This window comes from Chlorocebus sabaeus, chromosome 4, assembly GCF_047675955.1.
Source record: "Chlorocebus sabaeus isolate Y175 chromosome 4, mChlSab1.0.hap1, whole genome shotgun sequence".
Classification (NCBI taxonomy): Eukaryota; Metazoa; Chordata; class Mammalia; order Primates; family Cercopithecidae; genus Chlorocebus; species Chlorocebus sabaeus.
Window position 1 is genome coordinate 24,503,325 of NC_132907.1, and position 205,442 is coordinate 24,708,766.

At 40.0% G+C, this 205,442-nt stretch overlaps 2 protein-coding genes and 1 pseudogene across 5 annotated transcripts; 1 reads left to right on the forward strand and 2 right to left on the reverse strand.

The window, feature by feature from the left end:
- Positions 1-33,347: 33,347 nt before the first annotated feature.
- Positions 33,348-35,508, reverse strand: LOC140711614 (large ribosomal subunit protein uL1 pseudogene; annotated as a pseudogene).
- A 21,259-nt stretch (positions 35,509-56,767) lies between these two features.
- On the reverse strand, positions 56,768-93,905 carry PTCD2 (pentatricopeptide repeat domain 2). Of its 2 annotated transcripts, XM_007974897.3 has the most exons (11): positions 93,758-93,905; positions 92,016-92,108; positions 87,533-87,662; positions 82,886-83,003; positions 79,188-79,266; positions 78,691-78,782; positions 75,864-75,977; positions 71,972-72,046; positions 63,036-63,149; positions 57,334-57,601; positions 56,768-57,248 (listed from the first exon to the last, which is right to left on the reverse strand). In XM_007974897.3, the coding sequence occupies exons 1-10, from the start codon at positions 93,867-93,869 to the stop codon at positions 57,377-57,379; spliced, it is 1,152 nt and encodes a 383-aa protein (XP_007973088.2). In that variant the 5' UTR covers positions 93,870-93,905; the 3' UTR covers positions 56,768-57,248; positions 57,334-57,376. The 2 variants fall into 2 exon arrangements, with proteins under 2 accessions (XP_007973088.2, XP_072870798.1); XM_073014697.1 differs by having other exon boundaries at positions 56,768-57,601.
- A 97-nt stretch (positions 93,906-94,002) lies between these two features.
- On the forward strand, positions 94,003-193,655 carry MRPS27 (mitochondrial ribosomal protein S27). 3 transcript variants are annotated; one of them, XM_007974900.3, is made up of 11 exons: positions 94,003-94,127; positions 100,083-100,160; positions 115,801-115,871; positions 117,940-117,998; positions 174,953-175,067; positions 178,919-178,997; positions 180,573-180,688; positions 184,809-184,911; positions 186,976-187,118; positions 189,353-189,520; positions 192,033-193,655. In XM_007974900.3, exons 1-11 carry the CDS (start codon positions 94,055-94,057, stop codon positions 192,270-192,272), a joined length of 1,245 nt encoding a protein of 414 aa, XP_007973091.3. In that variant the 5' UTR covers positions 94,003-94,054; the 3' UTR covers positions 192,273-193,655. The 3 variants fall into 3 exon arrangements, with proteins under 3 accessions (XP_007973091.3, XP_007973092.1, XP_007973094.1); XM_007974901.3 differs by lacking the exon at positions 94,003-94,127 and adding an exon at positions 94,189-94,276; XM_007974903.3 differs by lacking the exons at positions 94,003-94,127; positions 100,083-100,160 and adding an exon at positions 106,148-106,251.
- Positions 193,656-205,442: the final 11,787 nt, after the last annotated feature.

Below are 205,442 nucleotides of genomic sequence, written 5' to 3' on the forward strand. Positions count from 1 at the left end.
TTAGATGAAGTCATACTGGATTAGAGTGGCCCTTAATCCAATGACTGGTCCTTATATAAAAGAAGAGAGAAATAGAGACACAGACACACAAGGAGAACAACACATGACAATGGAGGCAGAGATTGAAGTGATGCAGCTGCAAGACAAAGAATGTTCGGGCTGCTGGCAAACACTGGAAACTAGAAGGGACAAGGAAGGACTCTCATTACAGCCCTCAGAGGGAGCATGTGCCTACTAACACCTGGATTTCAGGCTTCCAGCCTCTAGAACTGTGAGAGAATAAATTTCTGTCCTTTCAAGCCACCTAGTTTATGTCAACTTGTTTAGGCAACACTGGGAAACTAATACAGTAAGTTAATAATAAATGTTTTAGGAGAACTGGAATTTACCCTAACATTGCTGTTAAATATATATGCACATATACACCCACATATGTACATAATCTATCTAAATAATAACACAAAACTTAATGAGAGAGCTTGTTTACAATGTTGCAATGCACTTTTCTGGGCCTCCATGTAGGTATTCTGATGCAATAAGCTTGATTTAGCAGCCAGTAATGTGTTCTGGAAATCTTAGCCATTATCACATGGTAGGCTTCTCAGCTACCCCTGGCTGGAGTTAGTCACAGACCTTAATCTTGTTTCCTGAGATATAATTTAAATGATTTAAAAAGGAGAGAGAGAGAAACCACTTTTCTTGGTTTCTACTCTCAGGTAGTCTCAAACTTAAATGGAGGCTTAATTTCCAGTGAATTGACCTGTCAATCTTACTTAGAAGAAATTAGTTTACTTCAATCAGCATTGGGAAGATGTCACTGAAGCCTGAAGAGACATTTTCCAGCTTTCTCACTGTCTTAGATAAGGTTCTTGCAGTTCCAAATTACAGAAACCAACCCTAGCTAACTTAAACGTAAGTAAATAAGTAGCTAAGTAAGTAAATAAATAAGAAAATCAAAGGAGAATCCAAACAGTCAGCCTGGGAGAGGACTGGGCCCAGGAAAGATCCAACCATCAGCATCAGCGTCAATTCCAGGCCATTAACCTCCCTCGACCACATGGACTCCTGAAACCAATCAATTCAAATCTCCAAATTCCTCAAAGACAAATCTAATTGGTTCCACTTAGGTCAGGGGTCCCCTGAACCACTGGTTATGGTTAAAAAAGAGTAGGTTCATGTGATTCAGATGCAGCAGTTTGGGGTCCATTTATGTGAGCAAGGGCCAGTTCTCAGGAAAGGGGAAATGAGAGAGCAGCAACATCTGCAAGAGGCCTCTACTCTCCCGACTCCCTTCCTTAACTCCTAACTATTAGTCCATGCCCTGAGAACAGATCTTAAACTTTCTCCTAGAATAAGCCATTCCTGTCTTCCCTTGCCAGTTCTCCACATTCCATTCCAACTCAAGGCATTTCTGAAATGCCTCCCAGGTCCCCTTTCCCTACAGGTCCCATCCATGTGGAATTTAGACACTTGTTCATCTTGCTTATTTATGCACTTTGGTGAAATCCCCTCTCTTAAAGGGAACTCCTTTAAGATCAATTTAGATGATACTGCTCTTTAGATAAATGACACAAGAAAGTCAGAGCCAGTAAGTTCTGGTTTGGGTTATTTTTTCTAGTGGCAGCGATGGGTTGTGTTGAGTCACCCATACTAGTTTCCCTTTTGACTACTATTGCATAATGAAGAGCAACCTGGGTGACTGGGGGTATAGTCTATGGCTAACCACAAAACATGGTTTTTCCCAGTGGAAAGGATGGCTGTCCGCTGTAGGAGAAGGAAAGTTTATTCAGGCATAACAGCATGACACCTTAAATTGAATGAGTTACCAGTTTTGAAAACAACTTATGTCTATATCAATGTCAAGTCAACTCTCCTGCCCCTACTCTGTCCTTCAAGGATGAGCTGACTACAATGTTAAAAAAAAAAAAAAAATCAAAGTTTCTTTGGGTACCCTCCTACTATATTCTGTCTCCACAGAAACTATCTTAGCTATCATATCATTGAACATCAGTAATTATGATGACACAGTTATCCCTTGAGACTCATGAAAAGGTGCCGTGAAACTGACATGTCCTCTGAACTGAACTAAGAAAAACACATATTGGAAGTGCTTAGCTCACACTAACTGTGTGTCACTGGGGCCAGTTACATAACCTCTCCAAGACTGTTTTCTCACTGGTGAGATGTCATAATAATAATCCCTCCCTCAGGGGATTGTTGGGAAAATTAAATAAGTATCAAAAAATTAGAGCAGTTCCTGTTTTGGGTCAACTGCTTAATAAATGTTAACTATTATAACCATCTCCTATCCCTTGGGTAATGTCTGATACACCTTCTCTCTATGAAACATCCTGCATTGTAAATATCAACCTACTTGTCTTTCTTCACTGCTAGACCAGGGCACTAGGTGGGAGCCTCTTCCTCCTGTATCTCTAGCACCCAGGTAGCCACAGTGATGCTGGCTGCATGTATGGATGGTGTCTCAAGAGCTGAATGTGTGTCATTAGGACTGGGATGTAATCAAGAGAACTGTGACCACCCCGAACAAGGCTTTTTAGCCTGTGTGAAGGCATTCATTGAAGGATTTTCCTGAAAATCATAAAGAGGGAGTGGAGAGGAGAGTTAGGAGTTTTGTGTGAACTTGGGAAAGCTGTTTCACCATTCTTAGCTCCAGTTTCTTCATCTGTAACATGTAGATAGGAAGACTTGCCTTACATCATTGTGTGAGAATTGAATGCAATAACAGGAGTATTTAGCCCATAGTCAGCATAAATAATAACTATACAAGTAAGAGGCTTCTTACCAAAAGATATAATGATAAATGCTGTTAACATCACCAACTATGCCTCTGGCTTTGACTCTACTTTTACCAGGTACCTTCTAGATAGTAGTTTTGTTTCCTCTACAGACTTAACTAGAGGAGAGAGGGGACTTATCAGCTAAGGGGAGTCCACTTTACTCTTAAACTGGGCAGGCATTTGTAAATTTTCTATGAGAGCCTCACTGAGTTGGAACAGCTCTCAGTGACAAAAAGGGGTGTTTCTGGATCTGCAAAGGTCAAGACCTGATACTTGTACAGAGCACCCCATCTTACTGGCCACTCAGCCAAAGTGTATTTACCAGAGGTACCAGCTCAACTCCTGCTTCTCTTTAACAACAAAAACCACTCTTAGATGACAGAATCAGATAGAACAAAGCTTAGAAAGTCAACATTACTTCACAGAGGAGCAAGTCATATGGGAATACTTTCATTCTGGGAATACTCTTTTGGAAAGCACACTGATGATTCTGGCCCATATTTTTGTGTAAAATATCTTATTTTTAATAGTTTGAAAGATATATTATTAGCTTTTTTTATTATACTTTAAGTTCTAGGGTACATGTGCACAACGAGCAGGTTTGTTACATATGTATACATGTGCCATGTTGGTGTGCTGCACCCATTAACTTGGCATTTACATTAGGTATATCTCCTAATGCTATCCCTCCCCCCACCCTCCCCACAATAGGACCCAGTGTGTGATGATCCCCTTCCTGTGTCCAAGTGATCTCATTGTTCAATTCCCACCTATAAGTGAGAACATGCGGTATTTGGTTTTCTGTTCTTGCGAGAGTTTGCTGAGAATGATGGTTTCTAGCTGCATCCATGACCCTACAAAGGACACAAACTCATCCTTTTTCATGGCTGCATAGTATTTAATGGTATATATATGCCACATTTTCTTAATCCAGTCTGTCACTGATGGATATTTGGGTTGATTCCAAGTCTTTGCTATTGTGAATAGTGCTGCAATAAACATACATGTGCATGTATCTTTATAGCAGCATGACTTATAATCCTTTGGGTATATACCCAGAAATGGGATGGCTGGGTCAAATGGTTTTCTAGTTCTAGATCCTTGAGGAATCGCCACACTGTTTTCCACAATGGTTGAACTAGTTTACAGTCCAACCAACAGTGTAGAAGTGTTCCTGTTTCTCCACATCCTCTCCAGCACCTGTTGTTTCCTGACTTTTTAATGATTGCCATTCTAACTGATGTGAGATGGTATCTCATTGTGGTTTTGATTTGCATTTCTCTGATGGCTAGTGATGATGAGCATTTTTCATGTGTCTGTTGGCAGTATGAATGTCTTCTTTTAAGAAGTGTCTGTTCATATCCTTTGCCCACTTTTTGATGGGGTTGTTTGCTTTTTTCTTGTAAATTTGATTGAGTTCTTTATAGGTTCTGGATATTAGCCCTTTGTCAGATGAGTAGATTGCAAAAATTTTCTCCCATTCTGTAGGTTGCCTGTTCACTCTGATGGTAGTTTCTTTTGCTGTGCAGAAGCTCTTTAGTTTAATTAGATCCCATTTGTCAATTTTGGCTTTTGTTGCCATTGCTTTTGGTGTTTTAGACATGAAGTCCTTGCCCATGCCTATGTCCTGAATGGTATTACCTAGGTTTTCTTCTAGGGTTTTTATGGTTTTAGGTCTAACATTTAAGTCTCTAATTCATCTTGAATTAGTTTTCACGTAAGGAGTAAGGAAAGGATCCATTTTCAACTTTCTACCTATGGCTAGCCAATTTTCCCAGCACCATTTATTAAATAGGGAATCCTTTCCCCATTTCTTGTTTTTGTCAGGTTTGTCAAAGATCAGATGGCTGTAGGTGTGTGGTATTATTTCTGAGGACTCTGTTCTGTTCCATTGGTCTATATCTCTGTTTTGGTACCAGTACCATGCTGTTTTGGTTACTGTAGCCTTGTAGTATAGTTTGAAGTCAGGTAGCGTGATGCCTCCAGCTTTGTTCTTTTGGCTTAGGATTGTCTTGGCAATGCGGGCTCTTTTTTGGTTCCATATGAACTTTAAAGCAGTTTTTTCCAATTCTGTGAAGAAAGTCATTGGTAGCTTAATGGGGACGGCATTGAATCTATAAATTACCTTGGGCAGTATGGCCATTTTCACGATATTGATTCTTCCTACCCATGAGCATGGTATGTTCTTCCATATGTTTGTGTCCTCTTTGATTTCACTGAGCAGTGGTTTGTAGTTCTCCTTGAAGAGGTCCTTTACATCCCTTGTAAGTTGGATTCCTAGGTATTTTATTCTCTTTGAAGCTATTGTGAATGGGAATTCATTCATGATTTGGATCTCTGTTTGTCTGTTACTGGTGTATAAGAATGCTTGTGATTTTTGCGCATTGATTTTGTATCCTGAGACTTTGCTGAAGTTGCTTATCAGCTTAAGGAGATTTTGGGCTGAGATGATGGGGTTTTCTAAATATACAATCATGTCATCTGCAAACAGGACAATTTGACTTCTTCTTTTCCTAAGTGAATACACTTGATTTCTTTCTCTTGCCTGATTGCCCTAGCCAGAACTTTCAACACTATGTTGAATAGGAGTGGTGAGAGAGGGCATCCCTGTCTTGTGCCAGTTTTCAAAGGGAATGCTTCCAGTTTTTGCCCATTCAGAATGATATTGGCTGTGGGTTTGTCATAAATAGCTCTTATTACTTTGAGATACGTTCCATCAATACCGAATTTATTGAGCGTTTTTAGCATGAAGGGCTGTTGAATTTTGTCAAAGGCCTTTTCTGCATCTATTGAGATAATCATGTGGTTTTTGTCTTTAGTTCTGTTTATATGCTGGATTACATTTATTGATTTGCATATGTTGAACCAGCCTTGCATCCCAGGGATGAAGCCCACTTGATCATGGTGGATAAGCTTTGTGATGTGCTGCTGGATTCGGTTTGCTGGTATTTTATTGAGGATTTTTGCATCGATGTTCATCAGGGATATTGGTCTAAAGTTCTCTTTTTTGTTGTTGTTGTATCTCTGTCAGGCTTTGGTATCAGGATGATGTTGGCCTTGTAAAATGAGTTAGGGAGGATTCCCTCTTTTTCTATTGATTGGAATAGTTTCAGAAGCAATGGCACCAACTCCTTCTTGTACCTCTGGTAGAATTCAGCTGTGAATCCATCTGGTCCTGGACTTTTTTTCGTTGGTAGGCTATTAATTATTGCCTCAATTTCAGAGCCTGGTATTGGTCTATTCAGAGATTCAACTTCTTCCTGGTTTAGTCTTGGGAGAGTGTAAGTGTCCAGGAAATTATCCATTTCTTCTAGATTTTCTAGTTTATTTGCATAGATGTGTTCGTAGTATTCTCTGATGGTAGTTTGTATTTCTGTGGGGTCGGTGGTGATATCCCCTTTATCATTTTTTATTGCATCTATTTGATTCTTCTCTCTTTTATTCTTTATTAGTCTTGCTAGCAGTCTATCAATTTTGTTGATCTTTTCAAAAAACCAGCTCCTGGATTCATTGATTTTTTGGAGGGTTTTTTGTGTCTCTATCTCCTTCAGTTCTGCTCTGATCTTAGTTATTTCTTGCCTTCTGCTAACTTTTGAATGTGTTTGTTCTTGCTTCTCCAGTTCTTTTAATTGTGGTGTTAGGGTGTCAATGTTAGATCTTTCCTGCTTTCTCTTGTGGGCATTTAGTGCTATAAATTTCCCTCTACACACTGCCTTAAATGTGTCCCAGAGATTCTGGTATGTTGTATCTTTATTCTCATTGATTTCAAAGAACATCTTTATTTCTGCCTTCATTTCGTTATGTACCCAGTAGTCATTCAGGAGCAGGTTGTTCAGTTTCCATGCAGTTGAGCAGTTTTGATTGAGTTTCTTAGTCCTGAGTTCCAGTTTGATTGCACTGTGGTCTGAGAGACAGTTTGTCATAATTTCTGTTCTTTTACATTTGCTGAGGAGTGCTTTACTTCCAACTATGTGGTCAATTTTGGAATAAGTGCGATGTGGTGCTAAGAAGAATGTATATTCTGTTGATTTGGGGTGGAGAGTTCTGCAGATGTCTATTAGGTCTGCTTGGTGCAGAGTTGAGTTCAATTCCTGGATATCCTTGTTAACTTTCTGTCTCATTGATTTGTCTAATGTTGACAGTGGGGTGTTAAAGTCTCCTGTTATTATTGTATGGGAGTCTAAGTCTCTTTGTAAGTCTCTAAGGACTTGCTTTATGAATCTGGGTGCTCCTGTATTGGGTGCATATATATTTAGGATAGTTAGCTCTTCCTGATGAATTGATCCCTTTACCATTATGTAATGGCCTTCTTTGTCTCTTTTGATCTTTGTTGGTTTAAAGTCTGTTTTATCAGAGACTACGATTGCAACCCATGCTTTTTTTTGTTTTCCATTTGCTTGGTAGATCTTCCTCCATCCCTTTATTTTGAGCCTGTGTGTGTCTATGCATGTGAGATGGGTCTCCTGAATACAGCAGACCGATGGGTCTTGACTCTTTATCCAATTTGCCAGTCTGTGTCTTTTAATTGGACCATTTAGTCCATTTACATTTAAAGTTAATATTGTTATGTGTGAACTTGATCCTGTCATTATGATATTAGCTGGTTATTTTGCTTGCTAGTTGATGCAGTTTCTTCCTAGTATCGATGGACTTTACATTTTGACATGTTTTTGCAATGGCTGGTACCTGTTTTTCCTTTCCATGTTTAGTGCTTCCTTCAGGATCTCTTGTAGGGCAGGCCTGGTGGTGACAAAATCTCTAAGCATTTGCTTGTCTGTAAAGGATTTTATTTCTCCTTCACTTATGAAAATTAGTTTGACTGGATATGAAATTGTGGGTTGAAAATTCTTTTCTTTAAGAATGTTGAATATTGGCCCCCACTCTCTCTTCTGGCTTGTAGAGTTTCTACCGAGAGATCTGCTGTTAGTCTGATGGGCTTCCCTTTGTGGTAACCTGACCTTTCTCTCTGGCTGCCCTTAACATTTTTTCCTTCATTTCAACTTTGGTGAATCTGACAATTATATGTCTTGGAGTTGCTCTTCTCGAGGAGTATCTTTGTGGCATTCTCTGTATTTCCTGAATTTGCATGTTGGCCTGCCTTGCTAGGTTGGGGAAGTTCTCCTGGATGATATCCTGAAGAGTGTTATCCAACTTGGTTCCATTCTCCCCATCACTTTCAGGCACACCAATCAGACTTAGATTTGGTCTTTTCACATGATCCCATATTTCTTGGAGGCTTTGTTCATTTCTTTTTTACTCTTTTTTCTCTACACTTCTCTTCTCGCTTCATTTCATTCATTTGATCTTCAATCGCTGATACTCTTTCTTCCAGTTGATCGAGTCAGTTACTGAAGCTTGTGCATTTGTCACGTAGTTCTCATGTTATGGTTTTCATCTCTATCAGTTCTTTTAAGGCCTTCTCTGCATTGATTGTTCTAGTTATCTATTCATCCATTCTTTTTTCAAGGTTTATAGTTTCTTTGCGCTGGTTACATAGTTCCTCCTTTAGCTCTGAGAAGTTTGATCAACTGAAGCCTTCTTCTCTCAACTCATCAAAGTCATTCTCCATCCAGCTTTGTTCCATTGCTGGTGATGAGCTGTGTTCCTTTGGAGGGGGAGATGCGCTCTGATTTTTTGAATTTCCAGCTTTTCTGCCCTGCTTTTTCCCCATCTTTGTGGTTTTATCTGCCTTTGGTCTTTGGTGATGGTGACATACTGATAGGGTTTTGGTGTGGGTGTCCTTTCTGTTTGTTAGTTTTCCTTCTAACAGTCAGGACCCTCAGCTGTAGGCCTGTTGGAATTTGCTTGAGGTCCACTCCAGACCCTGTTTGCCTGGGTATCAGCAGCAGAGGCTGCAGAAGATAGAATATTGCTGAACAGCCAGTGTTGCTGTCTGATTCTTGCTCTGGAAGCTTCGTCTTGGGGTGTACCCCACTGTGTGAGGTGTGAAGTGTCAGTCTGCACCAAGTGGGGGATGTCTCCCAGTTAGGCTACTCAGGGGTCAGGGACCCACATGAGCAGGCAGTCTGTCTGTTCTCAGATCTCAACCTCTGTGCTGGGAGAGCCAATGCTCTTTTCAAAGCTGTCAGACAGGGGCATTTACCTCTGCCGAGGTTTCTGCTGCTTTTTGTTTAGCTATGCCCTGTCCCCAGAGGAGGAGTCTACAGAGGCAGGCCGGCCTCCTTGAGCTGTGGTGGGCTCCACCCAATTCTAGCTTCTCGGAGGCTTTGTTTACCTACTTAAGCCTCAGCAATGGCAGATGCCCCTCCTCCAGCCTCACTGCCACCTTGCAGTTAGATCTCAGACTGCTGTGCTAGCAATGAGGGAGGCTTTGTGGGCATGGGACCCTCTGGGTCAGGTATGGGATATAATCTCCTGTTGTGCCATTTGCTAAGAACCCTGGTAAAGTGCAGTATTCGGGTGGGAGTTACTCCATTTTCCAGGTGTTGTGTGTCTCAATTTTCTTTGGCTAGGAAAAGGAATTCCCTTCCCCCTTGCACTTCCCAGGTGAGGCAATGCCTCACCCTTCTTCAGCTTTCGCTGGTCGGGCTGCACCTGCGGACCAGAGCCAACTGTCCGACACGCCCCAGTCAGATGAACCCGGTACCTCAGTTGAAAATGCAGAAATCACCCATCTTCTGTGTCACTCACACTGGGAGCTGGAGGCTGGAGCTGTTCCTATTCCTATTATTAGCTTTTTTAAAGTGAGGTGCAGAAGACTGTATAGTGTGCTGAAACTCATGTAAAAATGTTTAAATGTGTAGACCATGTCTAGAAAGATTTATGATAAACTGATAGTCTCAGTAGCCTTTGGGGAGGGAGCTGGGTGATTGAGGGTTAGGGAAAAGATGAAGACTTTCCATGTGTGCCTTTTTGAACCTTTGAAAATTTTGAACAATGTGAACACAACGGCTTGTCAAAAACTACAGTTTTTAAATGTTAAAAAATTAAATGAAATAATCCTTTTCTGTCACATTTAGGAATTTCCTAGTCTCTTGCCTATGCCTATATGCTTGTGGTTAATTACATTTACATTTAAGACCTAATTAGTTCAAAAATTGCAGTTTTGTCATTTCATTCTGAAGGATATTTACTTATGTTCGGGATGGGGTTTCACTATGCTGCCCAGGCTGGTCTCAAACTCTTGGGCTCAAAGAATGGATATTTATTTTTAAATACTCTTTCAAGCTTTTTGTCTTTGGTTATTGAGGTCCACATTCACATTTTTTTAAAATCTCAATAAACTTTTGAGGGGAGAATTCTTGAATTTGAAGGACTGCAAGATAGTTCCCATCATGGCTAGGTAGTATTTTCTGGGTAGGTGGCAGGGGATGAGAGGTAATGTGTCCAGAGTTGGCTCCTTCTGGTGGGTTCATGGTCTCACTGACTTCAAGAATGGAGCCACAGACCTTCGAGTGAATGTTACAGCTCTTAAAGATGGCACAGAGTGAAAGAGTGAGCAGCAGCAAGATTTATTGTGAAGAGTGAAAGAACAAAGCACCCACAGTGTGGAAGAGGACCCCAGTGGGTGGTTGCTGCTGGCTCAGGTGGCCAGCTTTTATTCCCTTATTTGTCCCCGCCCATGTCCTGTTTCTGTTCTATCAGAATGCCCTTTTCTCAATCCTCCCCCCAGTTGGTTACTTTTAGAATCTTGCTGATTGGTCCACTTTACAGAGCACTGATTGGTCCATTTTACAGAGTGCTGATTAGTCCATTTTACAGAGCACTGATTGGTCCATTCTATAAACCTTTTGCTAGCTACAGAGCATTGATTGGTATGTTTTTACAGAGCACTGATTGGTGCATTTTACAAACCTCTTGCTAGCTACAGAGTGCTGATTGGTGCATTTTATAATTCCCTTGTAAGACGAAAACTTCTCCAAGTCCCTACTTAACCCAGAAAGTCCAGCTGGCTTCACCTCTCAGTAAGGCAAAAATATAAAGAAAAGGGGAACTTTTTTAGTGAATATTTTCCTGTTTCCATTCACTATGAGATCGTTCTGATATTTGATTAAACTTTTCTTGTTGAGCTTCCCCTAAATATTCAGTCACTGAAATTAATGAATGACTAGTTCCAATGTTTAGCAGATTCTTCATGGTATAGAAGACTCTCTCCTGGGACCATGCCATTCCTTGGCATGGAGCCTGAGGGCCCCATTCTCCCTGGGGCCTCACAGTAAGACTGGACTGAGAACAACAGAGCAAGAGTGGGAGCGAAGGTGGGATGCTCTGAGGTTGCCATCCTCTGCCTTCAATCACCTTCCTCCTTCTCATGGTGCCTCCTGCCTCATGCTGCCTTGAGCCTCCACACTTCCCAGACTCCCCCACAACACACTCACACTTACACTCTGCCTCACATCTATGGCAGCAGTTGTCAGATGGGAGTGTGCATTGAGTCACCTGGAGAGCTTGTTAAAATCCAGATTCATGGGCCCTGCTTCCAGATTTTCTGATCTAGAAGGTCTGGAGCGGGGCCCAAGAATTTGCATTTCTAACAAGTTCCCAGGGAATGCTAAAGCTTCTGACCTGGGAATCGCACTTTGAGAACTTCTTACTCATCTTTCTCTTTCCTTTTCTAAAATGTGTGGGTTTTACTTTTGGTCACTTAGAAAGGATCTAATCAATGAATTAATTCTAGTATAATGGAAAGAGCTTGAAGTTGGAGGCAAGTAAAGCCAGATTCACAGACAGACCTCAACATTTGTTAGCCATGTGATGCTGAGCAAGAATCTTAACTTCTCTCAGCCTCAATTTCCTCATCTGTAAAATGGGAATACTAATACCTACCTCATATAATTAAATAATGTCTGTAATGGGTCTAGACCACATTAGATAGTCAATGAACATCAGCTTCTTTAACCCCAATCCCTTTCTTGATATACAATGGGCTGGTTACCACTCAAAGTGTTAGCCCATCCAGGAATTCCCAGGATGATATGAGCAATTATTTATATACATGCAACTCTTCACATTTACAAAATTAATTAATATACTTTATCTTCTGGAGGAAACTTGATAACATACATTTTTAACAAACATCCAAGATAATTTTCATATGCACCAAAGTTTGAAACCAACAGATATCTCATTTAATCCTCACAACAACCTAAAAGATGGCATTATTAATCAGATCTTATAGATGAGAAGCTGAGACTCAAAGAAGTTAAGTGATTCCCCACAACAACACAGCTAGATCCCAGACCTCTAGCTTGTGAATTCAGCTCTTCAATATGAAGATAAAAGTCTTTAATGGTGGTATTTTAGGCACCAGAGACAGGAAAATGGGAGTATTTTTGCCTAGATGATCACAGTTGGCGCCACCTGATGTCCAACGGGTGAGTTGCATGGGAATCTGGGAGGCCGATTGGTTAGTTCTGATGTAATAGGGTCTGATTCTGTGGCAGTTAACTTATGAAAGGATGCACCTGATCCAGGTGTCTTGCGGCCTTTCAACTCTGAATGGCTGACCAAATGCCAGTTGGCTTTCTGGAATGGAATATTTAGTGACCGGGCTGACAGACAACCTTCCACCTTTTCCATTCCTTCTTTTATAGCTCAAGCCTTAATAAGGGAAGGATGCAGTTGTTCCTAAATGTGGCTCTGGAAAAATCTTAACCCAGGAAAGAACAAATCTTGGCTTGGAGCTTTACAAGTGGGGATGGCCACCAGCCAACAAACTACCCGTTAGGTTATTTATACTGCAAAAGGAAATGATTTACTTGCAAGCTACTTCTTTTCAGCTCATTCCTAATCCAAAATATTGTTCCAGAAATCAAAACCTGGGGTTGAAATTAACAAAAAATATTTAGTGGACATCACATGGCTTCCTATTATAAATTCACAATTCCATGTAGTTACCTATGACAGATGCTCACCGTTTAAGTGGCCATTTTTAATCAAGACTTGATTCTCTCTCTGACCTTCCCATCCTAGAACCTTATTTGCTTCTTGGAAACTCCCTGTGAGCACATGTGTAAGGAATGCCCCTCAGGCTTCCATGGAGATTTTTTTGTACTTATTTATTTTAAGTAAAAGATATTTGAGAGGAACATAACTATGGACAAGGGCACTGAAACTAGCCAAGGGAGAAATTAATCCCCAACTTGGTACAGAGTTCAACAACTGGAAATGGGATTCTTATACTTAAGGACACTCAGACCAATGTGGGTGTGGTAGCAAAATCATGTAAGCCAAAAATTTCCCCATGAGCTCTGGGAGGGAAATTCCACTTTCTCATCAAAGAAATGAAGCTTACTCCCTCTACTTCCAACTGGAGACAGAGCATGATTTTTCTTGATGTTGGTATCCCAAGAATTCATAATAAGCCCCACTGGGAAAATGACACCAGAACTCAGAGTCAGATCTGGTGTTGCTGGCCAAGAGCTTGAATAGGTTTGCCTATACTAGACTGCAAAATACTTCAGGGCTCAAAACCACCTCTTCACTCTCCTTTTGCAGGTGAGTATGAGCCTGGATTGAAGTGGGTGGTAATGAACTCTTGAAGGAAGCAGTAACTGTGAAATAGATCATTTCCGCATTGTAGACATGGTGAATTTGTGGTGTTCACAGACCATGGTGAAATCAAATCAGAAACATTAGAATCAAGTTCTCAACTCTAGCTGAAGATGCAAAGCAAGAGTTTATAAGCCTGGTGAAAGAATGAACACATTTTGTTTACATTATAAATTTCTCCAGTGGAGGGTGAAAGTTTTTAGGAGGAATATCAAGTAGTTCAGTCACTTGACATCTACGTGGAGCTTGTCTCCTGCATATGAACAAAACCACTCATCTTGAGCTATTTCCCTAAAGGTGGGCTATTACTTAACCAGCTGAGATACATCAGCTACTGAAATTCTCAGTCAAGGAATCCAAGACAAGAAATGACTCAGGGTCCTTCTTTATTGGTGTCAGTCCAATTTTACTTAATGCTAGACCTGTACTAATTTGCACTATAGAATTCTTTTTAAAAAATAATTTTCATTTTTGAGACAGGGTCTTGCTGTGTCGCCAAGGCTGGGATGTGGTGACATGATCTGGGTTCATGGTAACCTCCAACTACCAGGCTCAAATGATTCTTCCACCTCAGCCTCCTGAGTAGCTGGGATTGCAGGTGTATGCCACCATGCCCGGCTAGTTTTTTATATTTTTTGTGGAGGTGGGGTCTTGCCATGTTGCCCAGGCTGGTCTTGAACTCTAGGACTCAAGCAATTTGCCTGCCTTGGCCTCCCAAAGTGCTGGGATTATAGGCATGAGTCACCATGCCTGCTCTGCCCTACAGAGTTCTGAAACTAAACTCTAGAATTAAGCAAATCTGATGCATACCATAATGATGAAGACAAATACAGAAGACTGGGTATTGTGACAATAAAAACAATTTCTGTGTAATTCAGAAATGTGAGTGATAGATTTGTTTATTCAGTCATTCATTCATTCAATAAATATCCAATGATTTTCTGGTCAGGGGACCACTGTACAACCCTAGGGCATACCATTCATCGATATCTCCATGCTGGGGAAACAAAGGACATTTCCTGTAACTGCCCAACAGGTTCCCCTTGCCTGCTGTCCAGATAAAGCCAATTTGTCAAGACAGGGGAATTGCAATAGAGAGAATTTAATTCACGCAGAGCTAGCTGAATGGGAGACAGGAGTTTTATTATTCAAATCAGTGTCTCCAAAAATTCAGAGGCTAGGGTTTTACAAGGATAATTTGGTGGGCAGGGGAATTGGTGCACTGATTGTTTAGGGATGCAATCATAAAAGTCTGAAAACCAGTCCTTGCACACTGAGTCCACTTCTGGATGGGGGCCATAGGACCAGTTGAGCCAAGAGTTGTGGGTCTGGGTGGGGACATTTGCAGAAATGCAAAAGCCTGAAAAGACAGCTCAAAAGGCCAATCTTAGATTCTATAACAGTGATGCTATCTGCAGAATAACTGGGGCAAGTTGCAAACCTTGTGACCTCCAGAATAATGGCTGGCGATCATTTATGCCTACATTTTAGCAGATTCCAGGCTCTTCTCATCCTCCTAACATGGTAGTCTTCCATTCGTTTTGCAAACGCAGTTTTTTTGGGGGAAGGGCAGTTCTCATTTAAACTATAAACTAAATTTCTTCCAAAGTTAGCTTGGGCCAAGCCCAGGAATGACCAAGGGCAGTTTGGAGGTTAAAGGCAAGATGGAGATTGATTAGATCAGATCTCTTCCACTGTCATACTTTTCTCACTGTTATAATTTTTGCAAGGCAGTTTCATCCCTGCCTTCAAGGGCCTCATGGTGCAGTGTGGGAAGGGACAAGCAGTCAGGCCATTCAATACAGAGTGGAAGGACCCAAGATAGCGTGGTTAGCAACTGTGATCCTGGGATCTCACAGGTGGGACACTTATCTCAGCCTTAGGGGGTCAACAGAAGTTACCTGGGAGAGGCTGTACCTGAGAAAACTCTGAGAGAACAGAAAGGACCAAGTCAGGCTAAGAAGAGGGAGAACAGTCCAGGGTGAGGATGCAGCCTATGTAAATTCAAGCAAAAGAGGGAGACAAAGTGGGAGAGCTACAGGAAGCCATTTTAGACCAGCTTAGTAGACAGAGGAAAAGAGATTTGCCAAGAAAGAAGAGGAGACAAAGGGAAGGGAGGGAGTAGGAAGGAAACAGGAGGGAAAGGAAGGAAAGAGCAAGAGGGCAGAGAAGAGGATTTAGCCAGAGCCCACGGCTGCCCTGGTTCTCACCCTCCACACAGCCTAGTGATCAGATTCCCCTGAGTTTTCAGCCTGTGAGTCCTTTTCCTGCATTAGCATGTGACCACACTGTTCCTTACATCAAAAGAATCGTAATCCTAACAGTGGCTCTTGATATTCAACAGACTGAAATGTAAGTAGGCCTTTTCATCTTTTAGCATGTAGAAAATAACCATGTGGTTTTGAACACAGTAATTCCAACTTTGCCATTTTGATAATCTGAGTACAAACCATTCCTAAGGACTGGAGGTACAAACAGCTTGTTTTGCCACATTATTTCCCATCACTTTACATTAAGCATCCCCTTTGCCACTTTGCCCTACGTCTGCCCACTTGAAAAAAATGCTTGCTCTGAATCCCTCCCTTCTAGGTCTTTGCTGCTTAACAGTTGAGCACCCAACCAGTATTTTATCTAGTCATCTCATAGTTGTTATCCCATAGATAACTATATAAAATACTGGTTGTGGATTTTTTCAACAGATTTTAACCAGATTTCAACTTAACAATGCAACATATTCTAGTGGGAAAAGTGCTACAAAAGAAGTTTTAAAATGACAAAGCAAGCCTTATATTTTCCCAAATATCATTTCCTTTATCTTCATAATTCCTATGCTTTAAAAATCAAAATATGAAAACCTAGTTTGGTGAATAATAACTGCCTAACAACAATAACAAAAATAGCTTAACCCTATTTTGAAGAATTAATTTTCTTCTCTCCATTTTAGCACTTCCTCGTCAATCATCGTCTATTAATTTTTTTTCACACCACACTCAGAAACCAATAACACAGTTAGTGAATGTAAACATCTGTAGTCTACCTCTTTTACAGTTTTGTTCCTCATTTTTCTTCTCACTTCCCCTTAAGGAGGATTTTTCTCTCTTTCCTAAACGGGCTCAAACTCCTAATTCATCCTTTAAAAGCTTTTACAGGATCTTATTTTCTCATGTACAATGCCTGTAGGGCTTTAATCCCAACACAAAGATCTTCAAAAATACAGTGGCTATTTTTGAAAGAAAAAAAGGAATTCTAAGAAGCCTGGTTGTAATTATTAGAAGGTTCTGCAAATAGTTACAACCATCAAGTAAACAGAATAAATTTCACAGATGGTACTACTTGGTAAACATCAATGGTTCTCATTTTCTTAGCCAAACCTTCTAAACATCATCATCATCTTCAATTATTTTAAAAAAGACAATGTACCATTGGGGTCATTCATGTCCCTTTTCTCACATCATGCCTTCTATTGTCTGCTTAATCTTGTCTTATTACCAGTGGGTTTCAGTCCCTCCATCCCACCACTCCTTTGCCTTTACACTAAATGGGTCATGCCTGAGGGCTTAAAATTCAGCACCCAGCAATCAAGGCCACCTCTCTTCATTCCCACTGTCAGCCATGGGTGACACTTGTCACCCTCTGGCTGAAGCCCTCCCTTCACATTCCCATGGTGTGTGAACCACATTCTGTCTCTACTTCTCCCTGGAAGTTTCAATTCTTAAAACTTGGTAATACTGAATCTTTTCTTAGTTTCCCCCCAAGTTGAATTCCTCTCTATGGGTACATTTTTCTCTCAGAATTAAAAAAAAAAAAAATCTTGTTTCATTCTTTTTGCTTCCCATTCTTTAAACATATTTCTAGCTTTGGATCCATTTTATGTAGGTATGATTCCTTTCTGCCAATTTAAAATAGGCAAGACAAAAGCTAACTCTTTTTCTCCAACCTTCTTTTTATATCTGTGAAAGGAATTAAAAAAAGAAGTCGGGACCCCAGTTCACCATGCCAAAGGCAACAAATTAAGCTGAAAGCTGAGTCATACAAGAAACTACCTTTCCTTCTCTTCCTAAGCAGATAGCTATAGATAACAGGTTCCATATCTCCACAGGTAGCTACTCTGTCTTCATCCTATCTTATGTAAGATGCCGATTTTCTGAGCACCAGAGGAATACGTAGTTGGCTGTTCCCCTACCTGCTCCTTCTCTCTTGCCTCATGTAGATTAGCATACCCTCCCTCTTTCCCCTCCAGCCTGCTTTTCCCCTTTAAATATCGAAGCCCTCAAATTCATCTTTGGAGAAAGGCACAGATAGCCGACCGTTTCTGTGATTGCGGGGTTTTTCTTCTTCTGGGCATGTCCTTAACCTTGGCAAAATAAACTTCTAAATTGATTGAGATCTGTCTCAGATACTTTTTGGTTTACATATCTTAAAAACAGCTGAAGAAAATTTGTCCTGTTTATTCAGTTTCTTATAAAAATATGCTAATCAGTGATTATTTCTGAGGTGTGAGAATTAGGTGGTTTTAGGTAAGAATTGACAGGAGAATGGCATGCTTTTGCACTTCATTTTATGTCTATTTTTCTATTTCTTGAAGTTTTTATAACAATAACATTATTTTTACAATGAAAAGTCTTTCTTTTCTGTATTTGTTTACTTGAAACAGGGTATCACTCTGTCTCCCAGGCTGAAGTGCAGTAGCGTGATCATGGCTCACTGGCAACCTCAACTTCTCCAGGCTCAGGTGGTCCTCCAACCTCAGCTTCCAGGGTACCTGGGACTACAGGCACATGCCACCGCACTCAACTTATAATAATATTATTATTATTATTGGTAGGGACGAGGGTCTCACCATGTTGTCCAGGCTGGTCTTGAACTCCTGAACTCAACAGATCCACCCATCTTGGCCTGCCAAAGTGCTAGGATTACAGGTGTGAGCCACCATGCCCAGCCCTTTCTTTTCCTTAAAAACACCTTTAATTTATTCAGAAGGGAAAAAAATGATACCTAATGCTTTTTAAAACTCCTCTAAGATTATGGTTATTAAGCTTTGTATCACTAAATAGTTACTCGTTGAAAAGAAGAGGGGAACAGACCTAGTGGGAGACTAAAGCTGGGGGAGTTTCAGTGAATTGTGCCAAGCCGGTGTCCCTTGACTCATCTTCAAGCTGTGAATGTATAACCACATTCTGTGAGCATCATGCTTTGAAGGCTGAGTATGGAGAAAGTTTAGGTTAGTTCGAAATAAAAAATATTTAAGTAACTTTGATGCCCCTTTAGGAACTTCTGATTCAAAACAAAAATCTGACTCAATTTCTTTCTCCATACAATTCGATATATTCAGGGTTTTCTTTTTTTTCCAAATCAGCACGTGTTGTTATAGTAATTAAACACACAAATATACACATACAAATAAATAAATGGAGAAGGAGAGAAAAGAGAAAGTCTCAAAGGACATACCGTAAAGTGTCAGCTTTGGCTAATGGAATTATAAGTAGTTTTTACTTTGTAGAAATACTGTATAACTTGCTATTGTGTGGGCTTTTTGCAGTTAGTATGGATTACAGAGATATACAATAAAACTCTTACTATTTCACACACACAGAAAGACCTGCAGGCAAAGAGCTCTGCATCCATAACACAAGGGGCTTTCTGATAGGGATGTCATTGCCTAGAATCAGGGTTCATTTATCTGCTTTCTCCTTCCTTCTTTCCCTTAAGTTTGGCCTGGAGGAGGCACAAATGTTATTTACAGAAATACATTTTCTTACAAAAACACACCACACACACTCACACACACACACACACACACACACACACCCCAAACAAAACTCCCATTCTGACTCTCCTGAGGTTGATAAATGTAATCAGCATTCTTTCCGAATGCCTAACACTAAGATGTGGTGGTGTTCATCAGGGTCCCACACGAAGCCAGAGAGCAAAAGCCCTGATTGATGCAAACCATACAGGACGAGCCTCCCAGGGCCAAGAGCAGTGCAGCCACCAGTGGAGAGGAAGAACAGAAAACACCCAGCATGAGTGTGAATGTTGAAGTTACTTTAGTAGTTTTTATACAACATCATATTCAACTATCGAAGCACATATTTTAGAACTCAGTCACAGCCATTTTATACGCCACAAATAAGTCGGCTTGGTGAGTCTAAGCTGGGAGCTAACAACCAGATTTGCAAGCCCAGAGAATGAGGGGGAAACTTCCAATCCCTGAAAATATTATTTTCCATGACAATCTATTTAATTGTAATATTTGTGGTTAACAGGATTTCTCCAAGCCTAGGTGTATAGGTCCAGATCTATTTGCAAATATCCAGGTCTTTCCAAATTTAATTATTATATCTAACATTGCGATCTGAAAGCTACCCGCTCCCAGTATCATATTCCAAATTATTGACTTTTTCTGGATTCCTATTTAAAGGAGAGTCTATCTGCAGAATTAAAACTTGTCCTCAGCATTTTTCACATGTGCATTTTTGTTTGTTTGTTTGTTTGTTTGTTTGAGATGGAGGTTTGCTCTTTGTTGCCCAGGCTGGAACCTCCGCCTCCTGGATTCAAGCGATTCTCCTGTCTCAGCCTCCTGAGCAGCTGGGATTACAGGCCTACCACCATGCCCAGCTAATTTTTGTATTTTTAGTAGAGACAGGGTTTCACCATGTGGGCCAGGCTGGTCTCAAACTCCCGACCTCAGGTGATCCATCCACCTTGGCCTCCCAAAGTGCGGGATTACAGGCGTGAGCCACCGTGCCCAGCCCACATGTGAATTTTTAAGTACCGGCATGCATCTTAAGGCAGGAATTCTTCATTTTTGCTTTCTTACTTCATTCAAAATACTTTCCCTCTTAAAGAAATTTTTTGGGCAACTCCATCTTACCAACCACCTTAAAATTTCTTCTGGAAACGCTCTTTCTGGCAAGTAAAGTCTTATTTCTATGAAGAGTTCTTCCTTGCTATGGAATCATAAACAAGAAATAGTCTCAGAGGTTATCTCAACCAATGTCTTCAATTGGCTGATAAGAAAAATTCTTCATGCTTTTTCCTTTTTTTAATGATAGTGCTTAGATTTCAGCTAAACTCTTTCGCTCTCATTTGTTCTCTGGTATCATTTATTTTCAATTATTGTTTAAGATCTCCCACACCTCTAATAACTTAAGATAAAAACAGAAATCTACGGAGTTTCTTTCTCTCAGAGAGTTTTTCCCATATTCCACTCCCCGTGTTAGATGACTGATGAGCCTGGGATTCTTCCTCTTAATGTCTGGTTAGGTTTCCAGAGGAAATGTTGACTTTTGCCATGAATGGTGGCAATCTCTAATCTTCTGGGACCACATGCTAGCACACTCTTGCCCCACCTAGAGGTGCTTTGGTCCAGAACTTTTCTGGATCTTTGTGGTAGAGACCTCTGGGTTCCTACAGTGCAGCGGGCACATTCACAAGCAACTCCCTCAACCTCACCCCCACCTGATTCTGCTATAAAGAGGAATTATTGTTTGCACATTAAAGGGGAAGAAACAATGACTCTGAGATCAAGTGTCCTGACGGAATTCTGCTAGTTGGGGCTATAGCTGGGATATAAGCCTGGGTTTTCTGACTCCAATTTATCTACATCGCTATTTTCTTTATCTATTGCTAGGCTTTTCCTCCTGTCTTTTACACTCTACTAACCAGCCCCATCCTGTGCCGCCAGAAAAGAGATGAGTGAATAACGGGGAAGAAAGCACTGCCAGTCCCTCCCCTTGGCCCATCTGGAGTTAAGAACCCCCCTCCTTAAACAGTTAAGGCCTCTGTTTTTTCACTTATTATCCCCAGAAAGAATCAATAATGTTACACTGTTTGTTTTTTGAGACAGGGTCCAACTATGTTGCCCAGGGTGGTCTTGAACTCCTGAGCTCAAGCAATAATAACGTTAAGTTTTAACCACTTCTTCCCTTCCTGTTCGTCTGGATTGTTAATAACTGTTAATATTAATTTAATGTTAGGTTTAATGCAACATCTCAGAATAACTTTCTTGCTGTGTTTTAGGGTTTTCTCTCCCCTTTATTCAAAGCAAGGTCATTTTTCTCCAATCTCAAAACAATGCTAGAGACTGTGCCTATCTGAAACTCCCTTATCACTATTTTTCCTCAGTAGGATACTTTTGAGCCACTTACGGATATAGCAAAACAGAAAAAGGAGGATATATGTTCCCACATACCCATTTATGGTAGAACCATTATTTTTAAAAAGTCATTCACAGCGAAAGCATAATCCCATAAAATACAAATATTGATAAATTGGACTTCATCACAATCAAAAACTTTTGCACTTCAAAAGACCCCACTAAGTCAGTAAAAAGACAAGTCACAGGCTAGAAGAAAATACTTGCAAATCATGTATCTAACAAAGGACCTGAATTTAGAACATATAAAGAACTCTTATAACTCAATATACAAGAAAACAAACAACACAATTTAAAAATTGACTAAATAAATAAATATTTCACCAAGAAGATATAGGAATGTTTAACAAGCATATGAAAAGATATTGGATGTCATTGCTCACTAGAGAAATGCAAAGTAAAACCACAATGAGTTACTATTCGATACACTAGAAGGGCTAAAATAGAAAAGATGGACAATAAAGAGTGTTGGAGAGAATATGAAGCAATTGGAAAATTGCTGATGGGGATGGAAAATGGTACAGCTACTTTGGAAAATGGTTTGGTAGTTTCTGAAAAAATTAAACATAAACTCTCCATACAAACCAATAATTCCACTCTGAAGTGTCTATCCAAGAGAAATAAAATCAAGTATCTATACAAAGACTTGTAGGCAAATGTTCATTACATGATTATTCATAAGAGCCAAACTTTATGCTAACTTAAAGAAGCCAGATGTGCACATGAATACATATTGTATCTCATTCATATGAAATATATAGAGACAGAAATTAGATTAGTGGTTGCCTGGGGCTGAGGGTGGAGTAGCGATTCACTGCAAATGAGCATGAGGCAATTTTTTGAGGCAATGAAAAAGTTGTAAAACTGGGTGGTGGTGAATGGTTGCACAATTCTGCAAAAATAATTGAATTGAAAACTTGAAACAGACAAATTGTATGGTGTGGAAATTAATCTCAGACAATTTCCTTACTTCAACTTTGCTAAGTGCTTATCTTTAGCTTTATTTTACTTATTTGAACCTTTGAGCCCACTCTAATTTGCTAGGCATTTACTCATTTCTGGGCAAACTAGCATCAGAGGAGAGGGTCAAAACACAGTACATTATCACCTGGTGCCGTTTACCCTTGCATGAAAACTGAGCAACTTATACTCCATATAGGCTTTTAAAAGTGTATGTTGATTTCCTTTAGTGGTGTACCAAATTTTGCCAATATTAGTCAACGTCTTCAAACTCTAATATCGAATAAACAAATACATTTGAAATGCTAACTCTTAAACTTTAAAGAATGGTGTCACTTTGTTCATTCAATTAAAAGATTTAAAGACAAGAAGTAAAAAGTGGCCTCCTATTTTGCCTTTATCAGAGTTAACATTTTTCATCAAATTCTGGATCCTCTTTTACTTACCAGACTGGTCTTCTTGCCACTAAGAGGGCATTAACCTACTCTAGTTTCCTGTTGATAGAAGGTCAAGAATGTTTGCCATCTGCCCTGACTCCATTCAAACATCATGTGGCCTGCCTTAGAGCTGTATTATTTTAGTAACGAGAATTATCCACCTGGGAAAGAGGCCAGAGTAGCTGAAGAAACCAAACCAGAAGTGGCTAACAGACAGAATCTCCTTGTTTGACTTTAAGTATTTGTAATGAAATTAAACTTTCTTGTCAGAGTATTTACACAAATGCCAGTTCCACGTAGGTTATAACTGGACTCTGTGCTGCACAGTTTAGGCAGTTTACTCATCACCTCCCAAATATGCTCTACCATCTTAAGGTAAGAAGTTATATAACCCTTTGCTTGGCAAACATTTTAAGCAACAACAAAATAGCCATGAGCAACAGAGGAAATTAGGCTGTGATTCATTAAACAACTCCAACTTAAATGTTATGGTTTGCATGGACTCGAGTCCTCACAAACATGAATTCCCCCTATGTCTTGAGAGGTCATTTGTGCATTTGGAAATGGAAAGAAATCTGATAATAGATGTCTCCAAAAGTGCACCCAGCCAACTGGCTCTTCCATTTTCCTTTGTTTTCATGATGGGCCAACCTGGTTCCAGTTGGCATGCTCTGCCAGATACAGTCATTTCTAAGGGGCCTGGAGTCACTCTATCTCCTTTAGGATATCTGAGTGTCTCTAGTATAAAGCATGATGTATTGATTTGGGAGGCTAATTTATAATCAATCTGCTGAACAAGAACAATTCTTAGGATGTAACCACCAAGCAATTGTATCTTCTGCCCCCAATGACTCTAAATTAACTCTTCAGAGTAGTTCTTCTCCAGCTCCTGGAAGAAGTCTCAAACAATCCCATGCTATTTCTAGTCACTCTCTGGGAATAAAATATAACAAGTTATAATCTCAATTCAGTAAGCAAAAATATTCAGCTTTTTATAATCATTGAAACTCTAAACTCAGTTTAAGGCTAAAACACTCTTCTCCCTCCCATTTGCAAGTTACCAGCAGACAGAGGAAGGGACTTGGCTTCTCACAGTCTGCTTGTGCTATCTTTATAGAATACCATAGACTGGTGGGCCTAAATAACAGAAATGTATTTCTCACAATTCTAGAGGCTGGGAAGTCCAAGATCAAGATGATGACCAATGTGGGTCCCGGTAAGGGCTCTCTTCCTAGCTTACAGACGGCCACCTTCTTTCTGTGTCCTCATATGGTAGAGAGAGAAAGCAAGCTCTCTGCTGTCTTTTCTTATAAGTACACTAATCCTATTAGATAAGGGCTTATGATTTCATTTCATCTTAATTATTTCCATAAAAGCCTTATCTCTAAATAAGTCCTCATTAGGAGTTGAGGCTTCAACATATAAATTTAGGGGGACACAATTAAGTCCATAACACTCATTTTCATCACCTTTCATCTCCTCCTTCATTCTCTCTTGTACCCACAGTATCTGACCTTTGAAGTATGGGGAGAGAGGAGATTAAAGGAGGCAGGACCATTGATACTGTCTGAAGCTGGTGTGAGCCTTCAGCACCCTCCCCAGGCCTGGCAGGCAATAAACCCAATTCCTTTTCTTAGGGGAAATGTTTGGAAATGCTTTGCTCTCCTCCTGTTCCGTGCCACACCTCTTTCCACACCTCTAAATAATTTCATGGCTGACCTCTAGCCTCTTCCTGGTGAAGCCCCTTCTCTTCAGACAACCCACATGGACAGACATGAATCAACCACATGGACAGACATGATTCAACTCCACATCAGCTCTCTTTGGAGTGTGGGCCATCATGTCCATCAGAAACCTTCATGCTTCCTTTTACTTTCTTCCTCTTGAATCTGAAGCTCTAGAAGAACAGGCCAATCACGATGCAGCACCAAATTTCTTTGCTCCTGCAGTCGGAGTGTCTCTCATTTTTACATTCCCCAGGCAGGAGTCAGAATATGTCCCACCCTAACTCCCAAACTGCAGAGGACACACTTCTAGCTTTCAGGGTAGTGTCCCTGAAGCCCTTCTTTTTTCACCTGAGAGAAGGAGAGACTCACTCCACTAAAATCATCCCCCTAGTTCTCTCTTCTGTAACAGTTGTGATGAATTGGTCCTCTGCACCAATTCCAACCTGTTTTCTTGGGTGCTTTCCTTTATTGCAAAATTGAAAACAATTACTTTCAGATTCTTTTGAAGTTAGGATTCTAGATGCAAATTACGTTCTGTCAATTGAAGGTACTTGAGGCCAGGCATGGTGGCTCACACCTGTAATCCCAGCACTTTGGGAGGCGAGTAGGTGGATCACCTAAGGTCAGGAGTTCAAGATCAGCCTGGCCAACATGATGAAACCTCATTCCTACAAAAAATTAGCCAGGCCTGGTGGCAGGCGCCTATAATCCTAGCTACTCGGTAGGCTGAGGCAGGAGAATTGCTTGAACCGGGGAGGTGAAGGTTGCAGTGAGCCAAGATAGTACCACTGCACTCCAGCCTGGGCAACAAGAGCGAAACTCCGTCTCGAGGAAAAAAAAAAAAAAAAATGGGTACTTGGACAAGATTTGGAGCTGGGAAAGGGGGCGGTCTTCCCACTGCATGCAACCCAGGGGAGAAGACAGTATTTTTCTGCATCTGTGATCCAGGGTCCAGCTTTTGTTCTACCCCAAAGTAGCAGCCCCGCTTCCTTCTAACTTCTCCCCACCTCAGACATCTCAATTACCTAAACAAAATGGATTTCCACTCCCGAATCCTAGTAAGCCACAGATTTCAGGGCCTTGAGAGAGAAAATACAGTTAAATGGAGGTCTTGAGTTTTCTTTTCCTTTACTGTGTTCAAACCAAATTATGCTGTTTTGTATAATTAATTCATTACCCAGAGACCAGGCCCAAATTATGCCTCATAGACTATAGCTTTGGTAGACTGATTTTACCGAGTTATTTATTTCAAATCTGTTATAGTTGCTGCCAAGGAATTTTGATGTCATATGAAGTATACTATGGAGAGGTTTTATAATTATGTCAGTAAGTGAAGCCATTTCTCAGTGACCCTTTTTATTAATGGAGTTTCTATGAATTTGTTCTGTCGACAGCTGGCTATGGTGATGCATAAGCTATTAAAGCAGCAAGTCACACTAGCATGCTCACATACACACATACACACACATCATCTTCATTCACTACATCCTCCCAAGGTAACCTGGGAGGGTTACCTATATCTTCCCAATATACCTTTAATACTAGACACCTCCCACACAGACCCAATACCCCAGCCAATTTTAAGACAGTTGTACATAGACAGACCTGTTGCCCGCATGGCAGCCTCTGCTAATCACGAAGAACAGGAGTTTGCTTGGCAGGAGAATCAGTCACCATCTCTGAGTTTATGGCTGGTATGGGTGTTCTCTTCTGCTCAGATGTGAGGATTCAATGAAAAGCACCTGTCAAATCTATGCATTATGTGGAAATGAGACATTGTTCTGTAATGTCAGTGTGTGTTTTGAGGACGACATTGCCTGTACGACACTCAATTCTCATTATTTTAAGAAAGCAGTGATCTAACTAGGAGATATTTTTAAGTATGTGTCTTTAGATTTACACCACCTTTCTTCCTGAGGCCCACGACCACCAGCCTTATAGAAGCCACCATTGTCTCTCACTGGACTACTGCTTTGTCTCCTAACTGGTCTCCCTGTTTCCATGTGGGCCTCACTACAGTGTTCTCCACATCAGATATAGAACAGTCACCTAAAAATGCAAATCAGTTCCAATCCTGACCTGGTTTATGAACCGCTCAGTGGCTTTCCACTGCACTTTAAATAAAATAGAACTTGGCACTGGGTGTTGTCCTCCCTGTACCCCAGCCAGCCCGGCTGAGCCAAGCTTCTGAGACTGTGCCAAGTTCATCCTGCGCAGCCTCTGCCTTGCTCTCCTCTGCTTGAGTCATCGTCCCTCCAGGTCCTCCCTGAACTGACTCCTTCTGTTTCTTCAGTTCAGTCTCCTCAGCGGGGCCTCCCCTGACCAACTACCAAAGCTAACTTCTCCTTATTCTCCTTACAGCTTCCTATTCGCTTTTCTTTTAATGCATATTATCTATCTATAATTATGTGTTTATTGTCTACCTCCCCTACTTGACTGAATATTACATATAGGTGTGGACCATTACCACTTGTATTCCAAACACCATCAGTGGATGTTTAAGCATCCACTGATACCCCGAGAGGTCTGGGGTCCAAGTTCCCAACTCCTACCATACCATCAGTGTGTCATCACCTGCAAAATTTGCTTTAACATTCTTGTTAACATCATCAACCTAATTTTACTGAACAATTTGCCAATACTCAAAATTTGTTAACTTTTCCAATGAAAATCTAATAAGGAAAGCTTTTAAGTTGACAACAAGGAAGCCAGGATGTAGAAAACAGCCAGCTTTGACACAAGAGTGTGGCTTAGGTGAGCTTTCCATCAGTTTGAAGGTGCTATAGCCGATTTTTGTGGTAAGCTAAAGATCAGAGTGCAGTTCCACGGGATAGGATGCAAAAGCATGACTCTGCTGTCCAACTCAGATGTTTTTACAATGACCTCATCATTTTATTTGAAACAATGGGAATTCCAGGATCATTGGAACATCCGTACTCAAAATTCATAAGGAAAATATGTTAACCTTTTCTTCAACTCTTCCTGTCAATGTCTCCTTCCATTCATATACATAACCGGTATGATTTCTTGTAACACATAAATAAAACTATTAAAATAGCCAGTTTAAATTTTCTTAGTTTTTAACAATAAAATTATTTATACATTAGTGAAGATTTAGTCAAAGTCACAGCTAAGAATTATTGTTATTTTATGGAGACTTATATTGAAATATAGAAAATCAGGCATGAAGCTATTACATGAAGCCATTTTACAATGGCTACATAGTTACACAGCTTTGGGGGAAAAAAACAGCTATGTTTATCACCACTGAAAAAACAGAAGGCTAGTTAAGACAAGAGCCTGTTATGAATCTCATTAACTAATCAGTTGAATTGGCACATGTTTATTGAGCTTCTACTATGACCTTAGGAAGTGTAAGACATGGTTCCAGCTCACAAGAAGCTTAAGCTGAGGGATGAAAGGTAGCACAGAGGCTATTATATTGTACATTTATTACATTAGTAAGTGTCTTCTTACATTTATGAGGTGCTTACCAGTTCCAAGTTCTCTGCTAAGATTTTTTGCATGCACTATTTCATTTTATTCTCACAACAACCATCATGTTCTTTAACTACACAGCAATATAACTTTTAAGACAACTAAGACTCAGAGCAATTCATTGGCTGTCTACTGACATACAGCTAGTGAGTGGCTAAGTTAGAATCCCACCCAGATCTGCCTGATTCAAAGGTTCAGAGCTACTTCTACCATCAAAAATGTGCTGTGGTCAGGCTTTCCCCAGGAAAGAATGCAAAAATAAGACCAGATAATAAAATGAAAATGTGAATTTCATAAGGGCTAGACCATGCTCATTTTGTTTCTCATTTTATTTCCCAAACCCAGGACAGTACCTGCACTGATTAGTATTTTTTGAATGAATGGCATCTGACAATTAAGCTTTGAAAGCAACAGATTTTAACTCAGAGCAGAGAGGCACTGGGGGGAGCTTAAAAAGACAACTCCCAGGTATATAAAATCTGGGAGAGCTGACTGAACATACTGTCATATTGGAATAAAGATTTAAATCAGTCTTCAGAGAGGCTGGTTAGCCTTGAAAACATAGAAAAGGAGAGTGAAACTATAGAGGTGAAAGCTGATCTTTGTTCAACCAGTTTAGTTTTTCCAAATTTACCAAGGAGAGAAGCTACTCCATCTTCCTGGGGGCTGAAAGAGAAGAATTGAGTGAAAGGGGGAGAGGAAGAAAGGCCAGGCCATTATAGCAACTGATCTTCACCCACGAAGAGGGAAACAGCAGGCAGGAAAGAAGCATCCCTGCGTAAACTAGACAATAAAGCCACATGAGTGTGACAGGACAACCTGAGAGTTGGGACACCCAGGAGATCAACCAAGGAGAATTCAAGGCGATGGGCTGGGATGTTATAGGACTTTAGTTGGAGAAAGATGCATGAACAGAATAGCACAGACTAGAACATAGAAAAATGAAACCGTGTGTGTGTGTGCGCACGCGTGTGTGTGTGTGTGTGTGTGTGAGAGAGAGAGAGAGAGAGAGAGATCTGTTAGGGTGACCTAAGCATTGACACTGTGGAGCCAATTTCCCTTGGTTTGTACCTCTAATAAATTGTCTCACCCTACCCTACCCCCACCACTGGCCACCCCCTCACCATAATGGTATATTTTTCATCATACAGGAAAAGAATCAGCATTCTGGTTTGTATCTATCAGTCTCTGTAGCCTCAGTTAACATACATAATCCCAAAGAGGAGAGACCTCATCTGTATATAGGACAGATAAAGTCCTATATCTGGATGGCTGACACAATACCTTAAACCCTTGTGAATTCCTACAGGATAAATGCCACTTGGAATGGCCTCCTGACAGCCAACCAGTGCTCTCCTGTGCTACTGTACACCCCTCATACTACACTGGGGCCAATATTTCCTTCTGAACTGACATTATCAAATAGTACATAACCGCAAGAAAGAACATTTTAGTTCCAGACTAAGAGGAGATCATCAACCACACAAACACAACACAAAGGTTATGGTACAGTGTATGATGGGGAGTGGGGAGGGAGGAAAGAGAGGAGAAGAGTTGACATGCATTCAGTTTCTAGCTTGTTTTGGGGAAGTCTTACATACTTACCTTACAAAGACAATAACCAGAGAACTAGAGGCTTGGTGAGGGTAAGTCAATTGACCAAAGTCACTCAGCTAGTAACTCTCAGGGATTTCAAACCCAACTAGTAACTCTCAGGGATTTTTAAACTCTTAGGTATTCAAAGGCAGGCCTGTCTAGTTCAAGGGCAATAATAAAAATGAGTACATAATTAGTATAAAAACAAATAGAAAAGACCCTTGTAATAAGACTTAGAAATTAGAATGCACGGTTACCTAAGAGACACTGCTGTCTTTCAAGTTCTTTTTAAAATATTCAATAGAAAACCAGGCGCGGTGGCTCACACCTGTAATCCCAGCACTTTGTGAGGCCGAGGCAGGTGGATCATCTGAGGTCAGGAGTTCAAGACCAAACTCACCAACATGGTGAAACCCTGTCTCTACTAAAAATACAAAAATTAGCCAGGCAAGGTAGCATGCCCCTGTAAACCCAGCTCCTTGGGAGGCTGGGGTAAGAGAATCACTTGAGCCCAGGAGGCGGAGCTTGCAGTGAGCCAAGATCGCACCACTGCACTCCAGCCTGGGCCACAGAGTGAGACTCCATCTCAAAAAAATAAATAAATAAATAAAAGAATACTCAATAGAAATATGCTGTTTGAACTCATTTTTCAGTTCTGTGTGAAGTCAAAGAAAAAATAAGTGAAATGAGAAACTATATCAAAGCAAGCTATAGTGTCTAATTCCTCCCCCTGCCCCTGTTCCATCCACAGTGTTTGTTTACACAACCGATATATAGGAATGTTTGGAGAAGTGATGGAAACTTTATAGGAATTTATATGAATTGGGTTTTTCCCTTGTGGATTTTATAAGCAGATTAAATTCCGCATTCAAATTGCTGTACTGCAACTTATTAAATATTCACTTTTTAAAATAAGTTGATGCATTATTTACAGCAGAGCAGATTCAATATTTAAATTGTTTTCTCAAAGAGTTCCTGACTAGAGCGTGTCACCAGCACCTTCCTCCTGGGCTAGGCGATGAGATGAAATGAGTCTTATTTGGTGCAAATCCTAAGAACAAAGGCTTAACCTGAACTAGAAAGTCAGCTCTGGTTAATGCCAAACTCCAGGGTGAATCCCTCTGGACCTCTGACTTGCATCCTTCTTGGCCTCACACAGCATCTTGTCCCTCATCAGCATTTCTCACACTAAAGGCATCTGGCTACTGGGGGTGGAATCATCTGGGATGAGTTTTCAAAATGCATTAGCATTAAAAACAATCATTTTTAAACCTCAGGGTTGAGAACCACTGCTCTAACCAAGGTAGTGCCTAAGCCTTTCTTAATAAGAAAGGCTTCTTAAGCCTTATCCTAGACTCAGAGTTCAGACTTCGTCTTGTGAGCTCTGGGAGACACCAAAAGGGTTAAAGCAGAGAAAGGACATGTTCACATTTTGCAGTTTAAGAGTAGTGTAGCTGCAGTGTGGAGAATGGAACACTCGGGCAAAGGAGGCCAGGTATGACACTGATCTAGGCGAGAGAGGATGTGGACCCAAGGTAGAACAGTGGCTGGATTTGAGAGACCAAACTCACCAACATGGTGAAACCCTGTCTCTACTAAAAATACAAAAATTATTTGAAAGATAATTTGAAATTATTTGAAAGATTATTTGAAAGATAATCAATGGAGCCCAGAGCCTCATTGGATGGAGGGTGGGGAGGTCAGCAGGTGACAGAGAGGAAGAAAATAAAGAACTTGCTGTGTTTAGGGTGGGATGTGCTAACGTGAACACTACTTGTTACTGCAAGACTCAGATTATAACCTCGATGTTCTGATATCTAAGGTTTTACAAATATACTCTGCTTTCCTAAAATCAATTAAGTGGTTGAGTTTTGATTTATTTTACAGTTAACAAAAGGACATTCTTTGAAGTTTGTTTTGGTATGGGGTCCTAAATAATACAGAGTAAATTAAAACTATGTATCTAGGATCCTAGTGAAGTTATTTCTCTTTAGCTTCTCTGAGAAGCTGGGCAATGAACCAAAGCCTAGGCTTTCATTCCATAGTACTGAAAATACTCAAGTCTCCTAACCTCAAATTTGGAAGCACTGTCTTTTTAAAACACTGGCAAGTCATCTCCTCCTTTTCCTCTCTGTCCCACTCCCTCTATCCTAGATTTCTCAGGCTTTATTTGGAGATTGTGAGTCCACAGATGGGTGCTGTCTAGCTGGAACTGGAGAAATTTATAGAGGACAGAATGTAGCAATAGTTGTAGGACAAGAGACAAAAATCTGATCTTTTGATCTCTTTATTTTTCAGTTGCAGTCTGTATAGTTGCAGTGTTCTTTTTTCCTAATCTTAAAATAATTACAATTTATTACCATTATTAGGAATTCAAACAATTCAGGAAAGTATGATACAGAAGGTGAAAATATCCTGACACCTCAGCCTCAGGAACATCCGTGTTAACAGTCTGGTGTATACCCTTCCAGATTCCTGCAGTAACATAGGATTAAGGTGAGGAATTAGGCAGGCACCAAGCAGGAGGTCAGGGCTCCAGGCAGATGGAGAGCACGTGTTCTTAAGAGAATGCATGACACATCAGGGAAGCCGGAGGTTCCCTATGGCACTGGAATCCGAAGTGTGAAGTGGGGGTGGCGAGATGCAAGGAATGGAGATTGGCAAGGACCCTTTAGAGTGTGTGTGTACATGTGTACACCTTTTAAGAAAATCAGATCATACTATGCATTATCTTCTAAAACTTGTTTTTCCACATGGAAATCTTCCCACATCAGTGCATTTAGATACAATTCATCCTTTAGAAAAGGGATATGTATAGTACTCTATTATTTGGATGGACAAAGTTTGTTTAACCAACCCACTACCAATGTGAGTAGCTTCCAGTTTTTGCTAGTAAGAGCAAATCAACATTATTAAGTAAATAACCACAGAAGAATATCTCAAGGCTGAACTTCTAGGATTGATATTGCTAGGTCAATGGCTATGCCTATTTAAAATTTTATATTACCTACTGTACATAGGATTGGCTAATTCCTTACACCATTACCGGCACTGGATGCCACTTATTTATTTGTTGTCACTCTTATGGGCAAAAAATGAAAAGTCATTTTAAATGTTATTTTAATGACCATTGCAGTTGAACACCTTTTCATATCTTTCTTTCCTACAGGTATTTATTCTGTGAATTACTGGTCCATGTCTTTTGTATCTATTTTATTGATTTATTTATTTTATTTATTTTGAAACAGAGTTTCATTCTGTCACCCAGGCTAGAGTGCAGTGGCACAATCTCGGCTCACTGCAACCTCCGCCTCCCAGATTCAAGTGATTCTCCTGCCTCAGCCTCCTGAGTAGCTGGGATTACAGGCACAGGCCGCCACACCTGGCTAATTTTTGTATTTTTGTAGAGATGGGGCTTCACCATGTTGGCCAGGCTGGTCTTGAACTCCTGACCTCAAGTGGTCTACCTGCCTCAGCCTCCCAAAGTGCTGGGATTACAAGCATGGGCCACCACACCCAGCCTGTATCTGATTATTTTAGATCAGCCACGCAGAGAGGTGGTTGATCTAAAGTAATCAGATATAATAAGCTACTGTAGAGTTGATTAGTTTTTGTTTTTGTTTTTGTTTTTTGGTGGCACTAGGACTTACAAGGCCATGTCTTAGTCTAGGTGCTGGGGCTTGCCCGTGGTGCTCTTGATGTATAAAGCCTGGACATTCTGCCAATTCACCTTGAGCAGTGACACCAGGAAGCTAACATCCAGAAGGATGTTGTACACAAGCTCATCGTCTGTCATCTTCACATGGCCAATGCTCAGGGCCAGACACAGCACCTCCATCTGGAACTTGATTGTGGACTTCATCTCATCAACTCTGGCCACCAAGTTTTTCATTGTGCATGAGCAGGGAAGGGAATTTGCTGGCTTTATTCCGGCTGGGGCTGAGGATGTGTTTGATCAGAGTCATCACACTTTATGGCCAACTTCTTGATGAGTTTCTTTTTCTGGTTGAGTTTCTTCAGCACCTCGAAGCTCACATGGTGATGGCCACAGCCTTGGCTTCGTCAAAGTGTTGTTGGTCCCCAGTGCACACACAGAGAGCTTGGAGCAGGGAGTGGACTAAAGCCTTCAGGGGAAGTGCCTGTTCTTCCGAGTTCATTGTTCTTCAAGGTGATCTTCAACTGTACCCAAAAATGTCCAGTGCTTGCACTGGTTCTTGTGCGAGACGCCTAGTATAGAGTATCTCAAGAGGCTTTGCTGCTCTTGGTGCCTCATGACGCAGAAACAAGAAAAGAGTGTTACTGTAGAATCTTGCACCTTCATTTAACTAACTGGTGAAACAATGAGTCACTGACCTTCAGTATCTTGGAGTCATGTGTGCCTTTAGGTTTTTACTGAAATTGCAGGACATTAAACTTCTTTTATAACTAGCCGTGTTTGTTCTTGGCTTTTTCTGTTGGCCTCTACCACCGTGTCTATGGACCTCAAAACTTCTGATTTCCACCAATAAATTTAATATTTTTGAGAAGCACATTTAAAATACTTCTCAGAATCACTTTGGGAATCGCACCTTCACTTTCCATTTATGGATTTATAGTTTTCTGGGAAGAGGACACATCTTTCCTTTGAATACGGCCTGGTCTGTCTTCCTATTTAGACTTTACATTCTCCATCAGCAACCAGCCCTGATCTTGTGCCATTAGGAATCCAAATGAGTCCACATGTCTGTTCCAACTAGTGCTGGAGTGAAATTCACACCAGATTTCCCCCCGACATTCTTTATACTGAGTCTGTAGCTGGACAAATTGAAAGAAATAAGTTCTCCTAGAAATTGTGGCACAGACTTCTTTCTACACAGTTAAGGGTGGGGAAAAAACACAGTAAAGAATTTTAAATACAGATGTCAAGAGCCATTGGAATCATAGGTTGAGGAATGTTTAGGTCTTAGAATCACAGAATTTGGAGTGAAAATGCCCTTTTGATGAGACACAAATCAACTTCCTCATTTTGTGAGTGAGAACAAGACAAGTCAGACAGCTGCTCAGCTTGCCCAGCCAGCAAGTGACAGGGCCGAAATGCAGCTTTCCTGACTCCTGGTCCACAGTCTTTCTTCTTCTAGGCTGCCCCCCTTCCTAATCTAGTGAAAGAAGACATTTACTTAGAAGATTCATATCCCAGAAGTCACTTTGCTGGTCACCTATCACAAAGGAGGAACTGAGTCTCAAGGAGATGAAGTGACTCGCTAAGGGTCACGGGGCTAGCAGGTGCATGCCCATCCCAGGGCACAGGTTGCGCTACTTCTCATTGCCAAGGAGGGCTCTATCAAGTCACTCTGGCATTTTCCCTCAGGGATGCTCAGAGTCCTCGGAGCAGGTGGAAACCTTCCTAAAGTCTCACACTCTAGTGGCTGCTCTCAGAAATCCTAAGAGGCCCCCTTCTTTCAATACTCTGAGGAAACAGTCTGTCCTTTAAGATAGTCTAACCCTGCACCTTGTGTCTTATTGAAAATAAATCCTCATGATTCTCCTGGGTTTGTGACTTGTGTAGTAGTGCATGTGTTCAGAGTAGTTGTATTTCATTTTCTGGCAGTAAAATATGTCACTGTTTTCCTCCTAAGTTGGGTTCTTTTGTTTTTAAGGAATACTGCTGTAAGTGAGCTTGAGACCAGGGGGTTTTACTGTAGGAATTGAGATAGCATTAGGGACTGAGGTCACCTGAGAGACTGGCCAGCTCTGGGGACCCGGTGCTGTCTCCATCGCTTTCTCACGGCTTCTTCTTCTTCCCCGTGCTTCTGCTCAGATCTCCTCTCTACCACCTGGCTCATCCTGCTTATTAGAGGTTTCTGAACCTCCCTAACTGTAACTTACTCATAGGTTTTGCTTGCTATGTCCCTGACTCTCCCTCAGGGCATCTCTAAGGATATAGGAAAAAAACAAACTCTGTTTCTCCCACTGTGCTCTCACAACATACAACGCTTCTGCGACCAAATGTGTGGGTGTATTGTCTCAACACCAAGCAAGCAGTAAGTTCTGCAGCAGACACCAGCTGGGTATCCTCTAACTCAATTCAGTTCTGACACTGCCCACCTGGAGATGACGTCAGGTCCCACAGGTCCAGGGCTCAGTCCCACCAGTCTGCCCTTCACTTCCAACGGCAATCACAAGTTCCAGGTTGTTTTACCTGTGCTCTGACCAGCCAACTATAAATGAGGGGTCCCATGGCCTCCTCCTTAGGTTTGATTAATCTGCTAGAGTGGCTCACAGAACTCAGGGAAACACTTAGGTTTACTGGTTTATCATGAAGGGTGTTACAAAAGATATAAATAAAAGCCAGATGAAAGAGGTGTAGGGTGAAGCATGTCGGAAGAGGCAAGGCACTTCCATGCCCTCCCTAGGCGAGCCAACCTCCAGGAACCTCCCCCTGTTCGGCTATCTGGAAGTTCCATGAACCCAGTACTTTTGGGTTTTAGGAAAACTTCATTTAGGCATGATTGACTAAATCACTGGCCATTGATGATCAACTTAACCTTCAGCCTCTCCTGAGGTTAGAGAATGGGGCTGAACGTTCCAACCCTATAATCCCCCCTTGGTCTTTCATGGGATCAGCCCCCATCCTGAAGCCACCTAGGGCTGCCAGCCACCAGTCATCTCATTTGCATACAAATGATACTCTTATCACTTTGGAGATTTCAAGGATTTTAGGAGCTGTATGACAGAAAATGAGACAAAGACCAAATGTATACTTTATAATATCACAGCATCCTTGCAGTTTCTGTTCTCATTGCTATGGGCTCATTCCTTCTGTGTTTCCTAGTTTTAGGAAAGACAGAGAACATGGTTGGCTCAGCTCACCTTTTTTGTACTAGGACATAGCTACTGTCCAGCCTATGGGAATGGCTGCCCTTTGGTCAGGTGCCTACCATTGTGCCAATCAGAAATGGCCAAAGAGGGCTTTCATCACATGGCAAATTAAGCATCTGTTGGTGGGGCAATTTTTTTAGAAGGGGAAGAGGAATTGTAAGCATGTCTAATGTATCTGCTTTAAAAAAAGAAAATAAATAAGCCTCAAGTGCCATGGAACTGAATCTGCTAATTGGCATCTTTTGTAAATTTCTTGGGAATTACAAAAAAAAAGTTATTCAGGAACTCCTTCAACTATCTAACAGTGAGTCATGGCAATGGTATAATTTCCCGTCTGTGAACTGCTTGGCTATTTTCCAAGTACTCCTATTGGGTTCCACTCCCCTGAGGCTGCAATTTCAGTGTGCCATTGGCAGAGAATGAACCCATATGCCTCGTTCTCTGAGCTTTATCCTGAGAAGGTCTTATGATCTCTATATTCCTAACCTGGCCCATTCCTTTATGACACCTTTAATGAATAGAGGTGAATCTGCAACACTGAACATAAAACTTATGCTCACATGCAAACCCTATGCTATGGCCCATATTATACAAATTAGTGGATTTAGGAGCTTGGGAGGATGCATGGGAGTTGGGTAGATATGCAGGAAAAAGGAGCTAACCTTTACTGAGCATCTACCATGAACATGGTGTGTATAGAGAACTTGGTGTACAGATGAGGAACCTGAGGTTCAGAGAAGGTGAGACACCTGCCCAGCAACACACAGCAAGCAGGTAGTAGAGCTAGAATTTAACCCAGATCTCTCTAATTCCGAATCACACTCTTTGCATCATACGTTGAAGGTGGTGGTTGAGAAGCGGTTAGCGGGAGATATTCCAGATGAAGAAAATGGAGACCATTACAGATAAAGATGTGACGGTGGGTAAATAGAAAGTGGTGTGGGCACTAGAGTGACAGATTTCTGTTGGAATAGAGGGAGATTAAATGTCAGAGGTAGCCAGATTCTTGCACAATATAAAGGCCAGGCCAGGGCGTAACTGATGTTTTTGGAGGCCTTGGGGAGTCACTGAAGGCAAGGCAAGGCATTACGTCTCCAAGGCAGCTGTTCAGATTAGAAGGATTAGCCTGGAGACAGGTGTCAGATGGATTGGAATAGGAAGAGACTCGAAGTGATTTAGGCACGCATAACTGTGGAGAGCCCCTGTAATCTCAGAGAATGTTTCACAGCTGGCTTCATCTTCTTACGCAAGGAGTCTTTTTAGTCCTTCTCCCTCCTCGTCTCTGTAATAGTCATGAGCTTAAAATTGCCTGTCCTCCACAGAAACTGTTTGCTATACAGCATCACCTTTGATGAAGAGAAATGCTGTCAATTTTTTTGTAATAATTTCTATCTGAAACCTCCAAATGCTGTGTTTTTGATTTTTAAAAACAGAACTACTCCAAAGGGTAGCGACTACTGGGAAGCCAAGGCTGTGGTCTAAATTTCCCCTGAAAGTCTTAACCACGGGTAAGATTTTGTATGTGTATCAATCATACCATTTCCATCCTCATTCTCTGTTCCTGTCACTCCAAGTGTGAGAAGAGACAGATGATTAAGATAAAGTCCAGTTCCTAGGACTTTACCTTCTATTTCTCCTTTTTCTTTTCCAAAGTAAAATCACCATGAAATTATAAGATGTTGCAGGCAATTTGGCTAAGGTAATTGCGGATTTGCTTTGGGAAGAGTAAAAATCAGCAAATGCTTTCTTCCCTGCATTTTGCTGCTATTGAGGGTACTTATATAATTTGGACCTGCCTAACATAAAGAGTATTGGTGCTGAAACATGTCTTTCTGTTACCAGAGATTAAGTATCAAGTTTGGGGATGAATTAGTTTGTCAGTTTTATTGATGAGAAAACTGAAGTGGAGTTTAACCCCTGGACTCTGTGGGTCTCGGTAATCAGGTAGGTGGAAATCCAGTGGATAAAAATGGCAGCAGGATCGTGGCACACCTGTAGTCCCACCTACTTGGGAGACTGAAAAGGAGGAATTGTTTGAGGCCAGGAGTTCAAGACCAGCCTGGGCAATGTAGCAAGACCCCATCACTACAAAAAATTTAAAAAAAAAAAAATCAGCTGGAATGGTGGCAGGTACCTATAGTCCCAGCTACACAGGCAGCTGAGGCAGGCAGATTGCTTGAGCCCAGGAGTTTGAGTACAGCCTGGGCAACAGAGTACCTGTCTCTAAGAAAAAAGAAAAATGGCAACAGGTTGATCTGCATTTTCCTTTTGCCCTAGGCTAAGTTTGGAGCCCCTCTTCCCTGACATACTTGAAGTAATAAAATTTACAGCTTTGACAAAACCACTGGAAGAGGTCCTTCAAGCAAAAGTTAAACTTGTGGTCCCCCCATCCAAGGAAACAGCAATACAACCAAATCAGAAACCTTAATTGGCTACCCTCAGTGTGGAAGGTATTGTGCTAAGAGAGAACTTAAATAACTTTTCCTTAAGAGTGTAGTGTCAGAGAAATGGTTCACTATAATAGCGACAATCTTCACTGAAGCAGAGGTGAGTTGTTCTATTTAATAATTCCAAGAACACACCCTTTACCCAGTGCTTTCTCTGCTGAGTGTGAAAAATCAACTCACTGTATTCTTTAGTGTTTAAAGCATAGGTCATTAGACTCACTACACCCAGGGACTCAATGAAATGGCTACATTTTCAGGGGACTCTGAAGATGTCAAGATGTGAAAGCAACCCCTCACGGGACTTTGCTGTCAGGCCTGGGTCAGGCCAGATGCTGGGTGATTCTCAAACCAACACCTTCGAATGGTCTGCTGGTTAGGATTATCATGTCCCCTCACGGTCCCATCACAGCTGGATTTGAGCGGACCTATGGGGTACTAGAGTTGTAGGTAGAAACGGTGAGAAATCGTTCAAACAGAATTGAATTGGTCAAGGCCAGATTTGTGCACAGTCCTATTTGGTATCTAGTTCAAATCCAAGGAGGTCATCATGGTGGGGTCTCATCTATATATTTGCACCTCTGGGAATTTGGGGGAGCAAAGGCAGACTGGCCATAATAGAACTAATGACTATTGGTGTTTAAAGTCCTTGGAAAAAATAGCGGGAACTTTGGGATTCTTGAACAAAGAAAGGAGGCTTGTCCTGTGTCAACCACTCAGAAGGAAGGAGTGCCCCAAGCAGGCAGAGAATTCACCTTCCGAGGTGAAGGAGGGACATAGTTCATATTCCCTATATTGAGACACTTTTTTTCATCGTCAAGGGATGCTTTTGAGTATGACAAAGAGCTGTCTTTCTGTCCAGGGCACTTGTAAATTCCTACATTGAGGTTGTCTCAAGTGGCCTTAAAAGTCTGTGGTCACTTAAGGGTCAGACAACTCAAGGTTACCTGAAGGAATTGTATTTGCTTGGGGTGGGGCTGGGGTCCATTCTCTTTAGTTTTGACAGGAATAGAGCAGATCAGGGACTGCAGGAGAACTGAGGACAGGAGGAAAGAATGACAGCAGTTGTTGAGAAATGAAATACCCCAGAAGCAGCAGCCAAACTCTAGGGAGATAGCAAAGATCGCTGGGGAATGCAGGGGACTGGGGGTTTGGAGTTATAGTAACATGACCATGTGAGAACTTAAAGCCAAATGTCTCTGTGCCCATCACCCAAGCTGTGAATATCGCCAAGGCCTGTGTAGCCTGAAAAACCAAGGGTCTCTCTCAATACTTTGTCAAATATTGGCTACTTTAAAAATGTGACTTACCATTTTCATCAGCTCTGTGATGTGAAAGGCTTGGGAAGGTGGACTCATGCTAGGGATTCATCTGGACAGTTTGCCAGCTGCTGGGGGTGGGGAAAAGAGAGGGGACCCCAAGATTAGCTCTTGGGGCAAGATTTGTCCCTCTATGTTAAGAGATGACCTACATACAGGACACAGTTAAGTAAGAGGAGATTATCTGACTTGGTGTCCTGTCGTATTCTCTGAAAGTTTGTCTGATGTGGCAGATAGCACCAAGGTGACAGGCTTTCTCACCTTCCTCAAGTCAGGTGAGGATCTGAAAATACTAACTTGCTGAGACTGTCCTCCTTAGTTACCTCTTCAGATTTGGGGAAGGAGAAGTCCTGATTTGGTTAAACCAGTCACCTTGCCCTGTAGCTCCTGTGAACAGAGATCAGTCAAGAACCAGAACTGACCATGTAGGAGGTATCTCCATTGATATTTGTACAGCCATTTACAATAAGCATGTATTATGTATTTCTCAGTAACAAGTTATCCCCAAATTTTGCAGCTTAAATCCACAACAAACATTTATCTCATATAGTTTCTATAAGTCAAGACTTCAGGAATGGCTTAACTGGCTCACTTGAAGTTGCAGTCAAGAAATCACCAGGACTACAGTCATCTGAAAGCTTGACTGGGGCCGGAGAATCAGTCTACAAGATGGCTCACTTGGATGATAACCTCATGCTGGCAAGAAGCCTAGCTCCTCACCATCTGGACTTCTCCATAGGGCTACTGAAGTGTCCTCACAACATGGTGTCTGGTGTCTGGCTCTCCCCAGATCAAGTGATCCAAAAGAAAGCAAGACAGAAGCCTCAGTAATTTTTGCAACCCAGTCCCAGAAGTCACACTCAGGCAATTCTCCAATATCTTATTGGTTACATAGATCAGTCCTATTCAGTGTAGGAGGGGACTATATACAAGGGCATGAATACCAGGAGGTCAGAGTCACTGGGCCCACCTCGGAGACTGGCCACCAAAAATAGCCTCTATCTATCAAGAGCTTACTGTGAGACAGGCACCTTGCTAATAACCTTACATACAGTAATCCTTCAGAGTTATTGTTTTCTTACTCTCCCCATTTCTGCAGATGAAGACACTAAAGCCTTGAGAGGGTACATGACTTCCAAAGTATTTTCCATGCTGAGCTTGCCTTTGGTTTGCACCTCTAAGGAATAAAGCTCAGGTCGTGTTTTCATTCAGCACACAGACACTGAGTGTCTACTATGAGACAAACACCGTGTTAGACTCAAGAATATGAGTAACAGCCAGACCCAAGCCCTGAGGTGTGTGAAAAAGTTACAGGCACAAAAATGGCCTTGTGTTTAAGGTATAATCTGGCTCTACAGAGGGTGTCATCAATTATTTGAGGATAGGAATAGGTCAGAAAAGCCTTATTGTAGGAGTGGTGCTTGAGGTAAGTCTTAAGGGGTCAGGAGCATTCTCAAGTGGGAATGTGCCAGATCTTCAGGCCTGGAGTGCGAGTGGGGAGTTCTGAGTGATTCCTGCAGAGCACGTGGGAATCTCCCATCTTCATCTTCTAGCTTTTGGTCTGTGTTTGGTGAAGCCAGATGATGCTTTGTCATACGACCAGCCTAATGGGGCTGGGGGTGGGTGTGGGTGGGGCTAGAACCGGGAGACTCAGGTTTTATGTGTTGTTTTCCCATCAACCCCCTGTGTGATCTCTGGCAAATTCTTAGCTTACTTATGCTTTAGCTTTGGTTTCTGTTAAATGAGAATAAAACAATCTTTCCTCACATTGTGAAGGGTGATGAGCGGGAGCATTGTTGTGAGGATGTCAAATGCTACTGAAACATTCAAAGCTCTCCTTTTTACATGTTCCAAAGTCAGAGCTACTTCCACTGCAACACTCTTCTTCTCTGCTACCCCACTCTACCTGCACCAAACAGACACAGATGGGCTATAACTTAAAATTTCATTTTTAGTTACTTTTAGCCAAGGGAAAAGAATCAACAGCTCCTGAGGATGTTCGACACACTAGGCTCCCTCTGAAAAAATGTGCAAGCGCTTCACTTGTCCATCTAAAATTGTTACTGAAAAAGTTGGGTGATTGGAGAAGAGAAAGAAGTCTACAATTTGCAACTGTGTCATTGTCATCTGTGCTTTGTGCAGCTCTTCCAGGACAGCTATCAGGTGGATGACACTATGATTCTTACAGTTGCCATGCATTTCATTCTCTGAGAAGTCAAGCACATTCTTTTTTTTTGTTGCAATAATGCTGTAATTTATTATTATTATTGCAGAAGCATCTGAGCAATATTTTTCCTGTGAATAGCACTCTCATGTATATGTAAACCACAGTCTGCAGTTCCTCAAAAAATAAAAAAAAAAAATAGAGAGGGATGTGGAATATTCTTACTCTCAACTGGATACATATAGGGTACAATTCAATGTAGAGGTCACCACTGCCTTCCCAGCCATACCCTGGGCCCCCATCCTCACCATCATCAGCATAGGTGAGCAACTAGATATTTTGGCCAAGTAAAAAAAATTTCCCGGAAGTACTGATCATTTCATATATGAGTGAATATGTTGATACTATTCATATGAATAACACACACAGAATATTGACCCCTCAAGTGTCATTTTCATTTCATTTTGCTCTTTTCCTTCTCTTGCCTGGAGCCTTGGAAAGCTAACCCCACACACTCCTTTAGTCTCTCCCTTATCACTTCCCTGAGCCCCTTTCATCTGCACAAGAGCATCAGACACAATATTGTGACCTGTTCACAACCTCAAAGTGTACTGGCACATTTGTTCCAGTATCTATCGATTTCTAATATCATTTCCTCTCTTCTGGTCAAGAAAACTCAAACAATTCTGGGGTGGAATTTGGTAATCCTGGATTGAGAAGTGAAGATCACCTTTTTCTATGGAAAGTGAAAGAGGAATTGAAGTAAGGAAGCTAAAGTTCTTCATGTAGTTCCAGAATATCGACTTTCTCCTCTCCTCTTGGGCTTTTCAATTGCCACGAATAGTCAAGGCCTTGTTGCCTGGTGCATTTTTTAAATTATGGCTTTCAATGCTTTATTGTGGTTAGAAGAAGAGGGGCAAGTATTAAAAGCCCATCATATTCTTCAAAGACTGCTTGTTTTGCTCTTTAACAAACAGTAAAATCATTTTTTTTTTTTTTTGGTGTACAGTTTTATGAGTTTTAAGGCATGTATGGATTCATGTAACCACCACAATCAGGGTACATAACGGTTTCATCATCCCCCAAAACTCTCATGCTGCCGCCTGTATTCACACTCTCCCCCCAGCAAACCTTGCAACCCCTGATCTGTTCTTACTATTGTTTTACCTTTTCCAGAAAGTCATGTAAATGACACTTGCCAGTTATGTACTGGCATCAGCCAGTATGCAGCTTCTGAGATGGTCTTATTTTCTTCAGCATCATACCTTTCAGATTCATCCATGTTGTTGTATTTATCAATAATTAGTTCTTTTTTATTGATGACTAGGATTCAAGTGTTCTCACGCATATTGAACTCAGCGATTTTCAGTATAATATAGACCCCACGGGGTCCTGGGAAGAAAGGCCGGCAACCAAGCGAGGAAGGAACTAAAGTTCATTCTTCAAATTCTATCGTTACTTGTCATAATCATGTCGGGTGATCATCTGGAGATGAAGAGGCACCGCGGTTTTTATTCAAGAGCAAAAGAAGCCAAGAGAAAGCCGAGGCCCAATCACCTCAGGCTTTCAATAGCCCCCTTCTTCCATGCGGCATCTGCGAGTTCTTTTTTTGTTCAGTTTTGTTTTGTTTTTGAGACAGAGTCTCGGACTGTCACCTGGCCTAGAGTGCAATGGTGCGGTCTCAGCTCACTGCAACCTCCACCTTCCAGGTTCAAGTGATTCCTCTGCCTCAGCCTCCTGAGTAGCTGGGATTACAGGCGCACGCCACCACATCCAGCTAATTTTTTGTATTTTTAGTAGAGATGGGGTGTCACTATGTTGGCCAGACTGGTCTTGAACTCCTGACCTCGTGATCCGTCCACCTTGGCCTCCCAAAGTGCTGGGATTACAGATGTGAGCCACCATACCCGGCCGCAAGTTCTTAACACACTTCACTTTCAAGCTGCCTAGCATCTTCCTGACTCTGGCTAATGTTGCAGTTCTCCACAGGAGGTAATATTGCCCCTCACAAAGCATTTGACAAAATTGGGAGACATTTTTGGTTGTCAGGCCCTGGGGACTGCTACTGGCATCCAGTGGATATTGAGTACCTACTAAGTGCCAGGCAATATTCTGTGCTGCAGATACAGGTGTGGACAAAAAAGGCAGAGTTCCTGCCCTCATGGGGCTTACAGTCTAGAGCAGGGGTTGGCAAACTTTTTCTGTAAAAGGCCAGATGATCAATGTTTTCAGCTTTGTGGACCATGTAGTCTCTATTATAGTGTGAAGGCCGACAAAGACAATGTGCAAACAGATGATAGTGGCTGTGCCCCAGTGCAATTTGACTTACGAAAGTAGGCAGCTTGTGCGATGTGGCCCTCAGGCTGTAATTTGCCAGCTCTTCTTCTAGTGAGAAGACAAATCATTGACAAACACATGTAAAATTCAAGTAGTAAGTGCTATGTATATTTTTAAAGGCAGGATAAGGGATAGAGAGGAGGAAAGGTGCAATTTAGATTAGGTGGTCAGGGAAGGCCTCTCTGAGGTGACATTTGATCAGGCACCTGAATGACATGCAGGACTGAGCCACAGGGAACTGCAAGTGCAAAGGTCCTGAAGCAGGAATATGCTGGTATCTTCAAGGAACAGAAAGAAGACCAGGGTGGCAGGAATACAACATGGAAGGTGTGGGGAAGCTGAGGTTGGAGAGGTCAGTGGGGCCAGGACATGTTAGCACGTGGACTTTGGAGTTGATGCTCAGGGTGCTGGGAAGCCTTGGGGGCTTTGGGAGAGGGATGCCATGTTCTACCTTCTCACCATCAAGCAGAAGAGGTCAGGTGACTTTTCACGGCCTCCATTCATCCACACGTGGGTTTGGGTGAATTAGTGAAAGGTGCCTCTCCCTATTGGCAGCAGCAGCCTTGGATCCTGGCCTCTACTCCCCACCTCTGCCACGTGCCCTTCGTTGGGGAACAACTTGCACAGATGTACATTCCAGTCCTTGGTCTTAAGTGCTGCTGAGGTTACTTAAACTTTAAGCAAATGGTATTCTTCAGACTTGCTAGGACTTTAATATATTTGGTATGCAAATTATTATTATTAGGCAGTGGTTTCTGGGGCTCCAGCTCAGTGTTCCAGGGCAGATTGGAGGACATCTAATCTGAGGGTGCCCTTCCTTTTCCCTTGAAAGGAATCTCGACCCATTACTGAGGCCTTTCACTGCTGGGACCAGCAGTCCCCCTTCTTCGCTTTGAGGTAATGCAAAATGGTATGAATGAGGGAAACAAAGAGTAAGTAGCAAAGGCATGTCTCTAAGTTATGGAAACTTGCATAAAAGGAACCTTGTGGCAACAGTGAGGCCTTTCATTTCCTATTCTTTATTAAATGACAGGTTGCCAGGAAAGCACTGTCACACATTTGCATGCAGGTTAAATTTCTCAAAATCTGAGCCCCTACAGTGAGTGACAGTGGGAAGTATGAAAGAAAGGTTTGAGATTCGCTGCTGTGCTGTTGTTATTGTCAATGGGTAAATTTCTTTAGTAACTTGTGGTTCTGTTGGAACTGACTGGAACAAATCCAGCCATGAGCTATTTGTTAGTTGGTTTTCTTTTCTATTTATCATTTTGAACGGACAGCATGATAACCAGGGATAAATAACGAAAGGCATTTTCGTTATCATCATTAAATACCAAACATAGGTGACTACAGAAATCCTAAAATAACTAGACGAGCTCATCATGAACCAAATCTTTCACTTTTCTAATGTGCGTTTGGAGGTTTTGACACCAGGAATGCAGCAGTGCTTTCCAAATAGTGTGGACTTTACCTAGAAGTATTATCGACTGAGTCATAATGAACATCATGGTTCATTCTTTTCCCATGGTTGTCTTAATTAGCCTCACAATTTTCCCTGATCTCACTTGAAACAATCTTTAAATTCTTACCCAGAGGTTTGATTGAGCATTTTCTATTCATTTGTCAATTCTAAGAACTAGTTACTGGGATTAACTTACAAATGAATATTCCTTCCCTAATTGCTGCAGACAAATGCAGTTTGGCTGCTTCAACTTAAAACAATAAAGACGAAAGTAATAGTATAACAGAATTAGTTCTGTGGTAGTAAGCATCTTCTAAGCTGTAGGTAGAGGATGAGACATGTAGTTCCAGAGTTGGGCTTTAAACCTACATCTAAAGTTCATCGTTATTAGGAGGTATCTGAATATTAGGCCTGGAAATATTGAATGGGCAAATATTTTTTCTGTTTTTAATCTTTCCTCTATGTTTTCCAGGGGAAAAAACTGATATTTGTTAATATTCTCTTTCAAACAAACTGGGAAAGTTAAAATGTACCTTGGGTTGCAGTAAAAGATAGTTGTACTAGGTTGATCTTCTCCATGCCTTACCTTGAGGGACTTTACTCATGTCAAAGGCTGCATAAGATGCTGGGCATGAGAGATACATTTGGGGAGCAAATGGGCAGTTCCAAGTGTCCCTGTCACCTTTCTATAGGATGTAGCCCAAGGGCAGCTGGTGAAGAAAATGATTTTTAGGCTTGTTGCTTGCTTTTCTCAACTTGGCCTATATGTCTTCTCCCTTGAAATAAGAGTTTTAGGCTTGGGAGAAAACAGGACTGGACTCAAAGCACACCTCTGGCTTCTCCTAAGTTCCAGGAAAGCAGCCTCTACTCTGAGTCAGTGAGTGAAAGAGTGAGAACACAGGAAGCCAAGCTCTGTCACAAAAGAACCCAAAAAAGGGACCTAAAATATTGTTTTTCAAAGGGAGAAGCATTAACAAAATGATGGGGAAGACACAAAATAGAAGAACAGAGAAAGAAGAAAGAGGAAGTAGAATTCAAGGAGAAAAAAAAGCATAACACGTTAGTTTATCTGAAATGTGAACAGACGGCAAAATTGCACACGGCCCATTCTAGTCCAGCTTGCTTGCCAACCCTTTTACTCAAAGACACGGGGACCTATTCCACCTATTTGGCTCACAACCTTTAAAATGGGGTCAGGAAATTTGCTACTTGGGCTTAGCAATGTGCTGGTTGTCTTTGTCCCCCACTCTGCATCTATCTAGGTGTTGTGCATATAAGAACATTTCAATAGCATTAAATCATCAACAACCTAAAAGTCATGTCTACACTTGCAACGTGAAATGTGGGATTGAGACAGTTTAGAGAAGAAAAAGGGATTTTTGAAAACAGACTCAAATAGTCCATATCAAAAAAAAGATTTATACTTTTGGGCCAGATCCATGGCCCACTGAATTCGATATTTTGACTCGAAGGGTGTATCACAGGCTGTGGAATGAAAGTAGTATAGGAGCCCAGAGCCACTCGATTGGCTCACTGGTTAACCGCCTAGCTCTCCACTTTGTCATGGTGGGTCCTGCAGGAGTCAGCTTCATGCTACTGATTATTTACTTGCAAAATGAGTGTTGTGCCTTGGTGATACCCCCCTCCCTATGCAGTGCAGTAGAACACAGCCTAACTGTGGTCCTCCCTCCACCTCTAACACATGAATGTGATAAAAGCCTGCTTAACACAGCATGTAAAGAAAGACTGAGTTCTGGCCACTCAACTCCAGACTCCTAGAGGTGTTTGACTGAATGGCCATCAACCAGGTGTTTTGGGTTTTTTTCATTTGATAAGTGAGGTAAATCATAGACATTATGTAAGGAATATGTACAATAGGATTTTCCCCAAGATTTTTTCTAGTACCTTTATCCCTGAGCTGGTGTGGCCAAACCATACCAACTCTGTGGGCCACATTGTTTAGAGTCATTAACAGTTTGTTTCTTTTACCCCATCAGTTGTTGTACAATGCACAGTTGCACTAGGGTCTCCTCCAGGTACTTTGCATGGTTTTCAAGAACGTATCTATCGATGCCCACGAAGAAGTCATCTTGAGCAAGGGCATCTGCCTTTTCTTCCTCCCAAGCTCTGGTCTCTGTCAGGGATATCTCTCATCAGAATCCCCATCTCAGCTCCAGTATAGTTAGTGCTCTGTGAAGTCTCAGTACATCTTAAAGGTTCATGATAATGGGAATTTCATCTTTGACCTATTCTTAGAGACGGGCAGTGATAAATACACCAGGAAGCCAACATTTCCCTCACTTAAATGGAGAACGCTCCAAGATTTAGTCATTCCTGATGATGGCAGGAACAGTCAGGTTGACCATCATTTGATGAATTCGGAAGTGTAGAGAGACAATCAAAATAACCAAGATCCTAATTCCTTTTTACTTCTTTCACACACAAATGTGATTTTAGTTAATAAAGGCAAACAGTTAATTGGGGGGATTTTCCTTCTCAATTTGGGAGGAAACCCTTTCTCAAGTGAGACAAATGACCATCCTTTTTCTTTCATAAGAAACTGAGTTGTATGTTTTCTCACAAAACATCTAATGTGTGTGTGTGCATGTGTGCTTGTGTGTACGGACACATTGCATGATACTTACATTGGTCTACTTTCTGCAGAGGATCAACTTTACTGCTTTCTGTCTTTTAGAAATATCCTTTCAACACTAAATATTTCTTAACCTGTGTGAAGGCAATATTCTATATATTCCCTAAAGTCTATCTACAACTACCTTTCCTGTCTAGCCTGCTATGTGGACCTCTGTTCTCTCTGAATTCCAGAAATGCTTTTGAAAACTAGCACCTTTTAAAAATAGTGACTCTGGACGCCCTCTGCCGTCTATTGTAAGTTCTTCAGCTCTGCTACTGACAGCAAAGCAAGAAGTTGGCCAGGGATTATTGAGAATATATGCACACAGCCACCATTTGGGCAGGCAATACAGAGATGGGGTTAAAAACATGGCCACCAGCATCAGACCTCCTGGGTTCAAAAACCGTCCTCTCCCGCTCTCTAGTGTTATATCCACAGGCAAGCAACCAAACGTCTCTGAGCTTCAGTTTCTTTATCTGTGAAATGGGATAATAGTACTTTATGGGGTTTCCTGGGGATTAAATGAGATAAAGTGCTTTGTACAGGACCTGGCAAATGGTAAGTCTTATTATTATTGAGACATAGTTTCGCTCTTGTCGCCCAGGCTAGAGTGCAATGGTGCAGTCTAGGCTCACTGTAGCCTCCGCCTCCTGGGTTCAAGCAATTCTCCCGTCTCAGCCTCCCGAGTAGCTGAAATTACAGACGCCCACCACCACGCCTGGCTAATTTTTTTGTATTTTTAGTAGAGAGGGGGTTTCACCATGCTGGCCAGGCTGGTCTAGAATTCCTGGCCTCAGGCGATCTGCCCGCTTTGGCCTCACAAAGTGCTGGGATTACAGGCTTGAGCTACCTCGTCCGGCTAGTAAGTCTTACATGTTACCTATTTTTGTCTATAATCTTTGTAATTTTATGAACCCTGGCTTTTTGTAAGCCCCGTTTTTGTTGAATTCTCTATCACCTTAGGACCAATGTGTTAAAAATCGATTATGCTCTTCTAAATTGGAAATGACATTTCCTCTGCTCTCTATAGCTTTTTATATAACGACAAGCTTTTTAGGCCAAAGCCTCATGATGCATGAAGCCATCTTGGCACCAGCTATAACCAGAACATACTCCTCACCCTACCTGACATCAACCCAGTAATTTCCAGCTATAAAACGGAACGTTAACTTAATCCTCTTCAATCTTCATGGCTACATGTGTCTACCTGGGATTCGGCAGAACACATCAGCAGGTTCTGTTACTATTAGTTACCAGGAATGAGACTTGCATTTGTGGATTCAAAATCAAATCGAGTTGTAGGGCAGTCCCTTTGCAGGGGTTATGCCTTCCTTCATGTTGTCAATTGTAACAGGTGATGTTGCAGGGGTAAGGGCTACTTGGGGGATTAAAAGACAGGGTGACGCTGTGCTCTTCAGGGTGAGCATCTTGGCCTGGCTTGGGTCAGGAAAAATGAATCAGGGAAGACAAGGGATTTACAAAGCATCACTCTAATCCGACAATACATTTCCAGGCAGGCCCACAGTTCAGACTGTGATGCCTTGCAGGACAACTCAGAGGCCCCTGGTTCTCTCTCTTCTCCACCTGATTAAATGAGGCCTTCCTCTCCTATCCCAGAGCAGCCAGCTCTGCAGTGTTTCAGTGGCAGGGCAGTGATTAGCAGGTAAGCATGTGGTTCCCTTTCCCTCTGGGCCTTCTCTCCCCCTCCCCATCTTTAATGGCTGTGGTAATGCTGCTTCTGAGGCCCTTGGAAGACAGCTGAGCAAGCAGGCCAAGTGGGGAGGTGAGCAGTTCAGCAGCATTTTGATCCTCTTTCATTAGCAACTTGAAAGTCACCTGGAACCGTTGTGCCCACCGCCTACTCCCCCAAACCCTCGCCAAATCACTTCGTTCTCAGATTAGCTGTGTGCTTGCAATGTCTGGGGAGAAACTCCCATGGATACATTACTGCAAGATATAGGGGCTCTGGTTCAGTACATGAATGCACTGGCCAACCCAGGACCCCCGCACAGGCCAAGTCATTCTACTTCTCTGTGTCTTGGCTCTGTCATATGTAAAACCGGGATAGAAATAGCAACCAGTTTATGAGAAAACGGTGAAGTACCTAAAGTATATTGTGGCAGACTGTACATATTAACTAAAATCTGCCATTAATTAATGAAATCACTCTTTCAAAAAATATTAAGACCCCACTAAATGTATAAATAACCTGCTACATAAGCACCCTGCGGTCATATAAAACAAACGTAGAATACTCTGTTCTTCAGGAGAGACCAGATATGGAGAAAAAGATTTGTAACAATACATGGCAGTGTACTTTAAGTGTTCAAATAAATGACACAGACAACTGGTTTTACAAAACACCAGCAAAAGGTCTTCCTTTATATACGTGTGTGTGTGTGCGCATATGCACATGCACACACACACACCACTTATACATGCCACAGGGTGATATGAATATTACCCTAGACTTAGCATTTATCCCAACTGCAATCATGTGGTCATTTGCCCAGTTATCTTTTTGATGCCTGTTGTTCTTGCAGAATGCAAGCTCCATGGGAACAGAGGACATTTAAAATATCTTGTTTTGACTCCATCTTATTGAATAGAACATCCAATCAGAATACACCAATTTCCATTAATTTTTGTTGAGAACACTTTTTTGAGCTAATGCCATTTAAGTCAATGTAATTCCTTGATTCATTTTCTATGCAATACAATTGAACCACTTCCTTTTAAAAGGTATCATTTCACTTTTATTTTTGTGCAATCACTTCCTTAGAATCAATTTTACCATGATGTGGTTCCTCGGTTTCTTATGCATATCAAATGTTACTGTTGATAGCTTTTGCCACTGTAATCTTTTTTATGGCTAGTTTATCTATGAAGTGTAATTTCTCTGAATCAAATTTACAGGTAGAAATGTCATGAAGGAAATTTGAATTTTAGTGGGTTATTTTAGTCAAGTCTTGTGTAGTTTTGCCACAATTGGCCTTAGTTTATATGGATTTCTTTATGCATATTTTAAAAAAAATGGATATATTTTTCATTGTCTTTAAATCCTAATGCCCTGGAACTCTTGATTCAATTAATTCACTGGTGGGCTTGGGGTCAGCATGAGAGAACAGCAAAGGAAGGGTACTTATTATGTGTAGGGCAGATGGCAGAGAATACAGACCTCTGCAGTGGGTGCTGGCATAACGCTCTAAAAGGCCTGTTGGTCCCAACACTGCCTCAGCACATTATTTACTCAGGAGTCCAGAGACAAGACCAGACTTCCCACTCTTCTCCCACCTCATAACTGAGACAGAGGACACTGAGGATGAATCTGAAGCCCACACCTACTGTCCAAATGGACACACAAGCTTTCTGTTATACCAACTACTCTTAAAGTGTGTTGCCCAGACTAGCAACAGCATCATCTGAGAATGCATTTGTAATGCAAATTCTTGGGTCCTGACTCATACATATGTATGGAATCAGATTCTGGGGGTGGGGCCCATCAATCTGTATTTTAACAAGCTCTCCAAGTGATTCTGATGCATGTTCAGGTTTGAGAGCCACAGCCTTATACTCAGCTATCATCCTGGCTATGAAAAGGTAGGAGGAAGATATGCAAAAAGATTAAACATTTACCTCAAAGAAATCAAAGACTTTAAGCAAGATCAAGTCTCCCATGACTCCTGTTTTCAGTATAACCAGAGTTCATAAGAAGTTTTAGTTCACTGCAAAGAAATAGAGAAGCCTACATTTTTGCCTACCCGAATTGTAGCAGGCAAATCCTTACCTCCTCATTATAATATCCCAACAATATTCATTATGAGTAGTTAAAAGTTTGTACTTACTTCCTGAATCACCCTCAACAAAAATATCAACAAATATTTCCCAGGATTGTTTTATTTCACAGTCAAGTCCATTCTTCAGTAGAAATTTGACCACACTGTAATGAGCACCTCCTACAGAAACAACAAGCAAATAAATGGGCCAAAAGGTCCCTGGGAGTCAATGTGGCAGGCTAAAATCTTCTGTGTTGGGACAGAGTTCTTGTCTTTTCCCTGTGGCATGTAAAAAGTCCTTCGTAGTGCCTTGAACTTTGTAGATGCTCAATATAGATATGGTGAATGGAGAATCCTTGAGGATTTAAACAACTTGCAAATGCCTCACTGAAAAAGTGACAGAAGTTAGACCTTGAATAATGGGCAGAACAGGATAAAAAGTGGGGACACTTTAGTTGGGAGGAGGAAGGGATACACAGTGGGCTGAGCAAAACTTGGGAGTCAGGTCTAAATGTGGAAGCTTGGGACTGGCTGTCTTAGTCTCTTCAGGCTGCTATAACAAAATACCAAAAACTGGGTGGCTTATAAATAACAGAAATATATTTTTCACAGTTCTGAAGGCTGGGAAATCCAACAACAAGACGCCAGCATTTGGTGTCTAGTGAGAGCCCACTTTCTGGTTCATAGACAGTACCTTTTTGCCATGTCCTCGCTTAAAGGAAGGGGCGACCAAATTTCTTTGGGCTTGTTTTATAATGGCACAAATCCCATTCATGAGGGCACCACCCTAATTCCCTCCCAAAGGCTACATCATCTAATACCAACACCTTGGGGATTTAGATTTCAACATATGAGTTTGGCGGGACATTCAAACCCTGCACTGAGTGTATGGTATTAGAGAGGAAAAGCTGTCCATGGGAGACCAATATGACCACCAACATTGTTATACAATATAGTTAAATCAGCTGGTGAGTTAAATAAGTACTAATCCTCTGTTACATTCCCTACAGTGCTAGGCACCCAGCAAACAGACAAGAAAGGACAGACATGGCACCTGAGTCTAGTGAAGAAAACAGACAGTGACAGGCATATGATAAACGCTTTGATAAGTGAGGTACATGAGGCACATGGGGAGTTCACCTAACCAGGTGAGCTAGACCAGAAAGCCTTCTCAGATGAAAAGATGTCTAAGCTGAGACCTGAAGGATGAGTAGGAATTAGCCATTCCACAAGCAGGGAAGAGGGGTGTAGAGTAGCAAGAGTTGGAGCTGGATGGACAAACGTGGGCCAGATTAGGAAGGACCTTCTAAACCACGTTGAAGAGCCTGAGCTTTATCCAGAAGCATGAGGTCCTCAGGAAGTTAAACAGGGGAGAAAACAGACTTATCTATGACAGTTTCACAGAATTTATTCTTTGAAATTCCTACCACTGAGATGGGATATATGCTCCCTCCATTTGAATCGGGGGGAGGGGAGGGGCGTTGGGACTTTAGTGGAAGTGATGTTATGTGACTTCTGAGAGTAGGTCATAAAAGGTAACTGCTTCTGCCTGGTCCTCTTGGGACAGTCACTCCTAGTACCTAGCCACCATGCTGTGGGGAAGCTACATGTAGATATGTTCCAGCCCCAGCACTAGCTGAGGTCCTAGCATCAACTGCCGGAAATACTAAGGAAGCCTTTGAGATGATTCCAGTCCCGGCCACAATATGATGATGACTATAACTGCATGAGAACCTGAATAAGAACTGTCTGGCTGAGCCCAGTCAGTTCTTAGGATAATGAGAAATAACTCAATGACTGGTGTTGTTTAAAGCCACTGAGTTTTCAAGTGTTTTCCACACAGCAATCAATAACTAGAACTATCCCTGATATCAACTAATTAAGAAGATATCTTTTTGTCTCCTCCTAGTAATTGTGCTGAACTCACCATACTGATTTTTGAGACTCTGGAGCAACAGATGTCTACAGTAAGTAAAAACAGTCTACAAAAGCACACAACAGAGTTAAGGAATAAGATGTTCCGTCCAATCAGATATTTTCATTAATGGGGTAAGTAGGCCAGGTGCAGTGGCTCATGCCTGTAATCCCAGCACTTTGGGAGGCCAAGGCAGGCAAATCACTTGAGGATAAGAGTTAGAGACTAGCCTAGCCAACATGGTGAAACCCCACCTCTACTAAAAAAAAAAAAAAAATACAAAAAATTAGCCAGTGTGGTGGTGGGCAACTGTAATCCTGGCTACTTGGGAGGCTACGGCATGAGAATTGCTTGAATCCAGGAGGCGGAGGTTGCAGTGAACTGAGATCACACCACTGCACTCCAGCCTGGGGGACAGAGCGAAACTATGTCTCAAAAAAAAAAAAAAAAAAAAAAAAAAAAAAAAGCAAAAAATAAAATAAAATAAAATAACCCCAAAGCAGAAAAAAACAGAATAAGTAAATGATGTAGGCAAACTACTGCTTACAAAGAAACACCATTTTTTCAAAGGAATTACTGAGTTTTAAAGAATGAAATGCCCATCATAACCTATACTGAACACTTTTTTATTGGTTTTTTTAGACTTTAGAATTATCTCTTACTTTGGGGTGAACATTATGCATATTAGTTACCTCTGCACTAAGGTTTCTGGGACAGGTGGAATGGACCAGTTTTTCCAGTCAGCTGAGCACTAGCCACCTGCTGCTCAGGGCAGCAGGGCCTGGGAAGCTTGTTGCTATTTACCGCTCACAAAATTTGGTTATTTTGCTAATGAATGGTTGTTAGCTAACAACCAGGGGCACACTCACCCACAGCACTGGAGCCATTTGAACTGTGAGAGTTGAAGATGAAGAGTAAGTTGCGGGGACAGGAAGCATGCCCTATTATTCCCTAAGACTGAAGGTGGAGAAATACAAGCACTTTTTTTTTTTTTTTTTTTTTTTTTGGCGTGTGTGCAAAACACCAGACACATACAGAAACAATTAGGATTCTATGAGGGCAGAGAATTTGTTTCTCTAAATGGAGCTGTCCAGTGTTTCACAGAGTACAAGGAAAAAAAATTCAGTATTTTTGAGAAGGAAGAACTCATTTGTTTTTATAATTCCTTAACTAGTTTCAAACATATTGCATGTACTATGTGCCAGCCACTATCTGCTTGCTTTATATTCCCTAGCTCATTTCATCCTCACACCAAGCCTAAGAGGTAGGTACTATTATCCCCATTTACCAAATGAGGAAACTGAGGATGCCCAGGGCCACACAGTCACGGGGGCCCTTAGTATTCTATTTCTTAAGAGCTGCTCCTTTTTCCCCTCTGCAGACATAATGTGGGTACAGTGGGAAGGTACTAGACTAGGAATCTGGATTCTAATCTCAGCTCTACCACAAATCAATTATGCCAATTTGTGACTCTCATATGTGGATCCTGTCCTCAGGTGGGATTGTGATCTCAGACCTGGATTCAGCAAACACCTGACGCTGTGATTCTCTCACTGGGACACAGTCTACAGGTGAGATTAGGGATCTCTGGCATGGATCATTTCCTTCACCTGAAAGATGAAGGAATTAATTAGGAGACTCCCCCTAGTCTACAATTTCTGACTCTATAATCCTTGCCTCAGAACCACCACCAAGTGAATAGTCTTAGTTTTGGAGGTAGCAATGAAGAGTCTGCAGCACTCTTGGCAGACAGCTCCTGAGGTCTGAGCAACCCTCTGGGCTTTCTGAAACAAAAGGAGCAAGTGAGGTGGGGTCACTGTGTATCTTCTGCTCACTGGTGAACAGATATGGTAAAATTCAACACATACTATATTTCAGACCATCATAAGTATGAAGCAGGTTTGAACTGCTCTCATGGCACATTTTTTTTTTTTTTTTAATATGAGGCATTCAAGACAGAAAAATCATTAACAAATAAGATAAACTATAGGACTAAATATTATCCACATAGAAACCTAAGCATTATGTGGTTTTTAGTGGCACTTATTTTGAAAAGCACATGGCTTACCCATGATCAAAGCAGTAATCATTTAAATTTGGCTTACTCAGCAGTCCTAAAGGCTAAATTCTGGTTTTGTTTGTGCTGCTGAGAGAACAAAACAACCACAATCCCATCAAGTTTGCTTATGAACCTTATTTATCTTATTTTTGAGAAAATCTGATCCTACTGAACATTGAATGAAGATTTCAAATCTATATGCAAATACACATAGGCATTATTGTTTTGCAGATGGAAAAATGAGGGCTCCAGTCATAGATATATATGATGGCAGAGCAATGAGAAAATCCTGGGCTGTTTTCTAACATGGTAGAGTAGGGTTTTAGACCTCCTGAATTCAGCAAGGATGTAATTTGCAAGTAACTACTCCCTTGAAAATCAGAGTTGTCCACAGTTGTAGTGAAATTCATTCCTGATGGTGCTTACTGGGTTCCACTCTGGTGCCAGAAGCTGAACTGGAGACTGACCATGTTCCTTCAAGGATCCTCAGCAGTGCAAAAGGGAAGCGCCTTTCTGAGGGAGCCAAGCTTGCATCTAGACCTTCACAGTGATGCAACATAACTTCTCACAGGTCGGCATGGTACCATTCAGTGAATCTGGGAATTTCAGGAGGAGACCAAGTGTCAGCGCAGTGTCTGCTGAAGTGCGACGCCTGACTTCTTAGGAAAGGCAATAACTCACTAGAAGCAGGCCCCTCAGATCCATAGGTGGACTGAAACCAGGGTTACTCAGCCAACAGGGACTGGTTGAGTGGCCGGAAGGTGCGACGGCTGACCATCCTCTTGTTTAACAGCAATGTGTGGGATTTCCTGTCCCTGGGTGTGTGGCAGAGCACAGCATCCAAAGAATAATTGGTGACCTGGCCACTGACGTGTAGTTTCCCATAGATCTCATCAAATTTGGCCACAAGGGCAGGCACATCCTTCACTTTTTCCCTCACTTTGGCCAGCTGGAAAAAAGCAAGAACAGAACATTACATCTCTGCAAGATTTCTTCCTTGTTCTTACTATAACTCTTAGAAAAAGAAATGGAAATGAACAAAAATGTATGGTAGGCCAGATGCGGTGGCTCATGCCTTAATCCCAGCAATTTTGGAGGCTGAGACAGGAGGATCACTTGAGCACAGGATTTCTAGGCCAGTCTAGGCAACACAGTGAGACTTTGTACAAAAAAATTTTTTAAACATTAGTTGATGTGGTAGGAGGAGCACTTAAGCCCAGGAGGCAGAGGCTGCAGTGAGCTGTGGTCATGCCACTGTACTCCAGCCTGGGTGACAGAGTGAGTCTTTAAAAAAAAAATTATGGTATGTATACACCTAAAATGGTGAAAACCAGGGTAGTGGGGCACACAGACAGAAGTATTACTATGAGGGACTCCAAAAGCTACACACAAAGTCCAAAATTAGTACTTGAAAATCATACCTAATATACAAGGGGGGTTCAAGTAACACATCATATATAATGAAACACACCAAGTAAAGGAGGTCATACAGCAGTGGAATCAACTGTTCCATGTAATGATTAGAGCAGGAGGAGGCAGGCCAAATTATATAGGGCTTTATATATATTTCACAGTAAGTTTTTTGAAATTTATTCTAAAAAAGCCATCAGAGCATCTAAAGTGGGATATGATCTCATTTATGTTTAAAAAGTTACATAGAGAATGAACTGGAGTGTACAGAAATGTGGAGACTATTCTGGAGGCCCACACCACAGCCCATATAAGAAAGGATGGTAGTTTAGATTGGGAAAGGTACAGAAAAGACGGAGAAGTACACATATGTGAGGTATATTTTGGAGTTTACACTGAAAGGACTAATTTTTGAATAGGTGAAGGAAAGGGAGGAGTCAAAGCTATCTTCTCAACTGGGGCTTCAATAGCTGGATGATGGGTGCTACCACTTCCTGATAGAGAAGACAGGGAGGACGAGATTTGGAAGGGAAAATCAAGAGCTCTGTTTGGACCTGATTGAGATGGCTGTGAAACGTCTAAATGGGTATGTCTAGAAGGCTGTTGGATATACAAGTCTGGGGCATGAAGGAGAGGTCTAGGCTAGAGGCATACGTAGTAGAGTCACAAGTATATGGTGGTATTTAACCTCAAAAATGGGTGAACTAGAATGGAGAATGTGAAGCTACTTTCTGAATAAAATCAATATTTTACTTAGTTCAATCCTTATCAAGGGTACAATCTCAACACATTTCTTGATGGAACTGAATTGGGATGAAGCTTCCTAACAAATCCTTTGGCCCTCTTCCAAATATATAACACTATTTGCACCTGCACATCTTCCTTTGTGACAAGGGCTCCCAGCCATACCTTCAGACAAGCAGCTTAAGCACTTCTTAATGTTCTTAAAAAAGAATAGCTTGTTTAGTCCTCATGTTCAAGGTGAAAATGACTTAACGTGCAGCATATGGCTTCTAAAAGCAGCAGAGCAAACATGCCAAGCTGGAGGTAATTTTGATCTAAAAACTGTAACAGTTCTGTTACATAACTACAGAAATAAATCAGCAATTCTTTTCAATAGTCCTGTGGTGGTATAATAGCACCTATGATACTTTATAGTCTTATCTCCCTACATGACACATTTTAAATAACTGTTGGCATAAACATTAAATCCACCATTTGTAAAATGCAGACTTTTACAACATAAGACTCCACTTGCAATCTCACACATATATATTTAGAACTAGCTCCAAAGCTACTGGAATTACATGAATCAATCCATTTCTCATCAAGCAGTTCCTTGAGTGGTCCCACAGTAACCAAAGGGAAGACACTGAACTGGAGGGTTCATTTTCTAAGTAAAAGAGTCTTATATGAGTATTTTTCAATATGAAGTTTGTTTGGGTGCTTTAGCCATACAAATGGGTGACAACGTATTGATGGATCAGGTCTAAGGAGTGATTGTTAACATCAATGCTGCTGAGAAAACGGAAGTTGCATTTGACATGTACGCATATATATAACTATGCACTTTAAAATCTGTTCATGCTTCTACTTTCCCTACTTTGCTAAACTTACTCCAAAAGGGTTGGGTGGGTCGCAGCCTACACAGAGCTAAGACCGCAAATAGAAAGAAGCTTTAAATCAACCATATCCAGTCAGTCATTTTCCTGACAAGCTCCCTTTTATCAGCAGGAAGAAGCCTTTGGGTGGAAGTGAGGAAATGGAACAGGGCTGGGAAGGCAACAGTGAGCAGGAGGAGGAAGCAGCCACTGCCCTCTAGTGCCAATCCTGCTGCAGCCTGGACCAAACTATAAAAGGGAGAGGCAGGAGAAATGAGGGAGGAAGGGAGGACCAACCAACAGGTCGCCTGGTTGGTCAAAATGACAATATCAGTATTATCACTAACAACATGATCACTGTCAATAATGTACAATTTCTTTACACTTCTTTCACCTTGTTACATTCTATGAGAGACATACAAATTACTATATTTCAAATGACCTACAAGAATTCCAATTTGTGTACTTAAGCCATCAATGTGACACATGGGTTCATCTGTTTCATTTCACTTTCCATTTTTAGGAATTGCTTTTTCACTTTGTTTTTATTTAACTCTGCTTTATAGTTCTGCAAACATTTAAATAGTTCCTAAGTTAAATATACAAACAAGGTACATTTGGAGAAGTCATGCTTCAATCCCTCACTTTCACTTTCAAAACTTTTATTTAATTTTTTTAAGTAAATTAAAAAAATAATTTGTCAATTATTTTCTCAAATAATAATTGTGTAAATTTATAAAGTTCAATGTGATGTTTCAATCTATGTGTACACCGTAGAAAGATTCAGTCAAGCTAATAAACCTATCCATCACCTACCAATGTGTCTTTTTCTGCAGTGAAACATTAAAAATCTACTCCTTTGGCATTTCTGAAATATGCATAATAATTAACTGGGGTTCCTAAAGTCTCACCCAAAAAAACCTTTAGAACTGATAAAGTCAGTAAAACTGCAGGTTACAAAATTTACATACAAAAATCAGCAGTATTTCTATAAAAAAAGATCTGAAAAAGAAATCAACGTAACCACTTAAGTTTTGCTTTTTCCATTCGTAGTGTTTTCCAAAAACGTAAATGTATAAAAATAACTATATGGTCCCACCTTCTTAAGGCATACCACTCATACCCATTTGCATCTTGTTTTTGTCACTTAAAAACATATTTAAGTGATCCATATAAATGGTGATCCGTAACAGTGTATGATGTAGCTGTTCCTCATTTCCTGTGAGTTACATGGCAGTCCTTGTACGAACAGACCCTAATTTGTACAACTAGTCCTTTACTGATGGAAATTTGGGCTTTTTTCCAGTCTGCTGTTCTTACAAATTGGCCTGCAACAAATAGCCTTGTACATACAACTTCTTTATATTTGCCAGTATATTTTTAGAATATACTCCAAGAAGTGGGTGGGAGGATTGAGTCAAAGGGTGAAATTATTTGTAGTGTACCAATCTGTATTCCCTCTAGCAGCATCAAATGAAAGTGCCCATTTCCTCAGAGCCTCACCAACCAAGTAGGCTGGCAAACTTGCAGATTTCTATTCAAGAGAACTATCATAGGGTAGTTTTATTTTGCATTTCTCTTGATATGGGCAAGAGAATCTTTTCTAATGTTTAAAGGCCATTCACGATTCATTTTTAGTAAATTCTGTCCATATCTCTTACCCATTTTTCTTTAGGGTTGTTGGTTCTTTTCTCAGAATTTTCAAAAAGAGCTCTTTTTTTTTTCCCCAGATGGAGTCTCATTCTGTCCCCAGACTGGAGTGCAGTGGCGCAATCTCGGGTCCCTAGTTCAAACGATTCTCCTGCCTCAGCCTCCTAAGTAGCTGGGACTACAGGTGTGCACCACCACGCCCAGCTAATTTTTATATTTTTAGTAGAGATGGGGTTACATTTTGGCCAGGATGGTCTCGATCTCCTGTCCTCATGATATGCCTGTGTCAGTCTCCCGAAGTGCGGGGATTACAGGAATGAGCCACCACACCTGGCCTCAAAAAGAGCTCTTGAAATATTAGGGCAAGTTAGCCTTTTGTCAGTATGATTAAAAACTGTACTTTCTTCCAATTTGTTACTTACCTCTTGACTTTGCTTGTGGACTTTTTGCCACACAAAAAAACAGGTTTTCACATTTTTTAGTCAAATTTATCACTTCTTTGACTGATTTGGATTTTGACTGAAAGCTGTTTTTCCACTCCCAGGACATTAAATAATCTACTAATGTTTATATCTACTACTTGTGTGTTTCAATTTAAAAATTTAAATTCTCATCCATTTGGAATGTATCCTGGTTTGTGGTATAAGAACATAACCAACTGTATCTTTTTCTATTGGCTCTCTACTTATCCTAGTACTACTTACTAGTCTATCCATTTAGATTGATTTGAGATACTTGCCTCTACGTTACACTAAATTTGTATCTGCAATTTGGTCTCTATCTGGACTTTCTATTCTGTCCCATTAGCTGCCTTATTCATGTTCTAAGCCACAGTTTGAATTGTAGAAACTTTCACATGTTTTGAGATCTGCTAGACCGAGCAACTCTTACTGCCCCTCTTTCACAGGGCTTTTCCAGCTAGTCTTGTTTGTTCAACTAACCTTTACAGAAAAAAAAAAAAGTGATATTTTTATTGCAGTCATACTACATTATCACAGTAACTTGAAAAAAACTGAGTTTTTATGAGGGTAGGTCTTCTTATCTAAACACATGGTCTGTCTTTTCATTTGTATAGAAGACTGTTTTTCTTTTTTAAGATGAGAGATAGTATATCCTACTATTTGCTGACAAGAAGGAGCCACAGGGAAGGGGATACTGATGATGCCCAAAAGAGTGAGTCAACTTCTGGACTGATGCTGCGGAGTGGGTCAGAGGGGATGGGATCCAGTGCACGACTGGAGAGGCTGGCGTGAGAGGCGTATCCAGTCGTCATGGGATCACGGGTATATAGGGTAAGGGGCCAGAGGTTGTCCATGTAGAAGTCATTGTCTTTGGATTACTTCTATTTTCTCCACGAAACAAGAAATAAGGTGATCAACTGAGAGTGAAAAGTGAGGAGAAGGTATTGGAGGCTTGAGGGAAAAGGAAAAAGGTGTAAAATTGTCCTCCAGAAGGAAAAGAGAGCCAAGGTCCATGAACACAAAGTGTGGAGAAAAGAATAAGGTAAAAGGAAAAAGTTTCCTAGAATTTCAGAGGATATATTCTGTTAGAAGAAAAAAAAAATCTTTGCACATATACATGGAAGTCTTAAAACAGGAACAACAGAGAAGCTGCCATATTTGACAATTTCTTTAAGGTAAGCTTTAGAATTGAGAAATTAGTGAACAATTTTAAGAGTGTCCTTTCACTTTCAAATGATTTCTGCAGCACTTGCATACTCACCACTTCCTCTGAGAACATACATCTTTTCACAAATTTTGATAAATTTCCTTCTGCAGCATTTTTTAGAGTCTCTATCAGGTTTTCCAATTTATTTAACTGGATATGGATTATAACCTGCATATTAAGAAGATACAAACAAAACCAAGACTTAGTCAGTGTCTCAATGCTGAGAAATGTACCTGGTTAGATAAGCCTTCATTTACAGGCACCTACCCTGCTTTGATCCTACTTCCTATTTGCTTGCACAAGTTCAAAAAAGTGCTTTAAATCTACGCTCACGAGCCAAAATGTGCTTTCCAATAGTTAGTCAAAATACTACAACTTTGCCGGTAATCCCAGCACTTTGGGAAGCCAAGGCGGGCAGATCACGAGGTCAAGAGATAGAGACCATTCTGGCCAACATGGTGAAACCCCATCTCTACTAAAAATGCAAAAATTATCTGGGCGTGGTGACACGCACCTGTAGTCCCAGCTACTTGGGAGGCTGAGGCAGGAGAATCATTTGAACCTGACAGGCAGAGGTTGCAGGGAGACGAGATTGTGGCACTGTAATCCAGCCTGGCAACAGAGTAAGACTCCATCTCAAAAACAAAAAACAAAAAACAAAAACAAAAACAAAAAACAAAAAACAAAAACAAAAACAAAAAAACAAAAAAAACCTACAACTTCAAAACCTGTTTAAGGGTAACACTGAGGCTGGACGCGGTGGCTCAAACCTGTAATCCCAGCACTTTGGGAGGCCGACACGGGCAGATCACGAGGTCAGGAGATCGAGACCATCCTGGCTAACACGGTGAAACCCCATCTATACTAAAAATACACAAAAAAAACTAGCTGGGCATGGTGGCGGGCGCCTGTAGTCCCAGCTACTCGGGAGGCTGAGGCAGGAGAATGGCGTGAACCCGGGAGGCGGAGCTTGCAGTGAGCTGAGATCCGGCCACTGCACTCCAGCCTGGGCCACAGAGCGAGACTCCGTCTCAACAAAAAAAAAAAAAAAAAAAAGGGTAACACTGGAGAGAGCAGAGATTTTGGTGCCTGGATACTTGGGCTGAAATCTAGACACTGGCAAGTACCAGCTAAGTGACTCTGGACTGGTACTTAATCTTTCAATTTAAATGCCCTCATTTGTAAAATGGGGAAAACAGATTTAGATCTCACATTTTGGGTTTTATGAACATTAAATAAAATACCAGTATACTCAGTGAACAAAAATATTGGTTTCCTCCTTTCTACATCCTCTAGATTCAGAGGATAAGACAATCAGACAGTCTCATAAGACTAGTGATATGGTTTGGCTTTGTGTCCCCACCCAAATTTCATCTTGAATGGTAACCCCCAGGTGTCAGGGGAGGGACCTGGTGGGAGGTGATTGGATCATGGGGATGGTTTCCCCCATGCTGTTCTCATGATAGTGAGTGTGTTCTCATGAGATCTCATGGTTTTATAAGTGGCAGTTGCCCTTGCTCTCGCCCTTTCCTGCTGCCTTGTGAAGAAGATAATTGCTTCTCCATCGCCTTCCCCCATGATCGTATTTCCTGAGGCCTCCCCAGCCATGTGATACTGTGAGCCAATTAAACCCCTTTCCTTTATAAATAACCCAATCTCTGGCATTTCTTTATAGCAATGTGAAAACGGACAACCAGAACTGGCTAGGGGCAAATGGTACCTGCAGCATTTTCTGTTGTTAGGAAGTTGCAGACACACAGGTTACTGCAGGCATAGAGTGGAAGCTGGCTGAAATGTTAATGAGGCACTCCTATTTACACTATCTATTAATGAACTTTCAAAACTGGGTGCTGTAGTGTGCTTTCAAAATGACACTATCACCTATCTTCCACCACATAGGTGCAACTAACACAAGAAAAAACACATTTCCTCCCTAATTACCAATATTCACTAGTATAATTCAAGAAAAAGTTTAAAGAAAGTGCAAATAACTGAGAATTCACCAACTGATGTTACAACCACTGTTTATAATTTGATGTATAAATCTTCCAAACCCAAAATGTGATTCTACTTTTGGTCAATTACTACATAATAGACATTTATTTCCTCATAGCATTAATATTACAAAAAAGAAACCTCACTTTTTAACACATACATAGCAATTCATCATGGAAATATACCATACTTTATTATACTGACCAATGTGTACATATGTACTTTGAAAAACTGGTAATGTCTTAGACTTGATTCCCAGAAGTGAAATTACTAAGTCAAAGCATAAAGACATTTTTAAGGCTCTTGATCCTTACAAAAGATAGTTTTCCTGGAAGAGATTTACCTTTCTTATATTAAACCAGCTGTTTTCTCACCAGTCTATTTGGTAACATTTTGTATTTGTTTAGTAACTTATCAGGATGAGGGGTTGTCTTTGGTTTTGAAGAACAGAATGAAATGATCCCAGGTAGACTAAATACAAAGAACATAATTTAAATTCAGTGTTCTAAAGTCTAGGAAAAACCATGAGCACACCCTTTTTGGGAGACAACTCTCTGTGGCTCGCTCAAATTTCTGCATGCCTTGAGAGCAAAAGCACTGACTGCTTTTATTCCAGACTATCTTTTCAAGGATGTTTGTGGACAACAGACACAGTGTCACATCCAAAGCAAAGGACAGGCATGCTTACTGGCCATTATAAGAGATTTGGGTTTTCTAAGCTCAGGGTTCCTCTCTTGAAAGCAACTTACTATGTGTGCAAGAGGCACATAGAGCTTTTCATGTCTCCCCGCAGGAACTGGGGCTCAGGTAACTGAAGCAAAGATGCTAATATTCTGGCCACTGCTACATAATAAATTGTCCTTTATTTCTCTTTGTCTTGTATACTCCACTAGCATCCATGAAACTGGGGCAGGCTAACTCATTAGCTTCCAAGTGGGAAAAAATCTCTGACTCTTCACAGTTCTTAATACCTTTGTTAGTAAAAACCAATCCCAATTTGGTTGATGGTGGTGTCCTCTCCAAGGCAAAGGCAAGTCTATCTTGTTCAATGCAATGCTATGTAGTACAAGGCACCCGGCCAACCCTCAATAACAATAAACAAGAAGAGGAGCTTGGCTCCCCCAGCAGTTCACAAAAATAAACCATCTAGAGCCCTCTGCTAGAAACGATGTGCTCCCTGGGAGATTTCAATATTTCTTCCTAAGTTTTCCCAACTTCTCTTCCTCCCTCCGGCAACTATCTCTGATTCAGTAGGGATTTCAAAAACAAGGCTCACTACCTTAAAATACATTGATGAAGGGCAATGCACATAAGGCAGTCACTGATAAAAGGCAAAGAGAAAGTTTAAAGCTAGGGGCTTATCTCAAACCAGTCTCAGGGTTCAGCTAAAGAAAACGAAAGTAGGGTACAGCACATTGCCTTAATCTTACAGATTTCAAACAAAAGACTGGGAAACTCAGTTAGTAAGGAACAGGGGAGATTTTGGTAAGAAAAACTATTTAAAGAACATGTGCTTCCTGCCTCTGATTTTCTGAGGCATCAGGAAATACGTTACTAGATACCTTTGAACAAAAAAGGGAACAGAAGCCCTGAGGATGCAGAAATTTACATTTCTTGTTTCTTTTATTTTTGTCTTAGGTTTGCTATATTCGAAGTAGAATATCACAGTGTGGTAGAGGCTGCCAGTTTTCTAACCAATATCCATTCTCTCCTCCTTTTTTGATAACAGAACACCCAAACCTTAATAGATGCTTTCATGTATGTATGAAACTCAAAGACTATTTCTCAGTATTCTTCGCAATTACGTGTGGTCATGGGATTAAGTTCTGGCCAATAACACCACCAGTACAAGTTGTTGGATGAGACATTTGAAAAAGCATCTTTAAAAGGGATGAACTTCTTTGTTCACTCCCATTTTTTCCTACTTCTTGCCGGACCAGGGATGCAATGAATGGAAGTCACGTGTTAAAGATGGTAGAGTAGAAACATAGAAAGAGGCTGGGTTCCTGATGACATCATGGAATGCCACACCAGGCGTGGACGGACCAGACTCATTTTCCACATGGAAGAAAAATAAAGGCTCTAATTTGTATAGGCTTTTATTTTTATTTTTGGAGACTACAATGCTCCCAAACAAATGCAATTCTTAACTCACACATATGAGTAAGATGCTGCCACGAAGGAATTTGTGAGAAATGAGTCCTGTCTCCTTTCCTCCCTGTGCACCCTAGACTTCCCAGCATAAGCTAGAACTTTAGGGTGACCTAAGTGGGTAGGAGAAAGGGGCATTAAGACATTCACCTGTATTAACAAATAAATAAAAGCAGCAAAACCACTTGTCAATTCCCTTGCAAGGTAAATTCGGTTCCAAAGTGGATCTCCAATTGGAGACAAGCCAGGTTTATAGACAAACGATTAGAATTCAAATACAATCAGTGGAAAGTTACCCTGCATGGGTCTCTGCTACTTTCAGACATATTTGGAAGTGGAAATTAATTATTTGACGTGAAGCAGCATTGCTAAAGAGGGTCTATGTTTGAGATAAATTCAGACTGAAAAGGCAGAGTCAACATACATGTGTTTTGATGAGAGCTGTTAAAACAACGCAGTATGTATTAAGAAATAGCAGGGAAAATAGGAAACTGGGCCCTTTGGGTCACACTGGTAACAGGAACAATTTAATAAAACAATTAAGTTAGGGAGAAAATTTGTAAGTTCAAATTTCAATTGACAGTAGCAAAAGATTTTAGCATAAGGCATTAATTTTTAAAGCACATCAGAAAAAAAGTTTCATTTATTTCTGTGAATACTGACTAAACAGACTCTACTCAGCCAATCTGTCAGTTTCCATCGCTCAATAATTAACAAGCTGCCTTTAAGGATTTCAAGTAGATGAGTCAGCCTTGGAGAATGTAAGGTCCACGCAGTCGTTTTTTAAACTGTGCTCTACTAACAGACACCTAGAATCTAAAAGATAACTAAACTTGAGAATGGCAACCATATCTTTTTCATCATCCCCGAGGAAGATGACATAGGCTTATATTGCAACATGAGAAATTTGGGTTGAACATTTGAAAGAATTTCCTGAGAATTTTTAAACACTGAAACTATCTTTAAGTTTCCCGACAGTGGGTAATTCTGTGACGCAGTTCAGAAAGGATGATTCATACTCAGTATCACTTCAAGGTTCCTTACGGAGTCCTTGCCTGAAACACGCCCATCCCACTGCATCCATAGGCTGACTTTCTTTTCCAGCCCTCAGAGGAAAGGAGCTGTTCCTGCTGCCTGGTGGCAAGCACACGCTTTTTTCACCATGCCCTGCATTGCTCCTCCTACTGGGAATGGACAATCTCATGCTCAGCAAGCTCATGTTTAACTCCACCAAAGCACCTTCTCATTTGGCAAAAAAAAAAAAAAAAGAAATCAAATCATTACTAGATTCTTTCGGTTGTTGTTGGAGACAGGGTCTCGCTCTGTTGCCCAGGCTGGAGTGCAATGGTGTGATCTCCACTCACAGCAGCCTCGGCCTCCCAGGTTCAAGCAATCCTCCTGCCTTAGCCTCCCAAGTAGGCCAGGATTACAGGCACGCACCACATTCAGCTAATTTTCGTATTTTTAGTAGAGATGGGGTTTCACCATGTTGGCCAGGCTGGTCTTGAACTCCTGACTTCAAATAATCCACCCACCTCAGCCTTCCAAAGTGCTGAGGTTACAGGCATGAGCCACTGCACCCAGCCCATTACTAGATTCTTATAACTGTGAGAGATAGGCCAGGATGGAAGGAGACGAGAAATCTAAATCCAGAGGTGGAATACATGCACTGGTGGGACTGTGTTTTTTGACATCCAGTCTTGTGTTCTTTTTATTACTCGAGGAGACACTAATCCTAGTCCTGGATAACAGAGACACACCTTTTTCATCTCTGTAGGTCTGGAGTGGTAGGGAAACCCTAGGCTTCGCAGGCAGAGTTGTTGGTGTTAAAACTCTGACTCTGCTATTTAATTAGTTGGGAGAACTAAGGTAATTTACTTACCCTTGAATCTTCATTTTCCACATCTATAATGTGGAGAAAAATTGTTTTGATAAAGTTGTATAACATACCTAAAGTACCAAGCATGATACCTTAGATAAATTAAATTAAAACCCTGCTTACCTCACAGTTTGATTTCTTATCACCAATGGGTACCAAAACCCTCAACCTTGCTTGAACTCTAGGAAAAGTGACCAATGATCCAAGTAAAACACTTTTCCCCCTGTTCTCCTTTCTTTCCTACCTGATGTTATAAGAGACTTGGATAGCTTTAGCTTTAGCGAAAGAGTATCTTGCTAATCCCAGCAGTTCTATTCTGTCCCATCATGATAGATGGGACATCTAAAGGACACAGTCTCAGAAGCAGTTATATACTGGAATACCAGAGCTGTCCATATCCAGCAGGAAGCAGAGAAGTCAAAGACATAGTGTGCCTGCTGGAAGACCAGGCTTCCCAGTCTGTTTAGCTTACTGGTATCACTTGCTCAAATGACCCGACCTTCTAGACTCTGGACCTTTGCCAACCTTGGCCTCCCAGACCTGCTTTAGCCTATGAGCTTTTCAGGCTGACCCACCTGCTCTGACCTGTAGTTTCTGTTTCAGCCCCCAAGATGAACAGCAGCTACCTGCATCAGGCTAAGACAATGAGGGCTCTCAGCCTCTTGAATTTCTACAAAGCTGTGAGTCCTTCCCTCTCTTTTCTGGTGCTTCCTCTGCCTCACCATTAATGCCTTATAAACTCATTTCTGAGCCCTCATACTTCCCTGCTTTCTTATGGCATTCATCAGTTCATATCAAATCCATTACCAGGTATATGTAGTTGAGTTCATGCCCTCCAGGTTTACGCCCTTTGAAACTAAAAAGTCTCTGTCGATATTTTTCTAGTATTTTGTTTCTTCCATTCCAAATTCATTCCATTCTTTCAGGTTCTCTGTTATCACTGTCTCCATTTTTCTGGTTCGTTGGGCTCACCTTTCTCTCATGTAAAAGCATTTTGCAAAGTAAAGTTGAAGTCCAATATGAGGTATTCTTATGGCATACTTCTTGCCTGACCTTGTTCTCCAAAATTTACCATAAATGCTCATCTAGTCATTCTCTGAAAAATCACCTGGGCACTGGTGTGGGATGACATTTGAAGATAACTACTATGGGAAGAACTGAAAAGCATTATTAAGTATGACTCTTTCTGAAGTTTAGAGTTATGCATAATTCCTGTTCACTAGGTTCTAGGATTCGGTACAAATGAATATTCCTTTTAATTTAACTCATGTCAAATAAATACTATTAGTATTAGCAAATACTCACTGAACACTGACTACCTGCCAGGCACTATGCTAACTATTTTATATGCATTATTTATTTTAATCCCCACAACAAAAAGATAGCTACTATTACTGTTTCAGATCAAAGGAAATTGGGGGGTTTCCAGGGGCAAATTAACCTAAGGACTCAGAGCTAGTAAGAGGTAGTTACAATTCATAGTCCTTTTTTTTTTTTTAGACAGAGTCTTGCTCTGTTGCCAGGCTGGAGTGCAAAGGTGCGTTTTTGACTCACTGCAACCTCTACCTTCCAGGTTCAAGCAATTCCCCTGCCTCAGCCTTCTGAGTAGCTGGAACTACAAGCAAATGCCACCACGCCCGGCTAATTTTTTGTATTTTAGTAGAGATGGGGTTTCACCATGTTGGCCAGGATGATCTTGATCTCCTGATCTCGTGACCCACCTGCCTTGGCCTCCTAAAGTGCTGGGATTACAGGTGTGAGCCACCGCGCCCAGCCACAGTTCATATTCTTTTAAATAGAAGCTCCACCAAAACCAATCTCCCAACAAATAACACTCTCCACCTCATTCCCTCCAACCCCACAGTCCTGTCTTCCTCCAGAGCACTGTTCAGCAGGTACCTGCCCTAAGGGCCCCTCACGTTGCTCCTGCCGGCCACCCCGACCCCCTTCATCTACTCATCTTGGAATACTCCATTGATTGTGACCTGTTATCCTAGTTGTGTCATGCTAATGCTTACACATTTCCATTTTTCTGAAAATGTTTTCTTCATCTCAATCCTTTGACTGTTTCAGAAGACTATAAGCTCCTGAAAGTGTTTTTCTTTTGCAATTCCCTACACACAAGCAGACACAGTATACAAGGAGTCTCAATATGGGCAGGCTGAATGGAGACTATGGTGTCCTTACAAGATAGTCTTTTATAATTGGTCCAGGAAGGTTTCATGACTCACTGCTCAAACTCTGGGAGTGGTAATATGCCTCAAACTTTATTATTAGAATGAATCTGGCGAATCTGAGATAATTTTTTTTCCTTTGCTTTTAGTTTTAGGGATTAAGGTTTTGTATGTCTTGGTGATACATATGCAGACACTTGCTGACCCAGACCACAAGGTCCCAAATAAGTGTCCCGGGTGGCCCAGGTAAGTTAATGGGGAAGAGGACCATGGCATACTGGCAACATAATAAAAATGACAATTGATAACATTTACTGAATATTTACCACATGTCAGGCACTATTTTGTGTACCATAAGTATATAAGCTCATTAACTGCCACAATGCCATGAGTTAGGTACCACCAATATGCAGTTAGCACATAGGTTTCTCTTAAGGCTTGGTAAAGAGCCTGGAGGATCTGTCTCCATCCCCTCCTCGTCCCTACATCTACAGCTTTCTTAGCCACGCCTCATGTCTTCAGCATCTAGCCATGTCTTATATATGAGCATATCCACCTCTCTCCTACCTGTTTACAAACTCCTGGAAGCAACAGCTGTGTTGACTCTTCTCACAAGGGTGATACTGTAATTTTTCACATAGAGGAACTCAATAAATGATTGTGGATTTGAATGAAAACCTTGGCAGATCAAGTCATTGTATACAGCCAAAAAATTTAAGCATAATTTTATTATAATACATTTATTATAATACATTTCAAGGCTTACCTTAAACCACAAATAAGTCACTTACATTTAAATTAGTGCAGGCTATACTTTCTGGATTCATGATTTGAGAAAAAATGGACACAGCTTTTGCCACCTCATTCTAGAAGGAAGAGAAACAAATCATATTCCGTATCATAGGAACTAATGTTATTGTAAAAGTTCACTTAGAGAAGGCAGTATATTCCTATTAAGGTGACCTCAGGGTTTTGAAGTCCACAAAGAAAAAAATGTTTTGGAAATCAAAACTGAACACTCCATAAAAAGCTCCATCCAGTCGCATATTGTTGAATGTTTTAACAGCCTGCCTGAGTCCAGTTCTTAAGACGCAGGCATAAAGTTGGCATTTCCCCTTCTCCTATTGGAATCAGCTTCTAAAAATAGGAATGAGGAACAAAGTGCAAAGCCTGTCTTTGACATACATAATTAGAACATAGAAACCTCAAACCACAGCAGAGCTGGAAACACTGCCAGAAACATTGGAAATGGAGGCTGGCAGGGTTCAGGAGAAGGCAGTCAGAGGTGGACAGTGCTCTGTATCTCACAAAGAACCTACAACAGTACAACTCTCAAAGGTAAGGGCACAACCTGAAGTACAAAACCTAAATTCCTATTTACAATGATGAGAACAGAGTGTAGGACTAGTAAAGAGAACTTCCATGGATCCTTGTGGTGGCAGAGAAGAGGCTAGTCAAGCGTTTCCGTAGACAAGCCATATTCATAGGAAGCAGTAGGTTCCTAAGACGGCAGCAGCAGAGAAGAGACTGCATACCAAAACCCACCTCAGTGCCTATTCCTGTTGACTTAAAAAAATGAAGCCTGTGTATACTTGTAGACAAAACTCTGGCTTATATGAAGAAAAATCCTGCTAGTCTAGAACAGTGCTCTGGTGTCCCGCTCTGTTGCTCTCTCTCTCTCTGACATGAATCTACAAATGACTGATCTAAAAGAAACTTAAGTTTTTCTTTTATTTTTGAATTTATTTATTTATTTGTTTATTGAGACGGAGTCTTGCTCTGTTGCCCAGGCTGGAGGGTAGTGGTGGAATCATGGAGCCTCAAACTCCTGGGCACAAGCTATTTTCCTGCCTCAGTCTCCTGAGCAGCAAGGACTACAGGCATGTACTATGTATTACTGCACCTGTTTTATTTATTTACCTATTTTTTGTAGAGACAGGGTCTCCCTATGTTGTCTTGGCTGGTCTCAAACTCCTGGCCTCAAGTGATCCTCCCCTCTCCCAAAGTGCTGGGATTACAGGCAGGAGCCATTGTGGTAGGCCTGAAACTTAACACTTTTCAACGATGAATAGTCAAAAAAGAATCACCACATGACACTCATAAAGAAGGTATTTTCAAAAGGAGGAAAGGAACACAGTAGAACAAAACTAAGAAAACAACTGGTACACAGGCTCACGCCTGTAATCCCAGCACTTTGGGAGGCTGTGGCAGCAGGTCACTTGAGGTCAGGAGTTCAAGACCAGCCTGGCCAACATGGTGAAACCCTGTCTCTACTAAAATACAAAAATTTAGCTGGGAACATGCCTACTAAAACACAAAAATTTGACGGGCACATGCCTGTAATCCCAGCTACTCAGGAAGCTGAGGCAGGAGAATCACTTAACCCCAGGAGGCAGAGCAGAGGTTGCAGTGAGCCAAAACTGCAACACTGCACTCCAGCCTGGGCGACAGAGTGAGACTCTAACAAAAAAAAATAAAGAAAAGAATATAACTGGCCACCAATGAAGAAACCCTAATTGAAAAATATTTCCATGGATATAGAAGATAGAAATGAGAAAAATGAACAAGATCACATTAATCAGAAGTGGAAAAAAATCAGGCAGGCCTTAGATTTCTCCACAGCAATATTCTATACCAGAAGACAGAAAAGCAATGTCTAAAAGTACCTCAAGAAAAGCAAATGTCACCCTGAAATTGTAAATCTGGCCAAACTGTAGTTCAGGTACAAAAACAACAGGCAAATAAAATAATTTAAAATACCAAGAACTCAAGGGATATTGTTCCTCCAAAGAATTTACTAAAATACTCACTTCAGCCAACAAAGAGAAAACTGGAAAAACAATTAGCACCAAACAACCTATTTAGCTATACACAGGACTCAAAAGTGGGGAGTATGGCTACAGAACAGAGCGTAAATGTTATATGCCTGGACAATGAAACAACGTTAACACTAACGAAAGTTAGAAAGAGAGGAAAAGAGATGAAAGGTAAAGAAGGCATTCCCATTTCCTTATCTTTATTATCAGCAGGCCAAAAAAATATCACTTAAAACTGACAAATCAAGTACATTTAAGAGTAAAGTGAACACTATCAAAGCAAAATACGAGCTAAAATTGGGTGTTGGAGGGGGAGGAAGAAAATAAGATGAAAAACAGAGGAAATACACTATTTTCACCATTACTTATATTAGGGAATTAACAGGTCTTGTCCAAAGAATTAAAGAATTAAGAAAATCAAAACTATGGTTTTAAAGTCACCACTAGAGCAAAAATACCAACTAGAGAAAATAACCACATGGCATAAGATAGTAGAAAAACTTATAGAAACAAAAAGCATCAAATGAGACCTAAGATCAAATATGTCATATTAATATAAATGGATATTAAAAGATTAGCATCATATTATAAAGCGACATAGAAATTTATGCAGTATATAAGACATAAAGTTCAAACAAAGCAATTCAGAAAGATTGCAAAAATAAAGGATAGGAAAAGCTGTATATTGGGCAAATGAAAACCTCATCAAAACAAAGAGAAATAAGCAAAAAGAGGGATGGAGTTATTAATATTAGATAAGGCTGAATTCAGGGCAAAAGCAGTAAACATTCCTAGATGGGCACTTTATAATGCTAAAGTGAGGGATTCACAGTGATGATGTAACAGTGATGATGTATCTGTGCACCAAACAGTATAACTTAGACTTAAATAAAGAAAAACTACAGGAGCTATACAAAGAAAGAAAAACACATGCTTTAGAAGAGACTTTAATTCACTTACTCACCTCATGACAGATTAAGAAGACAAAATAATTCCCCTGGACAGCAAGAGAAGCTTAGAAAGTTAAAAAAATGATCTTGGTCCAGCAGAAGCCTGGAAAGTGTATAATCTCTTAAGTCTTGTCCTTCAGTGACTCTTCCCAGCAGTATATGGAAATGGATCACCCTCATGTTTTGATTTCTAATAAAAGAGTTCTCCAGCTATATTTTACCAGCCAGGAAAACAACCTGGTTTGGTTACTATTTTTCTGCTATAAAATTTCCTTTTACCACATAGGAAACATATAAAGCATTTCATATTTTTTAAGCTCTGGAATAGGAAATCTCAGGAGAGACTCTTCCAGAGAGATGTGTGTTCCAGGGTTCCAGCTCTAACTCTGGCCATCACTGAGGCATGACCTCAGGGAGGTCCCCTCTTATCTCTGGGTCTCTGCTACCTCCACCTGTCCAGTCAGGGGAATGAGGCTAAATGATCACTAAAGTCACCCAAATAACAGCAGTAGTTGGGTATAACTATGAAGTATGTGATGGATCCCACTTCTACAATGGGCTGACACAGCAGTCTTCATTCATCTGAGGCTAATTCAACTTTGGAGAGCATTAAATAAAACTGTTCTCTGAGAACGTTACAACGTCATCCGATGACTTGCAATTTTCATTTTAATTACTTGAGAAATTTCTCTACCCTTCTATTTAGAAACGCATGTTAGGTCCCCAACTGTAAATAAAAACATTCTTTGCCCGTACAGGTATAGATATAGGTTGCCATGGCAACAAAGGCATTGGTCTCTTTATGGGGACTACTTCTTTATGATGCAGTCAGAAGGAAAAAAGTAAAAGCAAGGTCAAATAAAAGTAATGAAGTCCTGGCCACTCCCAGTTTACTTATGTACACCACAAAGCTTTACCTGATTCAGAGCTAATGCCACAGCGAAACAGGATGCTCTCCTGGAGAGAATTTCTCCTTTGAGTAGAGCTTCTTCTCTTAATGTAGTACAGATTTTGAAAGACTCAGGGCTATTCTGTGAGGAGACAGGATTGTTCGATTAATGTTATAAACCTTTAAATTCAATAAAATGATTAATAGTGCTCAATATTTAGAGTTCCTTTTGTAAGGATTTCCTAGAGCCTACCTTAAGCCACTTAAAAGATTAAGCCCCATATAAACACTGTTTGCAAATACACCAGGCTACTGATATGTTAGCAGGTCAAATCTAAATTAACTTTATTTTTAAAGCTCATTTTCAATTTTCTGAATCGGGGCAGTTTTTACCAGAAAATAAACACATCTCTTGGTATCTGGGCAGGCTAGTTTCTAGACACAGACCCCATAGTTTACAAGTATAAAGGTTCTGCCTGCTACTATATTAAATAGCTGATTAAGGCTCAACAACACCAGGAAACTTTTTCTGGGGAATTTCCAATCTGAAAATATTCATACGTCAAATATTTGAAAACATGAACACTAATTTGAACATAAATTATAAAAGAATCCTCTGAAAACAGAAATCTCAAAAAGAAAAATCCAAGAATGTCAGTGATATAAAAACAGCAGTGGTAAAACCAAATCCTCTTCCTTTGTGCATGCTGCGGGGGATTAGGTTTATGAGAGCAGCCTGGCTGTGCAACTATGTCATCTGTCATGACAGGAGTTGCAACTCCTGTCAAAATAGAGTTCAAATGGGATGAGAGAGGACAGTTCCCAGAATTGATGTGGAATTTTTACTGGCTGACCAGATCACTTTTTCAACTCATCTCCACTGGGTGAAACAAGTTATTCTTGGACACAACACAGGGGAGAAAATCCTCTGGCCTTTCCTAATTTATTTTTTTTATTTTTTGAGACAGAGTCTCATTCTGTTGCCCAGGTTGGAGTGTAAGGGCGTGATTTCGGCTCACTACAACCTCTGCCTCCCCAGTTCAAATGATTCTCCTGCCTCAGCCTCCAAAGTAGCTAGGATTACAGGTACGTGCCACCACTGGCTAATTTTTGTATTTTTAGTACAGACAAGGTTTCACCATGTTGGCCAGGCTGGTCTCGAACTCCTGACCTCAGGTGATCTGCCTGCCTTGGCCCCCCAAAGTGCTGGGGTTACAGGCATGAGCCACTGCGCATGGCCTCTAAGCAGAACTGAAATTCTCGTCATTGCAGCATACACTCAGGCAGGCATCCCTAAGTGGAAGACAAGAAGGCTGAGAATTACAATGCTGAATAAGTGATGATCTAGTGCTGTGTGGTTTTGGTTTTGCCTCCTAGAATTGTAGAATGGTATGAATGAAAGAATTATTGAATCCAGAGGTCAGCAAACTATGACCCTTGGGCTAAATGTAGCCTACAGCTAAGAACGACTTTAACATTTTTAAAGGCCTGTAAGAACAAAAACAAACAATATAGGGCAGAGTTCATATGAGGCAGAGACATACATGGCCCCCAAAACCTAAAATATTTACTATCTAGCCTTTTAAAAGAAAAGTTTGCTGACTCCCAAATCTATCTCATTTGTAAAATGAGATAGGTGATCAGTTCACAGCTATATAAGCCATATATATAAGCTATATAATACCAAAGTGGAGACTAGACTCCAAGTTTCTCAATTTCCAGTTGGTTTTCCTTCCACTATAACCCAGCTATCCCCTTGTTTTGGAAAACTGGCATTGCTACACTCTTCAGGAGGGTTTTTCAACAGCCCATGTTCTTCCACTTTGCTTAGTGTTCCTTTGTTTTCAGTACAAAGAGGTTTTGTGTGCCAGGTTTCCAAAGTTTAAATGATATGAATGACAACAGTAATACATTAAACATTGATCATTTCACTATTTCAATAATCATTCACTAAATATTGAAGAAACAGTTTCTGTGGGCAAGAAATAATCCTGGAACAGTAATAATAAAATAATTTTTTTTTTTTTTTGAGACAGAGTCTCACTCTGTTGCCCAGGCTGGAGTGCAGTGGTGCGACCTCAGCTCACTGCAACCTCTGCCTCCTGGGTTCAAGCAATTCTCCTGCCTCAGCCTCCTGAGTAGCTGGGATTACAAGGTGCATGCCACCACGCCCAGCTAATTTTTTGTATTGATAAAAGAACTTATAAGTCATGGTCTCTGTCCTCAGCGTTCACTTTCATGTCACATATGTTTATTAAAGAACTACTGGATACCAGGCACTGTGTTAGGTGGTAGGATACAAAGATGCCTCAAGGAGCTCACACTCAAGTGGAGAGAATGGAACGTGCATCTACTAAGTACACCATTAGGCTGTGTCAGAAGTACCAGGGAGGTGATACAAATAGAGCACAATTAAGGGATACCTGGAGGTGACAAACATCACTTCCAGTTTCGGTGACTATAAAAACCTTCAAATATGAAGACAAAGTAGTCCTTGAAAGCTCAATGAAGGAAGCTAAGATTTCCATAGACAAGGACAACAGGGAAGATGGATCTAGCAGAGTCCAGCATGCGAGATGACTTTAAGCAGAGCCCAAACCCAACACATTGCCTTTTGCTCTCACTATCTACACAATTACCAGAGAAGAGCGAAAGATGAAAAAATTACTTTTCCCATAAAACTGTCTGATATGGCTAACTTGAGTTTTCTAAAAATAAATACATTTAAAATTAAAACATTTGCACCAGATGGAAAACAGACTTCAGAGGAACTGAATTTTATTTATAGAGAGAAAAAAAATCCTCTCTCAAAGACTGCCCACAATGCTCTCAAAGTTTAGGGGAAGGAGTCTTACCAGTTTGTAGCAAATTGCAAAAGCAAGAACATAGGTATCTTTGGTGAACTTCACATCTTGGTTTTTCATCTCTATCAATACTTCCAAAGCACCTGCCAAAAGTGAGAGTGGATCGCAGTGTTAATCAGAGTTCCTCTACTGTTGGCCCCCAAAGCTCTCATCTGTTCAGCACCATCTACAGAAAAGTGTATTTCAACAAAATAAAAGCTATTTCTCAAAGTCATTTAGCAATTAGCTAAATGTTGAAATAAACTATGAGGTCAAACAGGAAGAGCTAATGTTTTAAAAGCTGCTTCACAATTTTAGCATAAGTAAAATCTGGGATATTTAGTTTAAGGGATGATATGCAATACGATGTTTTCAAACTTCATAAGGTCTCCAGAATTCAGCCAATTATCAGGGATATAAGAATCATTTTTGCATGACTCATTTTCTCCCCTAATTCCCAGGCCAGCAAACAGCAGAATTTTTCAGTAAATAGAAATTGCAGTACTTACTTTCATATTTGCCTTTGATAAATAACATGTCCATCAAAATATTGAATGATGTGGAGTCTGAGAAGAAACCTTGTAAATGCTAATGAAGAAGAACAATACAGTTCGGTTAAAAGTTAAAACTATTTATTGAGGAGGTACTTTTACTGTCTCTTATCTATCCAGGTCTCATTTTTCTGCATACTTTGCTCATTTGGCCACCTGAATTCTCTAATATATTTTATATACTCAGGTTTTATTTTTGAAAAAAGTTGGCTGGGCACGGTGGCTCACGCCTATAATCCCAGCACTTTGGGAGCCCAAGGCAGGTGGATCACGAGGTCAGAAGTTCAAGACCAGCCTGGCCAACAGGGTGAAACCCAGTCTCTACTAAAAATACAAAAATTAGCCAGGCATAGTGGCAGGCGCCTGCAATCCCAGCTACTCAGGAGGCTGAGACAGAGAATTGCTTGAACCCAGGAGGTGGAGGTTGCAGTAAGCTGAGATCGTGCAACTGCACTCCAGCCTGGGTGACAGAGTGAGACTCCGTCTCAAGAAAAAAAAAAAAAAAGAAAAAAAATGCTTTCCACTCTCTTGGCTGTCATGCTGAGAGGTACAGCAAGAGATCTCTGGGTTTCATAACTACCATGAAGGACGTCTTTAAGGAAACATCATCTGTCATGCTTAGGAGAAAAGAACTAGCTAATTAACCCTGGCAGAGTGGTCCTAGAAACTAGGTGCCAGCTATTAACATGAAATGGTAGCTATAAATATACTTGAGGACTAAGGCAGGAGGGTCTTACAACTATGGTCTTTTTTTGGCAACAGATAATACAGAATTGATTACTCGCCTTTTGAAATAATTCTCCAAAACAGTGGTTCTCAACATTTTTTTCCAATTTGTATGTATGTATTTATTTAATTGACAAATAAAAATACATTTGGTGGCTCACGCCTGTAATCCCAGTACTTTGGGAGGGAGACGCGGGATCGCTTGAGGCCAAGAGTTCAGGACTAGTCTGGGCAATACAGCAAGACCCCACCTCTTAAAAAAGTAACAAAAATTTAAAAAATTAACTGGGTGTGGTGGCACAAGGCTGGAGTACTAGCTACTTGGGAGGCCGAGGTGGGAGCATCACTTGAACCCAAGAGTTATGAGACTGCAATGAGCTATGATAATAGTGCCACTGCATTCTGGCTTAGGTGACAGAGCAAGACCTTGTATCCAAACAAAAACCCAAAAAACAGTACGTTGTTTTGAAATATATATATATTACAGAATGGTTAAGCCAAGCTAATTAACATATACATTACTTCATGTACTCATTTTGTGTGGTGAGAGTACATAAAACCTGTTCTTTACGCAATTTTGAAGAACACAATACATTATCATTAACTATAGTCACTATGTTGTACAGAGAAATCCCTTGAACTTATTCCATCTAACTGAAATTTTCTATCCTTTGACTAACATCTTGCTAACATCTCAACATTTTGTATGCCCTGATAATGGGACACATGGTATTCAAATGTATCATAAAATGCCTTGCTCAAGTCCACTCTTTTCTGAGCACCTACTACACAGACCTTGTTCTAGGTGCTGAGAATAAAGAAATGATAAACAGGACATACACCCTGCTCCAAACCCTACTAGGGTTTGTAATCTAGCAGAGCTTAAATTCTGGTGGAGAAGACAGTGAATAAGACAAGTGAAAAAAAATATTAACTCCAGCTATTAGTAAGGTCTATGAAGAGCAAGTAGAGAAGACAGATAGAAGGTAGTCAGGGAAGGCACTGTGAGAAGAGACCTCAGTGAGGTCAAGGAGGGAGCCTCACGGATGAGGATGCAGAACGTTCCAGTTAGAGGCTGTGTCACAGATGAGGATGCAGAACGTTCCAGTTAGAGGCTGTGAGCTCGCCATGGCTGAGGAAGAATACATAGGTCCAGAGTGAAGTCAGCAAGGGAGAATGGAGAGATGGCACAATGGGCCCCCTAGGTCAGAGTCAGGGGTCTGGGTTTTCTTCGAAGTGTGAAGGAAAGCCACCAGAGCAGCCCCAGCCAATGGAAAAGTATTTTGAGTCACCAAGTATATTTCAGAATCACAACGTATGTGACTCTAAATTTTCAATTAGCCTCACTTAAAAAAGTAAACAGAAATAGACTATTTAACCTACTATAATGTAATTTCAACATGTAATCAATATAAAAAATTATTAACATACATTGCATTCTTTTTATAACAAGTAATTAAAATGTAAATTTGAGTTAGCCACAGTTCAACGACTCCATGTGGCTACCATGTTGGCAACACTACAGGGTTTTAAGTAGGGGATAAGAGAAGTTCAGGTAGAAGCAGGATTAAGTCCTATGTCACTTACTTGAATTTGTTCATCCTACTCCAGAGAAGTTACTTATACGTGAATTTTTCATATATAAGCAGGCTAAAAACAACACTTTGCTTTCATCTTTTTTATTTTTGTTTTTATCACTATACTCGTGGCTATGATTTATTACAGTGGGAAGCTTTTGTTTTCCTTTAACTGAAACATTAACATATGTTTATTAAAAATAGTCAAATAATACAAAAATGTATAAAGTAAAAAGTGAGAATTTTTAATAATTCTAGCCCTAAAGATAAAGTGAGTTAGTGTATATCTTCCCAGTATATATGTATTTATATTTTGTTAAAATGTTAATGTTAGTATGTCTTTTTTTTATGGGAAAAAAACAGGATCGAACTATTTGTACTGTTCTAAAACAACCTTTTCTCTGCTTACTAATATATTATGGTCATCTTTCTAATACACAGGTGTCATTAAAGAGGGGCAAGCCTAGAGTTAACATGCCCACCATGTACAGAGAAAATTTTGTATAAAAAAAGAGTAAGAGGCAGAAAAACAACTCAGCTTGTTATGTAAGTTACTAAATACACAAAAATGTACCTGGTGGTCAGCCGTGGCCCCAAAATTTAGCAAATGTTTCTGATTATGGGAAACACAGCCTTATGAAAAGCAGTCTAAGCTTACACTCCCCCAAAGTGATATTTCTGTCCTCTACATGGTCTCTGGTAATCAAAATGACTTTATTATGAATGAATGAATTTATAACGTCTCTAGGTCACAGTTTCTTTATCTACAAAATGGAAATCTACCTTATCAAGGCTATTGTGAGAAACAAATAAAATGAAATATTTAAAGTACTTAAACACAATGCTGAAGACATAGTAAATATTCAATGAGTAGCTATAAAAATAATTATTTACTTTTGTTTTTAGGAACAGAAAGTCAGAATATGTGAGGGAAAGTATTTTGAAAATAGAAAAGCACCTCCCAAATGTAGTCTTCAATCAGAAAAATACAAATACAAAATCGAGAAGGAACACAGGCAAAGGACAGGAATGTCAGTCTTTAAATGGAGACTGTCTTAAGCTCTTCTCTATTGAAAGCCCCTAAAAGAGCAGGTGTACAACCCACGTTGATACACATCCAAGGTAGGATCATCTGTACCTATACCTCCTCCACACTTGTTCTATATCACTCCACCCCTCTTTCACACAGACTGACTGCAAGGAAACTTAAAAATGCAGAGAAGTGCTCATTTGGCCCAGCAGCCTTTCTCTGAAAATCGTTTAACCCAGGAATAATGTGCATGGAAGAGATGCCTTTTCCAATATCACCAAAAACACATACATTGGCAGAGAAAACAATTAGGAAACAATAACCTGGTCTTTCAAGAACTCCACTGCAGATTCCTCGAGATCCAACTCGTAACACAGCCTCACAAAAAGTGGTCCAAACTTATACTCCCCCAAAGTGACATTTTTGTTCTCTGCATGGTACCTGGTAATGAAAATGATTCAATGAGCCAAAAGGTAGGACACAGGAAAAAGGACAGACACAGACTGTGGCATGTACTATGCCAGGTGCTGGGACACAACAGAGAATAAAGTTCTCTCACAGTCTGGAGGAGGAGAAGTGGAGATTTCAGACAATCAGGAATCCTGGAGTGCAGAAGCATACCAACCATTTAAATAAACAGAGTTTATAGCAGACTGACATAAAATAAAAGAAACAGGAAAAACGTATGTTGTAATCATTCTCTAAATTTAGAAACAACCCCGAGACTGAGTGTGAGCACACCTTAGGAAATAGCAGGAGTCTAGTAGCATCTGTAAGTGCATCAGAATGGGCCCCACCCAGAGGAGAACAAGGGAAAGAAGCGGGGGTGATGCTCTGTGTTCCTGGAGGCTGGCTTCACCCTCATATAGGATGGCAGACAACCAACAGTCACATTTACAATTTACAGCAATCTCTCTGTTTTTCTAAGTTTGGGAAAGGTACACAGGAGTTACGATCACCTGGCTAAACAAATTAAATGTAGTTTCGAACGTTTACGTTTCAGGAAAAGGCTAATCTCAAAGACAATGATGTCTTCTATGTGGCTTGAGATTTCTACAGGCAGCCAGTCTGTCAGTCAGAACTGCATATCACTACTGTAAATTTACTTTCAATAACCAACTCTTTTTACTTTAGACACCAAGAGGACAATACGTGACAAATATCAACAACTCATGATTACACGTAAATCAGATTTTAGAAAGATTTATTTATTATGAATCTTCATATTCGTATTTCTTTTAGATTTAGATTCATATAATGAGTGAATCTAAAATACCTTGGGGAGAAGCACTGACGACAAAACAGGATACTTTTTACCTTCTGCTAAAAATCATCAAGGAGTTAGAGTAATTACGCTAGTCTATTCTAAATCCATATACTACAATGATACCATAATAGAATAATGAGGTGTACTTTGATACATTTCATTATCCACTTATAGAAGTTACAAATAGGCTGGGCGCGGTGGCTCACGCCTGTAATCCCAGCACTCTGCGAGACCAAAGCAGGCGGATCACAAGGTCAGGAGACCGAGACCATCCTGGCTAACACGGTGAAACCCCGTCTCTACTGAAAAAAAAAAAAAAAAAAAAAAAATTAGCTGGGTGTGGTAGCAGGCGCCTGTAGTCTGAGCTACTCAGGAGGCTAAGGCAGGAGAATGCCCTGAACCCAGGAGGCAGAGCTTGCAGTGAGCCGACATCGTGCTCCTGCACTCCAGCCTGGGCGACAGAGCGAGGCTCCATCTTAAAAAAAAAAAAAAAAAGTTACAAATAATATTCATTGCTTCATTACAACACTTATAAATTGAGTTGTTGGAAGGCAAAATAGGATAGTGGTTAAGGGTTTTTAGGCTCTGAATCCAAACTGATCATTCAAATCCTAGCTCTTCTACTTGTGTGATGATGAGCAAATTAACTAACTATTCTGCGCTTCCGTCTCCTCATCTGTAAAATGGAGGGAAGAAGAGAACTCAACTCAATTTTTTTTTGCGACGATTAAATGAGATGATGTGCCTGGCACATAAGTCTTCAACGTATGTTAGCCCTTATAAAATGTAAGGCATGCTAAGGAAAGCATCTTCAAACATCAACATATTTCAGTAAATATTCTCATGAGAAACTTGTGCCAGATTAAAAGCAAAAGAAAGCAAAAACAAGTTTTCTGATTTGACATTAACATGCTAAATGACATTCACATTAATAAAAGTGCTAGAAAGTCACTGAGATAATGAATTGCCTTCTGGACAAGAAATATTCAAGAGGATCTAAAATCCCTCAATAAACCAAACAGCATTTGGTCATCATAACGAGGGTATTAAGATGCTCCTCATTTTTGGCTCAATAAAAAGCTTATGTTTCAGCTCATGACTCTCCTTTCCCCGTCATGGGCTGCCTGACTCAGGGAGAAAGAGAACGTATTGGTTGCGCCTTGGATCTACCCATCTTTCCACTTGTCCAGCTGTCTACAACTAGACAAGGAAAGGTCAGCAACTAGGTAGAGATTTATTAGCATCAGTAAAGGAATTGAGCAATACTTTGAATATGTATGATAAAAATAAGAGTAGAAAGAGTGCTCAGAATATTTATCTGATTTTACTACTCTTACAAACATTGAATAGCTTTGTGTAGCAAAACGTGTGAGAGGAAAACATGCCAGAGGGAAATGCTTTAACTTTGTGAAACTGAAATACAGAATTAAGTGTGCAGATATAGTGTGACTTTAAATTAGCATAACACTTTTGGAAAATAATCTGACAGTTACATATTGATAAACTAAAAAGTTCATACCCCCGATCCCCAAAACGAAACAAAGAGTAAGTTTTAAGGAGCGAGTTTCTCATCATGACATTATTTATACTGGTGAAAAATTAGAAAAAACTTCAATGCCCAACAATATGGGCATAGTTAATGAAACTACCTAACGTACAATAAATACTGATTGTCATTAAACTATGATTCCTAAGGATATGATTAACAAGAAAATATTTATATTAATTTAGAAAATAATTATACAGCAATAACTATAACAATGTAAAATCTTTCAAAACAACGAAATCTTTGCATCTGTGAAAAAAAAAAAAAAACACAAAAATATTAACAGTGGTTTCTTAGATGGAAGCAACAGGCCCCAAAGATGGCTGCCATCAATTCCTTCCCTCTCTGTATGTGCATATGGCTCCATCCATCCAGAGGTAGAATCCTTTTCCCCTCCTCTTGACTTTGGTCTGGCCAGGCAACTTGCCTTGACCAAGAGAAGCTATGCCAATTCTGGGCAGCTCTATCATGCCTGGCAGCTCACATCTGGGCTGTGGGCCAGTGCAGCTCAAACCAACAAATGAATGATGAGGCACTCCAGAAAGAGGGGGGAAGGCCACATGGAGGAGCAATGAGGCATCACAAACTCAAGAGAGGCCTTCTTGGACTGTGCAGTACAGCCCAGCTACCACCTGACTGCAAATGAGTGAGTGGCTTCATCTGACACCAACAAAGAACTGCTCAGTAGAGATGAGCCTGAATTCCTGATCCCAGGATTATGAGAAATAATAAATAGTCACTGTGTTAAGCCATCAAGTTCTGGTGTGGTTTGTTATATAGCAACAGACAACTGAAACAGCAGAATTTGTGATATATTTCTTCTCTCTACTTTTTGGTGTTTTTCAATTTTTCAATGAATTTTTAAATTTTTTTTAACTTAAAAAGACATTTTTTCATGTTATAAAATTAATGTCCACTGTAAACAAGTTTGAGAAATCAGAAAAATATACATTTAGACAAACAAAAAAATACATAATCCATAATTCCCAGAGAACCAGTTAACTTTTGGTAGACAATCTTCCAGTATTCTTTATATGATTATCTTGTATTTCTCTCTATAAATGTACATATAAATGCAGGTTCATATGTAGAAACAGATCTTTTAAAAATGGAAAAGAGAGCTGGGCGTGGTGGCTTATGCCTGTAATCCCAGCCTTTGGGAGGCTCAGGTAGGCAGATCACTTGAGTCCAGGAGTTCGAGACTAGCCTGGCCAACATGGTGAAAACCCCTCTCTACTAAAAATACAAAAATTAGCCGAGCGTGGTGGCAGGCGCCTGTAACCCCAGCTAGTTGGGAGACTAAGGCAGAGAGAACTGCTTGAACCTGGAGGTGGAGGTTGCACTGAGCTGAAAGATTGCACCACTATACTCCAGCCTGGGTAACAAATCGAGACTTCATCTCAAAAAAAAAAAAAAAGAAAAGAGTTAAAAAAAAAAAAAGGAAAAGAGCAATGAATTTAATTTCAGAAATGAAGTCTGTTGATTTGACGTCATACTGCTCCCTGGTAAGTGAAGCCTTTGCTGGCTTTCCCAGTGGCAGGCTATGCTTACATGTGAGTTCTTTCTGACATGGGAAACTTTAATAATGGATCAGAAAGGCATAGTAGGACTGGAGAAGGGAGAAGAGTTAGGAGTCCACTGAAAGGATTCAGGTGAGAGACATTAAAGCCTGAACTAAGACACTGCCAATGGGGAGAGAGAGAGATGAGGGCTGGAGCTGAGGGAGATACCAAGGAAGCGGAACCAAGAGGATTTCTTACCCTATCAAGAAAGAGAGGCAAATGAGATGAGAGTAAAGAGGCTCCAAAATATCTGTCCTGAGTGACTAGCCCATGAGAAGGAAAACAGAGGAAGAGCAATGAATTTGCACATGTTGAATCTGAAGACCTAAGGGATATGTCAGTGGAGTTAGTGAGTAGGCTGGTAACTTCTTTAGACATAAAATATCTGCTTTTCTATCCTTAGCACCCAGCATGTAGTAGGAACCCAGTAAGTGTGTGCTCAATAAGTGAATGTAAGTGTCTGGAGTTCAAGGTAGGCATCTGAACAAGTCACTGGTGTAGAGGTGGCAACATCTTCGAAGTGGATGAACCTGTTCACAGAAAGGAACAGAGTAAGAAGGGATGAGGGTGGCAGCATTCCAAGGAAATGCCTCACCTGTAAATGACATCTTTAGCCAGCTCCACGTGGTCCCGGGACTCACACAGATGAAGTAAGGTTATCAACTCCTCCTTCAAGATGAGCTTGTTCTGGGTCAGTTTCTCTTTCAAGTTTCTAAAATAGGTTTCTGGAAGAAAGCACAGTATGGTGACCATCACTCAGGCTGACTGGGAGTATAAGGAATCTAACCTCAGGAAGATGGGGAAGCCCTACCCCGCCTCACTGCAGAGGGGCACTGAGAGGGGCTCAGGGATGCACAGCTGCCATCACTGGCCAATCTCCTCTAGAACAGTGTCAGCAGATGGCATCTGTCATAGGAGGCAGGGGCATGGGCACAGGGCCAGGCCCACTCGAGACTCTCTAAAATAAAATCTCTGGGGTAAGAGCTCAAGAATTTGCATTTTTGATTCCCTAGGTGATCCTCTGGTATACTAAAGTTTGAGAATTATTGTCCCAGAGGCTTGGCTCAAATAACTGAATCTACAGGTGACTCATGAGAAAAAGAAAGAAAATGTAGCCAGACACCCAAACTGTCAATTGGCAGAGAAACAAACAGGAAAACTAAAAAGAAAATGTGAGTTGAAGGTAGGTTTGTTCACAATGGTGGACCCACATGACTCATGTTTCTTTCATTTGATTCAACTTCACCTCTTTTTCATTCCTCTCAGTCTCTTTTTACTCAGCTGTTAGAAGGCATGCTAAAGTACTATGTAATGGGCAGGGGGGAAAACAGTCCTCAAACAGCAGCAAACAGTTTTTCAGTGACAGAATCGTTTCAATGTCATCACAGTCTATCATTCTTCCTTGTCTTTGTATCTGATCAACTGTGGGGAAAAAAACCAAAAGGAGGCACCTCTTCTTGGCATCAATAAGGGGCTTTATTCCCATCAAAATGTGGGGTGAAAAGCAAAACAGGCACCAACCAAGCATCTGCTTTCCAGAAGGCAGAACTGTTGTCAGTATCAGAAGCTGCCAGGAAATAGCTATAGGATTCGTTCCAAGGCCCAGAGCTTTGAAGGAATGCTGCTGAAAGGAGAGGCACAAATACATCTAAAACACAAGAACTAGAAGCAGAGGCACTGTTCTCGATTTAAAAGAAAAGACCTACTAGGTTTGAGATAATGTAGTGGATCCTCCAATTTCTATTTGCAGAACCATGTAACCGTTAAAGGCTCTAGAGATGGAAGGACCTGGGCTGAAATCTAAGGTCGGCCACTTGCATTCTGATGGAGACCCTTGTCTCTGAGACTTGATTCCTCATGTATAAAGTAAGGATCGTGGTACCTTCTTCACAGGGTTATCTGAGATGATACACGTAAAGCATTGCCATATGGTAACTGCCAGTAAATAGAAACATTATTGTTCTCATTTTCATTCCTTCTGTCACCTGTTAGATCTACGAGGATTTAGTCTATTAAATATCTCTAAGCAACTTCCAGTCTAAAAAGTCTCAAGTCATCAAAGAGATGATGTTACATCTTGTAACTCTTAATCTGCCTTAATAAACCTTAAGAGGCCGGGCACAGTGGCTCATGCCTGTAATCCCAGCACTTTGGGAGGCCGAGGTGGGCGTATTACTTGAGGTCAGTAGTTTGAAACCAGCCTTGCCACCATGGTGAAACCCCATCTCTACTAAAAATACAGTAAGTAGCCAGGTGTGGTGGCACATGCCTGTAATCCCAGCTACTGGGGAGGCTGAGGCACAAGAATTTCTTGAACCTGGGAGGCAGAGGTTGCAACGAGCCGCGATCATGCCACTGCACTCTAGCCTGGGTGACAGAGTGAGACTCTGTCTCAGAAAAAAAAAAAAAAAACCTTAAGAATCCAATATTTCAACAGATATAACTTGTGTTTTAAAACAAATCAATCAACATTTGTTTGTCATATAATCATACCCAGAAGTATCCTTCTTTGTGTGTGAGACACCAAGAAAGATAAGGAATAGTTCCTGCCCTCAAAGAACTTAAAGCATTTTGGGGAAGGCAAGCTAAATGTATACAAAGCTACCTGAAAACAATGATGGAGGAGGTGACACATGAATGACTATAAACACAACAGGACTCTTCTGTCCTGTTACAACACCTATTTCAACTCAGAGTGGACCGAAGAGTCCTGTTACAACCTTTGTTATTATGAGTCAGGACAGACCAGGTTGGTGAAAGTGGAGGGGTACCAGTGAGACAGGAAAGGGCTGAATCGGGTTGGAGAAATGGAGGAGGGGAGCATTCTTCATAAGGGAATCAGCATGAACAACAGAAGAGAACTGGGAATGGAAAGTGTGGAGGGAACAGCCGTGACTAGATCAACCAGAAACCGCCCTAGAAAGGGCAGAGTCCACCATGGGAGAGCCAGGTTGCCAGAGGGATAAGTATGTTAATGGTGTGGTATACAAGAGTACCACTGTGGGCTCAAAATGACGGAAGGTTGACAGGACTTTAAACATAGCAGTCTGACAACAGAGCAGATTGGCACTGACTATATTAATTGCCTTTCAGAACATGTACACGACTGCCACAGCCTTATGAAGACTATGACAACTGGAAATCACAACTGGATGACATGAAGCCCTAACTGCAAATTTCACATAGATCTAAAATACCTGGGGTAGAAAGAAAAGACTGAAGTGAAATCTAGATTGAGCCTACTCAACTGGGGATAAATATATTCCCCCCATTCAAAAGGTTTATTTTTTCTGCCCCATATATGGTATTATATGACAGTACAATTAGTGGAGCAGCAAGAGAACACTGATTTCTGGAGGACTGAACTGTGAGGGAATGGAGGCAGAAAGTATCAGGATGGGTACAGTGGCTCACACCTGTACTTTAGGAGGCTGAGGCGGGATACTAGCTTGAGCCCGGGAGTTTGAGACCAGCCTAGGCAACATAGTGAGACCCTGTCTTCACACACAAAAAATTAAAAATTAAAAATTAGGCGGCATAGTGGCACTGTAGTCCTAGTTACTCAGGAGGCTAAAGCAGGAGGATTGCTTGAATCCAAGAGTTTGAGGCTGCAGTGAGCTATGATGGTGCCAACTGCACTCCAGCCTAGGTGACAGAGCGAGACTGTCTCTTAAAAAACAAACCAAAACAAAGAGAATGTTAATGTGTTGATCAGGGTTTCACAAACATCTGGCAGTGAGAGGAAGGAGGGCTGGGTCTATAGCTTAAAAAGTCAGTAGGGACACCAAGAGTTATTTTAAAAAAAAGGAAAGTCTTGGATGTGTTCATAAAGAGGAATCAAGCGGGTCCATCCACAACCCCCAGGGACCACGGCCGCATCCACGCACAATAAACAGTATGAAATGCTGGGAAGAACTCTATGTGCAGGAGGGAGAGAATGAATGCAACAAGCTTCCTCAGGTGCTGAAAGGAAAGAAGACCTAGGGCGATCTTCTTGCTTTTAGCTTTTAATAACAAAAATTTTCAAACATACCCAAGAAATGAAAGAATAGTATAATAATCCCCCTCACTGAGTGCCATTACCCAGCCTCAATCATTATCAGTATTTTGCTAATTATGTTTCCTCTACTCTACAATCCCCAAACACACTGGATTTTTTTTGAAGCAAATCCCAGATTTATCTTTTTGTTGAGACAGGGTCTCACTCTGTCACCCAGGTTGGAGTGCAGTGGTGTGATCATGGCTGACTGCACCTTAGACCTCCCAGGCTCAAGCAATCCTCCCAACTCAGCCCCTAGAGTAGCTGTGACTACAGGCATGTACCCCCACGCCCAGCTAACTTTAAAAAAATTTGTAGAGATGAGGTCTATGTTGCTCAGGCTGATCTCAAACTCCCTGGCTCAAGCAATCCTCCTGCCTTGGTCTCCCAAAGTGCTGGAGTTACAGGCATGAGCCATCATGCCCAATCAAATCCTAGTTTTGGCAGTCAGGTTTCTCTTGTTTTTTAAGAAATTTTTTATCCTACTGACTTTTCTAGCACAGAGTGAAAAATGTCAAAACATACCATCACACATAGTACTATTTTGTTTCATTTGATTTCATTTATATATAGATATGTTTGCGTGTACTGAGATGCAGCATAAAATGCATTTTTCACCGAAGGTTACATCAAAAAGCTTGAAAGCCAATCATCTCAAGTTCTTAAACTTTATTGTGCACATGAATGATCTGGGGCCTTTCTATCTGCATTTCTATCAACCACCCAATAGACGCTGATGCTGCTGGTCCTCAAACCACACTTTCAGTGGCACAGATCTAGACGAACAATCGCAGCACTAGCTTTAATATCTCTCTGGGATTGTAAGAGAAGGAATAAGAGGAGAGCTGTAGACTTTCTAGCAACAAAGTGTGAGATGCAAAATGAATATAAGAGTTCACTATGAAACTAACAATAAATGGTCTCAACTTTTTCTAAGGCATAATAAACTCACTGAAGGAGACACTGAATAGGGAGGGATAAAGACAGAGAAACTTAAATGACAGATAAATTACAGAATTAACAAAATAGATTCCATTACCTTTAGTGCCAGGAAGACTGCATGCAACAGCCACTTTCTTTTGCTGAAATTCTTTTAATTTCACCACATTATCTGTAAGTAGGTATCTTTTAGCTAAAAATCAGAGAAAGAAAAAAGTCATTTTGACTGTTTTAAAAGTTAGCACAAGTAGAGCTTGACTGCCTCTAATTAACATCTATTATAAATAATCCATTAGACAGGTACAAATATGACTGAACAAATATAATTCCTGGGAAAAACCATTTATGAACTATCCGAGAATGCAAATCCTCAGCAAAACAGGTTTTACTTGTGTGTGTGAAAGAAGCTAGTGATTAACCATAGCTAGTGAGAAACCTTGTGTGGGGACTGGTTGACAGGAAGTTGGGATTTGAAGTACAAATGGGCATTCGCCATCTGTTAAAGGGTATCAAGGGCATTAAAAAAAAAACCAGTAACATTTAAATGCAAAACAGGCATATTTAGTTTTGGTTTATTCAGGGAGAAGCATAGAGTGGTGGAAAAAGCTGCAGCGTGATCACTGGAACTCCCAGTTTTGTCCTCTGTGAAATGAAGGGGTTAAGGCCTCTCAGATGTGGACTCAAGATACATCTGAGATACATGGAAATCACTGATCACAACTTAGTAGATTTGGGAAACATCATCCTTTCTTTAGATCCTTGGCTATGTGTGACATAAAACGGATGAAGCTTGGCCAAAGAATCACGAACTAACAGAGTTCTCTGAGCTGCAGTAACAAGGTAACAATAAAAATTGCTATTTATTTACAGAAAGGCAGTCCAGTGAAGTGGTTAGGAGTAGGTCTCTCTATTGTTGGTTGTGTTCAAATCCCGCCTCTAACAGTTCCCTCTGACCTTGGGCAAATTACTTAACCTTGCTCCTCCTCTGTAAATGGAGAAAAGAATGGTAATTCTCTTGCTGGGTGTTGTCTAGAGAAAAAGAATTATGTATATAAAATACATTAAAGTAATGCCTGACAAACATTTTTACAATCACTCACTAGCATCTTCAAATTTAACTCTTTTCATAGAGATGTTAAAGGATAGTTTTGAAAAATTAAGAAACGTGCCAGTCTTTTAGATTGTTAGCAGAACTGAGACTCCTTAAGACCTCTGCTCCCAAACTCTGCAGAAAAGAAAAACCACGGGCGCGGTGGCTCACGCATATAATCCCAGCACTTTGGGAGGCCGAGGCGGGTGGATTACGAGGTCAGGAGCTCGAAACCAGCCTGGCCAATATAGTGAACCCCGTCTCTACTAAAAATATAAAATATTAGTCGGGCGTGGTGGCGCACGCCTGTAGTTCCAACCACTCGGGAAGCTGAGGCAAGAGAATCGCTTGAACCCGGGAGGCGGAGGTTGCAGTGAGCCGAGATCGTGCCACCGCACTCCAGCTTGGACGACAGAGACTTTTTTTTTTGAGACTTCGTCTCAAAAAAAAAAGAAAAAAAAAATGTCACCCAACGCTGGAGGGGTGTTCCTGAAGACCAACGTCGCCCCATATGAGGGTGCACTACAGCCCCAAGGTCAAGACCCCAGCAGTCCTTCGATTTGCAGGCCCTGGGGGTATCCACGACCCCCAGGGGTCACCACTGCCCCCACGTGCAACTAGAAGGCGAGGGTGCGGTCCAGGCCAGTGAGTGACTTAGGAGCTGTGGCTGCTCCAAAGAGACGCTAGCTAGGGTCTAACACTCCCTTCTCTCCCATCCCTCCCCTCTTTCCCTAGGCTAAGGCCGCGGATACCTCCGAGAGGGCAGCGGCAGCTGACAGAGCCGGAGCCTCCCACCCCAGGATACACCGAAATCTGGGGTGCCTGCAGGAGAACTCGACTCGAGGGCCGAAGTGCAGCAGCCATACTGTCTCGGACTATACCAACTACTGGAACCGGGGCGAGGAGGCGGAGCGTCGGTCCTGACGCCGAGGGCGACAAACGGGATTCGTCCAATTCTGGGCGCCCCGAGAGGTCGAGCTGTAACCCCGCCCCTTCCGCCCCTTCCTCTGTCCGTCACCCGTTGGCCCTTCGTTTTGGTACGCTCCAAGATGGCTGCCTCCATAGTGCGGCGCGGGATGCTTTTGGCGCGGCAAGTGGTTCTGCCTCAGCACTTCCGTGCAGGTTGGCGGGACAGCTTCTTTAGGCCCCTGATTATTCTGTTCTTTGAGTGAAGGGAGCGGTGGGCTTTCAAGAGGAAAGGAAATGTTTCTGGAATCTGATTGCTAAGGACGCCGTTTGGTGTGTTTGGTAGTGCAGAAAAAGGAGACAAGGTCTCTGATCCGTTTCCTTCTCTAAAATAACAGTATGTGCCTGTCCAAAGGTATGAAGAGCGGTGGAAGGTTATATAGCCTGAGGGAATTTGCGTATGATTCGCCAGATTTATGTGTTGGGGTGGTCGTGCTTTTGCTGACCATGAAACCCAAATGTGCGCCGGGCGCGGTGGCCCACGCCTGTGGTCCCAGCACTTTGGGAGCGTGAGGCGGGCGGATCGCCAAGAGTTCGAGACCAGCCTGGCCAACATGGTGAAACCCCATTTCTACTAAAAAATACAAAAAAATTATCTGGGCGTGGTGGCGCGCGCCTGTAATCCCAGCTACTCGGTGGGCTGAGACGGGAGAATCGCTTGAACTCGGGAGGCGGAGGTTGCAGTGAGCAGAGATCGCGCCACTACACTCCAGCCTGGGCAACAGAGCGGGACCCTGTCTCAAAAAAAGAAAAAAAAAAGGAAAAGGAAAAACCCAAATGTGTCCATTCCTGGGGCTGGGACATTTTTCTCCCATCTGAGGTTTCTTTAGAGGGACGTCTGATAAACATTTTTACCACCACCACACTTAGCCGGACCCCTGGTCTTCGTGGAAGAATTTTTCAGTATTAATCTCATTTTATCTGATGACCTTGAGCACAACTTTTGATTGACCTTTCTTTGCTATAGTTTTCCACGTGTAGATAATAAATGCTAATAGTTACTTGTAAAGTACTTTGATATCTGAATTAAATGGCAGCCCACTCAAAGCCTGCATAGTGGATCTGATAATGAAAACATTGGAAAAAGTTTTAAAGTATTTACAGAAGCCAAATTTGCAGTGATTCTAACCGCAATCCAGACAGACATATTTGATAAAAATGCAGTAATCACAGTAGATTTTTCCAATGCCGCTTATCTTCCCTTTCCAACCTACCTCCCATCCTCTATATTTTAAAAAAGCACGCACTTCTTTAGGAACAGCAATTAAACATCAATGTGAAACTTCATAGTTGGCCACCAGTTTTCTGAAGATTAAGTGGCTGACCTGGTGAAAACGTTTAACATCACACATTAGGCAGTGTTATGCACAATGCTTGCCACTTTAGTAAGAATTAGCTGTTGCAGCTATTTTCTGTTCATGTGGTTTCCGTGAACAACTACACACAGAGGGCATTCTGGGAGTCCTTTCTCCACTATCACCTCCCCAGCCTTTTTTTTTTTTTTTTTTTTTTTTTTTTTTTTTTTTTTGAGATGGGTTTTGTTCTTGTTGCCCAGGCTGGAGTGCAATGGTGCGATCTCGGCTCACTGCAACCTCTGCCTCCTGGGTTCAAGTGATTCTCCTGCCTCACCCTCCTGAGTAGCTGCGATTACAGGCATGCACCACCATTCCTGGCTAATTTTGTATTTTAAGTAGAGAGAGGGTTTCTTTATGTTGGTCAGGCTAATCTTGAACTGCCGATCTCACGTGATCCACCTGCCTCCACTTCCCAAAGTGCTGGGATTACAGGTGTGAGCCACCGTGCCCAGCTGGCCCAGCTTTTTAATCTCCCAGTTCAGAACTCTTGAGCAGTGATCTAGATATTGTCCTTTCTGACTTCAGAATATAGAAGGGTGATTACTTATGCTAGAATGAAGCATATGCTAGAATGAAGGCATAGAGAATAAGAGATAATAAGTAGAGAGTAAGCAAGTCACTGGTATCTGGGAGTACAGTTGGCTTCCTTATCCGAGCATTCTGCATCTGCAGATTCAACCAACAGCGGATCAAAAATACTAAAAAACAAAACCCAAAAAAACTTAACAATAAAAAATAATACAACAGCAAAATAATACAAAGAAAAATACAATATGACAACCACTTATATTGCATTTATATTGTATTAGGTATTATAAGTAACTTAGAGATGACTTAAAGCAGCTTGTCCAACCCTCAGTTGAGGACAGTTTTGAATGTGGCCCAACACAAATTTGTAAACTTTCCTAAAATATTATGAGATTTTTAGCGTTTTTTTTTTTTTTTTTTGCCCATCAGTTATCATTAGTGTTAGTGTAGTATACGTATGTGTGGCCCAAGACAATTGTTCTTCTACCAGTGTGACCCAGGGAAGCCAAAAAATGGACACCCCAGACTTAAAGTAATGCAGGAGGCTGTTTGTGGGTTATTTGCAAATACTATGCAATTTTATGTAAGAGAACTTCTGCATTCTCAGATTTTGGTATTCAAGGGGGTATCCTAGAACCATCCCCCTGGGGCAGAAGAATTGCTTGAACCCTGGAGGCAGCACTCTACTACACTCCAGCCTGGGCAACACAGCGAGACTCCATCTCAAAAAAAAATAATAATAAATAAAATTAGGTTGGGTGTGGTGGCTCACACCCGTAATCCCAGCACTTTGGGAGGCTGAGGTGGGCGGATCACCTGAGTTCGGGAGTTTGAGACCAGCCTGGCCAACATGGGGAAACCCTGTCTCTACTAAAAATACAAAATTAGTCAGGTGTGGTGGCGCATGCCTGTAATCCCAGCTACTCAGGAGGCTGAGGCAGGAGAATTGCTTGAACCCAGAAGGTGGAGGCTGCAGTGAGCCCAGATCGCGCCGTTGCACTCCCGCCTGGGCAACAAGAGTGAAACTCCATTTCCAAAAAAAAAAAGAAATTAAATTAAATAATTACAGTCTTTTCTTAGTTCCCCTTTTGAAACCGTCTTTGGAAACCTTATTGTTGTCTCATTATTTAATCTGTAGAACTCAAATTTAGATATATTATTCTAGTAAAGATCTGTGCTCACAGTAAGAGAATGATTGAACTGTGTATAAATTCACACGAATGTGTTTGTATTTGTTTGAGTTGGAAAGTAGGTAGAGAATAACAACAGCATTCCAATATTGTGTTTCATCAGCCTTCATGCTATCTAGTTATGTTGGGCTTTTGGTCTGCTGTGACCTCAGCATAATTATCTGTCATTTTTTCTGTTTTTCTGTTTTGTTTTGTTTTGTTTTTGAGACAGAGTTTCGCTCTTGTTGCCCAGGCTGGAGTGCAATGGCGCGATCTCGGCTCACTGCAACCTCTGCCTCCTGGCTTCAAGTGATTCTCCTGCCTCAGCCTCCCAAGTAGCTGGGATTACAGGCATGCACCACCACGCCTGGCTAATTTTTAGTAGAGACAACGTTTCTCCATGTTGATCAGGCTGGTCTGCCCGCCTCAGCCTCCCAAAGTGCTGGGATTACAGGCATGAGCCACTGCACCTGGCTGTATTTCTATTTTTTTAAACAGGGTTATTGAGGTATAATTCACATGCCATAAAGTTCATCCATTTAAAATATACAATTCAGGCCAGGCGTGGTGGCTCACACCTCTAATCCCAGCACTTTGGGAGGCCAAGGCTGGTGGATCACCTAAGGTCAGGAGTTTGATAACAGCCTGGCTAACATGATGAAACCCCGTCTCTACTACAAAAAATTATCTGGGCATGGTGGCGGGTGCCTGTAATCCCAGCTACTTGGGAGGCTGAGGCAGGAGAATCACCTGAACCTGGGAGGTGGAAGTTGCAGTGAGCCAAGATCACACCATTGCACTCCAGCTTGGGCAGTGAGCGAAACTCTGTCTCAAAAACAAACAAAAAAAACAACAAATGAAGTATACAATTCAAAGGTTTTAGTATAAAGACAGAGTTCTGGAGCCATCATCACAAGCAATTTTAGGACATTTTCATTATCCCAAAAAGAAATTCCATGCCTATTTGCAATTGCTCCCAATTTCACCTCTAGCTTTCCTGATCCCCACCTTTAGCCCTTAGCAACCATGAATCTACTTTCTGTCTCTACAGACTTGCCTATTCTGGATCGTTCATATAATGGAATCATACAATATGTGGTCTTTTGTGACTGGCATCTTTTTTACTTAACATGTTTTCAGGGTTCATCCATGTAGCATGTATCAGTACTTCATTTTTTATTGCCAAATACTATTCCATTGTAAGGACAGACCACATTTTGTTTATCTGTTCATCAATTGATGGATATTTGGGTTGTTTCCACTTTTTGTCCATTATGAATAATACTACTGTGAACATTTGTGTACAAATTTTCTGTGGACACAAGTTTTCATTTTTCTTGGTTGTAAACTTAGGAATGGAATTGCTGGGTGATTGAGTAACTCCATGTTCACATTTTGAGGAGCTGCTAAATTCTTTGAAAAGCAGCTGTACTGTTTTATATTCTCGCCAGTAAGGTATGAGTTTCTGGTGTCTCTGCATCCTCCCCAGCAGCTGTCATTATGTGTTTTCTGATGGTGGTCATTGTAATGAGGATCATTCGTTTCTCCAGGTGATTTTGTTTTGCATTTCTCTAATGGCAAATTATGTTAAGCATCTGTCCTTATGATTATTGACTATTTGTGTGTGTATACATACATATTTTACTTTCTTTTCTTTCTTCCTTTTTTTTTTGGAAACAGAGTCTCACTCTGTTGCCCATGCTAGAATACAGTGGCATGATCTTGACTCACTGCAACCTCTGCCGCCTGGGCTCAATCGATTCTCCCACCTCAGCCTCCTGAGTAGTTGGGACTACAGGTGCACGCCACCATGCCTGGCTAATTTTTGTATTTCTTGTAGAAAGGGGGTTTCACCATGTTTTCCAGGCTGGTCTTGAACTCCTGAGCTTAAGTGATCCACCCACCTCAGTGTATATATGTTTTTAAAGGTATACCTGTTTAAATCCTTTACCCATCATTCATTCGGGTTGTCTTTTATTTTTGAGTTGTATTTATTGAAATATTTTGGATACAAGTCGTGCACTGCATAAATGTTTTGCAAATGTTTTCTTCCATTCTTTGGGTTGTACTTTCACTTTCCTGAGATTGTACTTCGAAGCACAAAAGTTTTAAATTTTGATGAACTTGTCATTCCTTCTTTCTCATTCACTCCTTGAGCTCATGTTTGTTAAACACTGCCAAAGGCTAGGCATTGTGCCAGGAGCTAGGAATGGTGGTATGCTATCTTGTATGTTACCTCAGCTTTGGCTTAGTGAGTTTCTTTAATTTACCACTAGGGTGCTGGCTCATTGGGTAAGATACTACTCTTTGCTTTATGTGAAATGAGTGAAACCTGTGGATCTAAGATGAAAATATTTTTAGGCATAATAATTATAAGGCATTTAATTAATGAGTTAAGCAACAGTTAGCAGGTGTTTTTGGTTCTAAGAAGGTGTTCTAGGGCTTGCCTGGGTTATAATTTACTAGTAACAAGTGGCTCCTAGTCTTAAAGTTATAGGAACAAAATTATCAGCAGTTTTATCCATAAAATTATAAGCATAGCACAGTGGTGTGTGTCTGTAATCCTAACTACTTGGGAGGCTGAGGCAGGAGGATCACCCAGGAGTTCTGGGCTGTAGTGCACGATACCGATCAAGTGTCCACACTAAGTTTGGCATTGAAATGATGATTGACTCCTGGAGCAGGGGACTACCAGGTTGCTTCAGGAAGGGTGAACCAGGTTGGAATCTGAGCATATCAAAATTCCTAGGCTGATCAGTAGTGGGATTGTGCCTGTGAATAGCTACTGCATTTCAGCCTGGGCTATAGCAAGACCCTGTTTATTTAAAAAATTATTGTGAAAATTATCAGTTTTTCTGCATCTTCCACTTGGTAGGGATTGAATGTATTTTGTTCTTCACTGAATTGTCAACTATGTAATATTGGTTGCTGTACTGTATTCGATTTTTTAAAATATATAATCTAGTAGTTGAAAGGATAGCAAAGATATATTTAATAAAACATATAAAATGAACCTGTTGTAAAACCATGTGTGTCGAAATAATTGTCTATTTTCTCAGGTAAAAGATGCCTGCTTTCTGCAGCCTATGTAGACAGCCACAAATGGGAAGCAAGAGAAAAAGAACATTACTGTCTTGGTATGTACCTATGGGACTATTATATGTGTCATTTTCGGTCACTCCATATGTCTTCCATCATTTATTCATATAATATATATATGAAATTATGCTTTTATGATTATTCAATTCAGATAAGTATGTTTTAAGTCTTAAACAGTTAGACTTTTATACATGGCAAAATCATTTTTATCCTGTTCATTTCTAATATTTCATTTTCACCTCCATGAGGAGGAATTTGAGGAGCTGCCTCAAAGGAAATGTAAACAGTTCCTTTCTTTTGTTTTTTGTCCATTTTTACCATATGGTTTCCATGCAGCCTGTCTGTTTTACAGAGTTTCGTATTTTATATTTCGTCCTGTCTTATTGTCAATCTCTTTATTTTCTTAGCTCCTCTTGTGGTCTTCAGAGCCCTTTTTGACTCTATTTCATTACCAGGTGACAGGTTTGAAGGCAGTTACAATCTCATGTAAGCTGTTTAGGCAAATAGTTGGTTAACATCTTCCCAGGCTTTGGGCTTGTAATTATACTTTCTTTTCTCCTGTTCCCTATGTCATATTACACAGACAACAGCCTGTCTTTTGTAAAATACCAAGCCCTAAAAGAAATCACTGACTCAATGAGCAGTTTTTAAAAATGTACATACTTTAGACTTTTGGTACTGCCTGCCCTTTGGTATATCATCGGAACATTAATAAAGTAAATAGATTGGTGATAGTTTTATGAGACTGATGTAATTTTTGGATCAATTCCTATGCTGATCTAATATATTCCCCCAGATTTCTTTTGCTGTTTTTTGGGCTTATGTCAGTTAAGAATAAAGTCCCCTGTGTTTATGGATTTTTCCCATAAGTGCAGGAGACATTGCTGTCTGTAATGGTACCTTATTGGGGTTTTCAAAGATCTCATCCTTTTCTTTACTGATGATGTGATTGCACAAGCAGAGTTGGTTGTGGCTCTGAAATGGGTGTATGTGCACAGGCCAGCGAAAGCAGAGCTGGAGAAGATCTGAAGATAAGTAATCGTAGCTTCTCCATAAGAAACTTACATTCTGATTCTCTCTATAAGAGGCCTGGGGTAGCATTCTTGTCTCTTCTTTTACTGTCTTGAAACTGAATTCATAGTTAATATAATCTATCTATACTTAATGTTTTAAAAATCAGTATATGACCATGACCGAGTGCAGTGGCTCACACCTATAACCCCAGCACTTTGGGAGGCTGAGGCGGGTGGATCACAAGGTCAGGAGGTCAAGACCAACCTGGCCAAAATGGTGAAACCCTGTCTCTACTAAAAAACACAAAAATTAGCTGGGCACAGTGGCAGGCGCCTGTAATCCCAGCCACTCCAGAGGCTGAGGCAGGAGAATTGCTTGAACCTGGGAGGCAGAGGTTGCAGTGAGCTAGATCGTGCCACTACACTCTAGCCTGGGCGACAGAGCAAGACTTGGTCTAAAAAAAAAAAAAAAATCAGTATGATTCCTTCGCCATGATACAGAGGAGAAACAAAAGGGGAGTAACTTAAACAATATGTATTTCAATTTGTAAACAAATGTCTAGGCAAAACTATACCAAGAAACAATGAAGCAAGTAAATATTGCATATAAATCTGGAATAATTGTAGACATAGAAGAAGAGTAGATGGGTACAGATGTGGTATACTGGTGAATTCAAATACCAGGAGTGGCAGTATCATAATGACATAATTTTATTTATAGAATGAACAACTCTCGGTAAAGTTCTGACTGATTCAGAGGTCTGTCTTCCTTCAATATAGAGTTGCATTTATGGAAAATTCACCTTATTTTCCATAAAAAAATACTTTGCTTATATGAAAAATGGAGTTAGTTCCATTAATTATAAACGGGTTGTTTTTGGTGGTGTAATTGGTGTAATTGTTATGTCACAAATGGCATGGCGAATTTTTTTTATCTTTTAATTTGGAAATAATTTTGTTGTTATTGTCGTTGTTGAGACAGAGTCTGCACTGTTGCCCAGGCTGGAGTACAGTGGCGTGATCTTGGCTCACTGCAACCTCCGCCTCCTGAGTTCAAGTGATTCTCCTGCCTCCACCTACTGAGTACCTGGGGTTACAGATGCAAGCCACCATGCCCAGCTAATTTTTGCATTTTTAATAGAGACAGGGTTTTGCCTATTGGCCAGGCTGGTCTTGAACTCCTGGCATCAGGTGATCCGCCCGCTTCAGCCTCCCAAAGTGCTGGGATTACAGACTTGAGCCACCGCGCCCAGTGGGAAGTAATTTATACAAATAATAACTTATAAAAACTGCAAAGAACTCCTCTATATCTGTCCTAGTTTGTTTTCTGTTGTTTATAACAGAATACCTGAAACTGGATCATTTATCAAGAAAAGGAATTTATTTCTTACAGTTAGAGAGGCTGAGAAGGCCAGCATTGAGGGGTGGCATCTGATGAGAGCCTTCCTACTGGTGAGGACTCTGTAGAGTCCTGAGGTAGCTCAGGGCATCACATGGAGAGGGGGCTGAGCATGGTAGCTCAGGTCTCTCTTCCTCTTACAAAGCCACCAGTCCACTTCCATGATAACCCATTAGTCCATGAATGGATTCATTCATTCATCGGGGCGAGCCCTCATGATCCACTGGCCTCTCAATACTATTACACTGGGGATTACATTTCAACATGAGTTTCAGAGGAGACAAATATTTAAACCACAGCACTACTTTTACTCATGTTCACCTGTTGTTACCATTTTGATTCATTTGTTTTTGCTTTCTCTCTCCTCCTTCCCCGTGTATATACACTTTCTTTAATCATTTGGCAGTTTGTTTCATATATTATAGCTCTTTATCCTGAATACTTCAATATACATTACCTGAGACAAGGATATTCTATTGTATAATCATAGCACAGTTACCAACTTAAGAAATTTTGACATTAATATCATACTTTACTATTCATATCCCAATTTTGGAAATTGACCCAATAATGTCTCTCATAGCATTTTTCCTCATCCAGTACAGGATGCGGTCTAGAATCATAGTCCCTTATCCGTTCTTTGTTTCTTATGACATTGTCCTATATATTTTTAAAGAATTCAATCTCTTTGTAATAGAATATTCCTCTTTTTTGGATTTTTCTGTTATTTTCTCATTGTTATGCTTCCCCAGCCAGAATACTCTCAGTAATGTTGTGCTCCTGCCAGGGTATCACATGTCGACATACCTGATACCTTATGCCTTCACTGGTGATGTCAACTTTGATCACCTAGTCAACTGTGTCTGATTTCTTCACTGTAGAGTTACTGTTTTTCTCCCTTCTGATTAATGGGCTATTCTTGAAGAGACACTTTAATACAATGCAGATTATCTGCTGCTTATCAAAAGTTTGCTCTTAGATTTAGCATCCATTCATGGCTTTAGCCTGAATCAATCTTTACTATAATGGTTGCAAAGTAATGGTTTTCCAACTCTGAAAATTTCTCCAGATTTACTAGCTAACACTCAGTATTCTACTATAAGGAAGAACTGCTCCTTTTCTCTCATTTCTTTCTCATTTATCTGTTTATTATCATGCATTATGTTTAAATCATCAATTTGTGAATTTTTTAAATGATTCATTACCCTCAATTATTTTGATGGTCTAATTATCGCAGACTTGGCTGATAGAAGCCCTTTCAAGCTGGCTTCCATTTTCCCCCAACCCCCTCTTTTTTGATAACTTACTTTCTCTCATATAACAAGGTGTTTCAGGCTCACTGTGCACCTTTCCTGGCCTACCCCTGGAATCAACCATTTCTCCAAGGAGCTCTGGTTACTTTTGGTGAGGAATGGCAGTAGAAACCAAGATCTAGGTGCTAGGTGTCCTTTTGCTACAGTGAAATTTTTGCTTCTTGGCCCATTCAGTAGACAGTTCTGGAAAAAAAAAATGAATGCACATACACATAAACACATACATGTACACATATGCATGTACATATACCATATATATTTTGCAAATATTGAGTTCACACCAATCCCAAGTTCATCCCCATGGGATTCTTCTTGCCTTGCTCCAGTCCATATTTGTATCTCCTGTCTTCCATACTGAGAGCTCTGGCTCCCACTAGAGACAGTGTTTTGATGTACGGGACAGTCTCAGCATTGCAGGTCATCTGAATTCCCTGTTTTCTGTCCATTAAGTGCCAGTAATGCCTTCCAGTCATTGTGACAATCAAGAACAACCTCCACATATCCTAAAATGCTCTATAAGGCCAATACTATACCTTTAGGGAACCACTGTTCTAGTGATCAGATCAGTATGGACTCATAGTTCTACAGCAAGGCGTGTTCTGATGTGCCATATATGAATTATAAGCAAAGTGCAGTGAAGCACAGATGAGGGAATGACGAATTCCAGGAAAGCTTATTAACACTTTCCTAGGTATGCAGGGATGATTAGGAAATGAGGCCACTAGGTTTGGTGTCTTAGTGTTGGGTATAGTCAGTCACACAAATCCAGGGAACATTGTCACGGATGTCTGAGTAAGCAGTAACTGTTTGCCAAAGAATGAGTATAATAATCTGTAACAGGGCTGCACGCAGTGGCGCACGCCTGTAATCCCAGCACTTTGGGAGGCTGAGGCAGGCCAGCCTGGCCAACATGGTGAAACCCCGTCTCTACTAAATTACAAAAATTAGTCGAGCGTGGTGACGCACACCTGTAATCCCAGCTGCTACGGAGGCTGAAGCAGGAGACTTGTTTGAACACGGGAGGCAGAGGTTGCAGTGAGCCAGAGATCACGCTGCTGCACTCCAGCCTGGGCGACAGAGCTGACCCTGTCTCAAAAAAAAAAAAAAAAAAAGTCTGCAGTGAGTAAATATAACATGGAGACATTTGTCCCCTTTTCTCAGTTAAGGCTAGTTTTCTTGGAAACGCAGTACTAGCCACCATTTACTGAATTCTTTCCTGCCACCGTGACAGCTGTCCCCTCTGCCTAGAATATCTTTCTACATCCTGAATCTCTTCAGTCAGAATCGATATTTCCTGCCCTATATTTCAGCACTGTGTGCCTTCCTTGTGTGTGATGTGCTGAAGTCTGCACTGGGGAGGCCGACTTCTGGGTGTCAGTCCCAGTTCTGCGGCTTTCAGCTGTCACACTCGGTTTCTGTGCCTATAAATTAGAGATGATGGTAATGCCTGCCTCACCGTCTGACATGCAGGTGCTTCAGAAATATGTGGACCGAGGAGTCTCTAGGCCCCTTGTTTTTAGCCCTATATAAAACGCGTGAGGTGAAATAAGGTTTTGGAACTCACACTGCTTGGAAGAAAGAGCTTTTGAGACTTTTTCCTACTGTGTACTGGAATGTAATTGTTGCCGCTTTTTTCCAAATGGACATTGTTTTCGGTGTTATTTAACATCACTACTTGCTTTCCCTCATTTTTATTTGAGCGTTTGGGTTGAGCTATTGGCACTGAGCAGGTAGGCCGCAAGGTAGGGAGAGCGCCCGTTGCTCCAGCTCTGGAGATGGGACAGTAGGTGGCAGTGTGGCCCCTGCGGGAATCCGCCGCCCCTAGGGTGGAACGTGGCGAGTGGGCGCGGGGCTGTCGGGTAATGTGCGCGCGCAAGGCAGCGCCCAGCATGTGGAGCGCTGTGATTGGGCGCTGCCATCCAGAGGGCCGTGAGGTGCTCGGAGCGGGCTCGCTGATTGGGGGAGGGAGGAGGGCCGATATGAGGCTTTCGTCGCTCCCATCCCCATTGGAGAGCGAGGCAGCAAGGGACACTGCGGCTTGTGGGTGTGGGCTTCATCTGCCGGAGCGCCGTCTCCCCTGAGCTGTGCCCTGCCGGGGAGGACGGCGAGAGAGACGTTCTGGCCTCAGAGTGGGCGTGCGGTTCCGGTGCCCCCCTCTTCGTCCTCGTGGCTGATTGTGCCAGAGAGCTCCTCGGGGAGAGCCCCAGCGAGAGGGCAGTTTCCCATCGCCAGGGACAATGCCGCGTCTAGGACCTGCGCCCGCGCTGCGCCCCGAGGGCCCCGGCGCGAACGTCAGAACGCCACCCCGTTCCGCGCTCTCAGTAGCCAGCCAGGGCCGCTACCCGTTCCACTGAAGAGAGGAGGAAACCGGGCGAGAGCCTCACTTTCCTTTCCGCCCAAAAAGGTTTCTCAGTGATTGCTGTAGTACCTGAGACTCTACCATAGGGTCTTCCGTCTACATTAAAGTAGTCAATTTCTTCTTTAAAATACTTCTATTAGAGTATAATATACATACTGAAAAGTGTGCAAGTCATAATATAGACATTGATAAATTATCACAAAACAAGTAAACCTGTGTAGGAAGCGAGCATTCCTACCACTCCAGAAGCCCTTATTGTGGGCCCCACTTAGTCTCTCCGAAGGTAACTGGTATCCTGACCTCTAACGCCGCAGATTTTTTTTTTTTAATGTTTTAACATTTGACACCTTGGTATAAGGAGCCCCCTTTACCCATCACCTGGCTTCAACAATTATCAGCTCTTAGTCTTTATTTTATCTTTATTACTGTTTTCCCATCCCGATGCTTTGGATAATTTTGAAGGAGATCCCAGGCAGTAAATCATTTCATCCGTAAATATTTTGATATAGATCTCCAAAAGATAAGGATACTTTTCAATACCATTGTCACACCTAAAATATTAATAGGGTTGTAAATATCACGAAATATCCAGTTAGTGTTCAGATATCCCTGATACTCTTTTTTTTTTTTTTAAGACAAAGTCTCCCTCTGTCGCCCAGGCTGGAGTGCAGTGGCCGCATCTCGGCTCACTGCAAGCTCCGCCTCCCGGGTTCACGCCATTCTCCTGCCTCAGCCTCCCAAGTAGCTGGGACAGCAGGCGCCCGCCACTACACCCGGCTAATTTTTTTTTGTAATTTTAGTAGAAACGGAGTTTCACCATGTTGGGCAGGATGGTCTCGATCTCCTGACCTTGTAATCTACCCGTTTCAGCCTCCCAAAGTGCTGGGATTACAGGCGTAAGCCACCAGGCCCTGTCCTTTTTTTTTTTTTTTTTTTTTTTTTTTTTTTTTGACACGGAGTATTGCTCTTGTCACCCAGGTTGGAGTGCAATGGCACGATCTCAGCTCACTGCAACCTCCACCTCCCGGGTTCAAGCGATTCTCCTGCCTCAGCCTCCCGAGTAACTGGGATTACAGGTGCCTGCCACCACGCCCGACTTTTTGTATTTTTAGTGGAGATGAGGTTTCGCCTTTTTCGTGCTGATCTGGAACTCCTGACCTCGTGATCCGCCCACCTCGGCCTCCCCAAGTGCTGGGATTACAGGCGTGAGCCACCGTGCCTGGCTCAGATATCCCTGATACTCTCATAATTTTTTTTTTTTTTATGATTTCGTTGAATCAGGATCCAAATAAAGGCTCGTGTATAATACAGTTGGTTGCTATGTGCCCCCCTTAACTCTTTCTGAATCTTTTTAATAGAAACATACAGAAGTAGAGTAGAATAAAACCCTGTGTACCGTCACCCAGCTCCAGCAGTTATCAATTCCCTACCAATGTTGTTTCATCCCTCCCCACCTGTTCACCAGATTACTTTTTAACAAACTTAATTATCGGGTTATTTTGTATGTATTTTGATAGGTACCTCTAAAAGATAAGGATTTTTTAAAACGCAGCTAATCATACTATTCTAAAAAACTAGTACTTCTGTAATATTAAATATTCCATTAATGTTCACATTATTGGGAAGCTCCCTGAGTTCCATGAGAGGAAGTTTTCTTGAGTCTCTCTGCCAAGGAGTGAGCACCCAGGTGACTTGAGCTGAATTGAATTCATGAGCCCTACTGAATTAAATATTTTATTTCTGATTTTTCAGATCACAAATCTTGGGACACGTTTTGGTTTGGGTTACTGTTTTGCTTGTGTTGGTTTCTGTTGGTTTGTTGGTTTGTTTTCTGTTGGTTTGTTTTTGGAGAACCTCCTTTTTGAATCCAAAGAGTATTTCATTGACACGTTTGCATTCAGGTCTGTCTCTTACAGACACTTCTTCCATTTTAGCTGAGATTTAGTTTTGCTGTGTCATTTTGGCTGTAGGCGCCTTTGGCTTTTTGCATGAATATTTCAGATCCTGCTCTTGAGGCCTGATGGAGATTTTCTGAAGTCTGCTTTCTTAACTTTTGTCAGTTCCATATTTGCATCTCTGTGGCATCTATTCATTTTCCAGTTTTCATATTTGCCAAGTTCTAGAGATGGGTCTGACTTGTGCATATCACCCTTCTTTAATCTCAATAGTATATATGTACACAAAGCTTGCTTTCATGTTTTTTCTTTATTGGATTTATTTATTAAAGCTTCTGGTGACAGACAAATAGAAGGAAGTCTAAAACTCTATGTCCAGATTGGTTGCTAGGCTAGTTTTCCATACTTCCTTCTGTGTATTCAGTGCATGATATATGTCATGTGTCCTCATTTTTCTTTTAAAATGTGGGAAACAAAAACAGTTTCAGCCTGTATTTTTCAAGATCACCTCTTCTAGGAAGGACAATAATAATCTGTATCTGTTTCTTTATTACGTAAATTAGGTAAGGTATGCAGATGACCATAAGCCCAGAAAGAGTTTAGTGTTGCCTGAAAGGGTAACAGTAATGTGCAGTTATGTAGAAAAGAAAAACTGAAACCATTTTTCACCCAAAGCAAGGATTCAATAAAGGATTCATCTTTTTCTTCAGTGACCTTCATTATCACAGCTTTGCCTCAGAGACCACACTCTTTTTTAAGAGGCTTGTTTTTCAACACATCTCTACAGATTTTGTGACAGAATTTTATGTACTGTGAAGCTGTGTTACTTTGGTGTGCACCAGGTTAAAATTATCTTGGCAAAATGAATTTTTGGTCATTATGCGGTGACCCACATAATCTATAAAACTGCTTTTTGCCTGTAATCTGTTGTGTCTGATATTAATGCAACCGTACCAGCTTTATTTTGGCTTCCTAGTGTGTTTTTAATACATTTTCAACTCTTCTGTGTTTATATGATTTATGTAGCTAGCTTTTATATTTTTAACCAATCTGACAATCATTATCTTTTAACTAGAAAGTTTCATCTATTTACATTGTCATTTCATGATTACCACTATAATTGGATTTATTTCTGTCACATTTTGTGATTGGTTTCATCTTTCTTTTTTTTCCTTTTTTATTTTTGGATTGATTTTTACTTTTGGATTATTTTTGTTTTGTACATTTTTTTCCCCTCCACTGGTCTGGAGATTATATCCTCTACTTTTTTCGGGATTGGTGCCCTTTAACTTCTAAAATGCATATTTAGCTTAAATTGTAATGCTCATCACACTCTACTATCCTTTAGAACACCTTAGGTCCACATACATGTCTAACCATATGCTTTTGTCTAATAATAAAGTTTTATCCTTTAAAACACACATAACATTGTTTTAAACAGTCAGTTCCCGCCCCCTCCCCACCCAATTTAACCAATTTTATTTACTTACTGTTCTTTCTAGCATCTCAAGTTTTTCTTAAAGGATGTTTTTCCTTCTTCCTAAAAGAAGTTTCTAAGTAACTTCTAAAAAGTTCCTTTAGTGAGTTCTAAAACGTACCTTTAGTGAGTATTAGTTGCTAATACATTATCTGTTTTTGTTTGTCCAAAAATGTCTTCATTTTGCCCTTATCCTTTATTTATTTATTTATTTATTTATTTATTTATTTATTTTTTATTTGAGACGAGGTCTTGCTGTGTTGCCCAGGCTGGCCTCCAACTCCTGGGCTTAAGTGATCCTCCCACCTCAGCCTCCTGAGTAGCTGGTACTACAAGCACATGCCAGCATACCTGTATTTTACCCTTATTTTTTAAAGATAGTTTTGCTACATATGCAATTTTAGGTTGATAGTCTATACTTGCAACATTTTGAACATTTTTTTCTATTTTCTGGAGTTTATCATTCCTATTGAGAAAACACCTGTTAGTATAGGTGTTTCTTTCTTTGTAGTTTCTCTTTTCTTTCTGGCCACTTTTGAGATCCTCTCATTCATCATTTTCAAAATAATAATTTTACTTTTTTGACTTGAGACTATGTACATATCCTGAATCTAGAAACCTATATTTTTTATCAGTTCTAAAAAATTCTCATCATTGTCTCTTCATACATTCTTATTCATTTTTCTATATCTTTGCTCTTATACAGTTCTCATTTTTATCTTTGTAGCATTCTGTGTAATTTTTTTATCTGCCTTTCAGTTCACTCTCACTTCACCTGTGTCTAACCTGCTTTTTAACTTATTCATTGTTTACTTTTTACAGCTTTGATGAGGTATTCTTCACATAAAATAAACTGTGCATATTTAAATGTACAATTTGATCAGTTTTGACCAATGTACAGGTGTATATGTCCGTAAAGTCATCACCAGGATCAAGATATTGAGCATATCTGTCACCTGCCAAAGTTTTCTCCTATTCTTTAATCCTTTTCTCCTTCCGCTTCCAGCCCTACACCCCAAATTCCCAGGCGACCGTGGATATGCTTTTTTGTCACTGTAGAATAGTTTACGTTTTTTAGAATTTTATATAGTAGAGTCAACTCTTTAAACAAAATTCTCAGCTTGAGAATTTTGAGAAGAGTGGGTTAAATCCCCCCAAAGAGGCATGAGGGCTGACTTTGTAATTTATAATCCTCAGGGGACAAGAATCCTGGTTGTTTACTTTTTAGGGTGCATTATTGTAGTGATAAGTTTTACCTTTTCACTTCAGGTGTAGTTCCCCTAGGTGGTCCTGTCTTTACCTGAGGATCTATGAACGAGTTTCTCATCTTACAAGTATTGGTTTTATCCTCCCTTCCCCGTAAGTCATTGAAACTAAAGCTCTCCATCACTGTAGATCATCATATGCTGTCAAAAGGACTGTTCCCGTCAAAGGGACTGCTCCCTTGAATACTCCAAGTTTATGTTCTCATCTTGCCTTTGGCCTCTGACAGTTACATCTACCTTCTTGAAAGCTCAGTCATATGTTTGGGGGAAAATGGATATTTTGTTTTATTTTTATAGTACGAAGAATTTTTTTAAAGATATTTAATTCATCTTACTCCAGCAATGGAATTCCTATTCAGTATCTTCTTTGAGCTTAGGAACAACATCTAGGACTTCTTCTGTGTTCCCTCCCATGGTTGTTTCCAAACATAACTGATGATGTTTCATTAACTACAGTCTTCTGGGGCTATTGTTTAAGTCTCTGGCGCTACCTCAAACCCAGAGAATTAGAGTCTCCCTCTGGGTGAAAAAAATCCTAGGAATCTGAAGTTTTAAAGCCCCTCAGGCACTCTGAATCCTCACCCAGGCCATTGTGGGCCATTGCACTCTTACTGGGAATAGTGCAGGGTTCTCAATAAAATCTTATATATTCTGAGATCGTTAATAATATTGGTTTCTTCAAAGGGGAAGGGCATTTTTAGTATACATTTTATTTTCTGGACATGCTTCCACATTGTCTGTCTAGCTCTAAATTTTGTTAAATGAAGAATTCAAATTTCAGATCCATTTTCCCATATAGTCTGTTGTCCACAGCCATCAGCCATAGTATGTATTCCTGAGGAGCTGAGTAGCAAGCAAAAAAGTATCTTCTTTGGCACCTCTTTTTGGACAAAACCTGGGCATCTGCTGGCCCCTCACTGAAACATGAGGTGGGATTTTGACTATGGAAGCCCACAGTCCAGAAGCCTGTGGCGCTGGCCCTCTGCACACCGCAGCTGCCCCAGCTTTCCTGGCCGTCCCTGCTCTGTGCAGTTTTCTGCCTCATTCATCATGGCAGCGCTATACTGTGAGGTGATTGGCCACATAATATATTTAGCAGCAAACCTTTCTCTGACTTGGAATATGCAAATGTTATTCATTAGATGCTGGCTCTGCAGCTGTTACCTTTTCTGAGGCTCCAGCCAATTTCACTTGACTAAAGATTCCTTGGTGGGAAGGATTCACATGCAATCTTGAGTTACCACACTACAGGGGTTATCAGTGAAGCCACCTCATTCCAGAGTTTGGTTATACATTGTGCACAATGTGAAACCCACAAAGAAATGATGGGTTTTTCATTTTAATTAGGCCATAGATCCTGATCTTGCTATTTTAAGTTAAATTGTAAATTTTGGGTAGAGGGAGGTAATTTCTCATATTGCCTGTCATCTAAACACAAGAGCCTTCATTATGAAATGATCATAAAGATTTGCTATTATGAGAGAGACGTTTAACATAAACGTCTACTGTAAGCAAGTAGATTTAGTGCTATTAAGTTGCCTTAGTGTGAAGGGGGTTTAAGGACTTTTTTGTTTTTATTTTGCTTTAATCACTTGGCTTCAATCCCTTTAAGACAGTCATAAGAAAAGCTAATTGCTTTTATATCATATGAAGTTCTAAAGTTGTTTTCCCCCAGTAGGTATTGAGTTATTGAGATCAATCCCTCGGGGAAAAAAGGGAGGAAAAAATGGTTAAATGGAGAATAGGTTTTCAACAAATACTTATTACTTGATCATTTCTGCTTGTGTCCTTATTACCCGATAAACCAATTTCTTCCACCAGGGAGTAAACAAACCTTGGAAACCCAATTACTTTTTTCTTTCTTCCTTTTCTTCCTTTGATTCGTTTCTTTAGGTATTTACTAGGTGCCTTTTATGGAACTCTTCTAGGGACTGAGAATGTGTATATTAGTAATTACATGGATTTTATTTTTAGTGTGAGAGACAAAAAAACAACACAAATTAGCATTTGTTGGTTTTTATCCTGATTGGCTGATTTATCTTTTAAAAGGCTCACTCAGACTGCTGGGTGGAGATTAGATAATAAGGGTGGGGACAATAGTTAAAACAAGGTCGAGAGATGAGAGATATTGGCGGCTTAGCAGTGGTGGTGATGAGAAATATATACTTATATTTCAAATCTAGAGCCTATAGGATTTACTGACAAATTGGTTATAGAGTGTGAAAAGAATGGGGTCAAGGATGATGCCTACATTTTTAGACTGAGTAAACCAGCCAATATAGTGGTCATTTACTGAGATGGGAAAAGCAGATGGAGAGTGGAAGTTTGAGGAAATAAGAGAACATGTGATGTTTATATACCTATCAGACACCCAAATGGAAATATCACCTATGTAATTGGATATGCAAGTCTGGAGTTAAAGGGAGAAGTGGGGGTAGGTATGTCCATGTGGAGCCAACCATCTGTAGGTGATGGTTAAAGCTGTGGCAGAGAATGAGATCACCTAGGGACCGAGCATAGATGGTGAAGGGAAGTCTGCAGTCTACTGCTGAGTCCTAGAGGCACTCCAACATTTAGAAGTCAAGAAGAAGAGGAGATCCTGCAAAGGAACACAATAAGGAGAGAAAAAAGAGAATATTTTGTGAAGGTTAGAATGGTCAGCTGTATCAAATGATAGTGAGAAGTCAAGTAAGATGAGGACTGAAAATTAACCACTGGATTTTAACAGTATCATAGTGGTTATTGGTGTCAGTGGAATGTGTTGAAGACTGGGAGCTCAGGAAGTAGTAACAGCTGTATCTGAGATGACTCTTTTGAGCAGTCTTACTGTTAAGAGGAGCAGAGAAAAGGAGACAAAACTGTAGGAAATATGAGGGCAAGGGAGGGCTTTTTTGTATAACACCGTTCAACCTTTGTAACAGAATAGAGGACAGAGAATATGGGCACAGATGCTAGTAACCTGGTAGACATGATGCTCAAAGGATAAAGTTCTCTTTGGATTGCTTCTGTTTTCTCAGTTAAATGAGACACAAAATCATAGGCTGAGAGTGAGGAGAAGGGGAAGGAGGAATTGTAAATTTGAAAAGCAACGACAAGATGTGAACTAAACATTTTGGAGAGTATGCTGCTTAGGATTTCAGACATTTTCAGACTCTGAGATAAAAGTGTGATCTCAGAAATAGCAAGTATTCCTATGGATGTTCTGCTAAAAGGAACCAAAATAGGAATCATTCAGGCCAAAAATCATTAAGGATAACCAGAGTGCTGCTGTCATTTGTTCAGGGTAGGTATAAAAGTCACTAGATACATTTCAATTTTTTAAATGTTTTGAATAGCTAATATACATCTATAACCTGATATATAGCTAATATATTTCAAAATACAAAAGGAATAAATGTGTAAGCGATGAAGAGTCTTCTTCCCTGGATCTCCCATCATCTCATTTCTTTCTTTCTTTTTTTTTTTTTTTTGGAACCTATCAGGAAATACACTTGCTTGTGTCTCCTTCCAGAAATATTTTATTGATCCTCTCCCTGTCCCAGGTCTTTTTTTTTTCTTTTATTTTTTTCTTTCATGAGCTAATTATATTGGACTTCTTTATTTCCACTTTTATTTTAGATTCAGGGAGTACATGTGCAGGTTTATTGCATGAGTATATTGCATGGCACTGAGGTTTGGGGTATAAGTGATCCCATCATCCAAGTACTAAGCATAGGTAGTTTGTCAGCCCGTGCCCCTTTCCCTCTCTCCTGCCTCTAGGAGTCCCCAGTGTCTACTGTTCCCTTTATGTCCTGTATACCTAGTGCTTACCACCCACTTGTAAGTGAGAACATGTGGTATTTGATTTTCTGTTCCTGCGTTAATTTACTTAGGATAATGGCCTCCAGCTGCATCCACATTGCTGCAAAGGACGTGGTTTCTTTCTTTTTTTTTTTTTTTTTTAATGGCTGTGTAGTATTTCATGGTGTATATGTACCATATTTTCTATATCCAATTCACCATCCTTAGGTTGATTCCATGTCTTTGCTATGGTGAGTAGTGCTGCAGTGAACACTGAGTGCATATGTCTTTTTGGTAGAATATTTTCTTTTCTTTTTGGTATATACCCAGCAATGGGATTGCTGGATCAAATGGTAGTTCTGCTTTAAGTTCTTTGAGAGATTTTCAAACTGCTTTCCACAGTGGCTGAATTAATTTACCTTCCTACCAACAGTGTATAAGCATTCCCTTATCTCTGCAGCCTTACCAGCATCTGTTATTTTTTGACTTTTTAATAACATCCATTCTGACTGGTATGAGATGGTATCTCATTGTGGTTTTTATTTGCATTTTTCTGATGATTAGTGATGTTGAGCATTTTTTCATATGTTGCTTGGCTGCTTGTATGTCTTTTGAGAAGTATCTGTTCTTGTCTTTTGCCCATTTTTTTAATGGGGTATTTGGTTTTCGCTTGTTGAATTATTTTAAGTTCCCTACAGATTTTGGGTGTTAGACCTTTGTTGGATGCGTAGTTTGTGAATATTTTCTCCCATTCTGTAGATTGTCAGTTTACCCTGTTGATGGTTTGCTTTGCTGTGCGGAAGCTCTTTAGTTTAATTCGGGTCCCACTTGTCAATTTTTTTTTGTTGCAATTGCTTTTGAGGACTTCTTCGTAAATTCTTTCTGAAGGCCGATGTCCAGGATAGCATTTCCTAGGTTTTCAAATTGATCCGTTTTTTAAAAGCTAAATACATGCTAAGAAGTTTTTTTTTTAAATAATTCTCAACCCAATTAAATCATTTTTTAAATATTTTAAAGAATAAATATTCTTTTTTCCTCTTTAATTTGTATAAAAATAATTTCTAAAAAGCAAGAAAGAACGTCTCTTTTAATACTTCATGTTGGCAGCCATCTGGCAAGAATTGTAAAAAAATAGGTATCTTTAACAAGGTTTTTTTTTCTTTTTTTGTCTTCACAGCTGATCTTGCATCTTTAATGGATAAAACATTTGAGAGAAAGTTGCCTGTTAGTTCTTTAACAATATCACGGGTAAGAAAATTTTAACATATATATTTTCCAAGAAGAAGGAAGAAAGCCAGAAAGGCCCTTCATGTAGATGAGGCTGTGTACATAAAAAATACTTTGCATAGGAAATATTTTTCAAGAGTATGGTATGTTTTTATAGTTACTAATAGATATTTTTATAGTGTAGTAGCAAATTTCTTTGGCTGAAATAAAAGGTAGTACATTTACCAGATTCTGATATCAGTACTCACTTTTGTGTATCTGATTTATTTTATTTTTTCCCGGATATGATATTCTGCTGTATGATACCATCAGTTTTTTTAAGTTGATATGTCCTTCAAAGTAATGATATTTACCCGTTAGTATTGGAAGTGTTTTTGATAGCCAAGAAAGTCTGTAAAAGAATGGATATTAATGTTAAAGTGAAACTGCAGTAGAGTAATGGTTGGAAGAATAATGTTAGGTTAGGAATCAGGAATAGTAACCATTACTGAGCACCTTCTATGCCAGTTTTGAATAGTTCCTTAACATACATTATTTTTTAAATTCTCACTGCTCCCTGTGCAATAAGCAGTCTATGTAAGACATCATTTAATAACTTTTCCAAGTTCACACAGCTTGTAAGCGTGGAAAAACTGAGATTCAAACCCAGATAGCTAGGTTCTCTTCTGTTGCCTGCTTCAAATATATCTGGGCTTGTCTTTATCACAAATTCACTTTATGACACTGGGCAATGAGACCCCTCTCAATTTTCTGATTTTCAGCATGGGTACTGTTGCGTCTTCCTCTCAGGGAATAATGGGATGCTAAGATGAGATTTTAGCTGTGAAAACTTTTTACAGAAATTAATGACACCATAAAATTTAAAATATTGTTAAATATGGAAGAGAGAAAGGAAATAAATTACCTTTCTTTTGAATCCTGGTCCTTTCTTTCTGCCGTTTAGTTGAGAAACAGTTTTACTGGTCATAAGTTACATTTAATAGACTCATAATTGGCATATTGGAGGAGAATGGAAAGGCCATTGGTTCATCCCTTACATGATGGGTAAAACTTCTGGATGCCATAATACCTGCTATTTATTTAGGTAGTACTTCAAGGTTTACAGCTTTTATGTACATTTTCTCATTGGTGCCTTATACTCTTCGGGGTCGGTGCCTTTATCCTATTTATGCAGATGGTGCAACCAAGTCCCAGAGGGGCTGTGCCATCTGTTTATGCCATACAGCAAACAATCAGAGCTGTTTCTCAAGCTCAGGTTCTGTGTTTGAACCACATTTTATATGCCCTTAATAGATTTCTAAGTCAAGTCCAGAAGTGCTAGGGATTTTTAGAAAGTCTCCCTCTTTTTACTCTCCTCTCTCTTCTATGAGGTTTTCATTATATTCACAACATGCATTGTCTTCTACGCTTTTTTTTTTCTTTTTTGCCTCTGAGTCTCTATTTTAGAATAGAATCTGTCTTTGAAATAATCCTTTTTATTTGTTTATTTGGACCATAGTTAATGAGCATACTCAGAGATTTTATGGTTTGAAACGAGAGTTTGTTGATAAAGGAATCATAGGTTTACTGTTGCATAGCAGAGCTTAAATCAAAGTAGGAAAAAATGGTTGCAAGCCTGAATTCTCTAAATTTAGATGTTTATGTTCTAGGCAATAGTTTTTTAGCCATCAGAGTCTTCATTCTTTCAGCCATCAGAGTCTTCATTCTTTCAGCCATATGTTCCCCTGTTTGGAACATAAAGAAAATAGTATCAGGATTTAAAGATAAAGGAAAAAATAGGTAACTAGTTATAATCAGTGGAACACTCCTTGTTCTGAGCAAGCTTCATGTTTGGCTTTCAATCCATTTTCTGATCAAGGTTGTTCCACACGTAGAAAAAGAGAAGCCATTGTATATTCTTCGTTTGCATTAGCATAAATGGGTTTCAAGGATGGAGCCATACCACGTGAACATTTTTCCACTAAGCATCACCATCATTCTAATAAAACGGGTGTCCTGTGTTTTGTAAGGTCAATGTGTGATCTAGGCCCTAGGCCAAATATATGACATAATTTATATTCAACCAAAGGTTTCTTTTTCTGTCTTTTAGCTTGTAGACAACATTTCGTCTCGGGAAGAGATAGATCATGCAGAGTATTACCTTTACAAGTAAGTTTTCCTTTTGATTTGGCTGTGTACTCTGTGATTTCACACCCTTTTTTACATAAAAGTTGGTATATGTTATGTATAATTTTGACACCTTCTAAGTTTATATTTTAAAGATCTTTTCATATGAGTATAGAGTTTCTGATTTTTTATAACTGCATTTTTTTCCATACTGTGAGTTTATTATTTAAACCAGTTCCCTTTTTATGGACCTCTAGATTATTCTCTTTTGTATTGTATACAATGTTAAAATTGATAACCTTATACATATGTAATTTTTCACCTAATTTTCATGAGTATATGTATTTATAGTTTTAATCGCTATTGTCAAATTGCTTTCTGTTGAAGTTTTTACATTCCCACTAGCAATGTGTGAGAGACGTATATTTTTACAGCTTGGCCAATAGTTAGGTATTTTCACATTTGCGTTTTTTTGCCAATCTGATCAGTGAAAGTTTATACACACACACACACACACACACACAGTGAGAGAGAGAAGTTGAGTATCTCTTACCTAAAATGCTTGAAACCAGAAGTGTTTAAGATTTTGGATTTTTTTAGATTTTTGAATATTTGCATTATACTTACTGTTTGAGTACCTCTAATTCGAAAATCCACAATGCTTCAATGAGCATTTCCTTTGAACATCATGTTGGTGCTCAAAAAATTGTGAATTTTGGAACTTTTCAAATTAGAGATACTCAATCTGTATGTATATTTCTTCTCTCCTCTTTTTTTTTTTTACAGGTGGAATTATACCCGATATGAACTGTTATGTACCTATTTTCAATTAACACTGTTATAAAACCTTTTCTACATTACCACATTTACTTCATTCTTTCTCAGAGCTGCTGACAATTCCATTGTGAATTACTGACAAAACTCACTCGTGTGTACAAAAAGTATGTTCAGTACAGCATCATTTATGGTAGCAAAAGACTGAAACAACCTAATGCACATTAAATAAAGAACCGGTCAAACAAATATCTGTCAGAATTGTACCTTGCAACTAAATGTTTATTGTGATTCCAGTTTTTAAAATCTGATTTGTGATTTGATCCAGTTCCTATGTTCCAAAAATAGACTCAGATCGAAATTTTAAATGTTTCCAGTAAGTATTGCAATAGGGTTTCCCATTTGATCTTGCTTGTTGTGCTCAAGAGAATTTTTAGTTATTTCTGTCTAGATGCATTTTCATTTTTTGTTGTTTTTTTGGGGAGTAGTTTTTTTCTAGATGCATTTTTTAAAGCTTACTGTATTTTAGTGAAAATTTATTCATTTTTCTTTGATTTTGCTAAATAATAATGAGGCTTCTTTTTTTTCAAATTTCTGAATTGGGTAGATGCTACCACTTTTTGGGTGTTTTCTATTTAAATGTAAACCTCAAGTACGCTAGATTCCGCACCTTAAAAAAACATTTATTTTAAACCTCACATTGGCTGTAATGGTGTCCTAAGTTGAAATTCTAGGTACTAACTTAGTTGCAAGTCATCTTAGTTGTAAGTGCCCTCTCTTACTTCATTAGGATAATGAAAAATGAACCCCTTGATGAGAGCTAGCCCTGCCTTCCTTTAGTGGCTCTTTGGGACTGTAGGACTGCTTTGGTAGTTATTTTTTGTCTGTGGTGAAGGGTGTATTTGGGCTGGCATCTGGCCAGTTCTCATATTTTTATTTATAGCAAAATGCAGAACATAGTTTCAATTTCTAAATATAAGCTGTTTTTTTAAGAATTTCATCCTGTGAGATACAGGGCCATAGTATTGGGAGAAGTATATTCCAAATTCGTAAGTACCTCTGTAGCATATCATTGATTTCAGTGACTCAGCATTTCAACAAGTATTTACTTAGCACTTATTATGTGCCCAGGCCCTGTCCTGGGTGCTGGATATCTAATGTTGAATAAGTTAGACATTCTCCAAGTATTACTGAAAAGTTGAAGTTCTGTTTTTAAGATCTTCTGTGATTAATTCTTCACACGTTCAATTTTGCGTGGCCTGGGGTATAACTGAAAGTTTCGTAAGATCACTGTGTCCTATTTCCTTATAGATCATATAAAGGACTCTTGTCCATCGTAAGTCTGAGCCACTGTTTAACTGGACATCCCATTTCTTGCTTTAATCAAAACTAATTCTTTAGCTATGATTTACCATTTATCTTAGTTATTTCTCCTCCCTTCCATTACCAAGAAAATTGAAATTGACTCTCTTTTTATCAGCTTTTTTTTTTTTTCAGACAGAAATGTTTTTATGACTTCATGTGCTTGTGTATATATGAGACTAGGTAGAACTCTACAAAGCTGCATTGATACAGTAGAGATTGGCTGGGATCTCTCGTTAGCTAAGTGCCTCACTCTTGCTTTCTAGCCTTAGAGAATATACAGAATATACTTATGCCTTAGCAAAATTAAAAATTACAAGTTATAAACTCTTAGGGTTTCTCTCAAGTAATCAAAATCAGGGATGTTAATCCTGAAGACACCAAGGACTTACTGCTGTGTAATATTTCTACCAGTTAGGGCTTCAATCGTTATGATGCTTAACATCTCCTCATGGGATGACTTTAGACATCTTGGAGTAAACTTACAATTCGAGATCTAAGGTGAAGAAATGAAGAAGGAACGTCTGTCTTAATTTTAGCTAACTCACAGCTTGGAGGCCTGGGGTTAGGATTTCTCAGTCCTTAAGCAGTACAGTCTTTAACAGTGAAGACCACAGAAGAACTTTTGCATTGGTTCACCTCTTTCTCTGACATGGCCTGTGAACACCAGGCTCTGCTAGCAGGAGTGTAGCTGCCACATCTTCTCCTCTTCTAATGATCACATTTCCGCAATGATTATGTAAAGTCTAGAGCCAAAGAAGTTTAGAAACCTTGAATGATCAGTGAAGAGCTGATTGAGCTTCTGCCATTGCGTCAGGCACGCAAGTGAACAGTTCCAAGTTCCAGCAGCTCAGGGTGCTGCTGGTACCCGCCAGCTTATTATCACCCTATCATCCCAGCAGAATATTTGAAGCTTTGACTCTCCCAAAGTACGTGGGCTTAAATGTTTAGGGACTTCAACATTAAAGGGATCTTTTAAGGAGAGATAGAAAGACTGCTGTTCAGTCAGCAGACGGGAGAACAAATTCCTAAGTACTTTTATTTGGGCCATGGTCTAGTCTCTGGGAGCTGGCAGTCCTATGATCAACTTTTGCCTTCTGTTTATAAATAAAAAATGAAAACACCAAGGAAAGGGTGAAGCTCTACCCAAACAATAATATGAACTAAAAATGGTTAAGGCAATACCAGAAATTATATTCATTGGCCAAAACAAAAAACAAAAAAACTGATAATACTCATATAACAGGAAAATAAACCAAAAACCAAGAGTAAAAGTGATTAAAATAGCAACAAGGTTAAAACAAAGTAAAACAAAATAAGAAAACAAGGCATACTGTTTGGCTGTGACAAATACAGAAAATGTAAATAAGATAATAAAAAATAAATACAGTAAAATGAAATAAGGATTTGAGCCAGGGACTTTTAATGATATGTACAGTTTAAGCTGGGTGATTGGGAAAATAGGCATAGGTGTGCTCTTGCACAGATAATACTAGCAGGCTAAATGGTAAACCTCTTTATGAGTAGTTTTCAAGCTGTCTTCTGAGAAGCCCTGAAGCCAGTTTCTTACAGGCCCTCTAGGGTGTGGCTTGGGGGAAGAATAGGTCTGGAGAGAGGCCAGACCATGCTGCCACAGGCCATTTGCTTTTGCTTCTGTTTCTGCCAGAGAAACTGTGCCTCCAGCTGCCTTATCAGAGTCTACAAAGAAAATTCAGAGAGGACTGTGAACTTGAATAAGAATAAAATCATATTTTATTTTCACTAACCTCAATAATATTTAGCATTTCTTTCACTTATGAATGTAGGCAGCAGATGACTATAATATTAACAGCATCTGTGTCTTTCTTGCCAATAAAAATCATTGATTTTTTCATATCACATTACATTTGTTACAGATATCATCACTGCTTAGAAATTATGTTAGTAATTAAATCTACCACTAGCTAGTGTTATTTCATCCATTAATAAAGCAGCACATATGTTACCATATCCCAAGGATTTCTTAATATCTTGACAATTGTATTTCAATATAATTGGTTTCTGTTGTAAAAAACTGATTCTGAGATGCCTTCATCAGACTGCCAGAGGGTTCGAGACAAAAAATTGTTAGGAACCGTGCTGTGAGATCTTGTTTGAAAAATAGGTTCTTTTGCTTAGACTTATTTTTATTTCTTCTCTCGGGTTTTTTGGGTTTTAAGTACTTTGGGTCTTTGTTTTCTCTTCTTACAAAGAAGACTTTCTTAGTTTAGACCTTACCAGGTAAGACAAGCATATAATTGATAGGTTTTCTGTCTTCACAGTGAAAATTTAGATACAGCCAGTCTCCCAAGTTTCCCTACAACACCAGAAAAAAAGGTGTGGTAAGGAGTGAGAAGATTTGGACAGGCCCTGAGATGCTACATGTCAGGAGACCAGTGCTGGCAGGGGGCTAGGCAGGAAGATTTCCGCTTTATCTTGGTATCACCATCACCCAGTGCTTGGTGAGGTGAGAAGCCATGCTCTTTCCCAGCGGTAGCAGCATAGGTTCTGTGACGCAAAAAAGAGAGGTAAGAGAACATCTCAGCTAACAGCTGCTGACAGGAAATGTCTGCTCAGTGGGCATAAAAAGACTGCATTTATTTTTTATATTTGTTTAGAAGAATTTTTATATCCCATGTTAATTTTAAAAGCAGTTGAGCAAAATACTTTCTTTTTCCGGGCAAAGGATTAATTTCTACTTCCTATCCTCATGCCCTCTCATTAATATTTGGAAGAGAAAAGAGCTCCTACCTTTGCTTTACTGTAAACTTACGGCATTCCTAAGAATTAGATTTGCATCTTTATTTTACTCATGCAGAGACTAAAATGTAGAGATTGGCTGAGCACACGCAACATAGAGACTGAGTATAAGCCCCTGCCTGTCCTGAGAGGGAAACCACAAGGATCAGATGTGAGCAGTGGGGCAATGCTATAAAAACAATGCAGTGCTGTCTCAGTGCAAGGTTTTATCATTAAGGATCCCAGATGGGGCTACAATTTCTTTATAGGAAACTAAAGCAGAAGAAATTCCAGAGAGACCAGGCTTTGCTGTTCCTCTACAAGAGATCCCCTTTTGGGATCTGTCTGCCTGGGGTCAGTTATGGTGAGTGTATGTGGAGTTTTATACAATGGGAACTTTTTCCTTTATCATCTTGTAGAGAGCATCTTTCCTAGGCCACCTAGTCTGTAGTTCGGAACTTTCCCCCCATAACCTCCAAGTCCACATGCCCAGTGTATACTGCCCAAATGCAAACAAGTGAACCTTGGGGCAGGCTCTGTGTCTCCATTTTCAGGAGATAAAACAGCATGTTACTGGTAAAATTGTGCCTTTGGCAAAAACCATTATTTTCATGGTTATGACAAGCTTTAACCATTCTTGTGTTAGTATTTGATTACTGCATTGCTAAAATGCAAACTCAAGCCATAAAAATCTGTTCTTCCCACTTAGTGTCCTCATCCTCACTGAGGATGTTTGCAAATTGCATTTTTAAAGACCTATATAGGCCTTCGAATCATGTTGGGACCATGGTAGTTTTGAGATACATGAAATTAGACTTGCTTCTTCTACTATCAGGGCGTCAATAATCAGAACTGATAATTTGATCTGCAACATAACAGTGATTCCTGAAGGATATGTCATAGAAATTTCTAACATATACAACATACACTCTATATTAAGAATATAATTTTTTTTTAGGCCAGGCACAGCAGCTCATGCTTGTAATCCCAGCACTTGGGGCAGACGGATTGCTTGAGCACAGGGGTTTAATACCAGCCTGGGCAACATAACAAACCTTATCTCTATAAAAAGATACAAAAAATTAGCTGGGTGTGGTGGTGCACACCCGTAGTCCCAACTACCTGGGAGAATGAGGCAGGCAAATGACCTGAGCTTGGGAGGTCGAGGCTGCAGTGAACTGAGATCACACCACTGTACTCCAACCTGGGTGACAGAGTGAAACCTGTCTCAAAAAAAAAAAAAAAAAGAATATAGCATTCTTTTAAAGCAGCCTTTTGGTTTTTAGCAAACAGGTAGGGAATGCTGAATTGTTACACAATAAGAAAAGATTGTTGCAAAGCTCTGTGGAAGGTGAGTTTTTCTCAGAATACAGCTCTTAATGTTGCTATGGAGAGTGGCATGCCACCCAGTAAGAAAGGAAGTTCAGGTTGCATGGCAAGCTGTGTACTGCCAACACATTCATCCATGCTGTACGTGGATCTCGAGTATCTTTCACTATTTGCTTAGCCGACCTGGCAGATACCAGGTATCCTTAGTTGGAGATGGATAGCAGGTCAGGAACAGCTGGGGCAAGGCAGATGGCAGCCTGCATGTCTCCAGGTCCTGGGTTGGCAGCCATCCTAAAAAGGAAGGACCGAAATAGCTTCATTTTTCATGAAGCAAAAATACCCAGTGGTTCCTTGGAAGGCTGTAGCACCACCCCAGGCCTATGTTGTAAAAATCCATTTCTGCCTGTAGGAAAAGGGGAAGATGGGAGTTTATTAAGAGGGATTATTAAGAGGGAACAGCATGCATTCGTTTATGCAGCAGTAATTTTCCTTTGAGGGCATAGAGACTGTTTGTGTTTCACAGCAATAAAAGATAATCTTAAATTTTTCTGTTAGCATATTGCCAGGTTGCATTATGACTGAACATTATTAAGAAAAGAGTAAGAACTCAAGAGGAGAGAAATGAGTGTAAGAGCATTTTTAGTAGCACTTCTATACTTTAATATTGCCTAGTTCTTTATTTAGTTCTTATTTGCTGATCCTTACCACAGGCCTGGGAGAGTGCTTGTTATTGTTAATAGCTCTGTATTGGAAAATAGCAGATCATTGGTCATAGTGCATGCCTTGCCAGAGGTCATGGGAGCTTTGTAATAAGGATTAGAATTCTTGGCCTCCACGGCTGGGCATGGTGGCTCATGCCTGTAATCCCAGCACTTTGGGAGGCTGAGGCAGGCAGATCACTAGGTCAGGAGATCGAGACCATCCTGGCTAACACTTTCAGTGAAACCCCGTCTTTACTAAAAATACAAAAACAAAATTAGCCTGGTGTGGTGGTGGGCGCCTGTAGGACCCAGCTACATGGGAGGCTGAGGTGGGAGAATGGTGTGAACCTGGGAGGCGGAGCTTGCAGTGAGCCGAGATCACGCCACTGCACTCCAGCCTGGACAATAGAGCGAGACTCCATCTCAAAAAAAAAGAATTCTTGGCCTCCACTGCTTCAGTTGGCCTCCACTGCTTCAGACTCTACTTCTCTTCCCACTGGTCTTGTTATTTCATCTAGAGCCACATCATAGGAGGAGTGAACCTTCAAGGTATTTTTTTGGATTTGGCTTAAGCATTCCACCTAGCTTTCCCGGAATGATCTTATACCTTAGATGGTTATTCCATTTTATTCCTCTGGTGCACTGACTATGTACCTCTGCAGGCTCCAGTCCTGAGTCCCTAGGAGTATGTGCATGCCGCGTACATCCATGCACAAGTATCTGTAGAGATACATGCTTTCATTTCTGTGGGGTAAATATCTAGGGGTAGAATGATTGGAGCATATGGTAAGTATATGGTTAACTTTTTAAGAAACTACCAAATTGTTTTCTGAAGTGATTATATCATTTTATAGTCCCAACAGCAGTTCCACTTCCTCCACATTTTTGCCAATACATTTAGCCGTACCAACATGTGTTTAGTGGTATCTTACTGTGGCTTTAATTATTTGCCCAATAAGTAATGATACTTCCTTTGATAAAGTGTTTGAATCTTTTGTCCATTTTAAAAATTGAATTATTTCTACTCTTCTTGGGTTTTGAGAATTCTTTTTCTTATAGTTTTATCTTTTCATTCCCTTAACAGTGTTTTTGAAACACTGTTTTTTTTGTTTGTTTGTTTGTTTTTTATTGAGATGGAGTCTCTGTCACCCAGGCTGGAGTGCAGTGGCATGATCTTGGCTCACTGCAGCCTCCACCTCCCGTGTTCAAGCAATTCTCCTGCCTCAGCCTCCCAAGTAGCTGGGATTACAGGCACCTGCCACCACGCCCAGCTAATTTTTGTGTTTTTGTAGAGATAGGGTTTCACCATGTTGGCAAGGCAGGTCTCAAACTCCTGACCTCAGGTGATCCACCCACCTTGGCCTCCCAAAGTGCTGGGATTACAGGCATGAGCTACCATTCCCAACCTGTTTTTATTTTTTATGTAAGTCCAATTTATCAACATTTTTTTTTGTTAATGGATTGTGCTTTTGGTGTTCTCTAAAGTAAGGATCACCAACCCTTTTGGCACCAGGGACTGGTTTTGTGGAAGACAGTTTTTCCACAGCTGGGGGATGGTGTTGGGGATGGTTTGGGGATGAAACTGTTCCATCTCAGATCATCAGGCATTAGTTAGATTCTCATAAGGAGCATGCAACCTAGATCTCTTGCAAAGGGAGGGTTCCTGCTCCTATGAGAATCTGATAGCACCACTGATCTGACAGGAGGTGGAGCTCAGTCGGTAATGCTCACTCACCCACTGCTCACCTCCTGCTGTGCGGCCCAGTTCCTAACACTGGTACCAGTCCACAGCCTGGGGGTTGGGACCCCCCGATCTAGGGAATCTGCTTAACCCAGCACCACACTGATTCTTCTTCTAGGTTTTGTTTTAGAAGTTAGGTCTGTGATCGGCTTTATTTTGGTGTCACCATCACCCAGTGCTTGGTGAGGTGAGAAGACATACTATTTCCCAACAGTAGCAGCAAAGGTTCTGTGACACAGAAAAGAGAGGTAAGAGGACAGCTCAGCTAACAGCAGCTGACAGGAAAGGTCTGTTCAGTGGGCATAAAAAGATTGCATTTATTTTTTATATTTGTTTAAAAGAATTTTTATATCCCATGTTAATTTTTAAAACAGTTGAGCAAAATACTTTCTTTCCCTACAGATTTATGATTTTGAATTTTTTGTGTGTGTATGTTATAAGGTAAAGATCAAAGTTAATTTTGGGGCATAAGAATACCTAATTGTGTCAACACCACTTGTTGAAAAGGCTATTTTTAAATTGCCTTTGTACCTTTGTTGGTAATCAGTTTATATTTGTGTCAGTCTATTTCTGGACTTCTTTGTTCCATTGATCTCTGTTCTGTTATCTATTTTAATGCCAATACTACTCTGTCTTGATGACAGAGTAGTTTTAAAATAAGTCTTAAAATTAAATAGTGTAAGCCTTTCAGCTTTTGTGTGTTCTTTTTCAAAATTATTTTGGCTAATGTAGGTCCTTTCCATTCCGTATCAATTTTAGAATCACCTCTTGTATATGTGTGTGTGTATACACACATACATATTTAGGTATATACACACTCACATGCATTATTAATATAGAGAAATTAGGAACAATATCAATTCAAGAAATATGTATTGAATGTGTAGTATATATTTAGAAACTAATAAAGAAGATTATAAGGAATATTAGGGAAGAGACTGATTTTGCAAAAGTCATTCTTTTTCTATTGCGGGCAAATTTAAACTGCCCTAACAGGATTTGAGATGAAAATAAATGAGAACAGATTCATGTCTGTAAGACAAATGATTTTCAGCTATTTATAAGGGACATTCTAAAGCCAGTAGAGGCTTTAAGAGTATTTTTTAATGCACTGAAACTGTGGTATATTCAAAGGAAGGATATTATATAATCCCAGCAATTAAAAAAAATTACAACCAGGTGCAGTGGCTCATGCCTGTAATCTCAACACTCTGGGATACTGAGGTGGAAAGATCCCTCGAGGTCAGGAGTTTGAGATCAGCCTGACCAACATAGTGAAACTCCGTTTCTACAAAAACATTTTTAAAGATTAGCTAGGCATGGTGGCGTGTGCCTGTAGTCCTAGCAACTCAGAAAGCTAAGGCTGGGCCTTGTTGTCCTAGCTACTTAGGAAGCTGAGCCCAGAAATTCAAGGCTACAGTGAGCTATGATCAAGCCAGTGCACTCCAGCCTGAGTACTAGAGCAAGACCCTGTCCCACCCGCCGCCCAAAAAAAAGATTATTAGATGGTTGGAGATCATTAGATATGTGAAACAATTCAAAATCAACACAAATCCAGGATATTATAAGTAGATAAATGTGCTGAATTTATGTAACAAAATGTAAGTTTTAGAGAAAACATGTTTGGAGCAGGCTAGAAAAAGGATTGATGTTATCCGCAAACATTCATAAAAGAGGTAGAACTTAAGATAGCCTTGAAGGTTAGATGAGTAGAGGAAACAAGAATAAGTGTTCAAGATGGAACAAACCGTACAGCTGGAGTTAGAAGGAAGAGGTGAGAACTGGCTTTATGGAAACTGCCTTAACCAGAGAGATTAGGGTTTGTTGGGGAGTAATGAGAAATAAGGAAGGCAGATCAGAGACAGAATAGAATGTTGGCAGGAGAGAAGGGAGAGTTCAAAATCTCTCATTATCATACATTGCTAGTGGATATATAAATTGGTACAACTTGTATAGAGAGAACTTTGGCAGCATCTGTCAAAATTACAAGTACAATACCCTCTGGCTCAATAATTCCACCTCTAGGAATTTAACCTCCTGATATACTCTTATTCATGCCAAAAATGTCCATTGCAAAAAGTAAATGATTATGTCCATCAATAGAAGCCTGTTTAAATTATGCTACAGCCATACAGTGGAATACTGTGCAGCGATTGAAAAGAATGAGGAAGCTTTATTTGTATTTCCTATTGAATAAATTGTGAAATGTATTGAGTGAAAAAAATAAGAGTAGGACTTAGTGTGTGATGTAGCCACTGTGGTTTATGTGTAATATGTATACATGTGCTTTGATGCTTATGTGTACATGTGTATGTGTGTGCATAAAATGTCTCTGGAATGATACCCACAAAAACTGGTAACATTGGTTTCTTTTGGAGAAGAAACCTAGATGACTTCTCATTGAATTGTCTCTTGTAGCTTTTGAATTTTATATCATGGGTATATATTACTTATTCAAAAAATACATGTTTTTCGTTTCTTCCCCTCCCTTCCCTCCCCCCTTCTCTTTTTCCATATCATGCACACACACACACACACTTACAAGGAAATTAACCAAATTTTTTTTTCTTTTTTTCTTTTAATTTAAAGACAGGATCTCACTCTGTTGCCCAGGCTGACATGCAATGGCAGGATCTTAGCTCACTGTAGCCTCAACTTCCCAGGCTCAGGTAATTGTCCTACCTCAGCCTCCTAGGTAACTACGAAGTTAGGTGTATGCCACCATGCCTGCCCTTTTTTTTTTTTTTTTAAGAGATGGGGTCTCGCCATGCTGCCCAGGCTGGTCTTGAACTCCTGGACTCAAGCAGTCCACCTGCCTCAGCCTCCTAAAGTGCTGGGATTATAGGCATGAGCCACCACACCTGGCCTGAAAAATATTTTTTAAAAGATCCTCAAGATAGTCATCTGCAAATTCTTAAGAAGTATATATCATAATAAAAGTATTTCAGAAAGATTAATAACAGGGTAAATTTTTTATTAAAATAGGTAAATTTTATAGGGAAATTATCTATGCATATAGAGGAAAAAGACCTGTCCTATGGTAGTTGACAGTGGAAATAAAGAGAGAAATGTACATAGCAGGGGGAAAAAATGGATCAGCAGGATTAATGGCAGGCTGAATGTAGAGACAGAAAACAAGAGTGTCAAAAGTGAACTGAAAATTGAACCTCAGTGGGGAAGTGTCTTGTACATGATAGAAGTATTGAATTGGAAGCAGATTTAGAAGGCAGCAAGAGGGTGAGTTTTTCTTTTGCCTTTTCTTTGTACATACACATGTTTCTTTCTAAGCTTGCTGGATTGTATTTTGCCTACTGACTATACTTGGACTGTTTGACAGGAACTGGCCACAGACCTTTAGAGAAAGAACAGTTGCCAAAATATACCCATTGGGTCTTCCTGGTGTATTGGCACTAGTTGGAAAATTTTGGACCAGATGACCTCTGAAGTCGTGCCAACTTTTGGAATCTGAAATTGCAACCTGGATAGACTAAATAATTCCCTTGGAGCCATGTGACAAGTCTAAGCTCCAGCTGTGGATGAGGCTTGACTTCATGTTCAGAGGCTCATCAGCTAGCCCAGTGTATCTCTTTGTGTCAGTTCTTTTTCCTAAGCAGTTTCAGTAATATACCAAAAGATATAGACTCAATGAATATTTTAAAACCTCGTAACAGTGTGACATAGAATTAATTAAACCTAGGAAAAAAAACTAACATAAAAAGAAATTCAATACTGAAAATGTAATATCTTGTCGGGGAGGTTCTAAAAAGACCCTGAAGGAATCAGGATGAGAGGAAAGAGATGACTGGGGTCTTAGGACCAGTTTAGTCCCCACTTTAATCTGTAGCTTCGAACTAGTTAGTGAACTCTCTGGACATCAGCTTTCTAGATGAGCAGATCATCTTGGATGCCTCCCAAGGCACTTTCCATAGCTAAAACATAATGTTTCTTAATGTCACTGATAAGATTTTGTCACCAGACGCCTCAGACTTTGAAAGCATGAAGCTCTCGCTTTTTGTTTAGTTTTTCACGCAGAATTTTATTCACTTAAACAGTAAAATTGAACTTCCAGCCACCTTAACCGTGAATATCAAGAGAAAAACTAATATGATGTAAAAGTAAACAACAGAAAGGGTAGAGGATATCTTATTCTCTTCTGGATTTAGGTGACAGACTTCATTTACTGTCTTATTTGTGAACATATTTAGTAAATTTTGTCATATGAGAAGTTGGGTATCCACTCTTATTTATCCTCTAGCTAACTAATTTTTATACCATATACTTGCCTTTTTCCTGCAAGGCCCACAAACCACATGTTTTTGATGCCTTGTATATACATGAGATTTAAAAGGAGAAGGCTAAAGTAAATCTGTTCTAATAGCTGCAGAACCATTTGTAAATTAAACCTTAAACTCCTAAAATTTCATATAAGAATATGTATCCAAGTCGGCTTTTATTGAAAAATGTTCCTCCTGGCTATTTTTGTAATTGTAAAGTCAAATCAGGGTACCAGGAATTACAGCTTATAGGGCAATGAGAAAGGCATAATTAAAATATAGTCTTATATTTATTATATAAACCCTACTTCAGTAGGGTTTTAAGTGTAAGGCAGTTCGATCTGAAGATAATTAAGAGATCTTTTCAGAAACTGGTACAATATTTAAGGGAGAGCTGAGTAGATAAACAGAAGCTTCAAGGAGAGATTTATGGGAACAGAAGTTTCAGTTGATTGCATCATGGTTTTTGAGGCCAAAGGCAAATAAATTCCTGAGTATTTCCAGATGCTGTGTGTCTAGGCAAGAGGACATCTGAGGAGCTAGAAGTATTCGATGTGAATTCTTTTTAGTGATCTAGGCTGCTTTCATTTTCGTGACAGATTTCCAGGTATGTTTGTTTTGAACAGCAGATTTTACATTTTGAGGTCTATTCTGTTTTTTTAATAGCAATGCTGATTTTAAGACATAGTATCACCATTTTATACCTAGTAATAGGCAGAGCTAGGACTTAAAACTGAGTCTTCCAACACCAGATCATTACAGCACATGAACAGTGTATTCATTATGCACTGACTGTTACATAGTTCAGTGGTGGACACTACCAACAGGTGAAACTCAATCATTAGTCTTCACTAGTAAAAATCTTGGCAGAGTTTTGGTAAGTCAAACACTGAAATTATTTGTTCAAGTGAGAACATTGTGCGTCTTGTACATATAGATTAGTATAGTCCTCCATTTGCTGAATAATAGCAGGTAATAACAGACTTAGATACTTACACAGTGCTTTCAGACTCCAGCCGGATGGACCACTATTCTCTGAATGTGCCTTCTACTTTCATATCTTGCCTATGCTCTTCTCTCCCCACTACCTCTTTCTAACAGAATACAACCTGTGTTTTAAGGCCTGTCCCAAATTCTGCCACACTCATAAACTTACCCTGATTTTCACGGTTGAATGTGATCTCTCTGACCCATCTATAAAATTTTGTTTTTCCTATTCAGGGGTGCTTACTGATTTTGTTTTGTCTTTTGTCTAATCAAAAATACATATTTCTTTCTCTTTACTTGAGATACAGTGTAGTATAGTAGATAAGAGTATGTACTTGAGCCAAAGTGCCTGAATTTGAAGGTCAAATGTGCCATCCATTTCCTCCCTCATAAAATGAGTGAGGAAAAATAGTGCCTGTGCTTTAGGGTATTTATGAGACTCCAGGAAATTGATATATTATAATGCCCTTAGAACAGTCTTGGGACTAAGAAGGTCAGTGCTCAATAAAATTTAGCTTTAATGTTGACTGTACTAGATTTTACATCGTGAGAAGCAAGGAGTATTTATTTCCTATATTTCTCTCTTAAGGGAAAATGTATTTGATTTCCAGTTTAGGTTTCTAAGACCTTATTCCCTAACCATCCACACCACCCCCACCCCAAGGGCATCAAGGTGTAGGGGCCATCAAGACTCAGGAATGTGGAGAAGTAGATGCTTAGGAACACTAGTAGTTCAACACACATTTAGAAAGCATTTCACATTTTGGGGGAAGCTTTCTGACCCTAAAAGACAACTAATCAAGGCTGTCATATATGTACCTATGTTGCTAAGCTTACTGCCACAAACCAGAAGGGGGCAGCAGAAAGTCATCTGCTTACTATCTGTGAAGAAGGGAGAAGCCTCAAGAAAGTGATTCCCAGTTAGGAAAAAACTGCACCATAACTGATCTCTGATAACGTGTTATTGAATCAATAATCAAGATACAGATTAGACACAAAAAGAGAGGTCTGTTCTGTGGGCTGGGAGCATGTAAGCAGTTGAAATAGAAATTGAGGAACTGCTTCCAGAGATTTTAGTTTTGATATCTGGAGTGCACAAGAGCAGCTCAGAATGGCTAAAGTTTTTTAATGTTGTCAGCATTCCCCACTTTTATTTTATTGGTTTTTGTAGAAGCTATACAAGAGTTTCTATTTGTATAGCTGATTCTTATATAGAAAACTGGGCTGCTGTGGCCTTACAGGTTAGAATGGAATATACAATTTTTTTCATATTTTTACAATCATTTCTTGTTTATGGAAAAATTAATTACATATTCTTTTTTTAAAAAAATACTTATAAAGGAAAAATCACTTGTTTTTAGTATGTTTCTTGTCAGTCTTTTAAGTATATCTTTCCATTTTTTTGTTTTAAACTATTAAACAGTAACTCTCACATTTCATCTATAAATTCAGTGTAGTTCCAACCAAAATCTCAGCAGAAATTTTTGGGGAACCTGAGAAGACGACCCTGAAATTCAAGTGAAAGAATAAAACCAAGAATAAGACAGTTTAAGAAGACTAACATAAAATGATTGGTCCACAAGGTAGATAACAAGACTTATTAGAAAGCTGTGAAAAATACAAATGAAGATGTTGACTTAGATGTAGACAATAGACTAGTGAAGCAGAGTAGAGAGAACCCAGAAATGGATATGTACATATCTGGAAACCTGAGATATTTTTTACATCAAAGGGCAAAGAATGGATTAGTTAATAAATGCTACTTAGACAGTTGATAATCTAACAATTACATGGGAAAATTCTTCATTCTTACTTCAAAATATATGCACATACCCACACATATATTTTTTAGGTAGATTAAAAACTGAAGTGGAAAAAGCAAACTTTTAAAAGGAAATATAGAAGAATATTAATGGTAGTATAACACTGGGGACACTGAAGAATTTTTTTTTTTTTTTTTGAACAAGACAAAAAACAGATAAAAGATTGATAATTTTTTTGTTTTGTTTTATTACTAAATGATAATTTTCTGAGTTTTTTTTTTGTTTTTTGTTTTGTTTTGTTTTGTATCTTCCATGATTCAGAAAGGGTTTTTTGTTGTTGTTGTTGTTTAATGCTTGTTGCGGGCTTAAGAGACAGGGTCTTGCTGTGTTACTCAAGCTGGTCTCAAACTCCTGTCCTGAAGCAATCCTCCCATCTTTACCTCGTACATGGCTAGGATTATAGGCATGAGCACTGCACCTGCTCTGATAAATTTTAATGCATTAAAATTTTAAAGTTCTATTCTACAAAAATTTTGTTACCACCAGTAACAAAATTAAAAGACAAGGGAAGATTTGCAATGCATGTAGCTAACAAAGAGTAGTATCTAGATTACATCTGAGGCCAATAAGGTAAGAATTTTAGAAAAATGGATAGAGAATATGAACCAGCAGTTCACAGAATAAAAAACCAGAATGGCAGTTAGCATATGAATAGATGCTCACTCTCAGTAATCAGATAAATTACAGATTAAAATGATACAATTTCACATTTATTAGATGCAAAAATAAAAGACTTCCATAATAATTGTGGCAAAGAGGAGTAGCAGGAAGTCTGATTCACTATTAGTGGGAGTTTAAAATTATATAGTCACCTTGAAAAGTAGTTTGGCAATATGAAGTAAAAGAGGATGGGCGTGGTCATCTTCTACTCAGCCTTCTGCTCTGGGGTATATACCTTAAAGGAACTCTGGCATGTATAAGGATTAAGTTATAAGACTATTCATTTTAACATTGTTCATAATATGAAAAACTGGAAGCAACTTAAATATCCTCCAATAGGAAAAAAAGAAAAATGTGATAGACTTTTTTTACAATGGAATACCATACAACAGTGAGAAAGAATGAACCAAAGCTATCTATAGGTACATATCTATACACACATACACATATATATCAGGGTGATTATCTCAAAACATAATGAGTTAAAAAATGGTGAAGTATCATACATATGATACCATTTGTGTAGTTTGAAAATAAGTAAAGCAATATCATCACTTATATGGATATATGTGTAAAGTGAAGGGTATAAAAACATGCCCAAAAATGGTAAACAACAAATTCAGAGTATTATCTACCTGTGAAGAAGGAGAATGGGGTTGGAGTAGGATCCGGAGGTATATATGAGGGAGCATCAACTGTATCTATTATGGTTTATTGGTTTAAAAAGAAAATCTCAAACAAGTGTGACAGATTTTTAAATTTGATGAAGATAGGTGGTTGAGTATGTGGGTGTTATGTTCTACTTACTTTTTTTTTTTTTTTTAACTTAAGTTTCAGGATGCATATACAGGATGTGCAGATTTGTTATATAGGTAAACATGTGCCATGATGGTTTGCTATACCTATCAACCTATCACCTAAGTATTAAGCCCAGCATGCATTAGCTATTTTTTTAATGCTCTCCCTCCCCCACCCCCTCATCTCACAGGCTCCAGTATGTGTTGTTCCCCTCCCTGTGTCCAAGTGTTCTCATTGTTCAGCTTCCACTTACGAGTGAGAGCATGCAGTGTTTGATTTTCTGTTCCTGGATTAGTTTGCTAAGGATAATGGCTTCCAACTCCATCCCTGAACCTGCAAAGGACATGATCTCGTTCCTTGTTTATGGCTGCACAGTATTCTGTGGTGTATTGTACTACATTTTCTTTATCCAATTTATCATTGATGGGCGTTTGGTTGATTCCATGTCTTTGCTATTGTGAATAGTGCTGCAGTGAACATACACGTGTGTGTATCTTTTTTTTCTTCTTCTTTTTTTTTGAGACGGAGTCTCACTCTGTGGCCAGGCTGGAGTGCAGTGGTGTGATCTCGGCTCATTGCAACCTCTGCCTCCTGGGTTCGAGCCATTCTCCTGCCTCATCCCCCCAAGTTGCTGGGACTACAGGTGCCCATCACCACGCCTGGCTAATTTTTTGTACTTTTAGTAGAGATAGGGTTTCACTGTGTTAGCCAGGATGGTCTCGATCTCCTGATCTCATGATCCACCTGCCTCAGCCTCCCAGAGTGCTGGGATTACAGGTATGAGCCACCACGCCTGGTGCTTTGCTCACTTTTTAGTGGCTTTTTTTTTTCTGGTAAATTTAAGTTCCTTGTAGACTCTGGATATTAGACCTTTGTCAGATGGACAGGTTGCACAAATTTCCCCCCATTCTATAGCTTGTCTGTTCACTCTGATGATATTTTCTTTGGCTGTGCAGAAGCTCTTTAGTTTAATTACATCCCATTTGTCATTTTCTGTTTATGTTGCAATTGCTTTTGACATTTTCGTCATGAGATCTTTGCCTGTACCTATGTCCTGAATGATATTGCCTAGATTTTCTTCTAGGGTTTTTATAATTTTGGATTTTACATTTGAATCTTTAATCCATTTTGAGTTAATTTTTGTATAAGGGGTAAGGAAGGGGTCCAGTTTCAGTTTTCTGCATGTGGTCAGCCAGTTCTCCCAGCACCGCTTATTAAATAGGGAATCTGTTCCCCATTACTTGTTTTTGTTAGGTTTGTCAAAGATCAGATGGTTGTAGATGTGTGGTCTTATTTCCGAGTTCTCTAGTCTGTTCCGTTGGTCTATGTGTCTGTTTTTGTACCAGTACTATGCTGTTTTGGTTATGGTAGCCTTGTAGTATAGTTTGAAGTTGGGTAGTATGATGCCTCCAGTGTTTTGTTTTGTTTTGTTTTTACTTAATGTGGGATATGATGAGGTTTCTCCTCAAATAATCTGATCAATCTTTTATTCTTTAATTCGTAGTACTCCCCATCCCCATTTTTCTCCTTTTTTCCTTCTTGCCTTTGTTAAATGCCCAGGCACACCACAGTACCAAGCATTATCAGTACCAGCTCACATTCCTTTCCTTATTTGGAAAGAGAACTAATTTTCTGGCTTATTACAGACGCCCCTTCCCCTTTCCTTCCACTTTCTTTTACGTGCCCACCCTATCTAAAAAAAAATCAAATGTTTAGCCAACCGGGATTAGTTTAGATGGTATGACCCAAGCCCGGCCAATGGGGAAAGGGTACAGGCAAGACTTATGTCAGGAATAAAGGCTTTCATGCCCCTTTGTTCAGATGTGCTCTCATGGCAACTGGCCAAGGAGGCACCCCTCTGTGCAGAAGTAAAATTGCTTTGCTAAGAATTCTTTGTTTGAGTGTTCAATTTCCTTAGGATTTTGAGCGTTATTCCTAACACTTAGGATTGTCTTGTCTATATGGGCTCTTTTTGGGTTCCATATGAATTTTAAAATAGTTTTTTTCTAATTCTGTGAAGAATGTCAATGGTCGTTTGATGGGCATAGCATTGAATCTATAAATTACTTTGGGCAGTATGGCCATGTTCACGATATTGATTCTTCCTATCCATGAGCATGGAATGTTTTTTCATTTGTTTGTGCCCTCTCTTATTTCCTGGAGCAGTGATTTGTAGTTCTTCTTGAAGAGGTCCTTCACTTTCCTTGTTAGTGTATTCCTAGGCATTTTATTCTCTTTGTAGCAATTGTGAATGGGAGTTCACTCATGATTTCGCTCTCTGCTTGTGTGTTGTTGGTACATAGGAATGCTTGTGATTTTTGCACATTGATTTTGTATTGTGAGACTTTGATGAAGTTGCTTATCAGCTTAAGAAACTTTTGAGCTGAGACTGGGCTTTTCTAAATATAGGATTGTGTCATCTGCAAACAAAGACAATTTGATTTCCTCTCTTCCTATTTGAATACCCTTTATTTCTTTCTCTTGCCTGATTGCCCTGGGCAGAACTTCCAATACTATGTTGAATAGGAGTGGTGAGAGAGGGCATCCTTGTCTTGTGCTGGTTTTCAAGGAGGATGCTTCCATGTTCTGCTTACTTCCTGGATGTTTGGAATAGTCTTGTGCTGCATAATGATGTTTCAGTTAGCCACCCACTGCATACACAACAGTGGTCCCATGAGGCTATAATGAAGCTGAAAAATGCCTATTCCTTAGTGACATTGTAGCCATCATAATGCCATCATAACATTGTGGCATACGGCATTACACGTGTGTTTGTGGTGATGCTGGTGTAAACAGTCCTACTGTGCTGCCACTCATGTAAAAGCATAGCGCAAACAATTATGTATAGTACATAATACTTAATAAAAATCGTTAATCAACTATACTACTGGTTTATGTATTTATTATACCTTTTATCATTATTTCACAGTGTACTCCTACTTATGAAAAAGAAAGTTAACTTTCAACAGCCTCAGGCAGGTCCTTCAAGAGGTATCCAGAAGAAGGCATTGTTACCATAGGAAATGCCAGCCCCATGTCTGTTATTGCCCTGATAAACTTTCAATGACACAAGATGTGGAGGTGGAAGACAGTGATCCTGACCTTGTGTAGGCCTAGGCTAAGGTCTGTGTTTGTGTATTAAGTTTTTAATTATTGTTTTTGGTTTTTTTTGAGACAGAGCCTCACTCTGTCGTCCAGGCTGGAGTGCAGTGGAGCGATCTCTGCTCATTGCAACCTCTGCCTCCCTGGTTCAAGCGATTCTCCTGCCTCAGCCTCCTGAATAGCTGGGATTATAGGTGTGAGCCACCATGCCCAGCTAATATTTGTGTTTTTAATAGAGACAGGATTTCACCATATTGATCAGACTGGTCTCGAACTCCTGACCTCCAGTGATCTGCCCGTCTCAGCCTCCCAAAGTGCTGGGATTATAGGCATGAGCCTCTGTGCCCAGCCGGTGTCTTAGTTTTTAACTAAATTTTAACTAAGAATTTTAAAAAGTTAAAAAAAAAATTAAAAATAGAAAAACACTTATAGAATAAGATCATAAGAAATTTTTGTACAACTGTACAGTATGTTTGTGTTTTAACCTAAATGTTACTACAGAAAAGTCACACGTTTCTTAAAAATTAAGTTTTTAAAGTAAAACAGTTACAGGAAGCTAAGGTTAATTTATTAGCAGAGAATTTTTTTCCATAAATTTAGTGTAGCCTAAGTGTTGTGTTTATAAAGTCTACAGTAGTGTAGTGTCCTAGATCTTCATGTTTACTCACTGCTCGCTTACTGACTCACCCAGAGCAACCTGTAGTGCTACAAGCTCTATTCATGGTAAGTGCCCTATGTAGATGTACCATATTATATATTTTATCCTGTATTTTTATTGTACCTCTTATATGCTTAGATACGTTTAGACACAAATACTTACCATTGTGTTCCAGATGCCTACAGTGTTCAGTACAGTAGCATGCAGTACAGGTTTGTAGCCTAGGAGCAATAGGCTATAGCATATAGCCTAGGTGAATAGTAGGCCACACCATTTAGGTTTGTGTAAGTAAACTCTGTGATGTTCACACAACAACAAAATCACCTAACAACACATTTCTCAGAAAGTGAGGATGAATCCCTCTTGTTAAGCAACGGATGACTGTACTTTATAGGGTTTTATTATCTTCTCTTACCACACAGAAAAAAAACAGTTTTCACATTTGTTAAAAAACAAAATTACTTGAACATATTTGAAGCTAATTTTTTCTCACTTTCTCGAAAAATCCAGGACCAATGGCCCAGCTTGAGTGATGGTCCACTTTGGCAAGAAGGATAGGCTTATATATTTGCTTGGGCCAGGTAACTACCTTCAGATCAATCCACTGAGAGGTGTGATCATGTAAGAACAGGGTAGCTTCCAGGGATGATATAAGACTTGAATTTCTCAGGAGAAAAGGGAGTAAGATATTGAATAATCTTATAAGATCCTGGTTGACTAGAAATCTAATATGTAAATAATAAATTTAATATCACAAGATACACAGCTTTAGAATGAGTTTGGCTTATTTTTATTACAGAAAATTTTAAACATATATAGAACTAGACAAAATAGTATATATACTCATATATTCATTACCCAGCCTCAACACCTACCTTCAACCCCTAGCCCATCTTTGTTTCATTTATATCAGGGTTGACAAACTTTCTGTAAAGGGCCAAATAGTAAATAATGTGGGCTTTGCAGGCCACACAGTTTCTGTTGTAGCCATTGCTATCTTTTTTCTTCCCCTAATCTTTGTCAGGAGTCTCCAGTACCATCTTCAGGTTCCATGGCAGACTCACAGGACACAGCCTATACTCGTATTTGCAGCTAAGCCATACTCACAGCCAAGCAAAATCAGCAAAGGGGAAAGGTTAGGGGCAGTCTGGAGGAAACCAAGCAAAAACTTGCGGAATTCCTCTGCCAGTGAAGTCACACAGGATGTCCTTAATTCCTCCAGCATCGAATTGTGACAACACACATGAAATGTGTCTACCTGGGAAGCTCATTAGAGACTCAGTGTCCAAGGTTTTTATTAAGAACTGGTTATGTAGACATCCTCTGCCTAGCACATAACAAAATTCCATACTACCAGAAGGAAAGAAGTGTTCAGCATAAACCACATTATTCATATAGTTTATGCACAATGAGCTCCTCTTAGCAGTTTTAAGGAATGGTGGGAATGTCCTCAAAATCCAAATTTCCAGACGCCAGTGAAGGGCCAACCTTGCAAGTAGGCCTTTCTAAGGATAACAGTATCAGGCCTGATATGGCTCTTCCCCTTTAAAAATGTAAAAGCGATTCTTGGCTCACAGGCTGTAGAAACAGACCACAGACCTAATGTATCCCATAGGCCTTAGTTTGCCAACCCTTGATCTATACCCTCACTTCTTGGTCTTTAAAATGTCACAGGAGGTAGGGGGGAATCCCAGTGTTTCATTGTAACCATCCTTACTTTGTTTGTTTGTTTGTTTGTTTAGAGGGGAAAAAAGTGAAAACTAGAGCTTAAAATTACTCCTGAGCTATTTGATTTTGCACTTTAGAGCTTGAGGAGAAATAATTCGTTGGATGACTATTTTATGTCCCAGTGTGAGCCTATATATAATTTTTATGAGCCCTGCAACAGATGCTGGATATCAGCAGATGGCTGGCACATGCTCCTTTTTTACAGTTTCAGAAGCAGAAAGATGACCTTGTTAACTGATAGACAGCTAACTTGCATGGGTATTATTTATTAATACTGATTATTTGAACTTTAGGGATTTTGCCCATGTAACTACTATATAATGATTAAAATCAGAACACTTAACAGAATCACAATACTGTAATACAGTCCATATTCAAATTTTGTCAGTTGTCTCATTAATCCTCTTTATGGACATAGTTTTTTTCTTTGTCTAAGATCCAAACCAGGATCACACATTATATTTACCTGTCATATCTCATTAGTCTCTTTTAATCTAGAGCAGTTCCTGGGCCATTTGTATTTCTTGACATGAACGGGGTTTAACTCATTTGTTTTTTTTTTTTTAAGATTGCCTTTTTTTTTTTCCTCAGCAATATTTTATGAATTTCAGTGTAGGCATTTTGCAAGTCTTGTTAAATTTATTTTAAAGTATTTTATGTTATATTGATGTTATTATATGTGAAATTATTTTCCTAAATTCCACTTTCCAATTGCTTGCTGCTAGAAATAGAGTTGATTTTTGTATCTTGACCCTGATTCTAAGAGCTTGATTAACTCACTTATTCATGCTAGTAATTGTTTGTAGATTCCTTAGTGTTTCCTACATATCCAATCATATTATCTGTGACTAGAAATGCATTTACTCTTCCTTTCCAAATTTCAGGCTCTTTCATTTTTCTTGCCTTATTTCACTGGCTAGGACTTCCAATACAGTGTTGAATAGAAGTAGTGGGAGCAGGCATGTGTTTGCTTTGCTCCCAATCTTAGAGGGAAAGTATTTAATATTTCACCGTTAAGAATGATGTTAGCTGTAGGTTTTTTATAGATGCCCTTTATTGGGTTGAGGAAGTTCCCTTTCATTCCTGGTTTGCTAAGAGTTTTTAATCAAACACAGGTATTGAATTTTGTTAAATGCTTTTTCTACAAATATAGACAATTACATGAGTTTTCTTTTTCATTTTCTTAATACAGTGTATTACTTTGATCAGTTTTCAAATGTTACTCCAGACTTGCATTCTTGGGATGAATTCCCAAGGTGTGTTGTCCTGATGTAGTATTAATTTGTTAAATTTGTTTTAAATTTAATTTGTTAAATTTTTTAAGTTGTTAGTAACACTATGTTGTCAGTAAGACTGGACTCCAAATTCCTTTGCTTGTGATGCCTTGTGTAGTTTTGGCATCAGGATCGTATAATGTCACAAAATGTATTGGGAAGTGTTCCCTGCTTTATTTTCTGAAAGTTTAAGAGTTTCTTCGGTGCTTGATAGCTTTCACCAAAGATATTACCAGGGCCTGGAGTTTCCTTAAGAAGATGTTAAATTATAAATTAACATTTTAAAATAGATATGACTTCTCAATGTAGTTTCATTTTGTATTGTTATTAGTGAGATTGGCATGTTCTTTTTTTAACTCAACTAATTCATAAATTCACAAGCATATTCTTTTTTTTTTTTTTTTTTTTTTTGAGACGGAGTCTCACTCTGTCGCCCAGGCTAGAGTGCAGTGGCCGGATCTCAGCTCACTGCAAGCTCCACCTCCCGGGTTTACGCCATTCTCCTGCCTCAGCCTCCCGAGTATCTGGGACTACAGGCGCCCACCACCTCGCCCGGCTAGTTTTTTGTATTTTTTAGTAGAGACGGGGTTTCACCGGGTTAGCCAGGATGGTCTCCATCTCCTGACTTCGTGATCCGCCCGTCTCGGCCTCCCAAAGTGCTGGGATTACAGGCTTGAGCCACCGCGCCCGGCCCACAAGCATATTCTTATGTGCTTAAGAGTCATTTATATTTCCATGGACTTTCTTTTGCCTTATCCTGTCTTTCTGCTAGGTTATTGGTCTTTTCTTACTGCTTTAAAGAATAGCCTTTAATTAATGAATATTTTTTCTTTTTTATTACTCTGCTTTATGGTAGTTTTTGCTATGTAGGCATTTTAATTTTATTATTATTATTGAGACGGAGTTTTACTTGTCGCCCAGGCTGGAGTGTAATGGCTCAATCTCGGCTCACTGCAACCTCCGCCTTCTGGGTTCGAGCGATTCTCCTGTCTCAGCCTCCTGAGTAGCTGGCATTACAGGTGTGCGCCACCATGCCTGGCTAATTTTTGTATTATTAGTAGAGACAGTTTCACCATGTTGGCCAGGCTGGTCTTAAACTCCAGACCTTAGGTGATCTGCTCACCTCAGCCTCCCAAAGTGCTGGGAATACAGGCGTGAGCCACCGCACCCGGCCATGTTTTTGTTTTTTATGTAATTGAATTTATGAATCTTCTTTTTATGGATTTTATATTAGACTAAGAAAGACATTATCCATCCCAAGAAATTTTTCTGTTTTCCTCCAGTAAATGTATGCTTTTGTTTTTAACATGTAAATATTCATCTGGAGTTTGATTTGATTTGCGTGAGGTACAAATCCACGCATACACATAACCCCACACATGTATAAAACAAATGGCTACCCAGATATCCTAATGCCATTTATTGAATAATCCTTCCTTTGCCTGATGATATTATATGGTATCTTTATTATACTAATTTCTTATTTGCGTTTGGGTCTGTCTCTGAATTTTCTCTGCTCTTCCACTGATCTGCCTTTCATTCAGTAACATCATACGTGTTTTAATTATTATAGCTTGCTAGTATATTTTAATATTTAGGAAAAAGTTTACAATTCTGATTACCTCTTTGCTCAGCCTCCATTATCCTCCTTTTCTCAAACTATGTTTAACAGCCTCCTTAATTGTTAGAAATATTAGTCAGATACCTGTTTGAATATACATTTCCTCCTCCCTTTCTCCAGCAGGGGCTAGATGGTGGCTGAAAGTCTCAGATATGTGACCAGGACCTCAAATAGCCTTTAGGGCATTTTTGTGCAAGCAAGAAAAAGACTGCCTTTTCTAGACAGATAATCAGGGAAAAGTACCTTTTTCAGAAAGATGCAGACTTGTACCTTAGTACACAGTGGCTACAGCCAATTTTAGTTCCTGTTCACACCTTTTGGCAGTGTTCAAAATAAACCACTTTACAAGGAAAACTCGTATGCAACAATCCTGAATTATACTGCACCCTGCAAATAATGTAATCAGAGCAAGCATACAGGAAAACCAGATGCATATTCCCTCCCTGCCCTCCTCCTCCCCCCCATCTGATCTGCTAGCCCCTGAACTGACTAGTTTGCATCATTCAGTAATGGGCCCCCTGAAGTGGATGTACAAGTGGCTGTTTACACTAACCCCATGCCTTCAGAGATGCTTAGTCAGATTGAAGTGAGAATGAATAAACCTCTCTAAAGTTCAGTTGACCCCCTATCAGTTAGAGTGACATTGTGGATCACATCAAGATAAAGGTCAAATAATAATTACTTGTATCTATATAAGAGTACATTGTCATCTCATTTTTATCATCCTCATATAAGACTGGCAAGATTCCAAGTGCAGATATTTTTGCTCCTCTTTTGTAGAAGAAAGTAAATCAAAGAGGAAACAATTCCAAAATCAAACAGTTAATGAATGACAGAAGGCCATAATTTTTTTGAAGTTTGGGGTTCTTCTCTAAGCCTGAAGGAGCACTTATTTCCCATTATCACTCAGTTTCATAAAAACATTGTTTGTCAGCTCCACAGACCTCCAAGCAAGTTAAATTTAAATTATCACAGAATTATGCTGCTATGTTTCATCCTCCTGAAAGTACACTCTGATATTTCTGGCATGTTCATATCGCCTTCCCCAGTGGTGCCAAAACACTTTACTTCCTATTCAGAAACATTTGTGGAACAAAGAGAAAAATAAGGACAAATTCAAACATTGCCGAGTATTTGGTTTTACTTGTTTGTAGAAGTCTATAAAGTCTCTGGACTTTTAGAAGATTGTAAGAAAGATAGTGATTTTGAGGGTAAGATTGTATTCTGATACAGTGCGATGATAAATTAAGTTTGTTGTATTTATAATTCTTATGTTTTAAGGATTTTACTTGTAATTTTTTTTTTTTTTTTTTTTTTTTTAGGGTACTCTTTCCCCACCTAAGAAACAAATTAGCTTTCAACTCTGGACAGAATTTAGGTTTGACACCAAGGGGGGAAATTGTTGAGGCCGATCTTGGTGCACATGTTTGTTGGGTTTGGGAGTCACTGTGAGGGAAGTTTTTAATGCCTCTAAAAATCATTCTTCTCTCTGTATTTTTATTTCTAAGTATACCTCTCTTTGCAAATAGTAATCGTTTGGGCTCTACTTGCAGATCTTTTTGGTAAAGTATTCTGCAGTGATTCACATAAGTTCCCTGAACATTTATTTGGAAGGCAGCATCTGAGAGCATACTTTTTTTTTTTTTTCTCTTAATGATCTCAATATCTTATTACTGCAAGGCAGCACAGATTCTTTTTAATTTGTTTTGATACCTGAATCTTTGGCAGTCATAAATTTGGTTTTGACTGCAGGCATTTTTTACTTTGGACAAAATGTATTTCTGGAAAACCACCAACTAAGGTGTACTTTTTGAGGGTAATGGTAGTATCTTATTTGATTTTATATTCCCAGCACTTAGCTGTGCTTGGAACATAGCTGAGCCTCAATAAATATTTGTTGAATGAATGATAGAATGAAGTGTATAAGCAAATTAATGCCATTTAAAATCCTGTCTGTGTATACATTGTCTTTCTCTGTTCATACGTTGTTTGAACTTATTTAATGAGCAAATAAGGATAAATTTTTAGGTGGTTTCAAATTAATTACATAGTTGAACTTAGAATATCATATTTGTTGAATGAATGATGGACTGAAGTCTATAAGCAAATTAATACCCTTGAAAATCCTGACTGTGTATATATTGTCTTTCTCTGTTCATATGTTGTTTGAACTTATTTAATGAGCAAATAAGGATAAATTTTTAGGCGGTTTCAAATTAATTACATAGTTGAACTTATTAGTCCAGAGAAGTCGTGTGGTTAGCAGTAAGCACTAGATTGGAATTGGAAGACTCTGTGTAGTTATGCCAAAATGAATATAGTCTGATTCTTGTCAGATTCCTTAGCATTGCTGACCTCAGTTTTCTTATGTTTAAAATAAACATATAAAGTTGTGTAGGAATCACTCATCTCATACATGTGGAAGTGCTCTGGAAAAGTTGAAGCACTTTAGATACAAAGGGACACTGCTCTGTACATAGCTGTCTCTGAAGCCTTGAGCCTCACTTTGGGAAGATTTAGGGACCCTGCAGCCATAATATTCAGCATATTTTCTACTGTGAGAAAAGATTCATGAACCTAGTGGTAACCGCATTTCGGGCTTCATCTTTTTTGCTGCTTCTCCTGTAATTCAATAAAATTTTCCTTGTTATTTCTCTACCTGTAGCTAGGAACTGGGCCAGTGGCCTGTAGATATGTCGAGCATGAAAAAGCACATGGTGTCACTTTGGCAGCCTTCACTTAGATTCCTATCCTAGAAAGATTCCTGTTTAACTCCTTTACTCGGGCTACGATTTGGGGCAGTCATGTCTTTACTACAGCTATCTATCCTTGGGGGCGGTGGAGATAGATACCCACTTCACCACGTTACGAATGGGTCAGCTAAGGAAAGTGTGGGTCTTATAAGTCAGAGAAGGAGGCCTTTGAGAATGTCTTTTCAATTCTGTGAAAATAAAGGGACTGCTGCATATATGTGCTCTTTCAGATTATCATGCCTCACTATTATTCTTCATGATTAACTTCTAATATCCCATCATGCTTAGTTCATTTTCTTATCTACTCCACCAAGACCTATTGTTTCTCCTTCCACTTTCTTGTATCTTCCCCTCCTTCGTCCTATGAGATACTATCCTAGGTGAAGCTTTGTTTTCTAGCATCTGTATTCAAATTCAAGTACACCACCTTCATAGGAGGAAAAAATCATTAACAAATTTCAGATCAAAATCTTGCTTTCATTTTAGTGAACTAATCATTTGTTTAAAATAAGGTGTTCTGCCTTAAATTCATGAATGTCATAGGTCTACCTGAAGTCATTTTCCTTGTTTTCATAACAGAGCCAGCCTCCTTTTTCAGTTAAGACACTCAAGATTCCTTGTGTTTTACAAGTTGTATTAATGGCTTCTTGGATTTGCAATTCCCAATTGTAAAACAGAGATGTGAACATCATCATCCACTTAGTTTATAGCTCTGTGAGACGTCTGTCCAAACTTTCTTTATTGAGGTGATAAAGAAAGATCCACTCTCATTTACTGGCTTAGAAGTTAGTAAAGAACCCTCCCCATCACCCCAAGGCTCAGTCCTGTTCTTAATGTCACATCTTTTGAGAATAGCCCAGACTGTTTATATAATTTGATTCCAGCCTACTTTTCCAGCCAGATATCACTAATCTCTAATGTAAATCCTACGTTTATGGAATTATCTTTTCTGGATCATTCTGTGTTGCCTAACAAATATTAATTGTATTTCCTTTGTAAACTGGGCACTGCTCTTGATGTGAGGAATCATTCCCTTACTTCTAAAAGTCTGCCAAATCTTAAGTGCCCAGACTCTGTGATGCCATTTCAGATCACGTCAGCCAGCAAACAGCCTTAGTTTGTATCACTCAGGTTACATTGCACGCTGGTAGCACTTAGTTTGTATTGCTCAGGTTACATTGGTCATGTGTGGCCTAGATTTGTGACATTATCAAATTGCGAGCTTATCAGCATTTTAAGGAAACCTTGTCTAATTAAAAACTCATAATTAGCCAAGTCCTTAAAAAGACAATAAATGTTCACTAATTGCCTATTACACAAATAAACAAACACAAGAAAGAAAAAAACTCTTCTTTCTTGAAATCTTGTTGCTGCCTTAAGCTGCAAGGTTAGAATGATTTTTTCAAGTTCTTCCCATAGAAGTACTCTGAAGTTCATATCTGAGTTCCCCTTACAGTGCAGTTGCTCCACATACCTCTCATACTTAACTTCCTTCTCTAAGCCTACTTCCTGCCTTGTTTTTTCCAGTATTTTTTAGTTTCCTAGGGCTGCTATAACAAAGTACCATAAACTGGGTGGCTTAACACAGTAGAATTTATTCTTTCATAGTTCTGGCTAGAAGTCTGGAATCAGAGATGTCAGTAGAGCCATCCTTTCCCTGAAGGCTGTACAGAAGAGTCTGTTCCATGTCTTCCTGTTAGTTTCTGGTGTTGCTAGCAATCCTTGGCATTTCTTGGCTTTTAGATGCACCCACTCCAGTCTCTGCCTTTGCCATCACATGGCACTCTCCCTCTGTGTGCATGTGTGTGTGCCTCTTCTCTTCCTCTAAGGGTGTCAGTTGTATTGGGTTAAGCCCCCTACACCCACTCCAGAGGGCCTCATCTTAACTTGATTACATCTGCAAAAGACCCTATTTCCAAATAAGATCACATTCACAGGTTCTGGAGCTTAGAACTTCAACCTATATTTTTGGGAGATGCAATTCAATTTGTAAGTCTCTCTCTCTTTTTTTTTTTTAATGAAATTCAGATAATGTAAAATTAACCACTTTAAAATGAACAATTCACTGTCATTAAGTATATTCACAATGTTATGCAATCACTATCTCTGTTTCCAAAATATTTTTATTTACCCCAAAAGGAAAGCTCATATTCTTGAAGCAGTTATTCTTCATTACCTGCTTCTCTGGCTGCTGGCAACCTAGTGTACTTTTTGTTTCTATGAATTTCCCTATTCCAGATATTTTATGTAAATGGAATCATACAGTGCAGACCCTCATGTCTGGCTTCTTTCACTTAGCATGTTTTCAAGGTTCATTCACATTTTAACATGTATCAGTACTTTATTTCATTTTATGGTGGAATAATATTCCGTTGTATGTATATACTACATTTTATTTATTCACTCTTCTGTTGATGAATGCTTGGGTTGTTTCTATCTTTGGGCTATTGTATATAGTGCTGCTGCAAACATGCATGTACCTGTACTTGAGAACCTATTTTTAGTTATTTTGGGTATCTACCTAGGAGTAGAATTTTTGGGTCCTACAGTAATTCTGTCTGTAGCTGTTTTAGGAACTGCCAAACTATTTTCCATAGCAGCCAACTGCACCATTTTACTTTTCTCCAGCAGTGTACAAGTTTTTCCACATTCTCAACCAATACTTTTCCATTTTTCTAGTAATAGCTGTCCTAATTGATATGAAGTGATATCTCACCATGGTTTTCATTTGCATTTTCCTAGTGACTAATGATGTAGAGCACCTTTTCAGGTGCTTATTTTGGCCATTTGTATATCTTCTTCGGAGAAATGTCTCTTAAAGTACTTTGCCATTTTTTAATTGAGTTGTCTTTTTGTTGTTAAGAGTTCCTTATATATTCTGCATGCTAGATCTTTATCAAAGAAATTGCAAATATTTCACTCTGTAAGTTGTCTTTTTCCTTTTTTTTATAATATCTTAATACACAAAAGTTTTTAATTTTGATGAATTCCAGTTTCTCTATGTTTTCTTTTGTTGTTCATGCTTTTGGTGTTATATCTAAAAATCCATTGTTATATTCAGTGTCATGAAAGTTTACCCCATGTTTTCTTCTGAGGGTTTTATGGCTTTTAAGTCTTGTGGTCATTGATTCATTTGAGTTCATGTTACTACTGTGCACAGTAGTGGATAATGTCCACAAATTCTGAAAGTGCCTAGCCTCAAAGGTCTTATGGTCTAAAATTCTTTAATTCACTTTGTTACTGATGGAGGAAAGCCCTAAGAAGTAATCAAGGGGAAATGCTTCATTTTACTAGACATTGCAAACCAGAGTTTGCCTTTCATAACCATGAAGCCTAGTGCCTTGTGACCAAATGAGAAAACCTTTATCTTTGCTTTTTTTCTGGGTGTATGGTTAACCCAGTCGTGCAAATAATTGTACTAAATAGGGGTTCCATTCAGTACTTACAGGATATCAAAGGCAGGCATAAAGATCTTTCACTTTGGGCTGGGAATGGGATACATGCCTGTAATCGCAGGACTTTGGGAGGTCAAGGCAGGAAGATCGTTTGAGCCCAGGAGTTCAAGAGTGCAGTGAGCTATGATCCTGCCACTGCATTCTAGCCTCAGGGACAGAGCAAGACCCTATCTGTAAAATAAAACAAATTAAAAATATATTTAATAATAGTAAAAAAAGAAGACCTCACTTCGTTCCAGGAAAAAGTTTCACAGTATACATTCTCCCTTCAGTCTGCAAGATGGAACTCTCTCCCCCTTTTTTTCTGTCCACTTGCTTCATCACCCCTCTTCATTCTGGAGAGTTGGTTTATTACTATTGATTATAGTGTAGATGTTTTCATATAGCCCTTGCTCATCCTTTAATGGCATGTCCGACAGCAGTCTAGAAGTGGTCCTGCCATATTTACCTTTGTTTCTCTAGCATTCAGCAATATTCAGTATATACCGAGTACTTATTGTTTGCTGAATTATGTTTGCTGAGCTTTGGGACGCTTTTTCTGGGTTTGTTTGGGTTTTTTATGGGTTTTCTTCTGGGGGAGGGGATGCTGTAAGACAACGGGCCTCACAAAAAACCTCAGCATAGAAATAATAGCAGCAGCAGCAGCAGCCGCAGCTTTCATTGAGTGCTAACCACATGATCATATGTTACTGATTGAGTCCCCACACAGCCTTTTCAGTGTATACTCTTCTCATTTTATAGATAAGAAAACCAAGAATCAGAAAATATTAAGTAGCTTGCCTCAAAATACACACAGCTAGCTAGCAAATAGTTCGCCAGAGAGTTAAAGGCCAAATTTTTCACTAGTGTGCCGTACTGTTTCTGCCTAAGAAACACTCTGGTTAAGGAGTGTTATGTGCATAGGTGTATGTGTTTGAACTTGCTGACTAGAAAGGGTTTAGGGGCAGAACAGATTGGTGTTTTTATAGATATGGCATGTAACTTGCATTTATCCTGCCACGGTTGATACCTACTCTTGGCAGACATCACCCTTTGGTCCTGGGACTCATTTCAGCAATCGTGACTCAGCCTCAGAACCCTGCTCAATATAGCAATGTGGCAGCCACTACCAAGAGACTGGAATTGACCTACAAATGAAATCTCTATGTTGTATTTGCCTTACGGCCATGCTGGAGTGTGCGGTAATGGGCAATTGACAGGAAAGAAGTTATGGATAATAATGGCTTCCCTTGTTCTCTTTTATGGTACGGACATAACATTACATGATACAGACTTTAATCGTTACATCAGCAATTATCTCATAATACTCATAAATACTCTCATAAGTATCAGAGCCATTGCGTCTGAAAAGTATTAATATTTATTTCAGTTTTCTACTCCTATTTTATTCTACTCTCATAATCTAGTACAAAAGTGCAGGATAGCATCTGAGTACACTGACAGTTTTTGTTGTTTTTTTTTTCCTATGAGTCTATAGCAGCTGGGGTTTTTTAAAAATTGGTTTCCTCGAGACCAGCCTGGCCAACATGGTAAAACTCCATCTCTACTAAAAGTACAAAGATTACCAGGGCATGGTGGTGGTGTCTGTAATCCCAGCTACTCGGGAGGCTGAGGCAGGAGAATTGCTTGAACCCAGGAGGCAGAGGTCGCAGTGAGCCGAGATTGTGCCACTGCACTCCAGCCTGGGCAACAAAACGAGACTCCGTCTCAACATACGTACGTACGTACATACATACATACATACGTTTCCTGAACAGCATTATAATCACACCAACGTAGCAACTTTCAGGAGTATGTAAAAGGTTCCATTTAAATGTAAGTGATTGGCCAGGTACAGTGACTCACACCTGTAATCCCAGCACTTTGGAGGCCAAGGTGGATGGATCACTTGAGACCAGGAGTTCGAGACCATCCTGGGCAACATGGCAAAACCCTGTCTCTACTAAAAATACAAAAATTAGTCTGGCATGGTGACACATGCCTGTAATCCCAGCTACTCGGGAGACTGAGGCATGAGACTCGCTTGAACCCGGGAGGCGGAGGTTGCAGCTGAGATCGCGCCACTGCACTCCAGCTTGGTCTAAAGAGTGAGACTCTGTCTCAAAAACAATTAATTAATGTAAATGATTTAGTTAATTACTGCAGAAAGTAATATGAAACTTGGCATTTTGTTCCCCAGAAACACAACTCTGCATTCCATGTATATTTTGAACCACCTAATTACTTGTGACATTTTGACTGTTTGACCGTTTCCTTAATAGGCTAGATTTTTTTTGTACTTGATACATATTTTATTATGTTATAATTTTACCTTCTGTGTCAATCAGTAGCCACTTGTCACTCTACTGTTTTTAGCACAAAAAGAAAAACAGATGAAAAATTTGGAAAAATAAGGAACAAGTGATACCCTCTTACTTTTCCGATCATATTGTAGTAAACTTTCCGTGATATATGTTGTAAGTGTAGCTTTGTTTGACTTAGACCATAGCATCTGAAAAGTAAATGTGATTTTCTTGAAATTAGGAGTCTGTAGGTTGAAAGGTTAAATAAAACAGTAGGAAAAACAAAGATCAACGCCTGGAAGACAAAAACTATAACCTAGGAAATACATAATGCAAAGGGACTTTTAGGGCAGTGTTATGTCCTTTCATCAGAATAAATTCCAGGTGGACAAAAGATTTAAATTTAAAAAATGTAACCGTCTATGTGAAAATTCAATAAGGAAATATTTGTGTTATCTTGAAGCATAGAGGCCTTGTTAAGCATGGCATAAATGTCAAAAAGCATTTTAATAAAGCATATTTATCCATATGAAAATTTAAAATGACAAATATAGCAAAATTCCTTAATCTAAGAAAAATGATATGAAAAATGAGAAATAGTAATTATAGCATTGGTTGTTTATTAAACTGATTAAACAGTGATTTTTGAGTCATCAATAATAGAAATATAAACATTGCAATAGAAAAAACAGGAAAGGCAGTTCTAGTAAGAAGAAAGGCAAATAGCCAATAAGCACTGTGAACGATGTCCATCCACCCTTAACCACTAAAGAAATTGTGCAAATAAATAACATAATGAAATACTTTTTGCCTGTCATATTGGTAAAAATTTAAAATTAAACAATGCCTATCTTCATGGAAACACATTCTCAAAAAACAGTGGTAGTAACTTAAATTGGCACATTTTTGAAGGGATTTATTCTAAGGAGACACTTAATATATAAGTCAAGAAAATTAACTCTCTTTGTTTATAATAGTGAAAACAAATAGAAGCATCTTATTGAATAAATGTTTATCATTAGTCAGATAAACACCACAATACCAGCTCTGGATGGTGAGAATCCAAGTGATTTTTATTTCTCTGTACTTTTCTATAATGATTAAATGTATATGAAGATTACCATATTTATATCAGAAAATATAGTTTCTTGCTATTTAAAAAAGATTTTCAAATGGAAGCTTGTGAAGAAGCCACTAAGGGATAAGGGAATTGGATTTTTTTTATTTTTATTTTTTGAGACGTTTCGTTTTTGTTGCCCAGGCTGGAGTGCAGTGGCATGATCTTGGCTCACTGCGACCTCTGCCTCCCAGGTTCAAGCAATTCTCCTGCCTCAGCCTCCCAAGTAGCTGGTATTACAAGCATGCACCACCGTGCTTGGCTAATTTTGTATTTTTAGTAGAGATGGGGTTTCACCATGTTGGTCAGGCTGGTCTCAACCTCCCGACCTCAGGTGATCCACCCGCCTCGGCCTCCCAAAGTGCTGGGATTACAGGCTGAGCCACCATGCCTGGCTGGGACTTGGATTTTTAAACCAAGTGGAACATAGGCTAACAGGTATTTAGTTTTCTGGATGGAGGGTGATCTTAAGTGATCTTGAACAAATGGAGATCAAATACACGGAGCAAAGAACCATGGTTGGGGAAGGGAGAGAGAGAAAGTACATATAATATGCTCAGTTCTGGTATGATGTATTCAAAGAGCCTGTGTGAGGTCCAAATGGAGATGTCCAGGAGGCCATATGGATTTGCAGCTGGGAGAGATGTTTAGGCTGGAGACCGAGATTTAGTAGTCAACTATAGCTAAGCTATTTTATTATTTACTATCATAGTCTATTTTGTGCTGCTATAACAGAATGCCTGAGACTCTGTAATTTATCAATAACAGAAATTTATTTCTCACAGTTTTGGAGTCTGGGAAGTCTAAAATCAGGACATATACACAGGTTTGCTATCTGGTGAGGGCGGTTCTCTGCTTCCAAGATGGCACCTTGATTGCTATGTTCTATTGAGGGGAGGAGCACTGTTCTTCACATGGCAGAAGAGAGTGGAAGAGAAAGCAAACCCACTTCCACAAGCCCTTTTTCTAGTGGCATTAGTCCATTCATGAGAACTCAACCCTCATGACCTGAATACCTCCCATTAGCCCCCACCTCCCAGCAGTGTCGTACTGGGGGTTAAGTTTCAACTTGAGTTTTGGAGAGAACAAAAACATTCAAACCATAGTGCCTATATTTCTTCCAAGGTCTCTGGTCACTGGAGTCATGAAAACAAGGTGATTCGTATTCAGCCCAGATCATAGAAAACCCAGAATTTGTTGTCTCTCTTTGCTTGTTAAGCCTCTAGAAACAAAAATCAGAGAACAAAGTAGACTTCTTTGTATCACACCTTAGATGTTAGTGCATATTGGAACAGTAGGCCCTTCTCTTGTATGTGTGGGTTTTCCCAGCAGCTTTCCTGGGCAGAGCGTTTGTTTGTTTGTTTTAATATTATCTCTCTTTGTTTTGAACTTCTTAATCTTTAAAGACGCTCTGGTGCCTGGGACTTTTTAAGCTTCCCAGTCATCCTCCAATATTTTTTTTTTTTTTTGAAACGGAGTCTCACTGTGTTGTCGAGGCTGGAGTGCAGTGGTACTGTCTTGGCTCATTGCAACCTCCGCCTTCCAGGTTCAAGCAGTTCTTCTGGCTCAGCCTCCTGAGTAGCTGGGATTACAGGCACCTGCCACCACACCCAGCTAATTTTTTGTATTTTTAGTAGAGACGGTGTTTCACTGTGTTGACCAGGCTGGTCTGGAACTCCTGACCTCATGATCTGCCCACCTCGGCCTTCCAAAGTGCTGGGATTACAGGCGTGAGCCATCGCACCCAGCCTCCAATTCTTTAATCTCGTGGATCGAGTCCTTGGGTAGATACAGTACATCCTGCTACTCTGCTCACATAATCCCATCTCAACTGAGATAGCCATTTTTAAAATCCCTGCTCTTTTTACCACCACCTCTCAAATCCACCCTAAATAAATAATAACAGTAAAATACTAGTACATTTGGAGTGTCATAAAAATCCTATTCTTATTCTTTCTTCCTACCATGGCCAAGAATATGAAATTTTGGTCTTCTGAAACAATTTTCATAAAACCATGCACATGAATCTTCATGGGAGCAATGGAGCCACCAGATTCAACTGATGGAGGATTATGGGTAAACATAGCAGCCATAGTGGTCAATTTTTCACTGGCAGCCCTCTGGGAGAGAAGAAACAGAAAATTTACCTGCTAGGGAGGAAGGAATCTATAATCATTTTAGTATAGAGACGAAAAAATAATCTGAGCACTTATGGTCCCTCCAAAGGCAGAATTATATTATTGATTTTTAGTCTGTTCAAGCTGTTCAAGATCTTCTCATTTAACCCCCTCATTTTACAGAACTGGAAACGATAACAGAGAAGGAACATAAGACTTTCCCAAAGACACATAGCTGGCATGTGTAATAGGGCTGGCATGTGTATAGTTATATGAACATTCTACTAAAAATCATTACAATTATAAATAAATTTGGGTGGAGGGTGGAGAATCAAAGCTGAGGGTTCAGGTACCTGGGATACCTTAGGTTTGATTCTCCTTCCTGTCAGTGGTGTATATGCGACATGATTGTACATCTCCTATACTTATTCTCCCATTTACATTTTTCCAGGAAATCATCTTAGGGACTGCCTCAAATCCTGTGCTTACTAAGAATGGCATGTGTAGTTCTGTACAGGATCGTAGCACGGCATCTTATAAGAATAGTGATATCTTCTGATGATCAGTGGACAAATATATAAGGCTATAAAGAGTCTCCTAATGTTTTCCTCTCACTCTGGAGATATGATAGCATAACATGAATCAGCATAGAGGCTCTGAGAAAATGTGAAAATAACAGGCCTATTGTTTTGCTTTGAAGATCACTTAAGCAAATATCTAAAATCAAATCATGTAGAATAATTCCCTGACCTCAGTGAGTCTTCTTTCTAAACTGCTTTCTGTCTGCCTCAGCCATCTATTTCTGCAGTTCCACCCACGGCAGTTTTAAAGTGACTTTGGATAGCTGGGTGAAAAGAAAGAGGGCAATACATTAAGGCTCAGTTAATATAATTTGCATAATGAAATTGTCAAAGTGTTCTTGGCCCAAGAAAACTTGTTTATAAATGAAAGTGAAAGGGTTGAATGGACAATTTGAAGAGAGTGCCTTTTCAGCTCTGTATCATAGGATGTCTTGCCACTGAGTCAGCAAAGGTTTTTCTCCCACCTACTCCATGCCTTAAATTTTATTTTACTCATTCTTTTTTTAATATTTGTAAGTATTTAAGATTTTGAAATGTCTTAGTTGTGCTTCTTAAATGTAAAGTGCATGCTATTGCATTTGATAGCAGTTTCTGTATAAGCCTGTAGGTGAACAAAACATAGAACTTCATAATACATGGAGTGTATCGGGTATACACATTTGTGGTAACCTTAGATATAACAGTCATTGAAGGGATATAATAGAAAATGGTGACATTTGATTATCAAAATAGTAGTGGAAATTCTAGGGCTTAGGTGGATTGCCAAATCTACTCATAAAATTTCATTCCAGGATCAAGAGAGAAACAAGACAATGGCTTTCATTCAGTATGATTGAAACCAAATGATTTTATCTTTAGCATTTGAAATGACAAAGTTTTCTAGACAAACACCCCTTCTTCCAGAGGGTAATCTTAATTGAGACAGCACTCCCTGGTTTATCAATTCCTCGCTTGGGTGGTGAAGAAGCCCCAGTTGTTGGTTCAAAGTTGATAGAGACTTTGCTCCCTAAATCACCTATTTTAGTGTCAGATAGGACAGCTTAGTAATCAAGAGCTCTGGAGTCAGACTGTCTGGGTTTGAATTTTGGCCTTGTTCAATATTAACTGTGGGACCTTGAGAAAGTTACTTAACCTTTTGATGTTCAGGTTCCTCATCTGTAAAGTGGGGATAATATACTTACTTAGGGTTGTTTTGATAAGTAAATGAAATAATCTTTAAAAAGCAAATCGCTTAGTTACTAAAATAATGTAAAAGTTCAAAAAATGATGAAGCACTTATTTTATTATTGAAATATCATCTATATGTTGTCAGCTTGAGTGACTAAAGAGGAAAGAATTGTGTGAGGCATGGGCATTGAGCAATGGTAAAGTAGTATTTCCTGATGAGTGTTTACTCAGGAAAAGGTTGGTACTGACTTAATCGGCTCTTAGCCCTATATCCACTTGTGCTATTCTTATATGTATTTGTTTACATTGAATGTATATCAAGAAATGTGTTACAGGCCGGGTGCAGTGGCTCACACCTGTAATCCTAGCACTTTGGGAGGCCAAGGAGGGTGGATCACTTGAGGTCAGGAGTTCGAGACCAACCTGGCCATCATGGAGAAACCCTGTCTCTACTAAAAATATAAAAATTAGCAGGACATGGTGGCACACGCCTGTAATCCCAAGTTACTCAGGAGACTGAGGCAGGAGAATCTCTTGATTCTCCACCTCTACCTGGGAGGTGGAGGTTGCGGTGAGCTGAGATCATGCCACTGCACTCCAGCCTAAGCAACACAGTAAGACTCTGTCTAAAAAAAAAAAGAAAAGAAAAGAAAAGAAAGAAATGTGTTACATTTTAGATGTGGTAGGTAAAACTCTGCTATATAGACCTACTAAATTCTGCACTTTACTTAAATATGACATTCAGATTTCTTGGCAGCAGACACTTCTCTGAAGAAAAGAACAGTGGTAACCAGAAAGCAAAAGACCATTAAACATTTCAGACAACAGAACTGATTCTTCAATGACCTGAATTCTCTCAAATCGAATTTTTAACTCAACTTTTTAGTTTTTTTTTAATCCTTTGAATTGGTACATAAAATGTACCTAATAACATGGCTTGTGTGTAATGTTACATCCCATGTGGCATTTGCAAGGAAGGAAAAGTTCACTCATATTTGCTAGAGGAAGTAGGTGCTATTATGTGCTATATTGCTATGGGAATAAAGAAGAGATCCTTGCTCCTGTTGTAATGTGGTACTGAATTCGCTAAATTCTACCATTTTTCTCTTTCTAGACTATGACTTTCCCCTCCATGTAAAGCAAAGGGCTCCACATATATAATTCCAGGAGGGGGAAATAGTATTTAGTTTAGCGTGAATCCCAAGGATAATAAGGGGGTAGCTATTGTATTTTCCTTTCCCATCTTTTTTCTCCCTTGGTCTCTTTTTCCTTCCATCCCTTCTATACATATTAATATATATGTGTGTGTGTGCACCCCCACACACCAGGAAGCTAGGCTGTGGCATGATGTATGCTCCCTAGTTTCCTAGGTTTTGTGTGAACTGGCTATGAGAAGTTGCCTCATAGGTGCCTTGCTTCTCTCCTAGGCTTCAACTTAGGTTAGGTATTCCTTTGTGCTGGTTTTATAATCTTGTGGGAGCCATTCCTTTAGCTTCTTGGCCCTTCAAATATAGATAAAACTTTGCTTTTTGAAAAATCATCAGAGCAAAGAAGATTCTATGAATATTATTGGAGTTTCACTTTCAGGAAAAATTAAGCCAGATGCAGTGTCACCTGTCTGTAGTCCTCACTACTTGGGAGGCTGAGGCAGGAGAACTGCTTGAGCCCAGGAGTTCGAGACCAGCCTAGATAGCATAGTGAGACTCAACCTCTAAAAAGAAAGAGGGAGAGAGGGAAGAAGAACATTACTGCAACATTACATAATTTTCTATCTGCTTAAAAGAGAAATTCCCAAGCTTGATTTAAGTATCTTTCACTACTCAGTGTAATCCTAAGTAGTGACTTTTCCAGGAAAAACAGATGTATTACACTTTAAAGACTATATCTTAACAATATTTCTTGTTAACACTGAGCATAACATCCATATACAGGGACCTTAATATATGCATTTGGTGGTTTAAAATAATTTTGGCTTGTCCTTTATTTAATTTCTGTCCCTATACAAATATTTTCAGTCAAATTTTTAGATTGAACAGATAATTCAAAATATAGTGCAGTGATTTATTTTTGACCTTTGTGGTGGAAGGATGTTAGAGGTGAAAGGGTTGTTAAAGATCTCTTCTCCCTTTTTGTTTTATAATTTCTTTAATTTGAAATCCAGATGAGTTGAGTGTCTTACTCAAGAAATTTTATTTTTTCTTTTTTAAGCAGAGGCCTATTACTGCTGAAATATATCTGAATGTTTTATTTTCTTTATCATTACTTTTAGATGATTATATAATCCATTGACTAGTTTATAGATCAAACTGCCTGTGGAAGTCTTGTGATTAAACATGATAGATTGATCATATGTGCTTATCTCTATTTCCTACCGAAACCTCCACAGATACGACAGTAAAGGGTAGAAGAGGCAAAAACTGACAAAATGAGAGAGTAGGAGAGGAGACAACAGCAAAACAGAAGTAATGGAGTTAGCAGAAAAAGAAAGCCACAACCTAAGCTGGCAGGAGAGGAAGTCCAGAAGTGGCAGTGGAACCATCGGACCCCAGAAAGCCTCATAAATGAGAAGCAGCATGATTCCCAAGGTAGACATGTGAGTGGAGCTGAGACAGGAGAATTGACAGCAAGTCTTCATACGAGTTAGTGAAATACCCAACTCTAGCAGAAGAGTAGTCGATTTCTTTCTGGAGAGAGTGAGCCAGAAGGACTCTGGACTTGGGTATACAAGGCTCATTTTACCTCTCAGTGAGGAAATTGGAGGAGTACTCTCTAGGTACTCTGACTGTCCAAAGAGAAAAGAGCTATGGGGATTTTGGTGGTCCCCCAACAAAATAGCACCACCAGGGTACCCTGGCAAAGACATGAAGTTAAAGACGAGAACATGTTGTTTTGATTTCTACATTCCTCTCATAATATGAATTTCCTGCTATGCCAAATGCAATTCCAGTATTCAGAGTGACACATTTTCTATAAAGCAGGCCATCTAAATGCAAGCCACCTACTTCTGGTGCTCAACAACAACCAACAGTGTGTTTCAAATGCTATAGGGAATACCACCTGTGTTAGGTTCACTGTGGGCTTTTAGGCTAGGTTTTTAATCCCCTTCAGTTTCACTTTCCTACTTTGTAAAAAGGGGAAAATGTATATAAAGTAGTTAGGATAATGCTTGGCACATGGTAAGTGCTCAGCACATTTTAGTTAATAATATTTATCATCATCTCATTTCAGTCACAGTTAAAGATTTTTCACAAACTGATCAGGGCAAAAGAAGCCTTCATTCAGTATGATTTTTCTTTAAAAGTTCTAAATGCTCAGAAGAAAAAGCAAGTTCTTTAGTATGCTGTATTTTTTGTAAGCATTCATCTGCAGAAATATGATACAAGTAGTGCTGATAAATTAGTCTTTCCTATGGTTGCATGGGAATGTGAAAAACCCTGAGATAATCACATGCTGTGGTCACTATAGCAACAGCTCACCCTTGTCTTTCCTTTTTTGAGCCTGTCTTAAATCAGAACCCTAAAACAGAGTTATTAGTGGTTATTTGTACCCATAATTTTTTTTCAACATGAGAAAAGCTATTGTATATTTGTTTTCCATAGATAGTCTATTAGCTTAGTGGCCTTTGCTTTCATGTGACTGCTGTCAGCTGCTCTTTCCAAGTTGTCTGAAAGAGCTGATGGTTCCATTTATGTTGGGAGCAGGAACGGGTGCTTTCAGCCTTAAACTCTTTTCAGGTTGCCAGTAGTGGGTACGTGATGGAAAAGGGAGTTCGTAGAAGCAAAGCTGGGGCAGTGACTTGCTCAGCAGCAAATGCTTTGCTTTAGTTGCTGTGTTCCTTTATTTCCCAGCCTTGGATGGGTGGCATGTTCTACACAAATAACTATTTTCTTCTTCTGAGCTCTTGCCCCAACCACAAATCCAAGCCATGAGCAGCACATAGCAGCTTCTCTTTTGAGTAGTTCGGTTTATCCTCCATAGGCATCCACACTCCTTAACTGTCTACCTCAACCAGAGGCTGGTGAGCTGACACAAAGCTCAAGGTATAAACCCCATTGTATTATAACGGTGCTTTGCCAAGCTTGTGGAAACCAGTAAAATCCCCATTGTATTATAACAGTGCCTTGCCAAGCATGTGGAAAGCAGTCCAAGGGCAAAACATGATAGGTAAATTGACTCCTCCTTAGGTCATCCCCTTGCTTCTTCCTAGAACTTTTTCTGTCATAAATAAGATCAGAAACCCTACCACCAGTCATCAGCCTGACTGGCAAACCTTTGCTGTTTGGCTTTGGGCCTCTGTGATTGTAAAAGCCTCACTGTTGTCCCCTTTCCTTCACCTTCCAGCTCCTCATTTGAGACTGTCTTGAGAGGAATGAGAGAGCAAAGGACTCTTCACCCTCTTACTGACCCTGTTCTTCCTACTGTATTCCATCCCCTCTGGCTAATGGCAGTCAGGTCTTTGCTGCACACAGGTACCCAGCACTCTGCAAGTCACCTGCCATGTGGATGGAAATAGTCATAAGAGTTCACACTTAACTCAGTGACCCTCAGAATGAGGCTGCTGTTGCTGTTGACTGCTCTATCCAAGTTGTCTGAAAGCACCATGTGCCAGGCATTTTAATTTTACGTGTTTTATCTCTTTAATCTTCATATCAATCCAGAGTTGTACCAGATAAACTGGATACAACTTTTACCGGTTAGAATCCTGAATCCATTTCAGAATCAGTTTCCTGAGGTTCTAACGTAGAAGTTCTGTCTGATGCTGACATCTTAACTACTTCTCTACTACCAGAGACAGTTATGCCACAAGCCTTAGCCTTAGAAAGGATGCACATAAGCAGTACCAGGCAGAATGTCATCAAGTGCTAAATCAAGTAGATTATAATAACAATAATAGGCTGGATGCGGTGCCTCATGCCTATAATCCCAGCACTTTGGGAGGCCAAGGTGGGAGGATTGCTTGAGCCCAGGAGTTTGAGACCAGCTTGGGCAACATAATGAGACCTCCTCTCTACAAAAAATAAAAAAAATTACCCAGGAGTGGTGGCACACCTGTGGTCCCAACTACTCGGGAGGCTGAGGTGGGAGTATCCCTTGAGCCCAGGAGGTCAAGGCTGCAGTGAGCTGTGATCTCGCCACTGCACTCCAGCCTGGGTGACAGAGTGAGACCTTGTCTTTAAAAATATATATTTTAATATTGCTTATATGTGTGCACATTTTTACTGTGTTTGGTTCCAAAAAGAATTATAAGCTGGCAAAATACCTAAATAACTCCTATGTGATTTTCATAATAACCCAGTGATTAAGGTATTATCTGTATTTTTAAAATGACAAAACTGATTCTCAGGTTAAATGACTCAGTTAGTGAGTCAGGGCTGGGTTGTAATCAAACACAGAGCAGCACTTTGTCAGATATTTCCCCGGTGGCAGTGCAATTAGTTTTCCCAGTGAAAGTGGCATCGAGTCCTCTATCCTGTCTGTGATAACAGTAATTTTGTCGCCTCTGTCCCTACTCTTCTGCCCCTGGAGAAATAGCATTACTGTGGTTTGATTCAGTTCTCTGTCAGACAGGCCCTTGAATGCAGAATCAAAAGGTCATTCACCTTGAAACACTCAACACAGAACACATCCCTAAGTAGTAAAGGTATAACATGAGAATGATGGACACCAACTTTCTTGTTCTAGAAAGTGAGAGAAGTAGGGTACAGCATTATCTCTATCTATAACATTTTTATTTCTTAAATATACCCGAGGAAACAAAAAAGACTGTTGGGAAGAAGAGAGAAAAGTTTGATTTATTTTCCTATTGAGAGCCAGTTTTTCAAAATTTATTACCAGGGTGTTATGAAATAATCAGTATTTCATACATGGGGAATTATCTATGATGCTTATAAATTAACCTTCTAAACTTGTTATCAATGCTAAAAAAAAAACTTGGATTTTTTTTTTTGTTGTTATTTTTGTTTTTTTGTTTTTTGAGACAGAGTCTTGCTCTTGTCACCCAGGCTGGAGTGCAGTGGCACGATCTCAGCTCATTACAATTTCTGCCTCCCAGGTTCATGCCATTCTCCTGCTTCAGCCTCCTGAGTAGCTGGGACTGCAGGCATCTGCCACCACGCCCGGCTAATTTCTTTGTACTGTTTTAGTAGAGACGGGGTTTCACCATGTTAGCCAGGATGGTCTCCATCTCCTGACCTCATGATCCACCCGCCTCGGCCTCCCAAAGTGCTGGGATTACAGGCGTGAGCCACTGCGCCTGGCCTGTTTTTGTTTTTTTGAGACGGAGTCTTGCTCTGTTGCCCAGGCTGGAGTGCAGTGGCACCATCTCAGCTCACTTCAACCTCCACCTCCTGGGTTCAAGTGATTCTCCTGCCTCAGCCTCCCAAGTAGCTGGGATTACAGGCATGTGCTGCCGCACCAGGCTAATTTTTGTATTTGTTAGTAGAGACGGGGTTTCACCATGTTGGCCAGGTTGGTCTCGAACTCCTGACCTCAAGTGACCTGCCCGCCTCGGCCTTCCAAAGTGCTGGGATTACAGGCGTGAGCCACCATGCAGGGCTGAAAATACTGGTTTTTGATCATCCCAATCTAACCTTGTTGAAGGCAAATAGGTATTTATTCATCTGTGCCTCTTAGTGCCCAACAGAATATCCTGATTCATAGTAGGCTGATGAATGATCAAATGCAGAAGAGAGGAGCTTTGCCCTCATCAAATGCTCCATTCTGTTGTAATAAGTAATTTCATATAGGTATAGAAGTAGAAATATTCCCTCTGCAGTTTAATGTTCGGTTTTGCCTTATTCATGCTTTAAAAATCCCAGCTTTCTTACTTTTTTACCTAAGATTATTGAAGGAAAAAATGTATCTGTTCACTAAAGGCTGCATTCATTGTAGCAGCCATATATACGTGGACAGCCTACATGCTACCACACTTGAAGTTCCGCTTAATGTGCGCTCATAAAGTACAAGTTCCCACCCCTTCGAACTCAGTGTTCAGTATATGAGCTTGTGGTGTTTAGGAAACTAGGGAGACTGAGGTATTTTCATAGCTTGTTATCCTCTCCTCTCCCACAAAGTGCAGCCATGATCTGACACATGATCAATGTGCTGAGCCTTTTTAGGATGCAGAAGATGCTCCCTGTGTCTGTGGATCACAGTGGCAAACAATACCGACTTCTGCAATGATATTTTGCCTCCCTGGTGTTCAAACTTCTTCAGTTAAGCCTGTCTGGAATCTATTTAACTATTATACATCAAAGCTTTTTTTTTTTCTTTTTTTTTTTTTTTTTAATGAAAATGGTGGGGTGGAACCAAAGAGGAAAACCTGTATCTTTGCCAAGGAGCTCTGTCTCCTTCCCCTATGACTCATACTTAGGAAAGCTGAGGGACTTTGGATAGCTGCTTGAGTCACATTGAGGCAGGTCTCCTGGCACTTTCAGACACTTTTAAAATTTTCTCAGGCAATAAAGGATGTTTTTCAGATTGTTCATTCCCTCTTTCTGGGCCAGCCTAAGAGTTTTTGTTTAGCTAAAGTATGGCTTTTTTATGCAAGATTTGCCAGCCAGAACAGATGAACCTGGAACTTTGTGTTTGGTTTATTACTAAAGAAACAGCTCTTTCATATTCAAAATTGTAACTATTCTTTCTTATGATTGTCATCCTATTAAAAGGAATTACCTCTGGTACTTAGCCTTCCTATGACGTGAAGTTTGCATTTGGTCATTGTTAAGAATTTTCTTAGCATGTTATGTTTGTACAATTTCAGATATTCAGTTTTAAAAAGTTTGATTTTTGGTATGAGAGACTAGCTTGAGCTAAATAGAGGAGCTGCCTATTAAATGTATTATAGTTATGCTGATTTTTACTATTTGGCAGCAGAAGAAAGAAAGGTCACCTTAATTTTTCTGTCTTTACATATAAACAACTAAGGGTTTTTGTTTGTTTGGTGAATGGTAAAGTAAGCCTTTCTAAAAACCGATTGGACTGACAAATACAAATCTCAATTTTTAAATAGCTTTCCTTTTTAAACTGCAAATAGTCATTATGTTCCAAAAACTGTCAAGTAATTTCTTAATATCTCTATGCCCACCCCATCCTACTCCCCTTTTTTTAGAGTTCAACCATTTCTGCTGTAGGAATTGCCAGATAACAGAGGTTTGATAAAGTAACAGTATATAAAACAATAATTTACATTACGTAGGAAAATTAACTTTGGATGACTCTCTCAAATATAAGTTGGATCACACTGAAGTATTTGAGTAGAAAATAAAATGCTTTACTAATGGAGTGATCAATTGCTGAAAATTTTATCTTCTATAAAACTTGATCTTCAGTTATAATGTACTTCAGGGACCTTAAATTTAACTTTAGTTGATTTTATCATTTTACCTTGAAATTTTAGATGCCGACTTGCAGGGCCCACCATTCCCATAATAATAATCTCTGTTGGCTGCCCAAAGTGGGTACCATATGGTAGGGGAATGGAGGCTAGTGGAATAAAGTAAAATCAGCTGTGGACTGAATGGTTGCTTGTTTATCTTTGAGTCTTTATTCACTTGTTTGTATCACTGCCAATATTAAACTATTCTGGTTTAATAGAAACTTGTAAATGACTGATGTTTTAATGAGTAGATATAGACTTATCGTCTTTTAGAGTCATTAAACTTAAGTGCTGGAAGGAGTTCCAGGGGTCTGGTGTAGTCCAGAGTTCAAGTGTATTTTGTTTGGCCCATAAACTGTGTTTTTATAAACAGTATAATGAAATCACTTTGCCTGATCGTAATACAAGCAGCTTTGTACCTATTGTCTTACATGATTCATGCATTTATATTAACTGACTGGCCCCTGTAGACATTTGAATTCATGATCCAGATAACCCTACCTGTTCTTTTTGCAGGAACTGAAACCCTGAAGGATCGAGTTACTTTACAAAGTTAAACAGCTAGTTCAAAGCAATTCCAGAACTGTTTTACACTAAGTTTATTTTTCTATAGATTCTGCTTCTAAATTTAGAAGAGATGTTTATTTTTCACTGTTAGAGATCTTTGTGAAACCACAAAAATGTTTTTTAAAGATGTCCTACGAATAAAAGAAGTTGAGAGGCAGTGGTGGAATAATGAGAGTGAGGGGTCTAATTTAGGTCCTATTGCTAACTGTGCTTTTCCTGGGTAAATCATTTTATCTCACTATATATGTCGATTCCTCATCTATAAAGTAAAGGAATTAGACTAAATAATTTTACATCACGTAGAACAGGGCTAGTAAATTCTCAATAAATAGTCCAGTATACAATAGATATTGAAGGTCTCTGCCAGCACTAAATTAAAGATTCTCTAATTCAGTATTAACTTTTTTTTCTCTCCCCTATCCCCAGTTTACTTGGCCTAGGTTGCTTTCAAAGCCTCTTCTGGGGTTGAAAGGAGTCTGTTTTTTTATTGAGTTCCTGTTAGGGAAGTTCTGTGAACCCATGTACTCTGGCTTCTGTCCTCAACTTATTGGCTTCACTCTCCTAGCAGCTTGTCTGTTCCCTCAACTTGCACTAAAGAATCCATGTATCATCCTTTTATGTATTGTGGGAAGGAACAGTAGGGGGAATGAGGACTAGGTGGCTTTCCACAATGACCACATACTACTCCACTTCCTCTGCCATCTTTCATCTCCTCCTGCCTTGTACAAAAACGGCAGCATTTCTTCTTGACTTCAACTTTATTTTAGCCAGGATGATACTTCACAAGCGGAAGTGAATTACTGTTTCAAATATAAATAATCCTCATGACTTTCGGCATGCATTATTGGTATTTACACAGTCTTAGCAGGCCTAGTCACTGTTGCCAAATCATCAGGCACCTACTTGAGTCCTTATTTACTTGTTTGTAGGATGCAAAATGATAGATAACTTGTCTCCAGCCTTTTAAGAGCTTAAAAGCTTAATAGAGGAGTCAGTAGAGTTACAGAAATAGAAACTAGCTATGAATTGGATTGTATCACTGGAAATATGTCCAACCTTACTTTTGCTGCAAACAAAGAATGCCTAGGGATTTAACTTTTTCATGTGTTAGAGAATCAGAATGTTTAAAATACTGAGATGCCTTTCTTCTTTAAAAAAAATCTGATTCTTAAGAAATCCTGATTAGTACTGAGCTTCTCTTCCCTCAGAAATACCCCTAAAGAAATCCATAATCTCACACACAAACACATATAAATCTGCTCAACACCAGCTTAATTCTTTTCTGATTTTACCCTGGTGTGCTTCATCTCCTGGGCCAGGCCCTTTGCCTGCTTATTTCTTTTGTGGCACACTTAATCCTGATAACTTCACTAAGCTAGCATACTCCAGAATTTCTGGTTTTTATTTCTATTCTATTCCTTTGTTTTCCTCCTTTTTTTTTCTTTCTCACCTTTCATTTTCCCAGAATTATTCAAAATCAGTGTTTAATTAATATATGTGATTTTCCTATCTTAGTCATTGTATTATTTATGATTTTGCAGAAATTTTTTCTGCAGTTCCTAGCCAAAGCTTTAGGAGACATAAGGAAATGTTTGCATGTGTTTAAAACTGGCTCATTTATTGCTCATAAATTTCCTACTGAAAACCAAAACATTTATCTTATCTCTATCCAAACCAAGCCAGTTTCCACAACTTTATATGCTTTTATAAACAGGACTGGTTTGGGATCCAGTTTTTCTCAACTTCCTACTGTTCCTAGGTAAAGACCCTCTGTAGCCTAACCTTGGCCTTCAGCAACTGCCTCTCAGTCATGAAGCTGACCTGTGAGCCAGTGTGCGTATAGCTTTAGAGAGGCTGGAGAAGTCTTACCAGCTGCTTCTGGGTGCAGTTTCACTGATAGGTCAGGTGGTGGCCACAAAGCCATTTTCTGTTTTTAGGACCAACTCCAGAAGGGCCCCTCAGTGATCACTGTAAATACTTGTTTCTTCTCCCATTCTCCCCACAAGTAATCCTCCCTGGTTATCTACACATATTGCTCTTTGGAGGCTGATAAAATAGTGTTCCAGGCTTTAGACAAAGAACACAACTGGCTTCATTCTGACTGCCTCCCTTACATACCTTGAAAGTAAGAGAGAGAGAGAGAGCAGCAGAGCGTAGAGTCTGTCTATAGGTGTTTTTTTCTGTATCAGAAAGGGAGAGATGTCATCTTTAAGATAGGAGTTAGGGCTAGGCATGATGGGAGGCTGAGGCAGGAAGATCACTTGAGGCCAGGAGTTTGAGATCAGCCTGGTCAACATAGCAACACTTCCATCTCTACTTAAAAAAAAAAAGAATATAGGTCACCATTCCTAAGCAAAAGGTAGCTAGCTACTCATTAAATGAAGCAGAAATATGTCTTCTAGACTGAGAGTTAGATCTGGCAAAACCACAGGCAGGTCAGAGAGCAGGGAGAGAGAGAATAATTTGGTGACATGTGTCCTACTTTTGATTGCTTTCTGTTTCATGAGAGGATGTGGATAATAAGAATAACTCTCCTGGAATAGTTTCTAGTATATCATATTTATACCAGTGTGTTTCCAGGTGAAATGCTAATGGCCTCTTTTTATAAGCCCTTGGTCTGACAAATTCAGACTTTGATATCTAACAAGTCCCTCTGTTATCTATCTACATTTCAAAAAACGTGTTGTTATGCTGCATTTATTTAGCACTCCACATTTGCGAAATTCTATGCCCCTGTTATTCTCTACCAAAAATCTACTTACTCATCACCATTTTTAGACTAGCAGGCAGGGATTCCAGAAAGTCTAATGACTATATGTAGGGCTCAAAAAAAGAAACTACTCACAAGCTAAGTTTTAATTTTTTCAAATTCTACTGGGAAATTGACAAAATATAAATTATAAACCAACCAATAGATATTGTGGTGGATTTATTACCCTATTTGCTTTTCCTCTTATAAAATTAATAACTCTAGATCTAGAAAGGGACCCAAGGAGATTACCTATATAAAATTTGCTTAAATTGACGAGCAAACCCTGGGGAGGTTGACTACAGAGGGGGCTTATCTTGACTGTGGTCATGATTATGCAACTGGATACATTTGTCAAAATTGATAGAACTATAAACTGAAAGTGTGAATTTTTTTGTTTGTACATGGTATCTCTGTAAACTTGACTTTAATTTTTTAAAAATTAGAACTTTTAAAGAAAGACATTTGGCCAGGCACGGTGGCTCATGCCTGTAATCCCAGCACTTTGGGAGGCCGAGATGGGCGGATCACCTGAGGTCGGGAGTTCGAGACCAGCCTAACCAACGTGGAGAAACCCTGTCTCTACTAAAAATACAAAATTAACCAGGCGTGGTGGTACATGCCTGTAATCCCAGCTACCTGGGAGGATGAGGCAGAAGAATCGCTTGAACCCAGGAGTCAGAGGTTGCGGTGAGCTAAGATCGTGCCATTGCACTCCAGCCTGGGCAACAAGAGCGAGACTCCGTCTCAAAAAAAAAAAAAAAAAAAAAAGACATTTTTATCTGCATTGTGAAGGTAGATAGTGAATTCATTGGAAATATTCAAGCCTAAACTGGTTGACTTTTGGTGGCAGGGTGGGAGAGGTGTTTTGGAGGGGATTCTTGCACTTGATGCTTTCATTTTGTGCAGGCTAAGTATATGTATGTGGAAAGTTAAAATTACCTTAAATTCTTTGAGTAAGAATCTGAGATCCCAAGCAGGAAATTTTAACTTATAATACTGATGTTTTTATTATCGATTTATGTATTAAACCCTGCCCTCTTTTTTTTAGTACTTGACAAAAATATAATAGTCATTAGAAAATTATCTCATCAAAATTTGATTTTATTTGTGGTAGCTGGGGGCAACTAATAATTGTTAGTTTTGAAATTAACAATTGTGAAAGCAGAATTTCTAGCAGAATGAAAAAGAAAATAATGAGAAAGTGAGTAGCAGTGATTGAATCAGATTCTGATTTAAATAGTCATGTGACACTCTTGCCCTTTGGTTTTAGTTCAAGGAAGCGCTCATTCCTTTTGATAATTACTAACTTTCCTTCATTGATAAGATCCTCAGTCTACACTGCAGGCTTTGAAGCCAGCCGTATTTTCTTCTTGGCATTCTTTCTTTCCTCCCTTTACCCTGACCCCCTCTCCCATCTCTATGTCTACCCAGCTCTGTGGCTGAGGTTCCCATCTGTAAAGCCTGTTGCCACAGGATACAGAATTCACTGGAGCGGAGGAAAAGCTGCATGTGTGTGTTTAGGGCTGGTGGCTCTCGGAATCAGATAAACATTGTGGAAAGCTTGCTCATTCATGTGGAAGAGCCAGTGTTGCAGCTAAATGGTGGAGCTGTGAGCTGCTGGGCTCCAGGCTCTGGCATCTGTGCACTGGGCCTGCCCAGCCTGAAGCATTTTTATTTGTGAGACCAAAAGAGCTGATGAGCACTGCCACTTTAGCCATTCAACAATAACAAAACCTTTATTTCAACCCCATGGAAGAAAGGATATATTTTACTTTTTTTTTTCTTTCCTTTTTTTGGTGTGTATGTGTGCTATGAGTGCTGTGTGTGTGTGTGTAGACGGGGTCTCGCTGTGTTGCCTAGACTGGTCTCAAACTCCTGACCTAAGCAAGAAATCCCATGTGACTTTTACACACAATAAAGTATCTCCTATATAATCACAGTCAGTCTCTCGTGTTTTTCTTTTCACTCTTGATCTCTTTTATATAACCTCTCTTCCCTTCTAAGAAATCTCTGCGATATCCAAGACTTTCACTCCCATGTCGGTTTGGCAGCCTGTGATTCTGCTCCCCTTCTTTCCTGGTAACATCAGTCTTAAATGAGCAGCAGTGCAGGAAGATGCCCTTAAGAGTTCTGAGTATGGCCTGAGTTTTGAGAAGAGGAAGCTTCTCAGTTCCTGCTATTTGATTGGCCGTGGTTTGGCTTCCTAGGCAAGCTCTGTCTTCACCTGAAAATCCTACTCAACACTGGGGACAGAGATCTCTTTAGCCATGGGAAACCAACTTTTAGAACTAGAGCTGGAACTTGAGAGTATACTTCATCACTGTTATGCTCCTTCAAGAAATACACATTTTCTTAGAATTGTTGTAAGTATAATCACATTTTATAAGCTGAAAGTTCAGAGTACCTTTAGCCTTCGTGAGCACAACCTTGTTGGGGTTATTTGCATTATATTTGTTTCTCTTTTCTACACTCACATGTTTGCCTATCTTGACAGCCTGCTGGCCTAGGCAATAATAAAGCTTCTGTCGAGGTGAGCAAACAGCTGATGGCATAGGCGCACAGAGGGGACTCCTACAGTGGCTGTCTGTAATCTGCCAGGCTGGTGGTCAGAGCAGGCAAGAACAAAAGCCAGTCTGTTTGCAGGCAAATTGGAAAATCAATGTGTTAGTTGTATTCTTTTCTCTTTGCCTTTCTTCTGGCAGAAAGAGAGAATGCTCATCTAGCAGTCCACAGAATCATTCCAGGCAAGTGCCCATTCCAGAGACTCACTCACCTGACATATTACTACTGGAAGTTGAAAAGTCCCCACGTTTATTTGTCTGAACTGCTTCAAAAGTCACCAATACAAATTCTTCTCAAACTTGCCATCCAAAATTGAACCCCACTGGCCCAGTGTTTTGACTTGTTTATATTCCAGATAGCCACTCACATAAGCTGCTCTTTTTAATGCTGATGGGAACCTAGAAGGGAGTTCATTTGCTGCCTGGCTGGGAAATTCAGGAATTGCACTTTGGGCATCATATTTTATAGTAAGTTTGTAAGTATTTCACTGCTATTCCTCAGTTTATTTTTTGCGAGAGTTCATTGAAAATGTCCTAGACTGGGCACAGTGGCTCATGCCTATAATCCCAGCTCTTTAGGAAGCTGAGGTGGGAGGATCACTTGAGGCCAGGAGTTTTACACCAGCCTGAACAACATAGCAAGACCCTGTCTCTACAGAAATAAAGAAGGAGGCAAAGGTTCGGATCGCTTGAGTCCAAGAGTTCAAGGCTGCAGTGAGCTGTGATCTTGCAGTTGCACTCCAGCCTGGGTGACAGAGTGAGACTTTATCTCTCAAAATGTATATACAATAAAAAAGAAAGAAAATGCTCTAGACATAATTGGGTCTAGGATTGTTAGGGCTTAGAGAGCAAAGCTCATACCAAGTAGCCTTGTCCCAGGATAGGAGAGGGAGTAGACTTATTAAAGACTTCTCAGTGTCTTAACAAATATCTCAAAGGGCTGCTGTGCAGAGATGATTATATTCGATGTGTGAAGTCTTGAGTAACTTTCCCTTTAGGCTTCTGAGAGAGAGAGTCTGAAGGAAGGGCTTTTAAGAAGAAGAGACTTTCTTGCTCTTCCATGTGTTGAAGTTAGCCTTAGAAGCTTAGCAGATGGCTTTAAATGTTTTAATTTGAGCTTTGAAGGTCTAAAACTAGGCTCTTATTATCAGTCTTTGTTATTTTTCAAAGCCTAAAAGTGGTCTGTTGATTATGAATAAGAGAAAGGTGTTTGGTTAGATATGGTAATGGTGTTCTTATTGTAAAGTTCATCATCAAAAAAAAGTTACAACTTTAGTGGTCATTGGAAACATCCTGGGCCAGAACCTTAGATTTAAAATGAGGATTAGGTTTAAAATAATCTTGAGTGAGGGTAGTAATTGGCATTTGATATATTTTTTCCCAAAGTCATTACCAAAAAAAATTATATTTTGTTTTGTTTCTTTTTAAAGGAAAAATTGACTAAACCCTACAAGTGCTACTACCAAAAACCCTTTAGCCTCTAGCAATCCCTTTTGTCTTTAGCACTTATCATGCTCCACCTTGTATTACTATTAAATTTTGTGTGCATCTTTTTTGTAATGAGACTCTAAATGCCCCAAAAAGGAAATTTGCATATCTTCATATATACCATAGACATTAACAAAAGATTGGGACATAACAGCATTTAATACCAGTGTTGATTAAAGCTCCTTTTTTTTTTTATTGGCTGAAAAACCTATGGGCCAAGAATTGTGTCAGTACAGGAATCAGTATTGAGCAAGTCAGTCTCTGTCTCTGCTAACCCAGGAACTCCCAGGCTGATGAGGAAGCGTCACCATCATTGAAGCAGTACACCTGATATTTCACTTGACTTTTTTCTTTTAAAAATGAAACTCATTTTTAATTGGTCATTTCATGTTAAATCTCAGATTGTTCAGAGAAACAAGAATAAAGTAGCTAAATTATTGATTTGAAAATGTTGCCTGGGCAACATAACGAGACCCTGTTTGTACAAAAAATAAGCTGAGCATAGGGGCATGCACCTATACTCCCAGCTACTTGGGAGGCTTAGCAGGAAGGATTGCTTGAGCCTAGGAGTTAGTTTGAGGTTATAGTGAGCTAGGATTGCACCACTGCACTCCATCCTGGGCAACAGTGAGACCCTGTCTCAAAAAATAAAAATAAAAAATGAGGGAAAAAATGAAATACTAAAAGGTGTATTTTGTTTCATTTCTGTGCAGAGGATCTTATGAGATCAAGTATCTAGGTCCCCTATACAGTGCCTTTCTCTGGCCATGTCACTCTTATTCTAAACCTAATTTGGTATATTTCTCTATTTGTGATTTTAAAGGGGCTAATTTGTAGAGAAAAATAGAGTGAGAGAGACATTTTCTAGCAAAACCTAAAATATTGAAGAGAATCAGGCGGCCTAGAAGACCCTAAATCCATAAAACATCTTTGGATCTTATTTTTGCCAAATCTCTCACCAGAGCACTAATAGATATCCTAAATTAAATACTATTTCTTACTTCCTCTCCTCTTCTTAGCTATTACTTTGGCAGAGAACCTGTTCAGAGGAAACTATCCCAATAGCAGATGGCAGGAAATAGCAGGAGGCAGACTGAATAATCAGCCTCTAGAAGGCACTAGTATTCATCTGTACCGTTGACTCTCAATTATGGCGTGGAATCCTTTAGCACTAGATTTTTGTCTCTCCTCTTGCTTTTTAAGAAAAGAGTTTGATTTTTCGTGGGGCCCAGTGACTGGCCTGCTTCCTGAATGATTAAGGAAAACATGGGGATTTCAGGTAACATGATATAGTATAGTATATGAAGGTCCATCCTAATCAAAGTAGATAAATAAAAAGAGGGACTACAGAGCCCTTTCCACCCCCATCTTACAGCACAGTCTCCACTCAGTCTTTTGTCATGAACTCCAGGAACTAGGAGTAGCAGCTTCCATCCCAGGTGTTAGCAATGTGCGTGGACTAAGGCAAAAGCAGCATTTGGAATTCCTTTCCAAGCACCATTCTTTTGTAGGTATACTATTACTGTATATAACTCATACTGGGCTGCTTCAGACTTTTAAGACCGTGTGGGGAGCTATAGGAAGAAGGGATAAACTGACGAGCTACAATGGAACTGTGAAGAAGGCAGTGTGGGATTGTGGATCTTGGAGGACATGAATGTTAAATTTTACTCAACTTTTATTTCTTTTCGTCTGTTTTCCTTTGACTCAGTGAAGAATGTCCCAGTCTCTCCTAAGAGCCACAGGAAATATCACTGTTACTCAAAGCTGATTCTCCTCTACAGAGTTGCTGTGCTATCCTATTTTTTATTTTCTTCGTTTGTTTTAAAATTCCAAAGTTTCAGCTTAAGCTTCACACCTCTTCTAATGAAATATCTGTTTATATAATGCCATGACTAGTATTTTCCCCAAATCATTTTTCATAAATCTCTTAAAATAAGGTGTTGAAGTAAGGGGTATAAGGAATACAATTTTTGTAAATCTTTTTTGTTATTTATTAGTTTGCCTTCTCTTTACCATTTCAGACTTTGTGGTTAATGAGTTTCATTCTCAAGTTTTTATCAACTGTTGACTTTTATGAATTTCTGTCACATTGCACGCTGAATATCTAAGAGAAGGACCTATCGATGGAAGATGTGTTTTAACATGTAAGAGTTAACACCAGTTTTCTCTTCTCTTCTGCTTATTTAGATTTCGACACAGCCCCAACTGCTGGTACCTGAGAAATTGGACTATCCACAGCTGGATTAGGCAGTGTCTAAAATATGATGCACAAGACAAAGCCTTATATACCCTTGTAAATAAGGTGAGTGGTTCCGTGGATCTGCAACCTGTTTTTCTGAGTTTAGATGATATGGTGTTTGTACCTACTGTAATACAGCAAAGAATAACACCAGAAATAACTTTTAAAAATTATTTGACCTCAAATATTCTTCTTATTAACAGAATGAAGCTGGGTATAAGTTAATAATGAAGCTGGGTATAAGTTAATAAATTTTTTTTAAAAATCCTGAGCTGCTGCTTTTCCAAACATAGTGACTCAGAAAAGCACAGGTATAAGCAAAAGGTAGTCTAATTAGAAGAACTCTGCAGTGGTGGTCATTTCATTCTTGATTGCTAAGCCTTAGATTTCTTGCCTGTTTCCCTCTGGTGAAGTGTAGGGAAAAAACATGACCATGTTTGCTCCTATGTCTTTTGAGTTCCCTGACTCCTCCCATCAAGCCTGAGACCCTCTAGGATTAGGATCTTTCTAACTCTTACACCACCCAAGAGTTGAGTCTTACTTACCTTCCACAGTATGCAGTAAATACAAAATAAACAGAGATTTAGAATGTTATTATTGTGAGTCTGAAGCTAAACACTAGTTTGAACCAAAAAGATATTTTAACAGTCTTTTAATGAAAAGGTATTACGTCTATAATGTCACTGGACCCTGAAAGTTAGCACCGAAAAGGAATACTGATTTTGAGTCCCCTTCTGTGCAGAATGTTTTATTTCCATGACTTGGACCCAATTCAACTTAATATATGTTATATACAGTTTATTTGTGAGACATTGGATTGGTTATTGATAGTGGATACAAAAATGAGCAATATTCTGTTCTTGCCCTCAGGAAGCTTATAATTTAATAAGGCAGATAAGCTGGGTTACTTATAAATCTAATATTAGGCAAATGTAAGTGCCACACAAGAGTATTTGTAAAGGCCAGGCACTGTGGCTCATGCCTGTAATCCCAGCACTTTGGGACGCCAAGATAGGAGAATCACATGAGCCCATGAGTTCGAGACCTATAGTCCCAGTTACTCTAGAGGCTCAAGTAGGGGGATCACCTCAGCCTAGGAGGTGGAGACTGCATTGAGCTGTGATGGCGCCACTGCACTACAGCCTGGGCAACAGAATGAGACCTTGTCTCAAAAAAAAAAAAAAAAAAAAAAAAAACAAGAAAAGAAAAACAGTGAAAACAACTTGGAGAATTAAGATGAGGGAATCCGATAGGAAGGACATAAATAAAAGAGACTTGAGGTACCATTTAAGATGGTCACCAAAAGACGCATGCTTGCACATGGAGATGGGCTGGCAGAAACAATATTGCCAGAGTTATATCTGGGTGAAAACAAAGACTCAGTCTGAACAGTAATACATTGCCTTTTTCTGGGATATAAGGTATGTTAAGGGAGGAACCAGGTAAGGAAGGGAGTAAGAGATTGAGCTAGGTCCCTAGGTAAGTCCAATCAAGATGATAGCTTTGAATCTCAAGAGGAGGAAATGGAAGACCCAGAGGAAAGAATGGATTAAATCTTGTTTTCTTCAGTTCAGAGTATAATGCCACACATTACACTCAAAGATTCCTATGATAACAAAACTAGGAGGGTCTAGAATTTTTGCTGCTTCTCGAGTCTTTTAGTGGAAAGGACATCAAACTAGAAATCGGAAGGTCCAGTCTGTAGCCCCACAGGCTCCACTGGTTGCTGGTAACTTTAGGCAAATAACTATATTCTTCTTGCTCTTAGTTTTTTCAACTCTAAGTCAAGTGGGTTGTAGTAAATCAGTGATTTCCAACTCTGGCTGTCCATTAGAGTCACCCAGGAAGCTTTTTTAAAAATGTAGATGTTTGCCTCTACTCCTGAAATTCTAGTTTAATTGATCTGTCTGGGGCCCAGGCATTGGAATTTAAATTTTTTTTTAAATAAGTTTAAATGTTTCTGTCAGTTTCAGGTTCACAGTGTAGGAGAGAAAACATAATTTATTTTCTTTTGCTTTTAGGTTCTTAGTTGAGACACTCTGCTGAAAACAAAAGTCAGATTAACAAAAGAAAAACAAGCAGAAGTTTATTAACACATGCTATACTCATCACACAGGAAAGGCCTCAGTTCAAAAGTGTTTCTATCCCAAGGCAGTGGCTTAGGGCTTTGCTGAAATAGTATTTCAACCAAGGGACATAAATCCTATACAGTGACAAGACAAAGGAAGGAAAAGTTACAGTCTTCAAAAGGTGGGAAAATGTGGGAAGATAGTAAAATCTGTTCTCAGATTCCTCTGGTGCCTGCTGGTGCCTTCTCTGGGCTTAGAAGCAAGTGCTGTTCTAGGAAGGAAGGATTTGTGTGCTGCCATCAGGCAATTGGAGGCTGTGGCAGAGTGTTCCCCTGCGTTTTCAGTGTCTTTCACTTAACATCCTCAGTGATTTTAGGGAGAAATATTTTTGTTTCCTTCAACAGCAAAACAGTGAAAAGTACATAGATGTTCTATGTACTCCCTGCCCCAACACATGCATAGCCTTCCTCATAATCAACATCCTGCCCCAGTGTGGTACATTTATTACAATTGATGAACTTATGTTGACAAACTCTTGTCACCCAAAAGCCCTAGTTTACATTAGGGTTCACTCTTAATGTTGTACATCCTATGAGTTTGGACAAATGTATAATGATATGTATCCACCATTATAGTATCATCCCTCATCCCTGACTATTCATCCCTCATTGGGTTTATTTATTTGTTTGTTTGTTTGTTTTTTAAAGCTCTCAGTTGATTCTCATTTACAGCCTGGGTTGAGAATCATTGACCAGTTGATTTCTAAAATCCCTTTCAGCTTTAATTATTTGTCATCCTAAAATATTTTGGTTTTTACCCTGCCCTAGGGATTAATACTGATTTGGATGACTGCTTTGAGAAATATAGACACTGGCCATGAGCTACAACGTTTAAAAGAGGGATTTTTTAGACATGTTTCCATTTCAGCACACCTGAGGCTCCTATATATAACTCCTGGAAACAATGAGTCAGCTCAGTGGTGATTCACAGTTGGGGGTTAGGACTGTATCAAAATCTCTCAAGGAGATAAGGATATAGTTTAGAAAATTCCTCAGGTGTTTCTACTGGTTGCAAGAAGGAAGCATGGAGCCTGTAGGGAATGGTGGTTAACATTACTGAAGAATTTGAAACAGATAAAAATGCAGCCACAATCTGGGTCACTGGTAGTAAAATGAGTATGCATGAAAATCACAAGAAGCTCACTAAAAATTCAGGTTTTTATGCTCAATTCCCAGAGATTCCGGTTCTATAGGTCTGAGATGTAGGAATCTGTATTGTTAAAAACACTCTGAGAAAGTCGACATCCTGCAGGTGCTAAAGGGTCCACATTTTAAGAAATCTGAATTCTCAAGTATTCAGTTGTATGACACAACATTCTAGAAATTTAGTAGCAAATATTTGTTGACATATTTCTTGGGACCTGAAAAGCCAGGCTAAGAACCAGAAAATGCTGTGTAATGTCTGCTTTCTCGTGAGAGTTTTTGCATTGTTATTCATGCTTTATAAAAAGAGTCACTGAACCAGTTAGGGGGGTTGTGTGGGTTTCTTTTTTTTTTTTTTTTAAGCTATGATGAGGTGTTAGAATTGAAGCCTTAGTTTTTACATATCAGTTGTCTTATATCAGACACCCACTCACAACTTTCTCACACTGACCAGCAGTTCCGGTTACCAGACCTCATGAGTCATGGCTTCTGTTTCACTGTCACAGATGCTGTAAAATGATAGTCAAATATTTTAAAGCTAATAGTGGCAAGTTTTATTCTGAATAATACATACATAGGCATATATTACAGACTAAATTAGATAATTTTCTCTTTTTTTCCTGTTATGTTGATTTCATTATAGGTTCAATATGGAATTTTTCCAGATAACTTTACATTCAATTTACTGATGGATTCTTTCATAAAGAAAGAAAATTACAAAGGTAAGAAACTAAGCCCAGATTCAGTATTTATAGAGCTTCCAGCTCCCAAAGGGAGGTGTACAAATGTAGGAACTTCCCCTTTTTTATTTCTTAATAACATCTCTTCATCACTCTTTCAGTCAGAAAAGTTTAGACGATTATCATTTATGCAAAATTTTTAAAAATATTACTTTTATTTTTGTTAAGATAAAAAATATCAAATTACATAAATGATTATAGAGGAAAAGTAAGTTAATTATATTGTCCAATCTAATTTCACTTCCCAAACTGACTGAAATGTAGAATATAAATAAAGGATAAAGTAAATTTATTTTTCAAGTATAATTTTGGATTCAGTAATGAACAGTTGGCAGAAATGAGATTTTTTTTTCAACTGAATTTTTAGCCTATGCTCTTTTAAAATATTACTGGCTTGTTTATGTAAAAGAAAATTCCTTCCAGGTTCTTAATTTTCTACTGACTTATTAGATGACTACCTGGTCTACCTGTCTATCTCAGTTTCCCCATTTGCAAAAAGAACAGACATTCATGTCTATGGCCTCATTCAGAACCATGACAACATGTGCAACCAGCTTGCTAGGAACAGCTGCAAATCAGTGCTATTTTATAGTTATGAATATATGTAAAAATTGGTTTTAAAAAAAACTCATTAAGTGAAAAATATTTGTTGTGCTTGTGATATGAACAGGCACTATATGTTAAGCCATTGTTAATATTCTCTACTTTACCACCAAATAACTACAGAAAGAAATTGTTTGACTTGATTTTCTTGGCCTCCATCTATGTTGTAGAATATCAAGGGAAAATAAAAATTGCTTAAAGACCACTTCCCAGGCTTTAATAACCAGCATTAATGTGCAAACAAATATCTTATGTTATATGTTATACTCAGAGGCTTATAATTTATGAATGAGCATTTCCCATTCCCTTCCAACAAGAATTTTAAACTGAGCCTTATTGTCCTTTTTATAGTCATTATTCCGCTTTCTTTTAATACCTGAGATTTAGGGTTTCCTCTAGCATTTTGTCCTCTTCTGCCTTAACAGTGAGAAGGTACCAGAGCAGAGAATAGGGCAGTCAGACCAGCCTCTCTGCTTTGCTTGTCAAGGTGACCTTGAGAATATATGTGTCTCCTTTATGCCTTAGCTCTTCTAGCTGATAGACATGATGCCTTAAACTTGCATCACAGTTTGAGCCATTTTCATATGTATTATCTTGTTGAACTATACAAAATTCTTTTGAAGTAGATGAAGCAAATAGTAATTTATTATTATGAAGATGATACTAGGAGCCAAGAGAAATTAGTGGTTTGTTTAATGTCCTTCAGGACATTGGTGCAGTAGCACCTGATTTAGTTCATTCTGGTATGTAAAATAGAAGCTAAAGGCTTAGGAAAAGCCTGGTTTGTGGAAGAACTAGGGCCAGAGCCTGCATATTTTACTTCTTAATTCTGTGTTGTTGTTGTTGTTGTTGTTTACCATGCCCCACTTTTTAAGAGTGTTTATAGTTAAAAGAAATTTGGTAATATTACCTACAACTAATTTCCTCTGATTTTTACTTTCGTCTTCTTGCCAGATGCTTTATCTGTGGTTTTTGAGGTCATGATGCAAGAAGCCTTTGAAGTGCCTTCCACCCAACTTCTCTCCCTCTATGTTTTATTTCATTGCCTGGCAGAGAAGACAGACTTCAGTGTAAGTGATCTTCCCTAAAGCAGCATTAAGAACTTTAGAAAAGGCAAGCAGGGGCTTGCTCTCAAAAGCTAGAAAAAGGTGTCTTCTGCTCTGTGGCCAGGCACAACCAGGAATGTGTGTTTATTCTGTACATTTTGGTTACTGGTTTCTAATGAATGGAATTGGAGGTTGTTCCACTTGAGTCAAAAGTGATTGCATATTTTGAAACCTGAACTAGGCTGAGTGCACCTCAAACATTCAGAAATGGGTCGTTGGAAATCATTGAGAGCTGGACATGGCATGTCAAAGAGGCAGTGAGGCAGCTAACGTTGACCATTACCTGGGACAGTAAATACTGATTATTTCATTTGTATCAGTATTTTCCTAAGGTTTCTCTAGGGCAGTTCCGTTTTGGAAAGTCTACAATATCAAGTTTTGGTTTCAGGTCTTAGGTTCACATATTTAATCATTGCTTATTGTTGTCCTAAGAATAACAATAGCAATAACCAATATTTTAAGTAGCACTTACTTTGCACCAGGCTATGTTCTTGTTTTAAATGTATTAATGCATTTAATTCTCACAACAACGCTAGGCAGATAAGGAGACTGGGGCCCAGAGATGTTACAGAGTAACCCCCCAGCTAGCAGGTAACGAAGCTACCTGGTAAAGCCAGTCAGTCTGCCTCTGCCATCTGCCCATAACCTCAATTGTAAACATCAAGAAATCCCAGTTTGGGTAGGAACTGAAGAGGTCATTTAGTCCAGCCCACATTCTAAAGAGTAGATGGCATGTTATGCCTTTCTAAGATGAGTGTCATAATCTTATGATATACCCCACATTCATTATTAATTCATTAAATATACTGTATTGAACACATACAAATTCCATACATTGGCAAGTACTAGTTATATAATGGTGAGCAAATATTTCCTGCTTACAATCTAGGAAGAACACAGACATTTAAACAAAACAATCACACAGGTATAAAACTATGACTGTCATGAACACTACAAAGGAGAAATCTATGAAAAGAATATATTATAGGGAGTTTTCTCTGTATTTTAAACTTAAATTGGTTAGGAAGGGCTTCCTTAAGGAAATATTTCTTAGGTTACTGTTGAAGGATGACTGGTAGTTAACTGGCTAAGGAGGGGAAGAACAGTCCAAAAAGAGGAAATAACATGTGCAAATGCCCTGTGGCACAAAACTTAGTGAAAAGAAATGGACTGGAAGAAGACAGTCAATGTAGTTACGACAGAAAATGGTAGGGAGGACATGGAGTGAGATAGGGTTGGAAAATGTAGGCCATACTAAGCCATTCTGTGTTCATTCTAAAAATAGTGAGAAGCCCTTGAAAAGTTAGAAGCAGAGGGCATATAATAATCAAATCTGTGTTTTGATAAGGTCCTTCTGGCTGTACTGTGGATAAGCTATCAGAGCAGGGCAAGGATGGCTGTGGTCAGACGATTTGAGAGACTGCCTTGAATCTGAGCAAGGGATAATGGTAGCATAGAGACCAGGATATGACGCAGTTAGAGAGTGGGCATATTTGAGAGGTAGATAACAAGATGAGACAGGGAAGCAGGGGTCACTTATTGTCTCCTCAGTTTCTGACTCATACATCTGGATGGAAGGGGTTCTATGTGTTGTTTGCAAGAGGGAACTTTGGGAAAAGACTGGATATTATGAGAAAAGTCATTACTGTGGCTCTGAACGTGTTGCATTTTGAAATTCATTTGAGACAGTCACAAGATTTCACCAAGGAACTGGGGGCTTGATGGAAAGATCTGGACTGGAGATACAATTTTGGAGACTTATACATCCATGTGTAAATGGTTGCAAAAAGTGACTTATACATCCCTGTGTAAATGTTTCCAATGTGAGCCAGAAAGTAAAAAGAAGGGAAATCAGGAATGTGTTGGACCACAGAATCCACAGGAAGAGATGGTCTACTATGTAGAATGCTTCCAAAGGGGTAGGATAAGATGAGGAATTAAAAAAAAGTTCACTAACTGCATTAGTGGCATGGGAGGCACTAAATTGTAACCTTTGTTTCCATATGAGTAATGGAGGAGGATATCAAATTGGAATGGATTATAGAATGATTAGAGGTATAGACAACTCTTTTAAGATGCCTAGCTATGAAATGGAGAGTAAAGTGGGGAAGTTGGGAGAATGAGGATTTGCTTTGTATTAATGGAAGAGGCAAAGCATAAAATGGAAAAACTTTGAGGGCGTTGATGAAACAACACCTGAATTAATCCATTATAGTATCTACAATAGAAATTAAAGGCTTGGGCTGGGAGCAGTGGCTCATGCCTGTATTCTCAGTACTTCGAGAGGCCAAGGCAAGAGGATTGCTTAAGGCCAGGAGTTTGAGACCAGGCTAGGCAACATAGCAAGACCTCATCTCTACAAAAATTGAAAATAAAAAAAATATTAACCAGACATGGTGGCACATGCCTATAGTCCTAGCTACTCAGGAGGCTGAGTTGGGAAGATCCCTTGATCCCAAGAGTTTGAGGTTACAGTGAGCTGTGATCACACCACCTTATTCCAGCCTGGGCAATAGGGCAAGACCCTGTCTCCAAAGAGAAAAAAAGAAAAGAAACTAAAGGCTTGGAAGAGATCTGTTATTTTATGTTTACACACGAATAGCTTCACGTAAGCAGCAGTAGTTGCAGGAGTCCCAGACAATGATCAGAGAATTTCTAAGACAGTCATTTGTTTGTTTTCATTCATCTTTTTTGAAGTCCTTTAGAAGTATCACCATCCCAGTCACTGTCACCACCCTTTCTTGACTCCTAACACATAAAAGGTATCTAGTGCTTAGATATTTTAGTGTTCGTTTGGCTTTAATAAACCCTGCTACAGCCTGATACTATAGCTCATGTTTTTCCCTACAGTGGGGAAAAAATATTTTCAAGGCTCCTTATTGATTATTCGCCGGCCCCACTTTCCATGCAGTTTTAAGTGGGGAAAATCAAACTTCTTAGAGTGATTTCCTTTTGAAAGTAAAATGACCTGGTTTTTAATTACCAACTCTTTTGTTTACCTGTGCTGCCGAAGTGCTTGGGGGGGTTGTTTTTCTCCTGAGGTCTTTGCTTTTCTCAAAGATAGGGGAGCAGCCTCAAGAAATGACACTTGTATTGCACAAAGGCTACTCACAGTGAAGAGGTTTGGGTGCCTGTGAACATCTGGGGTGCCTCACTTGCACGTGGCTGTAACTGCAGCCTGCAGACATTATTCATTCTCTGCTTCCTCCCTAATCTCTGGGTGCAGAGACCAGTGCAGGGCAACCTGAGCTTAGTGTTCTATGTTTTGAAGCCACAGTTAGGGCTCTAGCTCTGTCCAGTGTGTACTCATGTGGCACCAAGAAGATCACAGATCCCACTGGGGAGTTGCCAAGGCTCTCCCCTGACCGCATTACCAGCAAGTCCTCCAGTCATCATTCCTACTAGTCTGCAGCAGGTTTAGCAATGCTTGTGTTTCTGCCCTTTGTTTCCCCCGTGTCTCTAAAGGCTTCACTTTTATTGAAGCGTAATATTGCACCCTGGGTTGAAAGAAATGATCACTGTTTCTGATTGCCTCATTTGTTTTTGAGAGGCACAAATATATCTAAAAGCAATTTAATAGTGGTATTTATTCTAACACTCTGAAGAAGTCTCATCATTGCTAAATTGTTTAAAATTCAAAAGTTTGCTCGATCAGGCCACAGCAGTGTGAGTGATTGTGGGGCTGATAATGTGTTGAATCTTTATTGATTGTCTCAAGTGAGTGTTGGTGTAAAGTGTACTCTTTATTTTTGTTTTGTTTTCCTTTTCTGATTGTAAAAGAAACACTTATTCGTTGCCAAATTTTTGAAAAATAATAAGAAATACAGAGAATAAAACCAAAATTGCTCATAATTTCACTGCCCAAAAATGTATTAACATATAGGGTATTTCTTTCCTATATTTTTCTTTGACATAAGTACCTTTTATTCACAAAATTAGGATTATAATGTATATATAGCTTTGTTCTTCTTCTTTGTTTACTTAATACTATAACATGTTCTTTTCCTCATGTCATTAAAAGTCACATTTTTGTATAAAGTACTCATTGCTTAGATGGATCATGATCCGGTATATTCTGTTGCAGTGGGAAGAGGAGAGGAACTTTGGTGCATCCCTATTGCTTCCAGGCCTAAAACAAAAGAACTCAGTGGGTTTCAGTTCCCAGTTGTATGGCTGTGCACTTCTTGGTAAGCTAAATGATCCTTACAAATATCGTTCTTCAGGTCAGAATTGTTGCATTCTTCCAGTTCATGATAAAATTGTAATTTGATTTAAATTTACCAGTGAAATCCAATTAGCCTTCATTTTCAGACATAAAAATAGACCTTGATGCCCTTACATAAGAGAGTAAAGAGGATTCTTAAAACCTACCATCACTGGCAAAGCAAGAACTAGTTCTGGTGGACATAGGTAATAATATTCAGTGGTCATCAATCTGAGGAAGGGATCAAAAAGAAAGAAAGGGATGTTCTGGCCCTGTTTAGGGAGACTAGGTAGTGAATCTTTTCCAGTATTAACAAAGATCTTTCTGTCTCTTTAGATCTAAAGTCCAGAAGGTAAGAAATTAAGAGTTAGAGTTGAACTTGTATCTTTGGCATTGTTTTCAGGTAAGGGAAGAGCACAAGTAGTAGCACTTCAGGAAAAGTGGAGTAGTTCATGGGTACCATGTGATTGCACCAGGAGGTACGATGGTGGCTTTCGTCTTGTGCCCTGATTGCATTGAAAATCAGACAGGTTAAGAGGACAACGCCATCTGAAGAATGGCCTCAGAACCTGGGTTGTGTGGAATCTGGGCAAATAAGGTTCAACCTAAATGTACATAAAATGTTGTCCTGATTTACAGAGTTTTATTAAATGCATGTTATTTCATTATTCTCCCATTATCTCTTAAGTAGTTAGGCATCTCTCAATTATACATTGCTTCTGCTTACCTTTGTTTTTGAAAATCACAAAGTTATAGCAGTCTGACTGCTTTTGAAATTGATCTTTGCCAACAGAATGTAGTGTGTTATTCTTGATGCTGATTTATAATAACTCAGAGGAACTTCAGAGTTTATTGACTGTCTGTCAGACTCACAAAGGAGTTGACCACTCTTTTTAAAAATCATTTTTTCCTTATTTGCCACCTACTTTTGATGTTGATTTACATATATTTTCCTTTGCTTTCAGATTAGCATTCAGGACTGTCACACAGCCTGAATTGGTCAGAAGTGACAGGGCAAAGAAAATGTACTCTGTTGTGGTTTGTGAGCAGAGGCCCTGGTTCTTTGTGATGGCAGCCATCAGATCAGAAGCTCTTTGCTCTCATTGTGTCATTTGCCATGCAGCCTCACTCAACCCTGATGGAAGCAGCTGCCCAGAATGTAACTGCAGCCCAGCCCCAAGCACCTTAAAGGTCTAAAATTAGCTGTCTCCTGATAAGCTTTGTCTGTTTGTGTCCTACTCTGGCTTTCCCAAATCCTCCTTCCCAGGAAAGATAAAAGAAGGTAGATTTAAGACTGGACAGCTCAAGGTGACTTTTGTCATTAGTGGAGAGAGGTTCTGCACCACAGGAATACAGACAGCCATCTCTCTACCAGAAGATCCTGTTGTCTAGTGTCCACATCTTGAACTCCAGGTGTGATGGCTTGAGGTACCCAGAGAAACGTTCACGTCCAGAGATCCAAAAAGATTATGAGCATGAACTCTGTGATTTTAAAACCAGTGAAACTCAAAGGAAAGAAGGGAAAGATGAAGGTTTTTTTCATAAGGATTGGGTGTGTTGAAGGATTCCAAAATATGGCAAACATTTCCTAGCAGGGAAGGTGGTCAGATGTTGACAAAATTTTCACAGTAGGAAAGTTGCGAGATTTCTTTTTCTGGGGAAGATTTTGTTCTTGAAACAAAAATTGTATCTCAGTTGACTTGTTCTTAAGGGTATCCTTACCTAGAGCCATATATGTCAGCTTCTCAGTTGCCCTCAGCCCGGTGGTTTATATATACATCCTCATGAAAATCTCCACCAGCCCAAATGAGAAAGAAGAAAAACAAGTTCATGTAATTTTGCATTACCAAATGGAATTTTTACCACATTCTTCATTATCCATCTGAAGTGTCACTGGATGAGATGAGTCTCTTGGTACAGATTTGAAATGATCCTTCTCTGTTTCTAGAACTGCCAGGTGAACATTCATTTGGACCTTCAGGTCCTCAGTCTTAGAAATGGTGGGAAGACATAGCTGAGCATTCTTTATTGTTCTTTTTGGCCACAGGGAAGGTGGAGATGCAGCAAGGGCTACGGGCTGTGTACCACAACATGCCTCTGATATGGAAACCAGGCTACCTTGACAGAGCCCTGCAAGTGATGGAGAAAGTGGCTGCCTCCCCAGAAGACATAAAGCTGTGTAGAGAAGCGGTATGTTCCTCGGCTCTAAGGCAGTAAGATTTAGCCATCTGTTTCCCATAACCTGAGCTTTAAATTTGTTTTCATTGTCTTTCCCCTACCCCTACTTTCTGTATTTCTATAGAATAGGTACCTATCCAGTTGAAAAAATGCAAAACCACAAACATTTTCAATGCTCCTGACCAAAGGCACTAGAAAATTTGATTAATATTGATTTATAGTTCATTGTGTAGGAAAAAAAACTATTCCACTGCCTCGTCCCTCACCTCCTTACCAAAAAAAAAAAAAAAAAAAAAAAAAAAAAGCTCATTGAGAACTCAAGAGAGGGTAAAATTTCGTTGTAAATATGTTTGCCATTTCTGTAACCCCATGTAGTCTACACAGCATGTAGGCTACGTAACATTTTTCCCCATAAAAGTCCTCAAGAAATGAATCTGAGGACCAGACATGGAACCATCTTAAACCATTCTGTGTGAATGTGTGATGCTGATGAGATCTGACCCAGATGTTTCGTTCAAAGTTCTGAGGTGTTCACTTTACCAGAACAAGAACACTACCCTCCCACCAGTCCCAAAGCTCGTGCCTCTTGGTCACCTAGGACCCTTTACAGCATGGGATTGCTCTAACTCCAGGAGACATGATGCGCCTTACACCCCACAGGCAGCCGTAGTGTCTGCTCCTGTCCAAACAGCTTTTACAGCCAATTGAGGCCTGAGAAGGACATTGGTTGTCTTGTTATCATGGTGTAAAGGTTACCATAGAGCCACGTATTTGTTTTTTCTTGACTCTGGTTGCTAGGGCTCATCCCTTGGCTTTCATTTCAGTCCTGAGGTGGTCAGGTCTGGTGTCTGTCCTGTCACCTTACACTTACGTATAGTGAATCATTATGCTGTTTGCCAGACATTTATAACAAAGGATATACATTTGTCACTATACTGGTTTTAACCCTGCTATAGTCAGTACTGGTGATTGAAAGCACAAAATTATACATAAATACTTTGCTAGGGAAATATTCCTTCCAATCTCAGCCAGATTTGCAACCTTTGCATTCTAACAGTAGAAAATGTGTTCACATGTCAGCAAAAATGTGCTATGTGTCCAGTTTGGGTGTGATGTATTAGTGGTATTAAAAGGCCTTGGCATATTTGTAGGATTTGTGTTCTGATGTGACATGGACAGGATTAATTGGTTTCCAGGCAGGTGTTTCTGCTGGCCTTGCTGTTGTTAATATCCCATTTCTGATCATTAGGCCCTCCGTGGGTCAAGGGAGATGTACCTCAAAGTGAAAGTAGAGGGGAGAGGGGTCAAAACAAAAACCTTCTGTTTTTAAATTTACTTCCTAAGTCACAGAAATCACCTCATTCAAATGAATTTCATGTATGCATCTCTGGTCTTTGCTAGCAGCTTATGTGAATTACACTGATCCTTAATTTACAGATACCATGTGAGCTAAAATCTTTCTCTGAGGGGGACCCTTGCCTATATCCAGAGGCTTTAACATACACTTAAAATGGCCTTTGGTTGGTTGTGTTCTGTAGTTGTCAATCCCTTTGTCCCAAATCCAAACTGACTGAGGAAGAAAGACATGGAAGTGGGAAGTACTTTAGTGTCCATCAAGCATTATTCCTGGATTCCTATCTGGCTAACTAAAAGCGAACTTAGCTGCCATTGTGCTGATTCACTTATACAAATAATTCTTAGCTCGCTTATTTGGTATTTTGTTGTTGTTTTGTCTTTGAGACAGGGTCTCACTATGTCACTCAGGCTGGAGTGCAGGTGTGATCATGGCTCACTATAGCCTCCGCCTCCCAGGCTCAAGCAGTCTTCCTGCCTCAGCCTCCTGAGCAGCTGAGACCTACCACAGGGGTGCACCACCATGCTTGGCTTTTTTTTTTTTTAATTGATGGGGTCTCCCTATGTTGTCCAGGCTGGTCTCAAACTCCTGGGCTCAAGCAATCCTTCCACATCATCCTCCCAAAGTGCTGAGATTATAGGCATGAACCACCATACCCAGCCTAGCTTGCTTATTTCTACTATTTGTTTTGTACCGTTTTCCATGCCATCTGATAGGGTGTTTATAATGTGAAAAAATATAACCATTTATATTTTCTACAATTTTGTAAGAGAAATATTTTCATAGTCTTTTAGAGCTCATTCTTGCTTTCTTTCGCCTTTTCCAGCCTCTCTTCACCATGTGCTTTTGGGCCATAAAACATGTAGTTGCTGACCCTCTTTCTGCTCCACAGCTCCATGTGCTGGATGCAGTGCTGAAGGCTCTGACTTCAGCTGATGGGGTTTCAGAGGAGCAGTCCCAAAAAGATGAAGACATCCAAGAGTGGGAAAAACTGGTGGAGCAGTTAGACATCGAGGAAACAGAACAGTCGAAGCTTCCTCAATACCTAGAACGATTTCAGGTGAATCATAGCAGAATGTGTCTCTCTTAGCAGTGTATAAAACACACTTCTCTCCTGTGGTGATGGAAAAGCATTCTTTCTGCATCAATGTCACACACAAAGAGGCATTAAAAACTGACATCAAAAATTACATTTGTATTGCTTTGCACAGGAAGTGGTCTTAAACCAATGGAATTTTTATGCTCCTTTTGTACTTGAGCTAATCGGTCACAGTTTTGTTCACTAAGGTAGCATGTCATTGCCCACTCATTCCTGATATGCGCCTGTTGGCTAGGTAGTTGCTTGCCTCCTCAGCAATAACCTGACTCCCACCCCAGGTGGAAAGTATCTGGCCATTTCTCCATCTTGCACTAAATGTGCTTGATAACCTAAAAACCCAGTTAGACACTATAATGCCACATTTGCGTTTGTAGAGAGAACACACGGGCGTCTCTCTTTGCTCATCTTTGGCAGCTGTGTTGTTCTCTTGTGCTACATGGAAGTTGTAAACAGTTTGCACTATTTCTTTCCAGAACAGCCCTGAGCACCCAAGCTACCTTTGGTAGCTTCTAACTCTGTACATCTCAAAATGCTCTGTGATCAGTGTCAGGAAAGAACCATGTTCAATGTTTGAACTCTTGGCTTCTTAGCTGCTTTGATTCTTGTCTAGTGCAAAGGGGGAAAAAATGCTGCCAGAATGGGAATTCTTTGTACAGCAAAAAACTTTCCCACTTATTGTGTGTGACTTGTGTCATTTTGGTATTGATAAGATATAAACTCTGCTAGATTATTATGTTTAAATCTTTTCAGTAATTGGACAGAACCTAATTCCCAGTGTTATAAGGGGGAGCCTGTTGTATTTTTAGCAGCAATTTCACCCAGTACGTCTATAAAGTCGTTGCTCAACTTCCCTCTTAAAATTTGAAACTGAGAAAGAAAGATTAATCAATGTTCCCAAGGTACCCAGAGAATTGGCAGTATAGCTGGGCTGAGAATTTGCTTGTCTGCCCCTTCAGGCTCTTTGCTTAACCTTGTATATTTAGAAAGGCTAAAGAAAAAAAATCTCCTTAGCCCCATATATTATGATTCATTGCATTCACATTGACCAAGGTTGCCACACTATTCTTAAAAATTAAAACTTCCTTCCCTTGTTTCTTACATACTTTGCCTCAGAGAATAGAAACCTGTGCCTGCATTACGTTGTCAGCCCTCATTCCTCTACAAATGTATTTTTATGAACATTTTAAAAAGACAAGTATTTATTGACTACTAACTGCGTGTTGGGCACCAGTGCATTTCTGCTTGCAAGATCTCTGGATGCTAGAGACTACCTTTCTCATGTTAGATGACAGCAAAACTGAGAAAGAGTAGCCCAGAGTGACTGACTTTAGATTTGAACAAAAGTTTGCCAACTCATAGTTGAGTCCTCTTTCTGGTATCCCAAACTGTCTTGTTGGCCTCAAACCCCACATGAAGAGTGTTATCAGAGAGAAATCGTTTTCGTTTTACATTTCCTTTTCTTCCTGTTGCCTGATTTTTGTTAGTCTGAGGTCATTTGTTTGGGAGCCATTTTTATATGATTGACTCTCACACTAGGCCTCTGGGCCCTCCTGGAGCCTAGGCGCCCTGCCCACCTCCAATCCTGTTACTGGAGCAAGCCTCCTTTCCTGTGCCAGTGAGTGGCGTGCGTTTGTGGAACATGGGGATGTGTGGTATAAGCTACAGCTGGCCCCATAAGTGGCTCTGTCTCTCTAATGAGAGAGTACATCTCGAAGTACTTAAATAGATTAATGTTTTTAATACTTAACTTCTCCAGGAACACACCACCAACCAAACCAAGCTGCCATTTCAGTTGGAGCTGTAAGCAGGCAGTACGTAAAGGCTGACCTGCAGTGGAGCACAGCAGGTGGATGCTTCTAACAGTGCAGGCACTCAGGGGAGCTATTCCTTGAACTGATTTCTGTCTGTTGAGAAGAACTCCAGGAAAGCAAATACTTGTTTCAGTTATTCTGAAGGCACAAGTATGGTTGGGCTTGCTCCAGTTATCAGATGCCTCTGCCATTTTGTTTGCATATTAGAATTCTTGTTCTTGGAGTTTGCTGCTTGGTTTGGTTTAGGTCAGGGTGGAAACATAGATTTGTTAGAGGCTGGCCATCTTTGTGGTTTAAAACAAGAAATTACACAGGGAGACACAGCATATGGAATTCCATTTACTGTTTGTGAGTGAAAGGAGAGAAATCACATGCGGTGCATCTTAGCAAAATTGCCGAGCTGAAGAAAATAACAAAAGCTAACAGCACCTGGATGAAAGGTAGCATGACAATTTCCCAGCAAAATGGTTTTTTTCTACCAGCAAAACATTTGGTTATTTTGCAGGTGACTTCATTCTGGTACACTAGAATGAGGACTAAACTACGAGTCAGCAAACTTTTGTTCAAATCTAAAGTCAGTCACTCAGGGCTAGTTTTTCCTCTTTGTATCCTTCTCTCACTTCTCTACCTTTCTCCTCATTTGTCCCCTTTGTTTCCAACAGGCCTTACATTCTAAGCTTCAGACTCTGGGCAAAATTGAGTCAGAAAGTCTTTTAAGTCTGACCACCCAGCTTGTCAAGGAAAAACTCTCCACCTGTGAAGCAGAGGACATCGTCACCTATGAGCAGAATCTGCAGCAGTGGCATCTAGACCGTGTACAGTTGATCCAGAGAGAACAGGAACAGAGGGAGAAAGCGAAGCAGGAGTACCAGGCTCAGCAAGTAGCGAAGGCATCTGCCTAATTGGGTCCCCCAGCACCCCACCCCTCTTACAAAAACTTCACTCGACCCCGTGCCAGGACTCAGCAGTGGCCTGGACAGCAGCCTGCGCTTTCTCTACCCATCTTCTTTTCTTTAAGCAGGCTATGTGCCCTACATGGCAAGGCACCATGACTGCCCATCGAGATGCCAAGAAGGGCTGTGGAATTATGCAGGTGGCTAGTGGTCAGACTGAAGTCACCGGCTGAATACCTTAAGGAGGGCTCTTGAGGCTCATGATGGAGTTCCTGGGTCACAGGGATTAGTTATGAGCATTAAAGTTCCTAAGACCCAGTAACGGTACTGGGAGAAACCAAGGCTGAAGAGTCAAGTCTGAAGCACGGGCTTTTCTTTTTTGTTGTTTTTGTTTTTTAAGACAGAGTCTCACTCTGTCACCCAGGCTGGAGTGCCATGGTGCAATCTCGGCTCACTGCAACCTCCGACTCCTGGGTTCAAGCAATTATCCTGCCTCAGCCTCCTGAGTAGGTGGGATTACAGGTGTGCACCACCACCCCCAGCTAATTTTTGTGTTTTTAGTAGAGACGGGGTTTCACCATGTTGGTCAGGCTGTCCTTAATCTACTGACCTCAAGTGATCTGCCTGCCCCGGCCTCCCAAAGTGCTGGGTTGATAGGCGTGAACCACTGCGCCCAGCCAAGCACAGGCTTTTGAATGGTCTCCCTCTCCCCAGCCCAGGCACATGAGGCCAAGGTGAGCTGTGCATCCTGAGACCTTGTGTCCCTGAGTCTCCTCTCTGAGTGCAAGCTGCACTGTGGGCTGGCTGTAGGATACTCACACATTCCCACGTTCTCCTTTCTGGCACATCTTGCCCTTCTGGACCTGCACTGGGAGAAATTCAGGATAGGAGTGAACTCAAGGCCATGAACTCGCTGGATTTCAGTTTTTAGGCACCCACTGGGATGTTTTTAGGATGTAAGAGTTTTTGAGGAGAAAGCTAGCTCTAGCGTGAAGCCTTTTTGGCTTGGCTTCTCCATCGTGTTGGGGTAACATTTTTTTTTTCCAATTTTTTTTTTCCTAAAACATCATCTCAGCTCGTTTATCAAGTAGGTGAAATGAGCCTTTTGTGTACACACAGGCACATGTGCACACACACAACTTGTGAACACACATTTTCTGTTGAAGTTAGAAAATGAGAGATGGGTTGAGGCTTGAAGTGCATCAGAGATACGAATGTTGTAAAACTGTCAGGAGATGGAAAATTCCTTTCTGAAGTTTCTCTTCTGTGAAAGTGGTCAGGGCAGATTTTGCTTACTGTGTAGTGTTGCCCTTAAGTACAGTGGTGTAATTTTATTCAAGATTGTGCTCTTCTGTCAAAAACCTCTGGAAATAAATGTTTGGGATCACGTTAGTGTATTCTTTATCTTTGGGGAAAGGGAGAAGGGAGAGAGGGACTCATTGTTACTATGATTTTGAGGAGCATACTTTCAGCCCTCCCTCAGACTATGGGATTTATAATGATAATTACCACCACTAATATTTAGTAAGGACTTAACTGTAGGCCGAAAACCCAAGCAGCCCTATGAGGGAGGTACCAGTGTCCCCATTTTATGAAACCAAGCAGCTCCCCTGCTGCTCCTCTCCCTGCCTGTGGCCTCCATGTGGAACTGCAGTCAGGATCCATCACAGGACCCTTTAGACTAGCAAAGCTGCTGAATCTTACTTAGGCAGAGGGCCGTGACCAAAAGTCAGTTCCAACATTTTGGTTTACCAACGATAGCTTTTCAGCCACTCTCTTATTACATTAAGAGGAACATTCAAGACAAACCGAAGGGCAACTTTTGCCCAGTAAATTAATGACTATCACAACATGAAGTATCTGGTTAAGGCTTTGGCTCAACGTTTTGCCGTCATTTTTCTTCCCCCTCCAGCCCCAATGTACTTTACTTCCAGTCTTCACCAAAAGAGACCACTTCTGCCACTGTACTGTGGTCCCACAGGAATTTCCATGTTCCCTGCTCCTCAGGATTCCTTCCACACTTGTGCCCCATTTCTCAGGACTCTTGGAGTCTTTCCCCTCCAAATATTCTGCCCTTTCCCCATATCCTTATCTCCTGAGCTATAGGGTACTCTCCCGCCTTCCTTCACAATTGGCTCTTCCCAATACAGTTGTCCTTAGTCCCTTTCCCTGATGTCGTCTTCTGTATTTCTTCCATGTGGATGGAGAAACTGCTCCTGGTGCCCTGGTCTCTGGAGATGACCTCAACTGGGTCATCTCCCAGTAACAGATTACCTTCTGCAGCTGACGTGCCATAGTGACAGCCAAACCTCCAGCCTCATATCACGAATCCGAGATCTTAGATCCTAAAGTCCCCACTCTCCCAGGCTGGTCTCGTACCATGACTGCTGCCGAACCAGCTTGCCCTGTAATTTCCCACCTGCTAACCCTTAACCTTTACCCCACCACCCCAACTCTTGGCCTCCAGAATCTGCTTCTCTTCCAGTGTGGGCCCCATGGTCAGCCATCCCCCTGATGTTCTCATTAGCATCTTGGTTTTCTCTCACTCCCTTTATCCAGGCTCACTTACCAGCCTTCAACCTACATCCTTGCACCCATCTGTTACGGGTAGAATTGTGTTCCCTAAGAAAGGTAAATTGTATCCCTAATCCCCAGTCCCTTAGAATCTGACCTTAGTTGGAAATAAGTTCTTTTATTGAGGTAATCAAATTTAGAATGAGATCATCAGGGTCAGCCTGATCCAATTTGGTGTTTTTTTAAAAGGGGAAATTTGCACACACAGACTCACAGAGGGAAGATGAGCATGTGACTATACAGGCCCAGGAACACCAAGGCTTGCCAGCAAACACCAGAAGTTAGAAGGGGTAAGGACAATTCTCCCTTAGAGCTGTCAGAGAAAGCTTGGCCCTGCAGACACCTTGATTTCTGAGTTCTAGCCTTCAGAATTGTTATTTTAAGCCACACCATTTTTGGTACTTTGTTACTGCAGCCCTAGGAAACTGATAACACCACCATTAATTTTCTCTTTGGTTCTGACTTACTAAGTGTAGATATATAAAGTCATAGTATTAGGCTGATTAGATTCTTCTACAAAATTATGGCTGTTCTCTTCAACTCAGTAGTCCTTCCTTTAATTGACTCTCATATTTGCTTCCATAGCTTTTCTATTCTGCGTGATCTCGAAGCTCTGCCCTCAGAACTACAAGCAGATGTTCTCTCCATCACCCTTCCTACTTTCAAATATAGGTATCCCCTCCCTCCTTTCCAAGGTTAGACTCTTCATTTGTGACCTTGACCCGTACCTGTCCACCTGTTCTACACATTCAAGCGTTTCCTTTCCATCTTACAGCATCTCTGTTGATTTCTTCTAAGTCTACAGTCTTATTCAAGACCTTATTTAACGCTTTTTAACAGCAAAAAAGCCTTTACCCTGCCATCAGTCAAGCTGTTATGCTATGTCTCCTTATGTCTCCAAACTTCTTGAAAGGGTATCTACACTTACTGGCTCATTGCTCATTCATTAGATGCTGAGAATTTGGCTTACAGCTTTACCACTCTGCTGCACAGCATGGTCATCAAGTACAGTGATCTTTTTTTTTTTTTTTTCTTTTAAATGCTCCGCTCCATTGGGTGCCACTGACCACCCCTTATAAGCTTGCTGTCTGCAGCAGATGTACTGTCTGTTCCAGCACTGCTTTCAGAAGCTCTCAAGTGTTCGGCATATACTGTGTGCAAGGCACTATACAAGTGCTATGAAGTTTGCAAGGATGAATAAACTATAGATTTTACCCTCAAATAACAGATTCTAGTGAGGCTGGCACATCCACACCCGTCAACACACAGCTGAAAGGTGTCATTAGACAAACAGTTAATATATGTGGGAGTTCACAGGAAGATCACTTTAAGCCCAGCGATGGGAAGAGCTCTAATGAAGGGAATTAATTGCCTGCTTTGTGCATTAATTAGTCACATACGAGTGCCTCAAGCTGCCCTGGGGTCCTCTTTCCACAGAAGCTTGTGTGGTGTGTTCATGAGAAAATATTTTAAATTAAGCTAAAATGAACAATTCAGATTAAACTTGTTTTGACCCACATCCCATACGTACCTTGGCCATAAAAAGGAAGAAAAAGCAAGGCGGTGGAAAAAAGAGAAGAAAGAAAAATGATGTACTATGCTCCCCTTGGTGCTGTGTTGCCTTGGCACCCAGCCTTGCATCCTGTTTTCCAACCGTCTTGTTGGCTGTGGAATCAGGTAGGTGTGTGAGAAGATTGGTTTAGATTCTACAAGAAATAGTCAGAGGCCTTGAAAATAAGTTGATTATACCAGATACAGTGGCTCACACCTGTAATCCCAGTACTTTAGGAGTCCGGGCCCAAGGATCACTTGAGGTCAGGAGTTCAAGACCAGCTTGGCTAACATGGCAAAACCCCATCTCTACTAAAAATACAAAAATTAGCTGGGCATGGTGGTTGGCACCTGTAATCCCAGCTACTCAGGAGGCTGAGGCAGGAGAATCGATTGAACCCAGGAAGCAGAGGTTGCAGTGAGCCGAGATTGAGCCTCTGCACTCTCCAGCCTGGGCAACAGAGCAAGACCAAAAAAGTTGATTAAAACCTTTTTTTCACACTGAAAACAATTAGTTTGTTTTTTTGTTGTTTTGTTGTTGTTGTTGTTTTGGCTGCAGGTAACTGATGAACTTTGGGAAACCCTCTTGTTTTAACCACCCAGGAAAGGAAAAATAGCTGCTGTGGTAGAATAAAGAACTTAGAATTAGGTATGAAAAACATTTCTAGAAGCTCATTGTGTCACTTAGGCCCCGCAGGAAGCACATCAGCATGAGTCAGAGGTGGCAGTGAAAGCAGTTTTGGGAGGATAAAGCCTGTGAAAAATGAAAGGAGGTGGAATTGGGATTGGGTGAGGAAAGCCTTCAGGTGAAGGTCCTACATCTGGAAAAGCAAAGGAGGGAGGAAGTACCACTGCCTAGCCTCTGTTGCTTGAGATGGGGGAGACTTGCAATACCCATCATCCCTATCGCCAACAACACCGAGCATAACCTCCTTTCCTACTGTGAGTCCTAGTCTACTACCAAACCCGGTGACACAGGTGCCTGCTCACCATTGCCCTCCCAGTGCATTCCCAGTGACCTTGATGAGCAGCGTGCCACCTGGCCCTGGAGGGAACATAGTCCTCTGCTGGGTCTTCTGGCTTCCTGTGATATATGTATCTGCTCCAGGAGGCCGCCCTGAGACTTTTAATCCTTTTCTCCTGGGTGTGCCAGGTCAATTCGGGTATTTTAGTGGTTCTCAGTTCAGGCTATCCCTTTCTCCAGGCTTTTTTTATGAGCCATCATCGCAGCAAGTCTGCAACACCCCCTGGAGTGTTAAACACTTAAGCATTTTATGGATTCTGAATTAATTATTTAGAACTAATTGATGAGACTGGCCCTAGACTTTAAACTCCATGAAGACAGGCACTCTGTGTATCTTGTTCACGGTTGTGGCCCAACACAGAGAACAGGCATTACCATGAGGAAGGGGCTTATAAACATTTATTGAGTGAAATATTTTTTATTAGGTTGAAAGGAAAGTCTTCCAACTGAGGTATAATTCCCAGCAGAAATACTGAGATGCTAGAAGCCACATGTCCTAAGCTGAAGGTTTAATGCCAAAGAAAGCCTCTTTGGATTTCTACGAAGTGTAGCGTAAGCCAAAATTGACACCAGGAGGAAGATTTGTGGGGGGAAAATAGGGGGTGAGCATGGTGCGTCACATCAGAATTCTCTCTACATATGTGTATCCCACTTATCTGCCTCAAAGCAAGGAGTTAGGAAGTGATGAAGCTATAACACAAATCTTATCATTTCTAGACCAATAATAAAAGCCAATGTTTATTGAGCATTTATAGCCAAGTGCCATATTAAATTTTTGTATGCATGATCTTATTTAACCCGCAAGAATATGACCATTATTACAGCTCTTTTTATATACAAGATAACAAAAACTTAGAGAAGTGATTAAATGCCAGGGTTTCCCTCTGTGAATTGGAGAGCCAGGGTCAAACCCGTATTTGACTCCTAAAGTGCGCTCCCAAATTCGGAAGATCACAGTCTCAGATTAGGTTCCCCCTAAAGCAAGACAGGAGACAGAAATTTGAGTGCAGGTGCATTAGATGGAGGTGATCTTACGAAAGCAGGTGAGGGAAGGAGAAATTGAGACAGGGTAGAAAGGAGAGCCAACAAAGGGTGCATGATTGAGTGGATTGTGGAAACCGGCTCATTCTTGCTGTGGACCCTCTGAGAGACCGTGAAGAGCACACCTCAGCAGTTTCCTCTGAGAGGCAAGGAAGCTAGCTAAGTATTTGCCCATTCAGTCCATTCCCTTATGGGTTGGGAACACTACAGCCTACTCCTAGTGCAGCACCATCACACTCCCATGACCAGGAAACACCCTTGGGCAGAGACCAGGAAGAACTTAGATTCTAGTGAGGTTGGCACATTCGCACCTGTCAACACACAGTTAAAAGGTGTTGTTAAAGAAACACCATCCACTGGTGGAGAACTGTCTGCCGATGACCAGGAGTAAGCCCAGGGCAGTGGTTCTCAACCAAGAGTGATTTGTTTCCAGGGGACATTTGGTAATGCCAAGGTATTTTTGATTGAGCTGCTATTAGCATCTGACATTTGATAATGTCAAGGTATTTTGAAGGGCTGCTATTAGCATCTCGTTTGTAGAGGTCAGGGATGCTGCTAAAATCTTACAGTGCACATAGTCCCTCACAACAAGGAGCTATCTGGTCTAAGATGTTAGCAGTGTCGACGTTAGAAATCCTGGCCTAGGGTTTACGGGTGGAGCATTCACAGGACTTTTTCAGGGAATGTAGATGAGACCCAACAATGATATTTGTAGCAAATAGCTCATTTACAAATGATATTTCAGGCTAGAAGAATCATTAATTTAGTAGCTGTTTCTTGTCTCATTCTGAATATAAATATAAAATACTCAGTGATGCAGAGTAGGCCATTATTCTTCCTGAGTAAGATCCATTAGGGAAAAGAGTAAATGGTGATTTATATGGTTTTGCTGTCTGGTTGTAACTGGAGCAGGAGTTTTGAGTTCCAAAATGCAGATGCTATGAAGTGACCTTGCGTGAGTCAGTGGAAGGTGATTCTGCTGGTACCCTGGGCATAGGTGAGAAAGAGGTGAAGTAGAAAAAGGTCTCAGAGAGCTTTGACTTTAGTGAGTCATCAAAGCAGAAAATGTGGTGTGGTTGTATTTTCATGAGCTTTTCAAATTCTGAAAATGATCAATTTTAAAAATTTTGCTTTAGGAAATGGTTGGAAAGTAATGCTTTTCAACAAAGGAAAATTGTCTTAGCTTGAAAATAACCTCTTATTCCCCATGGACTTGGCCTTTTTGCTGATACTGCATACTGCTTTGAGGATGTTATTACCTGCGTGGTAACAGGGAAATCTAAACAAACGATGGTGGCAGCGCTGCTGAGGTTGTGGCAGTAACCACTGGGATCTTTGTTTAAAACAAAATCATTGCTTGAGCTGTGATTATTATGTATGAAAGAGATTCCAGATCTGAGCTAGGCATATTCAGAAAACAAGGAGTTTATTCCTGTAAAAAGCACCTGAAAATAAATTTCATCATGGATTTTAAATGCAGGATCAAGGACTATGAGGAAGATTTATAAAAGGGGTATTATATCCTCTGATGCCCTCAGTGGTAGAATTGTTTGTTTTTTTGGCTTTTGTTTCCCATGATGCTTCATCTCTGCAGAGTTCAAACTTCTAATCCTTAAAACACCCTCCGAAGTGAATATGCCTATGATAGTAGGTAGAATAGACCATTAATGCCCACTACAAATGTTCTCCATTAACAGCATGCTGGGCCACTGCTGGGTATGAGTGTTTCCCAGGCTCTGGCTCATTAACTCCCACCTTTTTTTTTTTTTTTTTTTTTTTTTTTGAGACGGAGTCTCACGTTGTTACCCAGGCTGGATTCTCCTGCCTCAGCCTTCTGAGTGGCTGGGATTACAGGTATGCACCACCATGCCTGGCTAATTTTTGTATTTTCACTAGAGACGGGGTTCACCATGTTGGCGAGGCAGGTCTCAAACTCCTGACCTCAAGTGATCCATCAGCCTTGGCCTCCCAAAGTGCTGGGATTACAGGTGTGAGCCACTGCACCGGGCTTTGCCCCAACCTTGATCACAAAAATAATATGTCATATGGAGACCAGGAAGGTAGAGAAAAAGAGAGTGCTAGGTAAATGGTGGAGATTGCAACTTAAAATAGGGTGGTTAGGGAAGGCCTTCCTGAGAAAATGACATTTGAACAAAACCCCACATGAGTGAGATTGAAAACCGTGGAATCACCTGGAGAAAAAGCATGTCCAGCAAGGGAAATAGCACAAAGGCCCCGAGATGAAAGGCTGAATGCCTGAGGAATAGCAAGGAGGCCAGTTTGGCTGGAGCAGAATGTGTAAGGTAGAGAGAAGTGGGAAATGAAGTCAGAGAGAAGGGGTAGAGGAAGGATGGATTGTGTAAGCCTTCTTAGCCCATCAGTAAAGACACTGGCTTTTACTCTAAGATGAGAACTTACTCAAGAGCTTTGAGCATGGGTGGCATGATTTGACTTAATATTTTTAGAGGATTACTCTACTGTAGCTGCAACATGGAGAATAAGCTAGGAGGGCAAAGATAGGAAACAGGAAGGTCAATTAGGATGCTCCTGCAATAAACCAGGAGAGAAATGATTTGACTTGGACAAGGGTAGTAACCGTGAATATGAGGAGAAGGTATCCGACTGATGTATTTTGAAGGTCAAGCCAGCAGTACTTGCTAGCCAGTAGATTTGCTGATGGGCCAAAAGTTTTGATCTGAACGACAAGAATATGTATTTGTCATTTACTGAGATAGAAAAGCCTAGGAGAGAAGCAGTTTGCAAAGGGAAATCAGGGGTTTGTTTGGGGACATGTTACATTTGGTTTAGAGTATTTTAAAGACTCCTATTGGATATCCACATGGAGATTTTAATGGGCACTGGATATATGAATTTGGAGGTAAGAGATGATGTACAGGGTGCAGATATGACCATAAAAATCATCAGTCTACACATGGCATTTAAATTCCTGAGACTGCATTAAAGCAGCATGCATTTCTGGTTTTAGTGGGGACAATCTGAGCCATGAAATAGAGCTGCTTCTGTTGGTGTATGGAAAGATCTCCCTGTGAATCAAGTAGACCTCAGAAGCTCTGCTCCACCATCTGTGAAAACATTGCCAATAACCTCTAGAGAAGTATCCAGAAGAACTGCTCATATTAAATGAACTGGCTGTGACCAAAACTGCATATATGGCTCGAGTGAATTTCCAAGACATACAATACAAGATCAAAGAGGAAATAGTTCGGAAATTATGCAAGGGACCAAGAATTCATGAGTCAGGAGTGTTTTTAAAAAAGCATTGTAGGGATATAGAAAATGATCCCGAATGAGCGGTACAATTAAGAAGAGAAAATATGATCACAGGACCTCAACAGACCTTTGTTGATTTTCTCAGAAGATAAGAAAAAAAGAAACTGAAGGGAACGCTGATGCCAACTTTTCCCCTTCCACTGTGCCTGGATATGGGGAGAAGGGGATGTAAACAGCAGGGCAGGGTTCAGGTAGGGTGACTAGCCCTCAGTGGTTCCCAGGGACTAAGGGGTTTTCTGGGACACAGGACTTTCAGTGCTGAAATCAGGGCAATCCTGAGCAAACCAAGATAGTTTGCCACCCTGGCTTCAGGCCAGAAGTAAGGCTTCCTGGAACTGAACAATTTGGCAGTGGAATAGAAAACAACTTATTTACTATTTAATTTGAGTCTGATAGATGAAATTAAAATCTGCAAGTGATGATTTCCCACCCTGAGTGCTCACATGCTTAACCCTTTAATTTCCGGAGGGATTTCAGAATCCCTCTTAGCAAGCAGTGATTTCTGATGGGACCATTCAATGTAGCCCCATGGTTTGGAGGGGGAAATTAAGATCAAAAGGAGTGGATATGACACACAAAGGAATATCATAATGACTCGGGACAGGCTGCAGGGGTCTTTTGAGGCTAAGGGACCATCTCTGCAGACAGGCAGGGCCTGGTCCTGGAGGTCTCTATTGAGAACTTTCTGGGCAAGTTTTTTGTGGCCACATCGGGGGAAACTGAAGGGCCAGGGCCTCCCCATCCACACACTGCCATTGTGAGCAGTCTGTGCTCCCTAACATATGCTGATCCTGCTCTCTGCTGAGACACCGTGTGAGCTCTTGCCTCTGCCTGGAATTTACTTTTGGTCCGACCAATGCACACACACACACGCGCACACACTCCAGAGCTCAGCCGAGACATCATTTGCGGTGCTTTTCCTGTGGTCACCTAAGCTTGCTCTTGAATTTTAGGAGCCCCTGTCACAATGTGGTATCATTGCCTCTGCTGGTCTGTCTTCCCCCAATCGGTCAGGGCAGCAGTTAGGTTGTATCTCGTAATACAACCCACTGCCAGGTACAGGGTAAATGTGCAATAATCGTTTGAATGACGGGGAGGAAATCCTCCTCTTGTTAGGTATTCTTTGCTACATATATAATCACTTTTTCCCAACAACTTCTAGTTCCTGGGTATGAGTCAAAACCATAACATATGATGTTAGTTAGAGGATATTCTGTAACAGTGAGCAAGGAACTAAGAGAAAGATAAGGTACTGAGCACAGTTGCTGAATATGATAGATTCTGATCTGATCTGTTTTTTCTATGCTAGGTTCTGGTCTGATCTGTTTTTTTCTTTTTTTTTTTCAGAGACAGGGTCTCTCTCTTGCCCAGACTGGAGTGCAGTGGCACAATCATGGTTCACTACAGCCTTGAACTTCTGGGCTCAAATGATTCTCCCACCTTGGCCTCCCAAAGTACTGGGATCACAGGCATGTACCACTGCACCCAGTTATCCTTTTTCTTTTTTTTTTTAAGCAATAATTTTAATTGTTCCTTCCCTTCACCTCCCAGTTTCTGTCCTTAGACGCTCACATCCTCTAGGGCTTGGCTATAAAAGTTAACAAGGTAGCGGTTGCAAGTATTAGCAAGACCCTTTCAGGAGTTTGCCAAAAGCCAGGGAGCCCATCCTGAAAAGAATGTAGTCAGTCCCTGTCGTCATGCCCTGACTGCCCAGCATTCTGCGTGAGTGGCAAAGCCCAACTCAGGAACACAAAGCAAAAGACAGCACAGCACACACATGAACTTTTGCCACTTTTGTATTTTATTGTGGAACTGAGTTTTTTTTTTTTTTTTTTTTCCTTTACATCAAATATCCTCAATGGAAGAGGGGATATTGCACACAAATATCATAAAAGCACTACATATTACTTTCACTGGAAACTAATTTTCTACATTAGATATGACTGGATAGGATAGAAGTGGTGCAGGATTATAAGACATAATACCATACACAGCTGCAGACTGACACAAACACCATTCAGAACGAGAGAGAGGAGTGTGAAGTGCTTCTCAGCCGGGCTCAAGACCACTTCTTTCCAGGGCTGGAAAGAGGGGCTGCATGCAGTGTAGGAAAAGCGTGTCTCTGAACTGCCGCAGGGTGTTCTCGAAAGGGCAGCCCGGTCTTGATGCCACTTCTCCATGGCTCCCGTTTTGGGGAGCTCCAAACAAATGCAGAGAAGCTGCTTATTTTTTCCCTTCCTTTTCAGTTTTTGATGCTGCCTTTAAAAATCAACTTCATGAAGTCACAGATTTTTTAACAGTAAATAGTTTTAATACCAGGTGAATAACCTAATTGCTTTCAAAGAAATGCTCATCCCTAGGCTGCTTTTGGTGTATTGTTCAGTTGGTTAAAAGATAAAAGCTTACAGTTCCTTTCAAATGGAAACAGGATCTTTTCTTCTAAATCTGAAGCACAAAAAAAAAGTTATTATCCTAACTCACAATATCATTACTGAGCAGGAACCTCCTGTGACAGGTGACTAAAGAGAGGCAAGAAAAGCAAATTCAGAATTGTAGAGCAGCTCCTAAGAGCTGAAATTTGGTAATAGAGGGAAAATGAAAGGTGGTAAGATTTCCATTAGCAAATGATTAAATCTTAATTAAATGAGTATTGGAAAGCTCCTAGACTGCATAAGCTATTGGAGACACTTAAAACATTCATATACACTGGGGAAACCATTCACTATGATATGTAACGTTAAGGAAAAAAAATTTTTTTGAACTCCATGGAAAATGGTGTTTAAAAAGGGGAGGAGGGGAAGTTAGTCATTGTATCCAGTCCCACCACAAGACTGAGAAAGCATGCACAGGGCTCAGGGTTTTGAGAAAGGGGACAGAATTGGTTAAAATTGAAAATGGAGGATCATCTCTAACATTTAGTCTCTGTAGAATTTTGTTTAAGAATACTACCAAAAAGGTCATGATCATGAGTGCTATCTCGATACAATCCCATCGTTTAAACAGAGTGTAAATTCCTTCCACTCAAATATTCAATCTATACAATTGGATTAAGTAATCAGTATGAACAAAGCTCCTAGAAGTCTGTGTCGATCTTTAGCTCTCACTTAGAATGTACATGGTACATTGTGATGGCTGTTACTAAACTAATCGTGTATTTATGGAACTAGCAAAATTAGGTTAGTCACACAGGCAGGAAAGGTGTCTGGAAGGACAGGAGCAACCTGTAATGCGAATATTGGTTTTCTTGGTATACTCAGGCTCTGTGGTCATTATTGAGAACAATGGATGGAGAAAGATACTGATAGATTTCATAGGAAAAAGAGCCAGCTGACTAGTGATAGTTTTTATATATTTTTCCCATTAAATCCCATAGCAAAAAAAAAAAAAAAAGAGAGAGAGAGAGAGAGAAAGTGAGGGGGGTGGAGTGATTATAACTGAAGACTGGCTATAATTCTCCTACAATGTTTATAGTTTTTAAACCAAAATAATGTACATGTTAAATACATTTAATTTGAGAAATTGGAAAATTACTTCATCTTCTGTCAAAGAAAAATCAACCAGAGGTCTGGATTTGGCAAGAAGGCTAAAAATCTGGTTTTCTTCCCACGCATTATGTAGACCAATTCAACTTAAGAGCTAACCATTAAATAATTATCTCGAGTATCTTAGGTTGTCTTATAAAATAAGTTTGAAGTAGA

What these genes read in the sequence shown, in the direction of transcription:
- MRPS27 (XM_007974900.3), top strand. Translation starts at nt 94,055, where the DNA reads ATGGCTGCCTCCATAGTGCGGCGCGGGATGCTTTTGGCGCGGCAAGTG. An exon ending in TATATACCCTTGTAAATAAG is followed by an intron (nt 175,068 to 178,918) that starts GTGAGTGGTTCC and finishes ATTTCATTATAG; the next exon opens with GTTCAATATGGAATTTTTCC. An exon ending in TAAAGCTGTGTAGAGAAGCG is followed by an intron (nt 187,119 to 189,352) that starts GTATGTTCCTCG and finishes TCTGCTCCACAG; the next exon opens with CTCCATGTGCTGGATGCAGT.
- PTCD2 (XM_007974897.3), bottom strand. Translation starts at nt 93,869, where the DNA reads ATGGCTGCTGCACTTCGGCCCTCGAGTCGAGTTCTCCTGCAGGCACCC. An exon ending in CTGCCGCTGCCCTCTCGGAG is followed by an intron (nt 92,109 to 93,757) that starts GTATCCGCGGCC and finishes TCTGATTTTTAG; the next exon opens with CTAAAAGATACCTACTTACA. An exon ending in TGGCATTAGCTCTGAATCAG is followed by an intron (nt 72,047 to 75,863) that starts GTAAAGCTTTGT and finishes TCTTCCTTCTAG; the next exon opens with AATGAGGTGGCAAAAGCTGT.